The following is a 259023-nucleotide window of genomic DNA, read 5'->3' as shown; positions in this document are numbered from 1 at the left end:
GGATAATAATAGCAGGTACCAACAGTTCTGTTTCTGTAATCTAAAACCAACTAAAAAGGAAAGTAGAAACCTAGATGCCAAAATATTTCATACTTAAAGGCAAATGCCTTCAGTTAATTTCCACGCAGCACATAATAACCAGGTCTATGCACTTGCTACTTCTTTTCCAAATCAACAGTTTGGAATAGCATTTGAGGATCCACTCAACCTCCAAGGTGACACATCTTGGAACATGACACATCTTGGAACAATTCTGGTAAGTATCTTACGGGGTGTGGGGGGGAGAAGAAACATTCTTGCTGACCTAGAGATTAGCCAAGTGAGGCATGTGCTGGAGAAGGGTCTCTTCCATGGTCATCAAGTTCATGTTAGGGCCATATTAGTTAGCCTGTACCAACAGACGTCTGTAGAAAGCCATTCAGATTTGCCATGGCAGGGAGGAGGACCCAGGAGAAGAGGAGGAGGAGACAGTGTCTCTCTCTCTCTCTCTCTCTTTTTTTTATACGTCCGCTCCCCCATTTCCTACTCAGTGTCTCTTGATGGAGTGTAGAGGCTGCTGGTTGGGAAACACAACTGGCACATTTTGATGAATGACGGAAGGGGAAAAAACCCATCCAGGGACAATGGAAGTGGAATTGTCCTCCTAAGGATGCCATGCCAAGCCAAAAGCCTCCGAAAAATCCCCCCGTCACTGGAACATTCTTCCTCACAAATGATGCCATCTTCTAGGTTTTGCTTTTGAGGTCAATAGGTATCTGGTTGCTCTTAGGGATCTTCAGCAATTTCTGGGCTTTCTTCATATCCTTCCCTACTCGATGCCAGTAAACTTTTTTTTTTTGAAAGTACAAATACTTTATTGCTCACCTTTCACACAAAGCACACCTCCAGCCATTTTCTTTCACAGCTTGACAATATTCACGTGTACAAAAACCCAGCAAAAAGCATCATGTAGATTTCAGTAAAGGTGAGTGTCAAACATCAACGCAGCCAGGCTTTTGTTTTCTGCAGCAGTAATAAAGGGCCTCCTGCTCTAAGCAAAAATCTGTCCTCTTACTTGGTAGTGCGTTTTTTCCATTACAAAAAAAGTCTCCTGCCCAAAGCAAACTAACTTGTATTTGCTGAGCCAGTGGTATTAACTTGTGCATAGAACAAATTTCAGTTTGCTGTTTCTTCTAGCAGATTTCAAGTAAAAATAAGGTTGAAGGAGGAACTTGTTTTGAATGGATGCCGGTCAGTTTGAATAGCTATCCTTAGCTAAATGCCTACATGTACTATAGGTTCACAGCTTAGTTTGCTTTTATAATCTTTATGGATTTTGGCCGTGTTCAAGGTTTTCAGAGTTGAGCATATGGTACAGTATTCCATCGAAAGGATAAGGCTACTGAATGTGCTGTCTGCACAAGGACTCATTTAATAGGAACTGACCTCAGAGTTCTATCATGAAGCAAATGTTGCATAACCTCTCAGAATAAAAAGCCAATCAGGGCAGAACCGTGCTTGGAAAATAGGCATTAGAATACTTTAAGGAAAATACATATAAATGGATTGTTAATATGAAGAAGGTTTCCTAGTTGTAAATCTAAAAAAATGTAGGAGAATCTTCATTTTTCAAAACTGCGTATTGAAAACATGAAAACTACTTATTCAAGTAAGTTGCCAGTACACTTTGATGCACCCAGTATGGTTTGCAAATTGAAGGAGAAGAGAGAATCTACCTCTCACAGATGTTGCAGCCAACTTCCTAACCTCTTGGAAAATGAACCCCATGTGCCATCCAAGGATGCCTCCCATCAACAGTGGGGTGGTCACACTAGCCTCTTCTGCACGGGGCCTAGACTCCTGCCCGGACATGACTGCTCTTAAGCAAATCGTGCAAGGTCCAGTGGTTCAAAACCTTCCTCAGAGTTTCCTGGCCTGGACACAGCCATGTAGGCAAGCTTGTCTCCTGAGGACACTGCAGGGGCTTCTTGTGGCTCCTTCAAATCATCTTTCCCTTGTCATGTTCACTGCCCTTCTCCGTGAGCTTGAAGCAACTATAATTAAAATTATAATTATAATCCTTTCATACCCTGAATTTCCTTGCTCCTCTTTCCCTCTGTCTTTCTCACCAGGCAAAACTCCAACCCCAGTTAAATTCTTTTCCTCTTGCTCTGGTCCTTCACCCAGGCAGGTGGATGTGGCTGTATGAAGCAGTTCCAATAACAACAAAAACACCAGCACATGATGACCTGTCTGACTTTAAAATTGTGACCAACTTCAAGTGACTCTTCATCACTGCCCAACATTCCTGCAGGTTCTATTCATTGATCTGCTCTCCATTTCTCCAAGATCGTTGTTTCATAATTTTCCCTCTCTTGATCCTTCCTCACTTTCAGTCAATGACCTTGCTTCTTACTTCACTGAGAAAATGTCTGGTCTGATGAGAAGCCCACGCCACCCCGCCGCCCCATACTCCGTGGTGGAGACCACCTGGATTGGCACTGATCTCATCTCCTCTCACCAGTCGTGGGGGAATTCACACCCCAGCCTCCATTGGAGGTAGGTTGGGTCAATGTGACTGGCTTCTGGCCAGTGCTACTTCTGTAGTGTGTGTCCAGGCCTGGCCATGATGCGTCCTACTTGGTCCTTCTCATTCTGTCTCTTTACTTCTCAGCTGGCCAGATGGAAGGGATCCTAAGGAGGCCCTAACGATGGGAGGGGCCTGGACCCCTAAGCCACCCCACTGAGGAAACCTGTCCTCCTTTGTCCTGTGATGTGAGTGAGAAGCACGCTTTGTGATGCTAAACCACCAAGATCGGTGTTACAGCAGCTAAGGAGACACTCACTTTCCCACCTCCAGGTACCAACTCCCACGCCTGCATCTCCACCCACACACCTCTCCTTCCCTTTTGTTAACGGCAGTGGAGCCTCTCTGCTCCTATCAAAGACACACCTCCTCACTGATTCCAGGGCTTCCCTCCCCTCTGCACCCATGAGTTTTCTCTCCCTGCTGAACCATTCCCACAAGTTACAAACAAACTCTCCCCACTCCCACCTCAGACGCCCACTCTCTGGAACACGGACCACTTCAGCGAATTCCCAGCTTCTTTGCTTCTCTTTAGAGCAAAACTCTTTGAGTTGCTTTTTCGTTGTCTTCACTTCCTCACCTCCTAGTCTCTTTTTAATAAAAAAATTAATATTAAGAGATATTTCAAACCTACAAAAAAACAGAAGAAAAATAATCCATATACCCAGCATCTAGCTTTCATAGCTCTTAATATTTGGCCACATGTATTTCTGATATATTTTAAAAGAGATACCTACTCATTTAAAGCCACCAGCGTATCTGTTTCCAAGCCCATCCTGTCCCTTTCTCTTCCTAGGTAAACAAACCGCCCTGAAGTTAACGAGTGTGGTTCTCAAGTTTTTGTGTTTTAATTTTTTTACATAATATGTGCCCATTACCAAAGGCTAGCATTATTTTGTGTGTTTCTAGACTTTATATACATAATATCTTACTTATAAATCATTCTACAAATTGCTTTTATTCATCCAACATTTTGTTTGTGAGATGTATCCAAGTCAATGTATGTAGAAATATTTTTATGTCCATATAAAACCGCAAAAGGGTTCCATTTTTTGACTACTACAATCTCCCTCTCTCCCATTTTAATTTTCCTTCTGATGCTCAGTTGGGTTGTTTTCAAGGCTTTGCTATTACAAAATTTTCAGATTTCTATTTCTTCTTGAGTAACTTTTGGAAAGTTATACTTATTCTAGTAATTTGTCCATTCTATTTTTATTTTCAAATGTCCCAATATTGTTTATAGTATTCTATTTCTTTTTAATCTCTGCTATATCTGGAGTTATATTTCCTTTCGAATTCCATTTTTTTCGTGATTGGAGTTCTCAGTCAATTTCAAAGAAACAACCTTTTGGCCTTGCTGATAATCTCTGGTGAGTCTCTGTTTCCTATTTAATTAATCTTGGTTCTCAGCTTTCTTTGAGTTATTCTGTTCTTTTCCTAACTTTTATAAATTTATTTATTTTATTTTATTTTTATTTATTTTTGGCTGCATTGGGTCTTGTATTGCTGTGCGCGGGCTTTCTCTAGTTGCGGCAAGCGGGGGCACTTTTCGTTGAGGTGCGTGGGCTTCTCATTGCTGTGGCTTCTCTTGTTGCGGAGCACAGGCTCTAGGCGCACGGGCTCAGTAGTTGTGGCTCACGGGCTCTAGAGTGCAGGCTCAGTAGTTGTGGCACACGGGCTTAGTTGCTCTGCGGCATGTGGGGTCTTCGCGGACCAGGGCTCGAACCCGTGTCCCCTGCATTGGCAGGTGGATTCTTAACCACTGTGCCACCAGGGAAGCCCCCACTCCTAACTTCTAAAGAAGGCTATTTAGTCTATGCTTTTCTTATTTATTTATTTTGGCTGTGCCGGGTTTTAGTTGCAGTATGCAAAAATATGGTTCCGGAAAGTGAGAGGACCATTCTGGTGTATCCTCAGGGTAGAGCAAGAAGCAGGAACTGGAGGGAATGAGGCTGGAGCTGTTCCCTGACCAGGGATCGAACCCAGGCCCCCTGCATTGGGAGCGCGGAGTCTTAGCCACTGGACCACCAGGGAAGTCCAGTCTGTGCTTTCTAATAAAAAGACGTGAGAATATAAGTTTTCTCCTATGTTCTGCTTTTGCTGCATCCTACAAGTTTTGATGTGTAATATTTGTAATATTGCTCAATTCTAAATATTTAAAATTTGTTGGGTTTTTTTTAATTTATAAGACATTCAAAGTGGGTTTTTGTTTTTTTTTTTTCGAAGTGGGTTTTTAAATTTCCAACTGTACAAGAATGTTTAAATTTCTCTACTTGTTAATGGCTTCTTACTCACTGAGGTTTGGTGAGAGGTCTATATGATATTCCTTCCCTGAGACTTGTTGAGACTTGCCTCCATCCTGTTACTCAGCCAATTTAGTGTAGATTCCAGGTGTGCTTGAGTAGACTGTGTAATTTTTAATTCTTTGGAGCAGGCTTTTATATGTGTCATTAAATCAAGTTTTAAAATTGGGTTTTTCAGATCTTCCATATCTTTGCTATTTTGAGAGGGAAGGCATTGATCTATTAGTAATTGCAAGAAGCATGCTGAAATCTTCCACCATGATGGTGGATTTGTCAGTTTCTCTCTGTAGTTCTATCAAGTTTTCCCTTTATATTTGTTGAGGTTATTTCATTAAGTTCATATAATTCTACAGTTGTTATATCTTTAAAGAATCTTTGAATCTTTTATCATTTTATAGTAAGCCCTCTATCTCTGAAATGCCTTTTCTGTGGGTCCAGGACCACTAGCCAACACATCCCTCTGAGAGCTTGGATGCAGCCTTGGGATAACCAGCCAAGCCTGGAAACGATGTCCAAGGTGGAACGGGAACGCAGGGCAGAGACAACATGGTGAGGAAAAAGGGAACGTGGCATGGAGGATGGACTTGGTATGCCTCTGGACGAGGTAAAAGGATGTAAGGCTTCCAACTGTTGACCATTTCTTGCATCCTGGCATGTGTGATGCTGGTTTATAGTGGTGGCCTATTTTATGCTCCTCCTGGGGGACAAGAGTCACCTTGTGTTATGTGTCAGGCTGGGGCAGCGGGACCTGGAGAAACCAAGCAAACAAGGAAAAGATTACCAGGGAGTGTGGCTACATCCTGTATTAGTCAGAACTCCCTTTTTGGAAGTGGCAGAAACCAAAAGAAGAATTTATTGACTCATAAAACCAAACCTTGTGAAGGACAGGGGTGGAGCTGATCTTTGAGGCTCCTGGAAGGAACCCAAACGCTGTTAGGATGCTCTGTCTTTTTCTGCATGTTGGCATCTTTCTCCCAGATCTGCTTCTCCATGAGGCCATAACCATTGCTGCTAGCCGTTCTGCCGTTCTAACATCCTCAAATCTCCAAAAGGGACTTCCAATTCAAACACGTCTGCAGAAAAGTCAACTTTAAATGCTTTGCTTGAAAATCACATAAAAGCAATAAAGAGAATGGAAAATTCCATTTTCAATAAAATGAGAAAATAGACCTATCCACAGACAGCAAAATTGCAGCTGTGAGTAGGCAGAGATTGTGATTAGGAGAAAGGGAAGGTGGGAACACGGCAAGAGGATGGAGGGACTGCAACTTTCTGAAAGTCTGAGCAAAAATATGGTTCCGGAAGGTGAGAGGACCATTCTGGTGTATCCTCGGGGTAGAGCAAGAAGCAGAAACTGGAGGGAGTGAGGTTATTCTGTTCACTGTCTGTTCAGTGAAGCAGAGGAGTTGGGGCTCCACAAAGACTCCCACAGTTGGGCCTTATTTAGAGGAAGCAGCTGAGGAGAGAGCCTTTGGGCTATGATGCTGGGAAGGACACTGTGCAAATATTGACCTAGGAAAATCCAGCTCATTCAATGACGAGTCCAAGACAGTCACTAGCACAGCACTGAGAAGATATACCAAAGGGAAAAAAATGTGGGAGACAGCCATAAAATTCACAAGTAGAGGAAGAGTACCCACCAGAAAAAATTTTGCCAGGGAGCAGCTGAAAACACTGATTGAACATTTTCCTAGGGATTAAAAAAAATTAATTAAGCAATCATCCTGATGAAGGAAGATACGAAGGCAGAGGTGCAAGAGCTCAGAAAAGAGATTACGGGACAACAGGGGCAGATGGAATGAGAGCTGGCTGAATTTCAAGAAGCAATGGAAGAAAAACATCACAAACATTAGAGAAATGAAAATGAAATTGGGGGAACACACATTTAAATACATGATTTCAAGACAGTTTTTCTGAGATAAAAGAGACTTGAATCTGTACAGGGAAAGAAAAAGCTCTATGCCAGGGAAAACTGATCAAGTTATTGTATTTTAAAAAATACAGAATTTTTTGAACAGCCAGGAAAAAAGTCAAGTCACTTATAAGGGGATAAAAATCAGGCTAGCCAAAAAAAAAAAAAAAAAAAAAAAAAAAAAAAAAAAAATCAGGCTAGCCTTGGATGTCTGCAGACCCATATCGAATGCCAGAAGAGATGGCACAAGATAGTCAGGGAAAGAAAACATGGGCTGCGATTTTATAAAAAGGTCACTGACAGTTTTCTCTCCTCCACCCCCAACTCCTTCTGGCAACCATTGATCTTTTTAGTGTCTCAATAGTTTCTCTTTCCCCGGAATTTGACAGAGTTGGAATCATATACTATGTAGCCTTTAGACTGGCTTCTTTCACCTAGTAATATGCATTTAAATTTCCTGTTTGGCTTGATAGCTCATTTCTTTTTAGCACTGAATAATATTCCATTGCATGGAAGTGCCACAGTTTGCTTATCCATTCACCTATTGAAGGACATTCTGGTTGCTTCCAATCTTTGGCAATTATGAATAAAGCTACCGTGGGCACTCGTGTACAGGTTTTTGTGTGGACCTAAGTTTTCTCTTGATTTAGGTAAACACCTAGGTGCATGATTACTGGATTGTAAGGTAAGCCTATGTTTAGCTTTGTAAGAAACTGCCAAAGTGTCTTCCAAAGTAGCTGTGCTATTTTTGCATTCTCTCTAGCAATGAGGAGAGTTCCTGTTGCTCCACATTTTTGCCAGCATTTGTTGCCAGTGTTTGGATTGTAGCCATCTAATAAGTGTGTAGTGGTACCCACTGTTGTTTTAATGTAAAATTCCCTAATGACAAATAATGTTGAGCATCTTTTCAGATACTTCTTTGCCATCTGTGTGTCTTCTTTGGTGAGGTGGCTGTTCAAATCTTTTCTCCATTTTTCATTTGGGTTGTTTGTTTTCTTATTGTTGAGGTGTTGTTTTGTTTGTTTGTTTTTTTGCCACACCGTGTGGCATGTGGAATCTCAGTTCCCCGACCTGCAGTGGAATCACAGAGTCTTAAACACTGGACTGCCAGGGAAGTCCCTTATTGTTGAGTTTTAAGAGTTCTTTGTAAATTTTGGACACAAGTCCTTTATCAGATATATGTTTTACAAATATTTTTTTCCCAGACTGTGGCTTGTCTTTTTATTCTCTAAACCATAGACAGTTTTGAACATGTATGATCTCAGGAAATATTGTTCTCACGAGCTCTTTTTTTTTTTTTTTTTTCACGAGCTCTTTTTTTGTGTGTGTGTGGGATTCCAGTTCCCCGACCAGGGATTGAACCCGGGCCCTCAGTAGTGAGAGTGTATAGTCCTAACCACTGGACCACCAGGGAATTCCCATCATGAGCTCTTCTTAAAGAAGTTACTAGAGGATGAACTTGAGTCAACCAAGGGATAACTGAGTAAATTTTAGTGAGAGGAAGGTAGTGAATGTTGAATATATTTAGCGTAGAAATAAGACTGAAACAGAAATTCGGTGGTAGAGTTGAGGGAAGGAAGGAGGGAAGATGAAAATACATGTTAATTCATTTGTTGTTCATAAAAAACAAATTTGAAAAGCTGCATCATTTTCTAAAAAAATATTATTCATCAAAAATATCCCAGAAGAGATAGGGATTTCTAATAAACATAGACATTTCTAATTGACATTAGGGATAGGGATTTCTAATAGACATTTCTAATAAAAGAAGTAGTTTTCAAAGAGCCAATAGCTTCCCCTAAAGGATCAGACTCAGATGGCTTTGCAAAAAATTCTAACAAACCTTTAGAGATTATGTGGATACTGTTCCAGGGCACAGAAAAAGAGGGAAAGAAATCTCCAAATTATTTTAATTAAGGCAATACATCATTAATTCCAAAGCTTAATAAAAATTACACAAAAAATAATTTACCTATTTTAGTTATAAATATTGATACAAAAATACTAAATAATATATTAGCAAATGGAATCCAGCAACACATTAAAAGAATTGGGACCCAATATCTATATACAAAATAGATAAACTACAAGGACCTACTGTATAGCACAGGGAACTATATTCATTATTTTGTAGTAACTTATAATGGAAAAGAACCTGAAAAAGAATATATATATAACTGAATCACTTTGCGGTATACCTGAAACTAACACAACATTGTAAATTAGCTATACTTCAATTTAAAAAACTGTTTTAAAAAAAGAATTGGTACCATTATGACAAAATGGACTTTATTTAGGAAATGCAAGGATGGTTCAATATTATCACCCTTCTACCCATGCTTAATTTTCATATAATAATAACAATATCACACTTCTACCCAACATGGGGCAACTGTTTTTCATTCCAGTAAAGACGCCCAAAAAAGGGGAGACAGAAAGTCCTATCATTCCCCTTATCCATCTCTGGGTGATTTTAATTTCTCCTCTAGCTCTGTCACAACCACTCCTGGATATTATGTGACCTGAAAAATAAAATTTAAAGTTAACCACCACCACCACTCTTTATATGATATGGGAGAAGAAAGGAAAAGGGGAAAAAGGAAATAACTGGTTAATGGATTCAAATCTGTAACAAGCAAGGAAGAAGAAATACATATCTGCTACAGTCCTTCTTTCTGTTATGGGTACAGCGCTGTAGTTCATCTTTATGATGTCATTCTTCCACTACCCATCCCCTGTTCCCTCTGCCCTCAGCATGCACTAAAGTAGGCAGACAGGGTGCCTTTTCCTGGTGGGAAACACAAACCTTCGTTCCTGAAGAGTCGCTGGTTTTTCTGCCTTTATTAGGTTGTTGTAGTCTTCCATTAAGTTTTTTTTTTAAATTTATTTATTTATCTATTTATTTATTTTTATCCTTGGCTGCTTTGGGTCTTCTTTGCTGCGCGCGGGCTCTCTCTAGTTGCAGTGAGCGGGCGCTACTCTTCGTTGCGGTGCATGGGCTTCTCATTGTGGTGGCTTCTCTTGTTGCGGAGCATGGGCTCTAGGCGCATGAGCTTCAGTAGTTGTGGCACGAGGGCTTCAGTAGTTGTGGCTTGTGGGCTCTAGAACGCAGGCTCAGTAGTTGTGGCACACGGACTTAGTTGCTCCGCGGCATATGGGATCTTCCCGGACCAGGGCACGAACCCGTGTCCCCTGCATTGGCAGGCAGATTCTTAACTGTTGCGCCACCAGGGAAGACCTTCCATTAAGTTTTACTATAAGGCATGGGTGGACCAAGGGCTGCCCGTGAATCCCCCGAATTCTAGATATACTCCTCCCTGCCCCTGTTGTGTAGCAGCAACCCCATTCCATCTTGATAACCATGATCAGTCATTCCAGACAGTATAGTAACCTCTCTGTGGTTCAGTGGCAGGAGGGGCCCAAAATGGTCATGGGGACGATACCATTTCCAGTTCAGTTCAACCAATCATGTTTCCTCATGGAAGCATTTCACCCTTGGGAATTAATGCCTCTAAAGTTGGTAGAACAGAAGCTAAATATGAGTTAGTTATTAAATGGAATAGGGAGAAGAACCCTTTGATTTCTGGACCTGTGAATCCAGGCTATGGGAGGAACCATTCAGAGTCTATAGAGCATCCTGTAAGACAGCACCCCAGTCTTACAGGGTGTTGTCGCCCAGCTGGCACAGTTATGGAGTGTTGACTAAATCATCCCACCAGAAGTCAGATAAGCTGCTTCTGGGCGATGAGGTACAAGGAAGGACCAGTGAATCCCATGGGCTTGAGCCCAGTGCTGTACTTCCTTTGTTGTAAAATGAGTTGCTGGCTCAGGAGTACGTTGTGTACACCGCAACAGTGAGTAAGGCTTTCTGAAAGTCCAGGCATGAGTGGTGGTGCTGGCAGAAGCACTGCAGGCAGTGAAGGCAAATCTATAGGCTGAATAATGACTAGATATATATGCTGCCACCTCCATGACGTCCAATACCATTAACCAATAAAGTGCTACTAGGTGGGTGACTGGCTGGTCTCCAACCTCCCCTCCCCCACCCCCATCATGAGGTCCAGCTTTTGTATTCTTTCGTCTGCATGATACCAGGGACATTTTGGTATCATCTCAATCTCTACCAGTACAGAGCAGATTTCAATCGATCAACAAAATTGTTAGAGCTGCTCTCAGCTCCTTTGACTAACTCAGTGAATCCAGAATCTCTTGGAAGTGCATTCCTATTAATAAAATAACTAGGTGTCACACAGACCTGTCTCTTTAATCCTACGGCTCAAAATGGGCAATGGTTAAAGGCTCAAGTGCGTTGCCAAGGTCAGCCTAGTCAGATCATGACCATGGAAGCTCAAGCTTGATCAGACCAGGTCCTGCTTCCTAGTCAGACCTGCATTGGCTGTGGGTCACCCCAGGGTGCCTCAAGATGGTCACAGGCAGACGTCCACAGTGGGAGGAGTAGAGCATGGATACCAAGAGAGACCTGGACGGGTAGGGGAAAGGCAGGCATGCATCTCTCAGGAAGAGATGTGGACTGCAAGAGTTCTCCTGTCTCACTCTGGACATTTATGACCAGAGACATTAGGACTGGCCTCCCTGAACCCAAGAGACCAAGTGCCAATGTTACAACAATCAGTCAGAGTGCAACTGTTTTTTTTGTGGGGGGAAATTTCTTTGGTGGGGGGTAAAGCCGCAGAAAGGACATATATTCAGAGAGGGCAGCCTATACCTGTGTACAAATACAGAAGCAGTCCCCAAATGCAGGCTTTGTCCAAAAAGCATATCTTCAAGTTGGCCATCAGAGCCTAGGTGCATAAACTTTGTATTATACTCTTGTTAAGGGCTGCACTGCGTCCCCCCAATATTCATACGTTGAAGTCCTAACCTCCAGTACCTCACAATGTGACTGTATTGGGAGACAGGGACTTTAAATAGATAATTAAGTTAAAGAGAGGTAATTAGAGTGGGCACTAATCCATATGACTGGGAAGGGGAAATTTGGACACAGACACATATAGTGAAGACACAAGGAGAAGACGGCTGTCTACAAACCAGGGAGAGAGGCCCTGAACAGATCCTTCCCTCACGACCCTCAGAAGGAACCAAACCTGCCCACACCTTGATCTCCGACTTCCAAACTCCAGGACTACAAGAAAATGAATTTCTTTTGTTTAAGCCCTCCAGTCTGCGGTACTTTGTCACAGCAGCCCTAGCAAACGAAGACAGCTCCCTTCCTGCGTGGATGGATGTAAAATTCAGAGCCACCTCTGAAAATCTGTGATGCTACAAAAGAGCCAAATCCACCAATAAAAATCTCTCTCCAGAGCAGTTAGGATTATTAAGAAATTAAACCCTACAAGTGAGGAAGGCATCCAGCAAGATTTGTACTAATGAATTCCTGTTTTGGAATCCCAAAATTCCTCCTTTGCATGATGTCAGTGTGGGCAAAGAAGGCCGGTGTAAAAGGATAGCACTGCTTTGAACAGAGATACCCGCTGGGAGCGTTGACAATGAGGTTGGCCCCCTGTGTCCTTTTAGGGCCCCCTCTGGCCACCCCTGCAGTTTCTAGGCCACACAGCAGAGGAAATGCCTTCTTTCCTCCAATCTAAACCCCCATCATCCTAGCGACCTGCATTCCATCATCCAGAAGGCAGAGGAGGGGCTTTGCTATCAAACAAGCCTGCCTTGTAGTTTTAGTAGTTTGTTTTGCTGTGGAGAAATTCCTGGGGTGAAAGGAGCAAAAGTTCAACAGGAAGCTTTTAAATTTGGTTTGGATTTTGTAATTATTCTCTCCCAGCTCCTTGTCCCCCCCTGAGGTTGGCGGCTTTATCGCCTAGGGAGACCATTCTGCCCTCCCACCAGCTCCCACAGCAGGGCTGTGTTTTCTGCTCTTAGGGAGGAAAAGAGAACAACTCACAAACCTAAAATACAAAATTAGTTCTTTCAAGTTCAATCCAATGTATAATAACATTTTTTGATCTAACAACTACAGTTCAACAACAACAGTCCAACTGTTGTTCTTTGTCTTGGATACTGTTTAGAAACATAATAAAGATATTCCAACCTCCCTTAACAAGAGGAGGACAGTTCTCAAACAATAAGGTTTGTGGTTCAAGGGAGGGGCTCAATCCTTAAACGAACGTGTCATTTAGGTACCCTGACGAATTGTATTTTTATTGCAAACATTTAAGGACCTCCAAAAACAGAGGGTCATGTTCCCACTGGGGAAATAAAAACTTAGGTTTGTTTTAGGAACAAATGAACTCTTTTGTTATCAGCCCTTTCTGGGCTTGGGGATGTGGGGAGCCCGTTTAAAAAGTAAGTTAACCTGTTAGAAACACTTAAAACATGAATTCCACACCGGAGGTACAACCTACACAAACAGACATTAAAAACAAATCTACCGTGGTTTCCAATGCAGATATTGTATTTTTTGTTCAGTAATTTAGCTGTGTGTTTAAGAAAAAAAGTCATTTCCTCAAATAAAGCAAGACTTTTGATCTTGCCTTTTTTTTTTTTATTAAACCTTTCTCTTTTTTTAAAAAAAAATAATTTATTTTTGGCTGCGTTTGGGTCTTCGTTGCTGCGCGCGGGCTTTCTCTAGTTGCCGCAAGCAGGGGCTACTCTTCGCTGCGGTGCACGGGCTTCTTATTGCGGTGGCTTCTCTTGTTGCGGAGCACGGGCTCTAGGCGCGCGGGCTTTAGTAGTTGTGGCTCGTGGGCTCTAGAGCGCAGGCTCGGTAGTTGTGGCGCACGGGCTTAGTTGCTCCCCGGCATGTGGGATCTTCCCAGACCAGGGCTCAACCCGTGTCTCCTGCGTTGTCAGGCGGATTCTTAACCAATGCACCACCAGGGAAGCCCGATCTTGCCATTTTTGACAACATGGAGGGCATTTTGCTGAGTGAAATAAGACAGAGAAAGACAAATATTGTATGATCTCACTTATATGTGGAATCTTACCAAAAAAAGAAAAAAGAAAAATTCCCCAAACAAAAAACTAAAATCATAAATACAGAGAACACAATGGTGGTTGCCAGAGGTGGTGTATAAGTAGGGATGAGTGAAATGAGAAGTTCTCTGGCCCCTGTGAAAAGTTCCCACCAAGACCTATGGAGAAGAGCAGTCTTGTCCAAGCCAGGGAACAGGACCTGTGTCCCCCCTCCGCTGTGGGCAGCTGGGCTCCCGACTTAAACAGCTGAGGAGAGGCTGCAGGGCTTCTAGCAGAGCAATCCTCTCTTGCAAGGTCACTTGCAGACAGAGAATTTGTTAGCAGGTTTTACCTGTCAGCTTGGGAAAACAAAACAAGCTTATGTTCCTTTAACCAGGCACAGTGTTTCATCATTAAAAGTTAATTAGAAGAAAAGCTATTGCCTGGATGGGTCACAGGCAGCCAGTTGGCCCTGAGCCGGTCCGGAGGCAGGAGGCTGGGCTGGGAGTGTCAGGAGTTGGAGACCAGAGGTATGTGTGGTGTGAGGGGGTGGGAACAACCTGGGGGATGAATCCAAGACGGAACCAGGAGGTAGAGCTCACCTGTCGTCAACTGCAGACCGAACAGTTTAAGACCCAGAGTGCGGATTACCTTCAGAACCGGCCCAGGAGGAAGAGTCACTCGGGCCTGACCGGAGGTCCAGGACAGAGCCTGAGTCTGGAGAGGGCGGGGCTTACTCGGGGGTGGGGGTGACAGAGGGTCCCCAGCAGAGGCCGAGGGCAGTGGGGGAGGGAGTGGGCCGCAGGTCGCCCGGCGGCCTGGCAGATGCCGTTCATCACACTTTCCGGGCGGAGCTGTCGAGAAGGGCATCTCCCGCCGAGCACAGACTCTGGGAAAGCGCCGGAGAGCCCGACGTGTGCGGAGGCCGCTGGGTCCCGCTGGCCTCCCAGCTCTGGGGCCTCCCCGGCCTCGGCTCCCCGGCGCTCTCAGGACCATTTGCACACCGCAAAACCAGCTGGAACTTCCGTGTCAGAAACTTGCTAAAGGGGATGCTAAAAGCATGATCGGTGAAGATATGCTTGCATCTAACCTTGAAGGCAAGAGTTTGAGGGTTCGTTGAGGCCGGTTGTCAAGCAGGCGGGCTGCCGAGACATCGGCAGGGTGATGCTGGCAGAGGCGCCTTGGCCGTGGAGGCGGGGGGGTGATCCTGCCTGGCGGGAGGGGCTGCCTTTCTTCCGAGGGAGCCAAGGGGACGCTCTCTCCTTCTTGGGGGAAGAACCAGATAGGGTGAGAATGGCATTGCTCTGTGTAGATCCCCCCACCCCCTCTCCCAAGTTGACTAAGAGAGAGAAGGGAAGCAAAGATCTGATAGGACAGTGCACTTTCTTTCAGTTAAGCACTTTCGTGGAAAGTAAAATTCAAGAGGCCCTCCCCCGCCTCCCCGCCCCGCCCCAGCTCTTATAAACCTGGGGCTTATAAACTCAGTCATCCTGGTTTCTGAACTTGAAACCTGGGCATTACACAGAGAAAGTACCACCTTCTGATGCCACCGTGACACCTTCCAGGGTCTTGCAAGACTTTACTGACTCTAAGAAGTCAGAATAACCAGTAAGTGTATAGGATTTAAGCTGGAATAAGGTAATAAAAGTTAATAAAAGAGAAATGATCAGAGGAAAAAGTTGCCAAATTGCCCCCAGGAGTTGATTTGTGGAAAACTTTTAGCTATCAGAATGATCCCTTTGCTATTTAATGTGTCGCTTCAGCTATTTGGAGAGAGGCAAGAAGTTAAAATGTTAGGGGGCGGGTGAGCGGGAGAGCGTAGGTCCTCGCAGACTGGCGCATCATGCAGGTGTGACCACGCGGTGGCGCTGCCATCCTGGATGTTGGGAAGGTAAGCGAAAAAGGAAAGAAAAACCCAGCTTCTTAAATGGTGAAAGAGTAACCCCCCCAAAACATGGAATGACTTTGAACGCCTATTACAGTAATTTTTTTTTAAATGAATGGGTTTTCTTTTTGCTTTTTAAAAAAAATTATTTATTTATTTATTTATTTATTTATTTATGGCTGTGTTGGGTCTTCGTTTCTGTGCGAGGGCTTTCTCTAGTTGTGGCAAGCGGGGACCACTCTTCATCGCGGTGCACGGGCCTCTCACTATCGCGGCCTCTCTTGTTGCGGAGCACAGGCTCCAGACGCACAGGCTCAGTAGTTGTGGCTCACGGGCCCAGCTGCTCTGCGGCATGTGGGATCTTCCCAGACCAGGGCTCGACCCCGTGTCCCCTGCATTGGCAGGCAGATTCTCAACCACTGCGCCACCAGGGAAGCCCCTATTACAGTAATTTAAAGAAGTTTTCCAGAAACATGCATTGGTCAGATCTCACAAATTGAACACACATATGCTACCAGAAACCAGATTTCGAAAGAACATTATCAGCGCCCCAGAGCCCCTGTGTCCCCTTCCAGTCCCGGCTGCCTCTCTGACTTCTAATAGCACAGGTTAGTTATGCTTGTTTTTGTACTTAAGTAAATGGAACCAGGCCCTACACACTGTTTTGGGTCTGGCTTCTTTCACTTATTAATTGTGAGATTCATCTGGATTGTGGCAAGGTCTTGGGGCTGTGTTAGTGAAATATGGGTGTACTTCTGTTGGGTATACCCCTAAGACTGGCATTCCTGGGTCATGTGTCCAGATTTAGTACATGCTGCCGAACAGATTTCCAAAGTGATCACATCATTTTAAGCTCCCACCAGTGGTGTATGTGAGTTCCAGTTGCTCCACATCCTCATCAACATTTTTCCTACCACAATAATTTTAAAATGTTATTTTGTCAAAAAAAGTCGTTAAATCCCAATAGATGAAGGGGTTTAAGAGGTACAAACTTCCAGCTATGAGATAAATAAGTCACTGGGTTACACATAGGGAACATAGTCAATAATATTGTAACAACTTTATGTGATGATGGATGATAGCTACTTACTGCAGTGATCATTTCATAATGTATAAAAATATCGAATCACTAAGTTGTACACCTGAAATGAATATAATATTCAATGTTAATGATAACCCAATTAGAAAGTCATTAAATCAACATTTCTTGAGTGCCAACTATGTGCCAAGTGCTCTTCTAAGTGGTGGGGACACAGCACTGAGCAAGGTTGTCAAAGGTTGACTTGCCTGTAGCCTGGGATCTCAAGGACCCTACGGGGTCATCCAATAAACAGAACGTATTTGGCAGATGCTGAGGGCAAGAGAGAGGCAGGGGAGGTGAGGCTCTTGGGGGTCTCTGGCTGAAATTCTGCCTCCTCTTCTCCACCAGCAACTTCTACTTAGTACCAGCAGGGCCCAGTGAGTTATAAGATGCAAATGATTGTAAAGCTGGTAGACAAAATCCCATTGTTTCCCTACATCTTTAAAAAAAATTATTTATTTATTTTTATCTTGGCTGCACTGGGTCTTAGTTGTGGCATGAGGGATCTTAGCTGTGGCATGCAGACTTCTTAGTTGTGGTATGTGGACTCTTAGTTGCGGCATGCATGCGGGATCTAGTTCCCCAATCAGGGATCAAACCCGCATCCCCCGCATTGGGAGCGTGGAGTCTTACCCACTGGACCACTAGGGAAGTCCCCTGTTCCCATACTTTTTAATAAACTCTTTCCTCAGTCTCTCCGAATGTTTGTACTAAAATGCTAGCCTTCCTCTATCTTAAACAGCAAAATGGAGGAGGGGAATCCAGGCGAGCTGTGTGCCAGGTTCTGTGCAGGGTGTTAGGGACACAGAGGTGGAAAAGCCAGGGTTCCTGCCTGGAGGGTGTCAGGGTGCAGCAGGGGAGACAGACGGTGCTCCAGAGCCACGACAGGGGAATCTGCCCAGTGTGGAGGTGGCGCTGAGGAGGGCGTGGTGAGCTCCATTCCGTGAATCAGGGAAGGCCTCCTGGAAGAGAGGACTCTTAAGTCATATCCTGGAGGATGAATGGGAGATCACCAGATGGATGCCTGGGCTGGGATTCCAGGAAAGCGAGAAGCCTGTGAAAAGGAACAAAGAGACAGAACAGCTTGTCATGTTCTGGTGGCTCCAAGTAGTTTCCTGCAGCTTCTAAGAGGTCAGCGTGTGGGAGACGAGATGAGCATGTGTGAGGGCGGGGGCAAGGAGCTTGGACCTTTCTTAACTTGTGCTTCTCAAACTGATGCAAGTCTGTGACCCAAGGGATGCACCCAGGGGTGCACGATAGCAAGAGCATTGGCTCTGGAGTCAGACGGACCTGGGTGTGCCTCCTGGCTCAGCCACTTGTTTGTGACTGACGTTAGGGATGTTATTTAATTTCTCTAAGCCTTAGTTTGCTCATCTGTAAAATGGGGATCATAGCAGTACATTTGCCATAGGCTGTCATTGGGCTTAACTGAGATGGTGGATGTAGAGCACGTCGTGCAAAGCCTGGCACTTAATAAGCTCTCAATAAATGTCAACCTAGTATTATTAGGTTATTACTTGGTGTCAGGTGCATTTTCCCCCCCGGAGAGTCTATTTTGACTCATTAATATTAAAAAAAATTTTGTTTTAAATTCTTTTCTATTTTTTTTGGCTGTGCCACGCAGCTTGTGGAATCTTAGTTTCCTGACCAAGGATTGAACCCATGCCATCAGCAGTGAAAACGTGGAGTCCTAACTACTGGACTGCCAGGGAATTCCCGACTCTGTAATATTTATTTATAAAAATATTTATTTATTTATTTATTTATTTGGCTGCTCTGGGTCTCAGTTGTGGCATGCGGATCTTTAGTTGTGGCATACGAACTCTTAGTTGCGGCATGCATGTGGGATCTAGTTCCCTGACCAGGGATCGAACCCATGCCCTCTGCGCTGGGATCACAGAGCCTTAGCCACTGGACCACCAGGGAAGTCCCAGTGATATTTAATTTAAAATTATTTTTATATGAAAAAGTGGTTTGGCAAGTGGATCTCTCAAAGTTTACTCTCCTCTGATATTAGGGGACCGTAGGTGGAAAAGTCTGGAGGCTGAGGTTCCCCTGAGGGCAGCTGAGCCACCATCTTCTCCAGAAAGCCCTCCTTTCTGTTTTCTTTTAGTATATATTTATTTTATTTTATTTATTTGGTTGCTCCAGGTTGCCTCAGGCAGGCTCCTTAGTTGTAGCATGTATGTGAGATCTAGTTCCCTGACCAGGGATCGAACCCAGGTCCCCTGCATTGGGAGCGCAGAGTCTTACCCACTGCGCCACCAGGGAAGTCCCTTCTGGATTCCTTTCTTGATTCCGAGCTCATGCTGTCTATGGATCTGTGTTTCCTTCTCATTTGCGGTCTTGAGGGCAGGGTCCCCGGTTATACCCGTACCCCTGGCGTAAGCCCTGAGTTTCACACAGTGGGCGTCTTCTGCCATTACCAGGCCCCTCTGCTTGTATTTGGCCTCATAGGATCTTGTGATCACGTCGAGAAGGCAGAAAGGACTGCGGCTCAAGGAATCTGAGGAAGGTTCCCGACGGCTGCGTTTCTCACGTCCTCTTTTACGTTTCACGTCTCTAATATCCTCAACCATTCCAGCCTCCCAGTGCCCTTGTGACACGTGTGCCCACAAAAAGTCCCAGGTGACATGGATTTTGTAAACCAGGAAAGGAGAACGAGGCCTCCATCAATAGGGCCACAGCCGGGCAGATAGGGTAAGTGCATCGACGGTGACTGAGGGCGGCGTGACTTCCACAGGGGCTTTCCGGGAGTGATAGATCCCTGCTTTACAGAAAAAGAGGGAAGAGCACAGACTTTGCAGCCCTGCTAGCCCTCCAGCACAGGTCCCTCAGTGGAGATGGTGGGTCGGGCAGGGATGTGACTATTTGCAGGAAACATCAGTCCAACAACTGGGGACTTTCTGGTTTTGGTGTTTTTAATGGGGTTGCCTGTCCCCACACTCCCTTTCCCAGTCCTCCCATGGGAGGTCCAAGGACAGGGCCTTCCCACACACAGCCCCCCAGGGATCCTGGCTTGGGAGGAGACACAGACCAGAGGCCAGCATAGCCAGTGGCAGGGACCAGCCTGGCAGGAGGAGGACAAAGGGGCTCCTGGGATGGGGTGAGTGTGTGTGTGTGTGTGTGACCCTGCCCGGATTATATATTCGATTTCCCTCTGGTATCTACATCTCCGGGTCCAACAGGCAGCTCACACTGACTATGTCCCAAATCAGGCTTCTTTTATCCCTGTTTCCACTCGACTTGCAAATCCACACCCCCTCTCCCCATCTTCCCGACTCACTTAAATCTGCCCACTTTCTCAGCCACATCTGAGGGATCATTCGTGACGCCTCACCATCCCTGCCCACGCACGGTTGCTCCCCAACCAGTGCTGAGATGACGGTTCTTCCTCCAGGATCTACTTCTAATCTGGCCTCTTCTTGCTGTCGTCACTGCCATGTCCTAGTCCCAACCACCACCATCTCTCTCCTCGGACTTCTGGACCAACCCCGCCCCCCCAGCTTCCACCCTTGCCCCTAAAGGTCCATCCTCAAACGGCAGCCTTTGAAAATGGAAATCAGACCAAGTCACTCATCAATGGCTCCCCATTTCACAGAGGAGGATAAACCAAACTCCTTCCACTTCCCTGAGATCCCCACATGATCTAGCCCCTGACTTTCTCTCCAACTTCTGCTCCTCCAACCCGCCTTCTTTCACACATCAGCCTTCTGGCTGTTTCTCAACCACACCCAGCTCTTTGTTGCCCCAGGGCCTTTGCACACATTGTTTCCTCCAGAGATCCCCCCTGCCATCGCTTCTGTTTTCTTCAAGCACTCCCTCACTCCCTGAAATTAGTTTATTTTCCACTTAATGCTTGTCTATTATTTGTCTCCCTTTTAGAGAGGAGGTTTGCAGGGGACAGGAGCCATGTCTGTTTTGTTTGTCACTATTCCCACACTAAATCCAGGTCCACACTAATGTGCAGCCCAGGCCAAGGGTCCACATGGAGGCCCTGGGCCCGGCCCTCCCTTCCCTTCTCACCCCTGGTTCGTCCTCACGGAGGAACTTCACACACAAAGGTGTAGCCAGTGCAGCCTGCCCTGCCACACCGCCTCTGGGTCCACTGAAAACAGAGGCCCCTGGCCACCCCAGGCCGAGGGCTATGCTCCCGCAGGGGAATTCTGCCCTCGGGAGGACCCCCCGGCAAAGAGAGCTGTGAGGCCCTGAATGTGGGCAGGGTGTCCCTGTGTCCTGAAGCTGGTCTAGCAGGTGCAGGCGGGCTTGTCTCCTGACCTGATGGATTCCTTAGTGGGGGAGTGTGGCTTAAGGAGAGTCACAGAGGGGTCTTCTCAAGTGCGGGCTCGATAGCCTAGGGCTAAGGGCAGAGCTGCCTACAGCACTGTCTGGCAGAGAGAAGGCACTAAGGAAATATTCGTTTTTTTGGCTGTGCTGCACGGCTTGCGGGATCTTAGTTCTCCAACCAGGGATTGAACCCGAGCCCTTGGCAGTGAAAGCGGTGCCGAGTCCTAACCTAACTGGACCGCCAGGGAATTCCAGGAAATATTTTTGAATAAAGTAATTGCATGGATGGAAGGGCTGTCCTAACCGTTTCCTCTGGGGCTTGGGGCTGAGCTGGATTTGGGGAGAGTAACTCTCCTCTGACCCCTCCTTCCTCAGTGCATGTGACACACACCTGTGAAAACACACACACTCCCAGAAAAGATTCCTCTGTTCCATGCTGTTATGAGCTGAACTGTGTTTTCCCCAAATTCATACGTTGAAGCCTGAAGCCCCCAGTCCCTTGGAATGTGACAGTATTTGAAGATAGGGTCTTTAAAGAGGTAATTAAGCTGGAAAAAAATGAGGTCACTAGGGCAGGCCCTAATTCAACATGACTGGCGTCCTTATAAGAAGAGGAGATTAGGACACAGACACACAGAGAGGAAAGGCCATGTGAGGACACAGCAAGAAGGCGGCCATCTGCCAACTGAGGAGAGAGACTTCAGGAGATACCAAACATGCTGACACCTTGATCTTGGACTTCTAGCCCCCAGGCTGTGAGAAGGTAAATTTCTGTTGTTTAAGCCTGTCTGTGGTATTGTTATGGCAGGCCTAGCTAATGAATACACACTTTCATCCTCAGGATCTCATCTATCCAGGATCATTGTCCTAGATGGCCTGTGGGTCCCTGGATACACCTGTCTCCTCTTGGGGCATCAACTTCCTCTCCTTGGATGGAGGCAGGCAGCCTGGGGCTGGCCTAAGGTCTCTACCAGCTGGGATACTGTAGGATTCTATGACTCACATCTCTTGTCTCTCCCCAGAGGACTCTAACAGGGGTTCCAGACCTCCTCCCAAATGGATGCTTAACAAATATCTGCTGTGAAATATATGAGCGAACAAGCCAGGGGGCAGAAGGGGGGCCGGTGGCAGAGAGAGAGGCGAAGGCAGATATGGAGGAAGACAGAGACCAGGAGGAGAAGGAGCACAGGTGGCAGAGACCAGGGAAATCCTATCATGATTTGGGGGCACTCAGTTCCTACGGGGCTCCCAGCTCTTCGTGTCTTTGGAATTGGGCCTGAGATCAGGGCTAGGACGGAGGTTTGGATCAGGCCAGGGTCTGGGCCTGGGGTTGGAATGGGGGTGGAGCCATCTTGACTCTCCTCCAGGCCAAGTCTTTACCCCTTGACCCTTCCTGTCTGCTCTCCTGGGTTCCTCATTCTTGTGTCTCAGGAGTGCATGCGTGGGTGTGTCTAGAAGGCACCGGGGTGGGGGTTGCTGGTTCCCCTCTGCCCCGCACTTCTTTCACTTCCTGCCCTTGAAGTTCCCCAAATTACTGGTGTCTCCAAATCCCCAACCAGGGACCTATTCTTCTGCTCCCATGCCCCCGCCTGAGCCACAGGAAGCAGGGGCCTCCCTCTGGGGCTCAGATGCTGCCAGTCTCTCCAATTCCTGTCACTTCCCCAGAGAGTAAATGCAGATTGAGCACCTGAAGCTGGGGGGAGGGTGCGTGGTCGGCGAGGAGACTTTCTCTGTAGCAAGTGGAGGAGGTGAAAAGGAGTAAGCGGATGGATTTTTATTGAGCATCTCCTGTGAAAGGAACTTTGTGTTAAGGCTCAGTGTTAGATATTTCCCCTGCCATGAACCCATTTACTTCTCCCAAGAACAGGAAGAGGTAGGTATTATTATAATATCCATTTCCATCTGAAGAAGCTGAAGTTCAGAGATCTTAAGTTACTTGTCCAGGGCTCACTTCTAGCTGGTAAGTAGCAGAACCAGAACTCAAACTTCTGTTTTTTTTGACTCCAAAGGCCTTGGTCTTCTCCACACTGCGTTCAGACAGGGGCCACTTTTGCATATGTTGGGCCCACGCTTTTTTTCTGGGCATGGTGCCAGAATACTTGGCATGAATATTGAGTGGTAATAAGTTAGCTCCTGAGCTCCAGGAGCTGGAATCCAGACAGGGAGGGAGACGTGTAAACAGACAGTAAGAAACAAAAGCTATCCATTCACTCACGCACCATATACTATTGGGAGCAGACCACGGGCAGGTACCATTCTAGGCCTGGGGGTTTAGGACTGAGTGAGACCAAGTCCCTCTTCTCATGGTGTCTGTGTTCCAGTATGTGCAGAAATATAATAGTCTATGTACCCCCAATGCGTAATATATTAAATGGTGACAAGTGCTATGGAGAAAAGAGAGGCAGGGAAGAGGAAGGGGAGGGTTGGTGGTGATGGATACAGAGCCTCCTGATGTGGGAACATGGTGGCCAGAGTGGGATGTCCACCTTCTTGGCTTCTGAGGCTGGTGATGGTGGAGCTCAGTGGATGTTCTGCTCAGTCTATTTGCTTGGCCAGAGGGGAGTCAGAATGGGCTCTACTGTGGATGTTCTTGGCATGGTGAGTGCCTTCTAGACAGCTTGCCCTGGACCCCAGCCCCTTGGCACATGGACCCTAATGTCAAGGTAAATTTTTGATTATTGTGGTGGTATTTGTTTACAGAAAGGACTATTTACTGTTATTTGGTTTAAAAAAATTAATAATCAATTTGTGCAAATAGATTTGAAAACTCATTTTCTTTAAGCTTCTTATAAGTTCAGCTTCTAAGTGTGATTATTCTCTTTATAAATTGAGCAGAACAAGAGCCACCAACTTCATTTTCTCATTAATTATTGTAGAATGACGTAAGTTGAAGACACAAAACTCTCTAAAATAATCCATCCCATTCACAGTGCAGTTAAATGCCTGGAAACATTTTAAAATGAATTTACACATTCAGTGTATTTTATTTTACATATTTAAAAATGTCTGACCCGGGAATTCCCTGGCTGTCCAGTGGTTAGGACTCTGCGCTTTCAACTGCTGAGGGCCCGCGTTCAATCCCTGGTTGGGGAACTAAGATCCCACAAGCTGTGTGGCATGGCCAAAAAGAAAGCCTGATCTAACAAGCAAAAACTAAGCTTGTTTATTATTAATTTATTATAAATTAATATTCATAACAAATCTCAAGCCCTCTTAAACATTCCGTACTGTTTACAGACATCATCGAATTATTTTATACTTTCCAATTGAAACCAGAAGTCTAAAATCAAGTACTTGATTTTATATTTGAACTTGATATCCCAAGGCTAACTTCAAATTCTTTAGTATACTAAATCTCCTTACACATCTCAATACCCAATATATTAGATTGCTCTTAAATTTAACACAAAAGTACTAATACCATGTATTTGATTTACTTTGTCATTTATGTATTTAGTTTCAAACCTTCCTGGGTTTAGAATACACTTCCCTGGAGGAAAAGCATTACCATCCTATGTCACCTGGGGCTGAGGCTTCTCTCTGGTCAGAGTTCTGAGACTGGGATATGGGACCTGGGGCTGCTTGTGATTTGAATGATTCTCCTGGAGCCACAGGGAGAATTTCTAAGCCCTTTTCTAGTTGCTAAGATGGGATTGAACTCTCAACTCACATCCCCTGGGTTCCATTGAATCTATTCCATAACTTTGTTTGGTCAGATTGAATAGATGGAACGATACACAACCACTAAGGTTGCAATGCCTTCCTTCACTTTACTGCTGGGGTGAATACTGAATTCTTTACCATTTATTCAAGCTGGGCAGGATCCAACTCTACTGGGCCTCTATGTGATGTCTGATTGACTTGCCATGTGCTGACCCCATAGGGGAACATTCCATTTTAGCCCCCATGGTGGTCCACACTCTGTCCCCTTCTGGCAGGTTCCTTTGGCCCAGCCAGATGACTTCCATGACACTTCCCCCAGGATCACCCATGCTTTGCCTTCACCTTGTGGGGTTACAGGAACTCTTAAAAGTCTAGTCTTCCAAGAGCTGTGGGGTTGCTGAGAGGGGACTTCCCTCACCTTGCTAGGGATGGTTCTTTCAGGCTTAGCTTGAGTAAATTAATTCTCTGGTCCCTGGCCCTCAGAAACATCATCCCTACTGCCCTATTTGTGAAACTATCGCTAAGCTTCTGAGAGAGTTCTGGAAGCCCATACATCCTGGGAGGCATGCAGGCTCCTCGCCTCCAGGGTGGGGGAATAAGGCACCCCTTACCTGCAGAAACTCCCTTCTCCAAATTTCATCCCCTCTTCCTTCCAGCCCACTCTTTGTATTTGTTTAAAAATCTCATCCTCTTGTTATAAAAAAGAACATCCACTTCTTCTGGTTCACAAAACCCACTTGTTTCTGTTTACACTTGACCTTCGTTGAACCTGGCAGCTTGTGATCTTTTCGTGTGTGTGTGTGTGTGTGTGCACGTGCGTGTGTGTGGTGGGATGTAAGTGGCACAAAAGGAAAGTGAACAGATTTCTTTCACCACGTCTCAAGTTATTGTTAGAAGTAAAGACTACATCCCTTATCCTGTTCTAATAAAATTTCTGCTATGAAGCAGAAGGAAGGCTTGATATACTATTCAAATTCAGTTATGGAAAAATAAAGTGACATTTTTGGACCTTGAGGTGGGGCTCAAGTGGCTGCTGTAATAAGGCTTGTGGAAATGTTTAGAAGGTTGGATGGGCAGGATGTGTAATTCACCAGTGTGACAGGAGAGAGAAGGGTCAAGGCTGGTTCTGGGGCTTTCCGTGGAGAGCCCATGGAGAAGCAGGTTGGCTGCTGGTCGTAGGGGATACATAAGTTCTGAAAGTATCTGAAGGATTTACAATAAAAATACATAGTAGAGAGACGGCAAAATATATCTGAAAATAAAGAATATGGATCGGGGAAACTGAAAATAAAAGTAGAAAGTCAAGATAGGGAGAAAAAGATAAACAGAAGTAATACAGGCTACCAGGACTACTACTTTGTAAAGTAGTTAATGTTTAGTCTCTGGTTTCACTCTGAGACTCCTGGAAACTGAAGTGAAAAGGGAGACACGGTTACATAGTATTTATTATCAGAGAGAAAGAAATATACTGGTTTTTTTTTGAGGCACTAATAAGGTATGGAGTGCAAGTGTTCTGAGTTGTTCATAATACTTGAAGCACAGCAAGCTCTTAATATTTGTTAACTGAATACACAAGCAAATTAATAAATGAATGGGGTTGCATTTGCTTCAGACACTAGGGATCAATTTCTAGATGAATCCATTGGAGCAAGAGATGAAGGCTTTATACAGCTTGAGGAAGTGTTTTCTCTTATTTCTTAGGTTATTTCTTCTCCGTTGTTTTCTACTCTTTTTCTACAGTTCTTACGTGTATTTTGGATATAGTGGTTCTACCTTACTGCCTCATAATTTTACTTATACTATACTTTATAGTTGTTATCATGTACATTTTTTCACATTAACGTCTCTGAAACTGGGATATATTATAGTTGATGACATCTCACAGTTGCTTCCATCCAGGTGATAGTTGTGACATAGATGTCATTACCTGTGCATGTCCAAATGTGGTTGTTGTTCCCGAAGGCTTGACGAGTCATTGCAGTGCCTCCGTGATTCAGACAACTAACCATTTAAGCATCATTTGTGGAAAGAATATGAGTTCTGAATCTTGTCTGAGAACCTTCCATTGACATATTCTGGAACAATAAAGAAAGCTTGTAGAATGGAGATCAGCTGTTTGGAAGAAAATCCTGGAGATAACAGTGGAGCACTCTTTTAAGAAAAGCTGCATCAGTAACACTCTTGATGGCACAGAGGATGACATTGGGTGGGAAAACATGGGCACTGACGATTCTCAGCCAAAAACGATTCAAAAGAATTGTATTCTGAAGATGAAGAATTTTAAGGAATGTTTAAACTATTTTACTTTACTTATATTTAGGTATGCACAGGAGTGATATAGGATAAAATACATGTCCAAATAAGTCTAAAAAAGCTCGTGTAGTGAATATACCATAGAAATTCTAAGTGATAAGAAATTATGTGGTGGGAACTCCCTGGCGGTCCAGTGGTTAGGACTCTGTGATTTCACTGCTGAGGGCCTGGGTCCAATCCCTGGTCAGGGAGTTAAGATCCCACAAGCCTCATGGCATGGCCAAAAAAAAAAAAAAAAAAAAAAAATTATGTGGCACATAAATAATGAAGTATCTTACAATTGATGGCATCTTATATTTGATGAGATATAGCAATTTAAATCTCTTTTCCTTTCTCCATTTTCTCCCCTTTTTTGTTGTGGTAACATATACATAACATTAAATTTACTATTTTAGTCATTTTTGTGTAGAGTTTAATGGCATTAAGTACATATTGTTGTGCAATCGTCACTACCATCCATCTCCAGAACTTTTTCATCTTGAGAACCTGAAACTTTGTACCCATTAAATAATAACTCCCCATACACACCTCCCCCAACCTCTGGCAACTACTATTCTACTTTCTGTCTCTATGAATTTGGCCACTCTAAATCATACAGTATTAGTCTTTTTGTGGCTGTCTTATTTCACTTAGCATAATGTCCTCCAGGTTCATCCATGTTGGATTATGTGTGAGAATTTCCTTCTTTTTTTCTTTTAATTTATTTATTTTTATTTTGTTTTAATTTAGTTTTGGCTGCGTTGGGTCTTTGTTGCTGCGTGCGGGCTTTCTCTAGTTGCGGCGAGCGGGAGCTACTCTTCGTTGTGGTGCGCCATCTTCTCATTGCGGTGGCTTCTCTTGTTGTGGAGCACGGGCTCTAGGAGCTCGGGCTTCAGTAGTTGTGGCACGCAGGCTCAGTAGTTGTGGCGCACGGGCTTAGCTGCTCTGCGGCATGTGGGATCTTCCCGGACCAGGGCTCGAACCCGTGTCCCTTGCATTGGCAGGTGGATTCTTAACCACTGCACCACCAGGGAAGTCCCTCTACTGAGCTTTAGATTCATCTGTGCCCAACTGCCCCCTAGATAGCTCCATCTGAATGGGCCACCAGTGTGATAAACCCATGTCCCCAGTGGAACTCAGCCTCCTTGCCCCTGCTGCCACACCAGATCTCCCCATGTGCTCCTCGACTAATGAGTGGCACCACTAGTCACATGCTTGTCTCAGCCAGAAGCCTGGCTCTCATGTGCTCCCCACATCCAGTGGTTAAAATTCTAGGTGATTCCTAGAATTCTAGCTAACATCCTTTAAGATACAGGAAGTAGAGACCTGGGTCCACAATGTATTAAGATACTGTGTTCTCCAAATGGTTTCCTACCAGGGCACAAGTCATGTCAAGGCCCAGGGCCAACCTTTTCATAAAGCAAAAGGACAATTACTTGTCAGGTTTCCTCCAACTCATTCTATTGCACCCTCCCTTCCCCACCCCTGCAATGTGCCCACTGGACAAAGTAGAGGAGGGGATTTATAAATGTTAGCCATTTATTTCCTATGAGAGATGAGGATTAGCTCTCTTATGCCACTGCTATCTTCCAAATATAGTAATAGTGGCATCTTTAGTTTAAAAATAAAGTGTTCAAAAAAATAAAAAATAAAAAGAAAGCACTCACATTATATGTCTATGTAAATATTATGTCCTCTAGGACCTATTACTCTACTATTATAACATTTTCTTTCTTGTACAGTTTCTTTTGCTTTTACTGGAGATATAATAATTATTCATCTTGCAATGTTTTCCATATAATAATTTTCTATTTCTTAAAATTAAAGCTCCATAAAATTATATTCACTTTTCTCAGGAGGACTTCCTTTATAGTCTTCTTAGCCACTGTCTTGAGTGTTAATTCAAATTATTTGCTAAGTATCAATCTAGCAGAGTCCTAGCTCTTGGTTTTTCCATCATGCCCATGAGAAAAGAGGAAAGGGCCACTGAGCCACTATTTCTGATTTGAAATAAGAATTATATCCTTGCTTAGAAATTCCCAGTGCAACAAGTGACCAAGAAAGACAGCCAATCAGGATCACAGACATTTTTGGGAAATTATTTTTACCAGTGATGGCAACAATTTCTTTGAAAGTTTTGGGAATCCTAAGCCTTCCAAAGAGAGAGTTAATGTTGCAGAGAGTAGAATACATCCACAAGAATTATGAAAGTCCACCTTGGTCTCCATAGTTCATAGGAGAACAAGATGGGTAGGCTTGTGATCATTCTCACTGTACAGCCTATCAAATGAGAGGACTTCCCTGGTGGCGCAGTCGTTAAGAATCCGCCTGCCAATGCAGGGGACATGGGTTCGAGCCCTGGTCTGGGAAGATCCCATATGCCACGGAGCAACTAAGCCTGCGCCACAACTACTGAGCCTGCGCTCTAGAGCCTGCGTGCCACAACTACTGAGCCCACATGCTGCAACTGCTGAAGCCCGTGCGTCTAGAGACTGTGCTCCGCAACAAGAGAAGCCACTGCAATGAGAAGCCCATGCACCACAACGAAGAGTAGCCCTGGCTCGCCACAACTAGAGAAAGCCGGCGGGCAGCAACAAAGACTCAATGCAGTCCAAAAAAAAAAAGAGAGAAAAATTAGTCTCCATCTCTTCCTTATATCTCTTAAGTTTATTATTTATTATAAAATGACTTGCATTTTTAAGGCCAGGCTCTCGAATTTCATTAGTTAGCATTATACGAAAAAAAGCCAACCTGTAGGCAGAAATACAGAAAGAGTTGAATAAGATTTTATTTAATAATAACAAAAAGTCCCATATTGAGATATTCTTTTACGTGTCTTGTTTTTGGATTATTTCCTCACTTTCTATGGTACTTCCAAACATAGTAGAAATAAGAAATAAATATTCTGAGCCATGGACGTCTGAAAGCTCTTTATTCTACTTTCTCATGCCAATGATCATTTGCACCTACAATTCCAGGTTGAGAAAAATTTCCCTTGGAACTCTGAAGGCATCATCCTGTCTCCCAATGTTGAATGTAACAGCTGAAAAGTGGAATCCATTCTAATTCTTTATTATTATTATTATATAATAAATATACAATAATAGCTTTATTGCTGATAAGCAGTGAAGGTGGATTTGGCTCAGAACCTTAAATCAAAAGGACTTGTTAATATTTCATCCAGGAATTAGGCAGACATATTTACCTAGTCACAGGCAGAGCTGGGCAAAGCAGGCTTTCTCTGCAGGGGCAGGCTCAGTGTCCTGGCAGAAAGTAGATCACAAACTGAGCAGGGAGACACCAAAGAGAGCCCCATGGGGCTGAGCCAGGCGTTCTCAGTACGTCAGGCTTTCTCCCCTGGGGAGGAGTGAGTGAGGGCAGGGATGTGTGGAGGGAGGCCCGGAGAGTTTCCCTGGGAAATGTACATGGAAACATGATGCCAGGGGAAAAAAAATACCCCAATTTAGCTGTTTTCTCATTAAAAATTAAAATAAACTTTGTCCTTTTGTTCTTTTTTTTTTTTTTGAAAGATTTCCTAATTTTTATCTTCCAAAACTTCTGTTAATTGTTTTGGCTTTAACAATAATATTTTTTATTTTCAAAAGACCTTTCTTGTTTTCCGAAAGAGTATACAAGAAATTCTGCAAATCAGCAAAGTGAATTCAGGAAACCCAATAGAAAAATGGATAAAGGATGTAAAAAAGCAGTCTGTGCAAGGGGAAATCCGAAAGACTAGAAAATGGATGAAGAAATGTTCAGACCCACTATTAACCCTAAATGCAACCCAGAACAACGAGATGGCATCAGGCTGGCAGCTACTGAGAAGCTGGATAATATCAAGTGTTGAGAAGGATGAGTCAAAAAAGGGAGTCCTCATGTCCTGGTGGTGGGAGTGTCAATGGGCACAACAGTTCTGGAAAATGTAGAGCCTGCCAGGACTCAGTGAAATTAAGCAAGAGAATCCCTTGTGACCTCCCACTTTCACTCCTGGGTATATTTCACAGGGAAATTCTCACCTAGGTCCACATGGGAACTTGACGAAGCATTAATAGCAGAGATAAAACAGTAAGACTATTTCTAGGTGATTAATATTATCGCAGGAGAGGCAAGGATGGAGGATGCAGTGAGGGGACAGAGTAGAGAAGCATAAGGCAATCGAGGAAAGAAAAGGAAGAAAAACTGTACTGAAAAAGAGTATTGCGGATAGGATCTCATCGATGCAAAAAAAAAAAAAAAAAAATGTGTGCGTGTGTGCCTGAAATTAAGTGTGAGAATATTCTGTGACCTGGCAATTTCATTCTTGGATATTGTCCCTAGAGACAGTCTCACCTAGGTCCACATGGGGACGTGATGTGTTCATTGTGGTAGTTGGGTGTTGGCTGTTGGTGACAATCTAGGGTTCATCATTAGGGGACCGGGTAAATATACTATGATGGATACACTCCATTGAATATTGTGCAGCAGTTCATAGCAACAAACCAGATGTACAAATAGCAACACTGTTAGATCTTAAACATTTATTCTTGGGTGAAAAAGGTCAGGAACAAGTGAGATGTATAAAAGTTCCATTTATCTACTTTAAAAAACAGATAGGCACACAAACTATACCACGTATTTGATAAGGATACATATTTAAGAATATTATTTCAGTTATCTACTGATACATAACAGACCAACCCAAAGCTTCAGTGGCTTAAAACAAACAACTACAGTTGACCCTTGAACAAGACGGGTTTGGACTGCGTGGTTCCACTTATATGCAGATTTTTTTCACTAAAAATGTGTTACACCATCTGCAGATGCTGAACCGGGGATACAGGGGGTGAAATTATACTGGAATTTTCAACTGCAGGGGAGGGTCGGTGCCCCTAACCCCTGCATCATTCAAGGGTCAATTGTATTTATTGTTTCTCAGGATTCTCTGGGCACTGGGGATTCAGGAGAAAGTAAAACATACAAATATGCGTGGGTGCGGGCGCCTGCGTGCGTGCTCTGGATCACACTGTAAAACGTATCTCTTACTGCGAGTTACAGTCAAAGAGCAAAGCAGCCACCACTGCTTCTGTGGCTTCGCAGGAACGCCAGGCTACTGGAGTGTGTGGCTACTTCCTGTGTGTCAGAAAGTTACCCCAAGGAAAGCACAGGCCTCTGTCCCAAACCCTTTTCAGCACAAGGGGAAACACAGGCAGCTTTAAAAAAGAAACTCTGCCCGTAGCCAGCCGCTAAGTTCGGTGAGGGTCAGAAATTCAGGGACGAAAACCGGGTTTTCTTTCCTAAGTTATTGTTCGCGCGAGAAAACCGGGTTTTCTTTTCCAAACTATTGTTCGCGCGAGAAAACCGGGTTTTCTTTCCCAAGCACCTTTCGTTCGCAGGTGCTCTTGTTCGCGCGAGAGTAGACGGCGAGTTAATCACGCTTCTCAGGTCATGGAAGCTCCGTCTTCCTCACAGGACTGTGAAGACCCCCCCCCCCCCCGATGGTATGACTTTTTTCTTCTTTATCGGGTTTTGCCTCCCAGTTTCCCTACCCACCTCCACCCGGGTCAAGTCACTTAATCTCCCCAAGGCTCTACTTCCTCCTCCGTGAAGTGGGAACAGCAGAAGACCCACCTTCTGGGGTGAGAGTTACCTGAGAAAAGGTCTGTGGATCATTCAGCCCCATGGCTAGGTGTGAGGACCGAGGTTTGTGTTGCCAGGGCCACGGAAGGGGCTTATTTATGAGGTTGAACCCCTCCTGCCCACTGCCTGCTGAAGGGATGCTCTTCCCTCCTTCCCTCGAACTTTGGGTCCCTGAGGGGCTTTACTCCCCTCCTGGAGAGTGAGGCCATCTGGCCCGGGGCCGGGGAGCCCGGTGGCTGACCCAGCAGGACGCGGCGCGGTGCGCCTAGGCTCAGATGCCGGATTGGGCAAGAGCACAGAAGCGACCCCTCTGATCCTGGTCAGGGATATCTGCCCAACAATTCTGGGAAATGCAGAGGCGGGAAGTGAAAGGGGGGAGGGGCAGAGGGGGGAAGAGCCAACTGCACCCCGGCCCCTCCTGGCCTGGCCCCCTCCCAAATGTGCCATGAGGGAGTGAGGTGACTTGCTTGTGGGGGGAAAGCGGACAGACCAAAGAGACCCCTTCTCTGTGAGGGACAGAGACAGTCCTGCCCCCCGCCCCCATCACGCTCTGCCTGAGTTCCAGCCACTTCTGTTTACCGTCCAAAGTCCCAGGGGCAGGAGATGCCAGGTTAGAAGCACTTGGACACTCAGACACACGGGTTCAGGGCCCTCGCCTGGACTGGCCCCCTCCCCTTCCCTCCTTTCCTCTGTGAACACCACCTGCTCCACTTCTCCAGGCTCAAGCCCCTCCTTCACCCTGGGGCCTGGGCTGCCTGGGAGACTGGAGAGTCAGCCCTCCAAACCTGTAGCAGGTAACCGAGGTCGGGAGGCAGGCGGGACCGGGGATGTCTGGGATTAAAGAGACCCTGGTTCAGAGAGAGTGGGGGGGCTGATGGGAAGATGCGGGGTGATTTGGAATGTATGGAGGGGAGGCTCCCGGCCATGTCAAGGCCCAAGCATCTCCTGAGGAAGGATGGGACCCAGCTGTATTTCAGCCCCACACTTCCCGCCAACCTCAGATCCAACCCAAACTGCTGCCTCGACCTACTATCAGCCTCCGCCTGAATTAGCATCTTAGCACAGCATCAACCCCGAGCTCAGCCCCAGCCCCAGCCCCAGCCCGGGTCCAGCCACAGCCCAGGACCCAGCATGGCGAGGGACTTTCAGGACATCCAGCAGCTGGACTCTGAGGAGAACGACCACCAGCTTTGCAGAGGTGAGGGCCCAGGCACTCGTGGGCACAGTCCCAGGAGAGAAGATCCATTCTGGAAAGGCAAGTGTCTGGTGTCTGGGGCTTTGCTCCACCTTGGTCTAGCTCCTGGTCGCCCTCTGTCCCTCCGAGGTCTCTGTCACATTTACTCTGTGACCAGGGACTGTCCCCTGACCTCCCCTCCTTCTCCACCCCCAGGACCCCAAGAAAGGGGTCTCCCCTCTTCCTTCCAACCTAAGTAGCGTGTGCCGTGTGTGTGTCTGTGTGTGTGTGGGGTGGGTAGGTGTGTGTTGGAGGGAAAGAGCACACAGATTCTGGAAGATTCCCACTTACCCCAAGCCTCCTGCCTGGATCCTTCTCTAGCAAATCTTGACCGAAGGCTCCAAATGTCTGCGAGAAGGTTTTCGGGTGAGAAAGATCTGAGCAATTCTAGGCTGAAGGGCTGGAGCTGGGGTGGGGGAGGGGTGTCAGGTGTGCGTGCTGGTGATGGAGTGAAGCTCTGTGGAGACCAGGAGGGGTTGGGACTCGAAGCTCAGGGAGGAGGATTGGTTAGCCTGGGCTGGGAGGAGGGACCCCTCAGTCCTGAGGCTGGCAGACCAAGGGAGGGCAGGTGCTCTTGCAGGTGAGGGTGGGAGCTGGGCAGGGCAGGAACAGCAGGAAGGACAGGTATTCCCACCACACTTCTTTCCTGGGGTAGCGGGCTGGCAGACCTTTCGACCAGGCAGTAGGCTGCACGCGGAGAGGCCATATCTGTCTACTCTCTGCACCCCCGGGGCCCACGTGCTGCCTGGTAGGTAGTGAACACTCAAAAATGATTTTGGATATTGTTGAATCTTCGGAAGACAAGAGGATTCAGTGTTTAAACAGGAGGCTTGGAGAGAGTCCAGAGGTTTTGGATTTCGTGGGAGAGGGGGGCTCACCCAAAAAAGGCCTGGTGGACAGCATTGCAGGGTGAGACCGAGCAGGTGCAACCATCAGTACGTTTCTCTCCAGCAGCCTCTGCTGCCTTCATGTGGGCTGTGATAAATGGAATATTTATAAATGGAATATTTCCTGCCATATCAATAAACAAAGGATGTCACAGTCATCAACGACTGCAACCCTCCAACGTGAGCCGGTGAGCCCTGAGGAAACTCGGGGCTGAAAAGAATACCTGCCATCTAGCAGCCAGCAGACCGCAGCCACTCCCTGCGGTGAGCCCTGAGGAAACTCAGGATGTGAAAATACATGATACTGGCCCCAGATGGCTGAGGTGCATATAAAAGGAATGATTTCAGTGAGCCCAGACTCTTGCATCTTCCCATACATAGAAAAGCGCTAAATTCCTTAACTTGGGATTGCTGGTTTTCTTTAATTAACAATAATCTTTTGATGTTCCCAATTACCTGCCCTTTGTTGCAAAACCCCTATATATCCTGGCTCCTCCCCTCACCTCCTCGGGGAAGTTTCTCAGAGTTATCTGTCTCCTGGGCTGCAGTCCTCATGTTGCCCCAAATAAAACTGAACTCGAACATTTTTTTTAAGTCAACAGCTGACATCTGCCACCTGCTTACCAGGGACCACATTCCATTCTTCCCAGCCTTTTATATACCTATAGTTTTCAGAAGACTTAGAAATATATTGGCCATTATTTCCTCAAAAAATTTTTCTGCATCCCCATCTCGCCTTTCCATCAAGACTCCAATTACACATATATTAGTGATCCCACAGCTCACTGGTGGTCTTTCTATTTTGGAAGGAGGGGTGGGATTCTTTTTTCTCTTGGTGTTTCTTTTTATATAGTTATTATTGCTATGTCTCTAAGTTCACTGGTCTTTCCTTATGCATGTCTAATCGTCTGTTAATTCTATCCAGTGTATTTTTCATTCCAGACATTGTAGTTTTCATGTCTAGAAGTTCAACTTGGGACTTTTAAATATCTTCTTTGATAGCCAACTTAATTTTTGAATATTTTACAATAACTTTTAATGTCGTTGTCTGTTAATTCTAACATCTGTGTCAGTTCTGGATCAGTTTTGGTAGATTTATTAACCTCCTCATTATGAGTTTTGTTTTCCTGCTTCTTTGTATGCCTGGTAATCTTTGATTGGATGCCAGACATTGTGCATTTTACCTCGTTGTGTGCTGGATATATTTGTATTCTTCTAAATATTCATGAGCTTTGTTCTGGGATGCAGTTAAGTAACTTGGAGTCAATTTGATCCTTTTGGGTTCGCTTTCATAATTTGTTAGATGGGTTGGGAACTTCTTGGGTACTCTACCCAGTGCCCTGTGGGTTATGAGATTTCCAGTCTGGCTGGTGGGAATAGGCACTCTTCTTGGCCCTATTCCTGCCAGGCAATGTTCCCTAATGCTTTTGGATTGTTTTTCTCCTGGCCTTGGGTAGTTTTCCTTACACTCATGTGTTGATCAGTACTCAGCTGCTTGCTTGAGGGGAACTCTCCTCAGATCGCTGGGATTCTCTCTGCAGCTCTCTTCTCCGATCCTCTGTCCTGTGAATTCTGACCCCTTTGGTCTCCACAGACAGACTCCCAGCTCTGTCTCTTTGACTCGGGGAGGGGAGTCTGCTGGGCTCTGATTGGATTTCCCCTCCCTGCCCTGTGGCCTGAAAACTTTCTCCCAGCAGGAGGCTGGGGCAAGCAGACAGCTCACCTTGTTTGTTTCCTGTCTCCACAGGGATCATTGCCCTTTGTTTCCTGAATCCCAGTGTCTCGAAAAATATTGTGTCTTACAGCTATCTGTCTTTTGTTGTGGTTGTTCCTGGGAGGAGGGTAAATCTAGCCCCTCTGAGTCCATGTTTAGACCCGTTTTTTTTAACTTTCAAACTTGCCCATGGAGCACTTTCTATGTTTAATTTCATTCTCGGAATAATCCATTCAGGTAGCTACTGTTCTTATCCCAATTTTTAAAAATCGCAGTAAGAACACCTAATATGAGATGTACCCACTTGACACATTTTTAAGTGCCCAGCAGCCCATTGTGAGCTCGGGCACCATGTTGTACAGGAGATCTCTGGAACTTATTCAACTTGCATGACAAACTTTATACCCCTTGAACAGCAATTCCTCATTTCCCCAGCCCCTGGCAACCACCATTCTACCCTCAATTCCTATGAGTTTGACTCTTTTAGATTCCTCATTTAAGTGGACATGAGAAAATGGAGGCGCCCAGAGGTTCAATGACTTGTCTGTGACCTCAGAGCCAGTTGGCGGCACAACTCATGAGCCGTGGAGGGTCTGGTTTCAGGGTAGAGGTGCAGAGATAAATGCTGAGCTGACCCAGAGTCAGGGGTTTATAGGTCATAGGTCAGGGTGGGAAGCAGGACAAGGGCCCACTGAGTGGATGGTGCTGGAGAGAGCAGTCAGGGCTCAGCCATGGGGTCCCCTCTGGGTGGGGAAGACTGTGGTCTGAGAGAGCTTCTCTCCCAGGGGATTGAGGAAGACTTGGGGGGGGTGAGAGGAAAAGGGGAGGATATGCTGAGAGGGGGGAGTGGGCAGTGGGCTGTCAGAGACATGCCTGTCTGGGTCAAGAGGAAGGCTGGGTGTGGCTGACGTGGAAGAAGGTGACAGTCCTTGGTGTGAGGGGTCAAGAGTTCTGGGTGGATGAGGGGGTGCTTGGGTGTGGAGAGAGGGGGCTCAGGGTCCAAGGCGGAGAAGAGGAAGCGTTCTGTTCGCAGGAGGAAGACACAAAAGCAGGAGCCCAGGGCTGGGGGGGACAGCCACCGCCAAGCCTGCAGAGTTGGCAGGAGGGGAGAGGCCAGCTCTGCGTGTGCGAAGATGTGGGTGCACAAGTGTGAGAGCGTGTGGGTGTGTGAGAATGTGTGTGAGTGTGTTATGTGTGCTGTAGTATGTGCGAGAGTGTGTGAGAGGACGGGCATCTTAGTGCGTGTGTGAGAATGTGCTAAGGAGAGTGCACTCATGAGTGTGAAATGAAAAAAGTGTGTGTGATTGTGTGTGTGTGGGGGCGGGTCAGGGCTCAGCTTGGTCGGGGGGGACGGAGAGGTTTCTGTGAGATGATAGAGTGCTAAGGGGAGAAGGTTTATGGTGGAACAGAGGTTTCTGGGGGGCAAGGGCGGAGGGAAGAGGGCAAGGAGGCCCTGAGTGGTGGGAGATGGGAGGATGGGCTTGGGGGGTGGCCCCTGGGGAGTGGTCCATGGTGGAATGACCCTGACTTAAGGATCCCAGTGGAATTGGGGACGGTTTTCCCAGTTTTGGATTTGTCTGAGGGGCCCAGACAAATTTTAAGACAGGGTCTAGCCTCTAGGACCCCCAGGTCCAAGATCAAGGCTCTGCACGCAGATGATGTGACTATCACATGCATGTGCGTCATATGCACCTGTGTGTGTGTGCATGTTTGCATGAGTTCCTGTGGGTGCGAGTGTGCAAATGTGTGTGTGTGCACGCTGCATGAACGCTGGGGTAAAGCCCATTGACTCCCCCAATAGCACCGCCTTCTACTTTCCTCCCGCCATCCCCCCCACAAGGCTGTACGTCCTCAGGCTCTGTTCCCCTGATGCTCCATGACGCTGGCTCTCCAGCTCCCCTGCCTCCGATGCCCCTCGCGTCCTGACACCCCTTCTCTTGCAGGGACGCCTCCTCCCCAGCCCTTTGTCCTGCAGCGTCTCTGCTCCAAGCTCCGCCTCAGTCTGCTTGTCCTGGGCTTCAACATCCTGCTGCTGGTGGCTGTCTGTGTGATGGGGTCCCACAGTAAGGGTCACAGGGGTGGGGCAGCAGTGGGGGAGGAGATACGGGCAGTGCTGGGGGCAATGAGAGCCACGATAGGGGAAGAGATGGGGGCAGTGCTGGGGCAAATATGGGGGCAGTGCTGGGGGGGGGAAGGGGACAGTCAGATGGACGGTGATACGGAACACAGCGCAACCCACTTCATCCTGTTCCGTCTGACAAGGAGCACAGCTGCAAGTGGAGCTGCAGACCCTAAAGGAAACTTTCAGCAACTTCTCCTCGAGCACCTTGATGGAGATCCTGGCTCTAAGCTCCCATGGTGAGTGGGCACGCCCCTAGGGGAGGGACTGGGATGGGCTGGATGGTCAGGAGTTGGTTTATTCAGCATGGGTTTGCTGGACTCCGTTCTGCGTGCCCAGTGCTGGATCTGCAATAGGGGACGCGTTTGGGGGGTGCTGGAGGCAGGGTGTGCACACATGGGGGCAGATACCCAACCGGAGAAGCTGGGCAAGGCTTTCCAAGGATGCTGATTCCTGAGCCAGGGTCACTGAAGGATGAGTAGGTGTTAGAGTGGAGGATGGAGGTTAGAGCCAGGTAGAGAGCAGAGTCTGTGATGACCGGGGCATGAGGAATACCACTGCCCATTCTGGGACTCTAAACGCGTCCAGTGTGGCAGGAGGTGTGGGCCAGAGAGGTGGGTAGGGGCTGGGCCATGCAGGCAAGCCGTGCTAACTCGTGAGACTTTATTTTGAGAAAGTGGGGTTCCATCGGAAGGATTTAGCAGTGGACAGGACTGCGCAGTTTACGCTTCAGAAAATCACTGCGCAGCGTCGAGAAGAGTGGGCGGAGTCGGGGAGACCAGTGGGTGGGGCGTGCAACGTCCTACGTCAAGGTAATGGTGGCCCAGACTGGTGCTCCAGTGGTGTGAGGATAGAGGGATGTAGGGGATGCGGAACGGAGGGAAAACAGTTTAGCTTTCCTCTTTTTCAGGAGGCAGCGCCGCCGGTGACAAGGTGACATCTCTGGAAGCCAAGCTGGAAAAACAGCAACAAGACCTGAAAGCAGGTCAGAGACTCTCCCTTGAGTGTGTGTGTGTGTTTGTTGTGTTTCCCCAGCCAAATGCTGGAGTCCTGGTAGGTGGGCACACCCACTGCCCACACCATTGTCATCCCTCTGGCCCCTAGATCATGCCACTTTGCTGCTTCATCTGAAGCACTTCCCGGTGGATATGCGCACGCTGGCTTGTCAGCTGGCGTTCCTCCAGAGTAACGGTAGGGACCGGGCGGGGTGTGGGGGGGGTCTCCAGTCCCCCCTGCCTGTCCCGTCCAGCTGGATCTCATCTCCCTCTAACCCCCGATGCCTTCAGGCACAGAATGCTGCCCGGTGAGCTGGGTGGACTATGAAGGCAGCTGCTAACTGGTTCTCTCGCTCCGGAAGCCCTGGCCCGAGGCTGAGAAGTACTGCAGCTGGAGGACGCCACCTGGTGGTCATCAACTCCAGAGAGGAACAGGTGAAACCGTACCTTTCCCAAAGGCAGGAGGAAACCTTGGGAATGCAAACTCTGGGAGGCTGGGTCAGGCTTGTTTTGTTATTTTTTCTAACCTGAGGAAGAATCCAGAAGCAGAAGTCTGGCCCAACTCTGGGAGATCCATGATGGAATCTAAGCCATTGATTCGAAGAGGTGGGAGATTACAGCCCGGAGTTGGGGCAAAGGACAGGAGCCAGGTGACCAGGTGATGAGGAGCAGGTCAGGAGACAGAATATATGGCAGGATGAACTAAAGGGCCGGGACTTGGGTGGAGAACACAGTGGAGCCGCTGAGAGTCCCTGGTTGCTTGTGGTGCTGGCCTTGGCATGTGATGGTCCCTTGGGTGAAAGGAACAGAGTGGGCGGGATTCCCAGAGACTCACCTGCTGTGGGTTACTGGGTTTCTCAGAGCACCCCAGGTCTCCCTTCCTGATGCTATCACCAGACCACAACCCCAAATGGCAAGTCACAGGGAAGAACAACCCATTAGAACAGGTGGGGCATTTTGGGGAAAAGTAATGGTTATATTTACTGAGTCCTTACTATGTGCCAGGCACTTTATATATCCACTTTAATCCTCACAACCCTATGGGGTAGGTATTCTTGTTATCCCCACTTTGCAGGGCATGGAGATGAGGGAACTAAAGAGCAGAGAGGTTAAGTAACTTGCCACACATTCTGGCATGGTAGAATGATTCCAAACATACCTTGCTTTACAATCAGGTTGAAATTGCCAATATTCTATCAGTATTGGCGTATAAAATATCAATTTCATGTGGGTCAACCTAGATTTCAGCAGTCCTGTGATTTGGTCCACAAAATTTCATGCCGGCTACAACTTCATGGTGGATGGGATTGTACGTTCATCATTTAAAAAAAAAAATTATTTCTTTATTTATTTGGTTGGTTGCACCAGGTCTTAGTTGTGGCTCTCGGGCTCCTTAGTTGCGGCAGGCGGGCTCCTAGTTGCGGCATGCATGTGGGATCCCTGACCAGGGATCGAACCCGGGCTCCCGGCATTGGGAGCGCAGAGTCCTATCCACTGTGCCACCAAGGAAGTCCCCACCTTCATCATTTTGAAGTGAACGTCAGTGTCCTGTTTAATGCTTTTTGCCTTGAATTTGTCTTCATGTGATATGAATAGACTGGTCCTTGATTTCTTTTCGTGTGCATTTACTTCATGTATCTTTGCCCATCCTTTATTTCCAACCTTCTCAGTCTCATATAGATGAGTGATTCTCAGCCTTTGCAGTATACTGTAAGCTCTTGAGGAATTTAAACATACTGACACCTGGTCTCACACTCAAAGATTCTGATTTAATTAATCTTGGATTCGTCCTGGGCACTGAGATTTTTTAAGGTCTCCCCCCTACCCCACCGTGTGATGCTACTCTACTGTTCAGCTAAGCTTAAGGTATTTCTCCTACAGGTTGTGTGTAGTTGTTTTGGGTTTTTTTTTTTAAATAAATAAATTTATTTATTATTTAGTTTTGGCTGTGTTGGGTCTTCGTTTCTGTGCAAGGGCTTTCTCTAGTTGCGGCGAGCGGGGGCCACTCTTCATCGCGTGCGCGGGCCTCTCACTTATCGTGGCCTCTCTTGTTGCGGAGCACAGGTTCCAGACCGCAGGCTCAGTAGTTGTGGCTCACGGCCTAGTTGCTCCGCGGCATGTGGGATCTTCCCAGACCAGGGCTCGAACCATGTCCCCTGCATCGGCAGGCAGACTCTCACCACTGCGCCACCTGGGAAGCCTGTTTTGGTTTTTTTAAAAACTGAATATGTAAGAGACTTTTGCCTTTAAGAGGTGAGTGGTATCTCATTTACATTTATTTTCTTTTTAAAAAATTTATTTATTTTATTTATTTTTAGCTGCGTTGGGTCTTCGTTGCTGCGTGGCAGGCTTTCTTAGTTGTGGCGAGCGGGGGCTACTCTTCGTTGCGGTGAGCGGGCTTCTCATTGCGGTGGCTTCTCCTGCTGTGGAGCACGGGCTCTAGGTGCCCGGGCTTCAGTAGTTGTGGCACGTGGGCTCAGTAGTTGTGGCTCACGGGCTCTGAGCTCAGGCTCAGTACTTGTGGCACACGGGCTTAGTTGCTCTGTGGCATGTGGGATCTTCTTGGACCAGGGCTCGAACCCATGTCCCCTGCATTGGCAGGCAGATTCTTAACCACTGTGCCACCAGGGAAGGCCCTTTTTTCTTTTTTTAATTGAAGTATGATTCACAATATTGGGTTAGTTTGAGGTGTATAGCAAAGTGATTCAGTTATATATTTTTTTCAGATTATTTTCCATTTTAGGTTATTATAAGATATTGAACATAGTTCCCTATGCTATACAGTAAATCCTCATTGCTTATCTATTTTATGGATAGTAGTGTGTATCTGTTAACCCCATACTCTTAATTTATCCCTCCCTGCCCCCCTTTCCCCTTTGGTAACTATAGGTTTGTTTTCTATGTCTTCTATGTTTGTGAGTCTGTTTCTGTTTTGTATATAGATTCCTTTGTATTATTTTTTCTATTCACATATAAGTGATATTATATAATATTTGTTTTTGTCTGACTTAGTATGATAATCTCTAGGTCCATCCATGTTGCTGCAAATGGCATATTTCATTCTTTTTATGGCTGAGTAATATTTATATATATATATATACCACAGCTTCTTAAGCCAGTCATCTTAAGCCAGTGTCAGTGGGCACTTAGGTCACTTCCATGTCTTGGCTATTGTAAATAGTGCTGCTATGAACATTGGGGTGCAGGTATCTTTTCGAATTAGAGCTTTTGTCTTTTCCAGATACATACCCACGGGTGGGATTGCTCGATCATATGGTAACTCTATTTTTAGTTTCTTAAGGAACCTCCATAGTGTTTTCCATAGTGACTGCACCAACTTACATTCCCACCAACAGGGTACGAGGGTTCCCTTTTCTCCACACCTTCTCCAGCACTTATTATTTGTAGACTTTTTGATGATGGCCATTCTGACCAGTGTGAAGTAATACCACATTGCGATTTTGTTTTGCATTCCTCTAATAATTAGCCATACTGAGCATCTTTTCATGTGCCTGTTGGCCATCTGTATGTCTTCTTTGGAGAAATGTCTATTTAGGTCTTCTGCCCATTTTTTTTATTGAGTTGTTTGCTTTTTCGATATTGAGCAGTATGAGCTGTTTTTATATTGGGGATATTAACCCCTTGTCAGTTGCATCATTTGCTAACATTTTCTCCCTTTCCATAGGCTGTCTTTTTGTTTTGTTAAGGGTTTCCTTTGCTGTGCAAAAGCTTTTGTTTGATTAGATCCCATTTATTTTTGCTTTTATTTCTTTTGCCTTGAGAGACTGATCTAAGAAAATATTGCTATAATTTATGTCCAAGAATATTTTGTCTGTGTTCTCTTCTAGGAGTTTTATGGTGACATGTCATACATAGGTTCTTTTTTTTTAATAAGTTTATTTATTTATTTATTTATTTTTGACTGCGTTGGGTCTTTGTTGCTGTGCGCGGGCTTTCTCTAGCTGCCGCAAGCGAGGGCTACTCTTCGTTGCAGTGTGCGGGCTTCTCATTGCAGTGGCTTCTCTTGTTGCAGAGCATGGGCTCTAGGTGCGCCGGCTTCAGTAGTTGTGGCTCATGGGCTCCAGAGCACAGGCTCAGTAGATGTGGCGCACGGGCTTAGTTGCTCTGCGGCATGTGGGGTCTTCCCAGACCAGGGATCAAACCCATGTCCCCTGCATTGGCAGGTGGATTCTTAACCACTGTGCCACCAAGGAAGTCCCAATATATATAGGTTTTTAAACCATTTTGAGTTTATTTTTGTATACGGTGTGGGGGAGTGTTCTAATTTCATTGATTTACATGTAGCTGTCCAGTTTTCCCAGCACCACTTGTTGAAGAGACTGTCTTTTCTCCATTGTATATTCTTGCCTCCTTTGTTGTAGATTAATTGGCCGTAGGTGTGTGGGTTTATCTTTGGGCTCTCTCACTTACATTTATTTTAAGATAGATATCTTTAATCCAGTCTTTTTCTTTTCCGTTTTATATGCTGCTTTTGTTTTCTGCCATTTGCTATCAGAGATGTATTCTTTTGTTTTTTCCTCTGTGTTATTTTGGGCTAGATGTAGCCTGTTTTTCATTATACTAGTAATTACTGTCATAACTTTAAATGATGGGCTGAAACTTATTGGCTTCAAACAATAAAAGAGTTTATATAACTTTCCGTATGAAAGATGAGGAAACCAGCACACCTTCACATGCCTCACTCTTTTCTCATTTTTAAAATTGAGATATCATTGACATTTAACACTGTGTAAGTTTGAGGTGTACAGCATGCTGGTTTGATACATTTACATATTGCAATATGATTAATACAGTAGTGTTAGCTCTCACCTTTATCATGTCACATAATTATCATTTCTTTTTTTGTTAAGAACAATCAAGATCTAGTCTCTTAGCAACTTTGAAGTTTATAATGCCTTGTTCGTTTCTCTCCCACATTCCTTAAATGTTTGCATGAATAGTTGGAGTCTTTTCTATCTTTGAATTTCATTAACCTCGTCCAGATATATCTCAGTATTGCTCATTCTCTCTGTATTTTTACTCTGAGGCCAGGAGAGTCCTTTTAACACATAAAGTTAGGTTTTCTAACATTTTGGAAGATTTTCTTAAGCCCTGTGTTTGAAAATTTTTTCTTGACCATTTGTTCTCTTTTCCTCTGGAGCACATCAGCCAAAATGATCTCCATTGTATGCCCCCATAGCCATCATCTTGTTGCTATTTACTTCTATCTTTCTGTCTTTTCCTCTGTATTCTGGGTTCTTTTCTCAAGCCTATCTTTTGTATCTCAGGCTTGGTTTTTTGCTGAATTGCTGGGTTTTTTTGTTTTTAATGTACTTCAGAATTTTCTCTTCAATTTCTTCCCTTTACTTTTCATTGTTATCTTTCTTCTTTGATATATTGTTTCATATTTTTATGTCGTTCATCTCCTCTTTAATGTTTTTGAGGATGTAAGTTGTCCTCCAATATCCTCTTATGTTTTGAAACATGCCTTCTTTACAAAGTATATTTTTCACCTCTCTTTTGATATCACAGTGCTTTTTTCTTCCTCCTCTTCCTTTCCATCCTCTTTATTTTTGCACAAGTTCCATGATAATACTCCCCTGTGCAACTTCTTTGAATGGGCTGAATTCTTTCTTGCCTGTTATTTATTCGTGAACAGGGCAGATGCGTTCTTCTGGACTATCTTCTTCGATCATCTGGCACTATTTCATTCCTCCCCTCAGTCTTCAACACAGAGGGCTGGATACTGATGATTTGTATTCTTTGTTCAGTTATTCAGCTTCTTGTGGTGATGGGAAGAGGGGACTGGGGCAGGGGGCAGCAGCGAATAGAATATCTTGTCTCCAGTCACTTTCCCTCCAGCTCTGTTGACTCCCTTGATTTTGGGGAGCAGCCTTACCAGCCGCTGAGGGCTGTCCCTTCATGTGCAGGATTTTGACCTATTTGCAGGATTCTAGAATTCAAAGGTGCTACTGTACCTGCCTTTAGATGAGGTGACTAACTGCAATCTTAGTTGGGTCTCTAGGACATGAGAGTGGAATTAGGAAATTTTCCTCCAAATGCAGTTGGAGACCTTTCATATGCTGTCCAAGGGAACTGCTACACGTGCATGTTGGTCACCCATCCTTCTGTTCCCTTCATAAAACAAGGTGATCACACCCTCCCTCTGCTGCCCTCCCAAACCAGGGGACTTAAGTTCCCAGAAAGAGCCATATCTATAAGAGAAAGCTGCTCGGATGTCTGTTGTCCTAGGAGGTGTGCATGAACCCTGGCAAGCTATCTCAAAGACCACTTTTGTCCCAGCCCTTGCCAGCTGGATGACTGGGCCGCCCCTCGCACACAGGGCATCTTCGTATTTTCAGCCAGACTGCCAGACTCCGTGTAGCCAAGTCATAACAGGGCTCTGGGCAGTGGGTCCAAGCTTGGAAGCTCTGGGGCCTGGAAAACAACAGAAATGACAGCTATACATAGAAGCAGGAGCAGATAAGTGTACGTGAGAGGCGAGTGAAACCGAGATCCTTAATGGGTCACTGGGGCCCATGGGGGCAGCAGGGACCGGGGTCAGGATCCAAGAGTGTGAGGCTGTGGGCAGAAGACAAGGAGAAGCCTAGAATCTGAGTCTAGCAGCCGTGCGTTAGGAATAAAACGGGAGGCCAGGTCAGGGGGCAGGGGTCACGAACTCAGGCACTGGACCGATGCTCTGGGCTCCACGACTACCGTGAGTTCCTTGACCTCACGTGTAAAGTGTGACTCATTAGGGCGCCCAAGTTAGAGGGCTTTATGAGATTTAAATAAAATAATCCTTGTAAAGCACTTAGTGCGAGGTTTAGCCCAGTAAATATTCACTAAATGCTAGCTATGGTTGCAGAAGAAAAAGCAAGGAACTAGTGTCGGGAGCGGATGCTTCAAGGTGGCAGCAGATCAGGCTGGGGAGGGCTGAGGGAACCGTCGCTGAGGCCTGCCTGGAAGTACAAGGGACTAGAAACTTCCCTCTGCCTGTTTTCCAGAAATTCATTGCACAACACACGAACCCCTTTCAAACCTGGATAGGCCTCACTGACAGTGATGGCTCCTGGAGATGGGTGGATGGTACAGACTATAGGCACAATTATAAGTAAGTGGCTTCTCCTCCTCTCTCCCTGTTAGTTTGGCCTGGGGATGGCCATCTGGTCTCTTCCCCCAGTACACTCCCACTCGTCCCTCAGGGACCAAATTCTCCAGCCATCCCCCCCCCCCAAGACTCCCAGACCCCAAGGCTGCAGCTGCTGCTCCCCGAGCCCCCCAAGGCCACACGTTTCTTAGGTGGGGATGAGGGTTGCTGGGATGAGGGGGCGTCCAGAGCTGAGCTCTGTCCCGCCTTCCTAGGAACTGGGCTGCCACTCAGCCAGATGACTGGCAGGGGCACGAGCTGGGGGGCAGCGAGGACTGTGCTGAGATCCGGGGGGACGGCCGCTGGAACGACGATTTCTGCCAGCAAGTGAAACGCTGGGTGTGTGAGATAAAGCGGAACATCACCATCTAGGTGTCCTGACCTCCAGCAGACCTCTGACCTCCAGCAGACCTCTGACGTGCACCCCACCTGCCTCCAAGTCGTCCACTGGGCATTTCGAAGAAAGGAAGAAGAGAGTCCTCAGTGGCGTGGGGAGGGGTTGAGGAGACATAGAAGGGGGTGGTTGAAGAAGCTTAGACCCTGGGGAGACTGAGATCCCGCCTCCTTCTGAAAGTCACTGTAATTACTATTATAATTTTCGGCCTCCTCAGTGGAGTAGGAAAAAGACAGATACTTGAAACTCTGCGTGGATTGGTTATTTGGAACTGGGAAGTGTAGGATACAAAGAAGACGGAGGGAGAGGGTCTGGAGGAGAGAAAGCTTAAGTGCTAGACGGCTGTGCTTGACACCTAATCTTGAAGACACGGGTCAGGGAAGGGAGGGAAGAGGATTGAAACAGAGGAAGGCCCCGTGGAAGGCACTGGTGGGGGCCGGGAACTGGATGGGCTGGGGCTGGAGGGTCTGCCCACACCCTGAGGGGTTCCCTGCAGTTGGGATCCCCTCCAGAAGAGGTTCCAGGAAACACCCCTGCTCCACTGTCAGCCTGGGAACTGTGAACTGGGCTGGCGAAGGTCAGTGACAAAGGTGTGCTAAGAGAAGGAGGATTGGTATGACCCCAGACAGACCTAGACGTGTCTCCAGCACATGGTGTCTCCAACAGTCTCCACAGTGGGTAAACTGCACCTTCCAAGATCATTCTGAAACTGACCTTAAAAGAGTCTGTAATCAATTAGATTTTTTGGTTTTATTTTTATTACAAAAGTAATATATACTAGTAGTTAAAAATGTTTCAAACACACACACACACACACACACAGGGAGTCTCCTCCCCTCACCCTTCCCACTTCTCTGCAGAGTTAACAATTTCATCGATATTGTATTAGTCAAGGGTCTCCAAAGAAACAGAACCAATAGGATGTATATGTACCAATAGGAGATATATTGGCTCATGTGATTATGTAGGCTGACAACTCCCGAGTTCTGCAGGTGAGCTGAAGAGCCCCAAGGTTCCCGTCTGAGTCTGAAGGCTCAAGACCCAGGAAGAGCCAATGTTTCCATGTGCCAGTTTGGAGAGGGTTAGGCAGGAAGAACTCTCTCTTACTCATGAGAGGACTCAGCCTTCTTGTTCTATTCTTGGCTTCAACTGATGGGGTGAGGCCCACCCGCATTAGGGAGGGCAATCTGCTTTCCCAATTCAAATGTTCGTCTCATCCAAAACACTCTCACAGACACACTCAGAATAATGTTGGACCAACTATCTGGGCACCCTGCGCCCCAGTCAAGTTGACACATAAAAATGAACCATTACAGGGTTCCTGTCAGGATGTTTCCTGTGTATGTGCATATATGTGATACTACATGTCATTAAGTAGCTTGTTTTTTCACTCTCCAGTGTCATTGATCCAATCTATGCTATTTCCTGAGAGGTTTTACTTCACTGAATTTAGCAGGGGTAGAGAATTCCAAAGTATGGATGTGCCATATATTATTTAATCATTCTCTGTGGTGGGTGAGTAATTGCTATTTTTGTTTGTTTTCACATACACTGTTTCAAGCAATTTTTGCTTCTAAGCTTGTGCTGGGTCAAGACTTCCCAGTTTTTAGCTGCAAATTTTTCTAGGACTTTTCCTTCAAAATGTATGTAATTGGCATTAAATTAAAAAATTATGACAGAAATAATACATACAATTTAAAGTCTTGTAGGGATAGAAGCAGTTACAGGAACTGTTTCCTTCAGCCACTCCTGCTGCTTAGAGAAACCACTTTTAGTGTTTTAGCTGTTTCCCTTAATGTTGACATTTGTACTTCTAAATAATATGCACAAACTGATATCTCTTTATCAGTTGTAGACATTATTTAGTCACTTTTTATCACGTAGATGGGCACAATTTTCCAATTTAGTCTATAACAATTTTTGCTTAAATCCTAATTCAGAATCTGTGTCGGTTATGGCTGTGTCAATATTGTTAACTGCTGAACCAAGTAGTATAATCTGATTACATTCCCTTTCTTGCACAACTTTTGTTTCTTCTGAAGTTAATAGTTGAAAAATTTGCTTCATATTCTTCGAACCAATTGCAGAGTCTTCCTTAACTGTAAAAAGGCTGACAACATAATTTTCTGCACGTGCAAACTGGTCACATAGCCAACACTTCAGTTTTAGTTTTTTCCTAGAGCCATCAGGGTGAATCCAAGTTTTATGGGGCCTGAAATGTACACAATTTTGGAGAGGCCTCCTTAGGAAAAAATACAAAATTATGAATACAAAATTAAGCATAAAAATTACTATTTACTTAAGTTAGAAAAAAAAAGCTGAAAGCTACCATAAACATCACAAAATACAGAAAACTGATATAATATTTTTAATAATCTTCCAACACACCTGTGAAATCCGTTTTCCCCCACACTTTTTGGCTGCATACTTATTGTTTACTTCTGCATGTGACAAAGGTGTTGTAAGGTGACTTTCCACAGAGAGAAGAGAAGGATAATTGAGGGTTTCCTCTAGCATGTTTCTTCTTTACTACTGATGTCAGTGCTTCAGGGAAGCTCATGGCCCACCTTCATGTCACCCCCAAGTGAGTCTACACAGTGGATGCCAATAGTGCCCGTGAAAGCCATGCCTGGGCAGGTGAGCCAACCCTAAGGATGAATGATGTGACTGCAAAGCACATAGCAGGGTCCCTCTCCACTCCAGCCAAACCTGTATTTCCAACCCAACTTCTTAGTTGGATTAAAAAAAGGCCACCTGACACAGAGGGAAATTTGAAGGAGAAGTCGGAGTGAAAAGTGACGTGGTCATCTTAACTGGTTATAGTCAGTTATTTGTTTTTATAATTGACAAAAACTTCTGATCATGGCCTCGGGTACCATGTAAGGGGCCCACAATCGGGCCTCGAGCTCAAGCTCCCTTAGGCTTCCTGTTGATCCGCTTTTGTACCTTCCCCTCCCCCATTCCCCCCCCCACACACACACACCTTCCCCTGCCAGCAGTTTTCTTGGGACTTCCCTATAGTCCTGGGAAACCCCTGGACCGCCTCTTTCTCCTGGGCTGGATCCTCTCTTCCCTGGATCCGTGTGTTCTTTCTTGGTTTATCCCTTTGTTTTATTGAAGCATCCCCTCCAGTAGCTTCCTGGAAAAGGAAGGGACTTTTTTGGATAGCTTGATTGGTTGTTTGTGGAAATATGGAATTCTAGGTTGAAAATGATCTCCCTTCACCATTTCATATGCCTCACCCCGTGTTTTCCGTTTGCGATGTGCTGTGGAGAGAGCTGACCCTATTCTAGGCCTGATCCCTTGGATGGGAACTTTCCCCCTCTTTAGGATGTTCCCTTTAACCCTGAGGTCTGAAAATCACCACTGACGCGCCTTTGGTGCGGGTGTCGCAGTCACTATACCCAGCTCTCACAGGCTTGTTTCATCTGGGAGAGCGGAAGGAGACGGTGTAACAGATGTGGTTGGGGGCCCAGTGGTTGGTCTTTGGGGCCATCAAGAGGATTCTGGTGCTACTTGCTTGAATTCTGCTTCTGGTGTGCTGCGCTGCGTTCCTCCCTGCCCAGTGTCCCTCGGGTTTGTATGGAAAACCTCTGGAGAGGTTTGTCCACATCCTCACCTGCATTTGGTTGCTGTCACTATATTTTTTTTCTTTTTTTAGCGCCATTCTATAGGTATGTGGTGATATATTACTGTGGTTTTAATTTGCATTTCCCTGATGGCTAATGTTGTGCATCTTTTTATGTGCTTATTTTCCATCCATATATCCTCTTTGACACAATGTCTCTTTATGTCTTTTGCCCATTTTCTAATTGGATTTTCTTTTTCATTTTTTACTGTTGAGTTTTGAGAATTCTTTATATATTCTAGATACTAGCCTTTGGTTGGAGATGTGGTTTGCAAACATTTTCTCCAAATCTGTAGCTTGTCTATCCTTTTAACAAAAACTCATTTCTAAAAAGACTGTGATAAATAAAATGTTGGCAAGCCCAATTAAGGAACTGAGAAAAGTGACATGACTACTTGAGATAGGAGGTTAAATGACACTTTTCCTGTTTTTACAGAAATTTGGCTGAATTCCCAAAACTGAAAATGATTGTTGACAAGTGCTTATACATTTAAAGCAGAGAAGAACTGAGGGTTGGGGGAAATGGGGAGATATAGGTCAAAGGGCACAGATTTCCAGTTATAAGATTAACAAGTTTGGGGATCTAAGGTACAGCATGGTGATTATAGCTAATAATACTGTATCATATACTTTTTTTAAAAAAATTAATTAATTTATTTATTTATTTTTGGCTGTGTTGGGTCTTCGTTTCTGTGCGAGGGCTTTCTCCAGTTGCGGCAAGCGGGGGCCACTCTTCATCGCGGTGCGCGGGCCTCTCACTGTCACGGCCTCTCCCGTTGCGGAGCACAGGCTCCAGACGCGCAGGCTCAGTAGTTGTGGCTCACAGGCTTAGTTGCTCCGCGGCATGTGGGATCTTCCCGGACCAGGGCTCGAACCCGTGTCTCCTGCATTGGCAGGCAGATTCTTAACCACTGTGCCACCAGGGAAGCCCCTGTATCATATACTCGAATGTTGCTAAGAGAGCAGATCTGAGATGTTCTCACCACAAAAAAGAAATGGTAAATATGAGGTAGGTTGGAAGTGGTAACTAATACTATGGTGCTAATCATTTTGCAATTTATAAATGTATCAAATCAACACATTGTATACATTAAACTTGCACAGTGTTATGTGTCAATTATATCTCAATAAAGCTGGAAAAGAGGGACTTCGCTGGTGGCAAAGTAGTTAAGAATCCACCTGCCAATGCGGGGACACAGGTTCGAGCCCTGGTCCGGGTAAATCCCACATGCCGTGGAGCAACTAAGCCCATGTGCCACAACTACTGAGCCTATGCTCTAGAGCCTGTGAGCCACAACTACTGAGCCCACGTGTCACAACTACTAAAGCCCATGCGCCTAGAGCCTGTGCTCCGCAACAAGAGAAGCCACCGCAATGAGAAGCCCGTGCACCACAACGAAGTAGCCCCCGCTCGCTGCAACTAGAGAAAGCCCACGTGCAGCCACAAAGACCCAACACAGCCAAAAATAAAAATAAATAAATAAATTTATTAAACAAAACTGGAAAAGAAACCCAGAGAGGAGCTGAACATAACTAGTCATAACTTACTAAGAGATGATAAAAAAGAAACCATTCTTCTTCCCAGCCGCTGTAAGTGAAGAGTAGGGAGTTAAGATTATTTCAAGGGAATTCTTAGATGCAGTGAGAGATTCAACTCTTTTTTTCTCTCCATATCGGGGAGAGGAATGCTTCTCCATGCCCCATTGGCCAGATGATGGAGTCCAAAGGGAACCAATGTAGAGACTGGAGTTGTCTTCAAGGGGGTAAGGCAGGCATGTCACTACGAGGCCAGATAGTAGTTAAGCTGCACACTCTATTGGACTGCTATTTGAGAGGGGCAAGAAGAGTTTGCGGGGAGGCTGTGGATGTGTGCTGAGGAGTTTTGGAGTAACTGTGGAGAAATAGACTCGTCCTTGACAGGAGAAGTCTGAAGACATAAACCTGGGCTGGAGCTGCCGCATTCATCAGTTGATTGGGCTACACTTGGTTGTCTGTCAGGGAACCTGTGAGCCGACTGGACCCCATGGATGTCAAGCTTGAACCACCTAGAGAGGACCCTGCCCAAGAGGACTGCATGGCAGTGAGGCTGAAAGAGGATGTGGGTATACAGCTGCAATCTGGTGCAGGAACCAATGGTGACCATCACAGAGGGTAGTGAGAGAGCTCACCATCCTCATGAAGAGCTGGTATGGTGCAGAGGGTCCCATAGGGGTCTCTGAAGTACCACACAAGTAAGGCCAGTGTTGGAGGCCTGCCATGAAGAGCAACTTGACCACCACAATAGCACCAGATCACAGAGCTCTTTTCCTTGAATTCTCCTCTCCCTTGCCCCAACCCTCAAGGATCAATGAAGAGAAGAGGAAAGAAAGAGAAAGGAGGAACCAAACAGTCCATGACTCCTGTCCTAGGTTCTCCAGAAGCAGATCTGAAATGAGGAACCCTGTGAAAGTAATTCATTAGAAAGTGTTTTTAGGAAAATTAAGGATATGGGGGAACAGGATGAGGAAGATAAGGACTTCTAGCAGGAGTATAATAGAAGTTGACCGTAAGATGAGGGTTCTTGTAAAAATGATTTATGAGGAAGTGGCTTTAGGCAATATTAAGCAAAGTCCTGTGGTGGTGGTGGTGCAACAGGCTCAATCCCACAGGGGAAGAATCGGGACAACGCTGGTCGCATCTCAGAGTTGTCTCAATCAGAAACAAGGGATCTGGAGTATTTGAACCCTTGCATCCACAGTCATTGGTTAAGGGTGACCTGTGGTTGGCGAGAATGTAAATTCCAAGATATTTCCTGCTTTCTCTGTGCCCAGATGGAGCATGTTCTAGCAGCTTGAGGGCAGTCCGCTGACAAAGAGACACAGGTGCTGCTTGTTAAGAACAAAGTCACATTGGAAACCAATGTGCTTGAAAAGAGTGACGGAATCTGAGCAAAATCCGGATAGTGTCTGCTACAGCCAGGCCACTGCAGATCCTGAGTTGGTGCTGTATAAAGCTTTAATTGGATGCAAGTTTAAAGCTTAGTTTTATTTTAGACTGCACTTTAGAGACCTGAAATTAAGACTGATCTTATAGCTGAATATGTAGGAAAGAAAAAATCCGAGAAAGTCTATTTAGTAACAGTGGAATGACATATTAGTATAGGATGCCCTTAATCAGGTTGAGGAAGTTCCCTTTTATTTCTAGTTTTCTATTTTATTTATTTATTTGATTGACTGATTGAGTGACGGCTGCTTGGAGTTTATTTTCCACTTGGTGCAAGGCACAGGGCTATGGGGTGTCAGGAAGGCTCTCGTGTGGCTTGGATAGTAAAGAGTGGGATTCTCTCAACTTCCTTTTTAGTGTTTTGCTGTTTTGATATTAAAAACCCAACTGCTGTGCTCGCTTCGGCAGCACATATACTAAAATTGGAACGATACAGAGAAGATTAGCATGGCCCCTGTGCAAGGATGACACGCAAATTCGTGAAGCGTTCCATATTTTTAAAAAAAAAAAAAAAAAAAAAAAAAAAAAAAAACCCAACTGCTTCCACTGGCTGCAGCCTGCTTAGCTCAGGGAGGGGAAGGGGGTGGGGGTGGGGTTAGCTCTGATGAGCCTAGTGCCTTGGAAGGAAGCCTGGCAGCTGGTGGTGGCCACTCAGGACGAGGGGGGCAGCAGTTGGTTTTGCCAGGCTGGCCACCAGGCTGCTGCTTCCGCATGGGTTCCCGAGCCAGGTCACAGCTGATCATACCTGTGGAGGCCTGGGCAGATTCCAAGTGCTCTGTGGCCATGAATGGGAGAGTGGACTTCCCGAAAAAGAAGCTAGCCCACCAGTGTCCCGGGTCGGCTCTGGGGAGACTGGGGTGGTGAGAGATGGCTTCCCCAGGGTACTTGGCACTTCCGCAGGATCTGTTACTGGAAGTGGAACCCAGGTGGCGCTTATATTAGTCATGGATGGCCACCAGAGAGCCACTGGAGGGGATGACTGAGATGCTTTTGCTTGTGGGCTGGTGGAAACCTTGGCGGCGACCCCTCGCGGGTCTCAGTGAGCTATCGCAGACAGTGGGGACCGGGGTGCTAGGCCACGTAGCCCATCTGCGCAGGAAACCAAAGGCAGCCGCTCCACTATCCAGAAGCACGGGGTGTGTGTGCGTGGACGCTCCCCATTATATGGTGGCACGGCCCGGCACCCTGCGAAGCCCCATTGCTGAGAGTTTTTTAAAAAATCATGGTTGGGGACTTCCCTGGTGGCGCAGTGGATAAGACTCCGTGCTCCCAATGCAGGGGGCCTGGGTTGGATCCCTGGTCAGGAAACTAGATCCCACATGCATGCTGCAACTAAGGAGTCTGCATGCTGCAACTAAGGAGTCCGCCTGCTGCAACTAAGACCAGGGGCAACCAAATAAATATTAAAAAAATCATGGATGGGTATTGAATTTCATCTAATGCTATTCTGAATGATTGATATGATTACATGGATTTTCTTCTTATATTGTTAATATAGTGGATTACATTGATTTTTTTTTTTTTTTTTTGATTTTTGAATATTGAGCCAACCTTGCAGTCCTGCAACAAACCTCATTTGGTCATAGTGTGTTATACTTTTTGTTTATTGCGAGATTCAAATTGCTAGTATTTTGTTGAGGATTTTTATATCCATGGTCATGAGAGATGTTGGTCTGTAGTTTTCTTCTTTTGTATTATCTTTGTCTCACTTAGTAGCAGGGAAAATGCTAGCTTAATAAAATGAGTTGGGAAGTGTTCCCTCCTTTTCTATTTTTCTGAAAAGGATTACATAGAATTGGTGTTAGTTCTTCTTTAAGTGTTTGGTAGAATTCTCTAGTTACACCATTTAGGCCTGGAGATTTCTTTTTTGGAAAGTTTTAAACTACGAATTCAATTTCTTTAAGTGTTATGGAACACTTCAGTTAATTTATTTCATCTTAGGTAAGTTGTGGTAGTTTGTGGGTTTTGGAGAATTGATTAATTTCATTTAAGTTGTTAAAATTTTATGCATAGAATTATTCATAATGTTCCTTTATTATCCTTTTAATCTCTTCGGAGTGTATAGTAATATCCCCTCTTTTATTCCTGATATTAGTAAATTAATATCAAATTAATTTGTTCCTTTTTTTTTTTTTTTTTTTGGTCAGTCTTGCTAAAGGTTTATCAATTGTATTGATCTTTTCAAAGAATTAACTTTTGGTTTCACTGATTTTTCTCTTTTTCTGTTTTCAATTTCATTGATTTCTGTTCTTATCTTTATTATTTCCTTTCTTCTGCTTGCTTTGGGTTTGTTTTGTTCTTTTTCTAATTTCTTAAACTGGGAACTTAGGTTGTTGACTTAAGATCTTTCTTCTATTTAGGTTAAGCGTTTAATGTTGTAAATTTCTGTCTAAGCATTTCTTTAGCTGCATCCCACAAATTTTGATATGTTTATATTTTAATTGTAGTGATTTCTCTTGAGACTTTCTCTTTGATCCATGGATTATTTAGAAATGTGTGGTTTAATTTTGGGGATTTGGAGATTTTTAAACTATCTTTTTGTTATTGATTTCTAGTTTAATTCCATTTTGATCTGAGGCCATATGTTATAAAATTTTAACTTGTACCAATTTGTTAAAGTTTGTTTTATGATCCATGATATCGTGTATCTTGGTGAAAATGCCATGTGAACTTGAAAATAATGTGTTTCCACTGTTGTTGGGTGGAGTGGTCTATAAATGTCAATTAGGTCTAGTTTGTTGATGGTATTAAGTTCTTCTGTATTTTTATGTCTACATGTTCTATCTATTACTCAGAAAGGAGTGCTGAAGTTTTCAACCATAATGGTGGATGTGTCTCTTTCTCTTTTCATTTCCTTCAGTTTTTGTATCATGTATTTTGAAATACTGTTGTTAAGTGCGTATACATTTAGGATTGTTATGCCTTATTGGCAAAGAAACCCTTTTATCTCGTAATGTTCATCTTTATCCCTAGTAATTAGATTTGCTCTGAATTTTACTTTGGTGTTAATATAGCCACTCCAGCTTTCTTTTGATTAGGGTTTGCCTAGTTATCTTTACCCATATTTTAATTTTAACCAATTTATATCATTATATTTGAAGTGAGTTTCTTGTAGACAGCATATAGTTGGGTAATTTAAAAAATCCATTCCCTGCCTTTTCATTGATGTGTTGAGACCATTTACATTTAATGTCATTATTGATATTTTTGCATTTAGATCTACCATGATTTGTTTTCTGTTTCTTCCCTCTGTTTTAAATTCCTCTGTTTCCAATTTCCTGCCTACTTTTGGGTTATTTAAACATTTTTAATTCTCCATTTTAATTTTTCTATTGTGATTTTGACTATATCTCTTTTTAAAAAATTAATAATAATTAATTAATTAATTTATTTTTTGGCTATGTTGGGTCTTTGTTGCTGCACACGGGCTTTCTCTAGTTGTGGCGAGCGGGGGCTACTCCTTGTTGTGGTGCACGGGCTTCTCATTGCGGTGGCTTCTCTTGTTGCAGAGCACGGGCTCTAGGCGCGTGGGCTTCAATAGTTGTGGCACATGGGCTCCGTAGTTGTGGCACACAGGCTTAGTTGCTCTGCGGCATGTGGGATCTTCCTGGACCAGGGCTCAAACCTGTGTCCCCTGCGTTGGCAGGTGGATTCTTAACCACTGCCCCACCAGGGAAGTCTTTGACCGTATGTCTTTGTGTAGTCTAAAAAAATTGGTTGCTCTAGGAATCACAAAATACATACTTAACTTTTTACAGCCTACCTAGAATCAATGCTTTATTACTTTAATGGAATACAGAAACTTTACCACTGTAAAGATCCTTTTTTTATTCTCTGTTATAGGCTGAATTGTGTCTCCCCTAAAATTCATATGTTGAAGCCCTAACCCCTAGTACCTTAGAATGTGACTGTTTAAGGGGACAGGGCCTTTAAGGAGGTGATTAATTTAAAATTAGGCTGTTTGGGTAGGCCCTAATCCAATCTGACTGGTGTCCTTATAAGAAGAAGAAAATTGGACATACAAAAAGAGGCACCAGGGATGTGCATGCACAGAAGAAAGATCATATGAGGACACAGTGAGAAGATGGTCATCTGCAAGCCAAAGAGGGAGACCTCAGATGGAACCAAACCTACTGACACCTTGATCATGAACTTCTAGCCTCCAGAACTGTGAGAAAATAAATTTCTATTGTTTAAGGTACTCAATCTGTAGTAGTTTGTTATGGTAGCCCTAGAAAACTAAAACACCTTCTTTATGCTACAGTTGTCTTATATTTTAAATCTACATACCTTGAAAACCCCAGTAGGCAATGTTACTTTTTTTCTTTGTTTTTAACCATCAAGCATATTTTATTTTATTTTTAAAAATTTTATTGAAATATAGTTGATTTACAGTGTTGTGCAAGCATATTTAAATGTCTCAAGAAGAGATCAAGAATCTATTATTTTACCAAGACATTTACCACTTCTGTTACTCTTCATCCATGTTTTCTTCTGGTGTCATTTCCTTCCAGTCTGAATAGCTTCCTTTAGTCATTCTTTTAGAGTAGATCTGCTAACATTAAATTGTCTTAGTTTTCTTTCATCTGAGAATGTCTTTACCTTAATTTCTGAAGGATATTTTCACTGGACATAGTATTCCAGTTGATAGTTCTTTCCTTTCACCATTTGAAAAATGTGCCATTTCCTTCGGGCCTCAATTTCTAATGAAACTAGTTTCAGCTGTCATCAGAATCCTTCTTCCCCTGTAGGGGGATGCTTTTAAGATCTTTTACTTGTCTTTTATTTTCAACAGTGGTGTTTGGAGGGCATATTTACATGTTTTTGAAATATATAATCCTGTCACAATATATTGGCTCGTAATAATAACAAACCATGCATCTGTTATTATGTATGTTTTGTTTTATTAAATTTCTGAAATGTTTAGTATTGCCTTATCGATAAAGAAGATTCTCCAAGTATTAGCAGAGTAACTCATTATCACTTCAATAACGTAAATAAAGCATTGTAAAATTTTTTGAATTACATGATTTCAGTAATTCCTGAGAATTTCCTGGAATTCTGATTTCTTGCTCCTGAATCCTGAAGATTACTATCCATCAGACATTTGGAAACACCAGCTAGACCTGATAACATGGTAAGCTGCATTGTGTTCCTGGATAGCAAGGTATAATACTACAAATATATCAATCCTTCCGGAAATTATATGTAAACATAATGCAATTTTGATCTGAATGCCAGTAAACTTTTTTTTGGAACAGGACAAAATAACTTTAATGTTCATACAGAAGAACAAAAGTCTAAGTATATATAAGATTTATGGCTAAGAAATTGTGAGAGGTCACTTAACTTTAATCTGCTGAAATCAAATCAGTACGATCTTAGCACAAGAAAAGAAATTAAATCAGTGGAACAGACTACAAGTCCAGAAATATATACAAATATAGTTAGGAATTTAATATGTGACAGAAGTCTTATTTTAATTCATTGGGGGAAAATATAAAATATAATATAGTTTATAAATCAGTTATTCATTTGGGATAAAACAAAGCCAGACTGTTGTCTCAAACCCTATACAGGAATAATAAACCCTAGATGGATCAATTATTTAAATGCAAACATTAATCATTACAAATATTAGAAAGAAATTTGGGAAAATGTATAAAATTGGGATAGGGAGCTCTTTCTAAGCAAGGCTAGAAATCCAGAAGCCATAAAAGAAATGGCAATCCTTTTTGATTACGTAAGAATCGGGGGGAAACAGCATGCCAAAAGGCATTATGCTTTTAATATCCCACTGAGACATCCTGGACAATAAGGTGAAATGAGGCACAATTCCACAATCTACCTTTTCTAATATGCGACAAAATGAGCAAAGTTACCACCATTTACCACCTTTACAAACGACCAAAGTTACTCCAGCAATATCCAAACGTGAGAAGTTTTCAAACATCTGACATCAACTTTGCAAACTGGAGATCTCAAAACAAAAGATATAAATTTAGCATCTTTAAGATTTAATCATTTGTGTGCTGATTCTCTGGGATTTTAAAAGTAGATAATCATATCATTCACCAGTTATGACAGCTTTCTTTCAGTCCTCACGTGTTTGATTTGTCTTGTCTTTCTTCACTGTCTGGGACAATCTCGCAAAGAACTGGGGAGAGTGAGCATCCTTTATCTAGCTTTAAAGAAATGCTTCGTTTTGCTCTACTTCTGGGAAATTTCCTCAACTTTTATCTTCCAGTTCTTCTACTAAGTCTTTCAATTAGATTATAATATTTTTTACTTTCCCCTAGTGTACTTATGTGTATATACTTTGATAATATAAAACAATTAAAAAAGAAATAACAGAACCTTCCCCAGAGCTGAAAGACATAGATCTCAAATGGAAATGGATCTCAAATTCTCTGCACAATGGGTCAAAAAAGGCCCATACCTAGTCCCATTACTATGAATTTCAGAGTATCATGTAGAACAATAAGATAATAAAAGCTTTCCAGATAAGAACTTTTGAAGGTAATCACTGAAAGAATAGAAACAAGGTGCATAATTTCTAAACCATTAGAAGAAAGAAAATGCAAGAAGAAATAATAAATCTGTCAAAGTCAGGAAAGAAAAAAGACAAAATATGGTAGATTGAAAACATGAGATTATATGGTAGGAAAAATCCAAAAGGCCCTAGGGTTGCCCCTGCCTTTGGCTTCAGGTTGAGGTGCAGAGGAGCAGAGGGAAGGTTCCCCAGGAGGAGTGGATTCCTCTAAGTCAGCCTGCCACCATTTAAAGGTTTGTTGGTGAAGGTGGGAATAAATGAAAATCCTTATACATGGTCGGGGAGAAAATAAATTGGTGATGTCTTTTCAGAGCAGTTTGACAGTATCTGTACAATTAAAAAATTTAAGATAGTTGTGTCTACTCAGCAATTCTACTTCTAGATATTTAACCAAGAGAAATATTTGCTTCTTAGCACAAACAAGTATATATAAGCCTATTCACATCAGCATTATTTATAAAAGCCGAAGATACGTATAAACATCTCAAAATGCATCACCAAGGGAATCATTAAATAAAGTGTGGAAATCTGTACTCTGGAACACCATGCAGCCGTTAAATGGGAGGTGGGCAGCCACGTGAGAAAATCCTCAAGATCCATTTTTAGGCAGAAGCATGTTACAGAGAAAATTCTGTGTTTAAAAAAAAAAAAAACTTCTCTACTTATGTGTGTGTATTCTTATAGGTATATAAATATATCTGAAAAGACACATCAAATTTCTATTTCTGGGCTCGGGGGCTGGAAATTGGATAATTTACTACCTTCCCCTGACCTATCATGCCTGAGCTATAGGTGAGGATACACCTTAAATCAGTGACGAATATGGTGCCCTCTCCCCCACAGCCATGTGCACGACTAAGGGACAGAGGAGGGTAGTGTCTCTTACCTGGCACCTAATAATCCACGTAAGGACTTTTTCCTTTTCATCTGCACAATCTGGGATCATTGGATTTTGGAAGCGCTAGTGCCCGAGGAAAGAACCCACCCACCAGGGAAGACAGTTTTGGTTCTGTTTCAGTTTGAAGATGAGATTGAATCCTGGCTGATTTGGGCTCCTCATTATACCACTAGGTAGGGGATGTGGGTAATTGTACTTTTGGGGGTGACTGATTCTTATTAAGAAGGGAAATAGGTCTGTTGCTTCACGATGGGGAAAAAGAAGACTGAGCCTGGAATTCATGAGACTCTGGGGTGCCAGATAGCACTCACATGTCCAATAATATAATGGTCAATGGTGCATTGTGGTGACCCAAGATAGACGGGACCATAAGGACTTGGATGCTGTAGAAATGAAGTTTGGGGTCACCCCACTCGGTAGAAGAATCCTGACCAGCTGAGGTGCTGGGAGAGGGTAAGGGATCATGGAAAAGGTAGTGGAAGAAGGAAGCTATGATTGTCAACCATGAAAGAAGTCTCAGAGACAAAAGGAAAAAAAAAAAAGGTTACTTGCAAAGAAGTTGTAAGGGCATGACTAATCATTAATATTTATATTTAATCTTTTCTTACTATAAAAATTTAAATCCCACCTCAGATCAAAGAAAGAACTTTCTCTGGAATCATCGCTGAATGTATATTTAACTAAATTCTCATTTGTTGTGCTCTTTTGTGCGTGGGTTCCTAGGAAGATAAAGACAAATGTCTGTTTCAGGTCTGTTTAACATGTACATATCATGATTGATAATGTAAACAGTAAGAGCCTGTGTGTTACAATTTTTGAGAAAGATTGAATAACAATATGGATAATAAATATATTCACAAGGAATGAGTACGAGGGATATAAATTTAACTGCTTAGCTGAAACTAAAAAAAAAAAAGTTGTAAGGGAATCAGACTTTGGGAGGACAGGCTTACCAAAGAAAACCACACCAGGTATTCAAAGGAAAATACTGCACAATATCCAGTTTTAACAAGTTTTCATCAGTCTGCTCCTGATGGCAAAACAGAACTTCTCTCACATGATTAGCCTGTGCACAAAAGGTCATGACAGATCTTAAGGCATCAGCATTGCAAAGGCAGGGAGAAAGTTGTTTTTCCTAGGGAGTCAGCAATTTATGGGAAATGCTCAAAGTTTCATTTATTTTGGGGACTAGAAGGAGAACTGTTTTGTGTGTGTATGTAAAATCCACATGCAATTTATCAGCAGAAATCCTGTCAATTCTACCTTCACAGTATTTCAGAATCAAAACATTTCTCACCACCACCAAGCACAAACCACCATCATCTCTCACCCAGCTATTACAATGGCTCTTACAATATTTTAAAATTTTCTTGGAGTATAGTTGATTTACAATGTTGTGTTAGTTTCAGGTGTACAGCAAAGTGATTCAGTTATACGTATATATATATTCATTCTCTTTCAGATTCTTTACCCATATGGGTTATTCCAGAATGTTGAGTAGAGTTCCCTGTGCCATACAGCAGGTCCTTGTTGGTTATCTATTTTGTATATAGTAGTGTGTGTTTGTTCATCCCAACCTCCTAATTTGTCCCTCCCCCCAGCTCTGAGTTGCCACTCTGGTCCTGTTTCATGAAATTCACAACACAGTAGTCACATTGTTACGGTTAAAATGTAAATCAGTTCACTCACTCCTCTTCTCTGACCCTTCCTCCAAAGCCTGCCCCTCTTAAGAGTAAAAACAAATCCGTGACAATAGCCTACAGGCCCTGAAGAATTGGAGCTCCAGGTTTTCCCACTATGATTCATCTACTTCTCCCTCACCTCCTTCAGACTTTTGCTCAGATAATCATCTTCCCAGTCTAGGCTGTTCTTGACATCCTAGTCTTGACAGCCTGTTAAAAATTGACCTTATTTTACCCACTTCCTTGCTATATTTTCTTCCACAGCACTTATCACTGTGTAACATTATATATATTTTACTCAATATATTTTTATTATTTATTTATTTATTTTTGGCTGCATTGGGTCTTCGTTGCTGTGCGCGGGCTTTCTCTAGTTGCAGCGAGCAGGGGCTACTCTTCATTGCAGTGTGAGGGCTTCGCATTGTGGTGGCTTCTCTTGTTGTGGAGCGCGGGCTCTAGGCTTGTGGGCTTCAGTAGTTGTGGCACATGGGCTCAGTAGTTGTGGCTCGCGGGCTCTAGAGCGCAGGCTCAGTAGTTGTGGCGCACAGGCTTAGTTGCTCCACAGCATGTGGGATCTTCCCGGACCAGGGAGTGAACCTGTGTCCCCTGCATTGGCAGGCAGATTCTTAACCACTGTGCCACCAGGGAAGCCCACAATGTGTATTTGACAGGCCACAAACAGGCTGTTTTAGTTAGCATAAAATTCAAGTTAACTCATGAAAAAGCCAGAATGACTTCCCCATACCTCAATATGTGAAAATTTCTTTTATCAACACCCAGTAAATACTTGTTGAACGGATGGGTAAATGCTTGGATGAGTGAATGGAGAAACATACCATGTTCTTTGTGGGAAAGATTCAATAATGCAAAAATGTTGATTATCCCCAATTAAGGTGTGAAACTAATACAGTACTGGGGTCGACACAGACATGAAAGACCCAGACCCCACTCCCAGGAAGGACTTGCTGCCCAGTTGTGGGGAGTGTAACCGGTGCACACAGCCACCTCCCCTGAGGTCTCGCCCCTGCTGCGGTGGCAACATCTGGTGACGGAGCAACGTCGGGTAATAAAGGCCCTGGTTCAGCCCAGTGATGGGCAGCTCTGACAGGCAGTGCGGTTGGGTTGGCTAAAGGTTTGTGGGGTCTTTGCATCTGTTTAACTTCTTCCTCTGCCCCCTCCTTCTTCTTTCCCCATCCTTTCACAGATGTTGATCCCTAATAAATAGAATGCACCCCAAACTGGCTTCCAAAACCCCAACCTGTAACGAATACTAATTAAAATACCAAATACCAAATACAAGCAAAGCAAGAAAACAAAACGAAACTGGAAACGACCTAAATGTTTATCAATAGGGAAAAGCTTAGTCAATAAATTATGGCACAGATTATGAAATGAGATGAAGATGTAAAATGAATAAAGGACATTTATGAACTGATATGATAAAGTGTTCCTGATACATTGTTAAATGAATTTTAAAAAGCAAGTAGCAGAACACAATCCCATTTAATTAGAAAATAGAAACTGAAATGTATTTGCTTTCCTTCCTCCCCTTTTAAGACACTAAGAATCCTTCTTACTGTGAAAAGATTGTGTGTGTGAATTCAGAGCAGCCCCCTTAGAGGGATTTACGGAGTTGACAGGATTAAATTGAATCCCTTTCGTGAGGACAGTGTATGTGGAGAGAGCCCAGGCTAGGGTGTCCGGCAGCACTGGGCTGGAAATCTGGCTCTTTTGCTTACCAGGTGTGAGATCTTGGGCAAGTCACACGATGGCTCTGAGCCTAAGTCCATCATCCAAAATTCCTCCCAAGATTCTTGTGGAAATTGAACGGTTAATGCAAGTGTCTGGCACAATCCTCATCAGATTTGCGTGCTCAATAAATTCCGTTCTTTCCCCTGGCTTCTCCCCTCCCATTCCGGCCAGGAAATCCTACTCTCCACCACCCCCTTCCCTCCTTCCGAGCGGAGTGAAGAGAGCTGGCCAGAGCTGGGGGAGCATGATGGCTGAGGCCCCAGAGGAAGCTCAGATGGCAGGGACCCCGGGTCAGGATTGAGCAAGAGCAGAGCAATGGGCTCCTCTGGACCCGGGTTTGCAGTGATGGAGACACCAACAATTCTGAGGTCTTCAGATGCAGGAAGTGAAAGGAGGTGTGGGGCAGACTGCACCTCTGGTTCCTTCTGGTCCAATGCTTCTCTCCCAAATGGTAAAATTGAGGAAGTCATGGGAGCTCAAAAGAAGCGGAAAGGGAGTAGACACTCCCTGCAAGAGGAAAGCAGATCTGGCCGCATATCCAGCTGCCCCGTGCACACCACGTCTGCCTGCGTTTTGATTTCAATTCCTTCTTGTTATTTACTGCCCCAATCAGGGAAACGGGAGATTCCCAGATTATAGACTCCTGGTCTTTCAGACACAAAGACCAGCAGGTCTCCAGTCACTTAGGTGGCTCCTCCTTCAGTCACCCCCATCCCAACTCTCCAGGATTTAGTTTTTTCCAGCTCTGGTCATTGCTGCACAAAGAACTCAAGAATCATAGCCTCTGGACTTTTCACAGGTAACCAGGTTGGGGATGCAGGTGAGACTAAGGGGTTAGGGAGGATGTCAGAGAAAGCAGGGAGAGGGGACTGTGGGTCTTAAGTGAGACTGAATGGGAAGATATATAAGGGGGCAGCTTGGGGATTTAATGACCGAGTGGAGATTTTAGACTCTTTTCCTTTCACTGGATGCAGATTGAATTATGGCAGCCACAACCTCAGTCACAAACTGAGACTCACACTCAACCCCTTCTGTAGCCCAGTTCCAGCCCTGTCTTCAGCCCCCACTCCAGCCGAACCCCATACCAACCCCAGTTCCTCCTTTAACCGCAATGGCATCTTCACCCCCAGAGTCAGCTTGAACCTTTGTGGGGTTTTTTGCTGTGCAGTGCGGCATGCGGGATCCTAGTTCCCCAACTAGGAATCGAACCTGTGCCCCCTGCAGTGGACGGGGAGTCCCAACAACTGGACCACCAGGGAAGTCCCAAGTCAGCCTGAATCTTAACGCCAGCCCCCACCCAAGCTTGAACCTCAACTCTCTCCTGTTTCCAACTTCAGCACCAAGCTTAGGTCCAACTCCATCCATGGCTTCACCAGGAGTACTGACCCCAATCCTAGCAGGAGACGCAACCTCGATTCCAGCTCCCAGTGTTAGACCCAGTCCTAGCAATACGTTTAGCTCCAACTTTACCTGCACTGTCAACCCCAAACTCAACCTGACGCTAGCTCAAAGCCCAATCCTGACCCCACTTCTGACCTCAGCTGCAAAGCCAAGCCCATCCCTGTTGCTAGCCTTGACCCCGGGCTTCTTCTCAACCCTCATTTCTTCCCTTATCTCCAGCCCTGCCCGCGGGTCCTACCTGGTCCCAGCCTCCGTCTTTATCCCGGCTCCTTCCCCAGCCTGGCCGCTGGCCCTGCCTCTACTTCAGCTCCGACAGCCTCAGAGGCCGTGTTGGTCCAAACATGTCAGTGAAGTATGAAGACCTCCAGTACTTGGAGAGTGAGAAGAAAAGCCAGGGGTTTACAGATGGTAAGATGAATGGGGAAACGGCCTTTCCTAAAATCTCCTCTGAATACGTTTAGAAGGATTTCTGCGGTCGTGTCATGTCTGTACCTCTACCATATGTACTGGTGGGGTCTCTCACTCTGAAGGGGAGGCCCTGGGGACCCCAATATAAACACGATTCAAGGTCCACAGCGGTCCTGGCTTCCTGTGCTCTGGGGAAGGGCATGAGAGTAAACCCATTTTCTTTCTCTCTCTCTCTTTTTTTTTTTTAAATTTTGCCACTTAAAAGATTTACTGGCTATTTATTGTAGCTATTATGGACAAATCCAGGAATAACAAAAACATAGAACCAGATTAATTACACTGAAGGAAATTGCTAATATTGTCTTTTAAAACCATTGCAGCCATAATGATTGTTGCCTCCCACCCTGGGCATGTTAAAAAGCACCTAGTGTACATTTTCCAGAATTTTATTATTCCTTCTTTTATTTCCAGAGTCTTTTTTTTTTAAATTAATTAATTAGTTTATTTATTTTTGGCTGCGTTGGATCTTCGTTGCTGCGTGCGGGCTACTCTTTTTTGTGGTGTGCAGGCTTCTCGTTGCGGTGGCTTCTCGTTACAGAGCACGGGCTCTAGGCATGCGGGCTTCAGTAGTTGTGGCACGTTGGCTCAGTAGTTGTGGCTCACGGGCTCTAGAGCGCAGGCTCAGTAGTTGTGGCACACGCAACAACTTAGTTGTTCTGCGGCATGTGGGATCTTCCCGGAGCAGGGCTCGAACCCGTGTCCCATGCATTGGCAGCCAGATTCTTAACCACTGCGCCACCAGGGAAGCCCTTATTTCCAAAGTCTTGAGGAATAACTTCTTCATAGAGCCTTTACCTTAATGGCCAACAGTAAATCTCTTGTCTCCTATAGATATGCCCTACTTGTACTTCTGCTTATTAATCCAGAGGTCAGCAGTGTGTGTTCCTTATGGGCAAGTGCAATGTGCCCCATATTATTATTTATTTATTTATTTTTTTAAATTAATTTATTTATTTACCTATGGCTGTGTTGGGTCTTCGTTTCTGTGCGAGGGCTTTGTCCAGTTGCGGCAAGCGGGGGCCACTCTTCATCGCGGTGCGCGGGCCTCTCACTATCGCGGCCTCTCTTGTTGCGGAGCACAGGCTCCAGACGCGCAGGCTCAGTAATTGTGGCTCACGGGCCCAGTTGCTCCGTGGCATGTGGGATCTTCCCGGACCAGGGCTCGAACCCGTGTCCCCTGCATTGGCAGGCAGATTCTCAACCGCTGCGCCACCAGGGAAGCCCCCCCCCCCATATTATTAAACCCATTTTCTAACTTGTTTTCACTGATGAGTGTGAGCCTGCTAAGGTAGTCACCGTCTCTCTCCCTGGGTCCTCCTGCCTCATGTCCCAGCTCTGATGATAGGACCTTATACATCGCCATTATCCCCTGTCTGTGTGTCTTTGTGTACATGTGTCCCCAGGGGTGTGAGGGGCCCGTGTGACTGAGCACTTGTGCTGGTCCATGAGGGGTCAGTGGCCTGGACGTCCCCCCGCCCACAATTCTCCTTGTCCAGCCTCCTCCCTGCAGGTCCCCGTGGCCCTATCCTCCTCCCCGTCTCTCTCACGTCCTGGACCCTCCTCGTCCTGACACCCTCTCCTCTTGCAGGGCTGCCTGCCCTCGAGACCTTCCTGCAGCGGCTCCTCTCCGGCACCCGCTCCTTCCTGCTCTCCCTGGGCCTCAGCCTCCTCCTGCTGGTCGGCATTTGTGTGATCGGATCCCAAAGTGAGGGGCACAGGGTGGGCAGGGAAGAGAGAAATAATGGGGTGTGGTGGTGGGGGCACTGGTGGCGAGAGTGATAAATGAGGATGACTGCTGGCCCTGTCACTTATCAGTTGGGGAATGAGGTCAAATTACATCCCCTCTCTAAGCCTTAGTTTCCTCACCTGCAATATTGTATAACAATAGTGCCCATCCCTTTGGGTGGGGTCACGCTGTAGGGACCCAATGACACAATGCATGTCAAGTGCCCTGCCCAGTGCTGGCACAGAGGGCCTGATAACCCTTAGCACTGATTGTCTCATCCGCCTGATCAGATTCCAAGTTTCAGAGGGACCTGGCAACCCTGAGAACAACTTTCAGCAACTTCACTTCAAACGCTACGGCTGAGGTCCAGGCACTGAAATCCCAGGGTGAGCCTGGTATGGAAGGGGCTCTGGACTGGGGTGGGGTGCGGAGGGAGAGGGGGAGGAGCTGACTCCTGAGCCCTGAGTCTCTGTGTTCTCCAGGTGGAAGTTTGCAAGAAATGATAACACCTCTGAAAGCTGAGGTGGAAAGTCACAAGCAGGAGCTGCAAGCAGGTGAGAGACCCTCCAGGAGAGTGTGTGGAGGGGTGAGTGGGGGGGGGGCGGAAATGGGAGCGGTCACGTGGTGCTGAGTGCCCTCCCCTCCAGCCCGTAGCTTGAATGATAAGGTGCTTTCTCTGGAGAGCAGCCTGGAGAACCAGCTGCAGGAACTCAAAGCAGGTCAGGCCCCTGCTCCCCTCCACCTGGGCATGAGGCGCGTGGGAGGGCAAGGGGGTTCCTAGGCGGGGCCCCGGGCGTGGACCTCTGGTCTCCAGGGACTCAAGGAGCAGAAGCCACACCCAGGGCACTGTCCCCACTGCCCATCCGTGTGCGGCCCAGGTTATTCCGAAATGCTCCTGCGAGTCCAACAGCTGGTCAAGAACCTGCACTCCCTGACCTGCAAGATGGCTGCCCTCAAGAGCAATGGTGAGGGCTGCACGGGGTGGGCCGGCCCCAGTGTCTGCCCACTCCCCCCTGGACAGCATCTCAGACCCTCCCCTGCCCCGGCCCCTTAGGCTCGCAAAACAACTGCTGTCCTACCAGTTGGCTGGAGCATGAAGGCAAATGCTACTGGGTCTCTTCCTCGGGGAAGCCCTGGCCCGAGGCTGAGAAGTACTGCCAGCTGGAGGACGCCTACCTGGTGGTCATCAACTCCAGAGAGGAACAGGTGAGGCCCCTAGAGCGCAGGTCCAAGACACGTCCCATTGAAGAGAATGGTTCTCAGCCTTGGCTACATATTGGCATCACCTGGGGAGCTTTTAACAACGACTGCCATCTGAGCCAGACCCTCAGAGGTTTAATTGGCCCCGGGCGTTGGGATAAACACCCCGAATCTCCTCGACGGGTTTAATGAACAAAGGAAGTTCAGAACGGCTAGTCCAAGGAGTTGGCAGGGTGGGGAGAAGTCACCGCTGCCCTTCTGTTGTCCCAGGATTTTGTCCAGGCCCATATAGGCTCCTCCTACACCTGGATGGGCCTCAGTGATCTGGATGGAGTCTGGAAATGGGCGGATGGGACGGACTATGAGACCAACTTCAAGTGAGTGCCCCGGGTTTCTGTGCCCCTCTTCCTCGTTCAGCTCGGCTCCTCCAGGGTCTGACCCTCAGCCCCTTCTCCCTGACCTGGATTCCGTGCCTCCCTAGCTGGCTGTTGTCCTCTCCCCTCAGGAACTGGAAGCCAGGCCAGCCGGACGACTGGCAAGGGCACGGGCTGGGTGGGGGCGAGGACTGTGCCCACTTCCACCCCGATGGCAAGTGGAATGACGACGCGTGCCAGAGACCCTACCACTGGATCTGCGAGGCTGGGCTGAGCAAGGGCAGCTAGGGGAGTGGACCACCTGGCCGAGGAAATGGCGGGGCTGGGGGAGGGGGACCTTGTCCTTGTGGGAGAGGAATAAGCCCTGGGAGATTGGAGCACTGCCATTGTTTTGCGTTGGTTTTTTTTTTTCCCCCTTAACTTTTAAAAGATTATCTAGAGTTCCTAAGGTATTTTTTTAAAAAATTTCTGCTTTATTGTGGTATAATTGACGTACAAAATTGTAAGATATTTAAAGTGCACATCGTGATTTGATACATGTATACGTTGTGAAAGGATTCCCCCATCTAGTTAATGAACGTATCCATGACCTCACATATTTATCTATTTTTTTTTAGGTGAGAACACTTAAGTTCTACTCTCTTAGCAAATTTCAATTATACAATACAGTGTTATCAACTATGGCCACTGTGGGTTTTTTTATTTTTTTATTAAAAAAAATTTTTATCTTATATTGGAGTATAGTTGATTAACAACGTTGTGTTGGTTTCAGGTGTACAGCAAAGTGATTCAGTTATACATATACACGTATCTATTCTTTTTCAAATTCTTTTCCCATTTAAGTTATTACAGAGTATTGAGCAGAGTTCCCTGTGCTATACAGTAGGTCCTTGTTGGTTATCTATTGTATTTTATTATTATTATTTATCTATTTTAAATACAGTAGTGTGTACACATCAATCCCAAACTCCCAATCTATCCCTCCCCCCAACCCTTCCCTCCTGGTACCATAAGTTTGTTCTCTAAGTTTGTGAGTCTGTTTCTGTTTTGTAAATAAGTTCATTTCTATAATGTTTTAAAGATTCTGTATATAAGCAATATCATATGATATTTGTCTTTGTCTGACTTACTTCACTTAGTATGATAATCTCTAGGCCCATCCATGTTGCTGTGAATGGCATTATTTCATTCTTTTTAATGGCTAAGTAATATCCATGGTATATATGTACTACATCTTCTTTATCCATTCATCTGTCGATGGACATTTAGGTTGCTTCCATGTCTTGCCTATTGTAAACAGTGCTGCAATGAACATTGGGGTGCATGTATCCTTTTTTTTTTTTTTTTTTTTTTTTTTTTTACTATTTGAAATGCATCCTCTTTGTTTTATTTTTTATTTATTTATTTATTTATGGCTGCGTTGGTTCTTCGTCTCTGCGTGAGGGCTTTCTCTAGTTGCGGCAAGCGGGGGCCACTCCTCATCGCGGTGCGCGGGCCTCTCACCATCGCGGCCTCTCTTGTTGCGGAGCACAGGCTCCAGACGCGCAGGCTCAGTAGTTGTGGCTCACGGGCCTAGCCGCTCCGTGGCATGTGGGATCCTCCCAGACCAGGGCTCGAACCCGTGTCCCCCGCACTAGCAGGCAGACTCTCAACCACTGCACCACCAGGGAAGCCCCTCATGTATCCTTTTGAACAATGTTCTTCTCCAGATATATGCCCAGGTGTGGGATTGCTGGATCTTATCGTTGCCCTATTTTTAGTTTCTTTCTCTCTCTCTCTCTTTTTTTTTTTTTTTTTTCTGTGCCACGCAGCTTGTGGGATCTTAGTTCCCCCACCAGGGATCGAACCTGGGCCCTTGGCAGTGACAATGTGGAGTCCTAACCACTGGACCACCAGGGAATTCCCTATTTTTAGTTTTTTAAGGAACCTCCGTACTGTTCTCCATAGTGGCTGTACCAATTTACATTTCCACCAACAGTGTAGGAGGGTTCCCTTTTCTCCACACCCTCTCCAGCACTTATTGTTTATAGACTTTCTGATGATGCCCATTCTGACTGGTGTGAGGTGGTATTTCATTGTAGTTTTGATTTGCATTTCTCTAATAATTAGTGATGTTGAATATCTTTTCATGTGCCTCTTGGCCATCTGTATGTCTTCTTTAGAGAAATGTCTATTTAGGTCTTCTGCCCAATTTTTTGATTGGGTTGTTTGTTTGTTTTTTTTTTTTTTGATATTGACCTGCATGAGCTCTTTATAAATTTCGGAAATTAATCCCTTGTTGGTCACATGGTCACCGTGTTTTACATTAGGTTCTCAGAACTTATTCATCTTATAGCTGAAAGTTTCTACCCTTTTACCAACCTCTCCCTGTTCCCCCCAACTCCCGGCCCCTGGCAACTACCCTTTTACTTTCTATCTGTGAATGTGACTTTTTTTTTTTTTTTAAACAGTCTACATGTAAGTGATACCATGCAGTATTGTCTTTCTCTGTCTGGCTTATATTACTTGGTATAAATGCCCTCAAGTTCCAACCATACTGTTGCAAATGGCAGGATTTCCTTCTTTATCATGGCTGGGTAATATTCCATCATTTTATATATACATATATATAATGGATATATGGTAGAATATTATATTATTCTTTATCCATTCATCCACTGATAGACACTTAGGTTGTTTCCATATCTTGACTGTTGTGAATAATGCTCCAATGAACATGGGACTGCAGATATCTCTTTGATATCCTGTTTTCATTTCCTTTGGATATAAACCCAGAAGTGGAATTGCTGGATCATATGGTACTTCTATTTTTAATTTTTTGAGGAACTTCCATATTGCTTTCCATACTGGCTGCACCAATTTACATTCCCACCAACAGTGCCTAAGGGTTTCTTTTTCTCTACATCCTCACCAACTTCTGTTTCTTTTTAACCTTAAAAATCAGCTTTATTGAGGTGTAATTCTTACCCAATAAAATGCACCCACTTAAAAAGTAGAGATGACTCTTGACAAATATGAATACCTAGGTAACTACCACTCCAATTAAGATAGAACATTTTCCATCACCCCCCAAAGTTCCCTTATACCCTTTTGCAGTCTAACCCACTTATTTGTCCCCAGGCAGGTAATGATCTGCTTTCTTTCACAGCTAATTGGTTTTGCCTACGCTAGAATTTCTTATAAATGAAATTACACAGTATATACTCTTTTGTGAAATCTGATGTATTTCATGTCACCTGATTTTTAACAACTTTAAAATGGCAGAATGGAGAAGCTAGGTGAGGTCTTGGGAAGTCCTATGTTATTGTGAAAAGAGCATTTTCCTTTCATATAGATTTGAGTTCAATTCTTTTTCTGTCACTTAAAAGTCAGGTAAACTTAGGGTAATAAGAAAAGGTAATTCTGTCATTTCTTTGAAGATCCCAGAGTTGTTGGGAAAAGTAGATAAGATCCCAGGTGTATTGGCTAGCTATTACTGTGTAACAAACCACCCCAATGCTCAGTGGCTTAAAACAACAAGCATTTATTATACCTCACAAGTCTGTAGATCAGCTGGGTGGTTTTTTGGTCTGGCAGGCGTGGCTCTTCTTAGCTGGACTGGTTCATGCATTTGTGGTGGGTTGGCTGGGAGCTGGCTGGTCTAGGATAGCCTCTCTGCCGTGTCTGACATTTGGCTGGCTATGGGCTGGGGTAATGGGGATGACTGGACCATGTTAGGCTAGCCTGGGCTTGTTTGCATAGTGTTTGGGCAGGGTTCCAAGAGAGTAATTTGAAGAGTTGCAGGGACTCTGGAGCCTTAGGTTTGGAACTGAAGCATCACTTCTGCTGCATCCTATTGGCCAAAGTAGATCACAAGGCAACCCAGATTCAGAGAGTTGGGAAATAGACTCCACCTTTTGATGGGAGGAACTACAAAGCCATATTGTGGAGAGACTAGGTATAGGGAGGGGTGGAAATTGCTATTTTTCAAACAATCTAGCATACCAGGGGAAGCATGTCAGTCATGGAGAAACAGCTCAAAGCTAAAGATTCCCATTAAGAGAGGACAGGACCCATTCATTACTGTACTGGTACCAAGAAAACTGCCTGGCATATAGGAGTGTCTCAATTAATGTTAATTAAAAATAAAGAGGGTGATGTCAGAGGGAAGGTATGGGAAAAACAAAATTTAGCTCCCAGGAAGCAGCACCCTTTCACTTTACCCTGCCCACCAGCATCACATGAAAATCATCAGGATGGAGCAGAGAGAGGTCTTGATGGAAAGCGCTCTGAGGGGACCTGGAACTGATGGGTCCAGAAGACACTGACCAATATGCAAGAGATTCCATAAGGAGCAGCAGTACCCAGTGAGTTCTGTGGGCACAAAATACTGGAACCCAGTGTAGCCAAGGGCACAGAACATTAAAACCATACCAATAATATTCCAAACCAGTAACTGCCAGGTCATTTCCCTCATCACTTTATGCAGTCCTACTTAATTAATTCTTGTTCTGCTGGATGTTGGGTCAGCATTCAAGTCTCATGAAGTTCTCTGTGTCTAGACTAGAATAGTCCTGGAAATCCTGACTCAGTCTAATGATGGAACTGACAGTTATCTAAGCAACATCTGCTCAGAAGCCCATACTCCTGAGTGTGTCCCTTGAAATAATAGTATTTAAAAATACTTGGTACCATGCCTTTCGTGAGGCTTTCAGACTACCCTTCTTTGTTGAAGACATTTTTTTAAACCACATAGCTACTAACAGGGTCTTCAGGCCAGAGCAGAAGGAAACAGAAAGCTTACAGATTGATAAGGTTGAATGGCTACAGTTAATTTATTATAATAACCACCAATATCATAATGGAGAATAATGTTATCTATTGAACATAATACAGAACTATTTTATGAGGATTTGATGTATGTTTCCCAAAGAGGAAGAACACTTTGCGGTCAATGAGGGCACTGACAAATCTCCAGCACCTTCCAATCTGCAGAGTGTACAATCTCTGAAACATTTATATTACCATTAACATTTTGCCAGTGCATATTAACCTAGGGATGGCTGGATTCCCTTTTGATTGAACAGCTCTTCCCATATAGCTCTTAAAATAGTGGTGAGATAGTTAAGAATATGCTGCACACCAAATGAACCTTTTTTGTTTGTTTGTTTGTTAACATCTCTCTTTCTCTAAAGGAAAAGAAAAAAAATCTTTGTAGTGATCCAGTGACCTTCTGGGGAACCCCCAAAATCGTTTAGGGTAAAAGACACCTTAAGAATTTTATTTTATTTTTATTTATTTATTTATTTTTTAAAGAATTGATGTATTTAATTATTTATTTATTATTTATTTTTGGCTGTGTTGGGTCTTCATTGCTGCGCGCGTGGGCTACTCTTCGTTGCGGTGTGTGGGCTTCTCACTGCAGTGGCTTCTCTTGTTGCGGAGCACGGGCTCTAGGTGCGCGGGCTTCAGTAGTTGTGGCACACGGGACTCAGTAGTTGTGGCTCGGGGGCTCTAGAGCATAGGCTCAGTAGTAGTGGCGCATGGGCTTAGTTGCTCTGCGGCATGTGGGGTCTTCCCGGATGAGGGCTCGAACCCGTGTCCCCTGCATTGGCAGGCAGATTCTTAACTGCTACACCACCAGGGAAGCCCCAGAATTTTATTTTTCTGAATTTAAGGTCTGATCTTGAGAAGGCAAAATTAAAATTTATCAGATAAGTTGGGACTTCCCTGGTGGCGCAGTGGTTTAAGAATCCGCCTGCCAATGCAGGGGACACAGGTTCGATCCCTGGTCCAGGAAGACCCCACATGCTGCAGAGCAACTAAGCCCGTGCGCCACAACTACTGAGCCTGTGTGCCCTAGAGCCTGCACGCCACAACTACTCTGCCTACATGCCACAGCTACTGAAGCCTGCATGCTCTAGGGCCCACGTGCCACCACTGTTGGGCCCACATGCTGCAACTACTGGGCCCACGTGCTGCAACTACTGAAGCCCGTGTGCCTAGAGCCCGTGCTCTGCAACAAGAGAAGCCACTGCAATGAGAAGCCCATGTACTACAACGAAGAGTAGCACCCCCTGCTTGTTGCAACTAGAGAAAAGGCTGCATGCAGCAATGAAGACCCAATGCAGCCAAAAAAATAAAATAAAATAAAAATAAATAAATGAAAGTTATCAGATAAGTTGATTACTTGATTAGGGTTGTAACATGAATGCTGGAATAAAGAATGGTTGAGATTTCTGCAAGGGTGACAGTGAAATATTTAAAAAAATAAAAATAGCAGGAAGTAACACAATTGTAAGAAACCTTAACACATTCAGCAGTGAGGAACTTTTGCTTGCTGGTTTTAATAAGCAAGGATGTAATAAATTCAGTATAAAGCACAAAAAGTTATTGTGATGAGATATATAGTCTCTGCTCTCTCAACAGACCAAATAGATGATGATGACTTTTACTATTTCTTGTTTAGAGCAGACCAATTTGTTATTTTAATAGAGAAAAAATAATTTTTAGCCTTGCATTAATATAATATTTGGCAGGAAAGTATTCTCATACTTTTAAAAATGTTATTAATAAACTCATCAAAATAAAACCAATCTTGCCAGTTTTAATACATTCCATTCCTTCTTTTTAGTGCCATTATTTATAGGTATTATATAAAGTCCAAGGAAAATAAATTTCATTTCACAAACCTTCTACAACTTTTTATCCACCCAGGTTTTACACTTCATTATCATCTTGCACATTCTAGAACAACTAAACACTTTAGGGAAAAAACTACTCTTTTTATTCCTTGATTAAAAAAATATCACGTGTTTTTGCATACACACTCCTATTTCTTTGCCATCATTATTTCAGATAGTCTCCACCACTTTGATTAATTATAACTGTCAAGGTAATAAATTTCACAGACAAAGCTGGGAGGCAGGTGATTGAGAACTGTGTGTTATATACCAGGTCTAAAAATCCAACGAGACTCATGATCACACAACTACAACCTCCTATAGCCACATGCATTCCTTTTACACTTTTTAAAGTGGCAAAATGATTGTTTTAACATAACCCAAGTCAAGAAATATGAAGAGTGTGAGATTTCCTTGAAGTGTCTGAATTTTTGTCCTAGTTGTAAGCTAATGAGCTAGTCTGCCATCACTTTATAGGTAGGAGCAGAAGATCTGACACCCCTCGGTCAGACATAAAAGACTTTATTATTCACAGTACAGCAAACAGCATGAGCCTCATGTTTGTTTCAGTTCCCTTGTCTTCCAAGCCCAAGGGGGTGACTCAGAGGGACCCCAGTGAATGCTGCAGATGCAGTGAGTTTGCATCACAGCAGAGGTACACAAATCTTTTTTTTCTAATTGAACTATAGTTGAATTACAATATTGTATTAGTTTCAGGTGTATAGCAAAGTCATTCCGTTATATATATATATATATTTTCAGATTATTTTCCATTAAAGGTTGTTACAAGATATTGAATATAGTTCACTGCACTATACAGTAAATCTTTGTTGCTTATCCATTTTATGTATAGTAGTTTGTATCTCTTGATCCCATACTCCTAATTTATCCTTACCCCACTCCCTTTCCCTTTTGGCAAACGTAGATTTGCTTTCTATGTCTGTTAGTCTGTTTCTGTTTTGTATATAGACTCATTTGTATTATTTTTTAGATTCCACATATAAGTGATATCATATAATATTTGTCTTTCTCTGACACTTCACTTATAGTATGATATTCTCTAGCTCCATCCATGTTCCTGCAAATGGCAATATTTCATTCCTTTTCTATTCCATTGGGTATATACTACATCTTCTTAAGCCAATTGACTGTTGAGGGGCACTTGGGTTGTTTCCATATCTTGGCTATTGTAAGTAATACTGCATGTATCTTTTCAAATTAGAGTTTTCGTCTTTTCCAGATATATACCTAAGAGTGGGATTGCTTGATCATATGGTAGCTCTATTTTTAGTTTTTTAAGGAACGTCCTTGCTGTTTTCCACAGTGGCTACACAAATTTACATTCCCACCAACAGTGTACAAGGGTTCCCTTTTCTCCATACCCTCTCCAACATTTGTTATTTGCAGAATTTTCGATGATAGCCATTCTGACCAGTATGAGGTAATACCTCATTGTGGTTTTGATTTGCAGTTCTCTAATAATTAGTGATGTTGAGTGTCTTTTCATGTGCTTTTTGGCCATCTGTATGTCTTCTTTAGAGAAATGTCTATTTACGTCTTCTGCCCATTTTTTGATTCAGTTGATTTTTTTTTAATTTTTTATTTATTATTTATTTATTATTATTATTTTTTTTATTTTTGGCTGTGTTGGGTCTTTGTTTCTGTGTGAGGGCTTTCTCCAGTTGCGGCGAGTGGGGGCCACTCTTCATCGCGGTGCACGGGCCTCTCACTATCGTGGCCTCTCTTGTTGCGGAGCACAGGCTCCAGACGCGCAGGCTCAGCAGTTGTGGCTCACGGGCCCAGTTGCTCCGCGGCATGTGGGATCTTCCCAGACCAGGGCTCGAACCCGTGTCCCCTCCATTGGCAGGCAGACTCTCAACCACTGCGCCACCAGGGAAGCCCATCGGTTGATTTTTTGATATTGAGTTGTATGAGCAGTTTGTATATTTTGGATATTAACCCCTTGTTGATCACATGATTTGCAAATATTTTCTCCCATTCCGTAAGTTGTCTTTTTGTTTTGTTGATGGTTTCGTTTGCTGTGCAAAATCTTTTAAGTTTGAGTAGGTCCCATTTGTTTATTTCTGCTTTTATTTCTTCTGCCTTGGGAGACTGACCTAAGAGAATATTGCTATGATTTATGTCTGAGAATGTTTTGCCTATGTTCTATTCTAGGAATTTTATGGTGTCATGTCTTATATTTAGGTTTTTAAACCATTTTGAGTTTATTTTTGTATATGGTGTAGGGGAGTGTTCTAACTTCACTGATTTACATGTAGCTGTCCAGCTTTCCCAACACCACTTGTTGAAGAGACTGTCTTTTCCCCATTGTATATTCTTGCCTCCTTTGTCATAGATTGACCATAGGTGTGTTGGTTTATTTCTGGGTTCTCTATTCTGTTCCATTGATCCATATGTCTTTTTTGTGTGTCAATGCCATGCTATTTTGATTACTGTAGCTTTGTAGTATTGTCTGAAGTCTGGGAGGGTTATGCCTCCAGTTTTGTTCTTTTTCCTCAGGATTGCTTTGGCAATTCTGGGTCTTTTATGGTCCCATATAAATTTTAGAATTATTTGTTCTAGTTCTGTGAAAAATGTCATGGGTGATTTGACAGAGATCACATTAAATCTGTAGATTGCTTTGGGTAGTATGGCCATTTTAACAATATTAATTCTTCCAATCCAAGAGCATGGGGTATCTTTCCATTTCTTTGAATCATCTTCAGTTTCCTTTATCAATGTTTTATAGTTCTCAGCATGTAAGTCTTTCACCTCCTTGGTCAGGTTTATTCCTAAGTGTTTTTTCGTGATGCAATTTTAAATAGGATTGTCTTTTTACTTTCCCTTTCTGATATTTCACTGTTAATGTAAAGAAATGCAACAGATTTCTGTGTGTTAATTTTGTATCCTGCTACCTTGCTGATTTTGTTTATCAGTTCTAGTAGTTTCTGTGTGGAATTTTTATGGTTTTCAATATATAGTATCATGTCATCTGCATATAATGACAATTTTACCTCTTCCCTTCCAATTTGGATATGTTTTATTTCTTTTTCTTGTCTAATTGCTGTGGCTAAGACTTCCAGTGCTATGTTGAATAGAAGTGGTGAGAGACATCCCTGTCTTGTTCCAGATTTTAGTGGGAAGGTTTTCAGTGTTTCATCATTGAGTATTATGTTGGCCATGGGTTTGTCATAAATAGCTTTTATTATGTTGAGATATACAGAACCATTTCTTAATGTGGCTGTAACACAGCCACTGTCCATTTTCAGCTTGTGCCCATGTTCTCAACTGATCCATACATAAACCAAGCTTGGGCTTTTTCTCCCCCTCAAATGAAAACCAGGGAAGAGAACTGATGCAAATGTGGTGGGTGAGAGGGGCAAGGGGTGTTACTTGCTCATGTAGCTCACTTGTGCCCTTTGATCTGGTCCTGCTTAGGCTTGATTCAATTTCCATCTGACCATGAACCGTTGCTGTATATGTCTGACCTTATGACTTGGTAGGTCTGACAAACCCAGTTCATAATGAGAAGTTTCAGATACATGGTCACATTGTATCCTATGGTTAAACATTCCATCTCTTCCAGGGTCCAGTAACGTGTCAAAAACTATTTCTCAAAGTGCATCTAATTCTCTGCTGCAGATATCATGGTTTTATTCCAGAATCTCAGAGACTTGTGTTGTGATTCTTCTACTGGAGCGTTCCATAAGCTCCATTCTGCATCTAACACCTCCAAAACTTAAAGTCTGTGGGTCATATGGCCCAAACAACAAGGTTGGTTGCATTGCAGACTTAACCTGCTGTAGTGCCTGTTCCTGCACTGGATCCCATTTAAAACTGGCAGCCTTCTGCATCACCTGGTATATGGACCAGAGCAGTATTTCTAGATGTGGAATGTACTGCCTTCAGAACCCAAAGAAGCCCACTGGGCACTGTGCTTTCTTCTTTGTGGTGGTGGTGGGGAATGCAAACAGCAGCAATTTATCTTTTACTTTGGAGGGGATATCCCAGAAATCCCCTAACCACAAGAACCCTGAAGCAATTATACTCCAACAAAGATGTTAAAAAAAAAAAAAAAAGAACTGTAACAGCTTTATTGAAGTGGCGTGTCCCTGAATTTGTATAGAGTTTATCTCCCTACATCCTGTAGAGTGTATGTGCCCTACCAAGGCCTCCAGTGTACTAGCTACCTCTTGCTCTTCCTGTCCAATCAGCATGAAGTCATCAGTGTAACGGATCAGTGTGACATCTGTGGATGTCCAGATATCCAGATCTTTCAGGACTAGATTAAGATAGAGGAGGAGAGAGTTAAATAGCCCTGAGGCAAAACTGTAGGTGAATATGAATTTTTAAAAATTTTTAAATTTTATGTTGGAGTATAGTTGATTAACAATGTGTTAATTTCAAGTGTAGAGCAGAGTGGTTCAGTTATACATGTATCTATTCTTTTTCAAAGTCTTTTCCCATTTAGGTTATTACAGAGTATTGAGCAGAGTTTCCTGTGCTATACAGTAGGTCCTTGTTGGTTATCTATTTATCTATTTATTTATTATTTTAAAAAATAAATCTATTTATTTATTTATTTATGGCTGCATTGGGTCCTCGTTGCTGCATGCGGGCTTTCTTTAGTTGCGGCAAGAGGGGGCTACTCTTTGTTGTGGTGCACAGGCTTCTCGTTGCGGTGGCTTCTCTTGTTGCGGAGCAGGGGCTCTAGGCGTGTGGGCCTCAGTAGTTGTGGCTCGTGGGCTCTAGAGTGCAGGCTCAGTAGCTGTGGTACATGGACTTAGTTGCTCCATGGCATGTGGGACCTTCCTGGACCAGGGATGAAACCTGTATCCCCTGCATTGGCAGGCGGATTCTTTGGTTATCTATTCAAATATAGCAGTGTGTACACGTCAGTCCCAAACTCCCAGTCTGTTCCTCCCCCACACCCTTCCCCCGGGTAACCATAAGTTCGTTCTCTAAGTCTGTGAGTCTGTTTCTGTTTTGTAAATAAGTTCGTTTATATCATTTTTTTTTAAGATTCTGCATATAAGCGATATCATGATATTTGTCTTTCTCTGTCTGACCTACTTAACTTAGAATGATAATCTCCAGGTCCATCTATGTTGCTGAAAATGGTATTATTTCATTCTTTTTAATGGCTGATTAATATTATGAACTATTTTTTTGATCTCTTTTCTAATTGGAATGGAAAAGAATTCATTAGTCAAGTCAATAGCCATATACCATGTACCTGAGAGCTTACAAATATGCTTTGACAATAATGCATACCCAGCACAGCAGCTGAAATGATAGCTCGGTTAAGTCTGCTTCACACTGTGGGAGAAAGAACCAAGTGCAAGCCATTGGTAATACCAAGATATTAGACCAGAGCAATACCACATCCCTGGAGAAATTAATAATATTAAAAGACTTGGGAACCACAAAAGGCCCCGAATAGCCAAAGCAACCTTGAAAAAGAAGAACAAAGCTGGAGGCATCACACTTCCTGATTTCAATATTACAGAGCTATAGTAATCAAAACAGAGGGTATTGGCATAAAAACAGACACAGAGATCAATGGAACAGAGAGCCCAGAAATAAACCCACACATATATAGTCAATTAATTTATGACAGAGAAGCCAATAATATACAATGGGGAAAGGACAGCTCCTTCAATATATGATGTTGGGAAAACTGAACAGCCACATGCAAAAGAATGAAACTGGACCACTATCTTACACCATACACAAAAATTAATTCAATATGGATTAAAGACTTGAATGTCAAGACCTGAAACCATAAAACTCCTAGAAAAAAACATAGGCAGTAATGTCATTGACATTGGTCTTAGCAATGTTTTTGTGGATCTGACTCCAAAGTCCAGGTAAACAAAAGCAAAAATAAATAAATGGGGCTACAACAAACTAAACAGCTTCTGCACAGTGAAGGAAACCATTAAAATGAGAAGGCAGCCTACTGAATGGAGAGAAGATATTTGCAAATTCTATATTCTATGAGGAATTAATATCCAAAATATATGAAGAACTCATACAACTAAATAGAAACAACAGCAACAAACAATCCAATTTAAAAATGAGCAGAGGATCTGAATAGACATTTTCCCAAAGGAGACAACAAATGGCCAACAGGTACATAAAAGTGTGTTCAACATCACTAATAATCAGGGAGACGCAAATCAAAACCACAATGAGATATTGCCTTACACCTATTAGAATGGCTATTATCTAAAAGATAAGAAATAGCAAGTGTTGGTGAGGACGTGGAGAAAAGGGAAACCTTATGCTCTGTTGATGGGAATGTAAATTAGTGCAGTCACTATGGAAAAGAGTATGGAGCTTCCTCAAAAAATTAAAAGTAGAACTACCATAAGATCCAGCGGTTCTACTTTTAGGTATTTATCTAGCAGAAACAAAATCACTATATTGAAGAAATTTCCACACTTCAATGTTCATTGCAACATTATTTACAATAGCCAAGACATGAAAACAACCTAAGTTTCCATTGATGGATGAATGGATAAAGAAGATCTGCCTGTCTGTCTATCTATCTATCTATCTATAATGGAATATTATGCAGCCATGAGAAAGAAAGAAATCCTGCCATTTGTGGTAACAGATGGGCCTTGAGGGCATTAGGCTACTTGAAATAAATCAGACAGAGAAAACAAATACAGTCTTACCTCACATATATATGGAATCTGAAAAAACCTGAACTCATAGATACAGAGAACAGATTGATGGTTGCTGGGGGTAGGGGTGGGGTGGTCTGACACAATCTCCATCACAGATTTGATGCTCAGCAAAAATTTGCTACTGTCCCCTGCTCCTCCCCTCCTGTTCCAGTCAGGAAATCTTATTCTCCATCACCCTCTGTCTTCCTTCCCACCATGGTCTTGAATCCTTGGTTGACTTTTACTTCTGAGTGCAGGGAAGCCCAGAGCTGGGCAAGCCTGGTGGTTGAGCTGCCTGATGAAGCTGGGTCAAGGGTTCAGATTCTAGCAGGCCAGGTCTGAATTGGGCAAGAGAAGAGAAATGGGTTCCTCTAGACCAGAGTCCATGATATCTGGAGACATCAGCAGTTCTGGGGAATTTAGAGGCAGGAAGTGAAATAAGATGAGGCAGAGGAGAAACAATAAACTGCACCCCTGGCTCCTTCCTGCCCTGCTCTCCCTCCCAAATGATAAAAATGAGGAAGTCAGGGAGCTGGAAAGAAGGGGAAAGGAGAGGAAATGCTCCCTGAGAAAAGGGTGCCAGGCGGGGCTCATCCCCCACTGCTACCCAAATAAACCCTTTGCCTGTATTCCAACCTGTTTCTCATTTATGGTCCACAGTCAGGAGCTAGGGGATCTCAGGGTACAGAATGCTGGGCCCTTCACACAGAGTCAGGAAGGATTCGGTCACTTATGTGGAATCTCTCCACTTTATGGCCCTTCATTCAGAATTTCCAGACCCTGGTACCTGGGCTGCCTGAGGAAACCAGGAATCACATTCTCCAACTTTCTGCAGATAACAGGACTGAGGAGGCAGGGAGAGTAGGAGGGAAGATAGGGGAGGGTGACTTTGTGTTTTTCGTGGAAATAAATGGGAGTTTGGATCACAGATTGAATTATTAATTGGAGGAGATTGAGACTCTGTCTCTCCACTGACCTCAGGATTGGGTTAGACACGTCTTCAGGATAGGTTCCCCTGTCCTCTGTTGAATAAAGAATCCTCCCGAGTTATAAATCCCTCTATAACTCTGGGTTTCCTGCTTTGGGCTGTCAGTCACTTGCAGTTACTAGTTCAGATGTCTGTCCAGCCTCAAGGATGGAGTCCTAGGAGGGAGAGCCACACCTGCCCCTTCCCTGACATAGTCTCAGCTCCTGGGATGGGGTGGAGGGTGGAGGAAGGAGCTTTCCCAAGGAGCAGACACAGTATTTCACAGTCACAGGAATCAGACATCTGAAATGGAATTTTACTTAGTTCTGTATAACCGATCCTGGCATTGCTCTGGAGCACACGTTATCGCTAATGGCAGAAAATCACCTTGTCAATTCGGAAGAATCTAGTCACTTCTGGATTTTCTGTCCTTTTCAGGCTCGGGTCAATTCTGGATCCTCTCCCTTCCCTCTTCTCCCCCTATTAGTCCTGGGGATGATAATTCTTTTTTTCTTTTTTCATAAATTTATTTATATTTTTTTGGCTGCGTTGGGTCTTCGTTGCTGCGCGCGGGCTTTCTCTAGTTGCGGCGAGCGGGGACTACTCTTCGTTGTGGTGCGCGGGCTTCTCACTGCGGTGGCTTCTCTTGTTGTGGAGCACGGGCTCTAGGCGCACCGGCTTCAGTAGTTGTGGCCACTTGGGCTCAGTAGTTGTGGCTTGCGGGCTCTAGAGCAAACGCTCAGTAGTTGTGGCGCACGGGCTTAGTTGCTTCGCGGCATGTGGGATCTTCCCAGACCAGGGCTCAAACCCCGGTCCCCTGCTTTGGCAGGCGGATTCTCAACCACTGCGCCACCAGGGAAGTCCCGGGATGATCATTCTTGATGGAGCAGGGCGTCACGTTTTCCTCACAGGTGCCATTTCTACTTCCTGTCAGTGGGCCTACTGGTGTGAGGGCTTCTCCCTGAGGTCTTTTGCCAGCCCTTCATCTGAGAAGCAAAGCACAGATCTTCTCTGCTTTGTTGAACCCGACCCAGTGTACATTCAATCTTCCTTGTCCCCAGAAATCTGACCCCACCAATAGTCCAAGCGCCAATCCCTTTTATAGGAAACAAACCAAGGACTCACTCGCTCTTTCTTTTTTTTTAAAGTTGAATTATAGTTGATTTACAATATTATGTTAGTTTCAGGTGTGTAGCAAAGTGATTCAGTTATATATATGTATTTTTCGGATTATTTTCTATTGTAGGTTATTATAAGATATTGAGTATAATTCCCTGTACTATACAGTAAATCCTTATTGCTTATTTATTTAACGTATAGTAGTTTGTATCTGTTGATCCTATATTCCTATTTATCCCTCCCCACCTCGCTTTCCCCTTTGGTAACCATACATTTGTTTTCTATGTCTGTGAGTCTGTTTCTGTTTTGTATATAGATTCATTTGTATTATTTTTTAGATTCCATGTATAAGTGATATCATATGGTATTTGTCTTTCTCTGTCTGACTTACTTCACTTAGATGATAATCTCTAGGTCCATCCATGTTGCTGCAAATGGCAATATTTCATTCTTTTTGTGGCTGAGTAATATTCCATTATATATACATATATATTCATACACACATGAGATATATATATATATGTATATATATACACACACACACACAACATCTTCTAGGCCAGTCATCTACTGATGGGCACTTTGGTTGTTTCCATGTCTTGGCTATTATAAATAGTGCTGCTATGAACGTTGGGGTGCATGTATCTTTTCAGATTAGAGTTTTCATCTTTTCCAGACATATACCCAAGTGTGGAATTGCTCGATCATATGGTAGCTCTATTTTCAGTTTTCTGAGGAACCTCCATTCTCTTTTCCATAGTGGCTGCACCAGTTTACATTCCCACCAACAGCATAAGTAAATTCCCTTTTCTCCACACCCTCTCCAGCATTTATTATTTGTAGCCTTTGATGATGGCCATTCTGATTGGTGTGAGGTGATACCTCATTGTGGTTTTGATTTGCATTTCTCTAATAATTAGCAATGTAGAGCACCTTTTCATGTGCCTGTTGGCCATCTGTATGTCTTGTTTGGAAAAATGTCTGTTTAGATCCTCTGCCCATTTTTTGTTTGGGTTGTTTGTTTTTTCAGTATTGAGTTGTATGAGCTGTTTGTGTATTTTGGATATTAACCCCTTGTTGGTTGCATTGTTTGCAAATATTTTCTCCCATTCCATAAGTTGGCTTTTCATTTGTTGATGGTTTCCTTTGTTGTGCAAAAGCTTTTAAGTTTGATTAGGTCCCATTTGTTTATTTTTGCTTTTATTTCTTTTGCCTTGGAAGACTGATCTAAGAAAACAGTGCTACGATTTATGTCCAAGAATGTTTTGCTTATGTTCTCGTCTAGGAGCTTTATGGTGTCATGTCTTATACTTAGGTTTTTATACCATTTTGAGTTCATTTTTGCATATGGTGCGCTCCTCTTTTTTTCTAGTTCCCCTCCTGCCCCAGTGGAACCGAATCTCTCCTGGCAAGGGCAGGGAGGCCGCCCCTCCCCCCCCTTCACACCCCCACCCCCACCCTGCCCCTGCCACTGTCTCATCTCTGGATTCGGTTTTATGCAATCATATTACTGTTGATATTGAAAGCAAAACTTCTGGAATCTGAAAAATCTTTTTTTTTTAAAGACCTTTTTTTAAAATAAATTTATTTATTTATTTATTTGGCTGCCTTGGGTCTTCGTTGCTGCGCGTGAGCTTTCTCTGGTTGTGGTGAGCGGGGGCTACTCTTTATTGTGGTACGTGGGCTTCTCATTGTGGTGGCTTCTCTTGTTGCGGAGCACAGGCTCTAGGTGTACGGGCTTCAGTAGTTGTGGCCACGTGGCCTCAGTAGTTGTGGCTTGCGGGCTCTAGAGCGCAGGCTTTGTAGTTGTGGCGCAGGGGCTTAGTTGCTCCGCAGCATGTGGGATTTTCTCGGACCAGGGCTCGAGCCCATGTCCCCTGCTTTGGCAGGTGGTTTCTTAACCACTGCACCATCAGGGAAGTCCCTGAAAAATCTTTTCTCTTCTCCACAGCCTGGCTCTTGCAAATCACTGTGGCTTTCAGAATGTTGCTTCTGTCATGAGTTTGAAAATCCATTCAGAAATCCAGTTGACTCTTTTGTCTTGGTTTCTGTGTACACCTGGGCCAACTCAGGGCAGAGACTGCGGAGAGCTGCCACTGCTGCCTGAGTGGTTGGCAGAACGGTGGTGGCACAGAGATTTGGCACTGGGAACAAAGGAGCCTCATCTACTGCTCCAAATATGATTATTGCATGCTTTTCATTTAATCGTTCTGCACTGCTTGGAGTTTTTAACTGCATAAAGTGGTGGGTTTTTTTTAAATTAAAAAAAATTCGACAAATAAATGACACTGAAAAATATCTAATTAGAAATTTCCAAAGATCTAGAGCATAAAGTTATTTACATCACAGATTTGTTTGAAAACAAACGAAAGGCAGCAATGGAGGGTGGATTAACATTTTGGGTTGGGAATGAAAATCATGCCATGAATGCATATTTAATGATTAACAAAGGAAGTCATGATCTGTGTTAATTAATAAAGCACTTTATAACCTAAAAAAAAAGAAAGAAATTCTCCCAACTTGCACAAGCTCTCCAAGTTTGGAATAAGTGAGTCAAAGTCACCTTGTAATGGTCACCCCCCACAGCAAAGACAAAATCAAACAATTCCAGCCTGGTTGGGAGAGGACTGGGGTGTGACGGGGTCACAGGTGCCACAAAGGAGAGACTGTCCCAGCTCTGAAAAGTCAGAATGCTTGGGGTGGGGTTGACTTAGATGAGGGTGGGCAATTTGTGACAGGTTCTGAATATTAAGAATATCAATATCCAGGGACTTCCCTGGTGGCGCAGTGGTTAGGAATCCGCCTGCCAGTGCAGGGGACACGGGTTCGAGCCCTGCTCTGGGAAGATCCCACATGCCGCGGAGCATCTAAGCCCATGTGCCACAACTACGAGCCTGCGCTCTAGAGCTTGCGAGCCACAGCTACTGAAGCCCACGCACCTAGAGCCCGAGCTCCGCAACAAGAGAAGCCACCGCAATGAGAAGCCCACGCACCGCAACGAAGAGTAGCCCCTGCTCGCTGCAAATAGAGAAAGCCCACATGCCAACGAATACCCAATGCAGCCAAAAAATAATAAATAAATAAATAAGTTTATTTAAAAAATAAAAAAAAAAGAATATCCATATCCAGAAAGGGTGCAGGGGTTGGGAGGAAGCACAATGAATCTGGCATAGCCGACGCATCGCAAATTGAATTTGTAAGCTGAGGCTTGCAAATTGAACAAAAAGTGTTATATAAAAGCTACATTTTCACAAATTAAAACAACAACAGCAATAACAACCTGAATTTTCTTCTGTCTGGCATGAATATATTTTAAAAGAAGACTGTTCCCTAATTTTAGGAAACTTCCCAGGCTGGCTCTCTAATTATGCAAACAAACCCTCTGTTATTCAAAGTTATACAAGACCCTCTTCTGAAAAAGGACTTTGGTCCAAAGGAGATAAAAGTGCTCTTGGGTGATCATGTAAGCTTTTCTAAGTGGATTCTGGAAACAGAGTCTTAAGTAAGGAGAGGACGAGACTGAGGAAGGGCTTGTATGGCACGTGTTTGTCTGGACTTGTTTGAATCCCTATTGGAGTCCTATATTAAAAGGACTCTGGTTATAAACTACAGAATATCTCTGGGTTTAGGTAATGCCAAAAGACCATACATTGTACAAGGGTGTCTCACACAGCCTGTTATGGGTTGAATTGTGTCCTCCAAAAAGATGCATTGAAGTCCTAACCCCCAGTACCTGTGACTGTGACCTTATTCAGAAATAAGATGGTTGCAGATGTAATTAGTTGAAATGAGGTCATATTAGAGTAAGGCGGGTCTTTAATTCAGTATGATGAGTGTCCTTATAAGGAGAGAAGAGACACACACAGGGGAGAAAACCATGTGATCACGGAAGCCGATTAAAGGGTGGCAACTGCAAGCCAGGGAAGGTCAAGGATTGAGGCAAACCATGAGAAGTTAGGCAGATGCAAGGAAGAGTCATCCCCTAAAGGTTTCAGAGGGAGCATAACGTTGCTGGCGCCTTCATTTCAGACTTCTAGCCTCCAGAACTGTGAGACAATGCATTTCTGTTGTTTTTGCAGCACTCTGTTAAGGCAGCCATACCTAGGAAACCAACAGGTGACTCTAGGGCAGGGAAGTGGCTGAAGCCCTGAGATAGACTGGAAAGGGGAACTGGAACCCTGAGAGACTCTTTCCTTTCCACCATCCACCTCAGTCCTCTTTCTCACTGCAGACTATAATTCTCTGTTCTTTAGCCAACACTTCCCGTGATCATTTCTTGCTTCTTCCTTTGTTCAGGTATACAGGTGTGGGGCAGAAACCAGTTGGGGTAGCCCCTCCCTTCTTCACTACTAAGGGCTGAGTTATGACTGGTTTAAGCTTATTAGGGCATGCTCACTCTTTTGTCTGTGATTGGTTTAGGGATAGACATGTGACTCAGTTTTGGCCAATGACATTTGAGGATCTGGAAACCTTCTGGGGCTTCTGTGAAAGATTTTCTTCCCTGGTAAAAAAAAAAAAGAAAGAAAGAAAGAAAGAAAGCTGTCTAGGGAGGAACCCTGCTTGTTGCCTTCCTGCTGTGGATGGTTCCTTGTTGAGGACGTGATGTTTGGAGCAGTGGCAGCAGTCACATGACTATGAAGGGAAAGTCAGGAGTAAGGAGTTACTTAACTGCCGGAGCAGCGTGAACCTACAATGACTCTTTGGGGAAAGGCAGAGAGCTGGGTGATTAGTGGATCCAATACTGGCTTAATGTTGTGCACTAAGGTGCTCTCCACATCCTGCTTCTCATCTGGAATGAAAACATATACTTCTCTTAGAGTTAACCTACTTGTAGGTTTGGGGGAAAAGGACAAGAATCTGAACAGAATCTGAAGAAAATGTATGACTCATTGGATAGAAAGGAAGATAAATGCCTCTAGTTGTACTCCCAGAATTGTTAGGATTTGAAATGTCAGAATGAGTCATAACTGGTCATGTTTTGTAAGTGAAAAAAGCAATCCCATTGTGTATTTTTCACGTGGTGCATGATTACTTCATGGAGGTGGATGGGAACAGTCTATTGCCCTTTAGTAGAATGGTTTCAGAATGAGAAAAGAAAACCATTAAGTAAATCAGGATAAGCAGCGCACGACGCTCCTAATTCCACCACTTTTCCATAGATCGCTTTGCACTACCTGAGAATAAGGGGCAGACACCTCTCCCTGCTGTACACAGAGGCATAGCCACTACCGCCTAAGATTAGCCAATCAGAAGTTAACACATAAACTCTCCAGTTTCATATCTTGACCGTGGTGAACTGTGGCTAGGAATGGAGTAATTCTGTCCCAGAAGATCATAAGGAACAGAATGCTTATATAAACTAAACTGCCTTAGACCTCTGTAAGAAATTATATGGACAGCAGTTGCAAAAAACTGAAAAATATTGTTCCCTTCTGTCAGCAAAACTGTTGAGCTCTACTCTGCTGAAGTCCTCATCGGGTTCTATGGAAGCAGCAGATGGAGAGGACTGAACGGGAAGTGAAGTCCTTTGCGTTATACTCCCCTGACCACTCACATTAACCCTGAGACCTTTACCAGTTCACTGACCACCAATCACAGCCAGTCCTGAGATGGAGGCAGGTCTGTACTTCTCAACATAAGGGACTGGAATTCACGCCCTCTTGCCTTTGCTGTCCTCATTCCACCACTGCTCTTCAGGCTTTTCTTGGATTTTCAGGATGTCTCTTTTCTTAAAGAGAGGTTGGGTAACACATCCTCTGGCTCTTCCTGCCTGAGAATCACTCCACTTCCCTGCCTGGCCTTGGGAACTGGTTTTATCGATGTTGTAGTGTCTAAATAGTACATTTTGTAGAATTCCAGTAAAGTAGGCAATGAATCAAACTTCTGATCTTCTGTTTGGAATCTGAGGTGACTCAGCTCAGTTACTCGGCTCCTCCACGTGGAAGTCGCCTGCCTTGGCCATCTCTGCACCCACGTGCTGGGACTCAGTAGCCATGTGCATCCCCACCAGCCCCAGCATCGACACCACAGTGGACCAGCTGGTGTCTCAGCCTCACTGCTGTGCCTGAAATGGCAGTAGCAGCTGTGAGCACTCGCCACTGGAAGTCTCTCTAGTCATTTGATCATTTTTTTTCATAATTTTTTTCATATTCATATTTTCAAACTCTCTTCTACGTATTTAAACATATTAGATATATTCATTTTATATTTTTTCAACATTCCAACATCTAAACATAAAGTTCTATTCTGCTATTTGCTATTTCCACTGACTCTCATTCCTGATGCCCTATTTTCTTTTGTGTTTTGTTTTTTACACTATAAGCTCTTAGTTTTTGAGACTTTGTCTCTCAAGATTCTTTCGGGTCTGGTCTGGTGGTATATTCCTCCAGAGAGGATTTGTGTTTGCTTCTGCTAGGTGCCTAAAGTCCTTCCAAGCTGAGACTACTTCAAATAAATCACTCAGCTGGATGTTTCTTGAAACTCAAATGCCGTGTGTATTTGTGCCCTGATCCTGCTTGAGGACAGGCTTGTGGTTATGAATTTTTATGAGAGTCTTCTTTCATTCTCTGGAAGACCAGCTTTCTTCTTTGTCAACTGGAAAAAAAAAAAAAAAAAAAAAGCACAACCTGGGGAATTCCCTGGTGGTCCAGTGGTTAGGGCTCCGCACTTTCACTGCTGAGGGTGCTGGTTCAGTCTCTGGTTGGGGAACTAAGGTCCCACCAGTGGGGTGGTGTGGCCCCCCCAAAAAAAAAATCACAACCTAAAAGTTGAGAATTATGTTTTATTTGGCAGGCTTTCTGAGGACTTCAAGACTGGGAGACAGCCTCTCAGATAGCTCTGAGGGGCTACTCTGAAGAGGTAAGGGAGGAGCCAGGATATACAGAAGTTTCATAACAAAACCCAGGTAGTCAGAATATCAGAAGATTACTGTTAATGAAAGAAAACCAGACATCTCAAGTTAATGAATTTAGCACTTTTCTATGTATGAGAAGATGGAAGAGTCTGGGCTCATTGAAATCATTCCTTTGATATGTACCTCAGCTGTCTGGGGCCAGTATCCTGTGTTTTCCCATCCTGAGACTCCTCAGGGTGCACCGTTGCGGGGGGGGGGGGGGGGGGGGCGCGGCAATGGCCGATGGCAGGCATCCTGTTTCCATCCTGAGTGCCCTCAGGGCTCACTGCTGGGGGCAACTGTAAAGTGATGGCTTGAGGGCTGCAACATCCTTTGTTTACTGATATGGCAGGCGATATTTTTCACTCACATCTTTTTTGTGGTCCTTCCTGAGGCTGCTATTATGATCTGACTCCCCAGCTCATGTGGGCCCAAGTCTTCGACACTTGCCACTCACACGGGTGTTCAGTTTGAAACTCCACGTTACATTCAGCTTTAGGGTTGTTATCTGCTTAACCGTTGCTTACATCTCTGGATTTATTATGCTCAGCTGTAAGAATCGCTCTTATTTTCTTTCTAGCTAAGACACTAATTTAAAAGGAATTAAAAGATTTTTTTATCTAGCACTTTTAGGTATTGTGTAGTAGGAGTTTAGCTGCCCTATGGCTAAAAAAAGAACTTAAAGCTACTGTTTTACATTTATACATCTTGTATCCAGCCACCTTGCCAAATTTTCTTATTAATTCTGAAAATTTTTTATGCAAGAGCCTGTTGTGTCTTCTAGGTACTCAGTCTTATCAGTATTTGCTTTCTTTTTTGTGCCTGCTAAAACCTTTGTAAAACCTTTGTTGGGTAATAATGGTGATAATGCTTTTTAATGAAATAGATTTAATGATTTCCTCTTTAGAATAACTGCTTAGTTTTGGAGAAGTGGCCTTTATTAAATTTAAGAAGTTTCCTTATATTTCTATTTTACTGAGAGTTTAAAAAGAAAAGATGGCTGCTGAAGCACATCCAATGTCTTCTTAGAATTTATTGGTGTGATGCTACATCCAATTTGTACCCATGCTGTGCCTATTCATGCTTCACTCATTCACCCCTCTAGCAGGCTGAAGCTGAGGATACAAAGAGAGAGAGAGAGAGAGAGAGAGAGAGCTCTGAAGATACGATTTTCAGGCTGGATTCAAATGACAATGGCCCTTGTGCTTCTGGCTAAGGAGTCTTGAGTTTGTCCTGAGGGCAGTAGGAGCCTTTGTGGGTAGGTCAGATTTGAATTTTGAAAAAAATCACTGCTGCAGTGAAGAGAATGAATTGCTGGTGGCTGGAAGACCAGTTAGGATGTGGGTTCCGTCACTGAGACGGGGGGGGGGGGGGGGGGGGGGGGGGGGGGGGAGGCGAGACATGCTGTATCGATGTCCATTTCATGACAGCCATTATGTCAGATCCTTTACACGGAGTGTAGGTGTTTCTTCCTGCTCCTTGTGTATATGTGTGGTGGAGGGAGGGGTTTGTGGTAATCATCAGAGGGAACAAATCACATTAATAATAACAAACAAAAAATCCCCATTAGAGTCCCAGGAATAGTAATAGGAATTACTCCTCCAGAGGAATAGCCCCTCCAGAGTAATCTTTGGCTTTCCAACCTGCCCAAGTCCCTTCAGGCACCAACAGGGAGTTCATAGATGGTTTAGCCAACACTCTTGGTTTCCTATGCAACAGTGATTCTTTTTTCTCCTTCCTAACTGACCCTAAATGGTGTTTAGGAATCCACCCTACTCCATACAGTCATGTGCTTCAGGTGAATCCAGCTCCAGGATGAGAATAAGTCAGTTGTGGTGGTCCCATCCCCCTTGCCAATGGCTGGTTGAATCATGGGCATGGGATACAAATCTGGCCACAGATGAGGAGCGATCTGCTGGGGGCTGTAGGGAAAGATTTCTTTACTGCTAAGGGGGACACACTGGAAAAGTTGTGCTCATTTTTCTCCGCAACATGGTCATGGCTGGATGCCATATCTCAAACTGGTGAAACCATGTTGCAACCGTAAGAGGAAAAAACGAAAACCCTGAGGGTGACAGACTGAAAACATAGGAAGAACCTGATTCCTCGATGATGATTAGCTAGGCTTGGGTATTCCTACCTCTAGTTTTATTGATACATGAGATAATATACTTTGTTATTATTCAAGCCAAGTTGAGGTGAACTCTTGTTACTTGTGGCCAGAAACATAACTAATAGAGATGGTTTGTGCTGCCAGTGAGCACACTGCATATGCTCTCCAGAAGGGCTCATGACTCGCAGCCAGCAATGATCTTCCCTTCCCTCTGGGGCTGGTATTGTTACCAAGCCCAAGCTCACTCTGCTCGCCGCATGACAGGCCAATGAATCAGAGACGAGGTGTTGAGGCAAGGAAGACGACTTTATTCGGAAAGCCTGCAGACCGAGAAGACGACAGACTAGTGCCTCTGAAAGACCATCTTACCGGGGTCTGCATGCCAGTTTCTTTTATAGAATCAGAGAGGGAGAGGTGGTGAAGAAGTAAAGTAAAAGGGCCATCAGTCTTGCAAAACATCTCCTAGAATGACCAGCCTCGGTGAGGGTATGTGTTAGTTTCTTTTTTCTTGCAGCCATTCACAGGTGGGCAGGGTTCCCTGAGGCAGGCGGTTATGTATGATTATAATAACAAAAGCAACGAAAAGCAAAGGTTAAAGTCAAAGAAACAGATCCAACGTGGAATCCGATTTAGCTCTTCTCCGTTACAGTACTACCAGGAACTGCTATCCATTGAGCTTTCTTGGCACTGCCACTTCTCATCAGCATCCCCAATACCAAATGGCATTATGGGAAGTTGGACCCCTAACTGGAGACAAAGCCTAAGGTGAAAGTGAGAGAGACCATCAGAGACTGGAGGGGTAACAGGTAGAGTGTCAAGGAGGTGTACGTATTGTGTAGGGTAGGGATGGTCAGCGGAGCCACAGGCTGCTCAAGGGTCCAGCAAGTCAGTGCCAAAATGGTTAATTAGCTTTGGGAGGGACTAGGAAGACAGCTTCCTTAATAAAACCAAGTTCGAAACTCCATGGATTAGCCCAGGTAGGAGAAGCACTAAAACTGGGCAGCAATTCTCTGGTCCAAGTTTTCCCTTCTCCTTGGGGCTCCTTTAGCTCTGCCTCCATCCTGAAAGCCCAGGTGTACATGGTTCCTCTCATTGTTGTGGCCTAAGGCTGCACACAACACTCTCCTTTGGTTCACCAGCCCAGGTGAACTGGCATGGAACTTTCCTAAAGACTTAAGCAAACCCTCAGGGATCAAAAGCTCTCCTACAGGGCTTCCCTGGTGGCGCAGTGGTTAAGAATCCGCCTGCCAATGCAGGGGACACGGGTTCGAGCCCTGGTCTGTGAAGATCCCACATGCCACGGAGCAACTAAACCCGAGCGCCACAACTACTGAGCCTGTGCTCTAGAGCCTGCGAGCCACAACTACTGAAGCCCACGTGCCTAGAGCCCGTGCTCCGCAACAAGAGAAGCCCCCGCAATGAGAAGCCCGCGCACCGCAACAAAGAGTAGCCCCCGCTCGCCGCAACTAGAGAAAGCCCGCGCGCAGCAACAAAGACCCAATGCAGCCAAAGATAAATTAATAAATAAAATAAATTTTTAAAAAAGACGCTCCTCCAAGGCAGCTGGTCAACCAGCTGCCCTCACCTTTCTTTAGGCCTACTCAGATGTGACTTCCCTCCAGGCCAGACCCTGCCACCACAGTCTTCAAACTACACAGTAGGCATCAGACTCACAAACTTGCTTTAAACCAGGATCAGTCCCACTGTGAGAGACTCCTGGTTGTGAATCAAGAAAGAGATATGATCAGAGTTTGAGACAAAGGTGGGTAAAGCTGGGTAAAGCTATTTGTCTGAATGAGATAGAGGAAAGGAACCCTTAGGAAGAAAGGCTACCTAGCATGTAGCCTTTAAGCATGATTTAAAATGCTTTGAAAGTAGGGGAGAAGGCTTTGCAGAGGAAATGACATTGAAGTGCAAGCAGGGGCAAAGGAGATTCAAGGCAGACAAGCAGAACTCCATTCAAAAGCAAGGGAACTGAAAGGGGAAAGACCCATCCTGTGCACAGACAAGAAGAGGTCTGTGGTAACAGGAGCCAGTCACAGCGTCTTTAGCTCACAAACCCTCGAAGGAGCAAAGATCATACAACGGAGAAAGGACAGGACAATAAATGGCATTAGGAAAACTGGATAGCCACATGCAAAAGAATGAAACTAGACTACTATCTTATACCATGCACAAAAATTAACTCAAAATGGATTAAAGACTTGAATGTAAAACATGAAACCATAAAATTCCTAGAAGAACACATAGGCAGTAACCTATTGACATTGGTCTTAGCAATGTTTTTGGGGATCTGACTCCAAAGGCAAGGGAAACAAAAGCAAAAATAAACAAATGGGACTACATCAAACTAAAAAGTTCCTGCACAGCAAAGGAAACCATCAGCAAAACGAAAAGGCAACCTACTGAATGGGAAAAAGTATTTGCAAATCATATATCCAATAAAGGGTTAATACCCCAAATATATAAATAACTCATACACTCAACAACAAAAAAACAAACAACCCAATTAAAAAATGGGCAGAGGGGGCTTCCCTGGTGGCGCAGTGGTTGAGAATCCGCCTGCCAATGCAGGGGACACGGGTTCGAGCCCTGGTCTGGGAGGATCCCACATGCCACGGAGCAACTAGGCCCGTGAGCTACAGCTACTGAGCCTGCGCGTCTGGAGCCTGTGCTCCGCAACAAGAGAGGCCACGACAGTGAGAGGCCCGCGCACCGCAATGAAGAGTGGCCCCGCTTGCCACAACTGGAGAAAGCCCTCACACAGAAACGAAGACCCAACACAGCCAAGAATGAATAAATAAATAAATAATAATTTAAAAAAAAAAATGGGCAGAGGATCTGAATAGACATGCAGATGGCCAACAGTCACATGAAAAGATGTTCAACATCACTAATTATTAGGGAAGTGCAAATCAAAACCACAATGAGATATCACCTCACACTGTTAGAATGGCTGTTATCAAAAAGACAAGAAATAATAAGTGTTGGCGAGGATATGGAGAAAAGGGACCCCTCATGCATTATTGGTGGGACTGTAAATTGGTGCAACCACCATAGAAAATAGTATGGAGATTCCTCAAAAAATTAAGTATAGAACTACCATATGATCCAGCTATTCTACTTCTGGTATTTATCTGAAGAACATGAAAACACTAATTCAAAAAGATATATGCACCCCTATGTTCACTGTAGCGTTATTTACAATAGCCAAGATATAGAAACAACCTATGTCCATCGATGGATGAATGCATAAAGAACATGTGGTATACACACAATAGAATATTACTCAGCCATAAAAAAAGAATGAAATCTTGCCATTTGGGACAACATGGAAGTGAAATAAGTCAGACTGAGAAAGACAAATACCATATGATATCATATGTGTAATCTAAAAAAGCAAAGCATGACAAAGTGCTTAAGAATCCGCCTGCCAATGCAGGGGACACGGGTTCCATCCCTGGTTGGGGAAGATCCCACATGCCGCAGAGCAACTAAGCCCGTGGACCACAACTACTGAGGCTGCACTCTAGAGCCCGCAAGCCACAACTACTGAACCCACGTGCCACAACTACTGAAGCCCACATGCCTAGAGCCCATGCTCCGCAACAACAGAAGCCACTGCAATGAGAAGCCTCTGCACCGTAATGAAGAGTAGCCCCTGCTCTCCACAAATAGAGAATGCCCACGTGCAGCAACAAAGACCCAACGCAGCCATAAGTAAAAATAAAAATAAAGCAAAGCAAATGAATAAACAAAATGAAAAAACAGAAACAAATTCATAGATACAGAGAACAAGATTAGCAGTTACCAGAGGGAAAGGGGGTTAGGGGGTGGGTGCAGGGGGCCAACTGTATGGTGCTGGATGGTAATTAGACTTGTGGTGGGGATCACTTTGTAGTGTATACAGATGTTGAATCATAATGCTGTACATCGGAAACATTCATATATATATATAGTATACCTGTAAACCTGAAACACACACACACACATATATATGTGTACAGGTGTACAGGTATATATATATATAGTACCACAGAGGGGAAAAGACAGATGTCATCACTGGCCCCTTCTGGTGTGACTCCCCCTCTCAGATCAAGACATGGGAGCACAGGGAACTAGAGTAGAGATTGGACGGGAGTAGAGATGAAGGGGTGACTGTCTGTGGCCAGAAAATGGGAGGAAATGAAATGGATGGGAACCTGCATTTGTAGAGTGCCTACCATGTGCCTGCCTGGGGTTGTGCTGGTCCTTTCCAAGCTTTATTTCTTTGAAGTTTCACCAACAATGCTTTGAAGTATTACCACCTTTTAATAGATACCTAGAAAATGTTGGATTTGGGAATCAAGAACCATGTTTTTAACAATTCACCGTGTCCAGGTTGTTTTTGCAGGATGCACACACCCTGCTGCCTCAATTCGAATCCCATTCCCATCCTGATGACCAGTTTTTAGTGGACATTTTGGGCTGTCTCACATCTGAAACCCTTCCTTTGTTTGAGGAATTCCTGTGATGATGATGATGATTCCACTCTACTGAGGTGTGATGGACATGTCCCACCTGATTATTTCGGATGGGGAGCAGAACCCATGTACCTGTCAACACTGAGAACGCCAGGTACTCGCTCTCCTGGTGTCCCTTCCACCTACTATGAGAGCACACGACCAAGGCCCAGGTGGTCAGAAGCACGGCCCTGGACTCGAGTTTGGAGCTAGAGGTGAATGAGGCAGAGAATGTTTCTGAGCAGCAGCCGCAGTGTCTAGGTCCAGTGGCCGCAAAAGACCGGCAGCGACATCTAGTGTCCGATGGCGACAGCAGTGGCCTTGGCCCCTCATTTAGACTTGTGGCCGTCTATGTTCCTGCCAAACCTAGTTCTGGAGTCTTCTTGGTAATTCTGAGTGTTACCCACTATCCTGTAATCGATCGTTTCTCTCCTTATGTAAGTCAGAGTTGGTGCCTGTGGCTTACAACTAAGGACTCTGACACACATGTTGGGCAAAGTCCCAGAAGCAGGAAATGCTGGAATAAGACATATTTGGATATTTAAACACACAGACCAGGCTCAAAGACTTTAGCTAGGTGCTTCCTCCACCATCCTGATCTCCTGTCCTGGAGGCTGGGCTGTCCAGAGAGATCCAAAAGCCAGAGGCTCCAGATCTTCAGCAGGTAGTAGGGCTGGGGAGGTGGGGGGCGGGAGGGTGACAGAGGGAATGGATTGGGGACTGGATTGAAGAAGCACCAGAGACAAACTTGGTAGAGGGGCTAAGAGAGGAGTAATGTGGGGTTGGGACTCCCGTCCCATCCTAGGTCTTGGCCCCAACCTAGCTCCAGCCTCAGCTCTGTCTCATCTGTGCCAACTTCAAGCCCACCACCAGCCTCCCCTGGCCTCAGACTCAGCAACCACTTACCCAGTCCCAGCCCCAGCACAAGGTTCAGGGGACCTGGTCCAGTTCCCCATTCAGGTGTGCTCATCCAAGCAAATTTGTTCCCTGCACATCATAAGCCCCACTGTCCTGAGTGGGCGCCTTCATCTTCCTGTTTCATGACCCACCCCCATTACAGAGTATCTCAGCAGATGTGCTCCCCTGGCCTGAACCACAAGCCCTGACCTTTGTGTCCTTGGCCCCTTCCTGGGTCATGGTCTTCTTCCACTTTGAGGTCTATGCTGACTTCCCATGGCTTGGTCTTGGGTGAGCTGGGATAGGAGGATTCTGGGAGGAGAGGGGTGAGAGGCAGCTGTATTAGGCACTTAGAAGCCCAAGATCAGCTGGGCCAAACACGGGAAAGCCTCATATTTTTGTGTACCTCAAATAGAGCCATATTTCCTATGGGTGATGCCCTCCATCCTTGTCCGCCCCTTCCCTCCCATCCATCTTCTGCAGAGGGAGCCGCCAGTGGGTGTCCTCAGGCAATGGCTGGGCTCAGCTCAGGGCTACCCAGAGGTTGCAGGCCCCAGAGGACCTAAGAACCTCTCACAGGGGCTCCCAGGAGAAAGCCCCAGAGCAGTTTTAGAGTTCACAGACACAGACACACTCCCTGATCTCGTGGTCCCCAAAGCAAATTATGGACAGACCTTGCCCCTCTTGTCTGATCTCCCTAGACCCGACCTGGATCACCATCTGCTTCTGGAGCTTTCTCTGCATGGGCAGACATTGCCAGTTTGGTCCATCAGCAACCACTTGTGATCTCGCCACATCTGATGGCGCGCGAGGCCACAAGTCCACAAATTCAATGAGTCCCGTGTTCAGTGTTTCTCTCATGCAGTGAGTTGTATTCACCTTTGGCACCTTTGGGTGTCAAAGATCCAGAGATCAGTAATGCAAGGTCCCACCTCCTGGGCCTCAGGGTGTAGGGGCAATGTAGGGGTGAGGGGTGGAGGGCAAAATGGATGATGTCACTGCAGGCTGAGAAGTAGTCAGATGGGGTGAGTAGGCAGAGGGGGAGGCACCTAACGCAGATCAGTGGTTGGGATGACTTCCCAGAGGTGGCTTCTGCCCAGAGGAGGACTTGGGAAGAAAAACTTAAATAATTTATCTAGTCATTTAAAGCATAATTTTCCTATGAAAATATGCATCAATGATTATGAAGCAGGATGCAAAATTTTCAGTGTAAAACAAGATAGTTCAGAGAAATGTCCCCCACACAAAAGGTCTACACCCCAGACTCTCCTGACCCTTCTGACTCTGGTATGAGTCCTCTCCCCTCTGTGATCAGCTTCCAGTATTAGTGAATATTAGTGACTGCTGCATCAGGGGAAATTTTGAGAAGAATCAGTCTCCAGGAAAACATCTAAATTCCTTGGCCTGGCCTTTCATGATGGGACCCTCTGCCCCAGCAGCTTCATCCTACATTATTCTCCTACACACTCCCTGTTCTCCACACAGGGGCTATTTACAGCTCCCCAAACAGTAAACAATGTGCCAAGCTGGTTCATGCCTTTGTGATTTTCCACAGGCAGTTCCCTTTGCCTGGAATGCCCCTGCCCACACAGCCATCTGGCAAACTCCTACTCATCCTTCAAGACCCAGATCAAAGAGCTCCTCTTCTGTGAAGCCTTCCCAGCAGGCCCAAGCAGAATGAGTCAATTCCTCCCATGCACCACTCTATGGTGTCTGCGTCCCTTTCGTTGTGTTGAGATGTCTTTATTTCACTTTTTCTCTAATTTGATTGTGGGGGCTTGGAGGGGAGAGACTGTAGCATTCATAGTTGTATCCCTAGCCCTAAGCAGAGCATCTGGCATGGTAGGTGTCTATAAATATTTTGTATGAGGAAGCGAATGAACAAAACTTATTTTGACTCCTTTTCTTCTCATTTGTTTTTAGAGTTGAGACAGGGAGACCAGCATTTTCTCATAAACTTTGGAAAATGCTAAGAAAACCACTCACCACTAAGAGAAAAAATCCATTTAATCTCTCTTTGTAGCCATTCACATCTTACTTATAAAGCTGTGTAGTTCTACTGAGAACTCACCAGACCAATGTGGTTCTTTAACCTTGAGGCATCAGTAGGTGTAGCCAGTGGGGAAGGGGCAGGGGTGCAAGAGGGGCTGACATATATCACGTTCCAGGCACTGTTCTAAGTCCCTTATTCATACATGTATACACAGTGTCTCATTTTATTCCCATAACAATCCTATCAGGTAGCTACTATTATTATCCCCATTTTAGAGATGAAGAAATCGAGGCACAGAGAGGTTGAATAACTTGCTTACAGTAATACAGCTAATAAGTGGCAAAGATGGGCTTCAAACCCAGGAAGTCTAGCTTGGGAATTCATTCTCCCAACCTCACCGCTATATTTGCTTGTTGACTGAGAAAAATGCACAGCCTCAAAGTTGAGAGTTATGTTTTATTCAGCAGACGAAACTGAGGACTTAAGCCCGGGACACAGTATGGCAGATAACTCAGAGATTGCTCCGAAGAGGCAAGGGGCGGAGCCAGGATATCCAGGAGTTTTTGCAACAAAGACCAGGTAGTCGGAACATCAAAAGATTACTGTTAATTAAAGAAAACCAGATATCTTAAGGAGTTTAGCACTTTTCCATGTATGGGAAGATGCAAGAGTCTGGGCTCACTGAAATCATTCCTTTGATACGCACCTCAGCCATCTGAGGCCAGTATCCTGGGCTTTCTCATCCTGAGTCTCCTCAGGGTGTACTGTTGGGGGTGGAGGGCTGCAGTGTCTGATGGTTTGATAAGGGGCATCCTGTTTCCATTGTGAGTTCCCTCAGGGCTCACTGTTGGGGTGGCTGTAATGTGATGGCTTGATGGCTGCAATATCCTTTGTTTACTCTATGGCAGGCAATATTTTCATTCACAGCTCCATAAGCAACACATGTGTGTAGTGATAGTAAGTTTGGCTAAGAATACAGGGAACATGAAGTAGAAGATGAATGTGCCCTTTCGCAACCAATCACCCTAGTCCCAGGCTCTGGGATGTCCTCTTGGTTCATAAGTATCCTGTAAACGTGCTCAGTGTCACTCCCAGACCCCGAGGACCCAGTCTCCTCTTTGACTGCCCTGCATTTCTACTTCACCATGGAGAGGGAGTGATTTGTTTCACTTGGCCTCATTCAGCTTGGAGCAGAATCCTCACCGGCCATGTCGGGAAGTGGGCTCCCTGCCTTCCCCTTGGCTGAGGATATGCTGCCTCTGTCTCCCAGGTGCCTTTCACAACAGCACACCCAGCTAGGGAAACCGGTGAGACCACTTTCCTAAGGTGTGTGTGGCAGGGCTCCTGTACCCCATCCAGGCCATTTCAAGCAGAGGGCATGACATATTCAAAAATTTAGGAGTGAGAAAAAGCTAGGAATGTCCATAGAGGCGGCTGATGGAAGGGTGTAGGAGAGAGGGGAGGGAGATGGGATGGAAAGATAGTCTATCTTGATTGTGAAAGGCTTTATGCCCAAAGTAGAGAATTTTGTTGTTGTTTTTCTCCTCCTATAGGCAGTGGAGAGCCCTCGAAGATCATGTTGTTAGGTTTATAATTTCACTGATTAAGAAGCTGTTTTTTCCTTTATTTGTAGAAGCGTTCTCAACCATTAGGAAACACTGCCACCATGTGGCTTTTGGATGTTGCATACGCCAAACTGTAAACTGCCGATTTCTCTGATACTGTTGAAAAATTAAACCAAACCTTGATCAAACAGCTGAAGTAAATTAATGGTAAACTTAATCCTAATGTAAAGAGGAAAGCTTTTTCAAGAAATCAATACCTGGGTTCAATTATCGGATTTCTTAACTTTGTTTTTAAAATTCTAATCTAAATCTTCAGCGATTCTGACCTCAAGAATCCTTTCTATTCCCAGTAACCCCTATCTCAGAATCATAAACTCTCTGGCTCTGCAAAGGCTCTACCATTTCCAGGTCAGTTTGGCATCAAACTGTCTCCAGGCCATTTCCCTCCATGGTGGGAGATTCTATTTCAGTCCTAGGTCTGTTCTTCTTGTATGGTTCCGCAGTTGGACAGACCGAAATTCAAATATTTCCACCATTTTTTTTTTTTAATCTGAATGATTTGGGCAAGTCACCTAACCTCCCTAAATTTCAGTTACTTCGTCTGTAAAATGGGGAGAACACCTTTTTCACAGGGTGATTGTGAAGAAGAAAGATGACATGTGTACATGTCCCTGGCCCATCATAAGGAAGTCCTCTTCCTTCCCCTCCGTCCTTGAGGGCATATTATTGTTGAGCACGCAGCATACACTCCGTGGAGGTGATTTAACATCCGAGGTTTTACCAGGTTCTCCAGCAACGTTCCCTGGGAACGAAACTACTCATCCCCTCAGGCTTTGGGAGGACCACCCCTATTTCCGTGCGTTGCCTACCGACGTTGGGCAGGCTGGAGATTGCAATCCACGCGTCTCCTGGGTGCGCAGCCGGCGGCAGGTGCGTGGGCGTGGCGGCATTCATTACTCGCCCCTCCCTTCCCCGGCGTTGGGGGCGTAAGTGGATAATTCAATCCCCGTGGGACGCGGCGTCTGGCCTCACCCGCGGCTCGGCGGATTGGCTGTCTCAGCTCGCCCCCGCCCTCCGTACCCGCCGCGTCCCAGGTGGCTCAGCACCCCTGTGGCGCTCTCTGTTTACCTTGAGAGCCCGTCCAAGTTGGGCTGCATCTCTACATTTGCTCCGTCTGGGGCCCCGCCCGCCCCGGAAGCAGGGAGAAAAGCGGGCCGAGCCCTTCCTCTCCCCGCACTGCCCGGAGAGGTCGGGTAAGGGAAGCGGGTGTGTGGGAAGGGGAGTCTCAGGCCTGGGGGATCCGGCTGTCATCCCGTCCCGGGATCGCGCGAACCCGGGAGTTCTGTCCCTAGGTTCCTCCGCCTCCGTCCTGTCGTGCTCAGGGTGACGTGCCCACCCTGGGCAAAGAGCCAGAAGCTGGATCTCAGGGATGCCCAGGTCCCTAAAGGAGGCACAGACCTGCAGACTTCTCTCACAGGTGTTCCCCCTCCTCCAGGCAGTGATGACCCCCAAGCCAGCCGGACCCCCGGACGGGGGCTGGGGCTGGGTGGTGGCGGCCGCAGCCTTCGCGGTGAATGGGCTCTCCTACGGACTGTTACGCTCCCTGGGCCTCGCCCTCCCTGACCTCGCGGAGCATTTTGACCGAAGCGCTCAGGACACTGCGTGGGTCAGCGCCCTGGCCCTGGCCGTGCAGCAGGCAGCCAGTGAGGGGGGCCCCCGAGGTGGGAGGCGGGAACCGGGGTGGAGGGGCCATGAGTGCAGTGGTGGGGGACACACCTGGTTGATTACCAGACAACCTAAGAAAGGTCGACCAGTGTACCTAAGTTCTAGAATATAGTGGGTCTTGAGGTCAAGGCGGAGGGGCTATTAGGCAGGGGGAGAAGTTTAGGCCAGGCAAACAGCCAATGAGAAGTGTTGGAGCGAGTTTGGGGGTCCAGGAGCGTGTCTTCCGTTGACTCCGCCTCCTTCCAGGCCCAGTGGGCAGCGCCCTGAGCACCCGCTGGGGGGCGCGCCCCGTGGTGATGGTTGGGGGCGTCCTCACCTCGCTCGGCTTCGTCTTCTCGGCTTTCGCCCGCAGTCTGCTGCACCTCTACCTTGGCCTGGGCGTCCTTGCTGGTGAGGAGAGAGGGATTCCCGGGTTCTTCAGTGGTGATGGTGGAGATAGGAGCGTGTCGGGAGCTGGAGGCCGAGGGCGCGAGGGCCTCCTGCGAGCAGCCGAGCCGGGATGGTGGGGGCAGGCATCCCCGGCTCCTGTCCTCACCCGGTCCTATCCATTCGCAGGCTCCGGCTGGGCCCTGGTGTTCGCCCCTGCCCTCGGGACCCTCTCCCGTTACTTCTCCCGCCGTCGAGTCTTGGCCGTGGGGCTGGCACTCACGGGCAACGGGGCCTCCTCGCTGCTTCTGGCGCCCGCCTTGCAGCTCCTCCTCGATAATTTCGGCTGGCGGGGCGCCCTGCTCCTCCTTGGCGCCATTACCCTCCACCTCACCCCCTGTGGCGCCCTGCTGCGACCCCTGGCGCTACCTGGAGACCCCCTGGGCCCACCCCGAAGCCCCCTAGCTGCCCTCGGCCTAGGTCTCTTCACACGGCGGGCCTTCTTAGTTTTTGCTGTAGGCACGGCCTTGGTGGGGGGCGGGTACTTCGTCCCCTACGTGCACCTGGCCCCTCACGCTTTAGATCGGGGCCTGGGGGGGTATGGGGCGGTGCTGGTGGTGGCGGTGGCTGCCGTGGGGGACGCGGGCGCCCGGCTGCTCTGCGGGTGGCTGGCGGACCAGGGTTGGGTGCCCCTCCCGCGGTTGCTGGCGATGTTCGGGGCCCTGACAGGGCTAGGGCTGCTGGCGGTGGGTCTGGTGCCGGTGGTGGGGAACGAGGAGAGCTGGGGGGGCCCCCTGCTGGCCGCGGCTGGGGCCTACGGGCTGAGCGCCGGAAGTTACGCCCCGTTGGTTTTCGGCGTGCTCCCGGGGCTGGTGGGCATCGGAGGTGTGGTACAGGCCACCGGGCTGGTGATGATGCTGATGAGCCTCGGGGGGCTTCTGGGCCCTCCCCTGTCAGGTAAGGGCCTGAGCCAGCAGATCCGCTCGCAACCCTCCTCTGCACCTGGGCTCGGAGGCCTCTGAGTTCCTTTCCCTCTCCTCTCAGGCTTCCTAAGGGATGAGACAGGAGACTTCACCGCCTCCTTCCTCGTGTGCGGCTCTTTCATCCTCTCTGGCAGCTTCATCTACGTGGGGCTGCCCAGTGCGCTGCCCTCTTGCCGTCCAGCCTCACATCCAGGCACCGCACCCCCTGAGAGGGGGGAGCTGCTCCCCGACCCTCAGGTTGCCCTGCTCCCCCCAGGAGGCCCTCACTCCACTCTGGACACCACTTGTTGACCATTTTCTTGTTTGAGCCTCGACCCCAATAAAGACTTTCTATCTGCTTTTCCTGCAAGCTCCAATTGTTAGGCAATCTAGGATGCTGCAAACATTCTACTTAAAATATCCAAAAAGGCTGGTTGATAGGAACAGGATCCCCCTCAGCCACGCGAGGCAGGAAGGGTGTTTGTCCAGTCAGTCCATTTCTCTTTGCCCAAGTTCTTGCCATTATAACAGGAAATCTTTGAGAAACTGCCTATCAGCTTCAGTTTGTTGGAGGAGGGGGGTGCTCATGGGTGCTAGCTGCCCCATCCTCATTTCCCAGATAAGTCTTTCCTGCATTTCAGTCTCCTTCTACTGGCCTGACGAAAACATAAGAATCCCAGACCCAGACTTCAGCTCTCTTAGCTTTATCTCCCCCTCCCCAGCTAGCACCCCCCGCATGTCCCTCACCATTTTCTTAACTTCTTTTCTAAGTTACAGGGGATAGTGGGAAAGAGGTCAGTGGGCAAGTAGGAGGAACCGTGGTCCAGAGAGCAGAGTCCACGGTTAAATGCTCTGGGTCACCAGAGCTGCTGGATACCTCCCCTCCAGTCCCCAGCAAGACCCCATTCAGCCAACCCAGGCATATGGGCCCCAATTCTTTTTGAGGTTCTGATTATTGTCCGGCTTTCTTATTCAGTTTTATCTCAAAGGGGCATCCCTCTTTCCCAAAGATCTGTCTTCAGGGAAGAAATGTAGGAGGCAACACTAGAGATCACATGTAAAACATGATAAGTCTCTTGGCCTTTGAGTTTCCACAGTCGATTCACAGCTCAGTGGAGCAGGCTGAACTCCTGGATCCTTCAGAAAAGGTTGTGAGAGCAAAGAAGAGATAAGACAAAATACAAAGGGTTGGCACACACATCACAGGAGCCCCAGGCCTGCTCTGGGGCGGGGGGGGAGGCAGATAACGATGCTTAAGGCACTGTGGTTTTGTGGGTGCCAAGATGGGGCGGGAGAAGACCTGGAGCCAACAACCCCTGGGTTTCTGGGTCTGACTGCCCCTTCTTGGAGTTCAATCCTCTCCCAGCCCCTCCCTGGGCAGGGGGACTTTGGTATCCAGTGCCTCTGTTACAGGGTCCTGGGGCTTGGAGGTAGGAGCTGAGAAGCAGAAGAAGTGGGGCAGAGTGATGAGAACTCCACTCCCTGCAAGAAGGAAGGCCCCAGCCACCACAAAAGAAGCTGTGTAGGTGCCTGTTACATCCCGGAGGTAGCCTAGATTCAAGAGAGAAAAAGAATACACATGGGTGATCTGTTTCCTGGGACTCAGACACATTTTGGGGTAGAGGGAAGAAAATATCCTTACCCATCATCTTGGAAGAGTAGACTCTCAAGGTAGGACTGGATGAGCTTGAGAACTCAGGCCTCCCTAGGGGCCTCAAAAGGCCATTTCAACCACCTTCCTGCTTTCAGAAAGTACCTCTGAACCAGCCAGTGGCGGATTTGGGGATCCAGATGGAGGTCAGGCACACTTGTGCCTTTCTTTCCAGAGCTGTGGCCTTCCCTTTCATGCCTTCGGTTAATAGTTAAGAGGAAAATGTTAAGGGTCTGAAGGTTCTGGCATCAGGAGCCTGGAGAACTTTGACCAGATGGCTCAGACCCCTGGCCTGGGGCCCAGTGGGCCAAGGGAAAAGGCAGACGCTGGCATGTTATGTCTGGCCGGGTCTGACCAGGTCCTCTGAAAACCCCAACTGTAGGTACCCTGCCAAGGGTGCCACATAGGTCCTCTTAATCTTTCCACAGCCCCAATTTCTTTGCACTTTGGACCCATTTCAGGGCTGCTGTGATTGACCATGCAGGCTGTGTATGTACCATACCAGAGGGCAGTATTCACATACACTATAATGTCAGTTCCCTCCCTGAATGGTATGACGTGGCAGCCCGCACCCACCTGGAAATCCCAGTCCCCTTACCTGATAGAGGAGCCCCCAGCAGCCCCCCGATGCTTTCTACCATCTGCACCAGTCCCAGGCCACAGTATATCTTTCCAGTTCCCACCAGTTCAGGCAGCACGGAGAAGGCCACTGGGGTCAGGGCCCCTGATGTGAAGCCATAGGCCACAGTCAGAGCCACCAGGGCTGTGGGAGCCTGAGCCACAGGGTACAGGGCCAGTATCACCCCAGTCAGGGTGGTCCAGAGCATCAGGAGTCTTGCCACAGGCCCTGGGACTGCATCCCCTAGCCACCCAGAAGCCACACGCCCCACAGGGTCAGAAATAGCCGCCACTGAGAGGAGGAAGGCAGCAGGCAGTGGGTCCCAATCTAGGTCCCGAAGATGGGCCACCAGGTGCACGTAGGGAATGAAGTAGGCAGTGTTGATCAGGGTGAGGGCGACGGTGTAACGGAGGAAGGGGCCATGACGGAGGAGGCTGGCAAGTTGGGCCCCAGGGCCACCCACGACAGGGTCCTCAGCCAGGGAGAGTGGGCGGAGAAGAGCACCACAGGCCACCAAGTGGAGGGAGAGGGCAGACACCAGCAGCAGGGCCCCCCGCCAGGCGTACTGGCTGAGCAGCCATTGGAAGAGTGGAGCAAAAGCAAAGGAGGAGAGGCCCACGCCCGTCAGTGCCAGCCCGGTGGCCAGGGATCGCCGACGAGAGAAGTAACGGGACAGGCAGGCCAGGGTGGGAGTGAAGGTCAAGGCCCAGCCAGATCCTGTCAAAAAGGAAGAAATGGGGGTTGAGGGACCCTTAAGGAGCTCAGGGCGCACAATCATCCCAACACTGCCCAGCAGCAGAATGTAGCACAGGCATAAATTACAATCCTAGCTTGATACTTTCTAGCTGTATGACCTTGTCTATTTAATCTCCTAGCCTCAATCTCATCTGCAAAATGGGGGTAATATACTTTATGGGACTCTGGAATGTTTGCAAAGTAACTACCATAGAACTCTGGAGTTAGACCTGGGCTCTACCATTTCTGGCTGTGTGAACTTCACTTGCCAAGTTGCCTAAGCTTAAAGCCTCTCCTCATCTGTAAATAGGATAATGATATCTATTTCACAGCTTTCACATCTGACACAATTTTACAGTAATTCTTCCTTTTACACTCCAGTCCCATTAGCCCTGGGCTTGCATCTTTGAATTTCCTGATTTCCCCTAACCTGTTTATCACTTTAGTCACCTCTTTTAAGAATTCCCTTCTGGGGGACTTCGCTGGTGGTGCAGTGGTTAAAAATCTGCCTGCCAATGCAAGGGACACGGGTTCGAGCCCTGGTCTGGGAAGGAGCAAGGGCCATGGAGCAAATGAGCCCGTGCGCCACAACTACTGAGCCTGTGCTCTAGAGCCCGTGAGCCACAACTACAGATCCCACATGCCACAAATACTGAAGCCCGCGCGCCTAGAGCCCGTGCTCTGCAACAAGAGAAGTCACCGCCAAGAGAAGCCCGTTGCACCGCAACGAAGAGTAGCCCCTGCTCGCTGCAACTAGAGAAAGCCCACGCGCAGCAACGAAGACCCAACTCAGCCATAAATAAATAAACCGATGTAATTAAAAAAAAAAAAAAAGAATTGTCTTCTGGGCACAGGTGCCAGCCAAAACTTTCTCTCAGTGTCTCCCTAAGCCTTTTGGAAGGAGCAGGAAGAAGGTAAAAGTCCAGAGGCCAAAAAGACTCAGGCTTTTGACTTGCCCGCCCTTGCCCAGGGTCTCACCTGAGAGCAGCCCAATACTCAGGTACAGGTGGGTCAAGGAGGTAGCAAAGGCGGCGAGCAGCATCCCCAACGCAGCCAAGATGCCCCCAGCCATCACCACAGGCCTGGGCCCGAACTTGGTGCTCAGCGCACTGCCCACTGGGCCTGGAGAAGAGGAAGCGTTCTGAGAGAAGATCTCAGGCGTCCTTCCCCAGCACTGACCCCACCCCCACCATCTCCTTTACCGTCCCCGCATCTCCTCTCCCTTCTGAGGGTCGAGGGTCACAGGCCTCTGGACCCAGGCGCAGCACTCACTCCCGAACTGCTGCACCGCGATTCCTATGGAGGCGATCCAGGAGACTCGCGCTGCCGGCTCCTCAAACGCAGCCACAAACTCCACAAAGAAGACGCCGAAGGAGCGGAGCACTCCGAACACCAGCGCCGACTGGAAGAACGCTGAGAGCACCACCATCCACCCCCAGCCCCCGTCGGGGGGCTCGGCCCTAAGTGCCATCTGGGAGGTAACAGGGCTGCCGCCTTAAGCCCCTTCCGGAGCAGGGCTCAGGACGTTCCACCTCTGCCCACCCACCCAGCCGGACCACTCGCAGCCGAGCGGGGAGGAGAGGATGGTAGAGAGGAAAGTACCAACGAGGGCTTGAAAGCTGCAGAGAGGCTGCGTGAGGCGCCTGCGCCTTTCCCCTAGCGGGGGCGATATAGGTGGGGAGACCAGGCGGGCGCTTGCCCCTGCGCTCAGCGCCGGGGGGCGTGGCTCCGCCGGCCGTGAGTCGGGAGTCGAGGCCTGGGCGGGACAGACGGAGGAGAGGGCTGACTTTCGGTCTAGGAGCCAGGGGGCAGCACTGAGTTTGGGCCCCATCCCTGAGGTCTCCGGGTGGATTATCTATCTTATCACTGGAAGTGTCTGCACCTGGCCAGCCCGGCCAACATCCCTGTCTGTAGCTCACCAATGAGAACGCGGGACTCCTCAGAAGGGGGCGGAGCCAGAATGGCAGGGCGGGGTTTAGAACCTGTTCTGGGGCAGTGAGTGGGGCGCAGGCGTGAGGAGGGGACTTTAGGAGGCTAAATAGACGGGCCCTAGGTGACCCAGGAACCAACCAGGAGGCAGCTTCGTTCTCCTGTCCAACTAGCGGGCCAATTCGACCAGATTTCAGCACGGAGATGCGCACGTAAGGAGTCCGTGGGCGTTGGTAGTGGGTTAACTGGTTCAGGAGAGGAAAACACATACTTGCTTGCTTAAGGGCCCAGGAGCTGAAAAGCGGGGCGGGGGTGGGGTGGGGCGTGCGGAGGGATGATAAGGTAAAATACCTGGCCAAGCGCCTGAGGCCACTAGAATCTAGATGCCTGGATTCCTGAGTGGGTTCAAAGGCCAAGGAAAGAGAGAGGGGACTGGGCTGTTGGACTCCTGGCGTTGATTTCTGTATTGGGAACTCGTTCTTGTCCCTTCTGTTCCCACTAACAGGAAACCTACGGGTCACAGAGACCAAAAATAACTGGGGAGAGGAAGTGCAGCTCTGAGCTCACTCAGAGCCCCACCAGCCCTCGTCTTCAGTGGGGCTGGAACATTTTCCTCTGCCCTCTAGTAACCACCACTTCCTAATCACAGCTTTTGATCTCATGATGGTATAGACTAGAGACAAGCCATGACCACTGGCGCAATCAGCCCCTCCTACCCAACCAGTACCCAGTTCCTCCAGCCTTATAGAGCACTAATGACTTGGCTTCAAGATCCTTAGGCCACTGACCTTGAAATTTGAACTCAAGGGGTCATAATACCCAGACAAGTGGGGCTGGGGTGGGGAGAGAGGCTGTGTAATTTTAAAAAGCATATTGAGCCGTACACTTTTATACGTGGGAAATAAAAGTAATCATACCCAAGAAGCTTTTTTTTTTTTTTTTTAAGTGGAGTCAGAACTTTGGCTGGTGGGGACTATACCAAAGATGTAGAAATTGGTGTGGCTGTATAACAGAGTGGTTAAGAGCGCAGTCTTTAGAATCAAATCATAGTTCCATTGCTGGCTTCATCACTTCTTAACTTGGCCAAGACATTGAACCTCTCAGCTGGTTTCCCTACTTGTAAACTGGGGCTAATAATAGTACCTACTTTTAGGGTTGTCAGGGGAGTTGAATTAGAAAATCTATACACTAAAATGTTTAGTTTAGGGCCTGACATGTAGCAGGAGTTAAGTAATATTAGCTGGTCTTATTTTATTTTAAGCTGATCTTATTTTCAACAGGGGATAAGCTGCAGTGGGAGGGGAAGGAAGGTTTTAGTTTAGTTTCTTTGTTTTGTGCTTAAAAAAAAAAAAATCTAACCCAGGTCATGGGTTTTAAAAGATTAAGAAGCACAACCACAAACTGTAAATGTTGGAAGGAACTTATTCCTTCCATGCTAATGGACTTATTTCATGGATGAGGAATTTAAGTCCAAAAGGAATTTAAGTCCAAAATTTAAGTCCACTTATCAGAATTAGTGACCCCTTAACCTCTGGGCAGAACACAGCTGTGCACCCATGACACACACAGGACAGGGGAAAGGGTGGGAAAGAAGCGTGTACTAGGCACTGGATGGATTCCAAGACACCATTGCTGGGGGAGGGGTAGAGCCGGCATGCTGGCTCTAACCACACCGCCTTCTCACTGCCACCTCCAGCTCCTATTGTCCTTACGGCACCCAAGTCCTATCCATTTTCTGTGGTGGTGGTGGTGGTGGTAGAGGGTGTCCAGGCATTAAGTTCCCCTGCACAGATGCATCCCCCAACATGTTGGTATTATTAGTGGCTTCCTGGTTTCTCCCTGCTGCCTCCACACCTCAGGCAGGAAGTGACTTCAGAGCAGTAGGATGCAGGTGGCTCCGGAGAAACTTCATGAAGTCACTGGTTCCTACACAATGAGCCGGAAGGCAAGGGCAGGGAAGGGGAGAACAAGGGCCACTTAAAATGTCTGGTGGGATGGGACAGTGGGATGGGCACAGAATCCAAGATGGTATCCAGGAAGGATAGGATACCCTCTTTCCCCAGCTTCAGAACCCTCAGTCCCCAGATCCCCACAGGCAAGAACCCAGGACACAACAGGCAGCACAGAGAGGCTTCTTTATTCCATGATTCTGATCTTGCAAGATCTAACATCTCCACCCCTTGGCACTCTCCACCTGCCCATCCAGTCTGGTAAAAAAAAAAAAAAAAAAAAAAAAAAAAATCATGGTTCCTTCTCAGCTCTCTCCTCTGCTTTCCCTACCTCCTTCAATTCTGCAGTGGGGAGTAAGAGGCAAAGAGGGAGAAGAGTAGCTGTCTCACCAGTCCCCAAGTGACAGCCACTAGTACTGACCTGTCTTGAGGAACCTCCACCCTGCAAATTCAAAGTGCTTTTTACCTTCCACCCCCTGTCCCTAATCCCCCAGGGCAACAGGGGCAGGACTGTAAATCAAGGCTTCAGAGTATCATCTAACATTCCAGACATTCCACACAGTTAAGAAGCAACCCATTCCTAACCTTCTACCTACTTGGCCTACACCAGAGACTTTGCCCCTCAACCAACCTCTTAATCCTACCTGGATACTTGGTCAACTAGAGGGTCCATCAGTCAGTCTTTTAAATCTTCTAAATCTCTAATCCCAACAGTAATCCCAATCATAATCCCAAAATACAGAAAATCCATAGTGGAACTCAGCCCCTTTTCTCTCCCTGTGGAAGGTTCTAGTGCTTTCACTGGTTCCAGACAGGAATGCAGTGACAGGAAGACCAGGTCACAGACCCAGCTTTTCTAAGGTAAGAAAGTTACCAAGCAGCTGTGACTTCTAGAGGCAAGGAAATTTCTGGAATCTGGACACTTGCCAGAAGATGTCCAAAAACCTACTAAAGGAAGAAGAGGTTCATCTCAGGTAGAACCCCAAGGAACATTCAAACCCAGACACCTCTGCAGTAAAGGATGAGTCATACTCTTTACTGTTTAGTCAAGATAAAGGGTTTCATAATTCTCCCCTAGGTCATAACATTCTTAGAGACTGGGCAGAATCAGAAAAGATTGCATCATCTCTGGTGAGGAATTTCAGATCTCTCCTGCGTGGAGGGATCAACTCAGTGCTAAGAACGGGCCCTAGTGGGAGGATTGTGGGCCCAACTCAAGCTCCTGGGTGAGTTCTATCAAACAGACACAGTGGAGCCAGACCTAGGTGACCAGACGAATGGGACAGTTAGGAACATAAGAGAAAGCCTCTGTAATCACCCCCCCCCCAGTTCCAAGACTGACAAAGGCCCCACACCCACTGCCTCTAGGAGGTACTTATTACCTCCACTTCAGGCTCACCATAGGTTCCTGTAACCCTTGAAGAACAGAAAAAGTCTATATCCAGTGCTGGCCTGCTAGAAAACCTACAACATCCAGAATACCAGAGAGGGTTCCTGACCCAATTCCTTAAACCCACATGTTCCCAGAGCTGCCCTAGAACAAAGAAAGGTTCCAGACCTAGAATTGGAGGGGTAGGACACAGAGAACCCCTTTCTCCATTTGAAACGAACCAACAAGCAAATAGGAAAAGAACAACTCTAAAGATAAAAGTTATGACAATAATAATATAAAACACTCACGCCAAAGGAGGCGGCCAAGTGCTAATCTCTGCCAGCAGAGCCATGACCTCACATTCTGTGTTTCAGGTCACTTTTGATCACACTTGTGGAATAGGGACATGGGAAATGCAATAGAATGAAGGCCCTGGTGCCACCCAAAGGCCTCAATAAATTATATTTACAGATAAACCGAATGAGATGGGGGCTGCAGGTGGAAACCAGGCCTCCAGTCTCTCCCATCCTCCAGCTCCTAGCTTGCTCTCTCCTCAGAAACAATTTTGATCGTGGGGAAGAGGTTTTGACCAGCAAAACAAAGGCAGATCAAGCCGGGATCTGCCACCCCTGCTCTCCCCAGTGAGAATTAAGGTGGTGGCAGTCGCTGACATCGAGGGGCCTTGCACACCCCTATGCCCAAGCCTGACAGCGAACCCAGGCGTGAGCCGCAGCTTTCCTGTCTTCCAGGAAGGGAGTGGGGCCTGGGCAGGCGCTCAGCTAGGGCCCCCCCAGAATGTGGTAGTGCACTTTGGTGTTGGTAGCAGCTCCGTGTTTCTGGCGCAGATGCAGCCGAAGTTGACTCTTGTGCCGGAAATGCAGACTGCAGGGGTCGCACTGTCGGAGGACAGCTGAGTCAGGTCCCTCCCCAACCACGACCACCTTTTAGGTGTTGAGCAAGGGAGAACCGCCCAGCACTCTACTTTAGAGAAGCTCCCAAATCCTCAGGGGAAGGCCTAGGAGCTACGCCCCGCCCTCTTCAGCAAAGCTTTTTCCATCCGTCAGCTCCTCTCCAGGGGGGTAGCGCTCCGTCCAGGAGACTAACTTCTATACCTGCCACCCCTACCCTCGGCCCCCGCCCCTTACTCACAAGGACACCGCCCACCTCGAAGAGGTCTAGAACCGCCGGGCCAGCTCCTTTCAGAGCTCCGCCCCTCGGTAAACGGAAGGTAATTCCAAGGCTTTGGGCCAAGCCAGGTCGGGTACTCACGTGGTAAGGCTTCTCTCCCGTGTGGATGCGAACGTGGCTCTTGAGGGTCTGTAGGTGGCGGAAGCGAGTCCCGCAGGTGGGGCAAGGATAGGGCTTCTCCCCGGTGTGGATCAGCACGTGCGCGCGCAGATGCGCCACCTGGGAGAGGAGGGGACCTCAGACCGCGCCAATGGGAGGGACAGAACCCTCCCCATTTTCGGCCCACCTCGCCCTCTTGGAAATTGGCCTGCGAGCCGTCTCTGAAACTGGCGCCGTACCTGTACAAAGCGCGAGCCGCACGTCTCACACTTATAGGGCTTCTCTCCCGAATGAATGCGGCTATGCGTTTTCAGGTTAGCCGGCCGGTTAAAGCGGGCTCCGCAGACGGAGCAGTGGTAGGGCTTTTCCCCTGGAGGCAGGGAGGGAGGGAGGTCAGGGACTCTACCAGAGAACAGCTGTGGGCACCAAGGCCAGGGCCCTCTCCCTGCTCCTCCCCTACCTGTGTGCACCGTGCGGTGACTGGCCAGGTTGCCCTTATAGCGGAAGGCAGACCGGCAGAGCTGACACTTGTAGGGCTTATCCTCATCCCCAGGAGCCAAGGGGTCCAGCCCCGATGAGCGCCCAGCCACAGCCTCACAGCTCTGGCAGCTGAAAAATTCACCTCCTGGGAAGGGTGGTGGGTAATGACAATACCAGTGAATCCTCAAACCACACAGTAGCGGGTTCTCTTTTTCCCAATTTACTGTCAAGGCTTCTGGGGCTCATTTGACTTGCTTGGGGTCACATGGTTATTGAGAGGACAAGCCAAGATCTGACTCCATGTCTGTCTGATTCCAGAGTACTCTGCTAATCACTCCAATAGCGGTGGTGGTAGGTGGAGGCCCCTACTCGTGGGTGGAAGTTTCTGTTTCTCTCTCCTCTCTCGCACCACTCTGGATGACAGCTTGCCAGAGAGGCCTTGCCAAGCCCTGGGCTGACCACTCAGCCCTGGATGGAAATAGGCCAGAAGTTCCCAAACAGTGCTGCTCACTGGAAGCTTTTAAAAGTACTGATGCCAGGCTCCCACTTGCAGACTTTCTGATCTATGGGGTGTGACCTGGGCAATGGGATTTTTAAAAGCTCCCTAGGTGATTCTAATTTGCAGGAAATGGACTGGGCCTTTAAACTGGCCTTGAGCAGCCATGGGAGAAAATCCAAGAAGGGGGTAGAAGGAGGGGCTCTTACCTGGTGGTGGATGAGCCCGCCCAGAGGGTGACCCAGTGGTCTCTGGAGCCCGGGGTGTGAGGAGATGGGGGGTATGGACTGGAGCCCCACATTTGAACTGTACAGTGGCAGCAGTTGGAGAGAGCCTAGGCAGATGTCAAGGCCCAGAGAAAAGGGTTAGGAGAGATTATATGGCGGCGGTGGTGGTGGGGTTCTCCCCTGGAAGACTTGTTGCCATAGGCCTACCCTCTGGAGGTGAGCCACTATGGACCAATGTGCCATATCCAATTTCACTGCCCAAGTCCCACCCTACAGAGTAAGCCTGACCTCTGGCCAACTCCCTATGGTGAGCTGGTGTCTCTGAAGCCCACTCCTTCACTCCCTGTTCCTGACCACCCAGGCCCAATGGCTGTGCCTCTGAGCTGAGGCTGCCTCTACAAATTCTGGGGGGTTCCAGTTTCTGTACCTGCTCTGTGGACCGGAAATGGGTCCTTCTTCACTGCTGCTGCTGCTGCTGCTGGAAGCCTCATCCCCACTGGGGAGCCGGGCCTGGGAGCAAAGTTGACCAGAACTCCTCTCCCCTGCCAGGCTCCCTGCTTGGGAGGCCTGAGAGTTTAGCACGATGAACTTGTACTTTTTCCAGTTGCAGGCCTTGGGGTCTGGGCTGCCTGGACTGGGGGGGCCCTTGACTGCAGCTGCGAGACTCAGTAGGTGGGTCTGGGTGCCCTTCGGAGCGCCTGGGACTGCCTGGCGGAGGGGCCGTTGGGGGCGTGGGGGGTTCTGCCTCCAGGGGCCGCAGGGAGATGCCCAGAGGTTCATAGCTGAGAAAAGTGCGATGGACATTAGTGCTATTTCCTAATCTTGGCCTTTGCCCTTGACAACTGGGATGCCACTTCACCCATGAGGAACACCGAGATGGGGCTCCCTCACCTGGCCTGGATGAAGCGGTGGCATGCCTGGACCACGTGTTCCATCTGCAAGTAGGTGGCGGCCGCAAGGACGGCTGGTGCAGTGGCCGGAGAGAGGCGTAGGCGCGAAGTGTACATGAAGTCCAGAAGAGGAGCGAAGCCTCCGGCTTCGGGGCCCCCGGGCAAGGAGAGCACGTCTACCCCCACTCCTGCACGGCCTCGGAAAATTGAATAGAAGAAGCCACTGGAGAGAGGGAAGATAGGTCATATTAAGGGCTGGGGAACCAAGGGAGACACGCGCCCCTGTACAAAGCCCCGCCTCCCCCACTCTCACCCCGCCCCCAATTCGCGGACGCCCCGCCTCCTGCTTCTGGAAGGCTTGGCTTCGGGTTCCCTCCCAAAGACCTTCGGACTCCGCCCCTTTTCCATTTGGTCCCACCTCACCCCCTGAGCCACCCCTCGAACCTGCAGGCGATAAGAACTGCCTTGTGAGCTCGAAGGGGTTGCCCGCCAACCAGCAGCGTGACGTCAGTGAGGATCCCGCGCAGGCGCAGCTCATTCAGGTTGCCGAGCACGTCGGAGGAGTGGCGAGTGAACTCGCGGACGTAGCCCAGCGTTCCCTCCGGGGCAGCGGTGGAACCCATAGCGACGCAGGCCTGCGGGTGCCAAGGAGAGGGCTCAGGGTTCCAGGCCGTCCTAAGACGCCTGTCCTTCCGCAGTTTGCCTCTTCCTGCTGAGGTGCAGCTAGAGCCAAGCCCCCGGCCCCGGCTCACGCAGCCTCACTTAATTCATCTTGTTCTTTCTACCCTCAACCACGGCATCGCTCTCTTTCCTCCTCTAGATTACACAGCGCTTGGAGCGAGCTGAAGGTTCCCACACCGCGGCGTCGATGGCAAGTGTGAGGAATCCGGCCCGCAGCGCCTTTACTTAGACTCCCAGTGCCCTTCCAGCACCCCCATTCCCCCTCTGCCCCACCGCGCTCCTGGTCTCAGGAGTCCGATCCTGCCTGGAGACCCCAGATGACCCGTGGTCCACACCCCTCCAAATCCCAATCGAAGCTCCCTTCCCCGAATCACGAAATTCCATTCTCTAGCCCCGGATCCCTAGCTTAGCTCAATTTCTGGGCCTCGGTCTTCTTACCATCAATAAGCCCCAACCCTCTTAGGGGGACCCAGGAGTCTGGCTCCCTCAGTCTCTGGTTCTTACCCCCGTCCTGCAGGGGCTTCAGCTTTCTTCTCAAGGGGGGCGGGGTCTCTCTCCCCTCTTGGCCTCGGCTCCTTTATCTGGCCGGGATGTCGGGGGCGGGGGTGGAGGTGGGGTGAACGCCTGGGTCTGTATCCTTCCTTCCTCCCTCGCTCTCCAGATGGCGAACCCGGGGCGGGGTCTCCGGCTCCAGGGCGGGACCTCAGAAACACTGGGTGGTCGTAACGTAAGGGGTCTTGGGCCACTGAAAGTGGAACTGAGGATGGGACATTGGAATTGGGGAGGAGGTTGGGGATATTGAGATTGGAAATATGGGTGACCTGGGTCGTCGGGGGGCCTGGGACAGCGACAATTGGTGTGTTGGTTTTAGGAAGGAGCCTGTTACGGGAGAGTGAATACAGCAAAACTCCCCCTTCCAGCGTACGGTATTAAGGGAGATAAAGGGGAGCCCAAAGAGGAACCAGGTTTGGGGAGGTGATAGTGGGCTCCCGTGGGGTCTCAGACAGCGGGAGGGTGTGGTCATTCAACAGGCTTCTCTAGCGGGGCCTGCAAAAGAGGGGCTCTGACCGGGCGCGGTAGGGAGGGGGCGGATATGATTTCTAGTTCGTTTCCTTCCATTGTCCTGCGACCGGACGGCTCCGCCAGCTGCTTCCCCTCGAGGAGGTGGGGAAAGCCCCTGGTGGGGGCCGAGAGAGAGGCTCAGGAGACCTAGGGTCCGGTCTTTCGCTCCCGACTCTCTTTTGAATCCTTTTAGGGATCCAGCGAGACAGACTCCCGCCCAAAGCCCTTTCGCCCTCCCCCAGTCCCAGATCTTTAGGGCCTCGGGCATCCGCCCGTCGGCTACGCTTGGAGGCTGGCGGGACGCCGGGGTCCAGCGCGGCAAGTAGGCAAAGCTCGGCAATGTTTGGCTCCTTCCACGAGGGGGCGGACGAGCACTAGCCTCGCCTCGCCCGTCTTCTCCACCCGGCTGGGGGTCCACTCAAACGGGGGCGCAGGATCGATTAGGTCTGAGCGGCTGAAACCTTCGTTCTCCCCCTCTTTGCTCTGGTTTATTTTGTCCAGGGGACTAGGGTTGGGCGGAGGGAGGGAGAGTTAGGCGACAGAGGGGACTTTCCTCCGAGGATGGGTTTCCTATCTGGGGTGAGAAATCCGCGGGCTTTGGGAACAAGGGAAATGAGTGGAACAAGGAGCGGGATCTGAGTCCTGGGAGCCCAGGGTTTCTTTTCTTATTAAGCTAGATACTATTATCCGTCTTTAGAGGTGAATTTTTAGTGAACATTAATATGAAAGTTGGGTGCAGTGGACAGAGGGGAAACAGGGAGGGTCTCAGGGTAAAAGAAGGGAGAGAGGGCAGGAGGGGCTGATAACCCCAATTTAAGTCCTTGATCTGGAAGATAAGCACGGGTCACACCCTCGTATTTTGTTTGGGGAGACGTTGGTGGGGCAAGGTTCATTTGGAGAAGGGGGGCAAGAGCTGAGTTCAGCTGCAAAGCAGGACTTGCATTTGGGCTCAGGAGAGTCTACCGTTGCCCAGTAATGACTGACCATTATCCGTGGAGCTGCATATCGAGGCCTGGGGCCCTCCCCTTCAGATGTGAGGGTGTCTTTATTTGGATGCACGAAAGAACTGCTGAGAAACTGGGAATGGGGAACCACTGGGGATTCACGGTGGTGAGGTGGCTTTTGCAAATGAGGGTTACTTTGGTCTCTGCCCAGTTGGAGGTGGGAGTTAGACTGGGGGCTCCCTTTGGTATCAGGATGGAGTTACTTTTGTGTTGTCTGGTCAGTTTGTCAATTGTGGGGTGCATGTTTACTATGGGGTGTTGAGTTAGTTTGATTGTGCTGGGTCCTGAAGGCTGCATTCAGGGTTGAGGGCCAGTAGTAAGTCTGAGGTATGGAGCTGATTTTGAAGCTACATTAGTTCTAGGGATTCTGACACCCACAGTTTGGAGTTTGTCATCTTGGAATATCAGGGGGACCTGCTAAGTGTTTTTCAGAGGTGGATGAGGATTTTGTTTTGGGGATTCGTAGTCATCGGTGTATGTGGACAATCTGATTTCAAGTGGAGTAATCATGCTGGTTTTGGGGTGCAGTCTGTTTTGGGGTGCCAGATAAGTTTTGAGGTTCAGATTATATTTGAGGGACATGAAATTCAATTTGGGGTTTTTATTAGCTTGAGGTGGAACGTAATAGGAACCTGGGAGCAAGTTTGAAGGCCTTCTGTGATTGTGGGTCCTTGCCGGGGAGCAAAGCTTTATATTTGAATGTTGTGCAAACTTACTTTGAGGAGGGGGATATTTCTGTGTATGCACTGAGAGCCAGGAGGCTTTTTCCAGGGGGAGAAACAAGGTGAGGGCCCAGGGTAGGAGACTAAAGTTTTGGGGTGTCCTTATTTTGGGGTGTTTTGCCACTCTTTGGGTGCATTTGGTGTAACTGAGTGATGGATCATGAGGTGAGATTGATTTTAGGGTTCACTTAATTTGGAGCACGATGCTGCTTTGGGATGTCCTTTGCTTATAGCTCCTGCTAACCCCAGATTCTAGAAGTCTCTTTCTTTAGTGAACCTCCAAATAGTCCCAGGATTTGAAGGATGAAATTTGGAAAGGGAGTGTATCTCCCCTTATTTCTATGCGGCCTGGATAGATCTGAGGGAGGAAAGGTGGTTTCAGACTCTGAACCCCAATTTCTTAAGGGCACATACCTCGGCATGGGGGCAGATGGGGGGGAAATGGGGTGTCTTGTGGTAAAGTGGACACCCCTGACTAGGGCAGTCTGTTGGAACTGTGCAAGGAGAGGTGGTAGTGAGATACAAGGAGGGGAATCTTGTACCCTGATTTTCTAGGATAAGAGCCCCAAACAGAAAGCAGACAGAGGACTGGGAGTGTGGGTGAGATGGGGGGGGGGTTCCCCACGGCAGCAGGGGCTGGGGGGTAATCCAGGCCAGCTCTGCACACCCCGGTCCCTGCTCTCTTTGGCTCTCCTCCCCTCTCTCCCTCCCACCGCCCACCCCCCCAACCCAAGGAAAAAAACTGCCTGTGCAACAGCAATGGCAGATTCCAATCCTCCAGGCTTTCCTAAACCACCACGGAGACCAGCCAGGGGGGAGGGGAAGGGAGGATCGGGCTTTCCTGCTTCCCTAAGACTGGGGCTATGAGCTTGACCTCCTGGCCCCTAGCCCTTCGAGGAGTGCCCCCCTCCCCCGGCCTGGAAGCCAGGTGTCCTGGACCCTAGCCCCCGAGCGGGGGGGTGGGGGGGGGCCTGGAGAGACGGGGAGGAGGAAGGAGGGAGTGACTTCCAAAATTGGCATCGGGACAGAGCAGGGCTGGCGGGAGGCAGGTGAAAGACGGAATTTTCCTGAAAAAACGGGGGGATCTGAGGACCCCAAATTTGGGGAGCTAGTCCAGAACCGTCCAGCCAACATCCTAGATTTTTTGGGATTTTTTGGGGCCCCCGGGACCCCTCTAGATGGGGTGAGGAATGTAGTGTTGGGGGAATCTGACTGGGGCATTGCAGCTGCCTCTCCCGCCGAGTTGGAGACGGATGGGCTGGGACGGGTTTGGGGGGGGGGTGTCCCCAATTCTGACTGGGAGTGGAGGAGCCCCCTCATGTGCTCTCTTGTGGGGGTCCCCCCTCCCTAGGGCACTCCCCACTCCCTGAGCCAGCCGAGAGGAAGGAGGCCAGCGATGCGACTGGGGCGGCTCCTTTCTCCTGCACCCCAAATGTGAGGGATGCACCCCAAATTTTGTTCCCTTCAAAATAGGGGACCAGGATCTCAGGGGAGAGTAGCTGAGGTAAGTGGGGAGGAAAGTGTCCCCTGTTTTCAGGAGAGACGTGGCGGTTGGGGGGGAGGTTTGGAGGTGCGTGCTGGGGTGGGGTTGGGCTTTGTCAGTCTTGAAACTGGGGGGATGATTGGAGAGGCTTTCTCTTACACCCCGAAACTGGAGTCCCCCAGATGGAAACCAAAGACAGACCAGAGGGCCCCCCAACATCCCCAGCCGTTAGTATAGTGTTTGATTTCTGTTTCATCCCCACAAAGGCTCTGCCGAGGATGGGAGTTGGGGGCAGCTGTTCGGTTTGGGGGGTACGGAGGGTGGCGTGAGGAGCAGGAGGCCTTGGCAGGATTTGATGCTGGACAGATAGGGGTCTCGACCGAGGGGGTCCGGCATCCCCCGGGGCCTAAAAACTCTGCTTACACCACCATCTTAGATCTTTTTGATTGCTAAGAGTTTTGGGGGGTGTGTCGGAAGGTGGGGGTGGTAAAGGGTGGGATGGGAGGTAGGAGGATAACTTTTGGGTTTTAGGGGATATTATTTTGATTTGCGGAAGGGATCTTGGCCCTTGGATTTTGCTTTCTGGTGGGTGTTTTTTAAAAATCAAGTCCTGGACAGGAGAAAAAGGCTGAGGGAAGGCCTAGGGTGGGGGTGGGGAGAGGCATGTTTGTCTCAGCTTAAACGTGGCTTTCTGGGGTGGGCCCGCCTTCCTGGGCCTGGTGAAGGGGCTGGGGGGGGGTTGTTGCGGGGGGTGGGACTTGGGTCCTGGGGGTCCACGGGGAGTGGGGACAGTGCTGGGGGTTGACTACCTGGCCCCCAGGTCCAGATGGCCCTCTTCCTGTGCCCTGCTGCTCCCCTTTCCCCCTGGCCTCCATTTCCTGCCTTTGGCCTCCATCTTGTGGCAGGCCCAGGGCCCAGGGCGACTTCCGGCCCCCCTCTCCCGACCATGTTCCGGCCCCACCACCTCTGGACTGCCAACTCCCAACCCTGCTGTCCTTGGCCTTCTGTCTCTCCTTGCTTTCTCTTGGGTTCTGACCCAGGGAGGGGAGGAACGGACACAGGAAGCCTTGGGTCCCTGCCCTTGCTGAGTCGAGAGGCAGTCTGTTGGTCCCCCCCAGTCATTCCCTGCTTCCTCTGCCTCTGACCCCACCCTAGGGATCCCCTGAGCAGAGTTCCTACAAGGAAGATGGTTCCAGTCTTATTACACTGCGAGCTCACCCCTTAGGCCCCTCTCCCTCCAGTTGCCTGCTCAGCTCCTAGCTCTGGTTTCTTGCTTTCCGCAACGCTTCTTGGGGCCATGTTTGCCTTTTAAGCCTTCCCACCCTTGGTGGTAGGGGTCTTCACAGCACTGCCTCGTGCTCCCTTCTTCTCAACCCACCCCAGTCCTGCTCCCGCCCCAGCAGCACACTGTGGTTTGTACGGCACTGTGGCCACGTCCAAACCACACTGTGGTGTTAGAGCGAGGGTGGGGGAGGCACCGCTGAGGCTTGGCCGGGGAGGCCACCCTGGAGAAGCGACACGAAAAACATCTGGGGCCTTCTGGTGAGGTGGCGGCGGGGGTGGGGGGGCGGTGAGGGTGGAAATGGAGGTGTGAAATCACTGGAAGCTGCCCTTCTGAAATCCCCAGGGTAGTCTCAGGAGTACTGCCTGCCAGAGACCCCGGAGTAAGTGCTGCCTCCAGAGAGCAAAGTGGAGCCTTTGTTGCCCACGCCCAGCTCCCCTGGCTCTAGCAGCACAGAAATATTGGCACTGGGAAGAAAGCCTGCCAATATTGGCTGTGCTGCTCCAGGCAGGGTGGTGAGAGCCGCTGAGGAGGGGCTGAGCCCCGGGGGCTAAGGAGAGAGGGAGGTGTCCCTTGCACTCCAGTAATGTCAGGCTGAAGGCACCAAGCTGAGAGGGAGATCTTTATTGTTTTCGGTATAAAAATGTCCATCAGTTGGGGGTCAAAGAGGTTGGAGGAAGATGCTCATACAGCAACAGCAAGGTGGGCCACCCGGCAGCCTTTCCACCCTCTCTCATGCAGGCCTTGCTCAGAGTCCCAACCGGTCCACAGGTCCAGGGTGAACAGTGAGAGGGGTGAGAGGTGGAAGGCTCAGCAAGAGAGCAGAGGAGGATCAGCGGAGGTCAAGAGAAGGCCAGAATCCAGAGTCAGGCTGTCTGGAACAGAAAGTAAAATGGGCCGAGATGGGGCGAGCCCCAAGCATGACTCCCACCTCCCTAGAGCACCAGCTCTTTGCAGACCCAATCCCCTGCATGCACAGGAGGGAACCTTCTCTTCCACAGCCCCTGGGAGGGGGATCCTGCTGAGACCCTCCCCCACACCTTCAGCCGTTGTGGGAGGAGGAGGACTCCTACCCTGGTCGAAGTTGAGTTTCTTGGCTGGAGGAGTTTCTCCTAGCCCTTCGATATCCACCAGGTCACTGTTGGCGTCCGAGTCATTCAGAGCACTGAGTGTCACATCTGGGAGGGGGGCACAACCTAGGTTCTAGGTTCCCTGATGGTACCCCCCCCACCCCGCCCACTTCCCCAAGTTTCAAGCTCTCCCTCCCTCCCTCCCCTACCCCAGCCACTCTCTGGGAACCTTCATTGGGAGAGGAAAAAAGATCTGTCCTTTGACCCAAGCCCAACTCTCACTGAACCTCAGATGGGACCTTTAATACCCAGGCAGCAACTCCACAGCCCTTACCAGCCTTCTGTTTCTTTATGGGGGGACCGCCGGCCTCAGGGGCACTGGAGCTGCTTGGTGGAGGGGCAGCTGGAGGAGGCGACAAGACACCAGATGCCACCTTCTTGGGCCCTTTCTTGGGTGAATCGGCTGGAAGGGGGATGCCGGAGTCTTCATATACCTTGCGTTTCACGGTGGCCTTTATCTGAGCCCTGAAGAGAAGAGAGAGCAAGCTAGGAAGGGAGTCATCAGAGAGGCTAAGGGAAGAAGGGAGGGGAGGGCAGGGGCAATGGGCCACTCTGAAAGAACACGGGGTAGCCCCTTCATAAGAATCCAGGTGAGGGCCCCGACTCTTTGCTAGGGTTCTCGTTTTCCTGAAGCCTTGCAGCCACTTAGGGCAAATGGAGCCTGAAGAGTGGAGTCCAACTGAGAGTGGGAAAGGCCCGTCTTCTACTTCTCTTCTGGGAGAGATGTATGAATGTGGAAGGCTACCAGGTAAGCCTGGGTGACCTACCGGGAGATTGAGACTTATTAATAGATCCTGATCCACTAGCTCAGAATCATAATATCCCTGGAAACACCACAGTAGAGTCTCAAAAGATCTGTATAAATAACCAGGGACTTCCTATTACCAAATTCAATTATTGGGTGTCTTTGGCAACCTAAAATCAAATTCTTGTAAGGTCCTGATTACCACAGCATTTTAGTAACTTCTGACCAATTGTGACAATTCTTTTATTCTTTCAGTTCTCGAGGGACTTTGTTGCTAACAAAACTAGCAACAAAGTAGGAAAGATGTTGAGCTGGAAGGGAGTTTGAGGAAGATGGAACAATGGGTATGGAGGAAGAAAGCTGCCCACCCGCCCTTTCTCTGCCAGCCAACCCTCCCTCACACTGTCCGTTCCTTGATGACACAGCTGATGTGATTAAGATCGTCCCCAAATCGCTTCACAGCAGCCCTCAGCATCTCTATCTCCGTCTCCGTCCACTTGGCACTGTCAGAAGGGGAGAAGGGAATAGCGAAAGTGGGAGGAAGAGGGGTGTGGAGCCAGCCCACAGGCTACGCATTCCACAGCAACCAGCCTCCTCCCCGCAAGGCCTGGGGCCCCTTCCATAAAGAGGTCTTCCTTAAAAAAACAAAAACAAAAGCAAAAAACAAAATTCTTAAGGCGCCGTGGGAACCCTGAGGACCCCCAACCACACGATATTGTAACAACCGCCACCTTAGAAGAAAACTTCTCCCCCATCAACGTGAAACAGCTGCTGTAAACAGCCCACTGAAACCCATCCAACAAGTGGGGGTCTTACAAACAGAGCCTCTAAACACAGTCTGCTGCAGTCTGACGGAATTCCACATGATTTGGGGGGTGGGGTGGTGTGGGTAGTGGTGGCGGTCTATGGTCTACCAGTTCGCAGCAGGGTAGAGCTGTGAAATGAGTCCGGATTATGAGCCTCGGTCTGCGGTTTATCTGTCATTCATTCATTCAACAATCATTTATTAACACCTACTCTGCGCTGTGCCAGGCACAAAGGGAAACTAACATCTGTCCCTGCCCTAGAGAGTGTCGGTGTCTGTGATCGAGACCCAGCGTCCGCTCTCAGCGTCCATCTTCCAGCCCGGGCTCACGTACCCCGCGGGGGAAGAGTCGGCCACGGGATGCAGCTGCATGGTCAGCTCCCCGAGCTTCGTGAAGGCGGCGCCCGCCGCGGAGAAGATCTCTCCGACCTGGGGGGCGGGGCAGCATTACGGGGGGCCGGCGCACAGCGCCGCGCCGGACCGCCCGGAGCCCCTAGCCCCACCCCAGGCTGGACTCCCGCCCGCCCCTCGCCCGGGATGGAAGAGCCGGGAGCCAACTTGGGGGGCCCGCCCTCCCGTGGCCGCCAGGGAGCGCTGTCCGCGAGGGAGGTCGAACCTTTGTAGACGCTGACGTCATGGCCCCGCGCGCCTCCTCACGGAGACGTTACCGCCGCCGCTACCTCGGAGCCGGGACCACGGAGAGCAGTGCGATCGAACGGCTCCGGCCCCCGCGCAGGAAGTCCCGCCCCTTCCCGCAGCTGATTGGCTCCAGCTCGGCCGCTCACCGCCTCACCGCCTCGGCGCGCGGGAAGGAGAGTGGAAGACACCGCCTCGCTTCCGGCCCGGCTTCACTCCACTTCCGTCGAGGGGTCGGGACTCCGTATTTGGAGTCCGATCTTCAGCCCGGATGCCTGCCCCGCAACCCATGCACACACACGAGGCTTAAGAGAGCAGTTTCTCTTTATTGTGGAACGGTACAAGGCGAGGGGGCCGGAGGGACAGGGAACGGCCAGCCCCGACCTCCCTCCACTGGAGCCGGGCGCCAGAGGTTGAAGAACAAGGGATTCAGTCTCTCGCCAGGGAAACCCAGTCCGCAGAGGGCGCCAGACTGGGGGTGGGGCGGGTGTGACTGGGTGGGGAGAGTCTTTAAATAGAGGAGGGGGCTGGAGAGGGGGAACGCGACGGTGCTCTAGCGCACCATGTATTCCTTGCGCTTATTGAGCCGAACTTGGCAGAAAGAGAAGCCTCCGAGGAGGAGGTAAAGGCCCGCGGCGATGAAACAGTTGTAGCTGACTTGCTCATAAAGGTTGTATATGTTCTGGGGGCCATTCCTAGGGGTGGGGATTAGGCAGAGAAATATCGGAAACATTAACAGCAGCCAACATTTACACAGCACTTACTGTGTGCCGGGTACCGTTCTAAACGCTTTTACGTGTATTATCTTAATCTTCATAACCCTGTGGGGTGAGTTCTGTTATAGCATCCACTTTGCGTAGGTGGAGGAGGCACAGAGAAGTCAAGGAAAATACCTAAAGAAGCCACACCTAAAGAGGTGGGTTTAGGATGGCCGCTGAGGTCTGACTCCCAAGACTGCTCCTGTGTGCTAAACAGAGCAGCCAGTTCCCTAGCCTCTGGGCCCCAAGCATCCAGCCTCCTGCAATTCCCCGCCCATGATTCTGACCACTTCCCCCGCCTCTCCACTTACTCAAAATCTTTCTCCGTGAAGGGAACGTCTTCAATTAGCACAGCGGAATGGACATTGAAAAAGATTCCGAGCATTATCTGCAAAAAGGGAAGGGGTAGGTTGTTGAACTCAGGCACCTGACCTGGTCACTGCCTGAACTCCTCCCACTTCGAATGTTGCCACAACATCTGGGTTTGGGAATCACCAGAATGAGCTGGGATTAGGGTTGGTTGTTGCCGGATTTGGACTCCAGTCACCCGGAACAGGGCATGAATGGTGACATAGAGAAGACTCGGCTGGGGCAAGGTTAGGAATAATGAGCAACCCAGGAACCAGATTATCATCCTCTCCGGAGGCGTCATTATCACGGGACAGGGAGGAGGGGGTCAGAGGGAATCGGCACTTCTCCATATTACTTCTTCCTGAAGTGGGTCGGGTAGAGTCCTCGGGAAACAACGCCCAGCTATCCATTTCGGGAACAAGCACACCCTTTCCCCACTGCCCTCCATTCAGGTCAAGGATCTCTCAAGAACGTAGCTCTTCTTCCTCTTACCTTGAGGGTACTCCAAATCCACCAGACCCGGGGCCCATTCCAAGCTTCAGCTCCCCCTCTCCCTTCCAATTCCCCATTTCTCAATTCAGTTCTGTCTCGTTCTCCAGCGGCTAATCAACCACCCCCTCCGGCCTGTCTGCTGCTTTCAAACGCCTGGTGTCTCCTAGCCTTCCAGCCCTCCAACACCCGGGCCCCTCAGGCCCTCTCCTCTCCGGTTGTCGCCGGGCAGTCCCCTCACCAACATGATCACTCCCCAGGCGCTGAGGACGATGCCGCAGGCGGCCAGCTTAGGCCCACAGCACAGAAGCGACGCCATGAAGAAAGGAGTCGGGGATCGCCTAGATGTGGGCCAGATAGGAAGGCGGTGAGAGGAAGCCCCGATGAGCGGGGGGGAAAGAGAGCTGGGCTTGGGGACTCGCGGAGGACCGAGAGCAGGGAGAGCGACCGAGGGGGCGTGGCTTCCGGGCCCAACCATCGGGCTGGGGAGCGCCAGGCGGAGAACGCTGGCGCCTCCGGGTCCTCTCGGACTTCGGCGGGAAAGAGCGGTGTTTCTGAAACCGTAGCAGCCCCTCGGGAATGCCTTATTGACCCATATGTAGCTGGGGTGCGAGTATTGCAGGAGCAAAGTTCTCCGATTTCTTGGCTTTCCCCCCCCTCTCCAGATTGGAATGGGAGGAACCAGTATGTCATGTGACCAAGTCTGTCAAGTCACGTGACGAGGAAGAAACGGTAGCCCGGCCTCAGGAAAGCTTTTATCTCTGGCGGAGCTCCTGGTAACCTTGGCGATGCGCTCTCAGCAGCCGAGGATTGAAATTATGTCATTTTTCCCTCAGATACCTTAGTCTCGGGCGGTATCCTGTGATGGAGGTGTGGTAAGTGAGACAGAGAGATTTACACCGAGAGAGAACGCCTCTATCTCCTCTCTACTCATCCCTACCCTTTAAAATAGACACTGACACAGTAAAAGAAGACGTGGAGCCCCTTCCCGAGCCCAAGGGTGCTGTTCTGGCTAGAACGCTTTAAAATTGCTGAGGGTTCTTGGCATTGGAAATACTTAAGTAACGTTTTGTTAACCAAACACGGAATACTGAAGAGTCGTGGTTGCCAAATCCAGGAAAAATACGGCCGTTAGGAAAAGTCCAGGGAAAGCAGATTCAATGAACAAGCTGTTAAGGTGAGTGGCCCTGCCAAATGTTCTGGGGAAAGGAATAAGTACACACAAATGTCACTTTTCTTCCCTACTGTAAACCAAGGAAACTGATCATAGGTCCTTTGAACAAGGTAGAGTACAAGATTTAAAAAATATGAATGGATCATACCCTCCAAAGAAAAAGTTTGTATACCTCACTGGTGAAAAACAGATTTGTAATAATTATTCAGGGAAATAGTGGTGTTTGAAGAACACAATTTTGCACTGAGTATGTTGTACCCATTCTAGTGAGGACAGTGGTCATAGCATAATTGAGAGGGGTCATTTTGATCCCAAGACCCCAGAACCAGACACTGTCAGTGGTTAACATAACTTGGTGGTATTTTTCCATTTATTTTGTGCAGATTGTTCTTAAAAGGGTCGTGAAAGAGAACTTGGAACCTGGGAAACACTTAGAGACTCCAGGGTACTGAAGAGCCTGGGATAGTGGCCTTGAGACATTATTTCGTGTCTCTTTTGTTTGAGACTGTCTGGAAGGAAGCCATTTTGGGGTGAAAGTTTTTATTTTGCCTTAGGGGCACCATTCTCATTCAGGGACTTTTAGGGTAGGTGTGTGAATAGGAGACATAGGGATGGAGGGAAAGTTGCCAAAGAAGAGTCAGGAATTTTTAAGTTGGCCAAGCATGAAGTCAAGCTCCTGGGAAAGGAGAATTAGTTGAGGTAGTCGATTTCTCCAAGAACTCTTCCTCACCCTCCCCACCCACCCCACCATTCTCTGGATGTTTTGCAAGTAAGGTCAGTGCCTCAGGCTACCGCAGGGTACCGTTGTACAGGTACTGCCCCAAATCCAGGGCCAAATCCAGCCTGCAGTCTGTGCACATCCCTGTAGCGAAGCACAGGGTTTTGTTGTGTGTTTTTGCATTTTAAAATGGTTGACTAAACCAAAAGGAGGATATTTTGTGACACAGGAAGTTCATATTTCACTCTCCGTAAATAAAGTTTTATTGGAACACAGCATTCATTTACACGTTGCCTGTGGCTGCTTCTGTGCTACAACAAGAGAGTTGAGTAGCTGTGACAGACTGTGTGGCCTACAAAGCCTAACATATTATCAGGCCCTTTACAGAAAAGTAAAGGCCCTTGGGCTCATGGGATGCAGATGTAGGGGGTTTAATTGGGGGAGGAAATAGAGCCTCTGCAGCAGAGACTAGGAAACCATGAAATTCAATATGGAACTGTCAGTCCCAGAGCTGATCTGCAGTCTTCCCGGTGGGGGCATCCCAGAGCTCAGATAGTGATGCTGTTCTCTATGTGGCTGGGCTTTAGGTATTCATAGGGCAGGTCAAGTTGCTCATTCCGGGCTGTAATCTCCCTTTCCAAGTTTTCCAGATCTGTTTGGAATTGGTTTAGTACAGACTTGGCCTTGGGGTCTGAGAAATACTTTTCTCTGTGATGCCCCAGAGGCACCTAAGAAAGAACAAAGGATCAGTCAGTTTTGAGTCAGACACATCTAGAGCCTAGCCCTTCACTCTTATGTTTCCCTTCCAACTGTCATTTCCCTTTCCCCAGGGTCCTCTCTTACCATGTCTGGCTGGCGGCGCCCCAGATGCCATGTGATGACCATTTGAAGACAGGCCTGTCGGACATCAGGTAGTGAGCCCATCACCGTGGCCATTGTCACATCTTCCTTGGTGGTAGGTGGGGGCATCCGCATTGTGCATGGGGCATTAGGGACCCAGGCATACCAGTCCAGCTGGGGGAAGAAACTGCAACCCTAGGATCCTGGTACTTAGGGTTTGAACCCCCATCTCTCCCTTGGGCATCCCAAGGTCCAGACACTTGCCTTCAGGGACCTGGGCTTTCAGCTCTCCATACCTGGCCCTGGTTGATGGCCCCATGCTGAGCAGTGCACGTGAAGACACACATGGTAAGGAAATGGCAGAGTTGATTCTGGGACTGGAAGGAGATGGGGAAACCTGGGCAGGAAGGAAACAGGATTTAGAGGCTACAGTCTGAGAGGAGAGAAATAAAGGCTGAAGACTTGGGATGTCTACATTTTGGAATTGGAATGGTTGTTGTTTAGTTCATTTATTCCAATATATTTGCAATCAGACCTGGGAGTTCACTGTTCAGATTCAAATAATATAAGTTGGGGTTACCTTGTAGGTCCCAGTACTATCACCTCTCATGCCACCTCAATCTCTTGACCTGTAAAGTGTATGATGATACCTATTTTTATTAAATGAGGTAAATTCACCTGGTTGTGGAACAAGTTCCTCAACTTACATAATAAGTACTTGAGGTTATATGTTGGGAAGGGGTTGGGGGGGCTGAAGTAAGGTTCTGAGTGGATCAAAAATCCTCTGCCTCAAAAAGTGGTTGAGAAGTTAGGGATTGCTTCCTCCTATGCCCAGGTATGTGAATTACAAGTGTCTGAATTGGGGGTAACGTGACGGATAAGAGAAGTCATAGATGTAGAGGGTCATAGCCAGAGAGGCTTCCGCAAAGATTATGTCACGCCACTCAATTCACAGTGGAGGGTGGGGGGTTCAGAGACCCAACTAATCCTGTCAGTTAAGTGGACCAAATATAATCACTTCCCTTTTGTAGATTAAAAAAAAACAAAAGAAACAAAGACCAGAGAGATTAAAGTGCTTGTCAGGACTGCATAATTGGGAAAAGGCAGAGGCTGATCTTGAACTCGGGTTCCTGACTGCCAATCTCAGGCCGTTTTTTATTTTAGCACACCTTTCTTTCTCCCAAAAAGTCTGTTGGGAAAGTGAGGCAAAGGTGAGCTATGAGAACTGAAGGAGAGTGGGAGGAAGAGAGAATGAGAGGCACTTAGTGGAGGTTTAAAGTTCACATGTTGATGTTTATTTTCATTTTTCCAAATGTAGATACTGGTTGGGGAAAAGATGGCCAGGGAGAGGAGGGGGTCTCCCGGGAGCACGTGGAGCCCATGGACATACCGAGATATACTAGAGAAAGTTTGGTCCTGGAAGCGGGGTGGTGCAGCCACAGATTCCCTAGGGAGACGCTCCCTCCAGAGGGCGGGTGTTGCGTTAGTGCTCACGGCACCCTCAGAGGCCGGCCATAGCGGCTCCCCAGTCAATGTTTGTAGGTGTCCCACAGAGGCAGAGATGTTGGTGCAAAGTGTGAGGGGCAGGGACAGAAGGACAATTTGGAGCAGAGTCCAGGCTGGCCCATGTGTGAGAGAAAGGAGGAGGAGGAATCTAGGAAGAGCTCAAGAAAGGCTTTTTTCCCCAGAGGTTAGAATGCGGGTGGGGTGCTAAAGACGGTGGGCTGGATCCTAGCAGCGTGGGGAGAGGCTGGACTGGCCAAAGAAATGTGAGCCCCAGGGGCAGGGGCACCGAGTTCAGGGTTGAGCCAAAGCACGTAGAGCATTGCGTTTGCATCTAGAAATGACCTCGCACTGTGGTCAGTGTGCAGTAGGCCTGGACTTTCTATGCGTGTGCTGGACAGTAGCAGGCAGGAGGAGAAGAGGGAGAACAGAAGGGGTCATTACGGGCTTTGGTGGAAAAATCTTCCCATTTATATCCTCAAGTAGGAATAGACAACCATGAGGAGAGAACGTGAGCCGCAGCAGGGCCTGGGCAGATCCCTTGCTGGCTGGGGTTCTGGCCCTGTGGGGTCCCATGCTGTGGCAGGTTAGGGGATGGGGTGGAAGTAAAGGTTGATGGCCAGGGTCTCTGAGGAGGATGATCCTGGGGTATCTAGAAGTGGTCCTGAGTCTTAGGAGGTGGAATGGGATTCAGATTTTGAACGTGTGGATGGAGAGGGGGTGGGATGAGGGGTTGGGGTCCTGAACCCAGACTCTACTTGGGCAGAGTGTCCAAGGAGCTCCTGTCCCTGGGGAGGGCTCTCACCTCGGTCCTGGGCCTGGCACAGCCCCACCTCAGTGATCTCCCGACACCAGGCCTGCAGCTCAGGGTCCCCTCTCACGACGTCATCCCCGCTGTAGAAAAGGTGGATGATCCCCTCCACGTACCTGGCCAGGGGAGAAGGGAGGTGAGCTCCTTGAGAGGAGAAAGCTTCGGACTTTGACCCCTGCACTTTTCCATGGTCTCTGCCCAGCTGACTCTCAATGTGTCTGAGTATAGATTCTTCAAGGCCTGCCTTTTGGGTCATTCCCAACTCTTTCTACAAACTAGTCTAGAGAGGAAGGACACGTGGGTCATTAGTTCTAGGAATCCCCATACATGGTTGACAGCCATTCTCCCTGACAAAATCCCTGATTTTTCCAGATCCCTCAGCCTCCCGGTCCACAGCTTTCCCACGTAGGTTCTCTGTCCCCAGCCTCCTCCTTCTCAGGCCTTACGCACTGACTCAACGCTTCCCTCATCTCTCCCCAGGATCCAGTCCTTTGCTCCTCTTGTCTGGACCTTATTGTTGTCAGGTTCCTTTTGCCCCATGCTGACCTCAGGCCAGAGCCCCACTTGCCCTCTCCCTTGCCCCATTTCTCGGCTCCCCGTCTCACCCACCGGGCAGTGATCTCCCAGAGTTGTAAAGCGTCGTGGGCATAGAGAGCACCCGGGGTTCCCAGCAGGCCGCGGTCAGCCAGATTGTTGGGAGGACAGAGGGAGCAGTAGGTCAGCTGAGCCAGGGCCCGGTGGAGCAAGTGCACGTGGCCCCCTCCACCGGTGCTCACTGCCTGGGACAAGAGAGATGTGAGGCCTTGAGGAAGAAGCCAGCACACACTATATAAGGGGTTCAGATGTGGCATTTTCACATTTAGAGACATAGATATAAAGGGACGGGCTCATGGGTTTAAGGGTCAGGACATTCACCCAGGTGGATCTGGGATCTTGAAAGTGGCAGGAAATCATAGAGAGTCAGACGGTGAGGCAGCCCCATGCCCCATCCCCTCCTTACCTTATCAAATACACCTCCATCTGAGATGAGTTGGGTCCGTGCCCGGGTGTTGATTTCTATCGTGTAGCGGATGTGTGGGATCAGGAGCTGGGATGGGGGAGATTAGAGGGGGTGGTTTATGGAGGACATGCTTGGGTCCTTCCTTGTAGGCAGCATGGTGTCTACTCTTGATGCTTTCCTCCCTTGACAGGCTGGTCTCTTCCTGCTTCTGTGATCACTCACTCTCGTGATCTTTTCGCCCCTGTGAGTCAGGCTCTGGAGCCAGACTGACCTGGGTTTCACTCTACACTTCAGCACTCACTTTGATACTCATCCAAGGTACCAGACCTTCTAAGTGTTGATCTGTCTATCTCCTGTCTAGCCCCTCGTCTGTCAACAGCGGGTGATAATAGGGTCTTTTGTCTCAGGAGGCTGCAGTGATGTTTATGTGAGTGATGTATGAAGAGTTTTTAGTCCACACAGAAGTCCTTGAATACTAGCTGTTATCGCTTATCTTTTTTTTTTTAAATTGCAATCATATAGAGTTGCTCCATTTTATAAAAAATTAATTAATTAATTAATTTATTTTTGGCTGTGTTGGGTCTTCGTTTCTGTGCGAGGGCTTTCTCTAGTTGCGGCGAGCGGGGGCCACTCTTCATCGCGGTGCGCGGGCCTCTCACTATCGCGGCCTCTCTTGTTGCGGAGCACAGGCTCCAGACGCGCAGGCTCAGTAATTGTGGCTCACGGGTCTAGTTGCTCCGTGGCATGTGGGATCCTCCCAGACCAGGGCTCGAACCCGTGTCCCCTGCATTGGCAGGCAGACTCTCAACCACTGCGCCACCAGGGAAGACCTATCGCTTATCTTTATGATTTCCACCTGGGGTGTAGGTGGCCTTTGAGAATCAGCCCCTTTTGATTTGCTTTTATACTCTGTCATTTACAACCTCACAGCTTAAATTAGCCTCTCTACTCATTACCAAAGCCACACTTCCATCCCCTGGTCGCTTCACTGTTGGTTTTTTGGGGGATGGGTACCTTTAGTGAGATAGAGGAGCCATACTGAGCTATGTACGTAAGCAGCAGAGGGGCTGTCGTCAAATCTCCCCCCACCCCCAATTAGGCAGTTAGGTCCCCTCTATTTTTATAGCTTTTCAAGAAATAGCTTTTCCTTAGCTATTAAAAAAGGCCATCTCATCCTCACATGCGTTTCTTTTTGTCTCAGACTATTTTGTCATTTCCACCCAGTTTATTTACAGGTTTCACGTAGCGTTGGTATTTATCTGAATTGTTGCTGGACACAGGGCATGAGGCAGAGATAACTCTGGTGCCAAGAGGTCAAAGCAGCTCACATTGGACTGAAACTTTTCAGAAAGTTCATGAAAGGTGCTGAGTGTCGTGGAAAGCCCGAAGTCCACATGAGGAGCAGAGATACCTTGGGACAAACAACTCTTAATAAATCATTGCAGGAACTAATTTTTTCTAGCTTTTAGCCTGTGTCACACTATTAGGTCGTGTCAGCCTTCAGCAACCCCACGATGGGCCTCCCATCATCCCCATTTAGACCTGAGGACACTGAGCTCACATCTGGGAAGTACAGAGGTTAGGATTCAGGATTCAGACTCCGGCAGTCCGAATCCAGAGCCTGTGCAGGTCACCTCTGGGACATTGCTGGCCTGGCTCTCCTGCGTGTACTGATAACAGTACAGCTGTTTGCCATGACGTCGCTGTGGGAATGGAGATAGTTGGGCAGAGGGCTGAACTCGTAAAGGGGGATTTTCAGTGTGCCTAGAGGCTTAGCCTCTTCAAGGTGAGCAGGAGACGGTGGTGCAGGAGCGCCCTGAGATCAGTAAAATCCAAGATTCTGCTCATCACACTGGTCTCCATCTTGTCTGTGTCACCCCAGACTCCGAGAGGCCACAGCTACTGCTGGCCAGGCTTGGGGGTCGGGCGGGGCCCCCGGCTGAAACGCAGTTCAGTCGTTCTCCTTGCCAGGTGCTCACCTGCATGTCCTACCAACGTTTCCGATTCCCTATACTTCAAACTGAACCTCATCTTTGCTTCCCAACTGGCTTCTCTCCTGGCTTCCCTGTTTCTGACAATTGGTCTGGTTCATAAGCTTGTATCAGTTTCATCCCTTCTCTGTCTTGTTCCCTATATCTAAAGTGTCATCAAGATTTTGAGGACATTTTTACTCAAGCACAAGCCTTATGTCGCTGCCTTCTGCCGAGCAATAGATGCTGAGCTCACTCTTTCATAAAATTACAGGATTTCTAGGTCAGTCTGCAGTACCCACCCTTGGGCTTCTGGGTGTTGCAGGAGCTTAGACCTCTGACCTTTCTGATATCCAGGCTTGCCGCAGCTACTATTCCATCCCTTCCCCAATTCTGATTTTTTCCTTTTCGTTCCCGTCACCACCTTGCCAAACGCATGTCTCTCTCCACCTCTCTCCTGGGCGGGTGTAAGCAGCCTGCTGGGCCGCTCTCCTTGCCTCTTGACCTGCTCCTACTTAGCAAACTCAGTTGGGGTGGAACGTACTCCATCAATACTCTAGTGTTTATCGGCTGTCTCTGTGGTTTCAGATTCTAGATCCAGCTGTTGTTCTCTGGGTAGTTCTTATGGGCACCACTTGTCATTCTGGCTAAATTGTAAATCTCCTAAGGCAGGAACAAGGCTTTTGTTTTACTAGCAATATTCCGGCTGTACTCTAGGCCCATTGCTAGATTGTCAGATCTCTGAGAATTTCAGAGGGTTTCCTTAGTAATATGTCCTGAAGAAACCTTAAGTGACTTGACTTAATTGAAACACAAGTCTTAAAATATTGATGCAGTCTTCCTTCTGTTCTCACCTCTTTCTTTCACAGTGATAAAAATTTTTTTTTGGTGCTGCAATATCATTTGATACTGGGCTGTTTCCTTTCTCTAGGGTCTGAGTGAAGGGGGACATGGAGGGTAGAGGTTGTACCTTGAAGACAGGGTGCAGCCCTGGGAGGCACCTCATGGTGGCCACAGCAATGACCTCAGCCAGCATGTGGGTGTTCAGCAGATGATATTGGAGCTGGTGCAGTTGGAAATCTGAATTTCGGACCCAGGACTTTGCCAGGAGCCAGGCAAGTGGAGGATCTGAGGGCAGGAACAGTGGTGGGGTCGGGGAGCTGGGGCTGGGAGGCTGGATCTGGGAAAAAGAGAAATTAAGCCTTCATTGAACTCCCACTTTATGTGTGACATTATGGCCAGCAATCTTGGGGAAACAGATGAGTAAGTACGATTATCGCATCCAGGAGGTATAATCTAGGAGGAGGAATGAGGCCCCTCCCACCGTGCCTCTCACTAGCTGTGGCACTGTGCGAGCACCATGATCGTCGGGTTGAATGCAGAGGAGTCTGAAGCAGGGAGTCCAGGGAGGAGATCTGACAGTGGTTTGGGAGAAACGTGATGGGGGTCTGCGTTATGGTGGGGGATGGAAGGGGAAGCTGGGTGTGTGAGATAATTGACAGTATTTGTTAACTAACTATTGAGACCAGTGGGAGAAAAGATAGAGGGGACTGAGAGATTAAATAGTGATTCTCAGAGTGTGTTCCCAAGCTAGCGGCATCCGCATCACTTTGGAACTTGTTAGAACTGCAAATTCTCAGTCCCCATCCCGGACCTACTGAATTGGAAAGTCTAATGCTGGGACCCAGCAAGCTGTGTTTTAACAAGCTGTCTAGGTGATTCTGATACACACTAAAGTTCGAGAACCATCGGGTGTAGGATGAGAACTCCAAAAGGCCATTATGACTCTTGAACAAGTCCTGCCAGTTGGGTGAGTCAGGAGAAACCAGGCTGTAAGCGGAGTGACACGAGAACAGGTCTCACTGTGTGAGGATGGAGTTTGGGAGTCAAGAACCAGGGCGCTGGTTCCTCGGGAGCAGAGGCGGAGGTGAACAGAAAGCAGTGTTGGGAGGCGGATGCCCAGGGCGCCCCACCTGGATGACCATGGGTAGCAGCTTCCCACTGGTGTCCATCTTCAGCATGACGAGGGGGGCAGCCAGGTACTGCTTCTCTCCTTGGATCACATTGGCTGGAATTCCATCCAGGAGAATGAAATCAGCCTCAAACAGGGAACTGTTCTGGGGAAAGGAGGAATGTATCCATCGTTAGAGTTCAAAGTCTAACCCGAGAGGGCCAGGGCAAAGGCGGAAGACATTCAAGACCTTTATCTGAATTCTTGCCATCATCCTACGTCGGTTGCACAGTCCTATCGGCAGAACCAGAGCATCTGGCCCGATTCCTCTCATTTTAAGTGAAGAAACAGCCTAGTGAGGGTAGACACCTTGCCCAGGGATGTGTGGTGGCAGATCCGATTTTAGAACCAGGCCTGCTCAGTCCAGTGTGCAAGCTGTCCCCTTGTCGAGATGGCCAGGCCCCTTCCCCACTATCCCTCGATGATCTGAACACCTTGTGTTCAGCTGTCACCAGCTCAGCAAACACTCTTTCACTCCCTAAAACTCACCTTCTCTGCCAAGTAATCCACGGAGGTTCCCCTGCCCAGCCCTGCCGCCGAGTCCAGCGCACACATGCACAGGGCACGCTCACATCCTGCCTTGCTCGTCCTCCTCACATGCAGCTCACCTCTTCCAAACCCAAGTAACCCCCGCAGTTCTCCCCACCTAATGGCACATTTTCTACCCTTCTCCCTGCCCGTGAACACTGGTGTCCAGAGCACTGACGTCAGCCAGGGAATGTCATTGTCCCTGCTAACACCTCTGGCCCCATCTGCACCCTGGGAATCCATCCTGTTTCCCCTCCACACTGGGAGCTCCTCATAGTTTTCCCTACATACTTTATCACCTCTAGGGTTTTCTAGCACTGGAGTCTGGACCAAGGGGCTGTAGGTTACCGCAGCCTCCCTTCCTTGACTCATCTTTGATCCCTGCCCTTCACTACTTCTGGCCACACCGCCAAGGAGAGAACAGCACAGGGTGGGAGGGGTACCTGGAGTTCTTTCTCCAGCTGGGCCTGTAGCTCCTCCATCCCCGAGGGCAGCACTAGCCGGGAGGGCAGAGAGGTGCAGCGTCTCAGCAGCATGGGATTGGCACCATTGAGGAACTGGTAGCCAAACAATTCATCGTCCTGCCAGCGTTGGCGAACCTTCTCTGTGGGGTCGGGGTGGAGTGTAGGAGGAGGTTGTTTACACAGCCGGGATGTCCCTCCTCCAGGCCCTACCCCAGCGATCCAAGCACGTGACCATCCCGTATCTAGCCCCTGCCTTTTCATCTGGGGCCTCTGAGAAATGACCCAGCACAATATATTCTCATCTGTGAAGTCTCGTGAGGGGCTGTGGAGTGTGAAGGTTGGGTCATCAAAAGGGGCCATCAAGGAGTTATGGAGACCTGGGGAACCACTGACCAGCCAGGATACTCTTCTGGCCCCAGAAGATGTGATCAAAATCCTCCACGCGGTTCCAGGATCTCAGGAGGGTGTAAACGCGTTTGAGGACCATCCCCAGAGCCCTAGGACAGGAATCGAGCCATGAACCCATTTGCCAATCCCTCAGCTGCTCACCATTGACCACCATTTTTGGATCTCCCAGCCCTTTCCCCACTCTGAGGTCCAGGCCTGTTCTCACCCTGCCTTCAGTGTCCACTCAAAGTCCAGCCTCTTCTCCTCGTGGAATCTCATATTTGCAGGTAGATCGTCCTCACAGCCCGCAGCCATTGTCAGGGGTAACCCTTCCTTCCATGTGGCCCAGCTAGGAGATGGGGACAAGGCTTCAGGGAGGGTGTCCAGGTCAGTGATGGGGGGTACCACTGAGAGGCCCTGTAGGTGGGTGGTCACCAGTATATCTGACGTCTTTCTTTGAGTTCCTGCTCTCGATGTTTCTGGAACACGTCCGATGCGTTGTTTCCTGCCAGGCAGGCTGGGGAGACATTAAGACAATTGGCCATGGTTTGTGTGGTCCTGTGCTCTCCTCTGCTTGTCCTCATCTTCCTTTTTGCCGTCATAGGCCATGTGTTCAGTCACGCTCTGTTGCTTTTATCTCTGGCCTTGCCTCACTCCATTGATTCCTGAGACACATTTATCTTATCATTGCCAAATTTGCACTCTGGGTTTTGCTAATCTCAACCCTGTCTCTTGTCTCGAGACAACAGTCTCATGTTTGACACCCTTTCTTGTCCCTTAACTCGTCTTTCGCCACCTGATCCTATTTCATCAGTATCTATGGTTGGAAAAAATCACCTTAATTAAGGTGATAAAATCTTGGGAATTCTCTGGTGGTCCAGTGGTTAAGACTCTGTGCTTCCACTGTGCCGGGGGGCACAGGTTCAATCCCTGGTCAGGGAACTAAGATCCCGCAAGCCATGCGGCGTGGCCAGAAAAAAAGGTGATAAAATCTCAATCACTCATATGCCGGTATCTATTTTCTACTATATATTGCTTTGGTTAATTTCACATCCCCTGAACCTCACCTACCACACCTCAACCGTCCTCAAAAGGCTTTAGGAACAGCTGTTTGCTTTCTTTCCCTGACTTCACTCTTCTGAGATTTACCATCAGAGTCTATATTATCAACTTGTTCCTGTTCTTATCCGCATTTCTACTCACCTGTCTCAAAGTGATGTATTTCATGTTTCCATCCTTACTTGCCCTTGCCCTCGTTTGCCTCTGTAATCGTCTTTCTTACTTATTTCCCATGGTAACAAATTGTGTATTTGCTGTCCTCATTCATCCCTACCCACTGTCAGTGTGCACCCTGTCCCTCGTGGTTTTCTTCCGTGTTTTCCCAACCAAACCAGCTCTCCAAGTCATATTGCTTATTGTTTCCCTTAGCTGTCTCCTCTTAGGGGTCACCCCCATCCCCTATTCCATGTGCTACCCTTACCTGCCCTGCCCTAACTTGTTCCTCATCCCATACTTCTGTTTCCCATCATTGCTGCGGCTCCCATCCCGTGTCCTCATCTTCTTGGAGGGTGGGATCTGCACATCACTTATGTCCCTGTCCAGCCCCACTTGCAGGCTTTTTTATTCTGTGTATAAATTTGGTACTTTATAACTCTTTCCCACGTCCTGTCTTCTCCACACTTAACCTGCTGAACACTCACTTTCTTCAAGGCCCTCTGACCTTCCGCAGCCCTCCCCCGCCCCTTCCCCAGCAGTTCCCCAGGCCCTGCATCCCCTCTCCCGACACTGCCCCTCACCGGTGCCCTCGGGCAGGCACAGCACGCTGTCGGCCTGCACCCAGCAGTAGCACGGGAAGGCGGCCTCCTCGAAGGCTACAGGGCCCTGCACCGTAATGTGGTCGCAGAACCACGCGTTGTCCACCAGGGAGTGGTGTTTGCGCAGCTTCACGAACTGCAGTGGCCCCAAGTCCTCGGGAATGTCATGCTCAAACTCCTCCTCCTGTGGGACCAGAACCCGGAGAGTTAGTAGCAGGGTCCCAGGAGAGGCCGTTTTGCCTGCCGCGGGTGGGGTTGGGGGTCAGAGGTGCGGTGGGGACAGGAGAGGAGGGGACCTTTGTGGAGCCTCCGTTGACAAGGCCTCCAAAGACAGCCTCCCTCGTTCCCTCCTCCGGACATTTGCGCGGTGTGTCTGACGCCCCATCGCACCGGGAGGAAGAGGGAGCGCGGCGCGTGGCCCGCAGTGTCTTGAATTGATGTCTGAGTCTCAGCACCTTCATCGGTCCTTTAACTGAGCTCTCCCCGCTCCCTCATTCCTACGAGCGTCCCACTTGACTTCTGATCCTATATTGACACTGGCCTGGGGTCATTTGGAGAAGGAGTTGGAGGCTGCGAGGACCAGGGCCGGCGGGAAGGGAGAAGGGGTGTGCGCTCAGCCCGGGTCCTGGCCCCCGATCCTCCTGGCCCAGCCGCCCGGGCGTCCCAACACCTGCAAGTCCCAGCAGGCACGGTTCCGCAGTCGTTTCGCCCTCAGATCCCGCCCCTCGCCGGCCTCCCGCGTCCCGGCCGGGGTCTGTCCCCGCTCCGCCCGCTGACCTGGCCCCGCGCCGGCAACAGCTGCAGCTCCAGCTCCGTCTCCCCGCGCGCCCCGACCAGCCACAGCTGCACGCGGTCGTGCGACCCAGCGAAGAGTGCGGCCCCGGTGGCCACGCGGATGCGGTAGCGGCCCATGGCAGCCCCGGCGGCTTAGGCGAAGGGAGCCGGATGGGGCGCGCTTCTCCGGGTCGCCGGCCGGTATCGAGGCGCCTCAGGTCCCGGGCCTTTAAAGAGGGGCCCGCGTCCCCGCCCTCCTCACCACTTTCAGACGCTTCCAGTCCCCGCCCCAGACTAGCCCGAACCTGCGAGCCGCAGAGCCGGTTGTGGGGAAGGGCCGTCCCTCCCGGGCCGAGCGGAGCTGCGGGGCGATGAAGGGGCCCCCGCCTGGGGGAGGCCGAGAGCCTGGAAGCGCCGGGGTTTCTCTGGACCTCTGGGGGAGGCCTGGGGCCAGGCGCCTCGGGGTTGAAGGGAGCAGGATGAGGACACTTCCTGAGGTCTCCCGGCCTTGTGGAGAGCTAGGAGGAAGAGGGGGTGAGTCAGTCTTCCAAACGCAGGAGAAAGCCTCCGCTTTTCTGGGCTGGGACCTGGGAAAGACCGTGGGCTGAGCCCTGGAAGGCCGGCCTGCTAGGCTGTGCTGGGCCCATGCGGAATGTCCTGCTCTGGACCCAGTGCAGCCCAGTAAGTCTTCAGTTCCTGATTTATACCTCATTTGAGCCCAGTCCTTCAATAAATGACCAGAGGTGCCCCAGGCTGCCTAAAACCTGGAAAAGTAACAGCTGAAAGACTTGCCCCCTCAGCTCCACCCCCAACCTCATATCAAACATGGCTGGATTAGGACCCTGGGCACACCAGATACTGAGGGAGGCCTAACTGAGGCAGGGCAGTGAAAGCCTCCTTTTGTCCAACCTTCATAGTGGCTTATGAGAATGTTAGGGACCAGGTGTTAGGCTGCAGTATAGAGTCACTTAGGGGACCCAGCATCTGTGGGCAATTCCCATGGACTTTGTCCCTTCCAAATGAATGCAGCCTCTTTCCCTTCTGTATGTTCCAGGTAAATTTTTATTCCGGCCTCACCGACCGTGGTGCCTGCTTTCTCCACCAGAATTCAATTTCCTTCTAAAAAATTAGGTGTAAAGATTTTATTAGTCATGAAGTTCTACTTGTTTCATCTTCCCTCTTGTCTTTATACTGCTCACTGCCCCCGCCACCCCGCCCCTGCTATTTCCTGGTCCTTTGTGGCCCTCAGGGCAGGAAACCAGGGAGCAGCGGTGGGGCCAGTGCTGGTTAGGGACTTTGTAAATGTCAGAAGGATGATTCAGAGCTCAGGCTTTACCACCCACCCAGGAAGCCTCTTGCAGGTCCCTCTCCAGGTCTTCTTGACCCAAGTCATTCTAAGCATCTGGCTCACAGTGGATGTGTTTGGCAGCTGGGCTAGGCCAGGGCAAGGGAAATCTGCTTTCTTGAGCCAGACCCTCAAAAATGACATGTTGGTCATTGGTGGGAATGAGGGATTCCAGTCCTGCCTCCCAGCCTCCAAACCTTACGCAAGTGTCTGATCCTTACTGAGTGCCCTTCCCCTTCTTATCTTCTGGGCCCACTCCTGCTTACTACATCCTCAGTGCTCAGGGCTGGTGTCTGCCATATGCTGGCCCCCAATTTCCTCCAGTTTTAGATATCCTGTAATATCCAAATAGAGTGGCTCACATTCCCATCTTATGTAGTAGCTGAATCTGGCCTTTCCACACACGCCCTTCAAGGGTCACTTTTAGCTAGAAAAGAGAGTTTGCATCATACCTACTTCCAAAACCAGTCCAAACTTCAGCCTGCTTTTCTGCTATTCCGTGATACCTTTTCTGCCCACTGGAGAGTACTCAGAGGCAGGGTGGGGGGTGAATAATTAAGAACAATAATCCAAGCTACTACATAGCTAATTAAGTTAATGTGTAAAGCACTTAGAACGATGCCTGACAGTAGTCTCTGTATGTATTTGCTGCTATTATGCTATTATTTACATTTTGGAAACAATTTTCAGTGGAGTATCAGCGTCACTCTTAGAAATTCCTCTGTCTCTCCCCACTGCTTTTCCATGTCTGTCCCATTTAGGGGTCTTACATCTCAAGACCTTCCCACTTTTTTTTTTTTTTCCGTTTTAAGCACATGCATTATGTTGGGGAATATAATTAAAAACAAAATTTCCCAACCCAGGAAAACCTCTCCACAAAGGTAGTGGAGGAAAGAAAACAGTTTTATATTTGAATAAGCATTACCAGAATGTGATGTGCATCACAGGCCATCTGCTAAGAGATTGTAAAGATAAAGTATCTCACCCTGTTATAGAGCCAAACAGATACAGCCATTACATGCATGTTCTCAAGATAAACAGTAACTAGTCCTCAAGTAAGAGGCTTGAGAGCACCGTTTGTCACACACCGTTCATCCTAACTTTATGGTAATTGGTGATCCTTTGTGTTATTAATAGGCTTAATTGCAGGAAAAACAAAGTATCTTTATGACAGGAGGTGTTTTGCAACTTGGAACAAGGAGCCCACCTCAGTTAGGGTCCTACCCTCCCATAGAAGCTGGGAGATAAGGGTGCTCTCTCTCCTGATATTTCCATTTCGAAGAGATGGCTCCCAGGGCCTTGGGAGAGACATCCCTGGGTCCTAAAGCTGCAAGAGGCTGGTTTAGCTTCTAAAAAGACTTACATTTCAAAGAGGCAGAGAAAGAGCTTACAAGTTTTCTAAAGTTAGTGCTCTAAGAGAGGGGTGGGGGAGAAGTCTCTTATTTCAACAGGGAGAATTAAGCCTCTTATTTAAAATGTTTATTGGTCCGTACAATACCATTTTGTTCTTCTGTTTACCACAGGAAGGACTAGGGGCTGGGTTTTGCTGGACCCTTTGCAGTAGGGAAGCCCATGTGTGCACCCCAAAGCTAGACTTTCCTCTTCTTCTAGACTTCCAAGGCCCTGTTTTTCATCCCACATTCCCATGACCTCTCTTTGCAGAACGATTTAATACCTTTTTTTTTTTGGCCGTGCCCTGCAGTATGCAGGATCTTAGTTCCCCAACCAGGGATCGAACCCGTGCCCCCTACAGTGGAAGCATGGAGTCTTAACCACTGCACCACCAGGGAAGTCCCAGATTCAACTTCTTGATCAAAGCTTCTCTCACTAGGTTATTCCCCAGGGGCTGTGGGTGAGGGGGACGGACCTTGCATTTCATAGCCGCAAAGTCTTGTTAAAGTGTTCTTCTAAACACAAGAATAATTTCACCCCCTTCCTTCCTCCTGTGCCAGTGCGGCTCAGACTTCGGTCGGCTCGAGGATAACTCCACTGTCCCCGCTATATGAGTGTTTGGAGCCCATATTTGGCACGGGGCTAGAGAAATTTGTGTTTGTTCCTTGAGGACAAATTGGACATACAAACACGGCATTATAAACTGTGTAACTTTAAACTAAACATAGGCTCTGATTTCAGGGTAGACATATCACATGTTTTTCCACTTAGTAATTTGAGTACCCCCTGCCCCTATGTGCAGGAAGCCCAGCACTCCTCACCCCCCTCTCCGCTCTGACTGCTGTTACTTGCTTCTGTTCTTGTTCACTGGTGGAACTAGGGAAACATTGTTCCTACACAATCTGATGGGTCATTTTCTAATGCCATGGGGACCACTGCCTAGGCCACAACAGTGGTGCACAGTCGGGCTTCCCAACTCTTAGTTCAGCGGTCCCCAACCTTTTTGGCACCAGGGACCGGTTTTGTGGAAGACTATTTTTCCACGGACTGGGGTGGCGGGGTGGGGAGATGGTTTCGGGATGATTCAAGCACATTACATTTATTGTGCACTTTATTTCGATTATTATTACATTGTAATATATAATGAAATAATTATACAACTCATCATAATGCAGAATCAGTGGGAGCCCTGAGCTTGTTTTCATTTGCCACTCACTGATAGGGTTTTGATATGAGTCTGCAAGCAATTGATTTATTATGGTCTCTGTGCAGTCAGACCTCTCTGCTAATGATAATCTGTATTTGCAGCCACTCCCCAGCGCCAGCATCACCACCTCAGCTCCACCTCAGATCATCAGGCATTAGATTCTCATAAGGAGCGCACAACCTAGATCTCTCGTGTGCACAGTTCACAGTAGGGTTTGTGCTCCTATGAGAATCTAATGCCGCTGCTGATCTGACAGGAGGGGGAGCTCAAGCGGTAATGCGAGCGATGGGGAGCGGCTCTAAATACAGATGAAGCTTCGCTCTCTTGCCCGCCCGCCCGCCGCTCACCTCCTACTGTGCGGGCTGGTTCCTAACAGGCCACGGACAGGTACTGGTCCATGGCCTAGGAGTTGGGGACCCGTGTCCTAGTTCACACAGGTTTGGGCAAGGTCCTCCAGTGTGACTGTGGTGCCAGGGGCCTGGGTTAGGGCCATGTCCAGCCTCAGCCCCTTAAACCTTTAGGCACTGGTATTGAGCCTGGTCATTTGACCAGATGACTTTGCTCACAGAGGCTTCCCTTTCGGGAACTTTAGGGTTCTTTCCTCCTGTTGGATCTCTGTTAGAACCTTCTCAGTCTTTCAGAGAGAACTTACTTAATATTAAACAGTGTGAAAAAGAATTCCAGTCTCAGTCTCCTTCCTACCAGGTAGTGTCTTGGACCCTTGAGGTCCATTTGCCCCCTCCTCCTCATCCACCAGCTCTGCCGACCAAGGGAGTATTGGGGTAGGGGTGGGAGATGGGGAGGGTGTGATGGGGAGGAGAGAGCCTTTGTGGGACCTCAAAGTGTGCTGGAGAGGGGACACTTAAGGCTCAGAGGAGAGTCAAAGAAGGTTTGCTCCCAGGGAGCTATGTACCTACAGAGAGAAGAAAACTGGCAGAGCCTTGCCCTCTTGCTGTCTGTCCCCCTCTCCCTCCCACCTCTGCCACCCCAATCTCAAGTCAAGCCCAAAGAGTCTGCTCAAGTTTCTGTGGGTTCATGGAATCATCTTCAATCATGAATACACTTCTAGGAGTGGCTGGCTCTGGTTGTTTAAAAAAATCTGTGCCATACTGTACACTTTGCCCTGCAGCTTGCATTTCTCACTTAAGAGATCTGTTTCATGGACATTTCTGTAGTTCAGTAGTTATACCTTGGACTCATTCTTTTTTTTTTTTTGCTGTGCTGTGCAGCACGTGGGATCTTAGTTCCCCGATCAGGGATCAAACCTGTGCCCCCTGCAGTGGAAGCTCGGAGTCCTAACTACTGGATCGCCAGGGAGGGAATTCCTTGGACTCGTTCTTTTAACAGCTGCATGGTGCTCCACAGTGGTTTTAACCACTCCTCTGCTGATGATCATTCAGTTTCCACTTTTTCTGACATATGATACATGCTACAGAGGGCATGTTTGTACTTATATCCTTATGTACTTGGTGGTTTGTTTTTTTTTTAAAGTTGTATAGTTTGACATTTTACATTTATTTATTTATTTATTTTTGGCTGTTTTGGGTCTTTGTTTCTGTGCAAGGGCTTTCTCTAGTTGCGGCGAGCGGGGGCCACTCTTCATCGCGGTGCACGGGCCTCTCACTATTGTGGCCTCTCTTGTTGCGGAGCACAGGCTTCAGACGCGCAGGCTCAGTAGTTGTGGCTCACGGGCCCAGGTGCTCCGCGGCATGTGGGATCTTCCCAGACCAGGGCTCGAACCCATGTCCCCTGCATTGGCAGGCAGATTCTCAACCACTGCGCCACCAGGGAAGCCCTACTTGGTGGTTTTATTTCTATGGGTTAGAGTCTAAGAAAAGGTACAAAGGATAAAATACCACCAAATAAAAAAAAAAAACAAGAACAAAATAAAACGAATAGATAAAAGCAGTCCACAGAGCTGAGTGTCTTTTCTTGTCAGGCAGAAGAACCCACCAGGGGAGACACTGACTGACTCGTTCACGGAGGGGCATAAGTCAGGGATTTCTAACTGCTAGAAAGGGGCTGTTCATAGTGTTTATGCTGTTTAAAAGTTGCAAGCTTGTACCCTGGAGAGCCTGGAGAGAGTCCACAGGTTTGTACACGGTTGTTGAAGACAAGTCCCATCATTCCAAGGGAGTCTTAAGTTAGGTTCACTAAGGATTGGGCATAGCAGTGTTACTCAATATTCATAACCATTTAAAATCTTTGGCTGGTTAGAAAGAGCTGTGGTGAAACACAGCATTCAGTTTTGGTATTTCCTAGGCACGTGCTGGTAAGATTTCTTTTACATGGGATTGCTGGGTGGAAGAGTATGTGTGTGGGAGGGGCGCAGAGTTCATTTATGATATTATGGAGAACAGATTCGGTAGAGACAGAGGCAGAATGCAGATCACAGTGTGGCGTGCCCTTCGAGAAATAAGGCCGGGAAGGGAACAGAGAGGGGGCCATGGCTGGAGATGGGTCACCAGTAGGGACCGTGAGAGGTAGAAGTTGAGATGCCAGAGAATGGGGTTGTTAAGTGATGAGGGGAAGACCCCGAGGGAGGAAATAAAATCCAGAAAACGTGGGGAGGAACTGGCTGTAGATGATGCATGCTCACAGGGGGTGGAGCCACAACACTGTAGACATTACAATGGCGTGTGGCCCTTCGAAGAGCCACATACATAAACAGATACACTAAGGTATTAAAATCTCATGTAGTAGGGGCAGAAAGCAATTAGGAAAAAAGGTGTCTTAAAGGCTTTGTAAAGGGGCAATCATAGAAAAAAAGGTACAGAGACATGACTTGGGGTGTGATTTCCCTAGCAGTACTCTGCTTGGTTGCTGCTACAAGAAAAATCAAAGGTTGGAATGATCCAGAACATTATTCTGAGGCTCCGTCTGGCAGAGGCTGATGTGAGCCCTTCTCTCGTTCTTATCTCCCCAACATCAGTGGTAGAACAGGTATGGACCCACACTTGTATGTTACCAATTAGCATTTTACGTAAACATGGTGTTAAGAAAGGCCTCCTAGATTCCCTTTCCATGAGATTGACATCTTGAAACTACTTGGATTTACTTGTTCTGAAGCTGGCTTTTCTCAACATTTCTGTAAAGAGGTTAAGAGGTTAATCCTGGGCGTTCCTCCAGACCCCACTGCTAATCTCTGTTTCTCAGGGATCCAATCTCCAATCCCTGGCCTCTCTTTTCAGGACTGAACTGCAAGGCCAGACCCATGGAGTCTCGGACTTCTCACTCCATCTTGGAGAAACAAAGGTTAAGGGACAAATGAGTTGTGGGGTTCATCAGAGGGTACAAGGGATACACAAATTCTACTCCTTCTGTGGGATCCCTGCCAACACCCCTAAACCAGCCTAAACTCTTTGTTCTAATGTTTACCTTATAATCCTGTAGTATTCAGATCTCTTAATCACACTGATTTCCAGATAATTTTCATGTCTTATCTACTGCTGATGAAGATCTTTGCTCTACCCTGTGCTGAACCATATTTAAAAGCAATCACTAGGGACTTCCCCGGTGGTCCAGTGCCTAAGACTCTGCTCTCCCAGTGCAGGGGGCCTGGGTACCATACCTGGTCAGGGAATAGACCCCACATGCCCTAACTAAAAGATCCTCCATGCCGCAATTAAGACACGGTGCAGCCAAATACATAAACACACAAATAAATAAATAAAGTGATCACTAACCCAAAGCTGTTCCATGTAACAGATGTGTACTGAGGGTTTGAAAAGGCAGTAGCCAGGGCAGGGACTAGGGTGAGGTGAGTGAGGCATGTACCTCGGGTGCAACATTTAAGGTGCACTCCAAAACCCGGTAATCAAGGTAAATAGTATTTTAATGAAATATTTGAAAAAATCAAAATTAATGCAAAAAATCCACAATCAACAAAATATTAAAATTTTAAATAAAGACAGGATCAGTTGTAAGACTTAATATTAGGCATCTACGTATATTCCGAAAAAATTTTTTTAAATAAATTTATTTATTTATTTATTATTTTTGGCTGCGTTGGGTCTTTGTTGCTGAGCACCGGCTTTCTCTAGTTGTGGGGAGCGGGGGCTACTCTTCGTTGTGGCGCGCAGGCTTCTCATTGCGGTGGTTTCTCTTGTTGTGGAGCACATGCTCTAGGCATGGGCTTCAGTAGTTGTGGCACATGAGCTCAGTAGTTGTGGCTCACGGGCTCTAGAGCACAGGTTAAGTAGTTGTGACGCACGGGCTTAGTTGCTCCATGGCATGTGGGATCTTCCTGGACCAGGGCTCGAACCCATGTCCCCTGCATTGGCAGGCGGACTCTTAACCATTGCGCCAACAGGGAAGTCCCCTGAAAATTTTTTGCAATTGTTTCTGCCACCAGAAATTTCTCTCTGGCTAACTTGACCCCCAGTACCCTCATACCCAACCTAGGATTAATGGGGGCCGTTTGCTTGATTCTCATACAGATTTTCAATCAGTCTTACTGTGTTCAGTCTTACCTACACCCCTGTCTTCAGGGATCATTGGTACTCTAATTTCTGAGCCTTTCTGGGGATCTGTGCTGATTGCCTCATACATACCCTGGAGCCATTTGACTTTTTTTCTTAATCATCCATTATCTTATTTATTCTTTTTTTTAAAAAATTGGACTATAGTTGATTTACAATGTTGTGTTAGTTTCAGGTATACAGCAAAGTGATTCAGGGGTGTGTGTGTGTATTCTTTTTCAGATTCATTTCCATTATGGGTTGAGTTTGCTGTAGGAGGGTGGACTCCAGCATCTATCAGTCCATCATCTTGTAATCAGTATTGGGTATTTATTCTCTACCAAATCCCCCAGTAGCGATGACCAAAAAGATATTTTAAAACAGTCTTGTGATTCTTAAACTCTGATCAAAGAAGCAAAAAGTAGTTTAACCAATATATCCTGCTTTACCAGTTTGTTACAAAATTAGGTTACACCCCTTTCAATTTTTTTTTTTTTTTTTTTGGCCACGCCACTGCATGGCATGCAGGATCCTATTCCTGGACCAGGGAATCCTATTCCCAGACCAGGGATCGAACCTGTGCCCCCTGTGGTGGAAGTGTGGAGTCTCAACCACTGGACCAGCAGCGAAGTGCCTCCTTTCAATATTTAGATTAAACTATTCTTTACCTCCACCCTGCCTATTAGGATGTTTTTCCGTCTCCAGGATCCTTCTTCCAAGATGACAGTTAACAGTTCTGTAGTATTTACTTTGGGCCAGACATTCTTCTAAGTGCTTTTTTACATATATTAGCTCATAATAACTCCAGACTCCTCAGGGAAGCTTTTTAAGTGTAATGGGTTAGTACTTGTTATTATTATCTTGAAGAGAGCAAAATCTGAAAGTCTGCTCAGTCTGCCAGAGATTCCTGGGTGTGTGTTTTGTGTGTGTGTGTGTGTGTGTGTGTGTGTGTGTGTGTGTGTTGACTGTTGTTGCTCTTAATCAACTATGGATTGCTGGTGAATCTCAGGTTGCCTAATGATTTTGATCCTTGTCTACTGATAAGTGACCCATTGAACACCAGTCAAGGAGAGTATCATATCCTCTTGGACAGTGATTGGTTAAGAGGTGGACACATGGCCCAAGCTGGGCCAATCAGAGCCAAAGATGCTTACTTCTGGGACTTGGATGGAAATGCAGAGAATGAAGTCTCTGTGTTTCCACCATGGCTCCCAAGCTTGTAGACTATAGGCCTGTTGACTGCAGTGCGCTCCACTTAGAGAAAGCCTAACAGAGAATAAAGCCAACACAGAGGAGAGCAAAGCTGCATCGTGGAGGGAGAGAGAGAGACTGAGACCTGATGATATTGTTTGAACCCCTTGATCCAGCCACATGACTGCTCCTGACTTTTCAAATTACAGGAACGAATCAATGTCATCAATGTCTTTTCGTTTTTTATCTTTTTTGCCGCACCACGCAGCATGCGGGATCTTAGTTCCCCAACCATGGATCAAACCCATGCCCCCTGCAGTGGAAGCATGGAGTCCTAAACACTGGACCACCAGGGAAGTCCTGTCATTTCCTTTTTTTTTGGCTGCATTGGGTCTTTGTTGCTGCACGCGGGCTTTCTCTACTTGTGGCGACTAGGGGCTGGCTACTCTTTGTTGTGGTGCACGGGCTCTAGGGCGTGGGCTTCAGTAGTTGTGGCGCACGGGCTTAGTTGCTCCGTGGCATGTGGGATCTTCTCGGACCAGGGCTCGAACCCGTGTCCCCTGCACTGGCAGGCGGATTCATAACCACTGTGCCACCAGGGAAGTCACATCTTTTTCTTTTTTAAAAACCACTTTGAACTGACTTTCTGTTACATGGATACAAAGAATCCTGAAAAATGCAAGGGGTAAGGCAGTGACACAGTCTGTAGGCTGGAGCACCTGGGTGCCTGTGATCTGGGTCTAAGAGATAGTGACTTAAAACAATGTGCCAGCCTGTGAGCGGTGTTCTCCCCAGGCAGCCCAGGATCTGTGTGAGTTTGGATGTGGATTTCTCACTATCTTCCTAGGGTCCGTTTCCAGATGGTACTCTTTTCTTAATTGCTGGGACCTTCTCCTCTCAGGGGTGGGAGCCTGGCATCTCCTGGCTTTTTCCCTATTTCTAGAACCTCTCTGGGTGAGTCTGTTAGTTTAAAAGCCACTGCATTTGGGTATGGGAAGGCTGCCCAGTGACTGGCCTTATATTTTCACTTTGACTCACTAGTTAATATTTCTTTTTTCCCCCTTATATATAACTGGAAGTAGAAATTTTCTGGGTTTTTTTTTTTTCTGGACAACTGTGGTGGGTTTTTTTTTTTTTTTTAATTAATAGCTACTTTATTTATTTATTTATTTATTTATTTATTTATTTATTTATTTATTTATTTATTTATTTATTTATTTATTTATTTATAGCTGTGTTGGGTCCTCGTTTCTTGCGAGGGCCTTCTCCAGTTGCGGCAAGCGGGGGCCACTCTTCATCGTGGTGCAGGGGCCACTCTTCATCGCGGTGCGCGGGCCTCTCACTACCGCGGCCCCTCCCGTTGCGGGGCACAGGCTCCAGACGCACAGGCTCAGCAGTTGTGGCCCACGGGCCCAGTCGCTCCGCGGCATGCGGGACCCTCCCAGACCAGGGCTCGAACCCGTGTCCCCTGCACTAGCAGGCAGATTCTCAACCACTGCGCCACCAGGGAAGCCCTGTGGTGGGTTTTTTGTTTGTTTGATTTTTGTTTTTGGCGGGGATGTGGCGGTGGTGAGGTTTTGTCCTGGTGCCCGCCTGCTAAGCTTAGGAGGGGTGGCAAGGCAGTTCTGTCCACCAGCTGTCCTAGAGGAACTACTTTAAAGTAGGTCTTCTTACAAATAAACATATCTACGAAACAGAAATGGACTACAGACATAGAGAACAGACTTGTGGTTGCCAAGGGGGAGGGGGTTGGGGGAGGGAAGGATTAGGAGTTTGGGGTTAACAGATGCAAACTAGTATATATAGGATGGATAAACAAGGCCCTACTGCATAGCACAGGGAACTATATTCAATATCCTGTGATTAAACCGTAATGGAAAAGAATATAAAAAAGAATATATGTATGTATAACTGAATCACTTTGCTGTACAGCAGAAATTAGCACAACATTGTAAATCAACCATACTTCAATAAAAAAAAAGTAGGTCTCCTTTTTTGGGATGTGGCCTCTCCCATTCCAGTTGTATTTGTTCACAGATAATATTCCAAATCTTTTCATCACTAGGTAGAGAGCACCTGTCCACTGGCCAACTAGTTTATGTTAATTTCATAGTAATATTTGTTATCTTTTCCATAGTTCCTGGCATCTGGAAACATTTTTGTGGGCAGTGACAATAGTTAACCAGTATGTTTTGGGGGGGTGTATTTTGAGTGCGGTTTTCTAAATCTCTCTTCCGCAAACCCACTCTAAAGCACTAAACTGTGAGCAGTTTTGTGTTCTCCACCCAACATCAAGAAGTGGCATGTAAAGCTGATAACATCATGAGGGTTTCACCGATTCATGTTCCAAAAATGTCACAACTCCTGCTCAGGCCACAGCGTCAACACTATATATATATTCAGTGATTTATTTTATAAAGGAGTAAGTCCTTTTTAAAAGATAAACTTTTAATTTTAGAATACTAGTTTTAGATTTACAGGAAAATTGTGAAGATAGTATAGAGATTTTGTCGTCAGTATTTTGAAATTTGGAAAGTTTTAAATTGGGGGTTCTGTCTGGGGTTATTTGGTGGTGACTCCGTACTTTTGTGTACTGACTAAACTGACCGTTTCAGGAGGTGGCTAGATCTCACCCTCTCTCTCATAATCAGGGTGGATTATATCAAGAAATCCTTCTATTGAAGCATCATTTCCCCTCCATTATATTTGTGCAGCTGTGGTCACTTTCTGGTTTCAGGTGGGATACACCTCTACACAGTTAGTGAAGTAATTGATCAACACAAATGGGCCTTTAAGGTTCCAGCCCTCAGTCTTTGAGGATAATATGAGGGTATACAATGTATGAATATTACTTTGGAGGATACATACAGGCAAAGTGTCGATGTTAGCAGGACTTTTGTATACATATGGGTACTACAATTGGATCTGACTTTCTCAGCCATCTTATACTCAAATGGGCAAGAATGCCATATTTTATAACAAGAACATACAATTGAATATCTTACTGTACATTAAAATGTTTTCTTCTTTTCTTATTCATAAAGTTATATGATTTGATGATCTTTTATCGTTTTATTGTGAAGTGATCTTAAATCAACTTTAGTGAGATATAGTTTATGTACAATAAAAAACATTAATTTTAAACATACATTCCCATGAGTTTTGACCTTATGTCTATGACCGCATAAACATATGGAACATTTTTATTACCCAAAAATGTTCTTTTGTGTCCCACACCAGTCAACCTCCTTAGCCCCAGGAAACCACTGGTTTGCTTTCTGTCACCATAGATTAGATTTGTCTTTTCTAGAGTTATATAAGTGGAATCATATATCATATACTCTTTTGTATATGTGGCTTTATCCACTCAGCATAATGTCTTTGTGATTTATCCACTTTATTATAGGTATTATTAGTTCATTCCTTTAAAAAAGCTTTTTATTTTGAAATATTTATAGATTCACAGGAAACTGCAAAGATAGGACAGAGAGCTCCAATCTTAATGTTAACTATAGTACAAGATCAAAACCCAGAAATTGACACTAATACAATGGGTGTGTATAGTTTTCTGCCATTTTATCATGTGTAGTTTTGTGTAACCACCATTGCAAGTGAGATACAGAACTATTCTATTAGCCCAAAGATCTCCCTGGTTTCACATTCTCCTTCCTCCCCTCAACATCTCTGACCCTTGCCAACCAACTAATCTGGTCTCCATCTCTGTAATTTTGTCATTTCTAGAATGTTATATAAATGGAATCAAACAGTATATGGCCTTTTGAGATTGGCTTTTTTTTTCACTCAGCATAGTGTTCTTGCATATAGTTGAGTCATGTTTCTTAATCCACTCTGCCAAAGCACTTAGCCTCCTCTGACTCTGGTGGGGAGGGAGAGTGGCACCTTGTTATCGCTGTGTGGGGATGGAAGTCTATGATCCCCATGTGATCTCCCCTGACGTTTTGGAAGGGAGGCTTCATCAACGCCAAGTAGGGATGAAAGTCCTTGGTCTCCACTCAATCTTCTCTGATACCAGCCCAGCAGCGGCTGTTAGAGGTGCCTTGTTACAGCCAGGCAAGAATGGAAGTCCAGGCTCCCCATTCAGCATTTGCTGATGGGGGTGGGGATGGGGCTATGGCTCTTTCCATGGTGTTTGGTGGGACAGAGTGATTATGATTAAAAGTTTTCTGTCTTGCTGGCTAGCCCCTTTCCTCTGCCTTTGGCCAGAGAGATTTCTTGGGGATTATTTTGTTTGTGTCCATTGGTGTTCCCAGGTTGGCAGCTTCTGTACTGTTCAGATATATGAGGTCAAAAGAAAACCCAGGGGAATTCCCTGGTGACGCAGTGGTTAAGAATCCGCCTGCCAGTGCAGGGGACACGGGTTCGAGCCCTGGTCCGGGAAGATCCCACATGCCGCAGAGCAACTAAGCCTGTGCACCGCAACTACTGAGCCTGCGCTCTAGAACGCGGGAGCCACAACTACTGAGCCCACGTGCCACAACTACTGAAGCCCGCACGCCTAGAGCCCGTGCTCCACAACAAGAGAAGCCACCGCAATGAGAAACCCACGTACCACAATAAAGAGTAGCCCCTGCTCACCACAACTAGAGAAAGCCCACCTGCAGCAACAAAGACCCAACGCAGCCATAAATAAATAAATAAATTTAAGGAAAACCCAGGGAAGGGACTTCCCTGGTGGCCCAGTGGCTAAGACTCTGTGCTCCCAATGCAGGGGGCCCAGGTTCGATCCCCGGTCAGGAAACTAGATCCCACATGCCGCGACTAACGATCCTTTGTGCCGCAACTAAAGATCCTGCATGAAGATCCTACATGCTGCAACTAAGACCCAGTGCAGCCAAATAAATAAATAAATATTAAAAAAAAAAAAAAAGAAAACCCAGGGAACTCACTGCCTTGTTTCTGAGGTCCCAAGGTCCCTGGCTGGTCTATCTTCTTATGTCTACCTTTTAGAGTCTTCTTACGTTTGTTTTATGTATAATGTCCATAGTTTTTAGCTGTACTTAGTGGGGAGTAGAGGAGGAAGTGTATCTATTTCATCTTCAATTCATTCCCTTTTTTTTTTTTTTTTTGCTGAGTAATATTCTGTGGTATAGAAATACCACAGTTTGTTTATCCAGTTACCTGTTGATGTACATTTGAATTGTTTCCTGTTTTTGGCTTTATGAATAATCCTGCTTTGAACATGATTTACTGCTTCTATGAATATACATCATCAAGTCTCTGTGTGGATACATGTTTTCATTTCTCTTGGATAAACACCTAGGGGTGAAATTGCTGAGTCATATGGTAATTATATGTTTAACTTTATAAGAAACTGTGAAACTGTTTTCCAAAGTAGTTGTACCATTTTACTTTCCCACCAGCAATGTTCCAGTTCGGTATTGACAGTCTTTTAAGTTTTAGTCATTCTAGTTTTAATTTGCATTTCCCTGGTGACTGATGATCTTGAACATCCTTTCATGTGCTTATTTGCCATTCATATATCTTCTTTGGTAATGTGTCTGTTAAAATATTTGGCCTATTTTATTTTATTGGGTTGTTGGTCTTCTTATTATGGAGTTGTAAAAGTTCTTTATACATTCTGGATACAATTCTTTTGTTTGATATACATTTTACATATATTTCTCCTAGTCTGTGGTGTGTCTCTTCATTGTCTTTTTTTTTTTTATATAGAATTTGAGGATTTTTATTTATTTATTTAACGTTTTTATTGGAGTATAATTGCTTTACAGTGGTGTGTTAGTTTCTGCTTTATAACAAAGTGAATCAGTTATACATATACATATATCCCCATATCTCTTCCCTCTTGCGTCTCCCTCCCTCCCACCCTCCCTATCCCACCCCTCTAGGTGGTCACAAAGCACCGAGCTGATCTCCCTGTGCTGTGCAACTGCTTCCCACTAGCTATCTATTTTACATTTGGTAGTCTATATATGTCCATATATACACTACCACTCTCTCACTTTGTCCCAGCTTACCCTTCCCCCTCTCCGTGTCCTCAAGTCCATTCCCTTGTAGGTCTGTGTCTTTATTGCCGTCTTGCCCCTAGGTTCTTCATGACCTTTTTTTTTTTTTTTTTTTGATTCCATATATATGTGTTAGCATATGGTATTTGTTTTTCTCTTTTCTCTTTCTGACTTACTTCACTCTGTTCTTCATTGTCTTAACAGTGTCTTTTGAAGTTTTTAATTTTGATGAAGTCTGATTTATCAATTTTTTCATTTGATATTTTTTATGTCTTACCTAAGAAAACTTTACCCAAACCAAAATAAAGAAAAAAATTCTCCTGTGTTTTTGTCCAAAAGTATTATAGTTTCAATTCTTATATTGAAGTTTATAATTTATTTTGAGTTATTTTTGTGTATGGTATGAGGTAAGGGTTGAGATCCATTCTTTTGCATATGGATATACAATTACTCCAGGACCTTTTGTTGAGAAGACTAATCTTTTGTTGAAAAGACTATCCTAAATTACCTCAGAATCATTGTTCATGATCAATTGACTATATATGTGTGGGTCTATATCTGTACTCTATTCCATTGATTTATATGTCTATCCTTATGCCAATATCATACTGCTAATAATATATATTACTATTTCATAAATTAATATATATTAATATGTAATAATAGAATAGGCAGACTTCATAGTTAGTTAGTTCTATAGTAAGTCTTAAAAGTCAAGTATTATAAGTCCTTCAACTTTGTTCTTATTTTTCCCGATTGGTTTGGGTAGTCTAGATCCGTTGCATTTCTATTTAAATTTGAGATTCAGCCTGTCCATTTCTACAAAATATCTGTCTGGTATTTTTATTGGTATTGTGTTAATCTATAGATCAATTTAGGGAGAACTGACATCTTTTTTGTTTTTAATTAATTTATTTTTGGCTGCGTTGGGTCTTCGTTGGTGTGCGTGGACTTTCTCTAGTTGGAGCGAGCGGGCGCTACTCTTCGTCGCCGTGCACGGGCTTCTCATTTCGGTGTTTTCTCTTGCTGTGGAGCATGGGCTCTAGGCGCGTGGGCTTCAGTAGTTGTGGCTCACGGGCTCTAGAGCGCAGGCTCAGTAATTGTGGCACGTGGGCTTGGTTGCTCCGTGGCATGTGGGATCTTCCCAGACCAGGGCTCAAACCCATGTCCCCTGCATTGGCAGGTGGATTCTTAACCACTGCGCCACCAGGGAAGTCCCGAATTGACATCTTAACTATACTGAGTCGTCTGATCTCTAAACATGGTATACCTCTTCATTTATTTAGGCGTTCTTTAATGTGCTCACAATGTTTGTAGATTTAAATGTTCAGTTCTGGTCATCTCTTGTGATTTTGAGACCAGTTTTCCCTCCTGCCCTTCTTTCCTCCCTTTGTTTGTTCATTCATCCCTTCCTTCCTTTTAGTCTTATGTTCTTTTTTCCTTTTTAAATTCAGCCATATGGTACATATCTTGAATCCTGTGGTCATTCCATGAAGTTTATTAAAACTTCAAATGTGTTCTGTAGACAAATAAAATTGGGAAGCCTAAAACAGAGTTAGCCAGAAGTTGCAGCCAAGCACACAGCACTGCTGTGTGGAGAAGCAGCATAGGACAGTCATTAGAAGTACGGACTGTGGATCCAGACCACCTGTGTTTGCAATCCTGGCTTCATCTTACTAGATGTGTGACCTTAGGAAAGTTATTTCAACGTCTTCATTTGTAAAATTGCAAAAATAATAGTACATATACTATGATTTTTTTTTGAAGATTGAAGGTCAGTATATATGAAGTGATTAAAATAGTGACAAGCCCTGGATTAATGTATGATGATACTATTACTATTATTATAGTAATAATAATACTATTATTATTAGTGACAACGAAAATAAAATGCATAAGTGACAGCCCTGTAGTGACAACAAAAATAAAATGCATAAGAGGGAATTCCCTGGCGGTCCAGTGGTTAGGGCTCTGTGCTTCCACTGCAGGGGGCACGGGTTTGATCCCTGGTCGGGGAACTAAGATTCCGCATGCCGTGCAGCATGGCCAAAAAAAAAAAAAATGGTAAGAATTTTAATTGAGGCCTAGGAGCACAGAGATTGGAAGGGTCAGGGAAGTCTTCAATGGGGAGTTGATATTTGGACCAACTCTTGAAGAATGAACATAGCTCACTGGATGTATAAGGAGAAAGGAGCACCCTAGGCAGAGGGAAGTCCAGGTACAAAGGCAGAGAAGTCTGATACATCACAGTGCTTGTGGTAGGCAGCAAGTAGTTTGCGGGGCTGGAGTATAGGATTCATGGAAGAAGACAGTAGGAGGGTGCAGTTGGGAAGGTAGGCAGGGACCAGATCACCATGGGCTCATGTGTGTAATGAAAGCTGTGAAGGAAAGTGCAAAACTTGTGTTGAACTTGCACATTGAACTTCGGGAGGAAATGGTACCAGTGATGACAATGAGGTTTTTTTCTTTTTTTCTTTTTTTTTTCTATCTGAGCATGACTTTAGACATGGGTTCATCAACAAGCAGGGGCAGAACTATATACCAGAGAAGTTAGGAGTGATAGAAGAACTAAGAGGTAGAGTCATCAGTAAAGGAATATATGGTGGCTGTTTGTGAGACAGGCAGTAACAGGAGTAACAGTGCTAAATGGGCCTCTTCATTCGTTCATTCATTCAACTAATTTTTGCTAAGTATCTACCATGTGCCACATACCCTAATACTTGTAGATAATTGAGGACACAGCAGTGAACAAAGAGATAAAATCCCACTCTTATTCTGTCATCTACTATGTATTTACTATATTATATGTATATTTTTTCTGGAGTATTTTAAAGCAAATCCCAGACATTATACCATTTCACCTTTAAATATTTTAGTATGTATCTCTTGCTGATAAGGACTTTAAAAAACAACCACCACCACCAAAAAAACCCAAACCCCCAAAACTCCATAACCACCATATTTTTATCACCATATCATTTATCTTACCATGCCATATAATAGCATCATACAGTTTAATAGTCAGTACACATTTATATTTTCCCTGATTTTTTTTTTTTGAGAATTACTTTTTATTTGACGGACCTGCTGAGGACTTAAGTCTGGAACACAGCCTCTCAGATGACTCTGAGGGACTGCTCTGAAGAGGTAAGGGAGGAGCCAGGATATATAGGAGTTTCTGCAAGAAACCATGGGGCTTCCCTGGTGGCGCAGTGGTTGAGAATCTGCCTGCCAATGCAGGAGACACGGGTTCGAGCCCTGGTCCGGGAAGATCCCACATGCCGTGGAGCAATTAAGCCCGTGCGCCACAACTACTGAGCCTGCACTCTAGAGCCTTTGAGCCACAACCACTGAAGCCCGCATGCCACAACTACTGAAGCCCATGAGCCTAGAGCCCGTGCTCTGCAACAAGAGAAGCCACCGCAATGAGAAGCCCATGCACTGCAACAAAGAGTAGCCCCTGCTCGCCGGAACTAGAGAAAGCCCGCGCGCAGCAACAAATACCCAATGCAGCCAAAAATAAATAAATAAATAGATTTATAAAAGAAACCAAGTAGTAGGAACATCAAAAGATTATTGTCTTTTTAAAAGTTTGTTTCTCTGAATCCAGATTTGGTTGACATGTCTATTCTATTAATTTCTAACAGTTCTTCATATTCCCTTTTGTGTCCTTCCATGCCACTTAAATTTTTTTTCAATATTTAAATTAACATACAGTAAAATGGATTCTTGGTGTACAGTTCTGTGAATTTTAACACATGTATAAGTTCATGTAACTATCACCACGATCAGGATACAGAACAATTCTTTTATCCCCCCAGAAGCTCCCTGACACCATCGCTTTTAAGACACACCTTTTGTGTGATCTTATTTGTTGGAGAATTGAGTCATTTGTTCTGTAGAATTTCTCACAATCCGAATTTGGCTGATAGCTTTCTTACAGTGTGGTTTAGTGAACTTCTCTCTTTCCTCTGTCTTCTGTAAAGTGGTAGATAGATCTAGAGGTTTGATTAGATTCAGGTACTTTTTGTAGTTGTTGCTTTTGCAAGGATACTTACAGATGGTGCTGTGATTTTCCCATTGCATCATATCAGGAAGAATCACTTTTAGTGACGCTAAGATTCATCATGGCGTTCAGTGGTTATCAGCTTGATCCATCCCCTGCAGAGTGCCCTGTCAACCATTCACCTAATGATTTTACTGGCCGTTCATGGCCATTACCTAGATCTGTTGTTTCTAGGGATTACAAAATGGTGATTTTCTAATTCTGTCATTTCTTCTAACAGAAGAAAGGGATTAATCAGGAAGAGAGTGTGCAGTCATTTTTCTGAGGAGTTGGTGGCCCAGTGGAGCCAAGTTAGGTGGTATTGAAAGAACCATTTGTAAAAGACTTGGGGTGCTTTCCAGAAGGAGGGTCCACCCTCTCCTTCCCAGGTGGATGCTGGTTGAACTGCAGAAAGGAGCCTGCCCTGTGCTGCTTCCTGGGTATGAGGAAAGTATGGTGAAAGACTTCTTGGGATAACTTGAGCTATGCCATCTGGCGATTGGGGAGGTACACAGAGGGGTACCTGATCTTTGCTCTTTCACCTCTCATCCTTTCTCTCATCCTGATTCTGGAGGAGCCAGAGCAGTATAATAAGCAGGGGAGAGGAAGGAGGGAAAAAACAAGAAAGAAAATATTTAAAGATGCAGACTACTCCCTCGGTTTTCCTTTTTGCAGGGTTTCTGAGTCTCGAGCCTGAGCTGGGGGGAAGTGAAGAAGCTTTGAATTGGATGAGAAATGCACATTTGATAATAGATTAGACTAGACCTTTTAATATCTGAAATTATCTTAATTCCAACAGCCAAAGTGACATAAAAATCTATAGGATCTTAGATGCTAATTTTGCAGGTCTGTTCAGTTTGTGAAAATTCACTGGACTGTATACACATGATACGTATATACTTTTCTATATGTATCTTATATTTTGATAACAATTTAAAAGAAAGCTACAGGTTGTAATAGAATCCAGAGGTACAGAAGGGTGGTATTACACAGCAGGTCTGAGAACAGTGGAGAGTTAAGAATAAAGAGATTTTATGATTGTGCCCTACTGAGTCATGCCCTTTTATACCAGTGACAGGTTGATTGTTATCTGACCTTCTATTGTATCCATTCTCACGTAGCCAGGCAAACACCAGGAATATGTGCCTTTTTGGGAAATTTTATCATGAAATTAAAGGAAAGGATTTCAAACTGGGGAATGACATTCTGAAACATTCAGTGTAGTTTCTGTGTCAGTAGATTGGAGGAGACCGGTGGATTAGGCAGGGAAGTCAAGAGGCTGTGATGGAAGTTCAGGTTGGATTAGAGCACTGCATGGGGACGGGGATTAAGATTACATTTACATCTCTAGCCCATACCTCTCCACTGAGGATCCCTGTACACAGTTGCCTGCTATGTAGCAAGTTTTAGATATTAAAAGACTCACCAGTTTCAACACATTCAACCTGAACTCATGATCTTCCTCCCAAAACCTGTTCCTATTCCAGTGTTCCCAATCTCTGTGAGTCATTTTCATCATATATTAGTTTATGCAAGTCAAAATCTAGAAGTCACTCTTGCCTCCTCCTCCCCTTCCCCAAGCCTTGTTGATTTTATCTCTTAAATGTCTCTTGAATTCTTTAGTTTCTCTGCATCTCCACGATCTTTACCTCTGTTGAAGCTGTCTGGGCTATTGCAGCAGGATCCTAATTTGCCCACCTTTGCCCACCCCCTCTGACCTGCATCTGGTTCACTCACCACGCTAAAGCCAACTGATCTGAATTATTCAGGATTCTCATGGCTGGATCCATTCTCAAGGTTTTCATATGTGTTGGCCCCGGTGCCTCTAGGCGTACACCCTGCTAGATGAGTGACCCCACTGTCAACATATAGATGGTGTTTGAAGGCATTGGAATAGATGAGCTTTGCCAGGGATGGTTGTGTGAAGAGAAGATGACCACGGTCAGAATCCTGGGGGCACTGCCTGCACCTGGTTGCTAGATATGGAAATAGCCAGGATGCTTGTTGCTCCTAGGACCCAATCCAGCCTCATCCACCCAAAAGGGAGTGTCCAGAATATTTGGCCAAATCAGGAAGTCAGCCCCTTCCCCCAGTGTTTTTTTCCCTCCCTTCTCTAAGCTTCTTTTCTGGGAGGCTTAGGGGCTCTGAGTCACCCAAAGGACAAACGCATTTATGCTCTGCTCCCATCCCCAGGTTTCTGGGAATTTGACCTCCCTCCATCCACAGGTTCACAAGGTGACGAGCCAGCTTCACACGCTTTTCCTGGGTGTTGTTGATTGCTTCAGAGATAAGCACCTGACTGAGGCTGGCCAGTCATTCCCAGGAATTTGGAAGTAAGGCTGAGACTTCAGCTCAGACTGATGAGATAAAGAGGACCTCCTGTGTCCCGGAAGCGCTCTAGTCCTTGGTTCCAGGCTTTGCTGAGCCTGTTTTTGAGGTTCAGCCAGATCTCTGCCCTTGAGTTCTGTGAGTAACCCCAGGTTCCTTAAAATACAGTTTCCTTCACAAATGTAAGCTGGCTTAAGTGGGTTTCTGTTACTGGGACTCAAAATACTCCTACTCAATGACTCTCCGGGAACACTGTTTAAATTCCTTTTTATAAGTGTAAAGACTGCCTGACATTAGTCATAAAATTGTTTTTTTCTTTCTGGAGAAAAAGACGGCGGTGACAGACAACATATTAAACAAATAACTGCAAAGTTCTACCCTCCTTGCAAAAGATAAATGTCGCAACAAAGGAAGAACTTCATTGTTTGCAGAATTCCTACTTCAGCTCTTCGACTATAAATCCTACTCAGCTTTGCTTACTTAAACTTTGTTGTTGCTATTCAAGAATAAGAGGGAGTTGACCTTGAACCTGCCCTCCCAGTGTCTCCAATGATAGAACAGAGTGATGGATAGATGTTCACAAATGGAGTCAGGTGGCTGTCACTGCTATTATGTCTGTCCCTTTGAAGGATTTACCTGCTTGTTCCTCCGGAGCCCGAGGGCAATCTTTAGGAAGGTGGAGCATCAAAAATACTCGAAGGGTTTAAAAAAAAAAAAATCTTATCTCCACAGCGGAGGGTTACAACTTGTGTGGAAATTGTTGAATATTTCTTAGTTCTGATTTAGCTTGGTAAGGGAGAGAATATTAGAGAGAAAAGCCTTTGACTTGTGTCTGCTCCTTTTTGTCCTGAATTTAAGCCCAGCTTAGGGAGAGAGAGTTTCTTGTTTCCGGCAAAGACCTAAAAGAAACTAGGGGTTGGGACTGGTTGTGGGACTCGCTCTCCTGAGGGGCTTGCTGGGGCTGAGAAGGTGGTCTCAGAGGGATGGGGGGAGGAGCGCTGGGAGCATCTGCCCGTCTCCCCCGTGTCTCCCTCCTTTGTCTTTCTGCTGTGGGAGTAGGCTGAGTTCCCTTTCCTTGCAGCCCACAGTTGCTTGGAAGTACAGCTGGGAGAAGTTTGTTAGCACTTCGGTTTTACTCCTCATTTCTTTCTTTCTTTAAAATATTTATTTACTTATTTTTGGCTGCGTTGGGTCTTTGTTGTGGTGCGCGGGCTTCTCATTGCGGTGGCTTCTCTTGTTGCGGAGCATGGGCTCTAGGCGCACGGGCTTCAGTAGTTGTGGCACGCGAGCTCAGTAGTTGTGGCTCTCGGGCTCTAGAGCACAGGCTCAGTAGTTGTGGTGCACGGGCTTAGTTGCTCCGCGGCATGTGGGATCTTCTCAGACCAGGGCTCGAACCCGTGTCCCCTGTATTGGCAGGCGGATTCTTAACCACTGTGCCACCAGGGAAGCCCCTCCTCATTTATTTCTTTAATGTTTTTGTCCCTTGCATCAGATGTTAGGGTCTTTAAGATTATGCCCTGAGGCAGTTTTAGAAGATACCCAGAAATTCTGTGAGACTCTATCCTTTGAAAGGTGCGGGTCTATGTCTTTCCCTCGCCCAGGTTTGGGGCGGGTTTGTAACTCCCTTGTAATCAATAGAGTGTGATGGAAACGACGGATGTGTGAATCCTGAGGCCAGGAATAAATGCTTGCAGTTTCTTCTTGTTTGCCAAGCACTTGTTTTTGGAGCCCTGAGCTGTAAGGTAAGAAGTCTAAGCCGAGGCCCTAGGGAGAGGTCACGTGTAGGTGCTACGATCAATAGCTCCAAGCGGAGGTCTCAGCAGACAGTCAGCCTTAAACGCCAGACATGGAAGTGAAGGCACCTCCATGTGAATCCAGCCTCCAGCAGTCGGGCCTTCCAGCCCTGGAGCCTTCCCAGCTGAGGCCCCAGGGGTCATGCAGCGGAAACGGGCCTTTTCTGCTGGCCCCGTCTGGATCTCTGACCCACAGAATCTGGGAGCAAAAGAAAATGTTTTAAGCCTTTACGTTTTGGGTTAACTTGTTATATATATACATACATACATATACACATCTTTATATTCATATTTATTAGACTTATTTATTTATTTTTATTGAAGTATAGTAAATTTACAATTTTGTGTTAGTTTCAAGTATACAGCAAAGTGATTCAGTTATATATATATTCTTTTTCAGGTTCTTTTTCATTGTAAGTTATTATAAGATATTGAATATAGGGAACTCCCTGGCGGTCCAGTGTTTAGGACCCTGTAATCTCGCTGCCGAGGGCCCAGGTTCGATCCCTGGTCAAAGATCTCACAAGCCACGTGGTGTGGCCAAAAAAAAAAAAAAAAAAAAGACTGAGTATAGTTCACTTGGGTTAACTTGTTATAAAGCAATAGTAATCAGAACACAGTCCTAAACTGAGTCTTCCACCCTTCTCTGTACAACTAAAAGTTTGGAGGGCAGTGATGGAGAACTCATGGTCCCTGTAGGCCCACTGGCTCCCAAGAAGAAAAAAATGGTGGAGCTGAGTCAAGGGTTCCCTTTTGATCTTCCGATAATTACCAATGAGATATGTCATTTTTGCATGGATTAAGCTCCTTCCTCATCAAAGAAATATCAGGAGAAGGGGACAAGTGTTCACCTCTGTCAAGAAGGGAGTTTTAAAGGGTTTATTCTGCATCTCCTCTCCCCCTAAATTATTTCAGTTGACTCTTTATTTCTTTTTGTTATAGTGTCGTAATATAAATTATAGTAAAGTTAAAAGAATGAGTTATAATACATTTATGTTATATAATTATATACAATATATATAATTAAGAAGTTATAATAAAAATGTTATAATAAAAAATAAAAATTCTCTTATTTGTTTTCTCTTCAAATGTCTTATGTTCCCTGGCTATCTCCTCACACAGGTGTGCAGCATTACAACTCTGAGTGGAAGCTCTGAGTACATGGGCAGGTTTGTGGACACACGGACCTCACACAGGGAAACTGGTAAGTGAAAGGGCTCTGTTATTGGGAATACCCTCAAGTGTTAGAGCAGGGAGGGCTTTCCTCTGGAGCAGTTTCATTCCGCAGAAAAGAACTGCCCCGTCTCCTGCTTTGTTATGAGCTGCTCACAAATTGAGGAGCTGGTTGGGGAAAGACTGGGGTCCCCACCGTTCAGTGTTAAGTTTCACTTAATCTCCCTATGTTTAGTCCCATCCCTCACCCCACTTCCTGTACTGTCACCCCACTTCCTCTACTCTACCTGGTCTCCCCAAGTCCGGAGCATCTCATTTCTTCATAAGATAAACTTCCCGTCTCTTGTACAGAAGGTGCCAGCCTGCAAATATGGAACATGAGGGAAGGTAGTGGTCTGATCCCTCAGTAACACATGTCCAAGCACCTCCTCATCTTAGCCTCATGTCTCACCTGCGGTTTTTGTGGTACCTAGAACCTCCAAGGGCTGAGCCTTTCCAGGTTCTGTGAGGTTTAATTGGCTCCTTTCCCAGTGGGCACCCCTATTCAGGGTTAGGAAGATTAAATTGCCCAAAGTTATACATCTAATCATGGAATTTAGACTCCACCTCAGGTTTGTCCATCTTCAGACCTCTGTATTTCTTATTTTATAAAGCTAGAAAAAAGCCTGATAATCCTGAGAAAATAGAATACCAGAAGAACCAATTTCAGAATATAGATGCAGGATTCCTAAATGTTAACAAACTGAATCTAGCACAATATTGAAAAATCTATACAAGGCAGGCAACTCAGTAAAGAAATGCAGAGTAAAATGAGATATTACTTTTGTGTGTATGTGATTAACTTAGCAGAGATTTTAAGAAAGATCCTACCCATTGTAGGCAGTGGATGGAGGAAATAGGCATTCCCATATGTTTTTGGTGTGAGAATAAATTGGCATCACCTTTCAAGGGGTCACTTTTACTATATGTAACAAAGTCTTAATATCCTCCATAACTTTTGGCCCAGAAGTTCCAGTTCTAGGAATTTATTTTCAGGAAACAATCATGATAGGCACAAACATTTAGCTATGAGGATATTAATATCAATGTTATCTATAATATTGAAAAATTAATAACAATTTATCTGTTCACCACTATGGGCTTGATAAAATAAACTATAATACCAAACAAAATAATGTTGGAGAATAGTTTTAATAATATGAAAATATGATAACGATACATTAAGTGAAATACATAGGTTCAGAATGGTATGTTCTCATTGTATTGCAATTTGTGCAAGTGATGAAAACTGAACTAAAAGTGGCTTAAGAGAAAGGAAAGGAATGTACTGATTCATAGTACTAGAAAGTCAGGGCGCGTAACACCTCAGGCAAGTTGGATCCAGGCACTCATGGATCATCATGAGAAATCTATTTCCATCTCTTAATTGGTATTTTGTGTTGGTTTTACTTTCACATAGACTCTCCATGAGAGCTGTTAAAGAGGGTGTATTAGTCAGTGTCTTCCAGAGAAACAGAGCCAAGGGGACCCGGAAAGCTGATGGTGTAGATTCTAGGCTGAGTCTGAAGGCCTGAGAACCAGGAGTGCTGAGAGTAAAAGATTGATATCCCAACTCAAGTTGTCAGGTAGAGAGTGGACTCGGCCTTCCTCCACCTTTTTGTTCTATTCAGCTCTCAATGGATTTGATAGGCCCACCCACGCTGGGGAGGGCTGTCTTCTTTACTCAGTCTACTAATTCAAATGCTAATCTCTTCTTGGAACACCTTCAGGCACACCCAGGAATAATTTTTAGCCAGTTATCTGGGCACCCTTGTGGCCCAGTCAAGTTGACACATAAAATTAACCATCACAAGTCCACCCCCTGTCAAGTTGACACTCATACATATCTCCTTAAACCATACTAATCTCCAAGTAAAGGATAACAAAGGCTTAATTCCACCTGACACAATACAACTGTCCATACAACTGAAAATGCACTAGCGCCTTCCTCAGAAGAGGAGGTAAAGTCCTTGAGTGATGTTTACTCTCCTTGTTATCCTCTAACTTAAACAGTATGATATAGAATTAACAATACTTAAATACTATGATTTAAAGTCAGTACATCTTATGTTGCATGATAAGGAAATAAGAGAGGAAAGAAAACAAAGATACTCCCACACAATCATAACAAAATAAGGAGGAAATCCTCTATGACAGTTACAACCCTCATTTCTCTAACTGGCCATGTGGCTGGTACTTATACCTACTTTCTCCTACTACCCATTCTGTATTCCCTTTGCCTTCAGCAAGCACCTCAGATGGTCATCATCATTCTTTACTTGTAGGATGACCAAACCTTCATTCCTGAAGGGTCTGCACCATTAGTAGTCATGCCTGGGTTGGATTGTACTTTTGCATTGACCTTAATCATAGGACACAGTAATACTAAGAGGTGTCTAAGGGATCTCCTGTATTCCACACATATTCTTCCTTACCTCCATCGTGGATAGTCCAATTTCCTCTTGGCAGCCAGGATCAATCTCCCCAGCCAGCATAGTAACTCCCTTCTTTGCCTGTTGATTCAGAGTCATGAGATGCCCAAAGTGGCCAGGTGGCTCTCTTAACTTCCAGCTCATTGGAATCATTGTTATATCTCTTAGTGGAAGCATTCCTCCTTCCGGAACTAAGACCTGTACCAGCAGAGCATAAGGTCACAGGAACAGGAAGCTAAAACTTTGCTAGTGGGTCACTAGGGGTTAGAGTGAGTGGTACCACTCCCATTTGTACCCCAATTCCTGGATCCGTGAATCCTGGCTATGGGAGAAACAGCACTGTATATTGGACACTGATTCAGAGCATATACAGCCTCCTGGAGAACCTGGCCGCAGCCCTGAGAGGTGTTGCCACCTAGCTGGCACTGTAACTGAGTCTTCACAGGGCCGTTCCACTGTTCTATCCAACCAACTGCCTCAGGATGTTGGGGAGCATGTTAAGACTAGTACATTCCAAGAGTGTGGGCTCATTGCTGCACTTCTTTTGCTGTGAAGTTCTTTTTTTTTTAATGTGTGAAGTGAGTTCTTGGTCAGAGGCATTTCAGGATAAGGCATTCTGCGAGTCCACGGATGGTAGTTCTTGCAGAAGCACTGTGCGCGAGGAAGGCAAATCTGTATCCAGAGTAAGTGTCTATTCTAGGAAGAACAAAATGGTACCCCTTCCGTGATGGAAGTTGTCCAGTGTGGTCAACATGCCACAAAGTAGCTAGCAGATCACCTCGGGATGGTGCTGTATCGACTACTAGGTGTTGGTCTCTGCTGCTGGCAGGTTGGGCACTCAGCAGTGGCCACAGCCAGGTTGGCCTTGGGGAGTGGAAGTGCATGTTGCTGAGCCTGTGCATTGCCTTCACCCCTGCCACCATGGCTGCTTCATTCATGAGCCAAGTGGGTGATGACTGGGCTGGCTGTGGAAGGAGACTGGCATCCACAGGATGGGTCATCCTTTCCGCTTCATTAATAAAATCTTCCTCTGCTGAGCTTACCCTTCGGTGAGCATTCACGTGGGACACAAATACCTTCATGTTTTTTTGCCCACATATCTCTTCACCAAACTTCCTCGTCACCAATTTTCCAATCATGTTCCTTCTGAGTCCCTAACCATCCAGCCAAACCATTGGACACATAAATCAGTATATAATCACGTGTCTGGCCATTTCTCCTTCCAAGCAAAGTGAACACCCAGGTGCACTGTCTGAAGTTCTGCCCACACCACTGTCCTTCAGGGATGTCCCCAAAGGGCCTATGGTGCTACAGCCGTCCAGTTTTGGGTGGTGCCTGCATATTGTGCAGAACCATCTGTAAACCAGACCAGAGTCTTCTCTTTCTCTGTCAGCTGCCATGGAGAACTCACCATGAGGCCATAGGTGCAGGATGGGAGAGAGAAGGGGCAGCAGGAGTGGGGACCATGGACCTTTGGGCCACGTCTTCATGTAATTTACTTGTGCTTTCAGGGCCTGCTCAGGCCTGATCACGTATATGTCACTTCCATTTGATGATGGCGCGCTGCCGTGCACTGTGTGCCTTGGTGGGTCAGGTAACGCCCAGTTCATGGTGGGCAGTTCAGGTCACATGGTAACTTGGGAGTCCATGGTCAAGCGTTCAGTCTCTGCAAAGGCCCGGTAGCAGGCCAAGAGCTGTTTCTCAAAAGGAGAGTAGTTATCTGGAGGAGATGGCAGGGCTTTGCTCCAAAATCCTAAGGGCCTGCACTGCAGTTCACCTATAGGGACCTGTCAAATGCTCCAAACAGCATCGCATGTCAAGAAGGAATATCTTGACATGCCCCTTACCCCTGGACCCCTCAAAATTTCACTGAGGTGGAAGGTCCCTGAATTTTTGTCGGATTTATTTCCCACCTTCTGGCATGCAAATGTCTTACCAAATCTAGAGTAGTTGCTACTTCTTGCTCACTAGGTCTGATTAGATTAATGTCATCAATGCAGTGGACCATGGTGATAGCTTTGTGGGAGAGAAAGGTGATCAAGATTCCTGAGAACTAAATTATGACATTGGGCTGGAGAATTGGTGTATCCCTGAGGTAGCATCGTAAAGGTCTGTTGTTGGCTTTGACAGCTGAAAGCAGACTGCTTGACAGGGTGGAGAAAAGGCATTTGCCAGATCAGTAGCTGCATGCGAGGTGCCAGGAGATGTGTTATTGGATTGGCCAAAAGGTTCATTCGGTTTTTTCCGTAAGATGGCTTTAGTAGCACTTAGTTGTCTTTAACTTCATTTGAAACAATGTTGTTAGATTGTATTATGACAGCTATCATATCAGCATGCATTTTTTAAAAGAAACTTATTAAAATTGGTGAATTTTTGTGTAGCCATTTTAATATTGAAGATGGAAGAAAAACAACATTTTCAGCATATTATGCTTTATTATTTCAAGAAAGGTAAAAACGCAACTGAAACGCAAAAAAATATTTGTGCAGTGTATGGGGAGGGTGCTGTGACTGATCGAACTTGTCAAAAGTGGTTTGCAAAGTCTCGTGCTGGAGATTTCTCTCTGGGCAATGCTCCATGGTCGGGTAGACCAGTTGAAGTTGATAGCAATCAAATTGAGACATTAATTGAGAATAATCAACGTTATACCACACGGAAGATAGCTGACATGCTCAAAATATCCAAATCAAGCACTGAAAATCATTTGCACCAGCTTGGTTATGTTCATTGCTTTGATGTTTGGGTTCCACATAAGTTAAGCGAAAAAAACCTCCTTGACTGTATTTCTGCATGTGATTCTCTCCTTACACATAATGAAAACAAATTGTGATGAGTGATGAAAAGTGGATACTGTACAATAATGTGGAATGGAAGAGATCGTGGGGCAAGCGAAATGAACCACCACTAACCACACCAGAGGCTGGTCTTCATCCAAAGAAGGTGATGTTGTGTATATGGTGGGATTGGAAGGGAGTCCTCTATTATGAGCTTCTTCCAGAAAATGAAACGATTAATTCCAACAAGTACTGCTCCCAATTAGACTGACTGAAAGCAGCACTTGATGAAAAGCGTCCGGAATTAGTCAACAGAAAACGCGTAATCTTCCATCAGGATAACGCAAGACCACGTGTTTCTTTGACGACCAGACAAAAACTGTTACAGGGGCTTCCCTGGTGGCGCAGTGGTTGAGAATCTGCCTGCCAATGCAGGGGACACGGGTTCGACCCCTGGTCTGGGAAGATCCCACATGCCGCGGAGCAGCTGGGCCCATGAGCCACAATTACTGAGCCTGCGCGTCTGGAGCCTGTGCTCCGCAACAAGAGAGGCCGCGATAAGTGAGAGGCCCGCGCACCGCGATGAAGAGTGGCCCCCGCTTGCCGCAACTAGAGAAAGCCCTCGCACAGAAACGAAGACCCAACACAGCCAAAAATAAGATAAATAAATAAAGAATTATTAAGAAAAACAAAACAAAAACTGTTACAGCTTGGCTGGTAAGTTCTGATTCATCCGCCATATTCACCAGACATTGCACCTTCGGATTTCCATTTATTTTGGTCTTTACAAAATTCTCTTCATGGAAAAAATTTCAATTCCCTGGAAGACTATAAAAGGCACCTGGACAGTTCTTTGCTCAAAGAAATAAAAAGTTTTAGGAAGATGGAATTATAAAGTTGCCTGAAAAATGGCAGAAGGTAATGGAACAAAATGGTGAATACATTGTTCAATACAGCTCTTGGTGAAAATGAAAAATGTCTTTTATTCTTACTTAAAAACCGAAGGAACTTTCTGGCCAACACAGTACTTTGCTCAAGCAATGAAACCACATCTGGTACAATAACTGCTATTGGAAACACCACCTGGTTAAGCTTGTGATAATCCATTATTATTCTTTAAGACCCATCTATCTTCTGCACAGACCAGAAAGGCAAGTTGAACGGCAATATGGTGGGAATTAACACCCCTTTATCCTTGATGTCCTTGATGGTGGCACTAATCTCTGCGATACCTCCAGGAATGCAGTACTGCTTTTGGTTTACTATTTTCCTACGTAGAGGCAGCTCTAGTGGCTTCCACTTGGCCTTTCCCACCCTAATAGCTCTCACTCCACAAGTCAGGGAACTGATGGGGGGATTCTGCTAGCTGCTGAGTATATTTATTCCAATTACACATTCTGGAACTGACGAAATAACTACAAGGTGGGTTCAAGGACCCACTGGGCCCTCTATGAGACAGACGTGAGCTAAAACTCCATTGATCTCCTGACTTACATCAGGCTGTCCTCTGACTGGTGGGTCACAGTGACATTTTGGGTCTCCTGGCATTAATTTCAGTTCAGAGCCAGTGTCCAGAAGTCCCTGAAAGGTCTGATTATTTCCTTTCCACCAATGCACAATTACTCTGGCAAAGGCTGAAGTTCCCTTTGGGGGAAGGCTGAGAGAAAGATCAACAGCATAAATTTTTGGTAGCATACGAGGGTCCTTCCTCAAGGGGACTGGCCTCCCCTTCATTCAACGGGTTCTGGGTCTGTAAACTGGCTCAAGTCTGGGAATTGACTGTGGGACCATTAGTCCAGTTAGACTTTTGTTCACCAGACCTGGAATTTTTTTGCTCATATAGATCAAGTAAGAATTTAGTAGGCTTCCTACCTATTTCACTTCTCGAACACCACCATCAACTAGCCAACTAGGTCTATGAGAGTCAGACTGTTCTATTAATACTTTGACTCTGCTATCCATTATGGTAACCAAGCCCATCTCGCCTTTGGGTGGTTGAGTGCTACCACTTGGCCTCCACCATCCTGGGATCCAGTTACTCCCATCGCATTTAGGGTTCCCAATTCAGTGGCTGCAGTTCCCACTGGGAGGTCTGGCCTACAGAGAAGAGCAATCTCGGAGCTCCTCCAGGCTGCTGGGGCTCCCCTCACAAATTTCCTTCTCACTGTCTTCCAGACCCTCCCAGAGTGGGTGAGTAGGCCTTAAATGACAAATCCCCTGTAACATTCCAATCTCCCTAATCCTTTGAATCCTTTCCTTGACATTAAACCAAGGCAGGTTCATCATTTCCAGTTCACTCACTGTGGGCCCCCTTTTGGCCCATGTTTCAGCCAACCAACCAACCAAACTGTTCTGACTTCCCAAGCTGCAAACTAAATGCAGAATCTCTGCTTAGTGAGTCCATATCAGTAAATTTGGCCTGATCCAATTTTATGTTCCTTCCACCATTACCCCACACCCTTAGTGTCCATTCCTCCACATTCCCCAGATCTCTGTCTGTGTAAATTAGGAAACCTTAAGTTATATATTGTTATAAATTATATATGAATATAAATACTAAAAAGAGATTTATTATAAGGTATTGGCTCCTATGATTATTGAGGCTGAGAAGTCCCATGATCTGCCATCTGTAAGCTGGAGACCAAAGAGAACTGATGGTGTATCAGAGGCCTGAGAGCTGGAGAGCAGATGGCGTAGATTCTAGTCTGAGTCTGAAGGCTTGAGAACTAGGAGTGCTTGAGGACAGGACTTTAAATAGGCAGAGAGCAAATTCAACCTCTTTGCACCTTTTTGTTCTATTCAGCCCTCAACGGATTGGGTAAGGCCCACCCACAGTGGGGAGGGCCATCTGCTTTACTCAGCCCACTGATTCAAATGCTAGTCTCTTCTGGAAACACTTTCACAGACTACCCAGAAATAAGGGTCAACCAGCTATCTGGGCATCCTGTGGCCCAGTCAAGTTGACATATAAAATTAACCATCACAGAGGGCTAGAAGCAGCTCTGGGATGATGTTTTACCAACGTGAAAGTCTAACAAAAATAGAGTCTTTCCTTTCAAATCATTCCAGCAAAAATCCCAATGCTGAATCTCTTTGGCCAGGCTTGGGCCACGTACTCCTCTTCTTCAGCTGAGAGGTGGTGTGAGTGCCACCTTAATAGTAGTTTAGATAGCTAAAATTTATTGAGTACTAATTATGTGTAAATCATGAATCTGAGTCTAAATTTTCTGTGATTAGATGTGTAACCTTGGGCAATTTAGCCTCCCCAAGCCTGGAAAGAACTCAAAATCAGTGTCCTCTGTGTTATTTCACTTAATCCTCTTGACAACTCCAATAAAATAGATTCTATCATCATCCTCATTTAACTGATGAAGAAACTAAAGCCCAGGCAGGTTAAGTATATTATGCATGACAAAAGAATTAGCAAATGTTGAGTCCACTTGCATGGATTGAAAATATGGGTGGAGGCAGTTTCCTCCCAAAAGAATCAGATGCTGCTTCTGACATTGAAGATAGAGCCCAAAACAAAAGAAAAACAAAATGAAACAAAACAAACAACCACTCAGGATACAGGGATGTGAAGACTTTAAAAATCTATCACTAATATACTCATAAAGGTAAGAGAATATATTGCACTCGTGTTATAAGAACAGGATGATATAATTATAAATATTAAGAGAAAAAAAAAAGCCCTTAAAAGTTAAAGCAGGATAGTAGACCCAAAAAATGTAATAGAAGAGTTGGAAGGTAAACTTGAGGAAATCCTGAAGAAGATGAAGAGATGGAAAATAGGAGAGAAAAGATGAGAAGATTAAAACAATAAGTCTGAGAGGTTCAATATCTGAATAATAGGAGTTCCAGACAGAGAGAACAGAGAAGATTTAGGGGAAGCAGTCATCAGTAAAACAATAGAGAAAAATTTACCAAGCTCAAGGACATGAGTTTCCAGATTGAGGGGTCCTTCAAATGCCCAGAAAAAAGGATGAAAAGAGACCCACCAAGACACATCATCATGAAATTTCAGAACATGAGGGCAAAGAGATTTAAAAAATCTTTGAGAGAGAAAAAGAGAGATGGAGATTAGGAATCAGATTTGACTTTTCATTCTTCAGTGAATAACACTGGAAGCAAGAACACAATAGAGCAATGCCCTCAAAATTCTGAAGCAGAATGATTTCCAACCTAGGATTCTCCATCCAGCTAAATTATCAATCAACTGTGAGGGTAAATAAAGACATTTTCAAGTATGCAAGATTTCAAAGCATTTCCCTCCTATGCATCCTTTCTGAGGAAGCTACTGATTTTTTTTAAAAATTAATTAATTAATTTTTGGCTACGTTGGGTCTTCGTTGCTGCCCGTGGGTTTCCTCTAGTTGTGGTGAGCGGGGGCTACTTTTCGTTGTGGTGCGTGGGCTTCTCATTGTGGTGGCTTTTCTTGTTGTGGAGCATGGTCTCTAGATGCGCGGGCTTCAGTAGTTGTAGCACGTGGGCTCAGTAGTTGTGGCTCACGGGCTTAGTTGCTGTGCGGCATGTGGGATCTTCCCGGACCAGGGATCAAACCTGTGTCCTCTGCATTGGCAGGCGGATTCTTAACCACTGCACCACCAGGGAAGTCCTTACTGTACCTTTTTTAAAAAAATTAATTAATTTATTTATTTTTGGCTGCATTGGGTCTTCGTTGCTGCGCACGGGCTTCCTCTAGTTGCGGCAAGCGGGGGCTACTCTTTGTTGCGATGCATGGGCTTCTCATTGCAGTGGCTTCTCTTATTGCGGAGCATGGGCTCGAGGTGCACGGGCTTCAGTAGTTGTGGCGCGTGGGCTCAGTAGTTGTGGCTCTCGGGCTCTAGAGCGCAGGCTCCGTAGTTGTGGTGCACAGGCTTAGTTGCTCCGTGGCATGTGGGATCTTCCCGGACCAGGGCTCAAACCCATGTCTCCTGCATTGGCAGGCGGATTCTTAACCACTGCGCCACCAGGGAAGCCCCTTACTGTGCTTTCTGAACAAGAGAATAAACCAAGAGGAAGGCATGACATACAATAAATAGGAATCTGACACAGGAGAAAGGTGAAGGGAATCCTCAGGGCGAGGGTAATGGGAGATACCAGGATGACAGCTGTGCACTGGATGCAGAAGGAAACAAACTCAGATGGAAGCAATGCGACCCGAGAGAGAGATGAGTTGAGGGCTGCCACCACCATTCGCCCCACCACCATCATGCGGACTTTTAAATCAAGGATAAAATGTCCAGAGAGTCTGACCCACATTTTCCTCTGAACTTCGTCAACATGCTAATCACTCCTGCATGCCCTGCTGCCTGATCTGCTGTGGATAGTGTCTCGAAATGCTCTGCTTAGACCTCTTCTAGGAGTTGGAGGGCAAGTCCTGGTGAACAGAAAATACGGAACAGCCTCTCCCTCGTGACTGTATCCTGGCCAAACACCTAAAACCTGGCCCATGCTGTGGTGCTGCCACATGTCTCAACTGTGCTGAGCCCGATGCCCAGTGTTACTCATCATGTCACTCAGTGATTTTCCCATAAAAGGCTCTTATAAATGCTCAGGGAAGCTGAAACCAGGCAATGACCCAGAGACAGTTCAGCTTATCTTCTCCTTCAACAGTGCCAGCGTCACCCTTTCCTTACCCTCCTTGTTTGGTGCTTACTACTCAGATTTTCAAAACTCAGTAATATTTAGGGAGGCATATCTAGGTGGAAAACTAAAACGGAAAAGTGAGAATGATCAACACGAAAGTCATCACAGTGGTTAGCGCTGGCGGGTAGAGAAGAGACTGCAACTGAGGAGTAAACAGAGGCCTTGGAAGGACTGGCTATGTTTTATATCTCAAACTTAGTGGATGATTGCTTTTTTGTTTTTTTGTTTTTGAATTTTATTGTATTTTTTTTATACAGCAGGTTCTTATTAGTTATCTATTTTATACATATTAGTGTATGTATGTCAATCCCAATCTCCCAATTCATCCCACCCCTCCTTCCCCCGTTGGTGTCCACACGTTTGTTCTCTACATCTATGACTCTGTTTCTGCCTTGCAAACCGGTTGATCTGTACAGAGTGAAGTTAAGTCAGAAAGAGAAAAACAAATATCATATATTAACGCATATATGTGGAATCTAGAAAAATGGTACAGTGGATGATTGTTTACCCTATTATTACATTTAAGTTGCATGAATGATTTTATTCCCCTTTTTGTTTGTATGATGCATTTCACAGCAAACCATTGAAAAAAATCAGGTGCTGTTACTCAATAAATAAGGACATGAATGAGGACAAGCAGAACTAAGAAATGTTCTTCCAGAATATTTGAAAAATGAAAACACCTGCAAAGAGAGAAAACAGGAGGGGACACTTGTGTCTGGCTCTTTCTGTTACAGGGAACAGAGACCGGCTTAATTTATTCATTTTTTAAAAAATTCATTTTATTTATTTGGCTGTGTTGGGTCTTCGTTTCTGTGCGAGGGCTTTCTCTAGTTGCGGCGAGCGGGGGCCACTCTTCATCGCAGTGCGCGGGCCTCTCACTGTCGCGGCCTCTCTTGTTGCAGAGCACAGGCTCCAGACGCGCAGGCTCAGTAGTTGTGGCTCACGGGCCCAGTTGCTCCGCGGCATGTGGGATCTTCCCTGACCAGGGCTCGAACCCGTGTCCCCTGCATTGGCAGGTGGATACTCAACCACTGTGCCACCAGGGAAGCCCAATTTATTCATTTTTTTAAAAAAATTTTTATTTTATCTGAAGTACAGTTGATTTATATTGTTGTGTTAATTTCTGCTGTACAGCAAAATGATTCAGTTATATGTATATATACATTCTGTTTCATTATGGTTTATCACAGGATATTGAATATAGTTCCCTGTGCTATACAGTAGGACCATTCTCTATATAACAGTTTGCATCTGCTAATCCCAAACTCCCAATCCATCTCTCCCCCACCCCTGCTTAATTTAACTCAAGAAAGGAGTTGGGGTTGTTTTGAGTCTACGTGTGGAATGAACTGGAATGATAAAACTCAGGTAGTTTTTCACTCTCTCTACAGGCATCTCTGTGTCCCTGTCTGTCTGCTCTGCTCCCTATTGGCTGTACAGTAAACCTCCCCCAAATTCTTTGGCTTAAAACAACAATCGCCATTTATTTATTGGCTCATGATGCTGTGATTTGGGAAGGGATTGGCAGGAACAGCTCACCCCTGCTCCATCAAGTGTTGGCTGGGTCAGCTTGACTGGGGCTGGAGGGTGCTGATGGCTTCACTCACATGTGTGGCTTCTCAGCTAAGGTGTCCAGAACAGCGAGGGGCTGGCTGGACCAGTCTCTCCAGCAGGGCTTCTTTACAGGAGACTTAAGGCTCCAAGAGAAGTAAAGCAGAAGCTGTAAGGCCCCTTAAGCACTAGGTCCAGAACTGGCACCATGTCACTTCTGCTACATTTTGTTGGCCAAAGCAAGTTCATATCATGGGGAGGAGAAATAGACTTCACCTCCTGATGGGGGAAGTGGTCTGCTTACAGAGGTGGGAAGAATACTTGGCAGCTATTTTTGCAAGCAATAGCTTTCCTCCCACCACATAATTTTGATTTGCATATAATTTTAGTTTGTTGTTGCCTTAACTCCACCCATGTTTTTCTGTCACCTACAACTTTATTGCCAACTAGCAAACTCGTTTTGTGTTTTTAAGTTCAAATTCATAAGAACTGTTTGGTTCAGTTCATCTTTTCACCTCATGCCAGTGGTCAAAGCCTGTTTTTTTTCTCAAGTTTTTAGTTTGAAAAACGTTAAGATTTCAGAATAGTTGCATGACTAATACACTGAATGCCTATATACCCTTCACGTAGAGTCACCAATTTTAACATTTGCCACATTTGCTGGATCACACTTTCTCTCTCTATGCATGAACGTATGCCGTTAGTTGAAGACGTCATGGCATTTTGTCTTTAAATACTTTGGTATATATCTCCTGAGAACAAGGGCATTCTCTTACATAACCACAATCAAATGAGCATACTCAAGAAATTGAACAATTATATACAACTATAATCTAATGTACTGTCTGTATTAATATTTCCACGATTGCCCCAATATTGTCCTTTATATATGATTTTTTTGGATCCAATATTCAAATTATGATCACTCATAGAAATTAGTTGTCATGTCTCCCTGGTGTCCATTAATTTAGACAAGTTCTCTGGCTGTTTTTCATATTTTTAAAAAAAATGTTTATGTATTTATTTTTGCTGCGCCAGCTCTTCGTTGCAGCACGTGGGATCTTTTAGTTGCAGCATGCAGACTCTTAGTTGTGGCATGTGAACTCTTAGTTGCGGCACGCGAGATCTAGTTCCCCAACTAGGGATCAAACCCCAGCCCCCTGCATAGGGAGCATGGATTCTTACCCACTGGACCACCAGGGAAGTCCCTGTATTTCATCTTTATGACATTGACTTTTTGGAGAGTCTAGGCCAGTTGTTTTGCACAATGTCTTTCAATTTGGATGTGCCTGATTATTTCCTCATGATCAGATTCAGCTTAAACCTTTTTGGTGAGAATACTACATAGGTGATGTAGTGTGGCTAGCCAGTTGATTATTTGCTCTTAGACAATTACTGGCCAGTTGCCTATTTGTGGTCACTCCCATCCCCCTTCTCTTTTCCTGTCCCCCATCATTCCCCAGTCTCCTTAGCCCAGAACCTTCTGTGTAAGTTTGGCCAAGGGGAGACAGTGACAGATGATTGGAGAATAGGAGAAGTGGAAGGGCTGGGATATTTCCCTCTCTTTCTCTTTTCCTGTGAGGTCCTTGACTGTGGCTGCTTCTCTCCTATGAAGTCTCCTGTTCCCCCCCCAAACAGACCCTGCCTCTGTGGTTCCAGCTCCCTGGAAATCCCCTTCCTTTGTTCTGGCTCCTTCTCACTGGCCCCAACCTCTGTGCTCTGATAAAACCTCCTTCTCCTGCCATCCCTTCAGCCCTAGGGCAGCACTTAACTTCTGGCTGTTGCTAACCTCCAGTTGCCTTACCATCCTGTGTTTGGCTTCTCAGCTTTTCCATTTCCTGTGGAACCAATTTCCTTTATTTGGTTTGAAAAACCCAGGCTGGCGTTTGCTTTCCTGACTAAACCCTGACTAATACAGGCAGGGTGTCTAATCCCAGTGACCTATGCGATGGGGTTACATGGTATAAACTAAGGCAGCATTGGCAACAGGGGCTATAAGAGGGGAAATTCCTTTAGAAGGAGGAGTACGCACTGTAGGTCTCCTCCCTGGTTACACGGAAAGGAAACGTACAAAAAGGTAACATCTCTGGGTGGTAGAATTTTGGGAGATTTTCATATTATTATTATTATTATTATTATTTTTTGGGTGAAGTAGTAAAGAATATTTTATTGCTTTGCCAGGCAAAGGGGAACACAGCAGGCACCTCAAAAAACTGTCCCAACCCAGGAGGATTTGATGAGGAGTTTTATAGCAATGGTTCAAGGGTGGGGCTGCTGATAAGATTAGAGTGTGCGAAGGGCCTGCACTCCTCTAATCTGATCTCAGGTAATCTTCTTGATAAGCTTCTCTGGTACGAAGAATGCTGACATCTTCCATTTGTTGAGTTTAAGTCTATAAAGAGTTTAAGGATATTGTTATGTATATCCCTTGAGGCGGAACCAGGACCCTGCCCCAAGGCTGCACTATTGTTTCTTTTTTTTTTTTTCATATTTTCATATTATTTTTTCTTCTTTTTTGTTTATCCACATTACTTATGTTTTCTGCAACGGACATGGATTGTTTTGGCATGAAGAAAAAAAATCTAGCATGCCATATTTAGTAAACAAATGAGAGGATGTTGTGCTCAATAAGATATATCAGGGCTTCCCTGGTGGCGCAGTGGTTGGGAGTCTGCCTGCTAATGCGGGGGGCGCGGGTTCGGGCCCTGGTCTGGGAGGATCCCGCGTGCCGCGGAGCGGCTGGGCCCGTGGGCCACGGCTGCTGAGCCTGCGCGTCTGGGGCCTGTGCCCCGCGGCGGGAGGGGCCGCGATGGTGGGGGGCCCGCGCACCGCGATGAAGAGCGGTCCTCGCACTGCGATGGGGGGTGGCCCCCGCTTGCCGCGGCTGGAGGGGGCCCTCGCGCAGAGGCGAGGACCCAGCACAGCCAAAAATAAATAAATAAATAAATTAAGTAGCTATAAAAAAAAAAATTAAAAAAAAAAAAAAAAAAAAAAAAAAAAAAAAAAAAAAAAAAAAAAAAATAAGATATATCAGAGGATATGGAAGTGGCTAACCCCCATAAGAGTACTTTGGCTCCCAAATATTTTTTTCAGCTTTATTGAAGTATAATTGATAAATAAAATTGTAATAGATTTAAAGTGTACACTGTGATGATTTGACTATGCATGTACATTGTGAAATGATTCCCACCATTGAGTTAACACTTCCATCATCTCACATATTTACCATTTATTTATTTGTTTTGGTGCAAACACTTAAGTTCTATTCTCTTAGTAAATTTCAATTATACAGTACAGCGTTATCAACTATAGTCACCATGTTATACATTAGATCTTCAGACCTTATTCACCGTATAACTGAAAGTGTGCACCCTTTTACTAACCTCTCCCCTTTTGTTGCAACCCCCAGCCCCTAGCAAACACCATTCTATTCTTTGTTTCTATGAGTTCAACTTTTTTTTTTAATTGAAGTATAGTTGATTTACAATATTGTGTTAGTTTTAGGTGTACAGCACAGTGACTCAGATATATCTATATCTATATCTATTTTTTAAGGGTTCTATTCCATTATAGAATGTTACAAGATATTGAATATAATTCCCTATGCTTTACAGTAAATCCCTGTTGCTTATCTATTTTATGTATAATAGTTTGTATCTGTTAATTCCATGCTCCTAATTTATCCCTCCTTCCCTCCCTTTCCCCTTTGGTAACCATCAGTTTGTTTTCTATATCCATAGGTCTGTTTCTGTTGTGTATAGGGATTCATTTGTATTATTTTTTAGATTCCACATATGAGTGATATCATATAGTATTTGTCTTTCTCTTTCTGACTTATTTCACTAAGTAAAATATTCTCGAGGTCCATCCATGTTCCTGCAAATGGCAATATTTCATTCCTTTTATTGGCTGAATAGTATTGCATTGTATGTATATACTTCATCTTCTTAAGCCCATCATCTGTCATTGGGCACGTGGGTTGTTTCCATGTCTTGGCTATTGTAAATAGTGCTGCTATGACCATTGGGTTGCATCTATATTTTTGTTTGTTTGTTTTTTTTTAGAAGTTTTATATATTTATTTATGTATTTTTGGCTGCATTGGGTCTTCGTTGCTGCATGCGGACTTTCTCTAGTTCCCTCGAGCGGGAGCTACTCCTCGTTGCGGTGCGCGGTCCTCTCATTGCGATGGCTTCTCTTATGGAGCATGGGCTCTAGGCGTGTGGGCTTCAGCAGTTGTGGCATGTGGGCTCAGTAGTTGTGACTCATGGGCTCCAGAGCGCAGGCTCAGTAGTCATGGCGCATGAGCTTAGTTTCTCCGCGGCGTGTGGGATCTTCTCGGACCAGGGCTCAAACCCGTGTCCCCTGCACTAGCAGGCGGATTCTCAACCACTGCACCACCAGGGAAGCCCACATCTATATTTTTGAATTAGAGATTTTGTTTTTTCTGGGTATATACCCAGGAGTAGGATTGCTGGATCATATGGTAGCTCTATTTTTAGTTTTTTAAGGAACTTCTATACCTTTTTCCATAGTGGCTACACCAATTTGCATTCCCACCAACAGTGTAGGAGGGTTCCTTTTGTCCACACCTTCTCCAGCATTTATTATTTGTAGACTTTTTGAAGATAGCCATTCTGACCAGTGTGAGGCGATACCTCATTGTGGTTTTGATTTGCATTTCTCTAATAATCAGCAATGTTGAGCATCTTTTCATGTGCCTGTTGGCCATCTATAGTTCTTCCTTGGAAAAATGTCTGTTTAGGTCCTCTGCCCACTTTCCAATTGTGTTATTCGGTTTTTTGGTATTGAGTTGTATGAGCTGTTTGTATATTTTGGATATTAACCCCTTGTTGGTCACATGATTTGCAAATATTTTCTCCCATCCTGTAGGTTGTCTTTTCATTTTGTGGATGATTTCCTTTGCTGTACAAAAGCTTTTAAGTTTGCTTCAATCCCATTTGTTCATTTTTGGTTTTACTTCTTCTGCCTTAGGAGACTGATCTAAGAAAATATTGCTATAATTTATATCCAAGAATGTTTTGTCTGTGTTCTCTTTTAGAAGTTTTGTGGTGTCATGTCTTATATTTAGGTCAAAATAAACCATTTTGAGTTTATTTTTGTATATGGTGTGAGGAAGTGTTCTAATTTCATTGATTTACACGTGGCTCTCCAGCTTTCCCAACACCACTTGTTGAAGAAACTGTCTTTTCTCCATTGTATATTCTTAACTTCTTTCTCAGAGATTAATTGACCATAGGTGTTTGAGTTTATTTCTGGGTTCTCTGTTCTGTTCCATTGACCTATATGTCTGTGTTTGTGCCAATACCACACTGTTTTGATTAGTGTAGCTTTGTAGTTTTGTCTGAAGTCTGGAAGGGTTATGCTTCCAACTTTGTTCTTTTCCCTCAGGATTTGCTTTGGCAATTCTGGGCCTTTTGTGGTTCCATATAAATGTTAGGATTATTTGTTCTAGTTCTGTGAAAAATGTCATGGGTAGTTTGATAGGGATTGCATTAAATCTGTAGATTTCCACATTGAGTGGAAAGTAGGAATCTGTTTTTTGAACAGAAATTCTTAAGAGCTCACGAAGTTCCAGGGCTTCACGGTAGTTGGGCTCCTGTTCCAATGAACTTGTGGTAATAAGTTCAATATAACCAATAAGCCAGTAGCCTATAACCAAGTGTAAATTAGTATCCATCAGAAGTCCATGAGTGATATATTTTGCTTTAAATCATAAGGCTGTAAATTACAGATTTCATATACCTGTATCTTTTACTCTGCCATTTCCACACCACAGTTGCTGTTATTTTCAATACAGTGTCTCTAAAAATGTCCGTATTACTTTTGGCATCCTTAAAGCATGACTTAGGAACTGTTCACACTGAGCTCACCATCACTTCTTCTCTTTAAGGACAGTGCAAACCAAAGTGACACAATCGGTGCCCTTCGAAATCATCAGGACTTGACAGCCCCTTGGATTTCATTGATGAGCTACTGAATGGCTTGGCAGCCATCCTCAGTGTCTGACCAAAGGATTTCATTCTTTCCAAATTCACAAGCAGAATTTCTTTACTACCAAGTTTCCCTAAAATGGTGTGAGTACCTGTCAGTCCATCACTTACAGGAAGGTTTCTGAGGTAGTCCCTAGTCTTTTCTATCCTGTTTCTGGTTTCAGAAGACTGGTTTTGGGTGACTGTGTCCCTCGTGGAGGTGGGCTGATCCAAATGACTTATTCTGTGGCCCAGGAGGCTACTATATTACCACTGTGGGCCTGAGAGAAACTGTTGGTTTCCAGGACCATGTTCTTGTGAAGTGTTCCCTTAGAATGGGGACTTTAAACTTAGATTCTACAGCAAAGGTTTTTTTTTTTTTTATTGTTACTTATCTCCACGATATCATTTTATTTATTTATTTATTTATTTAATTTATTTTTTGAACATCTTTATTGGAGTATAATTGCTTTACAATGGTGTGTTAGTTTCTGCTTTATAACAAAGTGAATCAGTTATACATATACATATGTCCCCATATCTCTTCCCTCTTGCATCTCCCTCCCTCCCACCCTCCCTATCCCACCCCACTAGGTAATCACAAAGCACCGAGCTGATCTCCCTGTGCTTTGTGGCTGCTTCCCACTAGCTACTTATTTTACATTTGGTAGTGTATATATGTCCATGCCACTCTCTCACTTTGTCCCAGCTTACCCTTCCCCCTCCCTGTATCCTCAAGTCCATTCTCTAGTAGGTCTGTGTCTTTATTCCCTTCTTGCCCCTAGGTTCTTCATGAACATTTTTTTTGGATTCCATATATATGTGTTAGCATACGGTATTTGTTTTTCTCTTTCTGACTTACTTCACTCTGTATGACAGACTCTAGGTCCATCCACCTCACTACAAATAACTCAATTTAGTTTCTTTTTATGGCTGAGTAGTATTCCATTGTATATATGTGCCACATCTTCTTTATCCATTCATCCGTTGATGGACACTTAGGTTGCTTCCATGTCCTGGCTATTGTAAATAGAGCTGCAATGAACATTTTGGTACATGACTCTTTTTGAATTATGGTTTTCTCAGGTTATATGCCCAGTAGTGGGATTACTGGGTCGTATGATAGTTCTATTTTTAGTTTTTTAAGGAACCTCCATACTGTTCTCCATAGTGGCTGTATCAATTTACATTCCCACCAACAGTGCAAGAGGGTTCCCTTTTCTCCACACCCTCTCCAGCATTTATTGTTTCTAGATTTTTTGATGATGGCCATTCTGACCGGTGTGAGATGATATCTCATTGTAGTTTTGATTTGCATTTCTCTAATGATTAATGATGTTGCGCATTCTTTCATGTGTTTGTTGGCAATCTGTATATCTTCTTTGGAGAAATGTCTATTTAGGTCTTCTGCCCATTTTTGGATTGGGTTGTTTGTTTTTTTGATATTGAGCTGCATGAGCTGCTTGTAAATTTTGGAGATTAATCCTTTACAGCAAAGGTTTTTAACCTGGGGTCCAAACACCCTCCTGTTCATGGTTGAGTTTTAGTGTGTCTGTGAATCCCTTGAAATTGCAAATAAATTTCCATAAATGTGATTTTTCTGGAGAAAGAGTTCTTAACTTTCATCAGATTCTTCAGAAATTGGTGTCCCTAAAAGGCTAAGAGCCACTGGTCTGTCCTGTCTATGACCTTGATCTAACTTGATACACACGGTTCCTTGTTTGTATTTCTAACCAGTAGAGTATGAATTGATTTTGCCAAGGCCTTAACATTTCCTACCATTCTGTGTGTCTCTCTCTTACTTTTGTTCTTTTTGATTACACATTTTTCTGGTTGGACAACCGATTTCTCGGTATTCTTTTAAATCTTTCTTGTGAGCTTTAAGTTCCTCAATGATTTAACTTATGTTGGTGATCCTTAAACATGTCATGACTTTTTCTTTTCTTAAACTATTTTAGTATGGACTGTATAAACATCCAAAAGAGGGACTTCCCTGGTGGTCCAGTGGGTAAGACTCTATGCTCCCAATGCAAGGGGCCCAGTTTGATCCCTGGTCGGGGAACTAGGTCCCGCATGCATGCTGCAACTAAGAAGCCCGCATGCCGCAACAAAGATCTTGCGTGCCGCAACTAAGACCTGTGCAGTCAAAATAAATAAATAAATAAATAAATATTTTTTAAAAATCCAAAAGAGCACATGTGAAATTTAAAGAAAATTAAAGCAATTAAAAAGCACCAGGGGGGCACTTCCCTGGTGGTGCAGTGGTTGGGAATCTGCCTGCCAATACAGGGGACATGGATTCGAGCCCTGGTCCGGGAAGATCCCACATGCCGCAGAGCAACAAAGCCCATGAGCCACAACTACTGAGCCTGTGCTCTAGAGCCCGCAAGCCACAACTACTGAGCCTGCGTGCCACAACTACTGAAACCCGCGCACCTAGAGCCCACGCTCCACAACAAGAGAAGCCACCACAATGAGAAGCCTATGTACCACAACGAAGAGTAGCCCCCGCTCACTGCAACTAGAGAAAGTTCATGCACAGCAATGAAGACCCAATGCAGCCAAAAATAAATAAATAAAAATTTTTAAAAAGCACCAGGTCACCATAACCCAGTTCAAGAATTATAATATTGTCAGTATCCTATTATCTATACCACCATCCCCCCAAAGAAAACCTCTCCCAGAAATAACCACTCTTCTAACCTTGTGATAACCATTTCCTTGCCTATCTTTATAGCTTTTCCATGTAGATATGCATTATTTAGTTTTGACTGTTTCTGAACTTTATATAAATGGAATCATACTAAATTATTTTTATCTTGCTTTCTTAGCTCAGTATTTGTAATATTAATTCATGTTGCTGCATATAGCTGTAGTTCATTCATTTTTATTGCTTTGCAGTGTCTTTTGTATGAATATACCACAATTAATATATCTATTTCACTGTTGATGGACAGTGGATGGTTACCTATTAATAGCTGTTAAGAATAACGTCATCTTGGACTTCCCTGGTGGCACAGTGGTTAAGAATCCGCCTGCCAATGCAGTGGACACGGGTTCGATCCCTGGTCCGGGAAAATCCCACATGCTGTGGAGCAGCTAAGCCCGTGCTCCACAACTACTGAGCCTGCACTCTAGAGCCAGCGTGCCACAACTACTGAAGCCTGCGCACCTAGAGCCCGTGCTCCGCAACAAGAGAAGCCACCGTGATGAGAAGCATGTGCACTGCAAAGAGTAGCCCCCGCTTGCTGCAACTAGAGAAAGCCTGCGCGCAGCAACGAAGACCCAACACAGCCAAAAATAAATAAATAAAAAATAAATTAATTTAAAAGAAAAGAAAGAATAATGTCATCTTTTTCATGTATGTGGTGTGTATGGGCAAGATTTTCTCATGGGTGTGTACCTAGAATTGGAATTGCTAGTTTGTAGGATATGAGCAAATTCAACTTTATTTAGAAAATGCCAATGATTTTCCAAAGTGGCTCTAGGAATTTAAGTTCTCATGAGCAGTGAATGGGAATTGTTCCACATCCTCAGTAATTGTTGGTGTTATGAGTGTTTTTATTTTAGCTATTCCAGAAGCATGTAGTTGTATCTCATTGAAGTTTTAATTTGTATTTTTCTGATTATTAATGAGGTTGGGAATTTTAAAATATACTTATTACTATTTGGATCTCTTCTTTTTTTTATTATTTATTTTTGGCTGCGCTGGGTCTTCGTTGCTGCGCGCAGGCTTTCTCTAGTTGCAGCGAGCGGGGGCTACTCTTCGTTGCAGTGCGCGGGCTTCTCTTTGCGGTGGCTTCTCTTGTTGCAGCACACGGGCCCTAGAGCATGTGGGCTCAGTAGTTGTGGCGCGTGGGCTCTAGGATGCACGGTCTTCAGTAGTTGTGATGCACAGGCTCAGTAGTTGTGGCTCGCAGTCTCTAGAGTGCAGGCTCAGTAGTTGTGGCACACGGGCTTTGTTGCTCTGCGGCATGTGGGATCTTCCTGGACCAGGGATTGAACCCGTGTCCCCTGCATTGGTAGGCAGATTCTTAACCACTGTGCCACCAGGGAAGTCCCTGGATCTCTTCTTTTGTGAATTGCCTGTCCAAGTGTTTTGCCTAGTTATTATTAGGTTGTCTCTAACTTTTTTTTTTTTAATATTTACTTATTTATTTATTTAGGCTGCACCAGGTCTTAGTTGTGGCACGCAGGAACTTTGTTGTGGCATGCAGACTTCTTAGTTGCAGCATGTGGTTTCTTAGTTGCAGCACGCAGGATCTAGTTCCCTGACCAGGGATCAAACCCGGGTCCCCTACATTGGTAGCGCAGAGTCTTACCCACTGGACCACCAGGGAAGTCCCATGCATTGCTAGTAATTTTTGACTAGATGCCAGATATTGTGAATTTTATGCTGTTGAATGCTTGATTTTGTTGTGTTAAAAGATAAACTGATACATATTAAATTTTTTAAAGTGTATTTGGGCAAAAATCTATTCAAATCAGGTAGCATCCAATCTAGCAGAAAGAAAGGCACTCTGAGGAGCTGTACAAAATGAAGGACGTTTGTAGGCAGAAAGGAGTGGGAACAAGGAAACTAGACTAGGCGAAATATCGGGTTGGTTATTGCAGTTACTTTCCTTTAAGGGATGGCAGGGGTCTATCAGGCAGGTTATCGAACTAATGCTGATCAAGTGATCTTAGATTGACTGCTTTAATTCCATTTCTGAGAAAGCCGAAACTATAATCAAGTCTCAGTCTGGTGACATGGGACTTCGCATAAGCAACTCCATTTGGGGCCTGTTGTCTTATTTTTAACAGTTGTATCCCTTTAAAGAGTGATGGACTTTATTTTGTCAGATGGTTAATTTACTTGAGAATCTAGAGTAGCCTGTACTCAAGGCTAATTTAGCCCCACTACTGTAGGAGACTCACCTGGGCCCCATGTATTTAATGTAATGAGGTCTCTCCATGCTGGCTGGTGGGTGGTTGAAGAATTTCCAGCCTGTGTGAGCCCACAGAAATTTTGACTTACAAATCTGCAAGTAATTGTTCTCTTTCTGGCAATTGTTTGCCTAGCCTCATGGAATTGCACCCTTGGTCAGATTGGTTTTGAGCCCAACACTCAAGGAGACCCCCGTGCAGATTTCTGAAGCTCTTTCTCTGTGTATATTCCTCCTCTGTGGTGTTTTGCCCCCTAATTCTGCCTGGACCTCCCTGAACTCTGATCTCCGTTTCCTCAGGTCAGTGAAGCTCTTTTGAGATTCCCCTCCTATGTTGCAGTCCAGAAATTTCCTGCAGGCAGAAAGCCTGGGCAATTATAGGTTTCGTCTCATTAGTTTCCCTTCACAGTCCCGTACTACCTGTTTTTCTATGTTTGAAAATGTTTGTTTTTGCATAAATTCTGGGTTTTTTTAATGTCAAGAAGGCAAGTCCCATAGTGGTTACCAAGTTTTCAGCTTTTTACATGTTATTTTCTTTGTGATTCTTTCTATTGTACAAATCTGAGAAAATAACTATCCTCTTAGAAATATAATAAACCCACCTTTGAATAAACCCTTCTTTCAGAGAAAGAAGAGGTGGGTTTAGTAGTGAGGATGGAAGAGTGAATTTAAGAGATACTGTAATAGGAACAAGTGTTAGGATCTGGTCATTACACATGGGGGTGTGGTGTGTAAAAATAGCAAGACATTAAAGATGACCTAAAGTTATAATAAAAATGGTATTTCTTCAGTCTGAAAATAAAGCTTCAGTCAAATGAGAAGATGTCCTCATCCTGAGGTAATGTCACTTATTATTTTTTGCAACTTGAGTAAGAAGATGAAGGTACGTATCCAAAGAAGACATGACAATATTAAAGAAGTCACACTATATAAACAATGAGATGTTATATAAAAAGCACTAAACTGTGAGTCAGAAATTCTGCATTTTAGTTCCCATTCTATCATTTACAGGCTCTGTAGCCTGTAGTCATCTGAGCCTTAGTTTCTTTGTTTGTTCGATGGGAAAAACATGTCATGCTTACCTCCCAGGTGAGGCTCAAATGAAATAATGCAAGTGAGAGTGCTTTGTAAATCACTTACATCATCCACAGGTAAGATATCACTGTATGATTGTTACTGTTTTGCCTAGTAAGTATCAAGATGTGGAAGATCAGAGTAAAGCTTCAGTCAAAGCCAGATAGTTGTAATCTTGGAGTGTTTCCTGTAGAAGTTGTCATTAAAGATAGAAACAATAGCTAGGTGGGAAGGAACTGGCATGGGAACCACCATAAACAAAACTTAAGAGGCAGAAACAAGCTCTCTTTTTATGTTACCACCTGGGACAGTTTACCCTCCCCCTGCAAAGAATAGGTGATCAACACTTTGAGGAAATTAGAGCGGAGAGTTTAAAGGCTGGAGTGGGGATTTTAGGAGTGTGCTGGGGGAGAGGTGAGGACACTGGCTGAGAAGCAGCTAAGAGGGATGGCTGGAAAGAGAGAAAGATGTTGGAGAGAAAAGTGGTTTTCTCACTATTTGGCTAGAGTGGGAGTGAATGGTAATTATAAAAGTAATGTCAACTAATTGTAGAAATTCATGCATAACAGAAGGGAAAGCCCTCAACTCTTTTTCACTTTGGAGAGGTGACTGATCCTAATAATTTGGTGTATGTCCTTTCACACTTTTCCCAATGCATACATAACACATATAATACAAACTTAAATTCACACCAAACAACAGTTACCTCCCTAAACTTAGAATCCTTCTCTGCCGTTGCCTTCTTAGTCCCTGTGCTAATTCTCTTCCTGACCCCCACATTAGCTTTCTTGCTTTTTCTTCCTCACCCCTAACAGGAAATGAACCTCAAGGCTCAGTCCTTGGCTTCCCGCTCTTCCCTCTACAGTCTTTGCTCTTGAAGATCACTTCCAAGCAGATGACTCCCCAGTTTCCTCTTCAATACCTGACTTATCTCAAGAGTTTCGAGTCTATATCTCCTACAACCTGCTGGATATCTCTTCCTTGATCTCTTACCCACCCCTCTCACTTGGACCTTGTCTACAGCCAAGGTCAGCCATTTGTCTCAAAAGGGCTCCTTCTTCCACATTTCCTGTTTTTGTCATTTATATTCCCCTAAATTCATGTGCTCAGAACCCTGGCTTTGGTCCAATTGTTTCTTCTCTCAATATCTTTCTCCTCCATATCATCTTTTTTTTTTAAATAGATTTTATTTATTTATTTATTTATTTATTGTGTTGGGTTTTCCGTCGCTGCGCACGGGCTTTCTCTAGTTGCCGAGGGCTTCTCATTGCAGTGGCTTCTCTTCTTGCGGAGCACAGGCTCTAGGCACACAGGCTTCAGTAGTTGTGGCACACGGGCTTCAGTAGTTGTGGCTCGTGGTCTCTAGAGCACAGGCTCAGTAGTTGTGGCACACGGGCTTTGTTGCTCCGCGGCATGTGGGATCTTCCCTGACCAGGGCTTGAACCCATGTCCCCTGCATTGGCAGGAGGATTCTTAACCACTGTGCCACAAGGGAAGTCCCCATATCATCTTTTCATTCCCTCTTTTCACCACCTACACTATGACAGTCATCCTGCCACAGATTTCTCCCTGCCCTTATCCATGTCCTCATAGCTGTCACACCAACCTTTATAAAACACTGTTTACATCTTAATCTTCTATTCCTCCTCAACATGGAATTCCTCACCTTCTTGCTTAGCTGCCACTGTCCCAATTCCTCAACCTGGCGATGATACCTCTCACAGTCTAGCACCAAATTATCTTTCCAATCTCATCACCGTGACTTTTCTATACCTCCTTTCCATTCCAACCCAAATAATTTAATCATTGTTCTCTGAAAACGCCTTTTACCTGTTGACTCCTGGATCTTTGTTCAAACTGCTAACTCAGCTTAAATTCTGATTCCATTTTTCTGAACTTGTCCAAGAACCCTAGTTCAAAACCAAGTCAAACCTTGTCTCCTCCAAGAAGAATTTTCTGACCATCTCCACTGTCAGTGGTACCGTCCCTTCCAGAACCTGAGGACACTGATTATTGATAGACTAGATTGGTCTTTCTATATTATCTCTTTAGATACTTGTTTGGCCTCTTTGAGTTTCCCATGTATAGTGACTATACTTCATTCCTCTGTTTACCTTCAGTGCCTGGCACAGGGCCTGGGCATCACAGATGTTCAATAGCTTTTATGAAATGATTATGCTTGGGGATAGAATGTTGATGGTGTAGAGACAAAGCAGATAAAGTTTGGGGGATAAAGAAGAGGGATATTATGAGAAGAGTTGAGGAATAAAATTGTGGCAGAGGACAAAGAGAAAAGGTCAAAGGAGGGGCAGAAATGGGTGTCTGGGAATGAAGGACATAAACATGAGATTGAGTGAAGATCGTGCTCCCACCTGTCTTTGGTAGGCCCAGGAATAGAGGCCCTATCAAGATGTGGTCATGAGGTGGTTGTGTGACAGGCCTCGGGCTAGGGAGAATTAGCTGGAGTTGGCTCTCTCAGCTCTACTGCAGCAGGCAGCCAATGAATTATTTAATTTAACTCTTACAGAGACTCAAAGAAGCACCTGCTAGAAGGCCTGGTTGCTTGTTTCACAGAAAAGGAAGGGTAAAGATAGGAAAGTATTTTGTTTACTGGATTCGTTCACAAAATGTTTGTTGAGCACCTATTATATACCAGGCACCAAGAATACAAGGATTTTTGTCCTCAAGGAGTTCCTAGTCTGGTGGGGGAAACAAAATGATTTTAAAAAATGCAACTGTATGTTACTATAAGAATGAATTCTATACAGGGTGTGGAGCACAAAGCAGGGATGGGTCAGTTTACCTTGGGGAGACAGAAAAGACTTCTCAGGGGAACAACTTGAACTGAGCCTTGAAATCTGAGTAGGCATCTGCCAGGTTGGTGGGAACAGAGGAGAGTTGGGGAGAGGGGAGGCATTCTGGGCAAATAGGCAGCAAGAGTTCCAGGGAGCTGGTGAAATTTCAGGGAAATTCATGATGTTGGGGCCAGGAAGAGATAAGTGATGTGGTTGGAAAGGAAACAGGAGACTCATGAGAAGAGTTCTTTGGAGTGCTGGTGAGAGATGATAAGGGCCAGCAACAAGGCAGGATTAGCAGGAATAGATGTGGGGGAGGGTGAAAGAGATGCTAAGGAAGTGGAATTGTCAAGACTTATTCCATTGGTGATGGTAGGGAGAGAATGGGGAGAAGAATGTGAGAGAGAGGGTGGAAAAGGGGGAGAGAAGGCAAGAGAGGTTGATCCAGTAAGACTTCCTGGTTCCTGGCTGAGGCAAGTAGGTGTATGATGGTATCATTTACTGAGATGTGGGACACATAAGGAGTGGAAGGATTGGGAAATACAATAAACTTGGTTTTTGGCAAATCAAGTTTGAAGCACCTCTTGGAGTTGTAGAAGAGTACCTCATGGCCCACTTCACTGTCCACTGCTTTGCATATGTAAAGCTTTGATGTCTGAGAAAGGTCAAAAGAATCCTTGGTAGAGTGACTATAAGCAAGTGCAATCCAATTCAAAATAAGTTCTTGAACGTTTACTATGTGCCACACTGTGCAACACACACTAATCTCCAAGGGGACTCTCTCTGCCTTGTTCACATTTGCATCCCAGTGCCTGGTACAGTGACTGATACACAGTGGACATTTAATTAATATTTGTTGAATGAATAACTGAATGTATGAATGAACATGTTTGGTAATGAGAATACAGCAATGAATAGCTCCTGAATCCCTCCCTTCGGAACTTACTGTCTGGTTGGGGAGACAAATGCATGCACGAACAGTGTCAAACAGCATATTAATGCTTGAATAGAAGTTGGATGTAAGGGCAATAAGGACTCGGGGGAGAGGGAGTGACTTACTCAGTCCTTGTGCTGGGTTTTACAGTTTTCTAGGCAGAGAAGAGGAAAAGACATTCCAGGAGGAAGGAACAGACCATATAAAGGCCTAGAAGGGTGAAAGTGTCTGACATGGTTCTCAGACTAACAGTTTAGTGCAGCTGTACTCCACATGGCAATCATCATGCCTGCCATCCCCTTATAAGGAAATATTCCCCATCCACATCCCTTGCTGAGGGAAAGCTCTGAGTGTTCTTGCTTTACACAAAATGAAACTGCTGTTCAGCCACAGGTGACTACTCACCCCAAAACAGACAAATCATAAGCTGTCTAGCAGCCTAAGAGGTATACTTGAGCGGAACCACTGTCAAAACCAGAAGGACCAGGGCCAGTCGCTCACTGTGATGTGAGTATGTCTTTGTGTGTGGTGGTGGTGATGGTGGTGGTATGGAAAACCAGAGAGAATCGGGCAGTTAGCCATAGTATCAAAGATGGAGAGAAACCAGAGAGGCCAAGCTGGCCATAGGAAACAGAAGTTACAAAAAAAGTAGACGCCACGTGGCAGAAAAAAGACATGCTGAGCAGAGGGAGAAGCAGCAGTTGTTTTCAGAGTGAGAAGCAGATGGAATCAGAGGTCATCCAGTTATATCACCATCTACATATATTAAAACCCATTAGTAATGTTAGAATACTTGCTGTCAACCATCAAACATATTTAATAATTCATTAGGAGAGGATATTTGAAATTTCTGTTGTTCTTCCTTTATTCCCAGTGACCCAAGTTTCCTGCTCATATCATTTCTGTTTGAAAACTTCTTTTCACAATTCTTAGTTTTTCTTTATCTGAGAATGTCTTTATTTCATCATCATTTCTCCAGGATATTTTTCCTGGATATAGAATTCTGAGTTAACAGTTTTTTTCCTCTCAGCACTTAAAAAATATTATTCTACTTTATTCTGGCCTCCATTGTTTCAAATGAGAACTCCACACTCATTTGAATCATTGTTTCTCTACAGAAGTGTGTTTCTTTTCTCTGGCTGCTTTCAAGATTTTTTCTTTGTTTTTAGTTTTCAGTGGTTTGATTGTGATATGCCTGGGTGACGATTTTTTGTTTGGTTGGTTTTTTATCCTGTTGGTAATTTGGTGAACTTTTTGAATCTATAGGTCTATGTCTTCTATAAAATTTGAGAAGCTTTGTTAAGCCATTATTTCTTTTTAAGAAGTTTTTTCCTATACCACACTCTCTTTCCTGTGCTTCTTTGACTCTGATGACATGAATGTTAGACCTTTTGGTTTTGTCCTACATGTCCTTGAGGCACTGTTTACTTTTTTCAATCTCTTTTCCTCAATGTTATTCAAATTGCATAGTTTCTATAAATATATGTATACTTTTTATTTTATTTATTTATTTTTGGCTGCATCAGGTCTTAGTTTCAGTGTGTGGGCTTCTCTCTAGTTGTGGCGTGCAGGCTTAGTAGTTGTGTGAGCATGTGGGCTCAGTAGTTGTGGCACTCAAGCTCTTTAGTTGTGGCGCACAGGCTCAGCCTAGTTGCCCTGCAGCATGTGGGATCTTAGTTCCCCGATCAGGGATCAAACTCACATCCCCTGCATTGGAAGGCAGATTCTCAACCGCTGGACCACCAGGGAAGTCCCTATTACTTGTATTCAAGTTCACTGAATCTTTCTTTCATCAGTTCCTTTCTGTCATTGAGTTCATTCAGTGAATTTTTTAAAAAATTTTACTTATTTTAATTTTCAGTTCTAGAATATTCATTTGGTTCTTCTTTATATTTTCTATTTATTTCCTGAGATTTTCCATCTCTTCATGCATTTCAACAGTGTTTGCCCTTACTTGTTGGAGTATTTTATAATCACTCCTTCAAAGTCTTTGTCAAATAATCCCAACATCTGTCCCAATATCTTCACATTGATATCTATTGTCTCTTCTCATGTGAGTTGAGATATTCCTGATATGAGTAATTTTGGAGTGTAATCTGGATATTTTGAATATTATGTTATGAGACTCAATCTTGTTTAAGTCCTATAGAGCATGCTGGTATTTTTGTTTTCTCAGGCAATTGAGCTGGTTGGATTCAGTTCACAAATTCCAATCAGTGTTCTGTGGTTGTGGTTTCAGTGCCAGTTCTATTTTCCAGGCCTTTTCAATGCTATTTGGATCTGTCCCACTTTTGTGCCACCCAGTGGCCAGTGGTAGCCTGTCACTTAATTCAGTTCTCAAAGTCTGTTGACTTTGTTCAGTTCTCCTGTCTGTTTGTGATCTGATCTTTACTTGTGCAGTTCAGGAGTGAGCCCAGGAGTTCATATACAACATTTTGGGGTTCCTTTCCTAAGATCTTCCCTCATTGTGGTGCACAGACTTATTGCGGTGGCTTCTCTTGTTGTGGCACGTGGACCCTAGAGCGCATGGGCTCAGTAGTTGCGGCATGCGGGCTCTAGGGCACCAGGCTTCAGTAGTTGTGGCTCACGGGCTCAGTAGTTGTGGCTCGCGGGCTCTAGAGCGCAGGCTCAGTAGTTGTGGCGCACAGGCTTAGTTGCTCCGCGGCATGTGGGATCTTCCCAGACCAGGGATCAAACTCGTGTCCCCTGCATTGGCAGGCAGATTCTTAACCACTGTGCCACCAGGGAAGTCCAAAAGTATGATCATTTTAACCTTGTAGTGTTTGTTTTGATTTCCTTATGTGACACTGCATTCTTGCATCTCAAATAACTCTTATGGGGTTATTTTCCTTCTTCTTGGGAGCACATTCTCTGAAGGTTTTTATTATTATTATTATTTATTTATTTAATTTATTTATTTGGCTGCGCCAAGTCTTAGTTATGGCATGCACGATCTTCATTGCGGCACGCAGGATCTGCGTTGCGGCATGCGAACTCTTAGTTGTGGCAGTGGAATCTAGTTCCCTGACCAGGGATCAAACCAGGCCTCCTGCATTGGGAGCGTGGAGTCTTAGCCACTGGACCACCAGGGAAGTCCCTCTCAGAAGTTTTTTTTAAAGCATACCTTTAGAAGTAAATTTCCTCATTATTATTTTTTAATTTGAAAACACCTTTATTTGAGTTTTGCTGGGCTCACATTTCTTGGTTCACCAATGCTTTCTTTCAGTATGACAAATACCTGATTCCATTGTTTTCTGTCTTCCATTGTTGCTACTGAGACTTTTGTTGTCATGCTAACTCTTGCCTTTGCTGGTGATCTTTCCTTTCTTTCTGACTATTTACAGGGCCTTTTCATCTATGGTATTCTGAAGTTTTACTCTTGAGTTTCTGGTTATGAATTTTGTTCATTTTTTTCTGCTTGAGAAGCGCTGATCTGTGAGTGTTAATGCTTCATTTGTTCTAGAATACCATTAACCAATATTGGTTAAAATATTTCCTTTTGTCTCTTATGACCATACTTTCCTTCTAAAACTCTAGTTATTTCTATATTATACCTTCTCATTTTATCCTCCATGTCTCTAAATCTTTCTTTCTTTTTTTTTTTTAAAGATTTATTGATTGATTGATTGATTGCTATGTCGGGTCTTCGTTTCTGTGCGAGGGCTTTCTCCAGTTGCGGCGAGTGGGGGCCACTCTTCATCGCAGTGCGCGGGCCTCTCACTATCGTGGCCTTTCTTGTTGCGGAGCACAGGCTCCAGGCGCGCAGGCTCAGTAGTTGTGGCTCACGGGCCCAGCTGCTCCGCGGCATGTGGGATCTTCCCAGACCAGGGCGCGAACCCGTGTCCCCTGCATTAGTAGGCAGATTCTCAACCACTGCGCCACCAGGGAAGCCCCTAAATCTTTCTTTTATATTTTTTCATTTCTGTATCTGTTTTTCTCATATTCTGGATACATCCTTTTGACAAATCTTCCAATTCTTTCATTGTTTCTTTAATTGTTCCAAATGTTCTTTTAAAGCCATCCTTTAAGACTTTAATTTCAACAATCCTATTTTTTCTTGTTTCTAGAATATGTTTTTTCCTGATCCATCCATTCAATCTGGGTCACTTTTTTTATATGCTTTCATTTGTAAATACAACTCTTTTTACTGTTTAAGCGTTTCATATGTATTTGTCACTGTATTTGTCACTTCTAGTAGCTTTATTCCCTTGGGCTCTAACTCTGTTTTTTTCTTGCTGCTTCAGATTTTACTCATAGTGGCTGGCTTCCTTGTGTGTTTGATAATCTTTGTGAATTGATTGCTTAATCTTAATATGTGGGAGAAGCTTTCTTGCAGAGAGTGTTTGCTTTGGCTTCTGGAGTAGTCAGGGAGTGCTCCAGTGTAAGACCACTTTATCCTTCCTTTGAAGGTACTGGCTCGGATTAGGAGTTGCCTGCTGTTGTTTCAAGGTTAAATGCCCCCTGCAACATTATTCCTCTAGAAATCGGGACTCTGTGCATCCCTGCCTTTCCTGGATGCCTGTCCATACAAGCTGAAAACCTGCCTCTCTTTCTCCTCATCACTCTAGCTCTCTGCTAACCAAAACACGTAAAAGAACAATTTAGAATTACTGGAAAGGAAATTTATAATCAGTGAAAACCACAACAGTATATAGGATAAGTTCTAGACTGAAAACAGTCTATTTTATTTAAAAAATTATCATTCAATTCAAGTTTTCAAATTTATTTGCATGGCATTGAGCAAAGTCATTTATGGTATTTTAAGTGTTCTCTATCTCTTTATTTCCTTCCATTATTTGTTCTTTTGTATATTTGCACTTTCTCACTTCCTCATTTTTGATTGGGCTGATGAGTTATTTACCTTTAAAAAAAGTATTTTAGATTTGTATAGTAGTTCTGTTTTTCTTGTTTTCTAATTTATTATAATTTGGTTTTCTTCGTTTGTTCCTTTCTGCAGCTTTCCTTTGGTTTATTTTGTTATTATTTTCTGTCTTTTAAAAAAGATGCTTATTTCTCCATTTTGTTTTGAAATATGTATTTAAGGTGATTAAGTATTCCTCTGAGTACTACTTGAGCCACATTTCATAGATTCTGGTATATATTCTTTACATTATTATTTTATCATTTCCATTAATTCTTTTGTTTTGGGTTATGTTTCCCTTTTGACCCAATTATATGAAAGAGAGCTTTATTTTTAACTTCCAGAACAGAGAGGACTCTTTGATTTTCTTATTAAATTCATTTGTTGCAATATGATTATAGGATATTTTCTGCATTATTTCTGTTTTGGGGGGGTTTGAAATATTTCGTAAAGTCTTAAATATGATTAATTTTCATAAATATTATTGGCCACTTGAAAGGATGAAGTATCCTCTACTTTCAGGATGCAAAGTTTGATATATATCAGTAAGGTCTACTTTGTTAATTATATTGTTTAGGTCAACTCTATTTTTAGGGTTTTTATTTTAACTTTGTTTTTTGTTTTTTTTGGCCTCACTGCATGGCTTGCAGGATCTTAGTTACCCAACCAGGGATTGAACCTGGGCACCAGCAGTGAAAGCGCCGAGTCCTAACCACTAGACCGCCAGGGAATTTCCCTATTTTTAGTTTTTTAAAAAATTATTATTTGTTTTTGATTGGATGAAGCAAGTAAATTAAAGCCTCTTTTTTATTAGCACTTCTTCTTTTCCAATTTGTATTCCTTTTATTTCTTTTTCTTCTCTGATTGACGTGGCCTTCCAAAACTATGTTGAGTAATAGTGGTGAGAGTGGACATCCTTGTCTTTTTCCTGATCTTAGAGGAAATGCTTTCAGTTTTTCACCATTGAGTATGATGCTTGCTGTGGGTTTGTCATATATGGCCTTTATTATGTTGAGGTAGGTTCCCTCTATGCCCATTTTCTGGAGAGCTTTTATCATAAATGGGTGTTGAATTTTGTCAAAAGCTTTTTCTGCATCTATTGAGATGATCATATGGTTTTTTTTTTTTTAAATAGCTACTCTATTTATTTATTTATTTATTTTTAGCTGTGTTGGGTCTTCGTTTCATGCAAGGGCTTTCTCTAGCTGCGGCAAGCGGGGGCCACTCTTCATCGCGGTGCGCGGGCCTCTCACTATCGTGGCCCCTCCCGTTGCGGGGCACAGGCTCCAGACGCGCAGGCTCAGCAGTTGTGGCTCACGGGCCTAGTTGCTCCGCGGCATGTGGGATCTTCCCAGACCAGGGCTCGAACCCATGTCCCCTGCATTAGCAGGCAGATTCTCAACCACTGCGCCACCAGGGAAGCCCGATCATATGGTTTTTATTCCTTAATTTGTTAACATGGCGTATCACATTGATTGATTTGCGTATACTGAAGAATCCTTGCATCCCTGGGATTAATCCCACTGATCATGGTTTATGATCCTTTTAATGTGTTGTTGGATTCTGTTTGCTAGTATTTTGTTCAGGATTTTTGCACCTGTGTTCATCAGTGATGTTGGTCTGTAATTTTCTTTTTTTGTGATACCTTTTTCTAGTTTTGGTATCAGGGTGATAGTGGCTTCATAGAATGAATTTGGGAGTGTTCCTCCCTCTGCAATTTTTTGGAAGAGTTTGAGAAGGATGCGTGTCAGCTCTTCTCTAAATGTTTGATAGAATTCGCCTGTGAAGCCATCTGGTCCTGGACTTTTGTTTGTTGGAAGATTTTAATTGCAGTTTCAATTTCATTACTTGTGATAGGTCTATTTATATTTTCTAATTCTTCCTGGTTCAGTCTTGGAAAATCGTATTTTTCCAAGAATTTGTCCATTTCTTCATGGTTTTCCATTTTATTGGCATATAGTTGTTTGTAGTAGTCTCTTATAATCCTTTGTATTTCTGCAGTGTCAGTTGTGATTTCTCCTTTTTCATTTCTAATTTTACTGATTTGCATCCTCTCCCTTTTTTTCTTGATGAGTCTGGCTAAGGGTTTATCAATTTTGTTTATCTTCTCAAAGAACCAGCTTTTAGTTTATTGATCTTTGCTATTGTTTTCTTTGTTTCTGTTTCATTTATTTCTGCTCTGATCTTTATGATTTCTTTCCTTCTACTGACTTTGGGTTTTCTTTGTTCTTCTTTCTCTAGTTGCTTTAGGTGTAGGGTTAGATTGTTTATTTGAGATTTTTCTTGTTTCTTGAGGTGAGATTGAATTGCTATAAACTTCCCTCTTAGAACTGCTTTTTTTTTGAATTTTATTTTATTTTATTTTTATACAGCAGGTTCTTATTAGTTATCTATTTTATACGTTTTAGTGTATACATGTCAATCCCAATCTCCCAATTCATTCCACCACCACCACCCCCCAGCCACTTTCCCCTCTTGGTGTCCGTACGTTTGTTCTCTACATCTGTATCTCTATTTCTGCCCTGCACACTGGTTCATCTGTACCATTTTTCTAGGTTCTGCATATATGCGTTAATATACGATATTTTTTTTTCTCTTTCTGACTTACTTCACTCTGTATGACAGTCTCTAGATCCATCCACATCTCTACAAATGACCAAATTTCGTTCATTTTTATGGCTGAGTAATATTCCATTGTATGTATGTATCACATCTTCTTTATCCATTCGTCTGTTGATGGGCATTTAGGTTGCTTCCATGACCTGGCTATTGTAAATAGTGCTGCAGTGAATATTGGGGTGCATGTGTCATTTTGAATTATGGTTTTCTCTGGGTATATACCCAGTAGTGGGATTGCTGGGTCATATGGTAATTCGATTTTTAGTTTTTTAAGGAACTTCCATACTGTTCTGCATAGTGGCTGTATCAATTTACATTCCCACCAACAGTGCAAGAGGGTTTCCTTTTCTCCACACCCTCTCCAGCATTTGCTGTTTGTAGATTTTCTGATGATGCCCATTCTAACAGGAGTGAGGTGATACCTCATTGTAGTTTTGATTTGCATTTCTCTAATAATTAGTGATGTTGAGCAGCTTTTCATGTGCCTCTTGGCCATCTGTATGTCTTCTTTGGAGAAATGTCTATTTAGGTCTTCTGCCCATTTTTTTTTTTTTAAAGGTTTGCATTTCTTGTAAAATTTATTTTATTTTATGGTTGTGTTGGGTCTTCGCCTCTGTGCGAGGGCTTTCTCTAGCTGCGGCAAGTGGGGGCCACTCTTCATCGCGGTGTGCGGGCCTTCCCACTATCACGGCCTCTCCCGTTGCGGAGCACAGGCTCCAGACGCGCAGGCTCAGCAACTATGGCTCACGGGCCCAGCCGCTCCGCGGCATGTGAGATCTTCCCAGACCAGGGCCCGAACCCGCGTCCTCCGCATTGGCAGGCCGACTCTCAACCACTGCGCCACCAGGGAAGCCCCCTGCTCGTTTTTTGATTGGGTTGTTTGTTTTTTTAATATTGAGCTGCATGAGCTGTTTATATATTTTGGAGATTAATCCTTTGTCCATTTATTCGTTTACAAATATTTTCTCCCATTCTGAGGGTTGTCTTTTTGTCTTGTTTGTAGTTTCCTTTGCTTTGCAAAAGCTTTTAAGTTTCATTAGGTCCCATTTGTTTATTTTGTTTTTATTTCCATTACTCTAGGAGGTGGATTAAAAAAGATCTTGCTGTGATTTATGTCGAAGAGTGTTCTTCCTATGTTTTCCTCTAAGAGCTTTATAGTGTCCAGTCTTACATTTAGGTCTCTAATCCATTTTGAGTTTATTTTTGTGTATGGTGTTATGGAGTGTTCTAATTTCATTCTTTTACATGTAGCTGTCCAGTTTTCCCAGCACCATTTATTGAAGAGATTGTCTTTTCTCCACTGTATATCCTTGCCTCCTTTGTCATAGATTAGTTGACCATAGGTGCGTGGGTTTATCTCTAGGCTTTCTATCCTGTTCCATTGATCTATATTTCTGTTTTTGTGCCAGTACCATATTGTTTTGATTACTGTAGCTTTGTAGTATAGTCTGAAGTCAGGGAGTCTGATTCCTCCAGCTCCGTTTTTTTCCCTCAAGACTGCTTTGGCTATTCGGGGTCTTTTGTGTCTCCATACAGATTTTAAGATTTTTTGTTTAGAACTGCTTTTGCTGCTTCCCATAGGTTTTGGGTCATCGTGTTTTCATTGTCATTTGTTTCTATGTATATTTTGATTTCTTCTTTGATTTCTTCAGTGATCTCTTGGTTATTTAGTAGCACACTGTTTAGCCTCCATGTATTTGTGTTTTTTACAGTTTTTTTCCTGTAATTGATTTTTGCCAATTGTACCCTTTAGCTTTATAAAGTAACCTTGCTTTCTTGGCTCAAATTCCACCTTGTCGATTATTAAAATCATGACTTCTGCTTTAAAAAACTTGTTGTATACCATTGCCCATGTTTTAATCTTTAAAATAAACTTTATTTTTAAGATTGGTTCTAGATTTACAGAAAAATTGTACTGAGATTTACATAAAAATTGTACAAAATTGAAGGTTGTACTGAGAGTTTTCATATACTCCACACCTAGTTTCCTCTATTGTTAACATCTTAGGTTAGTACAAGGCTTTAAACATGAAGAGAGTGGGAGGAAGCAAATAACAGAAATTGATAATATAGTAAGTGGAGAAACAAGAATACACATAAAACATTTAAAAATAAACTAGTAAAATAAGCAAATCTCAAACGAGCTTTATTTTTTTCACAAAGTGAGAGAGTAGGAATAAACAATGAGAAGGAATGAAAGAAACACCACTTATACAGTACAGGCTTAAAAAAAAAAAATGTAGTAACTGCAGCAGGGATAGACAGGAGGGAGTACTCTAGGATTCCCTGGTAATTTACAAAGCCTGTTGTTTGAACCTCATCATTACCTGACACATCTAGGTTTCTTTTGTTTGTTTGGTTTGGTTTGGTTTTTTTGGCCATGCCGTGGCTTGCGGGATCTTAGTTCCCTGACCAGGGATCGAACCCGGGCCCCTGCAGTGAAACTGCCAAGTCCTAAACACTGGACCACCAGGGAATTCTCCATGCTGTAACATTTTATCCAGTTAAAAGTGTCAACGGCCCTCTTTTTAAGTAATTATTGTTGCTTTGATTTCAGCCAGTCCACAAAGTAGAAAATATAACCCACCTGGTCTGAAGATGAGACACTAAAACCACACATTTTAATTCCTCAGTTTATTGCTCATGGTTTAAATAGAGAGCCCTCTAGGGGGCAGCAGTGGAATAACAGGAGCTGCTGTTTGGATATTGTGGAGAAGAGGGAGAGACAAAATGGTGACCTCTAGACCAGAGCTTCTAGGTAAAAGAGAAGACTTGGCGTTAGAACTCTTGATCCTTTCTCTTACTGTTTACAGATGGCCACCATGTCACACACTGCAGTGGAAACCATTGACAGAGGATCCAATGTGAGTGCCCACCTGGAGTTGTGCAGCAGTGCAGCCCTACAGGAGTAATACAGATGGAGTGAGAGGTAAGAACTGATCAGAGTCAGATCAAAGGAATGTGATCGAGATTCCCAAAGGTGTTTTGAGCCTGGTGTAAAAGGAAGGGAGAGAGAGGATTGATGGGAAAATTAGGGGTGTGTAGTCCAAATGGGAATCACCATTAACAAAGATTTAGAGGCAATAGTAAGCCTCTTATGTGCAGTGATTCCTGGGCAGATTGTCTCAGTAAAAGAAGAATCATTGCACCAGCCTCTCCTGGTAGATTAGGGTGGAATTTTTTTTTTTATTGAAGTATAGTTGATTTATAATGTTGTGTTAATTTCCGCTGTACAGCCAAGTGCTTCAGTTATACATATATATATTCTTTTTTTTAATATATTCTTTTTCATTATGGTTTATAATAGGATACTGAATATAGTTCTCTGTGGTATACAGTGGAACCTTGTTGTTTATTATGGTGGAATGATTTGAAGACTGGAGTGAGTCCTTGGCCCACCCACATTCAGTCTTTTTTTTTTTTTTAATTTATTATTTATTTATTTATTATTTTTGACTGCATTGGGTCTTCGTTGCTGCATGCGTGCTTTCTCTAGTTGCGGTGAGCGGGGGCTACTCTTCGTTGCGGTGTGTGGGCTTCTCATCGCGGGGGCTTCTCTTATTGCTGAGCATGGGCTCTAGAGCACAGGCTCAGTAGTTGTGGCGCACGGGCTTAGTTGCTCCGCAGCATGTGGGATCTTCCCGGACCAGGGCTGGAACCCGTGTCCCCTGCATTGGCAGGCGGATTCTTAACCACTGCGCCACAAGGGAAGTCCCCCACATTCAGTCTTGATAGTTTAATTTGGATGTCAGTGACCCCTTTTCCAACTGTCTGCTTAATTTCTTCCCATACGTGTCCCACTGTTACTCTAACTTAAACAATTTTTCTTCTCTCTAGCCCAGTCAATGCCAATAACTCATAACCTCAGGCTCAATCTTTTAATCTCCCTCATTTCACTCCTCTTCTGAAACTCAGTCAGTCTTCAGGTTCTTTCAATCTGTACCTCACAAAGTTTCTCCGGAAAAACTTCGAAGTGGCCAATGCAGAAATTCTGAGAATTTATGATTTCTTGAGACTGTCTTTTATTACCCGTCTGAGAAGGCAAGTTCTAAGCTAAAACTCCACCTCTTGCTTGGTGAGATAGTGAGTGGGTTGCTGAAAGGTTGGCGGCAGGAGGTGATTTTTAATGGACCATACGTGTCTGTTTCTGCCTTATTAACTGTATTATGTTAACCTTATTTAAATTGCCGCAGATATTTGTGGAAAGCTGTGGGGCATAGATAAACTGAATGTGTAAGATGTTTCAAGGATTCAGACTCTCTGTATCTGTCATGTCCTTGCCATCCCACAGCCCTTACCCCAGGCCAGGGTAGGCTCCTCATATTGAGATGACACCAATAATTTCCAGACTGGTCCTTTGGTCTCTACATTTTAAGAGTTATCTTTTTTTTTTTTAAAAGATTAATTTTTTATTATTTATTTATTTAATTTATTTTTGGCTGTGTCGGGTCTTAGTTGCGGCATACAGGCTCTCTGTTGTGGTGTGTGGGCTTCTCTCTAGTTGTGGCGTGCGGGTTTTCTCTTCTCTAGTTGTGGTGCGCAGGCTCCAGGGCACGTGGCCTCTGCAGTTGTGGTGCACGGGTTCCAGAGCGCATGGGCTCTGTAGTTGTGGTGCACGGGTTCCAGAGCGCATGGGCTCTGCAGTTGTGGCGCACGGGTTCCAGAGCGCATGGGCTCTGTAGTTGTGGCGCACGGGTTCCAGAGCGCATGGGCTCTGTAGTTGTGGCGCACGGGTTCCAGAGCGCATGGGCTCTGTAGTTGTGGCGCACGGGTTCCAGAGCGCATGGGCTCTGCAGTTGTGGCGCACGGGTTCCAGAGCGCATGGGCTCTGTAGTTGTGGTGCACGGGTTCCAGAGCGCATGGGCTCTGCAGTTGTGGTGCACGGGTTCCAGAGCGCATGGGCTCTGTAGTTGGCAGCACGCGGGCTCTAGTTGCGGCGCGTGGGCTTAGTTGCCACACGGCATGTGGGATCTTAGTTCCCTGACCAGGGATCGAACCAGCGTCCCCTGCATTGTAAGGCAGATTCTTTGCCACTGGACCACCAAGGAAGTCCCAAGAGTTAACTTTTTATACACTGTTTTGCTCATGCTCTTAATCCTAGCTTTGATTCTTCCTCTCAACTGGCCCTTGATCTTGTTAGATTTGGTTATATGTCATGCTTTTTTTTTTTTTAACCCTTTTAAGCACATGGGCCTGGTGGAAACAGCAGTGAATCTACAATATCCCTTTTTGTTGTGTTCTTGGAGAAAAATGGGAGCTTCCACATGGTACGTGGGTTCCAGGAGTGCTAGTCCAACTGCACCCACTTAGGGGTTCAGGCTGCTGACCTTTGCATTTGATCCTCCTCTTCTGTGTTCTGAGGGATGCCCTATTACAGGTTACCTGGCCCAGGTTGGCAGAAACACACTAACTAGTGCATATCAAGATGTACATGGGCTTCCCTGGTGGCGCAGTGGTTGAGAATCTGCCTGCCAATGCAGGGGACACGGGTTCGAGCCCTGGTCTGGGAAGATCCCACATGCCGCGGAGCAACTGGGCCCGTGAGCCACAACTACTGAGCCTGCGCGTCTGGAGCCTGTGCTCCACAACAAGAGAGGCCGTGATAGTGAGAGGCCCGCGCACCGCGATGAAGAGTGGCCCCCACTCGCCGCAACTGGAGAAAGCCCTCGCACAGAAACGAAGACCCAACACAGCCAAAAATAAAAATAATAAATAAATAATAAATTAAAAAATTAAAAAAAAAAAAAAAAGATGTACATGGAGGCAACATGGCTAAGCTAGGGCCCTCTAAGGATGTGGGGAAATCAGAAGACTTAGCGGCTGAGAGACCAGAGGTTAGACAGTAAAAGGGATACAAAGACCAGAAATGTGTATATACACAGAGGGAGTGGAGTCCTGGGGGTCCTGGCCTTTGGATTATGTGGCTCATTCATAGCAGGTATTTGAATGTTTGTCAACACGGAACAAATCTTGGAACTCTGAGGTACTATGGAACGTTTTGCAACCATGTAGGAACTATGGAACTATGGCCCCGGAGGGGCCACTGCTACTCACGGCCAGGTTTGGGAGTGGAGGTGGGGACCCCCAGAAGAAATGCAACTCAGTTGTTCTGCCTGCCAAACATTAACTTGCACGTCCTACCAACACTTTAAACTCCTTGTATCTAAAACTGAACACCTCATCTTTGTTCCCAAACTGCCTTCTTCTCCTGACATTACTGTTGCTGACAGTTGCTCCGGTTCATCAGCTTGTATCCTTTTTTCCCCCTTCTCTTCTATATCTAAAGTCTCAAGATTTTGAGAATATTTTCTAGGCAAGAGTAAGTTTTATTTTGCTACCTTCCACCTAGCAATACATACTGGACTCACTTTTAGAAAATTTTAGTATTTCTATGTCAGGACAACAGTACCCATTCCGGTGTGCTCCTGTATGTTGCAGAAGCTTAGACCTCTGTCCTAGCTTTCTCATTCTTGCACTCAGGCATGCTGCAGTGATTTTCCTCCATCGCCAGACTTTAGATTTCTCTCTTCCACTCCTGTCACCCTCATGCAGGACTTTAGCCACCTCTCTCCTTGGGCAGGCACGAATAATCTGGGCTGTTCTCTTTGCCCTTTGATCTACTTTCTTAAAGATTTCTCAGTTGTTGTGGAACATTCTCCAGTGATCCTATAGTGTTTATGGTGATCTCTCTTGATTTCAACTCTATTTCCAGATATTGTTCTCTGCTTGCTGTTGTTGGTTGTTTTCTTCCCCCCCATATGTACCACATTTCTTCCCAGCAAAATGGTAGCTCTCCAAAAGCAGAACCAACACTTTTGTTTAACAAATTATATTCCTACTCTACTTCATACTGATTGCTAGAGAATTCTGGAGAGCTGCCCTGCAATATGTACTGAATAAATGCTAAGTAACTTGACTTAATAGGACAGATGGGACCTCTCTGTCTTATTTCTTAAAGCTGCGTGTGAATCTGTAATTAGCTCAACATAAAAAGAGTTTAACATTGAAAATAAAAACGCAAGGCTCAAGATTTTGACACAATCATCCGTCACACTTCCTCTCCTCCATTCACAAATTGCTGTAAAGATTCTTTGCTACAATAACATATGAATGCTTGTTGAATTTGAAGCATTTTTGTTTACATCGTTCCAGCCAGATGGCTTAGGCTTTTAAAATCCTAAACAACTGTTGGGCTGTTTCTTTTCTCTGGGGTCCGAGTGAAGGGGGGACGTGGAGGGTAGAGGTTGTACCTTGAAGACAGGGTGCAGCCCTGGGAAGCACCTCATGGTGGCCTCAGCGGTGACCTCAGCCAGTAGATGGGTGTTCGGCAGATGACATCGGAGCTGGTGCAGTTGGAAATCTGAATTTTGGACCCAGGACTTTGCCAGGAGCCAGGCAAGTGGAGGATCTGAGGGCAGGAACAGTCGTGGGGTCTGGGAGCTGGGGCTGGGAGGCTGGATCTGGGAAAAAGAGAAATTAAGTATTCATGGACCTCTCATCATACGTAAGACACCATGTGCAGCCCATCTATAACCAGCAGAAGGAAAATACAGGCCCTTTTGGACACTCTCGTTTTAGTCACAGGGAGACAAAGTGTTCCAGAGTTCTTCCGCCAGCTCTGAGGTTTCCACAGCTTGCCTGTTTCTCTTGGCTTTATGAGTACCGGGAGGCTCCTCCATCTAGTACTGCTTGGTAGCCAGCAGGTGGCGCTCAAAGCTCAAAGTAGGCTAAAGAGCCTTCCTGGATTTGCCAGTTATCTTATGAAGATAGAGAACAAATAACCAAGAAGAGTTCGGTTCCATTCCTGCCCCTCCCTGCTCCATCTCCCTCCCCTTCCCCAGCCCCCATCTCTAGGTACAGAGGGTCAGTCCGTGTAAATATAACCAGGCCATTGAGTTGGAATCTTGGAGTACAAATACTTTTGAGCTGATGAAAAAAATTGCTACTATGTAAATAGGTTAGGTTGAGGCAAGCCTCGACCCAGTGTTAGGACTGCTGACCCCAGAGCCCATCCCAAGGCTGCAGGGAGACGAAGAGGGTGCCTTTAGGGTGGCCTCCAGTGCCCAAGGCCAGAATACACCCAGAGAGGGTGCTCTACTAAAGCCCCGCTGAGCCCTAAATGCCTGTGCCCTTGTAGCCAGCACTCTCCTTCTGTCCATTCTAAGTGCTGCCAGCCACCCTGGGTGGGCAAACAGGATAGATGGTGGACTCAGAGGGGTGGGGGGAGAAGGGAAAGAGGAAGGGTGCAGCCAGGAGCAGGACTGTTTGGAGGGCAGGGCCAGCAGCTGGGTTATAAATGAACCCTGCTAGGGCAGCGACCACAGCCCAGGTGAGAAGCTCCCAGCGACACCTGGCATCCCTCCCTTCCTCTCACGTTCTGCCCAGAGTTTGCCAGGCCCTTTGCTCCCTAGAGAGCCTAGACTCAGAGGGGCCTTTCCCTGTGTATGGGCTGCAACCTACAGATGCCTGCCCAGAGACCTTGGGAGCAGAGTTAAGGGGCCGGCTGGAGATCATCCAGATGCACGGAGAAAAAGACATCCTTTCCTTCCTTCCCTCACTCATTTAATATTTACTGAGTACCGGGACTTCCGTGGTGGTCCAGCGGTTAAGACTCTGCACTCCCAATGCAGGGGGCCCGAGTTTGATCCCTGGTCAGGGAACTAGATCCCACATGCGTGCCGCAACTAAAGATCCTGCACAGGGCAATGAAGATCCCGCGTGCTGCAACTAAGACTCGGTGCAGCCAGATAAATAAATAAATTTTTTTTTTTTTAATTTACTGAGTACCAATCACATGCCTGGCCCTTCTCTAAGCCTTACATCATGGGCGTGGAGGAATGGGGAGGGAGCAAAAAAAGTGAATTAAAACATGCCTTCTGAACTATCATGTGTGGGGAAAAGTCAGCCTCAGGTACTGACATAGGAGGGCTCGAGGTATGGAATACTCAGGTTGCTTCTGTTTGTCACGTCTGGGGAGTGTTGCACATGGAGGAGACCCACAACCTGGTTTTGTTCCCAGGGACGGAGGGAACAGCAAGTACAAAGACAAAGAAGCCTGAGAATGTTTGCTGGAGGGTGCGAGGTGGGGACAGGGTGATACAGGGCAAATAATTCCAGGATGGTTAAGTGCCCTACTCCAGCGGTTCACTCCTCACAGATGAGGCACAATGTCCATCGGTCTCGGAGGAATTGTTTCTTAACTGAGAAGAAAGCAGCTCAAGTCCAAGTAATGGTGGAAATTCAGGCATCAGGAGTGTGTGTGTCTATGGCCCAAGGTCAGGGTGAGCAGGATAGATTGGGTAGAGAGGTCTTTGCCCTTTTTCTTGCCTTTATTATTCCTCCCCAGTCACAAATGTCTCTCTTCAGCTCAGTAGTTAGGGTGGATCTGCCCCTGCAGAGACCAGCATTGTACACTTGGATGACGTGTCTCTGATCAGCGATGCCCAATGGCTTCCTCTCTCCTTCTCAGATCCTGGCGCTGGAGCAACGCCATATTTCTCTGGCTCCCGGCCTCCGCTTCTTGGCTTTGCTCTGAGCGTGGTCCCCAGATAGCTGTGTTTCTACCACTATTACCAAGAGATCATGCCTACCAGAGCCAAGCTGGGTGCCCAGAGCACCAGCATCCATTCTGGGGCCACAGCTGGAATTGGACCACCATGGCCAGTGGATGAGTATCTTGGCTTGGTTCTTTGACATAGGTTCTAACAGTTTAGGTCAGGAGGTCAGATCCTGGGTGGAAGAAGGAATGTCTGAATGCTTTCCACCAGCCTGGACTACTTCTCATCCTCGTGGAAGCACTGGTGCTTCAGAATGGTCCAGCTTTATCTCTAAGCACCCTGCTTCCCCAGTGAGTGCTGCGAATTTTGAGTGACCCTCCGCCTCCTCCTCTGAATTGCCAAGAGGAAGTGGATTGAAGTATAGCCAGGGAACCCAAGTGTGCTGATCCAGGTGTGCTATAGCCATTGCTCCAATTCCCCCAGGTGTTGCCTTTAGCAGTCCCTGATGCTAACGGTAAGCGAAACCTGCCCAGTGCCAGGGAAGCACTGAGAGGCTGAGCATTGCCCAGGGAGCTCTACTCCCAGCCTGAAGGGAAAACCCTAAGGATACACTGGGACTGGGAAAGGGAAAAGGGTGGAGGGATATCTCTGGCAGAGTTATCAACTAAGCAAACAAGCTTATGCACTGTATTTAATATTTTCAACACCATCAGAATCACTTTTTATTTCTCCTGAAAGAGGAAGCTGAATCTTAAATTGTTATCTTAAACCTTCAAGACAAACTGGGCTGTTAAAAGATTTGAAAACAAACAAGGTCCCGTTAAGAAAAACTGAATAAGCTTACTGTTGGGTGTTTTTACATTAATTGATACACATCTTTAAATGTCATTAATCTGAAACAACTAACAGAGGCTCCTTAATGTCCATGAAGAAAAGAGTAAACTATTACTTTTTTAATATTATTCTGATATTAGAAAAAGTATTCTCTTCCTAAAGGAAAAAAAATACTTTTTATACCGAGGAACTGAGAAATATATTTGCTTTGAAATTAATTTTTTTCCTTTAATATGTAATCTTGCCAGGAAGCAAGATACAAGTTTTGCAACATTCTTAAAAGAAACACTTATAATTTTAGATCGTGTTCCTCCTTAGGTTAAAAGGTAGGAGGCTTGGGTTTTGTTTTTTGTTTTTGTTTTTTTTTAAACAAAGAATTGCTTTATTAACACAAACACACAAACTATAAAGCACTAAAATTTAAATATCTAAGTCATAGCAAGCAGGTGACAATTCAACATCCAGGGTCGACCAAATGCTTGTCAGAGCAACAGATAAGGCTCCCAGGGTGGGACCTCCCTGGTGGTGCAGTGGTTAAGAATCCGCCTGCCAATGCAGGGGACACTTGTTCGATCCCTGGTCCGGGAAGATCCCACATGCCGTGGAGCAACTAAACCCGTGTGCCACAACTACTGAGCCCTTACTCCACAACTACTGAGCCTGCGTGCCACAACTACTGAAGACCGCGCACCTAAAGCCCATGCTCCACAACAAGGGAAGCCACCGCGATGAGAAGCCCGTGCACCACAACAAAGAGTAGCCCCCACTCGCTGCAAGTAGAGAAAGCCCGCGTGCAGCAATGAAGACCCAATGCAGCCAAAACTAAATAATTTTTTTTTAAAAAGTACTAGTCAAGCAGAGACGGGACTCGATTCAAAAGTACAAGAGGAAGAAGTCAAAGAAAGAGAATCGCAGACATTAGAGTTAGCAAAACAAAGACTGTAAAATAATGGATTCATGTGTTGAAGAAAATAGGTGAAATGATAAAAAATTTCACCAGAGAACTGTAATCAATAAAAATGAATCAAATGGCAACTCTAGAGCTGAATGATGCAACAGCTGAGATAACGATTTCAATTAGGTAGATTTACAGCAAATAAACCCAGCATAAAATTGGATTAATATGTAAAGCAATTATACTCCAATAAAGATGTTAAAAAAAATTGGATTAATAAACCAGAAAACAGGTCAATAGAAAATAACATAGTAGAGAAAGAAGGAAAAATAGAAAATAAAGAGCATAGGTATGTTGAACACAATTAGAACACATGTTCTAACATGTGGAATTCTAGAAGAAAAGAGAATTAGGCAAAAGCAATTTGAAGAGATAATGGCCAAAAATTTCTCAAAACTGAGTAAAGATATCAACCCAGAGATTCAAGAATCTCTGTGAACCCCAAGCCCCCAAGCAGAATAAGTACAAAGAAAACTACTCCCAGGCTTATAATAGCAAAAGTGCTAAAACAAACAAACAACCACAACAACAAAAAATAGAAAACTGTAAATGCAGCCAGAGGGGGGGGAAAAGATAACTAAAGGAACAATAGCTGAGGTGTCATCTCCATTTCCCAACAAAAACGAGGGAACCAGAAGACAACAGAATGATATTTTTAAAGTGCTAGGAGAAAATAACTTTCACCTCTAAGTCTATACTCAGTGAAAATATCCTTCAAAAATACAAAGTAAAGATATTTTTAGACAAACAAAAAACAGAGAATTCATCACTATCATATCTGCTCAAAAACAAATACTAAAAGGAGTTTTTTAAGCAGAAAGGAATGGTTCCAAATAGGAACACAAAAATCTAAGAAGAGCACACACACACACACACACTGGAATATTATTCAGCCATGAGAAAGAATGAAATTCTGCCATTTGTGACAACATGGATGGTCCTAGAGGGCGTTATGCTAAGTGAAATAAGTCAGAGAAAGACAAATGCTGTATGATTTCACTTATATGTGAAATCTAAAAAAGCTGAACTTGTAGAAACAAAGAGTAGAATGGTGGTTACCAAAGGTGGTGGGGTGGGGAGATGTTGGTCAAATGTACAAACTTCTAGTCAGAAGATGAATAGGTTCTGGGAACGTAATGCACAGCACTGTGATTATAGATAATCATACTGTACTATATATATACGTGAAAGCTGGTAAGTGAGTAGGTCTTAAATGTTCTCACCACGTAAAAGAAATGATAATGATGTGACGTGGTGGAGGTGTCAGCTAACGCTACTGGTGTTATTTGTTATAGCAGCCTGAACAGACCAAGACATTTTCATTTCCAAAACCAGCATCAGTTGTGTTCCTGAGGCAGATTGAATGAAGATGCTGAAAGAATTAAGTATTTTCATCTCTAAAGGACATCTTTGTGATTAGAGGTCCCAATGATCAGAAGCTTACAGTCCTAATAATAAGGGGGGAGGGGAACACATTTTAAATTATATAGAATAAACTTTAATCTTAGGAACAACAAAATAAGTTCTAATGAAATGCAAAAAATCCACTCATTTTATTAGAGAAATAAGAATGACTAAAACCTAAGGAAAAGGAAAATATTTGTTTCCCTCGCGAAAGACTAAGAAAGGTACCAACGACATGAGTTGGAGATAATGACAGTTGTACAGCTGAATTGCTTTCTCTCTTCCTCTCCCAATCTCTCTTTCCTTTCATGTCAATAAACAAGTGAGAAAATTGGAGCATGGTATACACAAAACTTACTGATGAAGCATCATGTGTACTTAAAGAATCATACAACCTGTCAATACTGTGCATGTATAATGGGACTAGCAGAAGAAAGAAAGGAAGGGGGAGAGGGAGGGAGGAAGGAAGGGAGGGAGGATAAATATTTACCAAATGATAGAAATATAGAGATTTATTGTTTTGACAATTAAGTGACCAATGGAATGTTGGCAAAGGCATTCAGTAGTGAACTTATGGAGTAGACTCTACAGGTGGGTCTCACTGAACATCTCACTGAGTATCTTCATTTCTGATTATCTCCATTAGGTGAAATTCCACAGTTAAGTGGGCATCCGAGAAAGGGAGTCATGCTCCTGGCATCCATCTCATTAGAGATAAACCTCCCTTGCACCCCTTTTCCTGAAGAAGCTCCCTCTCCCTGGCTTAGACATGGTGTTACCCCCTCACTAGAGAAGACCCCATGCAAAAAGATAATAATTCTCCCTCAGACCTACTCCCCATCACATGATAGACTAGGAATCAGGGAGTCTCACTGAATGTGGAGAGTCACTACTGTCATTCTCCTGCTTTTTTAGAGTTAAGAGTTGACTACTGCCTAATATTGCATTTAAAAAGCTGCTAGCCAAGCTCCAAATGCTTTGCTTCAAAGACTCTTACGTAATAGAATGTTTATTTGTATCAAAAACAGTTATGTATCATTGCACGTATCTTAAGTTATTTAGACAGTTGGGTTGTTGCCTGGAAAGAAAGTTCAGAGGAACTTTATCTTCTGACTCTCCCCATTAGGTGAAATTCCGTAGTTGAGTGGATATCCAAGAAAGGGAGTCACGCGCCTGGTATCCGTCCCAATAGAGATGAACCTCCCTTTTTCCCTCCTTTCCTGAAGAAGCTGCTCTTCCCTGGCTTAGACACGATGTAACCGCCTCACTAGAGGAAGACCCCATGCAAGAAAACAGACAATAATTCCCCTCAGGACCCACTCCTCAACAAGAGCCAGTAATCAGAATGGGATCCCAGCATTCAGCGACATGTAAATGTAAAACACATGTACATGTGACAGCAGATTCTGAAAGAGAAAGTTTGCATATGAAGAAGATTAGAGATATTTTGTTTGTTAATGTCAACACAAATCCAAGGACTTTTCTGGGAAGTGGATTTTGAGGACGACCAGCCAAGGGAAGAGGAGCATTATTTTACATCAGGCTGAAATTGTCGATGTAGATGGATTTAACAGAGATTCTGAGTTCGGTATGTTTTTTGACACATCTGGGTGTGATTCTAACAGCTTGCTACATTGGGCAGTAAATTGCCAGATACAGTTCTGGATGATATAAAGGAAGCTTAGATGCCATAAAACCCTTGGCATTTTGCACAGGAAGAAACTAAGACCTGGAGACATAGGAATGCTGAATTAGTTCCATTATATATATCCCATTCGTTCACACGTCATGTCCCTTTATAGGACCCAAAATTTTCTCCCCTCCCTGAAATTGAGAAACACATCAGTATGGGAAGCGTTAGTTCTTTTAAATGAGTTTTACTGGCTCTCCTAAAAAAAAAAAAAAAAGGTTACTCAAGAAGACATCTGGAGGCTGTACAATAACCATGTGCTTTATTTACTCTGCTCTGTGATTTTTAATTTCAATAGTAGCCTCCATATAAAGTAAAACTACTCACTCAATTACCTCAACTTTGATTTAGATTAAGGTCTCATAAGCAATTAAGAATTTTAGAAAATACATTTAAACTAATACCATGAAACATAATCATTATTGAAAATAAGCATTTGTCAGAAAAATATGCCATCTTAAAACCTTCTACCCAGATAGTATAGTGGAATAACTCATAGCTACACATATTTTTCAATTTTATCTGACTTGTAAGAACTAGTTTATAAAGATTTTTTATTTAAATCATACCAATTTAGTTGAATACACATGTATACTTTTATATATTCTTTTATTTATTTATTTGGTTGTGCTGGGTGTTAATTGCAGCTCGTGGGCTCCTTAGTTGCGGCTCGCCGGCTTCTTAGTTGCAGTATGTGGGCTCCTTAGTTGCAGCTCCAGGGCTCTTTTTTAGTTGCGGCTCGCCAGCTCCTTAGTTGTGGCATGCGGGCTCCTTAGTTGTGGCATGTGAACTCTTAGTTGTGGCATGCATGTGGGACCTAGTTCCCTGACCAGGGGTTGAATCCGGGCCCCCTGCATTGGGAGTGTGGAGTCCATCCACTGCGCCACCAGAGAAGTCCCTATATATTCTTAAATAACAGTGTAATGTAACTTATCTGACCTATAAAGCAAGTGTAGGGAATTTAGAAAGTTACATTTATTTTAGCCTTTTAAAAAGGCATATGTAAATTCTTGCATAAACTTAAACATCATTTTGTATTTTTATTTCACACTTGGAAAATTCCAGGACATAATGTAGAGCTACCTTCTACCCAAAATTTACAAAGCAATTTAATCTATCAGAGGGTTTGCCTTGATTTGAAATTTAGAGTGATTAAAATATGATTCTCTCATTTTTCTTTTACTGATTAATAGTAAGTTCTTCTATGTCTTAATTAAAAGTCTCAGTATCAAGTGTTTAAGGCTTCTTATGACCACTAATAGTTGACCTGATGTAAATTCACATATTTTTTCTTTAGCTTATAACTTAGCAAGGCTGAGTAAAAATTTCCCTTTTAGTCATCCAAAAACTTTGGAGAGATAGAAAGAATGTATTTTGAAGTAAGAATACTGAGTAAAGGGACTTCCCTGGTGGCGCAGTGGTTAAGAATCCGCCTGCCAATGCAGGGGACACGGGTTTGATCCCTGGTCCGGGAAGATCCCACATGCCGTGGAGCAACTAAACCCGTGTGCCACAACTGCTGAGCCGTGTGCCACAACTACTGAAGCCCGTGCGCCTAGAGCCCATGCTCTGCAACAAGAGAAGCCACCGCAATGAGAAGCCCGCGCACCATAACAAAGAGTAGCCCCCACTCGCCGCCACTAGAGAAAGCCCGCACGCACAGCAGTGAAGACCCAACGCAGCCAAAAAAAAAAAAAAAGAATACTGAGTAAATTTTTAATGAATAACAGTTGTTTTGCACGGTTAACTTATATGAGTTTTATTTTTCTCATCCATATATAATATTTATCTTCTTAAATTGAGGTATAGTTGATTTACAATATTATATTAGTTTTCGGTATATATACAACATAGTGATTCAAAATGTTTATAGATTATAATTCCATTTATAGTTACTATAGAATATTGGCTTTATTCTCTGTGCTGTACAATATATCCTTGTAGCTCATTTATTTTATACATAGTAGTTTGTACCTCTTAAATCCCTACCTCTATCTTGCCCCTCCCACCTTCCCTCTCCCTACTGATAGCCACTGTTTGTTCTCTATATCTGTGAATCTGTTTCTTTTTTGTTATATTCACTAGTTTGCTTTATTTTTTAGATTCAACATGTAGGTGATACATTTGTGTTTCCCTGACATTTCACTAAGCCTAATACCCTCCAGGCCCATCCATGTTGTTGCAAATGGCAAAATTTCATTCTTTTTTATGGCTGAGTAATATTCCATTGTGTATATATACCACATCTTCTTTATCTATTCGTCTGTTGATGGGCACTTAGGTTGCGTCCATATCTTGGTTATTGTAAATAATGCTGCTGTGAACATTGGGGTGCATGTATCTTCTCAAATTAGTGTTTTCATTTTCTTTGGATATATACTCAGGAGTGGAATTGCTGGATCATATGGTAGTTCCATTTTTAGTTTTTTGAGGAACGTCCAGTATGTAATATTTATCATTTAACTAAATTTCTATAACTTAATTGAGTAATATATTTTTTTACTTAAAAATACCCTTTTAAACATGAAAACCATAATAAGACTCTGTCCCTTTGAGGCCAATTTAATTACAGATGTAATATATTTGTGGAAGGTAATAAGTATAATTAATGACTTGGTTCTCTTTTCAAAGACTGTGAAGTTTTAAGATGTCATTTTCTTCTGACAGTTATTTCCTTTTCTTCCAGCCTAAAGAGAATCTTTCCTAAAGACTGTTGTATCTAAAGCACCATCAATTTTGGTATTATCTCTACCTAGCCCCGGCCCAGCTAGTCTTTGCACTTTCTTATCTTGGGTTTTTACAAAGCACTTACTAATTTCTTATAATTAAACAAAATAGAAACTCTGTTTAATTTGGAAGATTTCATGACCTTTATATATATATATTTTTTTATTTTTGGCTGTGTTGGGTCTTCGTTGCTGTGCGCAGGCTTTCTCTAGTTGCGGCAAACGAGGTGCCACTCCTTGCTGTGGTGCGCGGGCTTCTCATTGTGGTGGCTTCTCTGTTGCAGAGCAGCTCTAGGCGCACAGGCTTCAGTAGTTGTGGCTCACGGGCTCTAGAGCGCAGGCTCAGTAGTTGTGGCGCATGGGCTTAGTTGCTCTGTGGCATGTGGGATCTTCCCGGACCAGGGCTCAAACCCGTGTCCCCTGCATTGGGAGGTGGATTCTTAACTACTGCGCCACCAGGGAAGCCCTCATGACCTTTATAATATCTCTGATTCAAAGATGCTTTCTGAAGGAAATTATTTTTCTTTGTTATCCTTGGAGTACATATAGTACCAATCTTTGAGGGACTGCCAACTTTGGCAAACATACTGGGTTTTTTTTTTTAATTGAAGTATAGTTGATTTACAATATTGTGTTAGTTTCAGCTGTGCAGCATAGTGATTCAGGTTTTTTTTTTTTTGCCGATTATATTCCATTATAGGTTATTACAAGATATTTGGTATAATTCCCTGTGCTATACAGTAAATCCTTGTTGCTTATCTATTTTATGTATAGTATTTTCTGCCTTTTAATCCCATACTCCTAATTTGTCCCGCCCCAGCTGCCTCTGGCTGAGTAATATTCCACTGTGTGTGTGTGTATGTCTTATGCCAATCATCTGTTGTTGGGCACTTGGGTTGTTTCCTGTCTTGGCTATTATAAATAGTACTGCTATGAACATTGGGGTGCATGTATCCTTTTGAATTAGAGTTTTCATTTTTTCCAGGTATATACCCAGGAGTGGAATTGCTGCACCATATGGTAGCTCTATTTTTAGTTGTTTAAGGAATGTCCATACTGTTCTCCATAGTGGCTGCACCAATTTACATTCCCACCAACAGTGCTAGAGGGTTCCCTTCTCTCCACACCCTCTCCAGCATTTATTATTTGTAGACTTTTTGATGACATCCATTCTGACTGGTGTGATGTAATACCTCATTGTGCTTTTGATTTTCATTTCTTGAATAATTAGTAATGTTGAGCATCTTTTCACGTGCCTGTTGGTCATTTGTGTGTCTTCTTTGGAGAAATATTTATTTAGGTCTTCAGTCCATTGTTTTCTTTTTTTTTTTAATTTTTATTTATTATTTATTTATTATGTTTATTTTTTGGCTGTGCTGGGTCTTCGTTTCTGTGTGAGGGCCTTCTCCAGCTGCGGCGAGTGGGGGCCACTCTTCATCGCGGCGCGCGGGCCTCTCACCATCGCGGCCTCTCTTGTTGCGGAGCAGAGGCTCCAGACGCTCAGGCTCAGTAGTTGTGGCTCACGGGCCCAGTTGCTCCGCGGCATGTGGGATCCTCCCAGACCAGGACTCGAACCCGTGTCCCCTGCATTGGCAGGCAGATTCTCAACCACTGCGCCACCAGGGAAGCCCCAGTCCATTGTTTTCTAAAGTCTTTATTGAATTTGTTACAATATTGCTTCTATTTTATGTTTTGGTTTTTTGGCCGCGAGGCATGTGGGATCCTAGCTCCCTGACTAGGGATCAAACCTGCACCCCCTGCACTGGAAGGCGAAGTCTTAACCACTGGACCTCCAGGGAAGTCCCTTTGGTCGATTTTTTAAATTGGGTTGTTTGTTTTTCTGATATTGAGTTGTATGAGCTGTTTTTATATTTTGGATATTAACCCCTTGTTGGCCACATTGTTTGCATATATTTTCTCTCATTCCTTATGTTGTCTTTTCATTTTGTTGATGGTTTTCTTTGCTGTGCAGAAGCTTTGAAGTTTGATTAGGTCCCATGTGTTTATTTTTCGTTTTATTTCTTTTGCCTTGGGAGACTGATCTAAGGAAATATTGCTGTGATTTATGTCTGAGAATGTTTTACCTATGCTCTCTTTTGGGAGTTTTAAAGTGTCATGTCTTATATTTAGGTCTTTAAACAATTTTTAGTTTATTTTTATATATGGGGTGAGGAAGTGTTCTAGTTTCATTGATTTACATATAGCTATCCAGCTTTCCCAACACCACTTGTTGAAGGGACTATCTTTTCTCCATTGTATAGGCTTGCTTCCTTTGTCATAGATTAATTAACCATAGGTGTGTGGGTTTATTTCTGGGCTCTCTACTCTGTTCCATTGACCTATATGTCTGTTTTTGTGCCAAAACCACACTGTTTTGATTACTGAAGCTTTGTAGTATAGTCTGAGGTCTGGAAGGGTTATGTCTCCAGCTTTGTTCTTTTTCCTCAGGATTGCTTTGGCAATTCTGGGCCTTTTGTGGTTCCATGTAAATTTTAGGATTATTTGTTGTAGTTCTGTGAAAAATGTCATTTATATTTTGAAAGGGATTACATTAAATCTGTAGATTGCTTTGGGTAGTATGGCCATTTTAACAATATTAATTCTTTCAATTCAAGAGAATATTCAATGGGATATCTTTCCATTTCTTTGAATAATATTCAGTTTCCTTTATCAGTGTTTTATAGTTTTCAGCATATAGGTATTTCACCTCCTTGGTTAAGTTGATTCCTAGGTATTTTATTTTTCTGACATGATTTTAAATGGGATTGTTTTTTGCTTGCTCTTTATGATATTTCATTATTAGTGTAAGGAAATGCAACAGATTTATGTATATTAATCTTGTATCCTGCGACCTTGCTAAATTCATTTATTAATTCTAATAGTTTTTGTGTGGAGACTTTAGGGTCCTCTTTATAGACTATCATGTCATCTGCAAATAGTGACAGTTTTACCTCTTCCCTTCCAATTTGTGTACCTTTTATTTCTTTTTCTTGTCTGATTGCTGTGGCTAGGACTTCCAGTACTATGTTGAATAGAAGTGGTGAGGGAGTTCCCTGGCAGTCCAGTGGTTAGGACTCAGTGCTTTCACTGCTGTGGCCCAGGTTCAGTCCCTGGTCGGTGAACTAAGATCCCACAAACTGTGCAGTGTGGCCAAAAAAAAAAAAAAAAGAATAGAAGTGGTAAGAGTGGGCATCCTTGTCTTGTTTCTGAATTTAGAGGGAAGACTTTCAGCTTTTCACTGTTGAATATTGTGTCAGCTGTGGGTTTGTCCTAAGTGGCTTTTATTACATTGAGATATGTTCCCTCTATGCCCACACTTTGGTGAGTTTTTATCATGACTGGATATTATTCAAATACATTTTCCATCCCCTTCTCTCTCTCTCATTTCCTTCTGTAACCCCTATTATGCGTAGGTTGGCACGCTTTATATTACCCCATAGATCTCATATATTGCTTTCTTTTTCTTTTCTTTTTTTTTTTATTTGTCTTCCTGTCATTCTATTTGGGTAATTTCCATTATTCTATCTTCTAGATCACTTATTCGTTCTTCTATGTCATTTAGTCTGCTATTCCTTGCTTCTAGATTGGTTTTTATCTAGGCAATTTAATTGTCTAACTTTGGTTCATCTTTATAGTTTTCTAGTTCCTTGTTACAGTGATCTGCATTTCTGTTGATAATCTTTCTTAATTCCCTTAGCATTTTTAAACATTTTTTAATTGAAGTATAGTTGATTTACAATGTTTTGCCAATCTCTGCTCTACTCCTTTAGCATTTTTATTGCCTCCTTTTTTAACTCGGGGTCTGGTGGACTGGTGAGGTCTGTTTCATTATTTGTTCTTTCAGGGGATTTCTTTTGTTCTTTTAATTGGGAGTAGTTCCTCTGCTTTTTCATTTTACTTAACTTTTTCTGTCTCTAGGAATTCAGGAGAAACAGTTATCTACTGTGGTCTTGCAGGCTGTTTTTATGTGAGAGTATCCCTGTGTAGACCGTGTGGGTCCGTTATTTTTGGTGCGAGGGCTGGCTTTTGTTGTTGTTGTTGTTTTGCTGTGCTGCGTGGCTTGCAGGATGTTAGTTCCCTAACCAGGGGTTGAACCCAGGCCATGGCGGTGAAAGCTGCCAGGAAAGTCCCAAGGGCTGGGTTTGGTATGGATGCCAGCCATGTCTTTCCTCAGAGCGTGCTGGCAGCTAACCCCTTGGTACAGGGGGTGTGGTTGGTGTTGTGGTGTCCAGACCCTGTGCTGGATATTGGGCGGGGCTTCCTCTTTGCTCCATGGCTGTCACCATCCTGTCAGGGTGGGGTCTGCTCCCCAGCTGCTGGAGTAGAGGCCCTGAGAGTCAGGTTCAGTCAGGCTCTGTCTCCCAGGAGGCGGTTGTTGAAGCAAGTGAGGCCCGTGTAGTCACAGAGAAGCTCTGCGCCACCTGTGTAGGCACCCGTGGTTCCACTCAGAAGCAGCCCAGGGTCGCACCCCTTTCTCTGTTGTGCTCCTCCCTGATCTAGTACAAGGCTGTGGTGTGGAGTGGGCTGGGGCTTGGGGGGTCAAGGGTGTTGTGGCTGCAGGAATTGAGGTAGCTGTGCTGCTGCCTGAGATCTGGGCTGCCGCTGTGACAGACTTCTCCTGGGCCTGTCTGCCCCAGACCTAGCACTAAGCTGCAGTGTGGAGTCGCCAGAGCCCAGGCCCTCTCACTGGGAAACAAACTGCTGCGTACTCCTGCCCAGGGCCTGTCTGCCCGAGATTCAGCCCTTGTTCACTTGGTCACTGTGCATTCTTGTGGCCTCCAATGAGAAGAGAACGTGACCTCCAAGGAGAAGGGGGTGTGGCCTCCAATGAGAAGAGGGTGTGGCCTCCAAGAAGGGGTGTGGTCTCCAATGAGAAGAGGGTGTGGCCTCCAAGGAGAAGAGAATGTGACCTCCAAGGAGAAGGGGGTATGGCCTCCAAGGAGATAGGGGTATGGCCTCCAAGGAGAAGGGGGTGCCTCTGTGAGTGTGACTTCCAGGACCCTGTCATACCCTTACTTATAATCCTTCAATGGCTGTTTCCTAAAGGTCAAGCCTAATTTCCTGGCGTGAAACATGTTCTTCATGAGATCGCTCCTTCCCACCGCTTCTCTCCTAGCCCCTCGCTCCTCCCTGCACTGCACCACTCGCTAGACTGCATTATTTCTGGTGTGAAGCTGTGCCATGCTCTCTCTTACCTCCTTGTGGGTTCTCCTGGATCCCAGCATTAAACTCTACGCCAACCTCTCAACTCTTTATTTCCTATTCTTCCTTCAAGAATCAGACCAAGCATCACCCATAAGTCTTCTGCCAAATTAAATAGAATCAGAGGCAGGAAGCAACTTTGATCGTACTGTAAAGGAAACAATTCTGGTTTGTGTTTACTGTTAGTTTCTGTTTTACAATATCCACAGATGATCATATTAAGAAATCAAACTTGCAAGTTTATTTTTCCAACATTTTAATCAGATACAGAAGTTGTATTTTATTGACTCCTTTGTTGTCCCCCGTTAAAATAATGAGATTTTTAGTACTTTTCCAGTTAATCATTTTTACTTGGAGCTTCCCAACTGATGAAGTGCAAATGGATTATCGATATAGATCCCTTGGGCAAAACCCTGAGGCCAAATACCTCCAGCTGAGAGCAGCTTCTGCAGTTTAACCAGTTTACTTCCATTTATCACTTTCTGAGTGAGTCATGAAATGAAAATCTTGAGAATTGCTGTGTTAATGGTTTGCTTTGTGTTGTGTCTGGTCTCAGGACAAGCAGTGAATCCCATCCAGTTAGAAAGATGTGCTATATATTCTTTTGCCAATATTTGATTTAGTATAGTTTGGACTAAATTCTTTTCTTTCATTAGTCTAAAATATCTTTTTCCTGTCATTAACTCAGTTTAGGTTCAAAATCATATTTGATTCATAAAAGGTTCATTCATTCATTCATTATCACCCTATTCTATTCTTGAAACTGTTTGTATAAATGTGGCTGTTAACCTGCCCTATGGGCGATCTGAAAGATCAAGGAAGAAGGGGTGGGGGTGGGACGGAAGAAATAGGGGCAAGGTCCCTAGGTCCTGCATCTGGAGTAAAATTTGTTCCCGGTGGGCGCAGACAATGAAAAGGTGACTTTGGGGAGGATGGGAGTTGGGAAGAGAATGGGGTTTGGGGAGGGCAAGACTGAGAGTACTAAGGGATGGGTGTGGCTTGGGTGGAAGGGGGCCGAAACAACCCAAGGCTAGGGACACTCATATGGCCACACTGTTTTCCACCAGGCTGGGCCGCAGGTATTCGTAGGGCAAGTCCAGCTTGGCATTCCGGATCTCAATGTCTTTTTCCAGGGCAGCCAGCTCCTCCCTGAACTTCTTCAGCACAGCCTTGGGCTCAGGGCCCGAAAAATACTCCTCCTCATGTTGACCCAGAGCCACCTGGGACAGAGAGGAAAAAGGCAGCTGAGAGCTTCACTGACCCTCAGTTTGGAGTGCCACAGCTCCCAGTACCTGCCCCCTTCCTCGGGGACCCGGGCACCTGGCTCTCACCATGATGGACTGGTGTCTGCCCAGTTGCCAAGTGATGGACATCTGGAGAGAAGCCTGATGAAAGTTGGGCAGTGTTGCCATCACTGTCTCCAGTGTCACATCCTTGGTGGTTGGCGGGGGCAGCCGCATCGTGCAGGGTGCGTTAGGGACCCAAGCGTACCAGTCGAGCTAAGGAGGGGCAGTCAATGTCTACTAAACATGAAAACCCCTAAGACCACCTGCACACAGCCCCCTTCCCCCTCCAGGCACAAATGCCCAGCTTCCCCCCTATGATAAGTACCTGGCCCAGGTGGTTAGAGCTGTGCTGGCCAGTGTAGGTGAAGATGCACATGGTCACAAAGTGGCAGAGCTGGTCCTTGGACTGTAGGGCGATGGGAAACCCTGCAAGGGGTAAGGAGAGTTAGAAGCTGTGAGGCCAAGGATAGAGGCAGAGTTCAGAGGGACTGAGGAGGAGAGCAAGAGAGGTAAGAAGAGGACCAAGGACTCTCAGTAACTACTATGGGAAGTGACATGAGCGTGGGTTGCAGTGGCGGAAGCAGGGAGATCTTTTGGGAGGGTCCCACTCAGTGGGGTGCTGGTGTGGCTCACAAGAGTCAATGATGTCAAATGTTCAAGTATTTAGCAAGCTGGTTGACATCACCTTGGTAGCCACAGTGCAATATTTACACCATGGAAATGGGCAAATGCTACAAATCGGGGCATTTTTTTTTCCCCAGGGAGCCAGTTGTTAAACATTTATGAGCAACCACTGGTCCCACTGCATCTGGAACCTAGAGGGGCTCTCAGTGCACAGGATGGAGACCTGCTTCTAGCTGAGAGGAAAAGGAATCCGGGAAGGCTTTGGGTGTTTTCACAGGGGTTGGGAATGCTTCTGGAAGGTTCCATAGAAGTAGAGAGGATTCTGGGGAAGTTCTAAGGAGGAATCATGTGCTGGAGTCTCGGGGCTCATCCTACCTCGGTCCTGGGCCCCTAGCAGCCCAATCTCAGTGATCTCTCGACACCAGGCCTGCAGCTCAAGATCCTCTTTCACAGACTCGTCCGTCTTATAGTGGAGACTCACAATGCCCTCCACGTAGCTGTCAGTGGAGGGGTCAGGGCGGGGGAGCTGAGGCTGACGACAGGGAGCCCCCAGGCCCTCTGCTTCTTGCCCGCGAGGCCCCCCAGCTGGGGGGCCATCCTGAAAACAGCATGGGAAACCATCCTGTTTTCCCAGCTTCCTCCCCGGCCTTACCGCCCCCTGCCACCTCACCGAGAGATGATTTCCCAGAGCCGAAGGGCATCTTGCGCATAGAAAGAAGACTTGACTCCCAAGAGCCCCCGCTCAGCCAGGTCATCAGGGGGGCAGAAGGAGCTATAGGTTAGAAAGGCTCCTGCTCTCTTGAGCAGCTCCACGTGGCCGCCCCCACCCGTGCTCACCACCTGAGGAGCAAGGACAGGCGGCGGGGTCAGGGCAGTCCACCTGCCCCGAGGCCAGAGCCGGAGGGAGTGTGAACTCCGGAACCGCCCCCTTTCTCTCCTCATACCTGGTCGAAAATTCCCAAATCAGCCACCAGCCCAGTCCTGGCTCTGAGGTTAATTTCCATGGTGTATCGCATGTGTGGAATGAGAAGCTGGAGGGAGAGGAACAGGGAAGGGCAGGGTCAGAAGACAGCTGCGGCCCGTCCCTGCAGGAAATAGGGGCTGAAAAGCGGGAAAGGTACCAGGTCTTCAGGAAAAGCAGGGACTGAAGTCCAGTGGCCCCTCGACACCACTGACTTAATGTTCTTTGATAATTGAAAGAAATCATTCTCCTTTTCTCTTCATGTAAGACTGTTCAAGGTCTAGCTCAATGTTTCTCCACCTTTTTTTCATTATCACTTCTCAAAGGAGGCTTTTTTGATATTTTTTGCACTCTTACCTGCCCCATGAAATTTTAGTGCTACAGATATACTATATATCTGTTACGTCCTGTAAATATATATGTGCTTTATACATAAAAATAATAAGATTTTTAAGATTTTTTGCCCTCCAGAACATGGTCTAATCTGCTACCTCCAGAACTTCATTTCCTACCCTCCGCTTTGTCCATTATACTGACCTTCTTTCTGTCCTTCAAACACTCCAAGCTTGTTCCTGACTCAGGACCTTGGCACTAAGCTGTTCCCTCTGCCTAGAGCAATGTGCCCCTTGCTCTGCTCATGGCTGGCTCCACGTAATTTCGTTCTCTCTGTCACCTCCTGAAAGGAGCCTTTCCCGACCACCCAATCTAAACTCACTATCACATCACCCTGCTCTGATTCTCTGCAGTGTACTCACCACAGCTGATCTATTACAATACAATCTTCACCGTCTGTTAGCCCTTAATGGATAGGAAAATCCCCAGAGACTAGGACCTTGCCTGTCTTGCTTAGCACTAGCATCTAGAATGGTTATTTGCCCCATCAGAGATGGAGACACCCAAGAAAAACGTTAATGGACGAACACTCTGTTCTAACTGTAATGAACCAGACTACTGTCGCTGACCTGAGCCCCTCTAACTGGCCTGTGTTACTATCTGAGAACCCTTCAAAACTGGCTGGAAAAATCTTTTATATTATTTGCATGGTCCCCTCTCCCTGGATGGAATCCCCAGTCATTTGTGTATTCTGTTCATATACTGTATGTGTATCTGTGCTTTATACATAAAAAGAGTAAGACTTCTTGCCCCCCACTCCCTCACCCTCCCACCACTCCCCACCCCATCAATGAATCATTTTCACCTCCTCGGGAAGTGATATCACCCTGTTAGAAATGCAGAGCAAGCCATGCTCTCGCGCCATTGTTCATTTGTCTTTTATTGGTTGCTTCTTCCCAAAAGCTGAGATTCCACAGAGGAGGTGCCTCCAGAGGTGGGACCACTCTGTGGGGCAGAGAGCGGGGGAGAAGGGGTGGATAAAGTGTTACCTTGAACATAGGATGTATCGATGGAAGGCACCTCATGGTGGCCACAGCAATGACCTCAGCCATCAAGTGTCCCCTTAGGAGATGAGACTGCAGCTCATGAAGCTGGAAGTCAGAGCTGCGGACCCAGCATTTGGCCAGGAGCCAGGCCATCGGGGGATCCGTGGGCAGGAAAAGCAGTGGTGGGGGAGACCCCTTGCATGGCAGTTGGAGCTGGAACAGGGACGGAAGTGGGATTTGGGAGGGGTGAGGGCCAGTGCACAACAGCCTCCCCTTCCCTTGCATGCTTAAGCTCTTCCTCTTCCTCCAAAGTTGCTTAGCGTTCTCCATCTGACTGCTGCCGCATCCCTACAGCCTGGGTCCTCTCACCTGGATGACCATGGGTAAGAGTTTCCCATCAGGCTGCAGTTTCAGCATAACCAGAGGAGCAGCCAGGTACTGCTGGCTACACAGGATGACGTTGGCCTTGATCCCATCCAGCAAGGAGAAGTCAGCTTCAAACAGTGTGCCTCCCTGGATGGGGGCAGAGGGCAAGGGCTGCTATCAGCATAAGACATCTTCTTCCCACTCTGATTCCCCGAAGGAAGAAGGAAACTAATTTGTCTCCATCACCTACTTCCTACCAGGTAATGGATCATGTGCTTATTGCCTCATATAATTCTTAGATGCACTTGAATTAGCCCCAGTTCTATAAAAGAGGAAACAGATGATCAGAGAGGATAGATATCTTGCCTGAAGTCACACAGCTTATAAACAGCAGAGCCAGGATTCAAGCTCAAGTCTGTCTCACCCTAAATCCCATGAGTTTTCTCTCTTATTGGTTCCATGCTGACTCCCTATGAACAGCCCCAGCCCTGACCCTGATTCTCTTACTCCACACTCTCCCTAAGTCCGTAGCACCCAGTTACAGCTCTTCATTTTGACTCTGTCTCTGTCACTCATCACATACTCTTCCTCCACAGCATGCTATTCTCCTTAGGGGAGGAAAGCCATGGAGGGGCACCCCTCCAGGATCACTCAAGATTTCTGCTGTAGGGACTTCCCTGGTGGTCCAGTGGTTAAGACTCTGCGCTCCCAATGCAGGGGGCCCAGGTTCGATTCCTGCTCAAGGGACTAGATCCCGTATGCTGCAACTAAAGGAGCCTGCATGCCACAACTAAAGATCCCACATGCTGCAACGAAGATCCCACATGCCACAACTAAGACCCGGCACAGCTAAATAAATACTTACATACATACATAAATATTAAAAAAAAAAAAAAGATTTCTGCTGTAGAATCCCGTCTTGCCATTTGGCAGCAAGCTGGGCCCACGGTAGACCCCACAGCAGCGCAAACACTGACCCCACCCCCATTTCACTGTGTGGTCTCCTTAGGGCTCTTACGTCCATACCTGGAGCTCCTTCTCCAGCTGGGCCTGCAGCTCCTCCATCCCTGGAGGAAACTCTAGGCGGGCAGGAAGGTGATTGGAGCGTCTCAGCAACATGGGGTTGGAGCCATTGAGAAACTGGTACCCAAATAAGGCATCCTCCTTCCAGGAGTCCCGCACCTGCTCTGGGGATGGCATTTGTGCAGTTTGCTGTGGGATCTGAGCTCCTGGTCTTTCCAACCCCCACCAAACCATCCCCACTTGACCCCAGCCTATTGGAGGGGCCCAGGCCTCTGGTCTCCCAACCATGGTTCCCTAGACTGGGTGGGATCTGGGGGTAAAGGGTCCCGAGAGAAATACTGGGGTAGGGGCACTAACCAGCCAACTTGCTCTGGCCACCCCAGAAAATCCTGTTGAAGTCATCCAGACTGTTCCAGCTGCTCAGAATATTTAAAGAGTCTTTGATGGCTACGTCTGCCAGCCTTCAGGGAAGGATGGGCGAAGAGTTTGTTATTCTCAGAATCAAACATTACAACCCCACGCGTCCACCTTGGGCTGGTCCAGCCCTGTGAAGTCCGTAAACCCACTGGCCTCCACTGAACCAGGACAGCTCCCTGTCACCCAGCCTCCCTTGTTCTTACCCCTTGGCCAGTGAAGCCTCAAATTCAATTCTTTTGTCCTCCAGAAATCTCTCATCTGTGGGGAGGTCACGTATTTTGGCTCCGGCCATATTCAGGATTAACCCCTCCTTCCAGTTACCCCACCTGTGGTGGAAATGAAACCAGGCATTGGTACTGGGGAAGGGTCAGTGGCTCCCTGGGGGGTCAGGAAGTGGGAGTGGGGCAGACCGGTACAGCTTCCTTCTCTCTTCCAGCTCCTCTTCCCTGTGTTTCTTGAACAGGCCTTGAGGGTCGTCAACCACTGTGCGACCTAGAAGTGGGGAGGAGGGCATGGGCCATGAGGCTCCTCCTGAGAGCCTCTCCCCTGTCCCTGCCAAGGGCCCCTCAGCCCGCCCTTGCGGCTGGCCCCTGACCCTTCAGCATCACTGCACACCCCCAGTCTCCACGCTGCTCTGTGCCAGTTCCAGCATCCCGCCTCTTCCGTGACCCCCAAAGACCACGCCCCCTTCTTCGCTCCCCCACCCCCAACTTCTCTCGTGCCCCCGGAGGCCTCTCACACCCCCAAGCCCCGCTGCTGCTCACCAGTGCCCTCGGGTAGGCTCAGGATGCCTTTGCCCTCCAGCCAGCGGTAGCATGGGAACCTGAACTCGTCCCCACTGGCCCCGGGGCCCTGCACGGAGATCCAGTTGCAGAACCACGCGTCATCCTGAAGGAGGTGCCATTTGCTCAGCTTCACGAATAGCAGCGGCCCCAGGTACTCTGGCACGTCCACCTCGAATTCCTCCTCCTGCCCGCGACAGAAGAGGGTCAACAAGAGGGCCTCTCTGGAAGGGATACTCGGACTGAGCTCTGGACGCCCTTCCCTCTGGGCCTCTGGGAAAGCGGCGCAAAAGGAGCCAGAGAGGAAGGGGGCGCGCACCAAGCAGGTGGCTCCACGACCCCATTCTCGGTCGTGAGTTCCTCAGCCCCGGGTGAGGCGGGAGACGGAAGATGGAGAGGGGCACTCCTCCCTGCAGTCACTGATTGTGCCGAGCGTTGGGCTGGGCACTGGGCACCCGCACCGCGCCGTGGGCGAGCGCACTGGTGACCAGGCAGTTACAGTGTCCCCTCTACCCCGTCACCAAGGCCGAGCGCCGACAGAGGCCCCACCCAGCCCGGGGCAAGCTTCCCCGAGGACATCCCGTCTAATTGGAGACGCACAGGTGGAAAGGGCTTAGCCGGGGAGAATGAGAAAGAGGAAAAGGGGTGGGGGGGGGAAGGCAGGCCAGGGAGGGGAAGCGGGGAGAGCCGAGGCCAACGCCGGGCGAGCGGCGTCGCGGAGCTGGAGCGCTGAGCGCGAGGTGTGGGAAGATGAGCAGGACCAGATCGTAAAGTCTGGAAGGTTAAGCCAAGAGCTCTGGATTGGTGCTGAGAGTAAGCTGAAGCCATTCAAATGTTTTCAGTCGGGGGAATGTTTTAAGGATGGGAATGTATTGGGAAGAAATCGCTCTGACTGCAGAAGGGCTTGGAAGGGCAGGGGCGCAAGCGATGAGGCGGGTGAAGAGAATGAAGGTGGCGTAGGTTCGAGGGGACATTGGTGGTCAGAGTGGGATGGACATCAGGGTATGGATGCCGGAGATGTCTAAGAGATGGGCTGGACAGCGATCGATTCTTGGCTGGACGGAGACGAAGAGAGGCGGAGGTGGGAGTGCACCTGGGGGATACAAGGGGAGCGGTCTGGGACGTGGGGAGAGGGGAGAACCTCACTTGAGCACGGTCCTTTGAAGCGTCCATGGGCCAGACATCAGATCTGGGGATCTTGGAGAGAGCTGGACGGGAGATGGGAATCTGGGGGTCGGCGGAGGCAAAAAGTAACAGGAGCCGGGAGCGAATACCAGGTAGATGTGATGGGAGAGGGGAGAGGGGAGAGGGGGTGGGTGGGGAAATCGAGTGCTCTCATCACTCGGCTTCTTCTCCCCCCTCTTCCTGCGTCCCCATCCCCGCCACATCCCGGAGATAAAGCCCGCAAGGTCGGAGAAGATCTGTGAAGATCTGAAATAGTAGCTTTTAAGAAGAGGAGACAGGAGACGGACGGCCGCTCTAAGGACCCCTGAGTTTCCAAAAAAAGACCTCTGTGGAACGACGGGCGCGCAAGACTATCCCAATTCCAAGGAGGGTGGGCGGCGGGAACATTTATTGAGCAGTTACCGTGTGCCGCGTCCCGCCCTAAAGAGCTTTACTCCCGCGGTCTCCTAGCCCTCTCCGCGCGGGGGCGTGCTCCCGGAGCCGCCGGGAGGAGCTGCAGGCCGGCTGCGGCGCGTCTCTGCCCGGGGACTTGCGGGTCTTGGGGCCAGGGGCGCAGCCCACCGCGTTCGGCTCCGGCCAGCTCACCTTGCCCTTCATCGGCCGCAGGCGCCACCCGAGCGCCGCTTCCCCGTGCTGGCCGACCAGCCACAGCTGCACCTTGTTGTTGGAACCCGCGCAGAGCGAGGACCCGGTGGACACGCGGACGCGGTAGAGATCCATCTTGCCCAAAGAAGTTTCACCCCTTCTGAGCGGGAAGAAGAGTGGATGCGCTAAATAACTGGGCCCGAGACCACGCCCCTCCGAAGCCTTGCGGAGTTCGGGGTGTGGGTGGCAGGTCTCCAACCAACCCCGCCTGGCCGCGCTCTGGGGTCCTCAGCTCCGCGCGGCCCAGAGCTCAGCCCTGATCCCAAGAAGGCGGGGCCCCCGGGGGGGTGGGGCAGGGGGCGCAGAGGTGGGAGGAGGGTGGTAGGGGGAAGCAGATGCGGATTTGGGCAGAAAACATGCAGGAAGAAGGAATCGACGCCTGGCCCGGAAGACAGATGGTGGGAGTGGCTGGTGCCCCCCTCCATCTAAGCGCGCGCGAACACACACACACACACACGCGCGCGCCTCACAAGTTGGTTCACCACTGCCAAGGGTCGTGCTCAAGGCTGCAAGGGAGGATGAAGACGGCAAGGAGACGGGACCCAGCAGCATTTGGGAGCCAAGTAGTCCCAGGAAAAAATAACTTCCAAGAACAGGAAGGACTGATCAGCGCCATGTGCTGCACATGATAACCAGGTAGAAAGGAGATCCAACCCCTTAACCAACACTGGTACTCACACTCTGTGACCAAGGAGAAAGGGAGTCCTGAGATGCTGAATTAGCCAAATGTCCTAAAGAGAAGCAAAATCCACTAGACGCCACCTTAACCATAAGACATTAAGAATGCACGCATAATTTTTTAATAATACTAACAAAGCAAGTCAATTTATCATAATGACAAAACCAGAAGTTCCATAACTCTAGCCAAGTGAAACTAAAGGAATCCATCATTTCAGAGGAGAAAGAGATTGCAGAAATTAAAAACTTATGTAGAAGATGCAAACATTAAAAGACTATTTGGGGTAACAGGAGAAGTTTTACTGGAGCAAAGATAGCTCCTTGGAAGAAACAACAAGCTTCAGAGCCCCAAGTGTGAATCAATCTGCTGAGAAGCCCTATTCTGTAGCCTCAGTGCATTCAAGGATCTGAGACAATATTCTCTGCGGGATATGAGGGAATCTGGCAAGATTTTGGTAACACCAAGAAAACATCAAAAGAAGTATTTTAGCAACCTTGAGAAAATATCTTATTCCTAGAGAAAAACCAGAACAAGTAGAAACCAACAAAGTAATTAAATCCATGGTGTTGGTATGTTAAAACAGATTTACGTATAATGACAGTAAGTCAGTCTTGTAATCATTGTATTTGTGTTCCTTTTGTGTACTGTTTAAATTGTATTCAAAAGAATCATCATATTAAATTTGTAACTGCAGTTTAGATTATTTAAGGAAATTTAATGAAGTATGCAAGCAATGTTTAAATATTAAAATTTATTTTTCAAAGTTCTGTTTATAGATAAATGTTTAATAAATCGAGTATTAAATAAAATACCAATATTTGTGGAGTGTTCTCTCCATGGACAAAAGTTATCCTCAAACTTTAAAAACTCCGTCAACAATGAGCATAAACTGTGTCCACAATAAACATAGAAAAATAGCTGAAAGAGTGGACATCAAAGTATTAGCAAGGATTATTTCTAGGGAGTGGGAAAAGGTGGAGAAGGGACTTTCATTTTTTACATACTTTAGAATTTTTAAAATATTTTACAGAAGCATGAGTTATTTTTGTAATCTCAAAAATTTAATCTTGAAAAAAATTCAAGACTATAAATGCTATCATAAAAGCCTTAACTGTGATCGAGTGTGGCTATAAGGGAAGCCCTGAAACCGAAGTTCAAACTTTCTTTTCTAAATGAAATTCAGAAAAATCAAAATATAGTGGATAAAAGTCATCATCTGTAGAAATAGCACAAACCTAATAATTTTCTTACAGGTTAAAAGTGTGATTGAAGAGTTAGGAAGACACCCAAAAGTCATTCACAGTAACTTGCAGGTAGATTAGATGCCGTTTTAACTTTGAGAGGCAAAACATAAAGCAACCCGGGCTATTTCCCCCCCTTTTATTTTCTTGAATTTTTGAATTTTATTTTATTTATTTTTTTATACAGCAGGTTCTTATTAGTTTTCCATTTAATACATATTAGTGTATATATGTCAATCCCAATCTCCCAATTCATCAGACCACCACCACCACCACCACCCCACCACCACTTTCCCCCCTTGGTGTCCATACATTTGTTCTCTACATCTGTGTCTCAATTTCTGCCCAGCAAACCGGTTCATCTGTACCATTTTCCTAGGTTCCACATACATGCGTTAATATACGATATTTGTTTTTCTCTTTCTGACTTACTTCACTCTGTATGACAGTCTCTAGATCCATCCATGTCTCTACAAATGACCCAATTTCGTTCCTTTTTATGGCTGAATAATATTCCATTATATATATGTACCATATCTTCTTTATCCATTCATCTGTCGATGGGCATTTAGGTTGCTTCCATGACCTGGCTATTGTAAATAGTACTGCAGTGAACATTGGGATGCATGTGTCTTTTTGAATTACGGTTTTCTCTGAGTATATGCCTAGTAGTGTGATTGCTGGGTCATATGGTAATTCGATTTTTAGTTTTTTAAGGAACCTCCATACTGTTCTCCGTAGTTGCTGTATCAATTTACATGCCCACCAACAGTGCAAGAGGGTTCCCTTTTCTCCACACCCTCTCCAGCATTTGTTGTTTGTAGATTTTCTGAAGATGCCCATTCTAACTGGTGTGAGGTGATACCTCATTGTAGTTTTGATTTGCATTTCTCTAATAATTAGTGATGTTGAGCAGCTTTTCATGTGCTTCTTGGCCATCTGTATGTCTTCTTTGGAGAAGTGTCTATTTAGTTCTTCTGCCCATTTTTTGATTGGGTTAGTTTGTTTTTTTAATATTGAGCTGCATGAGCTGTTAATATATTTTGGAGATTAATCCTTTGTCCGTTGATTCGTTTGCAAATATTTTCTCCCATTCTGAGGGTTGTCTTTTCATCTTGTTTATGGTTTCCTTTGCTGTGCAAAAACTTTTAAGTTTCATTAGGTCCCATGTGTTTATTTTTGTTCTTATTTCCATTACTCTAGGAGGTGGATCAAAAAAGATCTTGCTGTGATTTATGTCAAAGAGTGTTCTTCCTATGTTTTCCTCTAAGAGTTTTATAGTGTCCAGTCTTACATTTAGGTCTCGAATCCATTTTGAGTTTATTTTTGTGTATGGTGTTAGGGAGTGTTCTAATTTCATTCTTTTACATGTAGCTGTCCAGTTTTCCCAGCACCACTTATTGAAGAGACTGTCTTTTCTCTATTGTATATCCTTGCCTCCTTTGTCATAGATTAGCTGACCACAGCTGCCTGGGTTTATCTCTGGGCTTTCTATCCTGTTCCATTGATCTATATTTCTGTTTTTGTGCCGGTACCATATTGTCTTGATTACTGTAGCTTTGTAGTATAGTCTGAAGTCAGGGAGTCTGATTCCTCCAGCTCCGTTTTTTTCCCTCAATACCGCTTTGGCTACTCAGGGTTTCTGTGTCTCCATACAAATTTTAAGATTTTTTGTTCTTCTTCTGTAAAAAAATGCCATTGGTAATTTGATAGGGATTGCATTGAATCTATAGGTTGCTTTGGGTAGTATAGTTATTTTCACAATATTGATTCTTCCAATCCAAGAACATGGTATATCTCTCCATCTGTTGGTATCATCTTTAATTACTTTCATCAGTGTCTTATAGTTTTCTGCATACAGGTCTTTTGTCTCCCTAGGTAGGTTTATTCCTAGGTATTTTATTCTTTTTGTTGCAATGGTAAATGGGAGTGTTTCCTTAATTTCTCTTTCGGATTTTTCATCATTAGTGTATAGGAATGCAGGAGATTTCTGTGCATTAATTTTGTATCCTGCAACTTTACCAAATTCATTGATTAGCTCCACTAGTTTTCTGGTGGTATCTTTAGGATTCTCTATGTATAGTATCATGTCATCTGCAAACAGTGACAGTTTTACTTCTTCTTTTCCAATTTGGATTCCTTTTATTTCTTTTTCTTCTCTGATTGCCATGGCTAGGACTTCCAGAACTATGTTGAGTAATAGTGGTGAGAGTGGACATCCTTGTCTCGTTCCTGATCTTAGAGGAAATGCTCTCAGTTTTTCACCATTGAGAATGATGTTTGCTGTGGGTTTGTCGTATGTGGCCTTTATTATGTTGAGGTAGGTTCCCTCTATGCCCACTTTCTGGAGCGTTTTATCATAAATGGGTGTTGAATTTTGTCAAAAGCCTTTTTCTGCATCTATTGAGATGATCATCTGGTTTTTATTCTTCAATTTGTTAATATGGTGTATCACATTGATTGATTTGCATATACTGAAGAATCCTTGCATCCCTGAGATAAATCCCACTTGATCGTGGTGTATGATCCTTTTAATGTGTTGTTGGATTCTGTTTGCTAGTATTTTGTTGAGGATTTTTGCATCTATATTCATCAGTGATATTGGTCTGTAATTTTCTTTTTTTGTAGTATCTTTGTCTGGTTTTGGTATCAGAGTGATGGTGGCTTCGTAAAATGAGTTTGGGAGTGTTTCTTCCTCTGCAATTTTTTGGAAGAGTTTGAGAAGGATGCGTGTCAGCTCTTCTCTAAATGTTTGTTAGAATTTACCTGTGAAGCCATCTGGTCCTGGACTTATGTTTGTTGGAAAATTTTTAATCACAGTTTCTATTTCATGACTTGTGATTGGTCTGTTCATATTTTCTATTTCTTCCTGGTTCAGTCTTGGAAGGTTATACCTTCCTGAGAATTTGTCCATTTCTTCCAGGTTGTCCATTTTATTGGCATAGAGTTGCTTGTAGTAGTCTCTTAGGATGATTTGTATTTCTGCGGTGTCTATTGTAACTTCTCCTTTTTCATTTCTAATTTTATTGATTTGAGTCCTCTCCCTCTTTTTCTTGATGAATCTGGCTAATGGTTTATCAATTTTGTTTATCTTCTCAAAGAACCAGCTTTTAGTTTTATTGATCTTTGCAATTGTTTTCTTTGTTTCTATTTCATTTATTTCTGCTCTGATCTTTATGATTTCATTCCTTCTGCTAACTTTGGGCTTTGTTTGTTCTTCTTTCTCTAGTTCCTTTAGGTGTAAGGTTAGATTGTTTATTTGAGATGTTTCTTGTTTCTTGAGGTAGGCTTGTATTGCTATAAACTTCCCTCTTAGAACTGCTTTTGCTGCATCCCATAGGTTTTGAATCGTCGTGTTTTCATTGTCATTTGTCTCTAGGTATTTTTTGATTTCCTCTTTGATATCTTCAGTGATCTCTTGGTTATTTAGTAGCGTGTTGTTTAGCCTCCAAGTGTTTGTATTTTTTACGTTTTTTTCCCTGTAATTGATTTTTAATCTCATAGCGTTGTGGTCAGAAGAGATGCTTGATATGATTTCAATTTTCTTAAATTTACTGAGGCTTGATTTGTGACCCAAGATGTGATCTATCCTGGAGAATGTTCCGTGCGCACTTGAGAAGAAAGTGTAATCTGCTGTTTTTGTATGGAATGTCCTATAAATATCAATTAAATCTATCTGGTCTATTGTGTCATTTAAAGCTTGGCTTTCCTTATTAATTTTCTGTTTGGATTATCTGTCCATTGGTGTAAGTGAGGTGTTAAAGTCCCCCACTATTATTGTGTTACTGTGGATGTCCTCTTTTATAGCTGTTAGCAAGTTGCCTTATGTATTGAGGTGCTCCTATGTTGGGTGCATATATATTTATAATTGTTATATCTTCTTCTTGGCTTGATCCCTTGATCATTATGTAGTGTCCTTCCTTGTCTCTTGTAACATTCTTTATTTTAAAGTCTATTTTATCTGATATGAGTATTGCTACTCCAGCTTTCTTTTGATTTCCATTTGCATGGAATATCTTTTTCCATCCCCTCACTTTCAGTCTGTATGTGTCCCTAGGTCTGAAGTGGGTCTCTTGTAGACAGCATATATATGGGTCTTGTTTTGGTATCCATTCAGCAAGCCTGTGTCTTTTGGTTGGAGCACTTAATCCATTCCCTTTTAAGGTAATTATCAATATGTATGTTCCTATGACCATTTTCTTAATTGTTTTGGGTTTGTTTGTGTAGGTCCTTTTCTACTCTTGTGTTTCCCACTTAGAGAAGTTCCTTTAGCATTTGTTGTAGGGCTGGTTTGGTGGTGGTGAATTCTTTTAGCTTTTGCTTGTCTGTAAAGCTTTTGATTTCTTCATCGAATCTGAATGAGATCCTTGCCGGGTAGAGTAATCTTGGTTGTAGGTTCTTCCCTTTCATCACTTTAAGTATATCATGCCACTCCCTTCTGGCTTGTAGAGTTTCTGCTGAGAAATCAGCTGTTAACCTTATGGGAGTTCCCTTGTATGTTATTTGTCGTTTTTCCCTTGCTGCTTTCAATAATTTTTCTTTGTCTTTAATTTTTGCCAGTTTGATTACTATGTGTCTTGGTGTGTTTCTCCTTGGGTTTATCCTGTATGGGACTGTCTGCGCTTACTGGACTTGGGTAGCTATTTCCTTTCCCATGTTAGGGAAGTTTTCAACTATAATCTCTTCAAATATTTTCTCTGGTCCTTTATCTCTCTCTTCTCCTTCTGGGACCCCTATAATGCGAATGTTGTTGCGTTTAATGTTGTCCCAGAGGTCTCTTAGGCTGTCTTCATTTCTTTTCATTCTTTTTTCTTTATTCTCTTCTGCAACAGTGAATTCCACCATTCTGTCTTCCAGGTCACTTATCCGTTCTTCTGCCTCAGTTATTCTGCTATTGACTCCTTCTAGTGTATTTTTCATTTCAGCTATTGTATTGTTCATCTCTGTTTGTTTGTTCTTTAATTCTTCTAGGTCTTTGTTAAACACTTCTTGAATCTTCTCGATCTTTGCCTCCATTCTTATTCCGAGGTCCTGGATCATCTTCACTATCATTATTCTGAATTCTTTTTCTGGAAGGTTGCCTATCTCCACTTCATTTAGTTGTTTTTCTGGGGTTTTATCTTGTTCCTTCATCTGGTACATAGCCCTCTGCCTTTTCATCTTGTCTCTCTTTCTGTGAATGTGGTTTTTGTTCCACAGGCTGCAGGACTGTAGTTCTTCTTGCTTCTGCTGTCTGCCCTCTCCCTGCTTTTTGAATAGGAATGAGTATGTTATCCTATGCCTAGCCCACCACTGTATGGTGGGGGAGTGAGGCAGATGACTTTCTCTTTAGTTCACAGGTCTTCAGAAGAAGAGGAATTTCACTGGAGAAACTGTACTTAAGAATATATACTTGAGGGACTTCCCTGGTGACGCAGTGGTTAAGAATCTGCCTGCCAGTGCAGGGGACACAGGTTCGATCCCTGGTCCGGGAAGATCCCAAACGCCATGGAGCAACTAAGCCTGTGCGCCACAACTACTGAGCCTGTGCTCTACAGCCCATGTGCCACAACTACTGAGCCTGTGTGCCACAACTACTGAAACCCCTGTGCCTAGGGCCTGTGCTCCGCAACAAGAGAAACCCCCAAAATGAGAAGCCCATGCACCACAATGAAGAGTAGCCCCCGCTTGCCACAACTAGAGAAAGCCCATGCACAGCAATGAAGACCCAACGCAGCCAAAAATTAAAAAATAAATACATAAATTTATTAAAAATAAAATAGAATATATACTTGAGAAACCTCATCTATACCTGGACCTGATTTAGATGATGAAATTCTGGACTTCAGGCTGATGCTATAATGGGATTAGACTTTGGGGTGCCCTGACAGGGGATGAGTGTATTTGGCATGTGGAAGGAATATGAATCGTTGGGGACCAGAGGGCATACAGTGGTAGCCAGTCTCCAGAACAGTCCCCAGGGACCCACAACTCATGGTATTCATGCCCTTGCATAGTCTCCTCCCAAACTGTATCAAGGTTGGTCTTTGTAACCAATAGACTATGGCAGAAGTGATGGTATATGACTTCTGAAGCTAAAAGACATCTCCCTCTCTCTCTCCCCTTCTCTCCTTCTCTCTGTGTCTCTTCAGCTGCTTTTCTGGGAGAAGTCAGCTGTTATGTCATGAGGACAATTAAGAAACTCTGTAGGACTTCCCTGGTGGTGCAGTGGTTAAGAATCCGCCTGCCAATGAAGGGCACACAGTTTCGAGCCCTGGTCTGTGAAGATCCCACATGCCACAGAACGGCTAAGCCTGTACGCCATAACTGCTGAGCCTGTGCTCTAGAGCCCACGAGCCACAACTACTGAAGCCCGCACGCCTAGAGCCTGTGCTCCACAACAAGAGAAGCCACCGCAATGAGAAGCCCGCGCACCACAATGAAGAGTAGCTCCCACTCACCGCAACTAGAGGAAGCCTGAAGACCCAACGCAGCCAAAAATAAATAAATAAATAAATAAATAAATTTATTTAAAAAAAAAAGAAAAGAAACTCTATGGAGCACTCCACATGGCAATAAACTGAGCTCTCCTGCCACAAGCCAGTGAAAAACAGACCTCCAGCCAAGAGCCATGTGAGTGAGTTCCTCCAGCCCCAGTTAAGCCTTAAGATGACTACAGCCCCAGCCAACACCTTGACTGAAACCTCATGAGAGACCTGAGCTAGAACCACCTGACTCTCAGAAATTGTATGAGGTAATAAGTGTTTGTTGCCCTAAGTCACTGAGGTAATGATAATGTAGCAATAAATAACTCATATGGTCCACATACTTATTTTCTGAATCCCCAAACTCATAAGCTTATGTAAAGCCAGAAAGTATTCATGATGAACTGACCACTTACAAAATTAGTCCTTACTCATATACATTCCTCCCTTATTAGCACCAGCTACCAACCTTGCCCATCTAGTTGGCTGCAGAGTGAAACTCCAAGTGTTGAAAAAGATAGAAGACTGAACCAAGTCCATGGAAGTGCTATTAGAAAACTGATCAATCAGCAAAGCAATTAACAAATAACATTGATGTAGTAAGAAGGGCCACCCATGTGAGATATTTCAGACAGGGGCTAAGCAGGGTTTTAGGGCAAACAGTCAGTAGGTGACCCGTTGGCTGCAATCAAAGGTACAGGCATGGCTTGTCTTTTCCCACAGCCATCATCTATGCACAGGAGTCATTCCCTATCCCTTTACGTCCAGGCTTTTGGAACTCAAAAATCCAAAACTGAGGCTCCAGTATAGTAGGGCCAGCTGAAATTGTGGAAGGAAGTATAAGGACCTTAACATATGTTAACAGTGTATTTTACAAGTGTTATTCCATCAAAGTGGGACCCAGCTGTGTAATTTTTTTTAAAAATATCCTCAAGGTTTTTGTTTATCTATTTATTTTATTATTTATTTATTTATTTTTAGCTGCATGGGGTCTTTGTTGCTGCATGCGGGCTTTTCTCTAGTTGCGACGAGCGGGGGCTACTCTTCGTTGCAGCACGCAGGCTTCTCATTTTGGGGGCTTCTATTGTTGCGGAGCATGGGCTCTCGGCTCACGGGCTTCAGTAGTTGTGGCACGTGGGCTTCAGTAGTTGTGGCTTGCGGGCTCTAGAGTGCAGGCTCAGTAGTTGTGGTGCACGGGCTTAGTTGCTCTGCGGCATGTGCGATCTTCCCAGACCAGGGCTCTAACCTGTGCCGCTGCATTTGCAGGAGGATTCTTAACCACTGAGCCACTAGGGAAGTCCCCCAGCTGTGTAATTTAATTCATTATAAATATTGCTCCTAACTGTCGTGGGAGAAATGTAGCAGGATATGGGAGGGCAAAGAGATTGCTGAATGCTCTGTGCTGCATGATGTGTTTCCTCCATTAAACCTTCTGGACCTTTCATAAATGTTATGAAATATTTGATGTGATGTGATCTGATGTGAACCGAATTTTGCATCTAAGTTTATTCAGTGACCATTCAGAGACACAATGTTGGGAGCTGGGATTAGAGGCCAGAGTTATAGTGAGACTACTAGTCTGAAGACTTCCACAGAAATTTGTGGAACCTTGTGGATTTCTCTAGGCCATGAAAATTTGCATTCCCACCAGTGGGGAAATAAGCAAAGATCGCCCATATGAGAGCAAACAGAGGTTGTTTACTCAGAGCTTACTATATGGCAAGGGAGTCAGCCAGTATCACTTGTGTTTGGCAGGCGGGGTAGCTCAAAAGCTTTACAATGGAGAAAAGGGATGGCTTCAGGTATTTCCTGATTGGAGGCTGTTGGCCTTGCAAAGGCTGTAGGCCCGAGCTAACTAGAAGTGGGGCATCCTATGTGATTGGTTAAGGGAGCCCGTATATCTTTCTCTGGTTGGTCCTAAATTGGAAGCAGGGGCAAAAATTAGGGAAGCTGGCGGTTATTGACGAAGTCCTGACCGTTTGGGGCCAACTACTGCAGAGGTTGTGGGTTGGCTTTCTAGACTGGTTGCTTCAGAGGTGTGGTTTAACATCTCTGGCTGGTTGCTCCAGTGGTTGTAGGTCATGGCTCTGTTTCTTTATATGATTCTGGCCATTGTCCTTTTGTAGATTCAGCCTCTCACTAGCAATGTATGAGAGTTCCAGTTGCTGTGCGTCTTTGCCAGTACAGCTTAGGGGAGACGGGGTGACTTGTGCCGGGGGAGTGTTGGCCATTCTAGTAGGTGTATAGAAGTATGCCATTGTGCTTTTAATTTACATTTTGCTAATGACTAATTATAATGAGCATTTGTTCATGTCCTTATTTGACACTTGTATATCTTTTTTGGGGAAGTATCTTTTCAAACATTTTTTATTGAGTTTCTTGTTTTCTCATTGTTGTTTTGGGAGTAATTTATATATTCTAGATATAAGACCTTTTAAGGTATGTGATTTGCAAATACTTTCTCCCAACAAGTAAGGTCTCAGGAAGTGAGGATGTCTTTTCATCTCTTAACAGTGTTTTCAGCAGAGAAGAAGTTTTTAATTATGAGGAGGTAAACTTTATTTTTCTCTTTTACAGATTGTGTTTGCCTGTGCCTAACAAAAGGTCATAAAGATTCTCTCCTATGTTTTCTTCTGGAAGTTTTACTCTTTCTTTTTTTTTTTTTTTTTTTTGGCCACACCACGTGGCTCGCAGGATCTTAGTTCCCTGACCAGGGATTGAACCTGGGCCCATGGCAGTGAAAGTGCCAAGTCCTAAGCACTGGACCACCAGGGAATTCCTATTTTTTCACATTTTATATTTAGGTCTGTGATCTATTCCAAGTTAATTTTTGTATGAAGTATGAGGAATGGGCCAAGGTTGATTTTTTTTTTTTTTTTTTTTTTAACCTGTGGATTGCATATGGAAATGGTGTTCCAGCACCTCTTCTTGAAAGGTATTTTTTTCTCAATTGAATTGCCTTTGCATCTTTGCCAAAACTCAGCTAACCATATTTGTGTCTATTTTTGGACAACCTATTTTATTCTATGATCTTATCTTTCAGCCAATACCACACTGACTTGATTACTGCAGCTTAATAGAAAGTCTTGAAATCAAGTAGCATGAGTCTTGAAACTTTGTTCTTCATTCCCAAAACTGTTTTAGCTATTCTATTTCCTTTTTCCTTTTGCTATACGTTTTAGAATCTGCTTATTGATACTGACAAAAATTACTAACAAAAATTTCTGCTGTTTTTTAAAATTGGGATTGCATGAATCTATAGATATATTGAGGAGAATTGATATTTAACATTATTGAGTCTTCCAATCCATGAACAAAGTATATCTCTCCATTTATTTGGTCTGCTTTGATTTCTTTCATTAGTATTCTATAGATTCCAGCATAGAGATCATGTACATATTTTGTTAGATTTATACCTACTAAGTATTTCTTTTTTCTGGTGTGGTTGCAAATTGTTCTTTCTTTTTTTTTTTTTTTTTAATAAGTCTAGTTAACATCCATCACCACACAGCTACATTTCTTTTTCCTTGTGATGAGAGCTTTTTTTTTTTTTTTTAATTTATTTATTTTTATATTTATGGCTGTGTTGGGTCTTCGTTTCTGTGCGAGGGCTTTCTCCATTTGCGGCAAGTGGGGGCCACTCTTCATCGCGGTGCGCGGGCCTCTCACTGTCGCAGCCTCTCTTGTTGCGGAGCACAGGCTCCAGACGCGCAGGCTCAGCAATTGTGGCTCACAGGCCTAGTTGCTCCGTGGCATATGGGATCTTCCCAGACCAGGGCTCGAACCCGTGTCCCCTGCATTGGCAGGCAGATTCTCAACCACTGCACCACCTGGGAAGCCTGCAAATTGTTCTTTCTTATTTCACATTCCAATTGTTCATTGCTACTATATAGACATACAATTAACTTTTGTATATTGATCATGCATCGTGCAGTCTTGAAAGGCATACTTATTAGTTGCAGGGGCTTTTTTGTAGATTCTTTGAATTTTCTATGTAGATAATCATATCGAATGGAAATGAGGACAATTTTATTTCTTCCTTTCCAATCAGTGTATCTTTTATTTATTTTCTTGCATTGTTGCACTGGCTAAAACTTCCAGTGATGTTGAATAGGAGCAGTAAGAATGGACAACTTTCACTTGTGCCTGATGTTGGGGAAAAGCATTCAGTATTTCATGATTAAATATGATGTTAGTTGTAGGTTTTCAACTTCATCAGGTTGAGGAAGTTCCCTTCTATTCATATTTTGCTGATTGTTATCATGAATGGATATCGTCACATGCCTTTTCTTCATGTATTGAGATGATCACATGAATTTTTTTCTTTACTCTTAAGATGGTAAATTTCATTGATTGATTTTCAACTGTATATACCAGCCTTGCATTCCCAGGATGAACTTCTCTTGGATGTGATTATTACATTTTTTACATGCTGCTGAATTCGATTTGATAATGTATTGTTATAGATTTTCCCCTCTGTTCATGGAGGACATTGGTTTGCAGTTTTTCTTTCTTGTTATGTCTTTGAAACTGAGGGCAATCATCAGTTAGATCCATTAAACTTGTAAACTGCCTTCACTGATCAGGCTCACTTTAATTGTTTTTGCAAAAATTTGCATGTCCTCCAAGCATCACGTAGCCTAATCAATAAGGTGTTTGCCCAAGTTGTTTTTTCAGAAACTTGGAGTCAGCTGTGTCCAGTTCCAGCTTGAGCTAGTTAAGACTGATTGGAACTACTGATCCCCTACCTGGGCATGTGTGAATGTCCAATAACCTTTTGAAGTCAGAGGGCCAGGAGCTCCACCCTGAGAACATGCTGTCGCTGCCACTTTCTGGACATGTGTCCCATGAAGAAGCATGTAGGTTCATTGCACCTGCGCAGAACAATTGTTTCACCTTTTTGTTAGCTCCAATCACCTTTCTCCATGCTCCCCATGCTCCCCACCCACCAGCTTTATCCTATAAATACCCTGAGCCTCTTGCATTCAGGGAGGTGGGTTTGAGATTTGTTCTCTTCGTTTGGCTGCCCTGTGAATAAGTCCTTCCTCTGCTGCAAACCTCGGCATCTCAGTGTTTGGCTTGCTGTGCGTCGGAGAACGAACCTGGTTCAACATCTTTACCTGGCTTCAGTAATACGGTAAGGCTGGCCTCATCAAATGAAATGGGAAGTATTCTCCCCTCTTCTGTTTTCCAAAGATATTGTGTAGAACTGGTATTATTTCTCCCCCAAAATGTTTGGTAGCAGAACTGTTTGTACCTGGAGTTTTTGTTGTTGGAAGGTTTTTAACTATAAATTCAATTTCTTTGATATATGTAATATTGTGATTTTTAATAAGAAATATGTATTTGGTCTTCATCCCCATTTCTGGCACAGAGCTTCTAGAACGCTTGGAATTTCCTAAGTGATGAGAGCAATAAGGTGTTTTTTGCTATGTTAATAAGGTGACTTTTTTGGATAGCACCTAAGGATGGGAGCTGGTCGCTGGAGAAGCTGACTATGTAATTAGAGTGTTGGAATTTCTATCCAACTCACTTGACCTCTGGGGAGGGGAGAGGGGCTGGAGGTTGGATCAATCACCAAAGGCTAATGATTTAATCGACTGTGGCTGTTACCAAGCCAAACTTTGCTCACCTGTGTGCAATAAAGCCAGTCCACTGACACCAGGTTGTGGTGAAGGAAAGTGCAGCATTTATTGTTAAGGCCAAACAAGGAGTCCAGGCCACTAATTCTCAAAAGACCCAAACTCCCTGTTGGATTTCAGGGAAGGGTTTTTAAAGATAGGGTAAAGGAGAGGGTTGTGAGATGCATGATCAACTCGTGGACACTCTTCTGACTGGTTGGTGGTGAGGTAATTGGGAGTCAACATCATTAAGCTTCTGGTTCCAACCTGTCTGAGGTCTGTGTGCTTGTGGTCAGCGTGCAGTTAACTTCTTCCACCTGGTGGGGGTTTCAGTATCTGCAAAACGGCTCAAGGATATGCCTCAGAATACTGTCTAGCCCTTGAGGAGGTACTAAAGGTCCTTGACTTTGTTTAATGGGTAAACTATTATTATTTTGTCTTGCTTAACTGTTTTCCTCTGTCTCTGCATTTTCTCACTTCTGATTAAATTTGTTCTTTGGAACTCAGGGAAGGCCTAGGCAGCTAAAGATTTTCTACAAACAAGAGGCAGGTGGAGGACATGGCGGGGGGGGGGGCGGAATCTGTCATGGGAAGACCCCATAAGGTCCTGCTCAGTCACAGTCCCCCCTTTTCTTTGATCCTCCTCAATCTTGAGGGAGAACATGTGTGGGACAAGAAAAGGAATAAAGTTTTGGATAGAGAGGCTAATCATAAACTCGGCAGAGGAACTTGGTTTTAGGGGGACTCAGTTTCATGACTATGTAATGAAGCCTCCATAAAAACCCAAAAGGATCGCGAGAGCTTCCGGGTTAGTGAACACATAGAGATTTGGGGAGAGTGGTACATTCAGAGGGAGCCTGGAAGCTCTGAGCCCTTTCCCCATGCCTTCCCCTATGCATCTCTTCTAGCTGGCTGTTCCTGAGTAATGTCCTTTTACAATAAACCAGTGATCTAGTAAGTAAAATGTTTCTCTGAGTTCTATGAGCCTCTCTAGCAAGTTAATTGAATCCAAGGAGGGCGTCGTTGGAACCTCCCATCTATAGCCAGTTGGTTAGAAGCACAATTGATAACCTGGACTTGCAACTGGCATCTGAAGTGTGTGTGTGTGGGTAGGTGGGTAAGTGTGTGCACACATGTGTGCATGGGGGCGGGGGTGGGGTGCATGGGGGCAGGGGGGTACGTGGGGAGAGGCAGTCTTGTAAGACTGAACTTTCGGGACTTCCCTAGTGGTCCAGTGGTTAGGACTCCACACTTTCACTGCCATAGGCCTGGGTTTAATCCCTGGTCAGGGAACTAAGATCCCACAAGTGTGGCCAAAAAAAAAAAAAAAAAAAGGACTGAACTCTTAACATGTGGGATCTGATGCTATCTCCAGGTAGATAGTGTCAGAATTGTATTGAGTTTTAGGACACCCAGCTAGTGTCGGAGAATTGTCGATATGGAAAAACCCTCCCACCCCCATGCTGGAATTGGGTCCAGAACCCTCTTTAATATAGAACTATTCAAGTTATCTATTTCTTCTTGAGTTTTGGTAGTTCAAGTCTTTCAAGTAGTTAGTCCATTTCATCTGAGTTGTCAAATACATGGTATAATTGTTCATAATATTCCTTTATTATCCTTTTAATGTGAGTAGAGTCTATAGTGATCTCTCCATTTCCATTTCTGATATTGGCAGTTTGTCACTTGTCTCTTTTTCTTGGCCATGACTAGAGGTTTGTTGATTTATTGATCTTTGCAAAGAACCAGCTCTTGGTTTCACTGATTTTTTTTTTCTATTTTTGATTTCACTGATTTCTGCTCTTTATTATTTCCTTCCTTCTGCTTGTTTTGGGTTTAATTTGCTCTTTTTCATTTTCTAAATGCAAAGCTAGATTTTTTTAAATTTGAGAGCTTTCATCTTTTCTAATATAAGTATTTAATGCTACAATTTCCCTTCAGGCACTTGTGACCTGGAGCCATGAGAATCAATTGTGCCCACCTCTTCCCAACCTTGTGTTCAGTGATGTCACCTTGAAATCAGCTGGAGTGGGAGTATTTACACCACAGAAGTCAGAAATACTATGCACTAGGGCATCTTCCCCCTTCCAGAGAGCCTATTATTAAACAGTTACTAGCAACCAATGCCACTAAGCACTGCTCTAATGCCTCATAGAGGTTTTGATATGTTGTATTTTTGTTTCTTTTATTTTCTAATTTCCACTGAGATAGTTTTCCTGACTCATGAACAATTTACAAGTGTGTTTCAATTTCCAAATATTTGGGGGATTTTTCAGATATCTTTCTGTTGCAGATTTCTAGTTTAATTCCATTATGGTCAGAGACGTGCTTTGTATGATTTTCAATTATTTTAAATTTGTTAAGGTTTCTTGCATGGCCCAAAATATAATCCGTCTTGGTGAATTTTCAGTGTGTACATGGAAAATGTTGTTCTGATGCTGTTCTGATGCCTAATTGGCGTGTTCTATAAATGTCAATTAGGTCAAGTTGGTTAATGGTGTTGTTCAGGTCTTCTATATCCTTGCTGACTTTCTGTGTTCTCCTGATTTGCGTGTTCTGTTGATTATGGAGAGGGGAGTAGGTGAAATTTCCAAGTATAATTGTCGATTTGTCCATTTATCTTTTCAGTTGTATCAGTTTTCTCTTCACTGTATTTTGCATCCTTGTTCTTAGGTGCATATACATTTAGGATTGTTACGAATTCATGTTGGGATGACCTTTTTTTTTCATTCTGTAATGTCTCTCTTTTATTCCTGATAACACTGCTTGATGTGAAGTCTAGTTTGTCTAATGTTAATATACCCATTCCATTCATTTTTCAATTGAAGTATAGTTGATTTACGGTATTGTGTTAGTTTCAGGTGTACAACAAAGTGATTCAGTTTTTTTTTTCAGATTATTTTCCATTATAGGTTATTACAAGATATTGAATATAATTCCCTGTGCTATACAGTAAATTTTTGTTGCTTATCTATTTTATGGATAGTAGTTTGGATCTGTTAATCCCATACTCCTAATTTATCCCTCCCCACCTCCCTTTACCCTTTGGTAACCGTAAGTTTGTTTTCTATGTTGTGAGTCTGTTTGTTTTGTATATAGATTCATTTGTATTATTTTTAGGTTCCACATATAAGTGATATCATATAATATTTGTCTTTCTCTGTCTGGCTTCACTAAGTATAACATTCTCTAGGTCCATCCATGTTGCTGCTAATGGCAATATCTCATTCATTTTTGTGGCTGAGTAATATTCCATTGTATGTATATGTACCACATCTTCTTAAGCCAATCATCTGGGCACTTGGGTTGTTTCCATGTCTTGGCTATTGTAAATAGTGCTGCTGTGAACATTGAGATGCACGTATCTTTTCGAATTAAGAGTTTTTGTCTTTTCTGGATATATACCCAGGAATGGGATTGCTGGATCATATGGTGGCTCTATTTTTAGTTTAAGGAACCTCCATAGTGTTCTCCATAGTGGGTGCACCAATTTACATTCCCACCAACAGTGTAGGAGGGTTCCCTTTTCTCCACATCCTCTCCAGCATTTAATATTTGTAGACTTTTTGATGATGGCCATTCTGACCAGTATGAGGTAATACCTCATTGTGGTTTTGATTTGCATTTCTCTAATCATTAGTGACATTGAGCATCTTTTCATGTGCCTGTTGGCCATCTGTATCTCTTCTTTGGAGAAATGTCTGCTTAGGTCTTCAGCCCATTTTTTGATTGAGTTTTTTTGGGGTGTGTGTGTGTGTGTGTGTGTGTGTTGTTTTTCTTCTTTTGCTATTCTTTCTTCTACTGGTATTTTCATTGCATATGTTTTTCAACTCTTTAACCTATTTATATCATTACATTTAAAGTGGATTTGTTATAAGCAGAATACACTTGGACCTTGATTCATCCAATCTGATCATCTGTCTTTAATTGGAGTGTTTAACCATTTACTTTTTTTTTTCCACCACACAGCTTGTGGGATCTTAGCTCCCTGACCAGGGATCGAACCCAGGCCCTCCACAGTGAGAGCGTGAAGTCTCAACCACTGGACTGCCAGGGATATACATCTGATATAATTATTTACATCTGATATAATTATTAATTATATCTGATATAATTTACATCTGATATAATTTACATCTGATATAATTATTAATATGGTTGAATTCAAGTCTACCATTTTATTTTCTGTGTTTTATGTTTTCTTCCCCCTTTTCTGTTTACTTTTGGGTTATTTGAGTATTTATTATTGCATCTTAATTTACCTATTGGCTTTGGGGCTATATGACTTTGTTTTTCAGGAGTTGCTCTGGGAATTATGATATACATACTTAACCTTTCACAGTAGACTCAGAGTTAATATTGTTACCACCCGAAGTAAAATATAGAAGCCTTACAACCATATAGGTTAGGTCCCTTCATCCACTTTTATGTTATACTTGTCATATGCATTACATCTACATACATGGAACACCCCACTAGACAATGTACTAATTTTTGCTTTAAACAGTTAATACAGGGTCTTCCCTGTTGGTCCAGTGGGTAAGACTCCATGCTCTCAATGCAGGGTGGCCCGGGTTCAATCCCTAGTCAGGGAACTAAATCCCACATGCATGCCGCAACTAAGAAGTCCGCGTGCCGCAACTAAAAAGATCCCACATGCTGCAACTAAAAGATCCCGTGTGTTGCAACTAAGACCTGGCACAGCCAAAATAAATAAAATAAATAAATGAAAATTTAAAAATAAATAAACAGGTAATACGTATTTTAAGTAACTTAAAAGGAGAAAAATAGAAAAATATATTACCCAGATATATACAATTTCTGTTGCTTTTCCTTTATTCCTGAAGTTATAGGTTTCCCTCTGGTATCATTTTCCTTCAGCCTAAAACTTCCTTTACCATTTCTTATAGAACAGGTCTGATGACAACAAATTCTCATAGTTTTCCTCCATCTAAATGTCTTCACTTTGTCATCATTCCTGACATATGTTTTCACTGGAAATAGAATTCTGGGTAGACAATTCTTTTCTTTAAACACTTTAAAGATGTCATTCAGCTGTCTTCTAGCTTCTTTGCTTCTAGTGAGAAATTCACAATCATGCATATTGTTCCTCTTCTATATGTAATGAGCCCTTGTTCTCTGGTTACTTTAAAGAAGCTTTGGTTTTTAATCTTTGATTTTCAGTAATTTGACTCTTGCCTGGGCATGGTTTTATTGAGTTCATGCCGTTCAGGGTTTGCTGAACTCTTTGAATCTGTAAATTTATGTCTTTCATTAAATTTGGAGCGTTTTCATCCATTATTTCTTGAGATATATTTTATGCATCAAATGTTTTCTCCTCTGTCTGTGGGACTTCAATGATATGAACGTTAGAACGTTAGAACTGTTGATATTGTCCCACAGTTCACTAAGGCTCTATTCATTGGTTTTTTTTTTTTAATCTTTTTTCCTTTATGTTCATCAGATTGGAAAATGTGTGACTGTTCATTGACTCTTTTCTGCCACCTCCATTCCACTGTTGAGCTCCTCCAGTGAATTTTTTATTTCAGATATTGAATCTTTCCATTCTAAAATTTCCATTTTGGGACTTCCCTGGCAGTCCAGTGATTAAGACTCTGCGCTTCCACTGCAGGGGGCATGGGTTCGAACCCTGGTCGGAGAACTAAGATCCTGCATGCCATGCAGTGCAACAATAAATAAATAAATAAATGAACTAAATGGAAATATTTATTTATTTATATCTCTGTTCTTCTTCTGAGAACCTCTCCATTCAGCATCTTTTCCTCATAAAGCATGGTTATAACAGCTGCTCTCAAGTCTTTGTCTGATAATTCTAATATCTGAGTCATCTTAGAGCTGGCTTCTGTTGATTGTCTTTCACTTGAGAATTGGTCCTATTTGCCAGATTCTTTTTATGTCAAGCAAGTTTGGATTGAATCCTGGACATTTTGAATTTTATGTTGTGAGACTCTAAGTCCTGTCAAAATCCTTTGGAAAATGTTGATGTTTGTTTGTTCTGATTTAGCAGATAATTGGCCTGGTTAGATTCAGACATCAAGCTCTGTCTCACCTTCTGTGAGCTGTGGTTTCAGTGTTAAGTGTTTTCCAAACCTTTGCTGTGGTGCCTTGGGTCTGTCCCACACATGAATGTCTCTTAGTCTGGAACTTGGGTGTATATCATAACTCAGTTCTCAGCCTTGGCTGTGCTCCTTTAGGTCTGTTCCATGCATGTACAGCTCCGAGATTAACCCAGGATTTGTGTAAATTCATACACAGAATTAGGATTTCCTTTCTATAGCCTCTCCAGTACTTTCCTTACTCTCTCCAACCTCCAGGGATCTATTTTTTCCAGTCCTCCTGCTTGAAAGAAGGTGTTTCTCTTCAAGTTTTTGTCACCAGTGCTGCCACACAGTTCCTCATGGCTGGGGCTACCCCCAGTGCAAAGTGGTGAGAGAAAAAGAGGAAAAAATAATGGAGATTCACCCCTACAGTCTTGGACCACAGGGTCTCCTTTTTCTGGTTCCTCTGGCCATCAAGGTGAGCTTTCTCTCAGTTTTATATGCTGCCCCCACTGCTGTACACTCTGTGACTTGGGCCACCCTTGAGCCAGAACCAAGAGAGAAAAAGAGGGAGTCACCACCAGACTCCCAAGCTGTAGGAGCCCCTTCTCTTAGTTCTCTGGCCAGAAAGATAGGGTTTCTCTCTGTGTTTTCACTGCTGCTCCCTGCTGTGCAATCCCCCACTGAGGTCACTCTCAGGTCAAAGCCAGGAGATAAAAGAATAAAATAATCATGGTAACTCACCCCAGTTACATGTGATTCTTCAAGTTTTGGCTCTCCTCCCAATCTGCATGCCAGCCTTAACTTTACAGACTCAGGTAGTTAGTTGCATCTTGTATTTTATTCAGAGTTCTTAGTTGTAATCAGTGGGAAAGATAGGCTGTTTTGTGCTAACCAGAAGTCACTGTTGAATTTTAATATACATGTGCAATAGATGAATGCTGAAGACGTTGCCATGGAGTGCAGTGATGGGGCCAGCAACACAGGTGGTAAAAGAAGCGAGGGTTGGACTTCCCTGGTGGCACAGTGGTTAAGAATCTGCCTGCCAATGCAGGGGACACAGGTTCGAGCCCTGGTCTGGGAAGATCCCACATGCCGCGGAGCAACTAAGCCCATGCACCACAACTACTGAGGCTGCGCTCTGGAGCCCTTGAGCCACAATTACTGAGCCCACGTGCCACAACTACTGAAACTCACGTGCCTAGAGCTCATGCTCTGCAACAAGAGAAGCCACTGCAATGAGAAGCCTGTACACCACAACGAAGAGTAGACCCCCACTCGCTGCAACTGGAGAAAGCCCATGCACAGCAACGAAGACCCAACACAGCCAAAAATAAATAAATAAATAAAATTTAAAAAAAAAAGCGAGGGTAGGAAGCAAGATTTATCGGATACACTGCAAGGGAGCAGCAGGCAAGATCAAGAGAGGGTCTGCACGGGGGGAGAGAAACTGGGCTTCTTTTATGGTCCCTTCTGGTCAACCTTGGGTTAATGTTCCACCCATATGGTGATTAGGGCTGGGTATGTCGTAACTCAGTCATCCTGGAATGCCCACTGCTTGTGGCTGCTGGTAATTTTCCATTGGGGGAGGATGCGATTGCCTTATCTTGAAATGACCTCCCCTGCCTAAGGTGACTGTTCTATTGTTAAGCTCCATATTTCCCCCCTGACAGATCAGCAAAGTCAGATCATTGACATCTGGGCAACGACATCATCTCGGGCTACTTCATGCTGAGAAGGGGCAACTTGGGATCCCGGTTGGCTTTGCTGATCGGCCATGGGGCTATGGGATTGTGTGTGAGTAGAAATTTTGGGGGGCCTGTTCAAGAGTAGTCAACTGTATTGATTGTAGAGGTTGGAATCCTTGTCTTATCACCATTTGTACCTTGATGGAATGAAGTCTATTGGAGACAAAATGAACAAGTAAATTAAACAAAGGTGGCCCTGCCAGGAGAAGGATGAAGAGGGATTTATGTGGGAAAAGGAATCTGGTGTGAAGAGTGCCATGAGGGCCAGTGGGTCTCAAGAAAGCGCAAATGAGCCTGTAGTTTAGACATAATGTCTTGGCCCAGAAGGGGGATAGGGCAGGGAGGCAAGACCAGAAAGGAATGAGTAAAAAGGTGTGTGTCTATCATGCAAGCCAAGGGAGGTGTAGAATGGGCCGCTTGTGGTTTGCCGTCAGTGCTGGTGAGGGGGATCAAGGACGGAGAGGTTGGACCAGAAAAAGGGGTCAGGGCGGAATATGTGGCCCCTGTATCCATGAGGAAAGTAATTTTGGTCCCTGCCACATCAAGGGTCACCCAGGGCTCTTCCATAGAGATGGAAAACATGGGAGCCTATATAACCCCTGGACCCTGTCAGTCCTGCGAGAGGAGAGGTTCCTCATATGGCTCTTTGTGGTCCAGGAAAAGCATCAAGGGCATTTGTCCCTGGGGAGGGGCTCTTGGAGCTCAGGGGCCTCCCAGTGGTGCATGGGGCCTTTGGGTGGAGGATGGCCCTCCCCCTTGAGGGAGAGGGGGACAGTCCGTTTCCAGTGGCCACTTTGCTTGCCGTTAGGGCTTGTAGCCCTGAGGCTTAGAACATTCCCGACTGAAGTGCTCTGGTTGGCCGCAGCAGGAGCAGGAACGGGCTGGGGCGGCTGTCCCCTTTGATTGGCTGGGGTGAGCCACGGGAGTGCCCGAAATGGACAGGGAACTAACAATCGCGGCTGCATATATTGGGCCTGCCATTTATCTTTCATCTTCCTGTTTAGCCCTCTGGGCTCTCAAGGCCTCCTCCCAGTTATTAAAGACCTTAAAGGCTGTATCCGATAGGACAGCAAAGGGAGTTTGGGGTCCCTGTTCAAGGTTTTGGAGTTTTTGTCTGATATCAGATGAAGCTTGGCTGATAAAGTGAATGGCCAGAATAGCTAGTCCCTCTGGGCTTACATGGTCCTGAATGGGTGTGGGGAGGCGAGAGGACGTCGGGGTAGGGAGGAGGAGTGGTGGGAGGGGAACAGGTGGCAGAGGAGTGCAGGAGAGATTGAAGGAGGGGTCGTGGACAATATCGGTGTCAGGCCTAAGAGCAGAATTTGGAGAGACACATGAGACCACTTTGTCATATTTTGGGGTTTTGTGACAGGGCCATGAAGGCCTGAATGTCGGGGACCTCAGAGTCCTTCCCAAGTTTACGACAAAAGAGATAAAGCTGCAGGATAGTGTTATAGTTTAGGGATCAATCGAGGGGCCAGACCTCCTGATCTAGCAATGAATATTAGCCGTTTCTTTTTGAGAGTTTGGGGATCAAATTTAGTCCAGTTTTTAAGAATACATCCCAAAGGTGACTCAGCAGGAATAGAGGGTGTTAGACCCATATTGGATCTTAACCAAACACAGCATCTGCCCAAAAGTTGTCCCTAGAGGGAGATGGGCCTCTGTAGTGTCCGCAAGGGACCTGAGGTTGCGCTCTAGACTGGGGCGCCACCTCCCCCCACGGAATAGAGGACCTCTGGAGGCGTGCTCTGTCTGACAGAGGCCTCCTGACACCCAGCCAACAGGTGTCGGGCCTTAAGGGTGAACAGCCCAAGAGGAGGGAGTGGAAAGTGGTCTCGGGCCAGCCGAGAAGGGAAACTCGCTGGTTTTGTGGTGACTCGACTGGTTTGAAGTACCTGGAGATGTTGGTGGATCAGGATGGATGGTCCTCAAGGGAGAATGGAAAGGAAAAGGGGATCTCACAGCGTGCCTGGATTCGCCCCAGACGAGCTGCCCCTGCCAACTGCACCAGGCGTTGGAAGTGAGGAGTCCCAAGGCTAGGGCCAAAGGACACTTCCACCTGATTGGGCAGGGACTGTCGATCCGTATGGGGCCAGGTTTTACGTCCGAACAGTCTCCTTGGCCAGGGTGCGCCATCCCGGGTCTCCAGGGACCTCAGACCATCCGCGGTGTTGAAGAGAAGAAGAGACCGTATCCCTTAGGGTGCCAGCGGGTCAGAGTCCCGACCCGGAGGGCTTCCGGTCTCGCTGAGGAGTAGCCCCTGCCGGGGACCTTCAATTGCCCCAAGTCAGTAGGCCCAGTAGGCCGATCACTGCGTGTTGGAAGACGATCAGAAAAGGCACAGAGAGGAGAGAGAGGCACTCCCCGTAGGGGCCACCAAAATGCCACAGAGTGCAGTGAAGGGGCCGGCAACGCGGGTGGTAAAAGAATTTATTGAGTCAGAAGTGAGGGTAGAAAGCGAGATTTATCGGATACACTGCAAGGGAGCAGCGGGTGAGACCAAGAGAGGGTCTGCACAGGGGGGAAAGAAACCGGGCTTCTTTAATGGTCCCTTCTGGTCAGCCTTGGGTTAATGTTCCATCCATATGGTGGTTAGGGCTGGGCATGTCTAGCAATGTAGACAATCTGGGCAGTCTTCTTGGAATGCCCACCGCCTTCTTTTTTTGTTGTTTTATTTTGGTTTGGGTATTTATTTATTTATTTATTTAATGGCTGCGTTGGGTCTTCGTTGCTGCGCACAGGCTTTCTCTAGTTGCAGCAAGCGGG

General features: G+C 45.4%; 9 protein-coding genes, 1 long non-coding RNA gene and 2 other non-coding genes across 28 annotated transcripts; 5 read left to right on the top strand and 7 right to left on the bottom strand.

Moving 5' to 3' along the window:
- Nucleotides 1-32267: 32267 nt before the first annotated feature.
- ASGR2 (asialoglycoprotein receptor 2) lies at nucleotides 32268-49340 on the top strand. The gene is given in 11 exon segments (XM_036836533.1): nucleotides 32268-32390; nucleotides 32477-33323; nucleotides 33531-33727; nucleotides 38308-38427; nucleotides 38627-38722; nucleotides 39394-39468; nucleotides 39588-39674; nucleotides 39770-39878; nucleotides 39880-39913; nucleotides 46486-46592; nucleotides 46844-49340. Coding segments are annotated over 9 exon segments (852 nt in total). The 5' UTR covers nucleotides 32268-32390; nucleotides 32477-33323; nucleotides 33531-33660; the 3' UTR covers nucleotides 47001-49340.
- Nucleotides 49341-54024: 4684 nt separating this feature from the next.
- On the top strand, nucleotides 54025-54131 carry LOC118887614. Its single transcript, XR_005018089.1, has one exon. It is a non-coding gene; the product is annotated as a U6 spliceosomal RNA (small nuclear RNA).
- Nucleotides 54132-57577: 3446 nt separating this feature from the next.
- On the top strand, nucleotides 57578-70154 carry CLEC10A (C-type lectin domain containing 10A). 4 transcript variants are annotated; one of them, XM_036836529.1, is made up of 11 exons: nucleotides 57578-61256; nucleotides 64689-65316; nucleotides 66138-66326; nucleotides 67975-68091; nucleotides 68403-68507; nucleotides 68595-68666; nucleotides 68760-68831; nucleotides 68991-69077; nucleotides 69167-69318; nucleotides 69583-69689; nucleotides 69818-70154. In XM_036836529.1, the coding sequence occupies exons 3-11, from the start codon at nucleotides 66260-66262 to the stop codon at nucleotides 69972-69974; spliced, it is 936 nt and encodes a 311-aa protein (XP_036692424.1). In that variant the 5' UTR covers nucleotides 57578-61256; nucleotides 64689-65316; nucleotides 66138-66259; the 3' UTR covers nucleotides 69975-70154. The 4 variants fall into 4 exon arrangements, with proteins under 4 accessions (XP_036692424.1, XP_036692425.1, XP_036692423.1 ...); XM_036836530.1 differs by lacking the exon at nucleotides 57578-61256 and having other exon boundaries at nucleotides 63493-65316; nucleotides 68403-68498; XM_036836528.1 differs by lacking the exon at nucleotides 57578-61256 and having other exon boundaries at nucleotides 63493-65316.
- A 33977-nt stretch (nucleotides 70155-104131) lies between these two features.
- SLC16A11 (solute carrier family 16 member 11) lies at nucleotides 104132-106804 on the top strand. 5 transcript variants are annotated; one of them, XM_036836488.1, is made up of 5 exons: nucleotides 104132-104321; nucleotides 104569-104776; nucleotides 105045-105188; nucleotides 105354-106121; nucleotides 106209-106733. In XM_036836488.1, exons 2-5 carry the CDS (start codon nucleotides 104575-104577, stop codon nucleotides 106436-106438), a joined length of 1344 nt encoding a protein of 447 aa, XP_036692383.1. In that variant the 5' UTR covers nucleotides 104132-104321; nucleotides 104569-104574; the 3' UTR covers nucleotides 106439-106733. The 5 variants fall into 5 exon arrangements, with proteins under 5 accessions (XP_036692383.1, XP_036692379.1, XP_036692381.1 ...); XM_036836484.1 differs by having other exon boundaries at nucleotides 104194-104326; nucleotides 106209-106496; XM_036836486.1 differs by having other exon boundaries at nucleotides 104196-104326; nucleotides 104569-104739; nucleotides 106209-106804.
- Nucleotides 106805-106814: 10 nt separating this feature from the next.
- SLC16A13 (solute carrier family 16 member 13) lies at nucleotides 106815-111209 on the bottom strand. The gene is made up of 4 exons (XM_036836489.1): nucleotides 110404-111209; nucleotides 110110-110253; nucleotides 108376-109113; nucleotides 106815-107677 (listed from the first exon to the last, which is right to left on the bottom strand). Exons 1-4 carry the CDS (start codon nucleotides 110600-110602, stop codon nucleotides 107478-107480), a joined length of 1281 nt encoding a protein of 426 aa, XP_036692384.1. The 5' UTR covers nucleotides 110603-111209; the 3' UTR covers nucleotides 106815-107477.
- Nucleotides 111210-113182: 1973 nt separating this feature from the next.
- On the bottom strand, nucleotides 113183-119029 carry BCL6B (BCL6B transcription repressor). The gene is given in 10 exon segments (XM_036836483.1): nucleotides 113183-115277; nucleotides 115651-115788; nucleotides 115908-116038; nucleotides 116129-116293; nucleotides 116854-116978; nucleotides 117299-117516; nucleotides 117518-117653; nucleotides 117763-117984; nucleotides 118206-118396; nucleotides 118947-119029. Coding segments are annotated over 9 exon segments (1431 nt in total). The 5' UTR covers nucleotides 118385-118396; nucleotides 118947-119029; the 3' UTR covers nucleotides 113183-115160.
- A 5569-nt stretch (nucleotides 119030-124598) lies between these two features.
- C20H17orf49 (chromosome 20 C17orf49 homolog) lies at nucleotides 124599-127508 on the bottom strand. 5 transcript variants are annotated; one of them, XM_036836490.1, is made up of 6 exons: nucleotides 127292-127508; nucleotides 127010-127104; nucleotides 126272-126373; nucleotides 125400-125590; nucleotides 125069-125173; nucleotides 124599-124870 (listed from the first exon to the last, which is right to left on the bottom strand). In XM_036836490.1, the coding sequence occupies exons 1-6, from the start codon at nucleotides 127310-127312 to the stop codon at nucleotides 124806-124808; spliced, it is 579 nt and encodes a 192-aa protein (XP_036692385.1). In that variant the 5' UTR covers nucleotides 127313-127508; the 3' UTR covers nucleotides 124599-124805. The 5 variants fall into 5 exon arrangements, with proteins under 5 accessions (XP_036692385.1, XP_036692387.1, XP_036692389.1 ...); XM_036836492.1 differs by having other exon boundaries at nucleotides 124599-124866; nucleotides 127292-127493; XM_036836494.1 differs by lacking the exon at nucleotides 126272-126373 and having other exon boundaries at nucleotides 127292-127493.
- A 109-nt stretch (nucleotides 127509-127617) lies between these two features.
- Nucleotides 127618-129353, bottom strand: RNASEK (ribonuclease K). The gene is made up of 3 exons (XM_036836496.1): nucleotides 129151-129353; nucleotides 128381-128457; nucleotides 127618-128006 (listed from the first exon to the last, which is right to left on the bottom strand). The coding sequence occupies exons 1-3, from the start codon at nucleotides 129226-129228 to the stop codon at nucleotides 127865-127867; spliced, it is 297 nt and encodes a 98-aa protein (XP_036692391.1). The 5' UTR covers nucleotides 129229-129353; the 3' UTR covers nucleotides 127618-127864.
- A 449-nt stretch (nucleotides 129354-129802) lies between these two features.
- On the top strand, nucleotides 129803-230581 carry LOC118887048. Its single transcript, XR_005017870.1, has 5 exons — nucleotides 129803-130086; nucleotides 131632-131712; nucleotides 167771-167852; nucleotides 206283-206398; nucleotides 230340-230581. It is a non-coding gene; the product is annotated as an uncharacterized LOC118887048 (long non-coding RNA).
- Nucleotides 131052-143186, bottom strand: ALOX12 (arachidonate 12-lipoxygenase, 12S type). Of its 6 annotated transcripts, none has more exons than XM_036837585.1 (14): nucleotides 142907-143186; nucleotides 142112-142313; nucleotides 140751-140832; nucleotides 140542-140664; nucleotides 140322-140425; nucleotides 139908-140068; nucleotides 138899-139042; nucleotides 137896-138105; nucleotides 134956-135042; nucleotides 134565-134734; nucleotides 133950-134071; nucleotides 131938-132038; nucleotides 131645-131815; nucleotides 131052-131529 (listed from the first exon to the last, which is right to left on the bottom strand). In XM_036837585.1, exons 1-14 carry the CDS (start codon nucleotides 143039-143041, stop codon nucleotides 131350-131352), a joined length of 1992 nt encoding a protein of 663 aa, XP_036693480.1. In that variant the 5' UTR covers nucleotides 143042-143186; the 3' UTR covers nucleotides 131052-131349. The 6 variants fall into 6 exon arrangements, with proteins under 6 accessions (XP_036693480.1, XP_036693479.1, XP_036693481.1 ...); XM_036837584.1 differs by having other exon boundaries at nucleotides 142426-143045; XM_036837586.1 differs by lacking the exon at nucleotides 131645-131815 and having other exon boundaries at nucleotides 142426-143045.
- On the bottom strand, nucleotides 226818-234583 carry ALOX15 (arachidonate 15-lipoxygenase). The gene is made up of 14 exons (XM_036837590.1): nucleotides 234386-234583; nucleotides 232598-232802; nucleotides 232244-232325; nucleotides 232037-232159; nucleotides 231774-231877; nucleotides 231420-231580; nucleotides 230397-230540; nucleotides 230031-230240; nucleotides 228632-228718; nucleotides 228358-228527; nucleotides 228063-228184; nucleotides 227389-227489; nucleotides 227109-227276; nucleotides 226818-226997 (listed from the first exon to the last, which is right to left on the bottom strand). The coding sequence occupies exons 1-14, from the start codon at nucleotides 234518-234520 to the stop codon at nucleotides 226818-226820; spliced, it is 1992 nt and encodes a 663-aa protein (XP_036693485.1). The 5' UTR covers nucleotides 234521-234583.
- Nucleotides 234584-245531: 10948 nt separating this feature from the next.
- TRNAE-UUC lies at nucleotides 245532-245604 on the bottom strand. The gene has a single exon. It is a non-coding gene; the product is annotated as a tRNA-Glu (tRNA).
- Nucleotides 245605-259023: the final 13419 nt, after the last annotated feature.

The sequence above is a fragment of the Balaenoptera musculus genome, chromosome 20 (assembly GCF_009873245.2).
Source record: "Balaenoptera musculus isolate JJ_BM4_2016_0621 chromosome 20, mBalMus1.pri.v3, whole genome shotgun sequence".
Taxonomy (NCBI): domain Eukaryota; kingdom Metazoa; phylum Chordata; class Mammalia; order Artiodactyla; family Balaenopteridae; genus Balaenoptera; species Balaenoptera musculus.
Note: the sequence above shows the minus strand (reverse complement) of the source record. Positions and strands in the feature narration are given on the sequence as shown.

What these genes read in the sequence shown, in the direction of transcription:
- CLEC10A (XM_036836529.1), top strand. Translation starts at nt 66,260, where the DNA reads ATGTCAGTGAAGTATGAAGACCTCCAGTACTTGGAGAGTGAGAAGAAA. An exon ending in AAGCCAGGGGTTTACAGATG is followed by an intron (nt 66,327 to 67,974) that starts GTAAGATGAATG and finishes CTCCTCTTGCAG; the next exon opens with GGCTGCCTGCCCTCGAGACC. An exon ending in GCTGCAGGAACTCAAAGCAG is followed by an intron (nt 68,832 to 68,990) that starts GTCAGGCCCCTG and finishes TGTGCGGCCCAG; the next exon opens with GTTATTCCGAAATGCTCCTG.
- SLC16A11 (XM_036836488.1), top strand. Translation starts at nt 104,575, where the DNA reads ATGACCCCCAAGCCAGCCGGACCCCCGGACGGGGGCTGGGGCTGGGTG. An exon ending in TGGCCTGGGCGTCCTTGCTG is followed by an intron (nt 105,189 to 105,353) that starts GTGAGGAGAGAG and finishes ATCCATTCGCAG; the next exon opens with GCTCCGGCTGGGCCCTGGTG. An exon ending in TCTGGGCCCTCCCCTGTCAG is followed by an intron (nt 106,122 to 106,208) that starts GTAAGGGCCTGA and finishes CTCTCCTCTCAG; the next exon opens with GCTTCCTAAGGGATGAGACA.
- SLC16A13 (XM_036836489.1), bottom strand. Translation starts at nt 110,602, where the DNA reads ATGGCACTTAGGGCCGAGCCCCCCGACGGGGGCTGGGGGTGGATGGTG. An exon ending in CGCGGTGCAGCAGTTCGGGA is followed by an intron (nt 110,254 to 110,403) that starts GTGAGTGCTGCG and finishes CCTCTTCTCCAG; the next exon opens with GCCCAGTGGGCAGTGCGCTG. An exon ending in GCTGGGGGCTCCTCTATCAG is followed by an intron (nt 107,678 to 108,375) that starts GTAAGGGGACTG and finishes TCTTGAATCTAG; the next exon opens with GCTACCTCCGGGATGTAACA.
- C20H17orf49 (XM_036836490.1), bottom strand. Translation starts at nt 127,312, where the DNA reads ATGACGTCAGCGTCTACAAAG. An exon ending in GCCGACTCTTCCCCCGCGGG is followed by an intron (nt 126,374 to 127,009) that starts GTACGTGAGCCC and finishes CCCTTCTGACAG; the next exon opens with TGCCAAGTGGACGGAGACGG. An exon ending in CATAAAGAAACAGAAGGCTG is followed by an intron (nt 125,174 to 125,399) that starts GTAAGGGCTGTG and finishes CCCCCCTCCCAG; the next exon opens with ATGTGACACTCAGTGCTCTG.
- RNASEK (XM_036836496.1), bottom strand. Translation starts at nt 129,228, where the DNA reads ATGGCGTCGCTTCTGTGCTGTGGGCCTAAGCTGGCCGCCTGCGGCATC. An exon ending in CCTGGGGAGTGATCATGTTG is followed by an intron (nt 128,458 to 129,150) that starts GTGAGGGGACTG and finishes CCCTTTTTGCAG; the next exon opens with ATAATGCTCGGAATCTTTTT. An exon ending in TTCACGGAGAAAGATTTTGA is followed by an intron (nt 128,007 to 128,380) that starts GTAAGTGGAGAG and finishes CCCCACCCCTAG; the next exon opens with GAATGGCCCCCAGAACATAT.
- ALOX12 (XM_036837584.1), bottom strand. Translation starts at nt 142,590, where the DNA reads ATGAAGGTGCTGAGACTCAGACATCAATTCAAGACACTGCGGGCCACG. An exon ending in CCAGAAGAGTATCCTGGCTG is followed by an intron (nt 140,069 to 140,321) that starts GTCAGTGGTTCC and finishes CCGACCCCACAG; the next exon opens with AGAAGGTTCGCCAACGCTGG. An exon ending in CTCTGGGAGATCACTGCCCG is followed by an intron (nt 134,072 to 134,564) that starts GTGGGTGAGACG and finishes TCCCCTGGCCAG; the next exon opens with GTACGTGGAGGGGATCATCC.
- ALOX15 (XM_036837590.1), bottom strand. Translation starts at nt 234,520, where the DNA reads ATGGATCTCTACCGCGTCCGCGTGTCCACCGGGTCCTCGCTCTGCGCG. An exon ending in GAGCCTACCCGAGGGCACTG is followed by an intron (nt 232,326 to 232,597) that starts GTGAGCAGCAGC and finishes CCCCACTTCTAG; the next exon opens with GTCGCACAGTGGTTGACGAC. An exon ending in TGGCCAGAGCAAGTTGGCTG is followed by an intron (nt 231,581 to 231,773) that starts GTTAGTGCCCCT and finishes TGCCATCCCCAG; the next exon opens with AGCAGGTGCGGGACTCCTGG.